The following is a 243,793-nucleotide window of genomic DNA, read 5'->3' as shown; positions in this document are numbered from 1 at the left end:
AAACTGAGACGCGTCTAACACAATCCGTTCGTTTAGATTATGAATACAATTTACATATTAAAGAGATAACACATAATAGAGATAAGTATATTATTTGTATAAAATGTATCAAATAAAAATATAATTTATATAACTAATAAAACTATTAGAAATGGAAAATTTTTTAGATAACAAAATGGATATAAATTTATTTAAAAATTAAATTATGCATAAAAAGACAAAAAACATATAATTATATGTTAAAGTAAATTTTATATTAAAGTAAAGTAAATGATAAAAGTAAATTTTTTCATTAATTTATATCTTCAATAATTAATTATAATAACAGAATGCAAAGAGAATTATATATATTATAACAAGGTTATTGTATTGTAATATTATTTCAAAACAGAATTATTTATAATTTAAATCTTCTGATGAACAAAAATTTTGTTATTTTATAAATATTGCACAATCATATTTTATATTAAGTAAAATAATATTTCTGTAATTCATTATATTTATATAATTATGATCACTGGTAACAACGAAATAATTTTCAAATAGAAAAACATTGTTTTATATATATATACAATTTGTACATAAATATTTAAAATTAATTCTTAACGTTAAAGTATGTAAGAAATGTTTATCTATCGAGGCAATATCAAAGTTATATCATATAAAAGTGAAACAACCTTTAAGAAGATCATTATTATTTGAAAATTCAAAGTAAATTATCGTGAAAATTAGAAATTAGATTCAATTATTAACGATAAAACATTAATTAGAATCTATTCTTGTCTATGATAAATTTAAATATAATAAATTATTCATTAATCATATTGTGATTAATTATTTCCGTTATAAATTGAAAAAAATAGACATCAAGTGTTTAAAATTGTTATAAAATTATTATTATATAAAAAAATAATTAATATTTGCAAATATGGCTTATCGGATGCGATTCGTAAGTATTTTACTTATATAATACATTAATATAAGTATATAATTATAGATAAAATATTATAATAAATTTAAAATTAATAATAAATTTATTAGAATAATAAATTACTAATTTTCTGTTTGTTTGAAATATTACACAAATTCATATATGACAATTTTTGTGGTAAAAAATTTAAATTTAGTTTATCTATCTACTGGTAATATATTTAATGATTGATTAATTTTTTTTAAAATTATAAGAATGAGATGTTCCATATTATTTATTTTAATATTTTTAATATGCAAAATATAGATTGATTTATGAAACTAATTTCTAAAAAAAAGAATGATTTATTAATTCTTCTTTTTTTTTCAAAAATGCAATATATATAATTACTATTATTATTATATGGTCATCTCATATAATCATATAATCTATTTCACAGCAAAGAACATTCATACGACCTGAAAGGGAAAATATAGAAGTAAGAGATTTTATACGTAGTAGAAGAAGAAGAGAAAGTAGACAATGGATAGCGATAAGTTGTGGTTAGTCTTTTATTTTTTATCTTACATTAACAAATATCGAAATTTTCGTCACTTGTAATTTTATGAAACCTATAAAATTATATTCTATTACTATTTTTTAATAAATAATATTATTTTAATTATTTATATTATATATTATATATAATTAATTGTATTTTGTAATTTATAAAAAATATTAATAATCATTTATAAATATTTAATACTATGTATTTTTAATCATTTTATTTTATAAATTCCATTTATTATTTCAACATTAAAAATATATAATTTTAACATATGTTCGATTTTCTCTTGTATTGTTTTTAATGAGGAAAATCGTGAAAATTCTTAAAAAATTCCTATGAAGATTTGAATTCGACAAAGAGTGTAGAATTTTACCCATTAAAAACTACAAATCTTATCTGCATGATAACATCTAACCCAGAATCGTTCTTACATTATTTTGTAGTGGTATCATTTTTTTTTTTTTTATCTATATCAGACTTTCTTTTTACTACAATATTTCTTATTTCAGGATTATACATGATGATATTAGCCGGCATTATATACGGATGGTATACTATAACTATTCCTCAACTAAGAACCGGCCTCAGCGATAATCCAATCTATATTACAAATGACGAATTGGCATGGCTTGTCTCTGTATTAGTAACTGGAATTTCACTTGGTCGATTCATAAGTGATATTATAATTGATACTTTCGGCCCTAAAAAAGGCCTCATATTGGCCGATTTACTTTTCATCTTTGGCTGGTTTACCTTAATATATGGACGCGAATCACAAGCTGCGCATCTTGCTCGAGGAGTTCATGGCACAGGTATTGGTATTGCATATAAGGCATTTCCTATATACGTATTGGATGTGACGGATTCTTATGTAAGTAATATCTTGAACACACTGACAATACCAAGTATAGTCCTTGGATCATTGATAATCAGTGTCATAGGATATATTGTATCTTATTTAACACTCACAACTAGTGTTTTAATCCTATCCTTAATGTTTATTCCATTAATCATTTTTCTTCCTGAAAGTCCTATTTTCTTGGCAAAAAATGGTAATAGAACCGCAGCTATTAAATCAATATCATTTTTTAAAGATATTCTTGATCCCTATGAATCGAGAAGAGAATTGGACTCGCTTCTACGCAAACATGCAGAGAATGAGAATAATTCGTATAGGCCAAAAAATAGTCGACATTTAAATATAAATAGATATACCATGTGGGGAAAGTTACGATTACTGTATCTGAAAAATAATATAAAAGCTACATTTATTATGTTTTCTATAACTGTAGCACAAAACTTTACAGGATATTACTTTATTATGCAATATCTTCCAATATTGCTTGAAATAGCAGGAGTTAAAATTAATGTGAACGCAGTGATGATTATAATTTTTAGCATTGCATTTTTAAGTGCTCTTTTATCTACCGCAACAGCTCACATTATAAAGAAACGTATTCGTTTGATATATTGTACAATTGGATGTTCATATACATTTTTTATCATGGCACTTTATTTTACATTTGTTAATAACAATATGCCACAAATCACAATGGATATTCTTCCTGTTTGCTTCATGTCCTTGCTCCAAGTAGTATATTATTTAGGCTTGGGCTCGTTATCCGACATCCTCATAAACGAACTATTTACCCCAGAAATAAAAAATTTTGCTACTCTTATTATTAAGACTTTTGGTGATCTACTTGATTTTTTCTTAACATTAATTTTTTGTACTATTGTTGATATAAATTTTAAAATCGATTGGATATTCTATTTTCTTTCGGTATGTTGTCTTATGTCAGTTATAGTAATGTTCTTCATTCCTGAAACGAAAGATATGACACATCGTCAAATTCAAAAATATCTAGCTGAAGATTCGGATTCTTCCGATCAAGAAAATGAAAATATAGAAGAGCATGTCTTATAATTTCATAAAAAGAATTTTTTGTATGTAATTTTGTGAATTTAATGTAGATGCAGAATATGTTGTATACTTTCATGAAATTTCTTACTTTTTCTTCCTATTATAAGTATTATAAATATTAATTTAAAAATAATAATTTACAATCATGCCAAATTATTTAATAAATTATTTAATAAATGTATAATTTTATTCTTTTATATTTTTAATCACTTAAAGATTTCTAAAAATATTGATGAGCTATAATATTCAATTATGTTAAGATTATGTCTAAGCCTATATATAATTCTATTTTTTTATATTTTTTATATTTTATTAAAAAATCTTTAATAGCGATAATGATTTGTGATAATATGATCTACATTGATAATACATGATCATATATTGTACAAATTGATCATGTACAAATTGACTCGTGTTATATGTACAAAACTATTTTTAAAAAATTTTCTTTTAAATATATGATATAATAACTTATCCAGGACTTTATCTAGGACATTATATATAGTGTTTAATATAAATATAATGCAATAAAACAATATTTTTCTCTGAAAATGTTGCTATGGATATGGATTTGATTTTTTCTAAATCAAATGATTGAAAACAATTATTGGTGTATAAAAATTTTATTTAATTTTGTTACTTAAATATTTCTCTAATTTATTATTAAAATTTATTAAAATATTCTTATAAATATTTATGAAAAATACTTTTTGTATCTATAATAGATATAGTTATAAATTGTATTTTATAAATTGTATCTAAAAAGCACTTCAATTTATATTTGAAGTGCTTTTTAGATACAAATAAATATAAAACAATATAATAAATGAAATATAAAACAATACTTGTACTTTCACAATTTTTTGGATTTTAAATAGTCCATTTGAATCATTTAATTTAAAATAAAATATAGGTCGATATCTGTAGTGATTTCAGATAAAATAGATTCTATTATTTATACTCTATTTATAGAATAATCTGTAAATTATAATTTACAATATTCAATAATAGTTATAGCAATCTTTTATATCTTATAATGTATTATTACTATATAATTGTGTTATTATAGATAAAATGCTATTAATGAAATCACTTTTTTATGTATACAAACATTCATATATCATTCATAAAGTCCTTATATAAGATTTTTTTATGATTATTTGATTTGAATTTTAGCTTAAAAATACAAAGATATTATTATATTTATTTTCGAATATAATTTAAAATAATTCGAAATATAATATAATCGTATCATTAAATATATATATATTTATATATATATATATATATTATAAATATATATATATTAATAAATATAACTCATGATTTCGACAAAAATTCAAGATAATTAACTGAAATGAAATATTTTTATTAATTTAGATGTGGACAAAACATGTATTTTATAATGCTATGAAATATCGCGAATCAAAACGTATTAAATTCATTTCAGTATTGTTATTTATTGAAAAAAAATAATTTCAAATATTGTAATTTTAAGTTCTAGAACTTGATATTGACAATCATTTTTATGTAGAATTAAATTATTATAACTGTAAATTATAATTTTTTTAAATTATTATTATTTTATAGATGCTTGTATTTTGTCTAAAATTATATGTGATTTACAATTACAATCAAATTACATTAAGAAAAATTTGTTTAAAATATGAAAAAAAAAGTATAACAGAGTATTATAAAAAATATAAGAGTATTTATACAATGATATCATTATAGGAATTTTTAAAATATAAAAAATTTAAATAAAGTGATAGAATTTTAAATATTTATAATATATTCAATAAATATTTTATTAAAAAAATTTAAAAAAAATTAATATAAAAATTAATAATCAAATATGTATTTTTAAAATTAATATGAAATTCATTACAATACTTTTTTTATTTTACATTTTTTTTCATCTATTATGCATATGATATTTATTATTCCAATTTTATTTTGTCATAAATTCAAGAATTAAAAAAAAAATTTTTTAAAAAACAAAGTTAAAGTATTGTATAAAAATAAAAAAATTCAGATTTATAGATATTAAAAAACTGAAATATAATCACAAGAAATATAGTATCCTAAAACTAGCCGATTGTTATCAAACTGTATTTTAACAATGGCAAATAATATAAAATATCAATAAAAATTGTTCAACTTTTAAAACTTAAATAATTATTTCTCTAAAATTATTCGAATATCAGGATATAATGTTTCTAATGATGATTTTTCAGTCTACATGTAATTTAAGATATTAAGAAAGAAAAAAATACATAGAAAAAAAAATTTATTGCTAATTCACAATAGATTTATATTTTTTTTTATTATTATTAATATTAAATTAATTTAATGGTTAAATATGATATAAAAAATTAGTATAGAAATATTTCCATATCTAAATATGATAATACCAGTTTAACAATTTATTAATTGAGATGTATATATAGTAATATTTAAAAAATATTTATATTTGAAAACTTTTTTATAGAATAAATTCGTTATCACAGCAATAACCGATATTTGTTACAAGATTTTCTTATTGTAATAAGAAAGCATTACTATTTCTCAATTGTCATAATTAGTAGTTTATAATAGAGAATATATTAAATAAAATATTTTTGGTACTTGTTTTTTTAAATTTCAATCGTCATTTCTCCAAAAATGTAGGAGATATAAAAATTATAATTTAAAATCTCTAAAATTATTCATTAAATAATACTTTCTCTTATAAAAATTATGTAACAAGAATTTTCATTCTCAAGTATTTACATTTCATTATAGTGTTGTTGATGTAACTGCACTGACACCATGCACTAATACTATAGGCGGTAAGTCTGCTGATAATTCTGTTAATAATTGAAGGTATTGATGATATATAGTATTTTCATCCCATGTATTTGATACTGGGGGTGCAGGTAAATATATAAATATTGTAGCAGTTTGTGAAGAATGTTGTCTAATTAATTGATTCACACTGAAAAATAAAGTTAATCAATTAAAAACATAAGTTACTTAAAAAATTGTATTAATGTGTATTGTTTAAATGATTAAATATCATCAGCAAATATATAAAATAATTTAAATAATATTTACTTCAAAATATAAGCACGTGAAATATTACTTAAGATATCACTATTTTCATTGCTTGATTCATATTGACTTTCTACAGCTGAATCAATGAGAGAATGACCTTTTAGCCCACGTATTTGCGTTCCCCAATTCGGAATCTTTTTAATAGATGCTGAAATTCTCAGCATATTTAATAATTTTCTTATACGAAATTCGTTAGAAACCCGAGGAAATTCACTAATCGAATTTTGTGAATCTGATATATTTAAACTTGAGTTACTGTCTGAAATTTCACAATGAAATACTCTAAGATGTAAATTTTTCCATATAGGTACCATATTGATAATACACGCAAGTTGCAACATAAATAATGAAGTTGTATCAAATGGATCTTGATCTGTTGGTTGAAAAAAATTCACAGGCCATACATCAATATATTTTAAAGATGAGTTTCTAAAAAATGAAATATAAGAAAATAATTTAGTGATACAAATCAATAAAATATTTATATACTTACTTAGCTATTTGTAATTTATTTAAGGTATGAAAATTTCGACATAAACACAAATTTTTTTTCATTCTTAAAATATCTGAGCACATTCCTACATATTGTATTGGATCCAAATTTTTTTCTGCATTTGTATGCCTTAAAGGAAATGCAGTACTGTTTGGTAAAGTTGAAACATTTTCAAACATATCAGTTGCATATTGTGAATTTTTGAAAAAATCTATCGGCATTTGTTCATCATAAAAACCAAGAACAATTGTATTTGGTTTCATTGCTCCCATTCCAGATATTCTAATTAAATGATGTAGTCCTTCACGTACAGTTTTTGTAACTGTTAATTCAACAAATGCTTTTACTTTCATGTGATCAACTAAACTCAACCAATGTGGATACTCTTCTATAGTAGGATCAATATTCTGACCTAAAAATTCTCCAACTTTTATATGCCCTATTACATAAAGTCCTCCTTTTTTTAAATCATTTACAAAATCTATAAGTGGGCATGCTGAACGTGGAGATGCTACCATTAAGAGCATTTGTGGTCGCCAAAATTTTACATGATCTTTACGTGAATCTAACATTAGTAAGTACTTCCTAACTTGATGAAATATAAGTGCTTGAGAAATGCTCCCCCAAGGAGCGTTTTTACTTGGAGAAAATAAATGCAAAACAATAATTAAAATTAAACAAAGTATTATGCTACTAGAAGCATAAATACTATTTATAACAAACATCATTATTAATGTACCAAGAAGGCCAATTGTAGCCGTATGCCATGTAAAATAATTAAATGTCGGTCTGTAAAAATATGTAATTGTTTCTATTTTTATTTTCAAAATTTATATATTCTAAAATACCTAAAATGAAACATACCTAAAATTTGGAGCACTTGCAAGTTCAAGACCAAGACAAGCTAAATTAGTAGCTAAATAACTCAGCAAAAACAATACTGAATTAATCTGAGCAATAGTATTTAAAGAACCTATTAATAAAATTATTTGAACTAAACTCCATGAAGTTAAAACTGCAGCAATTGGATTTCCTTTCCATGTCCCTTGTATTATAAAATTTAAACCAGAACCTACAAATATCAAATAGACAAAATAAATAAATATATAAAAAATTCATAAAGACTTAAAAAAAATTTATAATATTTACCAAATACATTATCTTTTGCTAGAGCTTCCAAAACTCTACTTGATCCTATCAAATTACTTAAACCAGCACTAAATGTAGCTGTTAATATACCAACTGCTACAAATGGTGGCCAAATATTAATTGGCATCATATACATAAAATCATTTTGCAATAAAAATCGACTTGTACTTGCAGCTGTAAGAAGAGAAAGAAGAATATAACATATAAATGTAAATAATACTGCTGACAAAGTTCCACGTGGAATGTTTCTGCCTGGATTTTTCAATTCACCTACAAATTTTTAAATATTAAAATTTAAAATATAAATAAAATAAAATTATTTTATTTAATAATTTTATTTCAAAAATACCACTCATATTAGCTCCAGCCATTATACCAGTGACACCACTAAATAATACACCAAAAACACTTGCAAAATCAGTCATTGTTCCTTCACTTGAATAATCACGACTGTAATTTGAGTAAAGATTACTTATAAGTGTAGATGACAATAATCCTGTATATGTACCATTAACATGTTCTGTTGCATTTTGAACCAACATATTTGCATCTGGTATTGGTATCTATAACAAAAGATAATTCATATAAATACTTCTTATATCAATTAATAAGTTTTGCATCTTTCATATAATTACCTCCATATATCCTTTTGCCAAAAAGCTTATGAAAACACTTATTAAACAAATACATACAACTGCCAAAATTGCAACACTAGTTTTTGCAAACATTGCAGCTCCTATTAAACATACTATTAAATTGGCAGTATTTAATATGGAACAATATAAAAATCTCCACCATCTACCATCTGGTATCAATGTACTTTTACCAGCCAAATAACCAGAAGGACCAAAATTTTCTATTAAACCTTCTGCACATCCAGAAATACAAAGTGCACTAGACACAATATTAGCCATAAAAAATAATGTACCAATAGATCCACCAAATTCTGGTCCAAGTGTACGACTAATCATAACTATATAATAATTAATAATAGGAAAAATATATATATATTTTAATATTTATTAATATTTTATATATATTTTATATAAAAACATATATAAAACATATATATTTATAATATTTTTTAAATAAAAACTTACTTTAAAAAAGAAATATATAATAAAAATTGTATGAGTTATTAGTTTTTTAGTATCTTAAAATACTTTTTTAAAATAATGTATCAGTAATTTATATAATGTAAGTCATAAACAAAAATTAAACATATATCATCTAATACATATATGTTTATAATTTAATATATAATTTGCATTAAAAGTATAATTAGTAATATCTTATTTTTACATATTATATTTTATGTATAATAAACTAACAATTATTAAAAATATAATAAAATTTAAATAAGGATACAATAAGCACCCCCTCCTTCAACTGCACCATTTGTAGAAATTGCACATACAGATGCTACTGTAAATACTAAAATTCCATATGCAATTATGAATTGTATCAAAGTGACAAATAATCCAGCATTGCCGACAATATATCCTATAATTTAGAAAGTTAATCTATGTAAAAAAAATTCATATAATTTACATAAAAATTAAATGTTTTATTAGTAAAATTATAAAAATAATTTAATAAAATATTTTGCATTATTTTAATATGAATTTTAATAAAATTCATACCCATTCGTATAAAAATTAAGGCACTGAACATTGATAATGTAACAGGACTAAATACACCAGCAAATGTTCCCAAAGTACGGCCACTATCTGCATTTAAACTACCAAATTCCACATACCCATCTCCTTCTGTATGTTGTACTCTTCCAAACTTAAAAAAATTACTTATTCTATGCAAAACACTTCTTCCATGAATTAAAGGAGCTTTTTCATTACTTATCTTGACATGTACAGGTTCATTATTTGTTGAACCTACTTCTGAAGCCATCATTTTCTTAATTTTCTGATAAATATATAAAGAGACATATAATAATAATCATGTACATATATAATAATATTAGTAATTATTTTTTAATTTTTAAAAATTTTTAATAATAAATAGGGTTATAAAAAATTAAAATAAAACAATGAAAATATTTTGAATATTAAATTTTTTAATGATTTACCTTAAAATTAAATTAATGTATTTAATTTTATTATTTACATAATAATATATAAAACTATTATTAAATCGAATGCATATATAAAACTATCGTTAAATATAGCATATAATGTAAGTCAGAAACTTATGTCATCTATTGAAGTGTCAAATCGTAACTAACTATAAAATTTGTAACAATTATATTTCGTAACAAAGATTATTAAACTGATATCAAAAGATATTGATTATGATTATTCTTTTTATCTATATACAAAACGTATACGAATCATAGATTAAAAAATTATCATTTTTTTTCTAAATATTATAAAAATTTTATAAGAAATTTTATAGGGAACTTTTATAATATTATTCATTCATGAAAATTCTTGATTCATATTTGGTATTATTGATACACTGAATATTGTAATATGATTTTGTAATTGTAAAATATGTTTAACAATAACGTGTAAAATAAATTAAGTTTATTAAAAAAATCTTTATATTTACATAACATAAACAACGTGATATGTATATATATATATATATACAAAATATTAAAGTAATGTGTAATTAATAGATATTAAACTTAGAGATTATTAAGAATTTCTTTTTCTAAAGAAATTTATATAAACATGTCTAATATTTAGAATATTACATATAGATTAAAATTTTATCTATTTAGCATATGTAGGCAAATTTATGATAGCAATTCTTTATATGACCTCAATCATTACTGTGATTATTCGGAAAAATTATTTTTTAAAGAATATTTGAATATAATCATAGAATATTAAAATGATTATATATGTAAAAAACTTGATTTTACCTTTGTCACGGTCAAATATGATAAATTTGACATCAATTCGCTATATAAATACGATAGTTAAAACAGATTCTGTAAAATCTTTATTTTATAAAGAATATGGAGAACCTGCAGATGTTTTACATGTTACAACACAACCTATTAATCAACCAAAAAATAATGAGGTAAATTAAGAAAATATATTTATTTGATATATTATAATAAAAATATTAATATTTTATAAAGGTTTCTGTAAAATGGTTGCTAGCACCTGTTAATCCAGCAGACATAAATACAATACAAGGTAAATATCCAAGTAAACCACCTTTACCAGCTATTCCAGGAAATGAAGGAGTAGGTGAAGTAATAGCTATTGGATCCAATGTAAAACATTTAAGTATCGGTGACAGAGTTATACCAAATGGCACAAATTTAGGAACATGGAGAACATATGCAAATTATACTTCAGAAGAACTTATGAAGGTATATAACATATTTTTAAATATGAAATATTTATATTTTATTAAAATAATATAATAATAATTTATTCATGTTAAAATTTTAGGTTCCAAAAGAAATTGGTACTATAGAAGCTAGTATGTTAAATGTAAATCCATGTACTGCATATAGAATGCTTAAGGATTTTGTAGAATTAAAACCTGGAGATACTATAATTCAAAATGGTGGAAATTCAGCTGTTGGACAAATGGTTATACAATTATGTAAAGTATGGAATTATAAATCTGTTAGTGTTGTACGAGACAGACCAAATATACAAGAATTAAAGGTATAGAGAAAATTAAAAATAAATTTTATTTAATGAATAATTTAATAAAAAACTTTTATAGAATCATTTATCAAGTTTGGGTGCTGATGAAATTCTTACTGAGAATGAAATAAGAAAAACTCAAATTTTTAAAAGTAAAAAATTGCCTTCACCAAAATTAGCCCTGAATTGTATATGTGGACAAAATGCATTGGAAATTTCAAGACATTTAGCACATGGAGGTATTATGATAACTTATGGTGGTATGTCTAGAGAACCTTTAACAGTTCCAATTTCTGCACTTATTTTTAAGGTATATTATTTAAAACATGTGAAATAATTATCATTAATATTAAATCATTAATATTTTTTAATAATCTTAATTATTAAATAGGATATAACATTTAAAGGATTTTGGATGACAGCATGGACAAAAAAAAATATGGATTCTATAGAGCGTCAAAATATGTTTTGTGAATTAGGAGCATTATTTAAAAACAAAAAATTAAAAGCTCCACTTCATAAGTTAGTACCATTTCATCAGTATCAAGAAGCTGTTATAAATGCATTACATACAGATGGCCGAACTGGAGTAAAATATATCTTGGATATGACTAAACCATAAAGTAAATTTTTTTTCTAGATTGTAATTTAACAATTTTTTAATGATTGCATTTTTAATATACTTAGTATCATTTTTATTTATTAAAAATGAATGTTAATATGTTTAATGCAAAAAATATTAACTTTATGATGTTTGCTATGATACATATTTTATAATGAATTTTTAAATTAAATTAAATATATTTTTCATTAAAACTATGAAATAATTTTACAATAATTCATTATAGATAGCAGATAATAAAATTAAATAAAGCTTAACAACATTTATAAAAAATTAATTATTGTTTTACATAAAAAAAATATTTATTTGTGTGACAGAATTTTTATATATGTATAAATATAAAGAAAAAGTTCAAGAAAATTTGTATGCATTGTATTAATTATACAATGTAATTGAAAAGTAGATTAAAATTATTCCGTTTTATCTAATAATTCCAACAAATTTGTATTATGTTTTATCTCTTCACAATCATTTTCAAAAAGATCTGCACGTATAATATCAAGTTTTGTTTTATAATCTTCATTGAGTTTTGTTTTTTCGAATTTTACAATTGCATCATTATGATTATCTTTTAAAGAATCAAAATTTTCTTTTATGTTTGCATTATCATTATCTTCATTTGAAAGCAAATTCAAAGTAAAGGGTCGTTTATATGAAGTTTCTTCAGTTCCTAGTTGAACAGCTAACATACCAAGTTCTGCTTTTATACCACAGTCTTTTATATAATTTTGATTTTCTTGTTCAGAACTTAATTTTGATATACCATATGACATTGAATACCTAATAATAATATCTAAATGTAATATTTTTCTTATATATTTCTGTCTTTAAATATTTTATACATACATATGATACTTACATATTTTTTCCAAGTATTGTACTGCGTTCTCCAAAAAGATTAAAAGAACCATTACAGTATGTTTCCAAATTTATATCACATAATTTAATATTATAAAAATTAGTTTTATTCTCTTCATATTTTTCATCATATTTGTGATGCATTAAATTAAAGCTTCCGTCATCATTTTGTAATCCAAGTCTAAGAAGAATAGATATCTTTACGCAATAATATTCTAATTCTTTTATACAATCATTCCTAGCATTCCAAACTTCTTCAAAAGTTAAAGTACTATAAAACTGTAGAATCATTGGTAAATTATTTTAAAGATTACGCATGAATAATTTAATTAAGGAATAAAATACTTACATCAGTTACCATTTGATGTACCAATCCAACACATTGTTGAGCATTTGAATTGCTAACCATATCACGCATTGCATCTATGTGATTTAATGTTAACAATATAACTTCTACAGGACCAGTAGCTGCAATTAACTGATATTTAACCATCATAATCATTAAATCAAATAGTTTATCCATACTATTTTTATCGAGTTTCATTATTGATGATAATACAACAGATTCTAAAGTAGATCGTAAAAAAGATACTTTAATCAAAGATTTTTCCTCAAATATAGAAGATAATGTTTTAGGATTAAGCAATGCTGCAGTTACATCATCTAACACTACAGATTAAACAAAAACATTAAAAAAATTAATCAATATGTAATGATATACAAAAAAACATAAATATCTGACATAAATTAGTAATACATTATATATTTTATTTTATAATATTAAACTAGCCTTGTATAGTTTTATCAATACTTATTCTTTGTGCTTTCAATCTTTGTCGCAAAACATATAACATTTCGCCACCCATATTTAAATAAAGTATTGGTGTTGCATATGATGACATTTTTTTAATCACTTCTACTTTTCATCACTTACTTCTAGAAACAAAGTACTTTTATAATTCTAGTATACGTATGAGTTAATCTATCGATAACGTTGTCTTAGCAACAAAAGTGTACATAAAATTATTCGACGTAATGTATTTAAATAAAATTACGCGATATTTTATATTTCACAGATATAGACGATCATTTTTTCAAAAGCATACTGCATTTCAAGTTTACTTGTTTTTTTTTAACTAATAATTTGAGAAATTATATATTATATTTTTAATTGTAAACTTTATTTTGTAAAACACATTAATATTATAATTACAATAAGATAATAATGCATACATTAACTAGAAAAATTTAAGTTATAATAATTAATATAATAATAACAATAAACATTTAAATAACAATTTTAAATTTTTTTTTCGATTTAAACTTTTGATAATATAAGTCATTTAAAATGAAAGACGATGTATGATTTTTATTTTTATTATATATAATTTGTCTCAAAACATATTTTAAGTTAAAAAAAAATATTTAACATCTGCATTTTACGCTGAACAGATATTAGGCAATTAATTATAATAGTCTTGTAACAATATTAAGTAACAATAATATTAATTATTTATAAAATAATATAAGTGGACGGTTATATGTAACAAAAAATATTATATTCCGCATTTTTATAAAATATCTTAAATCTAGATTCAAAATTGGCTTAGTTACGTGGAACGGTTTAAATTGTAAAAAGAATTTAATAGCCACATTATTTAGATTCTCACACCGTTTATAACATATATGAAGATTTCATTCCAAAAAAATATACATAAATATTTATCAGTCTAATATTAATCTATATAGTGTATATGTGCTATTGCACGAACTTAATTTTCGTTTTGTTATTCATTATATTTTTTTTTTATATCATTTTGAATACAATTTTACTTACAATTTAATTAATATCAATTAAATTTTTAAATTATATTGCATGTATACTAATGCGCACAGAAATTCGATAATAGAAATAATAATAATAAAAATGAAAAAAATATCAGTACTTAAAATTTTTACACAAATTTAACATTTTTTAAATAAATATGAATGTACAGAAAAACATTTGTTAAAAAACAAATGTAATCTTCAATGATATTCAAAAAATTATTAAAATTAATGCTCAAAAATTTGTAAATATTTTGTACAATCTACATGAAATTATATTACACTTTATCTCGTAAATTACTGCATTATAAAAAATCCAATGACAGATATTAAATATAAGTAAAATATTTTACTTAACTTAAAGTTATTAAAGATTTTTTAAAAATATTTAATCTGACATAAATTCATCTTTGATTATATGTTTTATATACAAATTTTAAGTACATTGTATCACGTTGTAATTTATAAAAACTCTTTGAAAATATATAACATTCATGTAATATTTTAAACAAAATTCTTAAAAAAAAAAAAAAAAAAAAAAATATATATATATATATAAAACACAACTCCATTTATACTCATTCAAATTATAAATAACATTATACCGAAAATAATATTAAGAAATTAAGATATTAAGATATTATTATATTAATATTGCACTCAGTACTTTAATTGATGCAATGAATAATATATTTATTTTAAATAATGTAAAATTCATCTTTGATTTTTGCATCATTTATATAAAGTACATAAACATATTATCTTGAGTATACTCAATTTGTATATTACATTGAAATTATTGCGCTAAAATTTTATTTTTTACTCCTTGAAGAAATATCACAATTGTTTCTAATTTTATAGTTTTATATATATCCTCTTCTGAAACTGCACAAATTATGCCATTTCTTTTTAATTATATAATGATTATCTAATTTTAGGAATTTCTCGAAATATTTTTCTAAATGAAATTTTTCTATTTCGAGAGAATATTAATGTTACTTATAATTTAACTTACAAATTATATGTCCAAGTACCTTTTGCTGACTGAATATAGCGAAGAGGAACGATCGTGTTCCTAATATCAGGACTTTTTGATCTTCTTACGCAATCCTGACTTAAAACCCTGCATCCTGGACTTAAAGTTAAACCATTAAAGCTACTGCGAGGGATGCTGTCACTACTTGCAACCCTTCTAACATCATTGGCTTTCTTTTCTTCGCTGTTATTAACTACAGACATTAGATTATCCGGTATAGAGTCCCTAAGATTATATACATTCTGATTATTTCCAAAATATCTTGAATTCGGATGAATAGATACATTTTTTGAACTACGCATCGAAGTTTCCATACAACCATTCCGGCGAATTTGACATTTATCAGTATTATCATCGATCGAATGTCGATTACATGTATGATGATCAATATTACAATTTGTATCGTTATCAATAATATATTGGCAAGGAATTACCATACTATCGAGAGAATCTGAAAATTCTGGACTTGAAATTGAAGAAACACTGCCCATATGAGAAAAAGTAACCGTCCCCTGATTTTGGGGACGGCGTCAGAAACATCATTCTTCTAATTCATCCATTCGATTCCTAACAGCCATTTCTACTACTTCTAAACTTGGATAATCAAGCTCTTTAACTAAACATAATACAGCTGATAATATGTTTGAGTTCTAAAATCAAAATATTTTATGTTATTTTTAAATTTATTTTTAAATTTTAATAAAACAATATATATGTGAAATATACTCTTGTAACAGGCCTTCTATGGTAATGAAATTGTGATCTACATTTTTCCTTGTCAGAATGTCTTACCCATCCAGGCACTTGGTTTGAATCTTCCTACAATATAAAAAAATTCCATTTGATTCATTTTTATATAATTTATATTGCTTTTAAATCAAAATAATTTTAATTCTAACTCTTTCTACATTGTGATGAACTGCCATTCGTCTAGGTTGAGATGATGGTTGATGTTGCTCTTCATAATCTGATTTTATCCTGTGATCATGATGTTCTTTATATTCAGATTTCAATCTATTATCATAATCATAATTATTTCTTTCTGCTCGTCTTTCATCTAGAATTTCATTTGTAGCATATTGTGTCCTTGGAGACGTTGGTGCATATGTTCGTTGAGAAATATCATTATTACTATATTCTGCATAAGATCTTCTATCATCATAATCTCCATTATGTCTAGATATTGCTGATCGGTCATCATATTCCTAAAAATAATTTTAATAAAAAAATTTTTTTTACTTATTTTACAATAGTATATTATATATTATATATTTGTATTTAATTCTTCTAAGATTTAAAAAATATTACAATTAATTATTATTTTATATTTGATAACAATATTAATAATTAGGTAATTTGTTTCCAGTGAACCACTCAAAATTATCTAACAAATTTTGTTAAAATTAGAATTCAAAATTTACAACATTTAAATACTCATAAAAAATCAATTAAAGGTAAAAATATGCTAATAACATTATAATATAAAATCTAAATTATATTTTTTATAAAAATTATAAATTATATTTTTGTACACATTATTTTTTATTTTTTATTTTAAGAACAAATTTTAATTTTATAAAAACAAATATATATTACATATGTTTAGATTTTACATGTTTAGATACAAAGTATTTAATATTTAAATTTTAATATATATTATATTTATAATTATATCTTTACTAGCTAAAAAAAAATAATTTAAAATCAATGTCACTAATTGATAAATAGCAATTAAATTTGAGTAAGCAATATATAAATTTAACTAATAAATATTAAAACTATCAAGGTAACACTAGAAATAACACTACTTTGCACAAGCATTGTGCAATCTATAAAATGTACCTTGATTATTTCAATAGTGTTAGTGGCCACGTTTTCACTGACGTTGCGCGACTCTGTACGTATAGTGTCATCTTTGCTTTGATTCTTTGACTGTCCATTTGCTTGTTGCTGTCAGTATATGATTGCAGATAAAAGGAGCAATAAAATCATGCTTATTTAAATATTGTTAAATATTGATTTAGATACTTTGCTCAATACAACTAAGAATAAATTATGAATAGAGTTAACATTATACAATTATACAAGAAAAAATAAAAAATTAATTACATTTCTAATTTTAATATGAAAATAAAAGTAATCTAATGAAAATTTCAAACATAGAATAATCATTTTCCTTTACATTTTCATTAAATATATATCATATTATATTAATGTACATTTTTTTACATGCAAAAATACACAATGCAAAGCATTAACTTACTTCATATGCATATTGATTATTTTGTGAATAATGATGTGATGGTGACGCATTATAATTTGCATTTCTATGATCTGGATCATGATATTCTTCTTGAACATGTTGTGTCTCTTCAAAACTTCTCTGTAAGTAAATATGTATATAAGAAATTGTCTGTTTAAATAAATATGAATATGTATTATAATGATAACATAAAATAATATATAATTTAGATTTTAATAAAATTATCAGAAAAAAAATTTTAATAAAAAACAATTTCAATGAATGAAATTTGTATTGAATTTGATATTACCTGATCACTTGAAGAACTATATCTTCGATGTCGTGTCACTTCATTTTCTTCAATATATTCAGTAGTAATATCCTAATTATTTAAATGTTATTTAAATGTTAAGATTTTATTAAAATGAATTTATTATGATGAAAATAAATAAAATCATAGATTTAAATATAATGATATATACAATAATATATATATATACATATATATAATATATATATATTATTAAAAAAATTAAATAAAGATTTTAATATTAAAAATATTACATGATAATAAAGAATGATTTAAATAAATATATTAAAAACAATTTTATAAAATAAAAATAACAAATAATAAATAATCTTACTTCTGGACTAACTGCATTTGATTGTGGTGGGGAAGCATACATATCAAGAAGAGGATGAACTAAAACACGACCTCTTGTCAATGCAGTTTGCACTTCCTCAGGTGATACTACTTCATCATCAAGTTTTTGTAAATTTGGTAAAGTTCTTAAAACTGATAACCTATACCTAGAAATAAATTAATTATTCAAAAATTTATTCAAATATATGTTCCATTTAAAATAATAAAAAATATAAAGATTTTTAAAAACTATTAATGTCTTTTTATTCACATACAAAAAATTTTGAGATTAATATTCAAATTATTTACAATCAGTATTGTTTTACATACAATGGAAATCGTTTTAAATTTAATTTTATTAATTATAATGCATATCAACAGTTAATTGTTATATATATTATATTATAAATATAATATTTCCAATAGTCATTAGTAATTAAATATGATATTCCATTCATCATAACCCAACAAAAAAAACGCACAAATCCAGACAAAGAATTTCTTTCGCTTCCCATGTGTACCAAAGAAATAAAAAGATTTTTTAAAACAATTTATGCTGATTAGCCTTTTTTGCAAGGTCTATCAACAATTCTATTTCTCTATTCTATTTCTTTTTTAAAGTCTCTTAATATGCATAATTCTTAAAGATATTGTATATAATACCCTTCCTTCTCAGCACAAGGATTTTCTCCAAGCCATAAATTTCTTAAGTTTGGTAAACCTTGAAGATAACAAACTTCATTTAAATCTTCGATATTATTATTTCTAACAAATAATTCTTGAAGACTTGAACAATATTGAAAATCAGCAAGAGTGTTGATATGATTAACACTGAAAACAAATGAAAAGAATTAAAATATAATATGGTAATAATATAAATATATCAATTTTTATATATAGAAATGTTTATAATAAAACTTATTTGAATTTTAAAAAAATATTTGATTTCAAAGATAATTATTTAATAAATAAATACTTAAATAATAAAAGTATAATTAAAAAATATAAAACCAATAATAATATAAAGTTTTAAAATATAATATTACTCATAAAGATAATGCATTGAAAAATTGTTATGTGATTATATTGCTACATTTCATTTGAATTAGTTTAAATAAAATCTATCATTATAATCAAATGATATTATTTAAATTATTATTTAATTAAATTTGATATTAATATTATGATTAATTGATAATAATATAGTATAAATATAAAAAAAAATGTAAAATTTTAGTAATTTTCAAATATTAAGATATTATATGTCATAATTTATGTCAAATTATTTTCATTTTTCTTAAAGAATATTAAAATATATAATAATTAAATTCAAAACATGTGAAGAACAACTTTTATAGATTGTATATAATCTTGAGGTTTATATAAATTTATCCATTATGCAAAAATACATTAAAGGCAATATATATAAATTATTAATATTAAAAATTATAAACAACTGAGATCAATATTTTTCTTTTCTTAATACAATAATTTTTATGTAACATTTCTATATAAAATGTAAAGATAAATCATAATTAATTACCTTAATGATAATACTTCAACATTTTTCATTTTTCTTAAAATGCTTACATCAGTTAATTCTGTGCCCCTATTAAAAATATAATATTAATATAAATATTCATTAAATAATTATAAATATTTCTTACAATTTTATGAAATAATGAATAGTAAAAGATTAATGAAAATAAATCCAAATAATTTATTAATTATTTAATATTGTAAATTAAATATAATTATATTTATATAATAATATTTAATTATATAATATATTTTATATATATATAATATTTTATAATAATATAATAATATTTTCCTAACATATTTATTTCAGATTTCAACTTAATTATACAATTTTAAGTGCAAATATTAAGTAACTTTTTATTAAATAAATATAAAATTAAATAAATACATATTCTTTTATTTTATTTTATAAAATATAATGAGAATTATATTGATTCTTACGAACAATTAAATAGTAAAATATAATAACGAATGTCATTGATTAAATTGAATACATTATTTTAATGTAATTATATGTAATATACATAATAATGATAGATAATAATAGAATAAAAATAATGATAGAATAAAGAACAACTTATTTAAAAAAATATAATATTTTTTTAATACTTACCAACAATTAAGTTTCTTTACAGCAGAGAAATCAGACATTCGCGTCCGAGCCACGACCATTTCTTCTGTTAATTTTACCATAATGAAATTTGTAATTTATATAAAAATACTTGAAATAAAATAATAAAAAATTTTGCGGATATTAGAAATAATTACAAAAAAAATGCAATTTAGACCATTATGCCAAATTTCTTAACTGTAAATCACAGACGTAACCAAAACCCATCGCCATGATGGTATGCCGTTGACTAGTTGAAAACTATAGTAAGAAGCTTTCGTAAAATACTTAAACGTTCTCCACAGTATACGCATGTGTACTATATAACTGATGAAATACAGATATGCGACTCATTTTCATTTCTTTAATTATATTTAAATCTGTTACAAGTAGTTCATATAGAAGATACACAAAAATAGCAAAATAATTATTAGCAATAGATATTGAAAATTTTGATTATAAATAACGCTTTAAAGTTTATTAAACTTTATAATATATATTCTTTATAATGTAATAACAGTTTTAAATAATCTTTGAGCACTTCACGTTACTTTTTATTTATTTCTAGCTTTTTATCATAATTTACTAGGGAAATTATTCCCGCTTTATTGATACACCCTCTTCTTTTCATTAGAGAAGAATTGGAGTTTTGTAAAATCGAAGACGCACTCGTGATAAAAGAATATTGATGATGCATACATGGTAACACGTGTCAGAACGTGCAAAAATAAAGATCTAGTGATCATATTATTTCTGCAACAGTGCTCATTAATATCAGACATTAAAGATTAGAAAAATGCAGAAAGTTGGAAAATTGAATTCCTCAATTGATATCATTCCATTACAAGGATCTAGTGGAGATTATAAATCAAAAACCATGAATAATAAACACAAAATTGATTCTTCCCATAAATTTTTGCGAGATAAATTATTAATTTCACGTGTGCAAACGGTAATTTAATTATATGATAATATTTAGAATATTTTTAATTTAACTAAATGAAATATGTTTATTAAAATAAACACTTTTACATTACACAATTTGCGCGGTAAATTCATGCATTAAACTCAAAAACATATAATGTAACAATTTTTTTTATATGTGTAAAATATTTTTATATAAAGTAATTTTTACAACTTTTTAAAAATAAAATTCGAATTTAATATTTTTTTTTAAAGTAAAATCTGATTTTATTTTATACTTTGAATATTTTTATATTTCAGAATTTAACTTTATAATAATTTCATGAAAAATTTAATCATATTAACTACTTTGAAAAATTATTTTTAAATTTAAAATTTAATTTAATTAGTAATAATGTATTAACATAATAATTTATTAATATTTATTATAACTTTATAACTATTATTATAACTATTATAATAATTAATATAACTATTAATATAAGTTTCTGAATAATTAATTTTATTATTATTTTAGTATATGCATGAAAATGAAAATAAAGTATATATTGATGTTAATGAAATGGCAGATGCTTTACAAAAAAAATATAAAGATTACCGTATTAAAAAACGGGGTCCTTTTAGGGCATTAGTACGTAAAGCATATGATGAACTTACAGAAATGTTTGCAAAAAAATATTGTTCTCGTGAATGGCCTGCTTATGATGATGAAGATGAAGAGGAAGAAGTTGATGTTGAGGTATAAATATAAATATAGTGAAGTATAAACATAATATAATGTATTACATTAAATCTTGAGAGAAATATATTGATTTTAGTCAGATCCTCAAAATACCATGTTAGATGGAATGTTATTAAAAATGTATAAAAAATCACAAAATAAACAAAATGGGAATTCTAGTGATAAAGAACTTATAGATATTAGTAGTGATGATGATGTAAATAAAATGGAATCAAATTCAAGAAAAGCAAGTGAACCTGAAGTTGTGGAGAATCTACAACAAAAACCAGGTCCATCTTCAAGTACAGAAAAGACTACACATGCTAAAGAAGTTGAGCAATTGAGAAGAGTAAATTTAAAGCTTTTTTATTCCTGTTTAATTTTAAAAATTTTAATTAATATTATCTAATTTAATATAAAATCTATATTAAAATAGTATAAGTAAATATGTAATTACTAATACTTGAAATTTATTACATTAAAGTAATATTATTATGGTAGAAATATTGCATTTAATTTTTAATTTAATTTTTAGCCTAGTAAAGAAATACAACAAACAACAACAACAAGTACAACAACTACTACAACAACTACAAGTACAACAATAGAATCTGCTAAGAAGCGACAACGTGATGAAGATGCTGATTGTCAATTCACGTTTGTAAGGAAAACTAAAGGAATACCAATTTCTGACCCAAAAATCACATTTTCAGACATAAGAGGAAATGATAAAACTAAAAGAATACCAATTTCTGAACCAAAAATCACATTTTCAGACATAGGAGGAAATGATAAAGTTTTAAAAACTGTATGTAAATTACTTGCTCATATGAAACATCCAGAAATCTTTAAAGAACTTGGTATATCTCCACCAAGAGGATTTTTACTTCATGGTCCACCTGGATGTGGAAAAACATTATTAGCACATGCTATTGCTGGAGTAAGTTATTATTCTAGAAAATTGATTTATTTTTTATTTGATTATTTATTTTATATTTTTATATTTATATTTTAATAGGAATTAGGTATACCATTATTGAAAGTAGCAGCACCTGAATTAGTTACAGGAGTATCAGGCGAAAGTGAAGCAAGAATTCGAGAATTATTTGAACAAGCACTTGCAATTGCACCTTGTGTAATTTTTTTAGATGAAATTGATTCTGTAGCGCCACATAGAGCCACAGCTCAAAGAGAAATGGAAAGAAGAATTGTTGCACAATTATTATCATGTTTAGATGGTAAATTACTATTATAATTAGATTATAGTTAATTATGCTAATCTTAAAATAATTTTTTAAATAGAAAATATATTATTGAATAGAATTAAGTTTAAAAGAAAATGGTACTAGAGTATTAGTACTTGGAGCAACAAATCGTCCTGATTCGTTAGATCCAGCTTTAAGAAGAGCTGGTCGATTTGATCATGAAGTATGTCTAGGAATACCAGACAGAGATGCAAGAGCAAAAATTTTAGCTGTTCATACAGAAAAAGTAGCACTTTCTCCAAATGTTAGTTTATCTACAATAGCTTCACTTACACCTGGTTTTGTTGGTGCAGATTTAGTTGCATTAATTAGAGAAGCAGCTATGGCAGCTGTAGATAGGTAATATAATAAATTTAATAAATATTTTAAAATTAATTTTTTTAATATATTTTTCTCAGTTATATGTTCTTATATTTTTATTAGAATACTTGAAAACTTAAAATCAGTACCAGATAATAAATCTTCAGAAATTCCAGAAAATAATACTGTTATTGAAAAAAAAACTGAAAATTTTGAAAATTCTGGTAATTTAGTGGATGAAGTGACCATTGAACCATCTACCTCAGATCAAAATGTTCCTAAGTCAGAAAGTTCTCAAGCAACTTTAGAAATGGATGTAATACAGGAAAATTCTAAATCTCCAGATTTAACGGGGTTACTTACTTGGTTACGTAATGATCCACCGCTTCCTACAGAGCAGTTATCAAATTTATGTATTGAACATAGTGATTTTGAAACTGCTCTTCGTATTATTCAGCCATCAGCCAAAAGAGAAGGCTTTGCAACAGTACCTGATGTTACATGGGATGATGTTGGCTCTTTAAGAGATATCAGAGAAGAATTACAAATGGCTATACTTGTAAATATATTTATATTATATATAAATATAATATAATTAAAAGAATCCATAAAATTTAATATATTGAGAATTGAAATTATTGAGAAAAGTAAAATATTTTTTTTGTTTAATATCTTAGGCACCAATTCGACATTCTGAACACTTTACAGCATTAGGATTAACAACACCTACTGGAGTATTATTATGTGGTCCACCAGGTTGTGGAAAAACATTATTAGCCAAAGCTATTGCAAATGAGGCTGGTATTAATTTTATTTCTGTTAAAGGACCAGAATTACTAAATATGGTAAAAATATTTTAATAATTATAATTATTATTATACAATTATTTATTTTTATTAAAAATAAAAATTTGTTTTCATTATTTTAGTATGTTGGTGAAAGTGAAAAAGCAGTTCGACAATGTTTTATTAGAGCAAGAAATTCTGCTCCATGTGTTATATTTTTTGATGAATTAGATGCATTATGTCCCAGGAGATCAGAAGGTGATAATTCTGCTACTTCGCGTGTTGTAAATCAAATGTTAACCGAAATGGATGGAGTAGAAGGACGACAAGGAGTATTTTTAATGGCCGCAAGTAATCGTCCTGATATTATTGATCCGGCAGTATTAAGACCAGGAAGATTAGATAAAATTTTATATGTTGATTTGCCTACCTCAGCAGATCGTGTTGATATTTTAAGAGCATTAACAAAGGTAATATTTTATAGACTGACTGAAAATATATTTTTTAAAAATTTCTTCCCCTTAAAATAAATCCATATTTATAGAATGCAACAAAACCAAAATTAGCTGCAGATGTAAATCTTGAAGAAATAGGATATAATAGTAAATGCGATGGCTATACTGGAGCTGATTTAGCTGCTTTAATCAGAGAAGCTGGTATAGAAGCATTAAGAGAATTAATGGATATGCATTATTCGGGACAACCAGAAATCTCTATGCGACATATTGTAGTTGCGTTTGATAAAATAAGACCGTCCGTACAAGAAAAGGTAAACACAATTCATATCAATCATTTTTTTTATAAATTAGTTATATATTATATATTCTAATTTTTAGGATATCAAACATTATGAAAAATTAAAAAGATTGTATTCAATTAAAAAAAAATCTGATGATACACCTATGGAAACTCCAATAGATACACCTATAGTAGATGTAGTTATGGAACCTATGGAAACGTGAAATAAAAATAAGACTTAAACTTAAAATGTGTAAAAAATCTTCCATTGAAAAGTTCTTTTAAGCAGATGACTCTCACTTAAAAGATAGATATTGTACACCTTAACTTTATTTTTATAGTTAAGACATTTTAGTGTTCATCTCTGACGATCGAAAATAAATTATAATAATATTAGATCTTAATTTACTATTCTCAAATAAAAAATAAATTTATTTTTAATTTTCAAATATTAAATATATGCAATATAAAACTATCTTAATAATATTTCTATAAATAAAAATGTGTTTATAAAATTTTTATAAACAAATAAATTTTATGTTCAACATATTTTTGAATAAATTATACGATTTCCTTTATTTTAAAAACAAAAACTATTATATATTTTATTTTATGTTACACAAATTTATATAAAATATTACATTATTTAAAAAATTTAATCTATTTTTTTAATAATTTTTTAAATGTTTTATAATGAATTATTTAATTTTTTATCAACAAATAATATGTAATTATAATTAAATTTTTAATGTAAATCATATTTTTTCTAGAAATATTAATTTTATTTATAGAAATTAAATTTTATTCCAAAAAATATTTTATTAAATATTAAAATATTTTTTATTAACATTAAAATATTTAATATATACATGATTTTTTTTTATTCTAAATTGTTATTTTTGTTATAGAATATAAAATACCTTCACCATCTGTTTCATATAATATTTAATAATCATATAATAATCAGTCTCATATAAATAAGTTATATTATAAGTAAAATTATAATAAAAAATTAAATTAATTCAATTAATGAATTTTGTTGTTTGATTATAAAATTGTAATTTAGAAATAATTTTATTAAATGGTAAATTATAGAAAACAAAAAAAAAACATGTAATGCATCATTTCAAATTATATTATGTTTTATTCTGTGTATGAAGTAACAATATTATAATGTTATGTAATATAAAAAAATATCTAAAATAGATTTTTTGCTAAAAACTTATCTAGAATGTGATAATTGCAATATTAGTGATATCAAATCAAACTTCTATTGCAAAGAAAATAATTGTTTTATAAGATAAAATATAAAACTTAATAATTTAGCAATTACATTATGATACATGTGGTTCTGTTGTTCGATTTTGCACAATCCAAGGATGTCTTAAAACATCTTCTAAAGGTAATCTTTGACCTGGATCAACTATTAATAACTGAAATAGAGAATTGAAAAATTTACATTTAATAATTTTTTATTTAATTTAATTATAATTATTTTAAAATATAAATAATATAAAACTCACTTTAGATATTAAGTCCTTAGCACCTTCACTTAGAAATTCTGGAAATGTATATTGAGCTTTCCTAATTTTCATGTATGTTTCATTATAAGATTTAGCTAAAAATGGAGGAATGCCTACTAAACATTCATAACAAAGAACACCAAGTCCCCATAAATCTACAGTATGATCATGTGTGTTTCCATTAATCATTTCTGGTGGTAAATAATCTAAAGTACCACAAAGAGTATTTCTTCTAGAGGAAGGAGCATGAACAGACCATCCAAAATCTGCTACTTTTAATTCACCCTTTATACCAAGTAATAAATTTTCAGGTTTAATATCACGATGTATTACTTTTTTACTATGACAATATTTTAAAGCATCTGCTAATTGAGATATATATGTTGCTGTTCTAATTTCATCAAAACGTTTCTCAGGTTGAGCATTCAATTCCTTAAATAATTCTCCATTTGGGGCATATTCCAAAATTAAATATATTCTTTTATCATCATGAAAATAACCATACATTTTTAAAATATTTGGATGCCTATAAAAAAATAAATAAATATTATTTATATTTTTATTTTACTAATATATTTATATTGTAAAAATTATATAAAATATAATGAAAAATAATGTTAAATAAATTTTAAAGTGTTTTATAATTAAATCATTATTTGTTTCTTTTTGTTAATATAAATATTTAGAATTTTTACCTTAAGTGTGTCTGAATTTCTATTTCTCTTCTAACTTGATGTTCAACATCAGCTTTTTGTATTTGTGCTTTAAATAATACTTTCATAGCAATAATGAATTTTGATTTCTTTTCTCTAGCTAAATAAACATTTCCAAATTTTCCTTTTCCTAAAGGTCGACCAATATCAAAATCAGTTAATACCCACTTCTTATCAGTTTGTTTCTTATTATTTGTAATATTTTGTTCCAGATTCTTTTCAATGTCTAGATTATTAACAATTTTATTTTCTTTCTCATCATCAGTTGCATTTGGTATACGTTCTGTTGTTTTAGAAGATACAGGTGGTAATTTAGGTGGTGGCATCAATTCTGTAGACATTTTAGAATTGTTTTCTTTATTTTGTTTAATATTTGTTACATAAGTACTGCATTGATTTTTTATAGTATCTAAATTTTCTGTATTTTTTAATGTATTTTCAGTTAATACAGGAGCCACTTTTGATATCTTTAATTGTTTAAAATTGTTTTCTACTTGTGAAATTGTTCTTCTTTGATCCTTAAGCATCCTCAAATATTACCTATAATTAAAAATAATATAAATGATAATTTAAAATTTATTTATTGAATCAACCTATCACATAAAAAATTATATAAAAATTTATAAAATATTTTTACATTTTTACAATACTCAAATAAAAAAGTAATTTAGTATTTAAAGAATTCATAATTCATTAATATTTTATAAAGATAAATAATATATTATTCAATAGAAGTATAATTTAAATTCAAATATTTAAATTTAAATATTTCAAATAATTATATATATAAAATAATAACAATTAATACATACGTTTAAAAATTAAAATATAAGCTACAAACACGTCGTACTTTCAGTTTAATTTTAAAATAACGAATTTGGGCATCCGTTCTTCTGATTGGTCTGAATGTAAAATCACATGTATGAAAAAGATTACAAGATAGTCAACTCCATTAAAAAATAAAAATTCATAGTTAACAGCGCTCTCTATTATAAAAGGATAAAAAATTAAATATTATACATTATATATATATTAAAACGTTTTAAATTATATTAAAAATAATATATTCATAATAATTTATTAATACATTTTTAATATATTTTCTTTTTATAAATAATATTATCAATAATATTAATATAAAATCTATATGAAAGCTATAAATCTTTTTTATTAATCTCTTAAATATATTACATATTACATATTACAATTGGATAAAATGAATATACAAAATTTTCGTAAAAATTAAAATTTATTATTATTAAATTATGAAAATGTTACAAATAGATAACATTACATTATAAAAAAATTTTTTTTTATTTAAGAATAATAATGAAAAATTGAAACAATATTTGTATGAATCTTAAAATATTTATTTAGTAAGAGTAATATATTTATTATAGTTTAACAAACATTTATAAACAGGGTTCTTTATATATCTATTTTACAGACCATATTTAGAAAAATATTTTATGCAGAAAAAAATTTATATCTGTCACATACTAACTTAAAATTAAATCAAAGGAAGTTATATACTTTATTTTAAATATGGTCATAATTTCTTATTGTTATTATTCATCATTCTTAAACTTATTGAAATAAATTTTTTTTTGCTTCAAATATAGATTAAATTTCATTGTTTAAAAGTTTTTTATCAAATAGAAATTCTCCTAACATTCCATGTGTTTGTATCATTTTACCTAAAGATGAAATTTTACCAGCAAGATCACGCTGTCCTTTATATTGTTCAGTTAAAAATTCTCCAGTGAGATAATCTACCAACTGAAATTAAATAATTTATTAAAATAAAATAAATTTAAAACATATAATATTATAACTTACATGATAATCAACTAAATTTAAATCATTTGGATGTTCACATGTTTTAATTAATTCACGAATTTTTTTTGTAACACTTGTTTCTAATTTAAGAGCTTTTTTCAAGGCTTTATAGCCACTGTTCCAATTCTCAATCTCTGCTTCCTAAAAAAATATTTAAATATTTTTTATATATGTATATCTAATTCTATAATTAAATTAAAATTTATATAATATAATACATAAATTGCATAAATTGAAATAGTAATATATTTTAAATGTATACCAAAGGAAATCTTAAAAGAACATTATCCTCATTAATATTAGTTAATTGACCACGCATTAATAAATATTCAAGAACTTTTATTGCATGTTCTCTTTCTTCCGTAGCAGATTCAAAAAAGAATTTGCTGAATCCAGGTCGATTAATTACATCAAGAGCAAAATGAGCACCCTAAAATAAAAAATAAAAAATAAATAAATTCAATATTATTAATAAATAAAATACATCATAAAATAAAAAAAAATTTAATTACCATTGCAAGATAAGTCATTGCAGCTTTAATTTCAACATTCACCTGAGATTCCAAGCTCTTAATACAATTTTTATCCATATCCAACCAATGTTTTGTCGCATTTTCATCAGTAGCTATACTACTTACTATACCTAATATTAATAAAAATAAAATTCATTACTGATAAAAAATATAATAATATATATTTTATTAAAGTATTAAATTATATAATTAGATTTAATAATAGATTCAAAGAAAATAAAGTAATAAATATTTTCAGAAAATATATTATACTATTATTAAAATACTATTGCAACATATAAATGCAATACTATTAAATTAATTAAATGTTAGAATTAAAAATAGATAAAATAACTATAATTTTTTTTTTATTAAATAAAACCTTTTATTTAAGATAAAAATTCTGTTACATATATAAAAGATGTTTATTATTTAATTTTCAATAATATCTTTAATTTCTCTTGATAATTTAATATAATTATTCATTAATGCATTAGTTTAAAATTATATAATATAAGAATAGTAAAAAAATGAAATAAAAAATTAAATTAAAAAAAATTGTTTAAATGAGAATTAAATATTTCTAACTGAAATAGAAATAAAAATCTACTTTATGACAATAGAAAAGGAAGTTGATGATATAAAGTAGTTTTGATTAAATTATCTGACTTCTCCGAACAATATGTACAGTACACTCATATTAAGTGTGGACTTTAGAATATGCAGTAATCAATACGTTTATATTGTCACGTAAAGCTTATCAAATGTTATCATTGTACAAATAAGATTGTCAATAATTAGTAATTAACAAGCTAGAATTATGAAATTCTGTTAGTTATATGAAATGTAAAAATTATAAATCAAATGTATATGTGTGTATATATATATATATATATCTTAATACAATTTTCTGAAAATAAAAAAATTACAAATACACAATATATATAAAGTATAATAATATAGAAATATATATAAAATAATATTATATAAAAGTAATATAAATTATTATATTATAAGAAATTAAAATCTATTTTTTATTAAATTATTTTATTAATAAATTTTATATAATATCAAAAAATTTTATTTTAATATATAATTATAATATTGATAATTAATAATAATAGTAAGTCATAAAAAAATATTTTATACTAAAATTTTATCATTATTCATGCATATAAAGTGATAATTTGATAATTTTCAATTAGGTCAATAGAGTAATGTATATCTCACATTAAATATAGAAATTACATAGATAAGATGATTTTAAACTATTTAAAATATTTATTGTAACATATGAAACAGAGAAATATACATGCAATATATAATAAATAATTCAATAAATAAAAAAATTAAAAAATAACATAGAAATAACATTATAAATTTAATAATTTTTATAAAATTATATAAAATTGTATAAAAATTTTTTAATAAATGCAAGTAATGATAATAAAATGATATATAGGATGTTCCAAAAATATTAAAATCCGTAAACTAAAAATTCCTGAGATAATTTCAAATAACATTTTTTTTTATAAAAAACTTTCGTTATGACTTTGTTCATGAATTATTAATAAAAAACAAAAAATTTTTTGGCCAATTACGGAGCACATAGCCTAATCGAACCGTGACAGTAGCATAAATTACGTACCGGCGAAGAACATGAACAAGTTCAAGCAACATATGTTGAAGATATGTTGAATATTGTAGTTTTCTTTATATTTATATTTATATTAAATCTCATATTCAACATATTTTCTATAACATATATTGCTTGGATTATTCATGTTTGGATGGCGGCATGTAGCCAACGCATTGTCATGGCTCTAGACCATACGTTTTATTATCCAGTATTTTTTGTTAATAATTCGTTAACAAAACAAAAGTTTTTGAAAAGGAAATGATGTTTAAAATTATTCAGAAATCTCCAATTTACGGAAATTCCAACATTTTTTATCTTATATGACTGATATATTATGACTAATAAAGTAAACTGTTTAATGTGATAAATCTAAATAAAGAAAATAATATTCGAATACAGTTTCATAATAATAGAAAATATACATGAATTGCCTTACACTAAAAATTATATTTATATTTTATAAAAATATATAATATATATAATATATATAATTTTCTTTTGCAATTACATGCAATTCTATCTAAAGTATCAAATATATATTTATATATTGAAATAATTTTATATATATAATATATAATATCTATAATCTCGGATCATTGATATTTATTATTAAGATCATTTTATTTCTAACATTGTTATTTGAAATAGATTGCAATTTTATGTTTAATATATCGCGAATTGACGATATATTCATTCTGAGAAAAATAAGTTGTTTACAAAGAATATACGCATTAAGTTATTGCATTATAAGACGAATAAATTATATCTATAACATTTTTATATTATTAAATATCGATTTAAAAATATTAATATTAATAAATACTTATTTCTGTAGTCTTATTTCTGTCTTTGATATCTCTTCTAGAAATACAGAAATTTATTTAAAGATGCAAAGAATAGGGAACAATGAAATTTATCGAAAAATAGCATGCTAACCTCAATAGATTTCATATAAATGTATTCAGAATAAATATTGTAAAATAAATGATGAACTTACATGATCTTGTTGCACTATCATTTCCTAATGATCCATTGATGTAAACGAAAACAATAAAAAGAACATAAAGTAGCTTCATTATTAATAATTATTTATTAAAAGCTATTATTTTAAAATTCGCGAGAGTGCTTTTAATTTTCCCTGTTTCGGAAGCAACCTTTATACACACTGGTATAGAAGGCTGCTTTAATGAAGCTAGATAAGAGAACGTGCGTGAACTAAATATAATGTACGACCATCGATCATTTAATAATTGATCAACAAATGTACATTCGTACTTTAATCGACGAGGAGTAACTGGAATTTTCTATTCCCTTTCTTATCACGCATGCGCTTTACCTATCAGCTGACTATGACTTCGTGAAAACTACCAACGAACGTGTTGTTCAATGTTCATTGTTGGAAGAACGTCGAAACGAGAGTATTCACGTTACTTCCCTTAAATAAATACATCGTTTTAGTAAGTATATAATGGATAATTTAAATTCAGTTTTTTATATTATAATTATATCTATTAGTTATATAAATAGAAGATTAATACAGTTGCGAAGAATATATTTTTTTATTAAACATAATTTTTTTATTTGATGTAAAATATTGCGTATTTCATTACAATGAAAATACCATTGTGCAATATATCTGATATCTATAGATAATATCAATTTTTCTTTGATGCAAAGAATGTGGAATTTTTTTTATATTAATGAGTCTTAATTTATATTAATTTTTTTAACTTTTAAATGATTTTCATTTTTTTTTATTCGTTTCTATTACTAATTTAATACATTTTTATAAATATGAAAACAATTGTACATGTTATTTAAAATTTAACAATATAATTATTATTTCATTTGTCTATATATAATACACATAGAAATTATTAAAAATATTATTTTTTACTAACGAATTGTATTAAAATAGAAATAGAAAATTAATATTATTAATATTAATATTAACTAATATTAATTTTAGATAATGTTAAATATTTAAGTTAATTTCTTAAATATATTATTTAATTGGTATAAATAATTAATGTAAGTATGTAATCATATAAGTATTCATTAATTATGTTTTATTTTATCTATTGTTTGAGCACAGAAAACATGTTGTTCTTTGGAATATTATTCATATTTTTGGCAACTACCTCTGCTGAATATTGCATTGATGAGGTGAACAAATTTTGCAGTACTACAAAAAAACATGAGATAGGTTTGTAATGCATATATATAAAAAAATATTTAATATTTTAGAAAATAAATAAATTTTATTCTTAAAAAATTTTTATTTTTTTGTATTTATAAAAATATACAGAATATTTAAATTTTTATATTTAGGTATTGAATCAAATTGTAATGCAACATATGGAAATATTCATGAACTTTTAGTACCTCTTCAATCTTATGCATATGGTAATATTGAATACAGTTTTCGATTTTTATTAATGTCTACTTATTTGGGAAATTATGAAAATCAACGTGAAGGATTTAAGAAATTATATCGTAAATATTCTGATGAAATGTGGGAGAATGGAATTGATTTAATTAAATATATTACTAAACGAGGTGGTTCAATGAATTTCGGACAAGAACCAAAGTTTACTCCTGTATTTATATATTTTATTTATTTACAATATAAGAATAAAAAAGAAATATTACTAATTTCATATTTTTTCAGATGATAAAAACTTTAGAATTGAATGAATTTGCAAGTTTAGCCACAGCACTTGAAATTCAAAAATCATTTGCAAACCAAGCATTAAAGATACATGAAAAAGCAAATAAAAAACAAGATTCTGCTATTGCTCATTATATTGAAGAGAAATTTTTAGAACCACAGGCAGACCGTGTTCGAGAATTAGCAGGTCATATAAGGGATATGAAACGTTTCATTGATGAAAGTAGTAGTCATTTATCTATATTTTTGTTTGATCAATATCTTCAGCAAAGTGTATAATTTGTTTATTACAGTTAAAAAGACATAAATTAAAATTTCATGTTTTCAAATTTTCTATATATAAGTTTAATCCATGATAAAGCATACTCCTTTTTTTAGTTATTCAGAATTTTACACTTAAAATTAATATTGTATATTAATATTATATTTTTGTCACATTTCATTTAATAAAATATATACTTAATAAATTATTTGTTTTAATTTGACATTAAGCAATAAAGATATAAATTGAATATATTAAATATTAATATCTATAATATTGATACCCATATTTTAATATCTTTCAATCTTTTTTAATATCTTAAAAAAAATTGTATTAAATAATTTATGAGATAAATAGAAATAAAAAAGAATACATATATACTTTCATTAATTTATTTAATATATATAATTGAAATATACTTGTGTTTAATTCTAAGATTATTTGATTGTAAAAAAAATTTTATGTTCAATTTCTTTATTCTTCATAAAAGATAATATATAACAAAATATATGTAACAAATAAGTAAATAAATAATAATATATTTAATACTTTAATTTTTTATTTTTAAAAGTTTATATGCAACATTAATTACATCTAATATACATAATATATCAATATGTATTTTTCATATGCATATATTAAAATAATTTATTATCTTAATTACTACATATGTCATTTTAACCAATTGTTGTTATGTTATATACAAGGTATCCTAAAAATGTTGAAATATCCGTAAACTGGAGATTTTTAATTTCAAACAACATTTTTTTTGTTATGATTTTTATTATTAACAAAAAACTGACTAATCACAGAGCGTATAACTTAGTCGAGTTGTAACAGGCTATGTACCGGCGACCGAGTATGAATGAGTCCAAACATATGTCGAAGAAGATATATTGAATATTATAGTTTTTCCTGATATAATTTGATATAATTTTTTATCTATAAAATATCCATATTTATATATTATATTTCATATTCAACATATTTTTTACGGTATATATTGCTTGTATTTGTTTGTATTTGATCGACGGCATGGAGTCAACGTTACTGTTCGCGGTTCAACTAAATTACATATTTTATGATTGTTAATCTTTTGTGTTAATAACTCGTTAATAAACGGAATATAACGAAAAGTTTTACGAAAAAAAAATGTTACTTGAAATTATCTTAGGAATTTTCTATTTACGCATGTTTCAATATTTTTGGGACACTCTATATATATATATTTGAATCATCAATTATAAAATAAAAACATATTATCTTAAAATTTTTTCTAAATATAACACATATTTATAAAAAAGACAAATTACATAAAAAATCATATACATATTATTAAATCTCATTAAAATTAAAATAAAATTATTTACTATGATCCATGATATAAAATCATAAAGAATATAAGTATGTGTTTAATCATACAAATACCATACAAAATTATATTAAAAATTTTCATATTTATTATTCGAAATGTCTTATTTGAAAAAACAAAATTTCGAAATGTTTTGTTTGAAAGAATAAGTAGTTAATAATACTAATTTTAAATATAAAAATTTATATTGTAATTAATAGGAACAACGCAATAAAAAATTTTTTAAAACATATATATATATATAGTTTATATAAAAAAAAGCAAAAAATGGAAAGTAATAATTTTTTATATATTATATAATATTTGTTAGAAAAAAACTATGTAATTTTAGGATACATTACCTGACAATATGTAATTTATATCTGATTTTATATAAGCCATAATTTATGATTTGATATGAAAAATAATACAAGTATTTGTATTCATTTAATAATCAGCCTCTCATTGTTTTAATTTTTTCTATATCATTATGTATCTTTGAAATAATAAATAAATAGTATTCATATTGAAATATCTCTCTAATAAAAAAAATTAAAAGCGTATTGTGCATATTATTTCAGTCTAAAATATAGTTTAAAATTATTTATATCTACTTTTTTTTATTTTTAATAAAAACTTAATGAAAAAAAAGATATATCTATAATAACAATTTAAAGATGTGCTTGATATTTGTTGTTACATGTTATCTTTTTATTTAAAAAAAAAAAAAAAAAAAATACAGATATTCTAAATCACATTAATTTTTTCATAATTCATGTATATCTTATACATGAATCATAAATTAAATAGTAATATATATTAACAAAAAAAATTTCTTTAAAATCTTTTCATATTTCACAAATATTTTACCACCACTTTGTTGATGTATGTTTGTTATTATAATATATTATATGTTTTACTAATATTAATTCATCATTCCTTCTTGCTTTATAATCATATATTAGTATGTTAATATGTCACGTTTTTAAAAATATTGCATTTTTTAGTTTTTCATATTTAATTTTGTTTAATATCTAGTTTTTCAATACTGTGGCAATTATTTTTCTTTTTATATTATCTGTTTATATAATCTATTTATATTTATATTTATATTTATGATATTTTTGAATTATCTATATAATTATGTTATGAAGAAAAAAATATATTTATTTGTAATATTGATTTCATTTAAAATTTAAATCCTTATAAGCAGTCTTCTATAGCATATATTTTAATTGATTTTAAATTTTGATTAAAATATATCATTTTTAGTTTTTTTTTTTAATAATATTCATATTAAATGATAATCTAAAACAATAAAATTTATGTAAAATGGTATTATATAATATTATACTACTACATATAATATTATAAACTATATATAAATATTATAATATTATAAATAAATAATTATTTTGAATTATTACCTATCTCATTTTTAATGTGCATCTTCAAATACTTCAAGACTTGTAATTTTGTATTATTTTACAAATTATGAGAATGTACCTATAATGATCATAAATTTTATAATTTATAATAGAAAAAAATACGTTCAAAAAAATAATAAAATTGAATAAAATAATAAAAATAGAATTCTATACTTACTGAAGATATAATTCGAAGATGTATTAATAATGATGCGAGTTCAAGGTCTTCACTATAATTATTTTGTAATGGGACACTTCTATATCCTGATCGTAGACATCGCACCTTAACGTATTACGAATTAAAAATTTAATAGTAATTTAAAAATAATAATGATTTTGTATAATACATACAGGATAAGTGGCTTGTCCAATAAAATTACTATCACCAAACATATCTTCATCTTGCACAACAAATCGTATGAATGCGAAATATGGATTAAAAACTTCAAATTCACAAGATTCATTCCACATAGGATTGAATCCATTATCAGCTATAATATTAATTTAATTATTATTCACATATCAAAATGTTTTAATATATAAAATTTCCATACTTACGTATTGTTCTTGTTGTTAATTTTGTACCAGAATCAAAATCCGCTCCTATAATTTCAATTTCAACGAAAGGACTAGCTATACCTCTTCCTGATCGAATTAAATGCCTTGCACCAATAACTTTTAAAAAAAACTTAAGTGATTCTACTCCATATAAACAATTTTTATCATATGGATTAAAATCATCTCTAAACATAAATTCAGGTTTTAAAATGTAACCACAATTGCCATTTTCTTTAAATTTGGCTTGATTAAGTTGCATTGATTTATCACCAGTTTGATAATTCAATGCTACCATCTGACAACCAGCATTCCACATTGGTACAGGATTATAATTTGATGAATCAATTCGTTGTCCTTTAGGATATACTCTACTAAATTGAATCTATAAAATTATAATTGTAAATATCCTTATTTTTTTTAATTTGAAAATGAAATTTTATATTTATTTAATTTACCTGATGATATTTTATAAAAAATTTGTTTTCTTGTTGACACATAAGTTTTTCAGCTTTAGTTTCAGGAAAACTACTCATTTCATTAAATGTAAAACCTTTTGTTTTTATTCTATCTAAATTGAATGCAACAGATCTGCAGTAAACTATTAGATTAGACATTTCTTTAGCAATTCTCCATGCACGTTCCATTTCTTTATGTTGATTTTCCTAAAAAAAGAAATGATTTATGTGATAATATAAAAATGTTATAATAATTAATGATTATTTAAATTCAAATATTATTACTACTTCTTTAAAAATATAAAAATTTATATATTTACTCTAACACTGGCATTTTGAGCAGTTTCTTTGATACTGGACATCCATTCTAATGCTGTATCTTCTGAAGAAGTTGCTACTTCAAATACTGAACACATACTAGGATTTTGTATTCTTAATATCCATTTTAAATCAGGTCTTCCTCCTACTCTTAATTCAACAACAGCACCCATAATATCTAATGAACCTTTCTGTAGACTACCAAACATCATAGAATCTGCTGACTGAAAATAAAAATAAATATATAAATATATTTAATGCTTTATTTAATAATATCTAAAATTATAAAATAAAATAATTTACATCTCCTTGATTATCTTGCGGTTTTATTTCTTCTACATAACTAGCAGGAAACCAATGTTGCTTTTTACCACCATAATCTCCTCGCCACCAACCACCACTTTGTCGATGTACATTTGTTATTATAGCATGTTTTACTAATGTTAATTCATCATCTCTTCTTGCTTTATAATCATATATAGCTTTTACAGTTACCTTTAAAATAAATTAAGTTTTTTAAATTTTATATAACTTATTATCTTATTATTATCTTATTTATATAACTCATTACTTTATTTTATATAATATTTTTATATAATTTATGAATTATTCATCAAATCTTACTTTTGAAGTAAAACTAGTAGGATCCATGTAACCAGGAATACCATAAACAGATCCATCATCTATATCCTATGAAATAAAAAAATTTGATAAATTTATATGTCAAAAAAATTATTTAATATCAAACATATAAAATGTAAAAATATAAAATATAAACTATATACCAGTTCTATTTTTCTAATAATATCTTCATTTACAGGATGACTTAATTTGATTTTTTTATATAATGGATGTCTTTCATAATAATTAACTAATTCAACCAAACTTTCAAATTGTACAGTACCAATAGTATATAGACGTCCTTCTAATTTAATTCTGCAATGCTTAATTTTATTTTCTGCTCTGAAATGATAAAAAAAAAAGAAAAGAAAAAGAAAACAAAACAATAAAATTTCAAAGTATAATAATTAATATTTTAAAATATTTTACCTAAAAGATATAGCATAAGAATTATTTTCTTTTTCACTTGGTCTTACTAAAAATGCACCATCTGTAGGAATTCGTTTTAACATTTCTTCAGCTAAAGTTCGAGTACATTCTGTATGCCACCATTCTTTCTCTTCATGTTTATTTGGTTGTGGAACTGGTTCTTGAAGTGTGATTAAAAATTCCTATTCGTTTTATTTAGAATATTTATAAATCAATAAAACAATATTATGAAAACAACAAAAATAATTATTACTTAAAATATTGTTTATTCTTACTTGACTTCTTAATGGATGACTGCGGTAATATGTAATTAAACTATACAAACTATCAAAACAATTTGTATCAATAAGATAATATTGTGTTTGTCCCATTTCTTGTTTGAGTTTAATACGACAATGATTTACTTTGCCTTTGCGCCAAAAAGAAAGACAATAATCACCTACAAATGTAACGCATTGTCGAACTAAAAATGTTCCATCGCTAAGATGTGAATAACGTCGTAATAATTCTTCTGCTTCTTCTCTTCCTCTTGCTAATTTACCATGAAACCATTTTTCTCCAAAATGTAATTCATCATTTGGTACTCCCTATATCATAATCAACAATAAAGTTTAATAATATAATAAAATTTAACAACTTTATTTAAAATATGATTAATATATGTACATACATCAGTTGGTCGCCGAATTACAGCTTCTTCATCATCATCATGTTCATTTTCTTGGGTTCTAGAAAATGTATCTGTATAAAATAATTTTTGTTGTGTTAATACAAAAAAATGTGGATTCCATTCTCTATCAACAGGATCTTCAAGATATAGAATGCCATTTTTAACTGTATTTCTAAGATCCATTTCTTGTCTACTTTCATCATTTCGAATAAGAAATGATGTTTCGTCAACGCCATCAGGTAATTTTTTGTGTTTCAATATAATTTTTCTTCTTAATGCATATGGTGATGGTAAACAAGTCTCATTTTTATCTATAGGTTGAACTAATAACATATCACCAAATATATCTTGCATTGTAATTGCCATTTTACGTTGTTGAGGTAAAGTACAATTGTCCTCAATAGATAAAATGACAGGATAACTGTACAAAAAATATATTTATACTTTTAATTTTTAGAGATAAATACTTTAATAGACATTACTAACTACTTACTCAGAAGTAGCAAAAGCGTGTTCTTTAATGGTTTTTATAACATCTAAAAATTTAATTTTTGTAGTTAGAGTGTGTCCATGAAAAATAAAGGGCATTCCATCTGGCCCATCCCAACAGTCAAGTTCTATACATCTACATCCAGTTCTTAATGCACGAACATAAGCTTGGCAACTACTTTCACTGCTAATTTGATCTCCCATTAAATATCTATAAAGATATTTTAATTAAATATTTTATATATTTTAGATTTATTCATTTGGAGAGAAAGAAAAAAAATAATAATTACGTATTATGTGATGATGCTATCCAATAATGTGCAAGAGATTTAGTCATATCTTGATAAATTCGCGAGTATTTTGAATCCCAAACAGAATTTTGTTTTGAAAATAAAAAATCAATAAATTCCGAAAACGTAAAATGTGGTTCTTGTACATCTCTTTGAGGATCTTGTAAATAATCTCTAATAAAACATGATACTTCAACTTCATTATTTCCTAAAGGATCTTGTTGTTCGGTTATTAAAAAATTTTGGAATTCTTGAACGGTTACAATCTGTCCCGTTTTAGAATAATTAAGTAATTTACTCCAATCTGTAAGATTCTAAATGAAAAAATAAAATATAATATACAAAATATTCGAATAAGAATATTATTAAATCAAGAACTCACATTTTGATCAAAGATAAATTTATGATAAAGTATAACAAAATCATCAAAACCAAGTTCATTTCTATTCCTTGTATCTATTTCTTGAAAAAGTTCTCTGAGTTTATTTGTTGCTATCTTACAATTAACTCTGGGTAAAAATGCTTTTATATCTTTTAAAGTAACCCTATAAAATGTAAATCATTTAATATTTTAATATTATAAATTATAAATAAATTCAAAATTATAAATAAAATAATTTTTACATTTCTCTTGAATTTTCCATTGCATAAAATTCTTTTCTTAGCCATCTTTCCACTTGTAAAGGATAAGGAGCTTTTATAGTATCTTGAACCAAGCGACGTAATCCTTTTACCCAAAGTTCACATTCTTTTTCACTAAGAGCTAAAACGAAAATATAAAAAAACAAACATATATAAAATTATATTTGAAATAATAAAATTAAATATTTAATAAATAATAAGGATAATAATAATATATTTACCAGAAATTGAAAGAGTTTTAAGACGAAATTCAGAACCATAATATACAACAAAACATCTAAGATTTTCTATTCTTTTTGCATCTTCTGGCCATTTTTCAAAATCTTTAGAATGTTTTCCTATTTTAATTTCTTTGATTTCTCTTATTTCAACTAAAATAAAAAAAATACATTTTTTAATATATAAAATATATATTTATGTATCTATTTAATAAAAAATAAAACACAATATTATATAACTACATATAAAATATATAATATGTTAATATAACGTGCAAGAATATGTTTTTAAATATTATGCATTTATAGAGATAAAAGCAATTTTTAAAAAAAATATATTTTTTTTTAATTATTATATTACATATGCATGTTTTGTTATAATATACACAATCAGTGCATTCACAATTATTAAAATTTTTGATTTTAATCAAATACCCATGCTATCCAATGGGGCTGATCCAATATATCAACAGTATCCATGGGCTCATTTGTTTGTAGACCAAAAATGAAGGAAATGTCCACCAAGATATGCATATATATTTATATAATTGAATATTATCAAATTAAAAATAATGAGGCCAGAAAAAAATATTAATTTAATTTAACATGAGATATAAAACATGTACATAAAAGCTTATAAGATGCAAGTCATTAACTGATTTAGATTGTACCTTTATTATAAACTCACCCATATACATTATTCACAAGGACCTTTCCTTCAGGTTTTTGACCTATAAATAGTATCCTCAGATAATATTTTGCCCATTTTTGCTGTAGATATATCTTCATAACCATGCAAAATGTGTGCCTAGAATGTTAGGTGAAAATTTATTTCAATTGTTGTAGAATAAGTATCTTGTGAATGTATAAATACACATGTTTATTAATTCTTTTATATTCTCTTAATTATTTAATATTATAATATTTAATTAATAATATTTAATTAATATTTAATAAATGTAATAGTTTAATCATAATAGTTCATAATCATAATAGTTAATCATAATTAGTAAATTAGTGAAAGTATCTTTGGATTACAGAGTAATATTGTTATTCTATAAATTATTTTTAAAATTTCTGAGAATTGAAAATTTTTTTACCTGAACCATCAAAAGGTCTGAATGTTGCACTTCTTGACCATACAATTTGTCTAGTTTCTCTTCTTATCATAAGAGTTTTTTTTTCTGGTCTTTTCCTTGAAAAGAATTTTGTTACTACAGTTCCTCTTTCAAGTTGACTGATGATTTGTTCCATTTCAGGTATTATACCATTCATGTTTATAATATTATAGATTTGCTATAATAAATAATATATATATTTTAATTAATTATATTTTATATGTTCTATAAAACTAAAAAAGTTTAATCAATAATAATTTCATATAAAATAAAAAAAATTTATATATATATGGGTTTTTATTATATTTACTAATATTATATTAATTAAATATATATCATAATTATAATATATGCATATATTCATAATATATCATTTTATAAATTTTTAAAAATTCAAAGATATTTATGATATGAATATATATATTACTTTGAAATAACTTTTATATATTTTATATATTTTAATATATTATTACATGTAACATATGTTCAAAAAAAACAAAATTTTATTTCACTTGTAGTATATTTTATATACTATATTTAATTTATAATTTATAATTGTTGTATCTTTCATTTATAAGCATATAATTAATACTTACAAATAAGAAAATAAAAATTTTTATGTAATTATATTAATATATAAACACATTCACAATGTTTTTATATTAAATGATATTATATATATAATAGAATATATAAATATGTACACATATTTTTGTTAAAACAAGAAATAAATTTCCTTAAATTTTATTTTCATTAAATATATATTTTTTAATTATTTTCAAATTATAAAATTATATTTGGCTTTGAAAAAATAATTTATTTAATACATTGTTATATGGAATTCATTTAATAAATAACATAAACATAACCTATATTTATAAAATTCATTTGAATTTTAAATATAATTTAATAAATTAAATTAAAAAAATTTTAAATCGTAAAATCAAAAAATTTAATATCATAATTATAAATATGAAATAAAATGTAATATATAAAAAATATAACTGTTTTTTTATTTTTAAAATAATTTAAAATAGAAAGAATAACACTTGTTTTGTATTATTCATTATTTGTCGTTTTTATAAACTCTTATTATCTTTCTTATCTTATATTACACACATAAAGCTTTATCTTACCTCAATCAGAAATGATATTTTATTAATTGTATGATAAAAAAATTCAACTCTCTTATCATTTGTAGGTATCGGTATTATATCTTCGTTTAGTTCTATCTGGGGATTTTTATTCTAATTCAATGTAATAATTCAATGTAATATCTGTCAATAATAAAACATTATTATATATTTTTATACAATAATCAGCAATAACAAATATTATTTTATCTATATTTGTGTTTTGTTTAATAATTTTATGACTTAAGATAATTTATTTTATTTTTGTATATCTAGTTTATTTATTTTCTTATATTTGCTAATGTTAGAGAAATTTAAATATAAATACATATTTATATATAAGTTTATATATAAGTTTAAATATAAACATATAAGTACTTATTTAAAATGTCGCAAGCAATACAAAATTATAGATTTAAAACAAAGATACAAAGACAAAACGAAGATAAAACGAAGATAGAATAATAAAATTCTATCTAGCAAATTAAATTATTTTGAATGATACACGATTTTAGATTTTACATGTATATATAGCTTGAAAATGAAATTTTAGTTTTTAAATACATGGAATATTTTATATAAATTAAACTATATATTTATAATATCTATAATTTATATTTATAATATCTCAGTTTGAATAACTTAGGAAATTAAGGAAAAATATCTGGATTTTAAATAATTACCTCATAATTTCATCAATTTTATTATCAATATCATATCATCTTAGAGAATTAAACTTAAAGAATTCTTTTATAGATGAACCAATAGATATAAAGAATTCACTAATAGATTTAAGAGTTGATGATTCTTGTTTATAATTTGCATGAATAGAAGATAAACATGATATACTGTTTTCTTTAAGATGTATATCTTTATCTATAATTTTCTGCAAATAAATTGCATTAATTATTTCTTAATTTATATTTTTTATAATTATAATATAAAAATATTTATAATTATAATTAAGAATATGAAACTTACATAATTAATATTTTCTTTATAAGATGAAATACATTTAGAATCACTATCATTTTTAAATTTTTTAAATTTTTTTAAGAGTACCAAACAATTATTATTTGATTGTATATCTGGATCTGCTTCATTGTCCTTTTTCAAATACATAATTTGTGAAGCATCCAAGTTAATCTATAAATATATATTTTAAAATTTATTAGAATAAAAATAACAAATTTTTTAATTGATAAAAAATTGTATATGCACCTTAGTTTCTTTATTTGATCTTTTTCTTTTACCAGCAACTATAGGTATATTTTCAGATGGAAATAAATTAAGGTTGTTATGCCTTAATGGTTTTCTTGAACTGCTATCTTTTCTTAATGTTTGTCTACATTCTGCATACTAAAATAAAAAAAGAGATTAAAAAAAAATACAAATTAGTTTTTAAATTTAATAAATTTAAATAAAAGAAATTTCTATTTTTTAATAATACCTTCTTTATGGAACTTTGTATTGCTTCTATCCATAAATTACTATCATCTTTCTCAGAATACAATAAGAGTGTCTCACTTAAACAAATAATACGAAATAATCCACCACTCAGAACTGATTCAATTTTACATTTATTTAATGGTAAAACACAACACACAGTTAAAGAATTTTCTGGATCACCTTTACAATATAATAAAATATCATTCAAAAGAACAAAATATCTTTTATATACAGAACTTCCACGTCTCGAAACTCTCATTAATGATCCTTGTTTAATCAATTTTCTACCAGGTTTTACTAAATTAATTGGGTTCATAATACATTTTTGAAGTTTTAATAATTTTTGTGTTTCTTCATATTGTTCAATAAAGGTATTTATATGTCTTGCAGCTTTTTCAACTTCTACTAAACATACTATAAAAACAATGAATTTATTATATCTATTGATATCTATTCTAATTGATATGATATGATAATTGAAATAATATTATTATATATAACATTAAAAAATATTTTGTTACAAGCATTTTACAATTATTTTAAAATTACCTTGTAAAAGATTATATTCTTTATGTTTATTAGATGTATGTTGCAAGACTTCTTTCAAGAGTAATTTATATCTAGGTACTCTTTGTATTGGTGTAATTAATAATGAAGGTAATTTTCTGCCAACTTCTGGTCTTGTTTCTTGTTTATTAATAAAATTCTTAAATTCAATGTCATTTTCTTGTTTATTCTAAAAAAATTTATCTGCATAAAAATAACTTTTAATTAATAAATTAATAATATAATAATATATACCTGTAATAATAATAAAATTTGTTCATAATCATAAGCATAAATAGAATATAATTTAAAAAATGGAGCAAGTTTGTGAAATGCATCTGCTATATTTTGTGGATCTTCTTTTAATTCTTGTATTAATTCTCCACTAACATTATATAATGTTTTTATGTTTTCAGACAATGTTGAAAGTAAATTATGATTTAATAATTTTTTTTCAAACATAGGTTGTATAAAATACTGAAAAAAAAAATATATTTATATGTTTCATTTTATCATTTATATTATAATACTTTTAAATAATTTAATATTTTTAATATTTGAATGACATTTTGAATTTTGAAAAATATATTACTAAATATCCATAGAAAATACCTCCATTAAGATTTCTAATTGCCGTAAATATGTAACTTCTGTCGTTAAAATTTCCTGAATAGCTTGGAATCTTAAATTTTTTTCTTTTTCTTCAAACTGTTTTTGATTACTTTCATTTAAACTGTTGAGAACTGAAAATTTTATATTAAATTTTATATTATAATTATTTGATAAAAAATAAAATATTAATTGTGTATTATCTATATAAATTAATATCTTAAATTTTAATATAATTTATTAAATTATTAATTACATGCACCTTTCATACGACTACGCATACTTAAAATATTTTTATCATTTATAATTTTCTTCAATTCAAAACTAAGAGGAGTTTGTGGTGATCTTGGAGAATTCATATTTATATTATGATAATCAATCAAGTTTCTTAATCAAATTATTGAATAATGTATTATATTTTTAATATTGTTATTATATTAATTTCATACTTTTTTATAAAATTAATTCTCAAATTATAATTATAATCCTGAAAATTAAATATTAAATTTTACGAAATAATTCTTATCATTTAAATATTTTATTTAAATTCAAAATATCAACAAATTTTATGTTACTGTTTAAACTGGTTTTACTGTTTTACTGGTTAATCAACAAAGTTCCAATAAAAGTCAGATAATAATAAAAACTAGTGATTTTTTAAAATTTATATTGGTCATGCTGTAATATTTGAGGACTACTATATACAAGTTGTCGAATATCAAAACATATGATGATGAAGTGACAATTTCACGAGAATCAAGTTGTTAATACTTGCAAGCTGTATTCTTATAAATCTATTATTATCTGTAGTGACACGCAGAGGACCGATAAAACATTAGAAATATAACGTTATAGTACGATATTCAACATTAAAAAAAGGTATGATATAGTTGATTTATACCTCAAAAACTTACAAATTCGTATACCAGCTGTGAAATGTCACGTCCGGTGAATAATAATTAATTTAAAAATATATATATTTATAAAAAATACATTTAGTAATATTATTTAAATTTACTTACAATATATATTTGCTGTTTTTTTTTAATTATTTAATTACATAACAAAATATATAATTGATATGTTTATTTATTTTTTTAATTAAAAGCTTAATTATAATTTAAGATAAAAATGAAAACAATTATATTCTGTGTATAAATTATATTAATTATTTGTAGGTATTATTATTTATTTGTGTAATATATGATGTAATTGTTAAATAGGTTATGATACATGCAATACTATAGGTTATGTTCTGTATTAATCATAGTTGAAATTATTAATAATGAATTTAATATACAAAATTTATAATATATAAATTGCATTTTAATATAATTTTCTTATAATAAATATAAGAATAATAATTATATTTATGAAATACAATAATAAAAAAGCTTTTAATGTATATTATAAATTTCTGTTTTAACTACAGTTTTAACTATAGAAATAAAAGAAGTTTTTAATTTTATATTCTATTTATTTTAATTATGTTTAGATATTTTAATTTAAAATTTATTATATTTATAAAATATATAGAAAAGATAAAAATATAATGATAAAAATATATAATAATATATGATAATCTAATTTCTTTCAGGATATTTACTTCAAATCTTAGAATATTTCATTCATTTTGATTTGGAAATGTATATATACAACATGTATAAATATTTTTTAAAAAATTTCATACATGGAAGTTGTATGAGTAGAAACTATTAGCTGTTACATCATCTTAAAAACAAATATTATATAATATTTAAAATGCCACAAGTGGATGGTGCTACAATACCAATAACGAATAATCAGAACAGTGCAACTGTACATAATAATCATAATACAAGTAGTTCAACTCGATCAGCCTTAAATAATAACAATATGAATACTGCTAGAAATAATAATAACCAAAATCCACTAGTTAATGTAAGGGATAGGTTGTTTCATGCAATATTTATTAAGGCTGCATTAACTTATGCAAGAACATTTCCACGACCTGTCAGAAGATTTATAGAATTTATAGTTTTATTGAAGGTAAATATATTTTAAAAATAATTGGAATATTATATATAAATTAATTTAATATTGTATATTTTAGGCTATAGCAGCATTTTTTGTTTTGGCTTATATTCATATAGTATTTTCACGAGCACCAACTAATTGTTTAGAACACATAAGAGATGATTGGCCACGTGATGGTATATTAAGAGTTGAAATACTTAAAAATGGAGGAGAAGATTATAGTATAGAAAAGAGTTATGCAAAGGAAGAAAAGTTACGACAAGAAAAAGTTGATGATTTAACTAGTGCTTTAGGAATATTAACTAGAGATGGGTAAGGGAAGATACAATTTATAATAAATTTTAATATTTCTTTTTATTAAATATTAATTATTTTTATATATTTATTTTATATTAGATTTATCAATATCGAACCATCAGCTGTTGATGAAGAACGTGATACTACTAATGCATTAAATGAAGAAAATCATGACAGTTTAACATTGTCTGAAAAAGAAATAGTTATTCGAAGTGCCACTATTTCTGGTGAAACACAAGATCCAAATTTAAGTATTACTAATACAACAACAAGTCCTTCATTACCTACTAAACTTTGGAATGAAATAAATGTAGACAGTAAAGAAGTAAATATAAATAATTAAAACATTATTTTATATTATTATTATTGTATATATTATTTTTATATTATATAATATATTTTTATTTATATAAATATAATATTGATTATATTATATGGAATATATTATATTAAATTACATTGAAAATATATTTCAGATATCAGATAAAAAATTACCCCTAACAAATACACAGAATAGTACTATAGGGCAGGATAATAAATCTAATAAAGAAGATGTTATTCGACCTTTAAAGGATTCAAATTCTGAAGTTAGGGCAGGTATAAACTATATTATATTTTCTAAAGAATTTAAAAATAATAATAAGCGTTTAATAAAACTATTTTATCTTTTAAATAAATAATTTTTTTTAGGTGATGGTTATATTGTAGAATATTCATTAGAATATGGTTTCTTGAGATTATCGCCTGTAGCACGGCAAAGATTAAATATTCCTGTAAAAATCGTTACTTTAGATCCTGTTAACGATAAATGTTTTGGCGATGATTTTTCAAGATTAATACTCGATGAACTCTTAGGATATGATGATTTATTAATGGCAAGCATTAAAACATTGGCAGAGCATGAAGATAATCAAGGCTTTTTACGGTAAATAAATCTATTTATCTATTGTTATTATTTATATTATTTGCTCTTATATATTATAAATTTATTTTATTTTATTTTATTTTATAGAAACGTAGTAACAGGAGAACATTATCGATTTGTAAACATGTGGATGGCTAGAACTACATATCTTGCTGCATTTTTTATCATGTTAGTTTTTGTAAGTATATATACTTTAATAAGTAATAGTTTAATACAATTTATATATGGGTTTCAGTTATTAATAATATTTTAGAAGTATGAATGACAAAATTAAAATTAAATTTCTTTTTTTTTTATATAAGATCGAATATTAATTGTTTTATGAAACAAAATAATTATTAATTTTTTATTTATTTAAATACTAAGATATATGACTTAATAATTTAAAAATTCAATAATTTTTTTAAATTAAATTTTTCTTTCTATTATTTATGTTATAAAAAATTATATTACTTATATTATTGAATTATGCATTATATATCATAATATCACATTATAACAATAATTATAGTTCTAAAATGATATAAATTAAATTTATAAGAAGTTAGTTCTATATATTATATGTTTTCAATTCATATATATTCTTTCTGTTAAGGGATTGCTATCACACATATTCATATAGTATGTAAAAGGATATGGCAATCAATTCAAAGTAACCATGCACTGAGGTAACTCGCGTATAACTCTCCAATCTCTTGTAGCCTCACATTTTGTGATCCCTTTGGAATTGAATAGTTGGATATAAATCAACTTTATTAGATGTCTCATATTCGTTATAGAAGTCCCAAGTTGGTCATTTTGAATCAAATTATTCTGAAATGCATGTTTTATTACAATTAATAAGAGATAATAATTGTTAGAAATTTTGGGTTTAAATCAGTAATGATTATTACTATTATAAATAATTGTTTAATTGATAAATGTTAAAAATATTAATTTTGAAATTTATAATATTATAAGTTTAAAATGACAAAATTTATAATCAATTTTTTTTTAAATGCCATTTAAAATAGTTTTCGTTAACGTAACTTGTACTTTGTAATTGAATAAGTGATTTGCGTCAATATTTCATTGGTAGTTGCATTTCAATATAAACAGTACGCATGTCTGATGGATTGTGAAATTTTGGGGTATTCCCCGGGTGTTAGGAAGTGATTGGATCATATACGGACCAACGAATAGCTCCACTCGTGTTTAATGGGTTTACGCCGAACGAACAAATGAGTAATATTGCATACTACTAACCGCGATTCAAATGCAATGCATTGTGAGAGAGTCTACATCTAGTTCATATCTAGGTATAGTGAAAAGCCAATTATTTTATGCATGAATAATTTTAGTAGGAGAAAAATTCAAATATGAAACGGAAAAATATTTATTTATTATTCATTAAAATAATTTTTATATTTATATGAATGAATATTATACATATATTATTATATATGTATATAATTGGACATTATATTTAATTTTTTTTTTCTTATTTTTTTCAATTGCTTTTTTTTATTTCATAATTAATTTTAGTATTGTTACTGAATAAATATTACTTTGTAATGATTTTAAATTTATATAGATTTTTAAAAAAAAGTATCAGAAATTATGATTAATCTAATGTTATTAAAATTCCAATTATGATATTTTATGATTATGATTCGATTCTTTTTTTTTTTTTCTTTTTTTTTTCTCAATAGTATAATTTTTATAATTATAATTTAATTAAAACAACAATTTATTTGAAAATTAATTTTTTATATGTTGAACGAAATATTGAAACTATTGTTTTTTTATATAAAATTTTAATATTTCATACGAAGTATTAAAAATATTTGAAATGAGAAATGAATCTCGTGTCATAACACGTGAATGTTACTTCAGTGCTTGGGATACTATTTGGGATTACCTTTGGTCAAGCCACAGTACAGTCACGTGTACAGAACTGTCGCACATCTATATATTATCCCATATTTCCTCTGTCATATGCACATGACATTCTATAGATATCTTATACTATAGTATGATTTACTTAAAAATATTTTCTTTTTTTGTTTTACTTTATTTAATCGTGCATTTTTTTCTTACTTTAATAGAAAACTATTATTAGTTCATTATTAAATTTATTAAAATTTTTTTATTTTTATTGCTTCCAATGTTACAATAAGGTTATCTTTTTAAAAATAATTTGGTAAAAATATAATATATTGAAAAAAAGATCAAAAGAATATTTGGAAATAATTAAATTTATTTTTATTTTCATAAAAATAATAATAAAAAATAAATACAATTCGAATTATTTCAGAATAATTCATATAATTCAGAAAATTAAATAAATTTTAATAATATAACTAATCAAAAATGCAAAAGCTATATATATTATTGTACTGTATTATACAATTGAGAATCTAATAAAGAGTACATATGAAAATGCTAAAATGCATGACAACAATTTAGCTAAGGAATAAAATATTTTATTTAATATCAGAATTTTTAATATTATATAATAATACAAGTATTTAATTATATATTTTTATTATAATAATTATAATGATATAAATTTGACTTTTGACTTCAGTAGTCATACTTTGGTAGTACTGACGTATAACTGCATTTTTAAAATTAGTGTTAATAAATTCAGTTAATTGTTAAAAATTGTTATTTATGAATTCAAACTTTATTTTGCTTAAACTAACAGTGTTGTGAATAAAATATATAGTGAATTTATAATGAATTGTTTCTTAAATGATATTTTTAAATTGATATTCATCTCAATATAACGCATAAAAGATATTCTATAAAAATGCTTATACGTACGTATATTTATTTAAAAATTTTTTGATATCATTTACATTATATGGATTAATATTAGATTATTTTAATTTGATCTACTTTAAAATTAAAGATAAAATTTAATTATGAATCATTTTTATTAAGAAATTTATTAAATTAAGCAAAATTTTTATGCATCAAAAAGTATGGTTATCTTTTTCAAGGTTAAACTGTCTTTTCGCGTTTCTATTCACATAATTTATATCGAAATATCGAAATATACAATTCTCAAATATACAATTCGAAATATTATATTTCGAGAAATATTAAAATATTAAAAAGAAATGTATAATGATATTAATTTTATAAAATAATAATCAATTTGTTTTCATTTTCACAATAGAAGATGAAGATTATTATTATTAAAATATATGAAATAAAAAGTTTATAAAATGATTTTACATGAAATCAATTTTTTTTCAGAAATTCTCTTTCTTTTTTTATCGCCTTTCTAATAAATAACATTGTTGACGCATCTGCAAAGTACGATTAAACGTTTCTGTTATCAAGGTTGCTCATAGTAAATAGTGAATTATCTCGGGGGTGTCAGGTGCTAGTTCAATCTGAACCATTCGCAATTCAATTGCACTATTCGTTCTCAACCTGGTAACCGAGTGCGACTGTCGATTTGCAATTCGCTTCGTATCCTATCTTCATTGCAATTTTCTTTTAGGAAATAATAAATATTATCGCTTTGATACATTAATCACATAAAATGTTTCACATAAAAAAAGAAAAAAAATTTATTGAAATTGTATATTCATTCATAATAATCATATTATATTATTATTATTATAATTAATCAATAATATATTATTATTATTCTTATCATTTCGAATAATAAAAATATATTTACGTAAATATTTAGATTGTAGAAATTAAAGAAAATTTAATTATATAATATGATATTATTTTTCTTCTTCTTTCTAAATTATTTAGATAAAAATATTCTAAATATTCTAAATACTACATATATAAATATATGTATGACATTGAAAAATATAATATACAATCATATAATTTTTTATTTAATTGATTTTTTATAGTTTTTATATAATATGTATTTAATTATTTCAGACTATCTCTATTTCGATGTTACTACGGTACTCGCACCATCAGATTTTTGTCTTCATTGGTAAGTGATTGTATTTATAATCGTACAACATAAAAATTGATTGTGCTTGTTTTTATAATGTCGCGTAATGTGTTTTCTATTATAAATGATTAAATATATATATATATATATTTATAAATTTTGATAGATTTATAAAAATTTACATATAAATTTTATTCATATTCAGGTTTTCACGTTACCAAGAAACTTTTGAATTTGAATATTTTTAAATTTTAGACTATTTCAGACTATTTATTTATGACAAAATTATATTATAATTCATTTAATAATGTAAATATAATTTTTTTTTACAAAATTCTATAATATATATATATAATTTTTATAAAAAATTAAGTAAAATTTTTATAAAAATGTATGCATATAACTATAAAAAAAATATTGAATTGCATTATTTTCGATTCATATCGCTATATCGTTTATAGGATATATTTAAGAATGAAATAATTAATTACAAATTAAAAAAACTTTGTTTAAAATTACATATTATTTTTCTTTCAACGATTAATCTTCGATTCGATCTATGATACGAAAAGAGGCAAATGCCCTCTATATCTGATAATTCCACATGACAGAATTAATTGATTTCCGTATCTGTAGCCTTTATAAAATTCAAGCTGATATTGTTTCTAAAAATCATTTATCTGTAAAAGGAAATCTTATAATGCACGTTATCTGAAAATCTGAGGTCAACACCCTCTTATCCGGAATAGTTCTCCTGCAAAATTTTTGCTCTCCCTCCTTGTCCATTTCCATTATATAGGAGAATTTGTTACCATTCACGACATTCTTTGATGGTTGAACAGTCGTTTCTAACGTGTCTTCGTAACAATGGAAGAGTCACATTTGACTACTCTCGGGTTACTCTTTATTACTTTGATCTTCATCATCTTGGCCAAGCTTATTTCGATACTCTACACACAGTTCACTTATTGGAAGAGGAACAAAGTTCCGTACGTACGGTCAAGTCCTTTATTTGGGACCGCTTGGAGAGTGTTCTTTCGTCTCGTTAGTTTCCCCAATTACTGTAAATATATTTACAATTATCACCCGGATGCGAGATACGTCGGAGTGATGGATTTCGCCACGCCGACCGTGATCGTGCGTGATCCAAAACTGATCAAAGAGATAGCCGTGAAGAATTTCGACAATTTCCCGGATCATCGAAGCTTCGTCACCGAGGAGATGGATCCTGTATTCGGGAAGAACGTGTTCTCGTTGAAAGGGGACAGATGGAGGGAGATGAGGAACACACTGAGCCCTTCGTTCACGGCCAACAAGATGAGATTCATGTTCGATCTTGTGTCCAAGTGTTCCCGCGATTTCGTCTCGTGTTTGCACGATCGTCTGGAATTTTCCTCCGAGATCGAGGTGAAGAACGTGTTCACCAGATACTCGAACGACGTGATCGCCACGGTTGCCTTCGGCATAACCGTCAACTCGATCGAAGATCCGGACAACGAGTTCTACAAAAGGGGTATCGATGTATCCACGTTCTCCGGCACGTTTCGTTTCATAAAATTCATGCTGTTCCGTTTGAACCCGCGTCTGACGAGGATGGCAGGTTTCACGTTCCTGTCCCGCGCTACGTCCAAATTTTTCTGGAGAGTGATCTCTGAAACGGTGACCGCGAGGAAGAGACGCGGCATCGTTAGACCGGACATGATACACCTCCTGATGCGGGCGACCGAGAAGAAATCCACCCAGGAGGTGATGACCATCGATGACATCGTGGCGCAAGCGTTCATCTTCTTCCTGGCCGGTTTCGACACCACTTCCACCCTCATGTGTTACGTGGTCCACGAGCTTGCCCTGCACCAGGACGTTCAACGGAGGTTGCGCGAGGAAGTGGACCGCCTGTTGGACGATAGGATGGAAATCTCTTACGAGGACACGTTGGGAATGGAATACATGGAGATGGTGATATCCGAGACTCTTAGGATGCATCCACCGACCTTGTTAATCGACAGACAGTGCGCCAAGGAGTTCCATTTGCCTCCAGCGGGCCCGGGTTACGAAGGTGTTACGATACACCCCGGTGAAAATATTTGGTTCCCCGTTCTCGCGATTCATCGTGATCCCACTCATTTCCCCGATCCGGACAAGTTCGATCCTGAACGATTCAATCGTGAGAATAAGAATAACGTCGATCCTTACGCGTACATACCTTTCGGGGTTGGCCCCAGAAAGTGCATTGGCAATCGTTTCGCGTTGATGGAAACCAAACTTTTGATCATTCGTCTATTGCGAAAATTTATTATAAAGCCTAGCCAGAGAACGAAGCATCCTATCGTGTATAAGAAGGCTGATTTCACATTGATGCCGAAAGACGGGTTTTGGGTCACTTTTGAAAAGAGAGATAATCATTAAACTTATTTTCTTTTATATATTTATAATATCGTTATTTATAATATCGAATGACTTGTTTGCAAAGGATAATTCGATAAAGACAGGTTGTATTTCTGGTAAAGTTTAATCCGAATTCTAATTTTAGTTTTAATTTTTTGAAATTAAAAATTAGGGGAGAGGGATTGTATACAAATTATAATATCTTGATAAAAAAGTAAGATGAATTAATTATTTAATCATATACGTTATTGCTTGTTAATAAATAAGTACAAATTGAAGGGTACAAATTAAAAGGGAGAAGATTCCTTTTGAAAATGTTATTAAATTTTACAACGTTTCACCGACTTAATTATTACACCAGCTAATCGATCTAAAAGATATTGTACGTTATCTTTTAGAAATCTTATCAGGTGTCATAATATTCTACTATTATTCTACTATAAATAATTGCAATGATAATAAATTTTTAAATCATCGTAATCTTTAATCAATAAAACTTTTTCTTCGTCAAATTATTTCCTGTCCACAAACGAGTATACTCTCGTATCTACACTTTTGATTAACAATAATTTTTCCTTTTAATTGAAAAATTATTATGAAATTATCATGCAAATTGATATTTGCATCACGATGCACTTTCACTCGAAATCCTTGTAGAAACATCGAAATATTCACCGAGATATTCGGGACACGATCCCATCGCATTAATAAAACGAAATTGAATCGATGTTCGGCCAAAAAGAAGAAGAGAAAGAGGGGGAAAAATGGTTGGTGGAAAGAGTTCATTGTACGCTTGTCCCATTTTTTGATCGGGTTTCTTAAAATTACTCGTGCATACCCAATAGCATATCACGAGAGAAGAGGAGCAACGTGATAATGACACCATTCCCTCTACCGCAACGATAAACTCTGCACACATTGCTCGGCTCATATTTATAACCTTGTAGCTCACGCACGATAGTCATTTGCGGTTGAGAGTGCAATGGAGATTCTATCGACCTCGTCAGTGTTTACTCTAACGGTGATCGCTTTGATCACCGTGATCTTATCGAAGTTCTTCCCAGCCAACAGACGTATTGGAAGAACAATAACGTGGCTCGCATCAGACTCGTTACTTGGCCCGTTTTTGGCAATTCTTCATCCTGAAAAAATCCTTGGTCCAGTTCTCGCCATTTGTCTGCGAATAACAAGTATAATTATCATCCAAACGCGAGATATCGATGGATTTCACTTTGCCGTGAATCCGTGATCCGTCAATTAACCAGGGAGATAGCTTCGATCGTTTCATAGATCGATCCTCAACGAGGAACATATTTATTTTCTGAGAAAGAAGAAAGAGACGAGGAACTCTCTCCCTCCTTCACGATCAGCAAAGGAGATCGATGTTCAAAATTGCTCGCGACAGTTTGTGGATCATTTGCAATATATCCTCTTCGATGGACACGAAAGAAAGCTTTCGTTGGATTCAACAAGGTCTATCGCCTTTTGGAATCGGTATGAATTCGATGGAAGACGGAGGCAACGAGCTCCTCACGAGAGGAAGAAATATTTTCGCCAATTTCCGTTGATGCGATTCCGTGTCCACGATTAATGAGATTATTAGGAGTCAGAGTGATTCGACGATCTTCGACTTTCTTCCTCGTGTTGTATCGGAGAATCTAAAGGAGCGCGGACAACGAGGCATCGTTAGACCGGATATACTGCATTTATTGCTAGAAATAAAGAGAAGTCTACCATCGATGAAATGACTATCGACGATATCGTTTCTCGAGCGATTGGTTTCTACATGGATGGCTCTGACTCGCCTTCTAATTTCATGCGCTTCGTTTTATGCAAGCGGATCCTGCATTTGGATGTTGGGCAAAGGTTACGGAAAGAGATAGATCGATGAAATATCTTAGGAATCCTCTGTCAAGGGTGGAGTGTATATGGAGATGATGATGCCGGAAACTCTTAGAAAGTATTTGATTTTCGTCGATCGAGTCGGCACGCGAAAATTCGCGTTATCAGGGACGATGGTGCAACTTTATATCCCGGCAATATCGTTTCTTCTCCTTACGTTGGATCACGATCCTAAATATTTTCTCGATGAACTTCGATCCCGAACGATTTCACGAAAAGAACGAGGGGTAACATCGTCCCTTACACCTATTGTTGGAAATTAAGATTTTGATGGTTCATCCTTTGCGTCGATTTCGATCAGACTTAACGAGAGGATGCCAGAAGGTTATCGTCTTTCAGAAAAATAATCTTGTATCGATTCCTGAAGGAGGAATCTGGATTAGATTAGGAGAAAGAAGAGACTTTGGTTAGTTAAAAAAAAAACTTCGTACATTATTTTGCAAGGAGATTTATATGTATATAGACCAAAGATTTTTGATTTTAATGAAAGTTTAGTGTGGATAATATATGTAAAGTATAATTGATCACATATACGAAGTATATTTTTTTATATTAAGATGGGAAATCTTTTTGAGAAAGTGAAATCAATTTTCAAAGTATTTTTTCATTTCTTGAATAGGATTTGTCTTGGGAATTTTTTTCTACAATAGTCTGTGTGCAATAATTTATTTTGCTTTATCTTTGTATCTGTTAAAGAGTTTTTTTTTAAATAAATAGAAAAATCATTTCCAAAACTTCGAGTGTCGATTTCACTTTCTTCAGATGATATTCTGCCGAAAAGAAAATAACGTTATATATTTATTCGCAAAGTTTCGTCACAGGTAAAAAATTTTTTCGTTTTTTAATTTTTAAATTAACGATTGGCATGGATTTTTATCCTAAATGTCGCTCGATTTGATAAATCGAAGGGTTGAACGAAAATTTCTTAATTATTTTTTTTAATTAATTTTGAACGATAATTTTTTCTTTTCTTTTTTTTAACAATTGTCAATGATTTTAATTATTTTACTTTCCTAATAAAATTTCAAATATTTTCCATCGCGTATAGATATTTCTAATTTCACGATAAAAAAGGGGGAACAAAATTAGCAAGAATTTATCCAGGATAATCTAGCAGTGGTGGGGAATCTTTCGTTATTTCGAATTGCGGTTTACGAGACAGAGACGAGAAAAAAACCCGCCGTACGAAAAATCAAACGCGTAACACAACGTTGGGAGAATTTCGAAACGGTATTGTGCAGTTGCCGATTTAATTCCGCTTTAATTCCCTCTTTTTATCCCCCTTTTTTCTCTTCTCTTCTTTCTTTCTTTCTTTCATTCCTTTTTTTTGTCGTATTATTCTCACTCGCGCGGATCAGAATCGACGGCCAACAATTCCTACAAAACGATATTTTCAGAATATCGAGACGAGGAAGAACGCAGTTTGTTCACGTGGTTGACGTAACACAGGCATTCTACCCCCCCTCTCCATCCTCTGTCCCTCGTGCAACGATAAATCCGTATATGTATTCGTCCATATTTATAACATTCCTCCTAGTCACTAGAGACAGAGTACGCTCGTGAACCATCCTTGGTGGCCGATGGAGTCACCGACGTTCCTTTTTTCGTTCAAGTTGTTGGCCATCGGCCTCACGGCGATCGTCCTCGCCAAATTCGTCAGTTTATTGCACCATCAGTACAATTATTGGAGAAAGAGGCGGGTTCCCCATGTAGGGGCCGTGCCCGTCCTCGGCTCGTCGTGGAGGATATTCACGCGCCGCATGTCCCTTCCCAATTTCTGTTCGCTCGTTTACAAGCACCGACCGAGCTCCAGGTACCTCGGCATGATGGACTGTTTCACGCCGGTTGTTGTGGTTCGCGACCCGGACCTGATCAAGGAGATAGCCGTGAAGAATTTCGACCATTTCCCCGATCATCACAGTTTCATCAACGAGAAGATAGACCCTATATTTGGGAAGAACGTGTTCTCCTTGAAGGGTGACCGATGGAGGGAGATGAGGAACACGCTGAGCCCTTCGTTCACCGCCAGCAAGATGAGATTCATGTTCGAGCTCGTGTCCAGTTGTTCCGAGGAGTTCGTCCGTTATCTGTACGATCATCCCGAGTTCTCGAGCTCGATAGAGGCGAAGGATGCGTTCACGAGGTACACGAACGACGTGATAGCGACCGTGGCTTTCGGGATAAGCGTGAACTCGATGGAGAACCGGGACAACGAGTTTTACATGAAAGGAGCGGACGCGACCAATTTCGGCGGTATATTTCGACTGTTCAAGTTCATGCTGTTCCGTATGAATCCACGTTTGACGAGGATGGCGGGACTGTCGTTCCTTTCACGGGACACCGCCACCTTCTTCCACAGAGTGGTACGCGAGACCGTGAGAGCGAGGGACGAGAGGAGGATAGTCCGGCCGGACATGATTCACCTTTTGATGCAGGCTAGGGACAAGGATAGGCGGCCCGCCGCCACGAATAATCGGATGACCATCGATGACATCACGGCCCAGGCGTTCATCTTTTTCCTCGCCGGTTTCGACACGTCCTCCACGCTAATGTGCTACGTTGCCCACGAGCTGGCACTTAACCCGCCCGTGCAGGAGAGATTGAGGGAGGAGGTGGATCGATTCATGGACGGGGGGAACGGGATGATCACGTACGAGGCACTGTTGAAAATGGAGTACATGGATATGGTTACGTCGGAGACATTGCGAAAATATCCACCGATAGTTTTCATCGACAGGCTGTGCGTGGAGAAGTTCGAATTGCCCCCGGCGGAGCAAGGTTACGATCATTTAATCGTGCATCCGGACAATATCGTTTGGTTCCCCGTTTACGGCCTTCATCACGATCCAAAGTATTTCCCAGACCCGGAGAAATTCGATCCGGAACGTTTCAACGACGCGAACAAGCGCAACATCGTCCCGTATACGTATATGCCGTTTGGCCTCGGCCCCCGGAAATGTATCGGCAATCGTTTCGCGTTGATGGAAACCAAGATTCTGATCGCTTACATGCTGCGCAAATTCCGTATCAAACGGACGGAAAAGACGAGAGCGTCGATCGAGTTCAGCAAGACGAATTTCTCGTTAACACCTGATCACGGATTTTGGATCGGTTTGGAGAAGAGGGATCCTTAGACTTTTTTCTTCTTCTTCTTCTTTTCCTCCTTTTTTCATTCTTTTTCCTTCTTATTTTTAATTTCGTGATATGGCTGGCAGTTATTGAGTGTACGTATATATTTTTTGTATTTGTTTTTTTTTTTTTTCTTCTTTTTTCCCCCTTTGTGAAAGGAATATGTGATATTTAAAGTGAACGGATACTGTTCTAGATTTTTCTATTTTTACCGATTAATATATCGGCAGTATTAAGTATATAATGGTTTCTTATTAGTATTAGCATATAGTGGTTTCTTTGATTTAACATGATCTTGCGATATGGTTATGAAACGTATATACGAGAATAATTTGATAATTTTAATGGTTATGAGTTAAAGTGAATGTATGTAAATGAAAATATATAAATTTCATTGACATTTGACATGAGTTTTTTGTGCAATAATTTGAAATATTGCCATTAATTTGGAGCAATTTGTGACCGAAATGTGAAGATGAATCGTGTGATCGATCGTTTCATAGTTTTTTTTTTTTTTTTTTTTAAATTCCTCTTCTTGTATTTGTACAAAATACCGATAAAAATCTAAATCTCTTCGATTTAGTTTATTTTTCCTTGTGTCTCTCATCCATTCGAAAATTGTCGAGTTTATTTCGCAAGCACGATTAATCAAAACCAAAAGAGAATTAATAAAATCGATTAACGAAACCTGCAACAAGTATCGTAGGATGGAACGATTTTTCGTCCTCTTCGTACGAATTCCTTCTTTTTTTTTAAAATTAACTTTCGAATCGTTGCAAGCGATGTAAGCGAACACGAGGCAATTCCTTGTGAAAAGAAAATGATACGGAATATCTATTTTTTTCAATATTCCTTCTCAAGGAAATCAACTTAGAAAATTGCATATGCAATTGACGCAAGTATACGATAGATTTATAACTCTTATCGTATTTATAAACAATGTTCTACAATTTCTTTCATGTGTCATTTACACGAACACTCAGCTTTCGTAGAACTGGCGTGTATCTACTACGTACACCATGAATCATATCTTATTGTTAACATATATAACTGCGCAATAAATTTTATTTAAATTAAATCTTGGGCGAGAGAGGAAAAAAAAAAAAGAGAAAAAGAAAGAAAAATTCGAAAAACGAATCTAATCATCTTTGTTAACGGAACTATCTCGCGTTTTCTCTACTATCTATAGTTTATAAACAATTGCTCTGCAATTTCTTTCGATGCGCCATTTACATATGCAACTCCCTCCACGTAGAATTAATTACGTTTCTATCTCCGCGAATCGTATCTTATTATTAATCATCAACTGCGCAATGATTTTTTTTTTCTTTTTTTTTCTTTTTTTAAATCTCGAACATTTATTCAGACGGAAAACACTTTAAAGCTCGCACATAAATTGCACATCGATCGGTTCAATCTTGCGGCAAATCAAAACGGTTTATGAAGAAGGTAGACGAGATACAATCTCGTTCTATCGATTATAAAAATATATCTGTATTTTTACAGTGTAACGCGTTAAGTAACGTTACACTTTGTCTTCGAATCGAAGTCGCACCCAGTTCCTTGTTCTAAAAATACGAGCTGTAACAAGCGATACAATTGTTGCGATGCTGCATTTATCTTTCGCTTCGAGTGATTGTACCCTCCGTTTTTTTTTCTTTTTTTTTTTTTTTTTATATAATTATTCGCGTTTGGGGAATAAGAACGCGTAATAAAGTTCTTTTTTTCTCTCTTCTTTTTTTTTGGCCAATATAAATATTCGCAATGCCGCGTATCGTGTCGGTGCATCACCACGAATAAATAATGTTTTAACCTCGAATAAAATAAACACGATACCAAACCGGTTATATCTAATCACTCGTGCGAAGTATTAGATCTGTTTACTCGTGCGAAGTTTAATCACGTTTCTAACAGAGTCTAAAACTATTTTCCCCCTCATTGTTCTCTCCGTTCTTCTTGCGAGGATTATCGTTGTTTATTATCTCATCTGTCCCTTCTCCCCCTCCTCAACCCGCTTATTCCTTCCTTTTTATTATTATTGTAATTGCGAAACATCTTTGTAGGAAATCTCTGCAGCGGTCAATCATCTGTTGTTTGTTCGTGTGGGCGTTAGAATAGCGAGTTGTTTGCTCGAGTGAGGAAGGAAAAAGAGCAAAAAAAAAGAAAATTGTTTATAGTTCTTTCTGAATGATAGGAATTAAAAGTTCGATTTAATGGATGCTCGATATCGCGAAGACTCGATGAAATTATGATTTTAAAATTAATTTTTCAAAAAAAAAAAAATCTTTACGTACTTTTTTATTATACGCAAATAAAATGGAATTTAAAAAATGTAGATACACGATATTTCGAGGGTTAACAAACAATTCGATAATTGTCAATATTTGGATTAATATTTTGATGCCCCGTGAAAATTCAAATTTTATTAATATTCGCGCAGAGATAAATATTTCGGATTATTTATAGAAATGCTGATTTCTCTTTCGAAAAATTGTGCGTACTTTTCTTAAATAAATTTAAAAAAAAAATACATACATACAAGATGCATAATGTTTCACAGACAAAAATTTTCATTTTTCACGTCTCTTTTTTCTCCTTCGAAGTGAAAATTCAAACTTTGTTAATGTCCATAGAAGAGATAAATATTAATTATTTATTTGAAATACCGATCTCTCTTCAACAAAAAAAAAAAAAAAAAAAATTCCTCCTCACCTTCGCGATATAATGAGCTTAATGAACATTTGAGTTGATTGCAACACGAGTAGAAAGCCTCGAGTTCATTGACCTGATAGTATTTTTCACGTGGCTTCTCTAAACAGTCGTAGAAACGCTGATTAATCTTTTCTATCGAATGAGTCAATAGTTAACCGGAAAATTACGATGACATCATTGTCTTTCACGGACAATTTTTTTTCTTTCTACCTCTTTCGTTGTTTGAATAACACAAGTACCTGGCCGATTAGCCGATAATAGACGACAATGAACCCGTTCTTTTCTATTCACTTGTTTCCAAGGAGATATATATATACATATATATATCGAGAATTATATATTGAAAAAGGAAAAAGTTGTAAATTTAAATTTCTATGCGCGGAAAAAAAATAATTTTCCCGAGTTAATAAATTAATTTGCACAGAAAAATAATTTCGAACGTTTTAGACAGCTTTAGTGAATCATCCGTGTCATGTCATCTTGTCTTTTTTTCCGTATTTATTTTACGATTCACGATCTTTTATTCATCTTTACATTTCCTTTATTTCTTCTTTTCTATGTTTTTTTTTTTTTTTTTAAATCTTTTCTCACCTCGACCGTCTTATCCTTGCTTCGAAATGTGAAGAAAGACTGCAAATTCCAACTTCGTGTCGTTTTTACAAATTTTTAATAAATTCTGTGCCTGATTTTTAAAGATTTTTTTGATATCATTTTTGTTTACGCAAAAATCATGATTATCGTGAAAAAAATTAAAAATTCGAGATGTATTACCGAACAATTTTTATTTCCACGAATTTTTAAAATCGTCTAAAACGCATAGTTTTACATATTTCCATTTAAAAATTTCAAATGATTCGAATAGGGTGCGAAAAAATATACGATAGGATAGAAGGTATTTTTTAATCATATACAAAATTAAACGAAGAATAAGTATTTTTATCTTTCGTGAGAGTTATTTATATCTTTACATCATTTTCCACTTTGTGCGATTCTCACGTTGCTTTGCACGATTCGTTTCGAGCATACGTCAAATACATCAGCCATTAATTAAAATTAGAAAATCCTTTTCTTCCCCGCATCTAAATTTCGTCTCGAAGCGTGAAAAAAAAAAAAAAGAATAATTTCGCGATGCACGTTTTCCAGTAGGGCGAAGTTTAGATTATATAGGATAAGACGGAGAACTCGGGAGTTTTAATAAGCGGTGGAAGTGGGTTTTAGTGGGTGATATCTTGAAATCTAAAATTCATTAAATCGAAACAGCACAAGGTGGAAAATTTGTAAGTGACGAGCACTATGGTTGTTATAAAGAAGACAAGACATGTGCGCCGCGTCGTTTGGGAATAAACTCAACTTCTTAATTACGTTGCTTCAACACGTTGGTTGGTTCAACTAAATTACAGAAGAGACTGCTACCCTTATGAAACTTATTCCTGAATAATTTAACGTTCGACGCGCTGCTGTTTTCCGAGATTTCTATCCTCTTTAATCTTATCCTCGTATCTTTCTCGATCGATCTCGATCTTTAATTTCAAGCAGCTGATGTAAAATGATTATAACACTCGAGAATACATCGGTTTTTACAAAGTTTAAAGTTTAAAACATTTTCCACGAATATCGAGAATGCGACGAAAGCTTCGTTTTCCAAAAAGAGATAACTTTGATATTCGATCGAGTGCAATTGTTTTCGACGAATAAAAGTTCCCATTAGAAACTGTGATGTTGTTTAGAGGAATCCAGCCAAAGTAGCAGCGGTTTGTATCAGTAATATTCAGTTACGCAAAGTAACCAATCAGATACACGTGTATTCGATTCAATTTCAAAGATACTTTTTTATGGAAAATGGGAGTTTTCGACAAGAACGTTGTTCCATCGTTTCGTCAAGAGGGACAATATCTGCTATTACGCTTTCTTTCCCGATCCATTCGTGCAAAAAAAATATTTTTCTATAATAAATAAAAAAAAATTCCAAAATCTCAACATTTTTATAAATTTTTATTCATAACTTAACGATCGTTGCGGTTATGGGGGGGGAAAAATATGAGAAAAAAAAAAATGGAATAAATTAACGAAAGGTTGCGTATGGATCGAGTGCAGAGACAAGAAAAGCGAAACCTCGTCCCAGGGCGGCGATCGAAAGTTTGCGAGAACTTAAATCGAGATCCAGCAAGTTTTAAAATTAATTCTTATTGAGCTTTGAACCGACTCGTCGAACGCGACACGATTTCTTCACGGCCCACAACTTGCGTAATAACCTTTTGCACGCCAACTTTTCGTCACGGAGTATCTAATAAATATTAAATTCGAACGGTTCGTCGTCGAGAATAACAGATCCCGATACAATATCGCCCGTGCATTTATACCACGGGATAATAAATTATTATATATATATATATTTTTCATTTTGACACGCTAAATCTGTTAAACGGCCTCTCATCTTTCTCCCATCTTTCTTTCCTTTCTTCGATTCAGCTTAGAAAAGCTATCAACGCCTGCACGAACACCTCTTGTCTATTTTTCACGTGAAATATACTTCTTTCCCCTTTGTTTCAGTGGATCTGCTTCAAATGTTGGAGTTCAACTTAACGGTTACGTTCCCTGCTGCGTCACTGCTCACGGTGCTTCTGGCCCTCGTCGGTGAGTCATATTTTTGCCTTCCTTAAACTATTTTTCATTCATCGGGCCAATGATAGATTCTTAAATTCATCATTTAATCGAAACAAAAACAGCACGTATTTAACGAATTCCATTAATTATCCTACGATTAAAAAAGAAATCTTTCCAACTCTCGATCCTATACTCATCCGTACATATATTTATTAAATCGTAAGGACGTGGCGGGTGTACAGGGAGGGCGGGAAATATTAAAGGCTTTTTACTAAATCAGAGCCCCTTCGTTCCCTCGCGTCCCGATACGACTTGGGCTCCGTTACAAAGCTGATTGGCCGGGACGGTTAACCCGGGATTCTGCATAAATTTCTGATGAAGGCGCAACAGTTGGGTAACCCGCTCGGAGCCCATTTAGCAACGGTGGCGGCGTCGGTGGTTTCCCTACCACCGCGACGCCCATTTCCATTCCAACCTGAATCTTCTCTTCACGCCTCCCATGTCCGTCACCCGATTCACCCTCGCTTATCCATCCGCATCCAACGCTTTTCAAAATCGCGCACGAACCGAGTTTAATAATAAACGGGCCGCGCATTTCGAAATCGATCTCTCGCGTCCGTTTTCTCGGAGAGTTTCACTTTCACTTTTCTCGCCTTTGGATTTGGCCGGGGAACGTTGATGGGATGGGTTTATCCCTTTTCTTCCTTTTTGAAAAACTCGACGGGCCGCGATTTCGAAATATTCTCCGTTTGCGTTTGAGATCAATTTGAGCTCAGAGTTCGCTTTCACTTTTCCGAGATCTTTCGACGAGGCGAATGCTTTTGAATCGGTCGTGCGCTCGGCGATGAAACGATACGTACGTGCTCCGTGATGTTTTTATTTTATCGTGGGATTACACCGTCGAGAGAAAACGATTCTCGAATGATCGGAGTTAAGGAAAGAAGTTAATAGAGATTGGATATATCGGAATAGAATTAATAGGATATTTATATATTTGTGTACGAATAAAGCAATATCTTTTGAAATCTCGATCTCCTTGAAAAATATCGAAGCTTTTTAAGCTATCAGATTATTCGTACATATATATATATATATCGCGAAAATATAATTCGATTCGAACGATGATCGATACATTTTATCGGGCGTATAATCTCATAACACTTGTTGCAAATAATACTTTCACCGAGCAAACAAAATAATCATTAACGTATGGAATATCCGAATGCTCCCCGACGACCGCAAATTTAGCAAGTAATCATCCAATAACCGCAAGATAACGAATCAATATTCGCGGATCAATACCAATTTTAATTCAAAATCGTATCATTTGTAATCCATATCATCTCGCGACTTAAATTACTTAAATTGTGAATTATCAATTATTCGATGAAACCGTCTTGCAACAACGTTTCTATAAACGTTTAACCTCGATACGATATATGTATTATTACATTGAAACGTAGTCGATACACATCGGATACAATTTTCACTTGGAAGCGGTCAAGGTTCACTTGGGACGGTTGGGCCACCAGTTGCACGGGCCTGGTATCCGAGCAAAATGGCAACAGAAGTGGCAAATTTCCGGATTCGTGCTGTAAGGATCGAGTGCACTAGAGATTGTGTGTATATAGAGGGTTTATCAGTGGATGTTGAAGAAGGAAAGGAAGCCTTAGGGAAGTTGTTATCTGGAGTAATGGGTTCCGGTTCCTGTGTCGCTTCCTGCCCTCCATCCGTCATCCTGCACCTCTCTCCCGCGAATACTCGTACGATTTCTCAGCTTTCTACACGCGCATCCCTCCACTATCCTCCTATCCACGCCATATTTCCCTTTCCCCCTCTCCTTTCGCCTATTTCTCGCAAAAGAGAACTGTATTCTACGTATCACGTTTCTGCTCGATGCGAGAAAAATAGGGGAATGAAGAGAGAACAAGGGGTTAGGTGATTATTTTCTAATCGAGAATTAATAATCGTGATATTGATTATCTTCTTCCGCGTCATTGTTTCTTTCTCGTTTCGTTATCGCGTTCGAGATGATAAGGTTTTCGAGAGGATAAAAGAAGGAAAAAGAAATGGAACGAAAGATCATCGTATCTTTGCGGAGGAATTACGATTTTGATACTCGAAACGTATGCCGTTTAATCCATCAACGATAAAGTAGCTCTAAAAATACGACGTCGTTTTACTTTCTGCGTCTGTTCGAGGTTATATAATTCTCTCGATATTAAACGATCTTCGAAGTTTCTTTTTTTCTTTTTTTTTTGTTTTTCTCTCTTCGTTCGAAAGAAGCAATTTCCAGGCAATTCATTAACACAAAATATATACTTTCGTCTTTTTTCCTCTCCTTTGTGCCGTTTTCCGTATTAATCTTTCACGATTGTCCAACGCAAACGTTGAATATTTAATAACCAGCAAATAAAGTTCCTACAAGGATCGTCGTAATAATCAATCCTTCTTTCGTCCCCTTCTTCCCGAGATTCGCTTGAAACACACGTCCATTTAACGCTTGTTGGAACGTAAAGTCGAAACTGTTCCTTTCACCTTTCCTACCTTTTTCCATTCAAACTGTAGAAATATATTATTTATGACTTTGCCAAGCATCTTCGATCTCATTACAAAGCTTAGAGATTAGCTTTACTCCTTCCAACCTTATAAATCGTACTTGTATATCGTTAATAGGATAAACACGTTTTTTAAATCCAAATAAATCACACCCATAATTATAAAAGTTTCGAACTTTCGGCTTAATTAGCCACGATTTTTAAAAATTTAAAAATTCGACTTTCACGCGCGATCGACCGATTCTCGCCGTTCCTTTTCTCTCTAAAAAAATTTGTTCGTTCGTTCACGGTTGTTGGCGTCCACGATTCCGTCCGTCGCGTGAATTCACGTGAAATCGAGCACGCGTCGCGCGGCATTTCGCTTTGGGAACGACCACGAAGACGATTTTGCATAATGGAACGTCAAAGAAGCGGGGGCGCATCATTGACGCATGATCGACCGCCTAACACGCTGTAAACACATTTTCACAACCACGGTCAGATCGTGTTCCACTCGGCGCTGTTTCGTTTATCTGCTTACGACCCCGTCGCCCGAATAACTTTTCCCTCCATCGGGCCACGGGGGTGGAAGGAGAGGGTTGTTTTCGAGTCGCTAACACGTGTTTCGTATACATATATCGCTTCCAGGGAGGGGGAGGGGGGCTGGTTTGTGCAAGTGATTTCTCGTACGTCGTCGTGCTTTTCTTTTTTCATTGTTCACTGTTCTCAATCTAGTTGGAACGGTAAAGATGCTTTGTCCTTGTATTTCGAGTTGAAATATTCTTTAAATTGTAGTCTCGAGAAAGTTGGAACGTTTATATCCTTATAAATATGTATTTTATCACGAATTAAAATATTCTCTGAATTTTAAATTTGCGTTATCCGGTTTGGAATAAGGTATTCATTTCTAGACCAATTTCTACATTCATTCAAATAAATATTTTTGATGAAAAATGGATAAGATAAATATTCGATTCGAGGATGTTTCAAATTGAAATATCCTCGTTCTCGTAACGCTCAGGTTTCGAAGCAACGAGAATTCTGTGTATGTATTTTTTGGGTTATATCGGCTCGATAAAAATTGCAGAAAATTGGAGACAAGTAGCGCACGGATCTTGTGCACTCCCGAACACTCTGCGCAACTTTTGATTCGCCGTGTAAATAATGTTAAATTACATCGAAGACAAACACGATCAAAGGAGTTAGAGAGCGGGAGAAAACGAGCGTGGCGCGTGTTTGCTTTATCCTGCGGAACACTCGTGCGAGTATATATTGTACATATGTTTCAACCTCTGTGAACACGAGCGGATCAATGACGCTTTGTATGTTGATTCAACTATCTAACCCTAACAACTTGCTCTGTAACTATTGCTCAACTCCAGATTCCATGCCGCATTTCCACCGGATGTAGAGAGATGAGATGCCGCATGGTTACACGTATAGACGCCAAATTTGCTTTCAGAACCGTGTAGATATATTATATCAGTTTCGAATGTGTTAACATCCTCCGTTATGTTATTTAAAATTTTTTGAAAAGTAGTTGCTTCCAGCATATCCCGTAATTTTCACCAGTCAAACGATAAGACAAATCTAAATTCAATCAGTTTTAGTTTTTATTAATCGATAGAGCAAAACGTAAAAATTTAATCCTTTATGTATAAAAAAATACGTATATAATTTACGTGATATTAAATTGGAGAGGTGATTCAAGAGAGATTGGAATCGATCTAGTTTTCGGATTTTTGTTGGATATTAGGGAGAAATACGTTTTCTGGCCGAAATTTCAATTTGATCAGGGACAAGTGCGTCCGATCCCGGATTCCATCAAGGTTGGGCATGTTCGGTCAGCAGGAAATATTATGTCCATCAGATTCTAGGTATTCAACCTGTTCTGGTGGGCGGTATACGCACGAAATTAGCGTCGGCCAGGCTTTGTTCGACGCCGATGACACGTAAGCGATGGTCGTGCAGAGCCGACCACTGATTAACCACATTATTAGCAGTTGTTCCTTCAGAAACGACGTAACTGCTCGTTGTCCCGTTTTCCGATCTCGTTCGTGACGTAAATTGATCAAAAAGTTTTCATATTACGCTTACATGCGTAATATTTTATTTGCACCTCCTTCATCGATTTTCCAATTTGTTTATTTCTAATTTCTTGATATCGATACATTTTTCTCCAATTTTAATTTCTTCATTAGCGCGAAGACAGAATTTTATTTATCAGCGATATTTCTCTGTCATTTTTCGATAATCAAGCGAAACGATCATCAAACGGAAACGATCGCGTAGAAAGATACTTTTTCGCTTTATATTTCTTAAAAAAGTCACCCAATAAAAATCCGTATCGTTAGAACGGTACAAACGATCTAATTTATCGCGTAAATCCTCTGAAATTTTCCGAAAAAAGGAAAACTCTGAACGAAAGTGATGCAGAGGTACGACGGAGTTCAAGTTTTTATTTTCAAGTTCACGTCGACATCGATGTTCACGCATGATCGATCGGTATCATAGTTTCACAGGCGTAACATGCTCGCTGCAGCTGTCCGTCAATCACGATCATGAATTAGTTTTGATTCAGAGAAAGAGAGAGAGTGTCGTACCTTGCATGTGGACAGAAAAGATAATTACGCTTATGATACGTAAACGTGTAATTTCGTACGAAGGGGAGAGAGAGAGAGAGGGAGGAAGAGGGAGCCCTTCTTCGGTTCGTTACGCGTTCTTTCATTTCGTGAATGTGAATTTTCACCGTCCCTTTGTCCCCGCAAAATAGTCTCTCTTTCCTACTACTCCCGTGAAATGTTTCAAGCGACCGGTATTATTTCCATTTACACGGAATTAAGTTACATCGCTTTAATTAGTCACATTATTATTCTCGGAAGAAGAATATGAAAATGAGCGAAGATTTCTTTCAAGATCCCCGAGCGGGATCCTTTTTTTCCAATTAACACGCGTTTGAAACGCGTTTTTTAATCTCCCTCTGGTAGTATCGCCGTGTTTGGATCGACTTAATGATACCGTCTCTCCTGATTAATAAGAATATTATTTCTTATCTTCGAGTGGAAAATTAATAAGCACGGTTGTGTTGTAACGTTCGATTATACGTGTGTATATATATATATATAATTTTCTTATCTCTTGCATCGATACAATCATCTAACGCGGTCGATTTCCTCGTTTAATTGTATAAAATTGTTATAAAACTGTTGCAAACGATGAAACGTTTTAACACTCGTTCGAAGCTATATCTCGAAATAACGCTCACCTTGCAATTGCCATAATTTTCCTTATCGGGTTTACCTCATACGTAAGTCATTGCCATTAACGTGTGCATGGTTCACCGACCTACCTACGAATGCTAAGACGCCTCGTCCGAGGTGCACTCCAAGTCGACGAACCGCATGTGGGTTAAGGTAGTTTTCATTCAACGAGATTTATGACTCATAACCTTCTCTCTCTCGCACGAGGATAATTTCCACGAGTCGTCATTCCAGCGCATCGGTACGACGACTGTAACTCGGTTAAATTACGTATCATCGCTTGCTTGTTTTTATCGACTCGTTTTTCAACTTCCACTGCTTTGGGAAAATGTTCTTCCCCCCCTCGGAAATACGATATTTCGATTAATCCTTTTTCTTTTTCTCTCCCCCCTTTCACGAAAGTGAATGGCGCCCACTTTATACACCCATATTTTGGTCGAATGAAAAACGGGTTTGCTTGGAAACCCGTCTGGTTGACGCGAGACGACACACGAACTATATCGCGCTATCCCAAATGGATCGAGTTTATGATCGCATTTATCGCGTTGGATAAACGTCACAGGTGATATTCCATTTAATTTTAATACTTTATCTCTATATCTACAGCCGCGAAACCAAGCTGGGGTGACTTGTGCATATTACCGTGACTGATTATTTTATTTGAGATGTTAAGGGAGGAAAGGACGAGCGACTCGAAGAGTTTGTTTCTTCGTTTCAATATTGATCGAGGCTAAAAATACGGAAGCACGAGCAATTCTCATATTTCCTCGGACTCGATATAATCTCCATAAATCAACCTTTCTATTTAAACTTCTATTATTTGTAATATTATTACATACCGTGTCACTCTGAAAAGTCAAATCGATTTCATTAATCACGCAATTCTCTCTCATTCAAATTCAACAATTTCCAATTTCCAGTGAGTGACTGAGTTAAAATCAACGAGATAAAGAGATAATGAAAGTAAAATAAAATTCCAGGATTAAAAACGAAACGTGTATATATATATATATATCTCTCCCCTCCCTCCCTCTTCCACTCGTCACCCGAAACAGGGAGAGATTTTTCTCGAGTAACGAGAGGATCCCCTTGATCGCTTTTTTCGTGGTGGAAAAATGCTGGCGACATAAATTGGACCGTTCCTCGGTCGCAATTTCACTGTCGCGCGAGATTATCGTCCGTAGTTGCTCGAGGAATTTTAACGTCTTTATAAAAAGGAGGGAGAAACGTCGAGGCACGAGGGAGGGAGGAAGGGCCACACTCGTCCACGTGCTCTCTCTCTCTCTCTCTCTCCTCATCGCTTTACCGGGGCGAGGTAATGTCCGGCTAGTATGCATTTAAACGAGTGCATTATCCGCGCATTATCCGCCGTTAAGATCATTTCGGATGCGCCCTCTTTCTCGCGCGCGTAACTGATTCATGGCGTCTCTCTCTCTCTCTCTCTCTCTTTTTCGAATAGCGATATTTTCGTTCGTGCCAATTTTTACGATTCGAATCCGTGAATTTGTATTTAAAACTAAAACTTCTAAAGAACTTTGTATTTAAAAATGGTTGTTGTTGTAATTATTGGGGATAATTTGTATTGGAAGTTTCGTTTTATTTGGGGGAATTTATTTAGCAGGGGCTTAAACGCAAAGAAAGTTTCCAAGATAATAATTTTATTACAATTTGTTATCACGATTGACGAGACACGAAGGAAAGTTATCGACGTTGCGTATAATACAGGTTATTATTAGCCATTGCATCGCGTCTTTCGATTTTCATACCCGCCCACGTGGATTGGATACGCGCTCCATATTGGCATTTTCAACAGCAATTAGCACATTTGTCAGACTGTGACATTTAATATCCAATTATGTTCATTGTTGATCGGCGCCGTCGATAGATATTCGATGATCGAACACGTATAATTATATTGCTTACTTGAATGTCATTAATATGTTTCGCGTGCGGATATTGTTTAACGCATCTTACGCTTACCGGGTTAATGAACCGTGTTTCATACTCTCGAAATGCGAAAATTTTGAAATTTAAATTTTTCTTCCTACTCCTATCGTTTATCAAACTTATCCTCTCGAATTATATTTCTCCACGATTGTCGTAACGCGATCTCTCTCTTTCTGGCAAAAGAAAAAAGTCGAAATACACTCAAAAATATCGTCTTTTTTTTAAACAGAAAAATAATTCTTCAAATCGATTTTGTAATCCGTTAATTTCCTCCGTTATTTTCAGATTACGACTATCTTAATTACATATAAATGGTTGTCGTTCTCAAAGTTGTTATTTCGAATATCATCACACGTTGCGCGCTCGATTTCTATTTGTATCGTCTTGTCGTGCACATTTGGGGTGTAAACTGTTGGCAGGATACTCGTTAGTATTCAGCTCGCGTTGTTTTCTTCTTGTTTTGTCGCCCAGTGTCCGATCAAGAAACTAATTATCCGAGCTGCACCTCCACCAACCATTCATCCTTTTCATTGTCAAGTGCCTTCATCCATTGTCACTATGTATTTCTCTACCTTTTGTTCGTATATATATATTGTTTTCTTTTCCTCTAATTTCGTGTATTTCACTTTGTATTGCACTTTATATAAGTATAACTATTTCGAACATCAGATAAACAGATCGAACAGATCGGAGACAATCGCTCGATTTGTCGAGCTGATATTTCTTTCTGCGTTATATATATATTTATTTATTTTAACGAGTTGTTTCTGTATCGATCCTGCGATTGGATTTCTCGAGTTCAGTTTAAAATTCAGGCTTATAATCTTAGGGATAGTTCTTAATTAAGATTTAATCGTTGCGTGTAATAATTTCTTTTTTCCTTATGGGGAGATGAAACGATCTTTATTTAACATTTTCCACCTCTACAAAATATTTTACGAAGCGTTAATTGAATGTTGCCAATCGGTTTAATTATGCTAAATCTCTAATCTACGAATTTACTATTATTACGCCGGGAATTACCGGCAATACACAATGCGTTATTATGAATATACCCGTGTGATTTATTCGTAAAATGATGAAGTTAATCATAATCGTTCGTGTCGGTTCACGTGATATTATTAAGAATAGTTAACAACAATTTTGCAAGGAGAACAATGGACATTTAATATTTTCACGGTATATTATATCAAACCGTGTAATAATTAATTGAATGTTGCACAATAGAGCCAACGGCCTTTTCGTTATTCGATTCTTGATGATGATGGTGATAAAAGATTTCTAAAAAAAAGAAAAAAAATCTTCGTCTTGAAAATTGATTTATTCAAACACCGCGAGTTGATGACCGCTCTCGAATTAATCGAGGAAAAATATATGGCCGCGATTTTTCAGCGGGGGGAGGGGGAAAAAAAAACTTTCAACGTTGTCATTAATCACCGTTGGAACGGTATATTTTTAGGTAGGTTGGTCGCTTTGCACTTTCGTGACCTGGCCACGACACACCCTGGGATACTTTTATTATTTCCGCTCGGTCCCCGGGGGGGTTTTCATATCGTTACAATTCATTAGGAAACACGCTAGCAACATTGTGTTCTCTATATCTTTCCTCGAAACGCATTAACTTCCCCCTCCGCGATCCCTGCGAATCCGCAACGAAAAATTTACGTACGAACGTATGAAATTATTTTGAATTATCTGCCTGGACAGATATTTTTAATATTTTTAAAAACGGGACAGTGTCCCCGACGAGCGATATTTTTCTAGGCGAACCAAGACGAGGGAGGAAATTTATATTAAATTTTCTAGAAAGTTTCGACCGAGGATTTCCTTCGAGTTCCGTTTTTCGTTTTTACACAACCAACTGTTGAAATTATTAACCGAAAAATTTTAAGACTCGTAATTTTAATCTTTGGTATTTTTTCTCTCTCTCTCTCTCTTCAAACATATTTGAACAAGAGACGTGAATTCAAAGGATTCTTCTCCCCTCGCAACAGTTCGCACGAAGAATATGAGAGAGATATTATGCGTGTAAAATATTCCCGTGTCTCCACGTTTCTTCTTAAACGCGAAATTCTTTGCCTCTGTGTAAATTTTTAAGTTGAATCGCTTTTCACGGCGATCGGATCTTAATTCTTCTCCTTCATCTTTAAACGATGATCTCCTTTACAACGTTTTCCAAAGTTCGAACCAACTCGTTCAAAATTCACAGTAAATCGATCATTTTCCATTTTACATCGAACGACGCGAGATATATATATTTTTTATCTGTCTATCAATAATCTAAAAACGATGAAAAAACGAATGCATCATCCCCTTTCTCCTCAATTATCCTCGAAGAAGCGATTCTACATTTTTTCTTTTTTTTTACAAATTCAAACACGGTTGCAAACGCAACAGTGTGACAATCATATTTCCGTGATCCGCGATTTCTATCCGAATTCTGGCTGGTTCACGACTAGTTTGACGGGGGGGTGAGAAGAGAGAGAAAGGGAAGAGTGGTTTTCGAACGGAATAACTTGGCCGATGTTTCAACCGATAAGTGAGATTTAACGTTCAACGCCTGGGAAACAATAAAAACGGCGCGGCGTGTTGTAACGTATCGTTTTAACGGTGTATAATGGTCAAATGGGGAGGGTATTAAATTTACACGGGCCGGAGGTATTGTGCTCTCTGTGCCGCCAACTTTTAATTGCGCGGAAACTATTCGATTAATAGGACAGAGATGTCGGTTTGATAGGGAACGATTGCCGGTATTGATTACCGTGAAGCATGCTTCGATATTTGCGAAAAAGTTCTCTCCTCTTTTTTTTCCCTATCGAGCATGGATTTGTTAAACCTCGTTCGCTGGTTTTCGGAATTAATAATAGTTGTTCGCGTATAAACCCCGTTTGCAAAAATATCGCGTGTAACTAAATGTCAAAAAATTACAGAGTTAAGTCGAAAGAAAGGAAATTTGATAGAGTGAATGAAAAGAAACGGATAAGTAAGTAGTGAACGCTATACGGGTAGTGTTAGTAGTTAAGCAATTAATTAATTATCGATCGATGATCGATTTGATCGAAAGGAATTCTCTCTTTATCTTTACCTTAATCCTTGCTTCTTTTTCATCGCTCGTTTCGCAAATTAATAATAATCCCAGTTGTTTATGCGACTTAATGTCAAGTCGAACGGGATCTAAGAAAAACATCGTCTTACCTTATTAAATCGCTTGGACAAAGAAAATTTCCTGTTCAACCTCCTCCCCCTCCGACCTCTCTTCCTCGTTCGAATTAAATTTTCAAACGCAGCTACTTCAATTAACGACTGCGCGCACTATCCTCCCGGCAAAGGGAAAAGGGAAGAAAACGTTTGTGTCGGGAAGGATTTACTTCGAAATCTTCGCGGATAAAATTGTCGTTAATTATTCGAGAATGTCGTTCGTTATGTATCGGAAATACGATTTAACGTCGATAATTTTCTAATTGGTTTTAATCCTTCTTCCTCTCCTGCCCATTCTTCTTTCGTACACTTCAATCGATCCAAGTTTTTATCTTCATCTTATACAAAAATATGCAAAACGAATATTTCTATCCGAGATTATAGTCGAGCTTATACGTAAGAAAATATTTTGTTTGATTTTAACTACATAAAAAAAATCATTGTTGCAGGAATGGAGGCGATCATGTCAGAGTTCTTCAACGACACAACGACCGCATTTTACATTATACTGATCGTTTGGATCGCCGATCAATACGATGCCATTTGCTGCCACACGCCTGTTACAAAAAGACACTGGTTACGGTGAGTGTTTTCCGATCATACAATTTTTCCAAACGAAATTTTTCTTTGCAATCTTATATCCTTAATTTCTATTTCTCGCGACATTATCAACGGGGCGGAATTACATTTTAAATTTACTTTGTAAAATTTTAATAACGTTCGAATCAATTTCCATTGCACGACATTTATCACGGATCGGCGAGCTTCCTCCATTTATGAAAATTTCATAAATACGAACGCAAAATACCTTTCGATACCAATAAACGCACAATCAATCGTATCGCTTTACGACCACCACCGGTGCACCACCGCCGCCTCCTCGAAGGAAAACAACGAGGGATGGAGACCCCCTTTTAAAATATTATTCCGCTCGGTCGTGTAACACGTCGAGCTATCAAGGTTACGACGAGGCTGGTTGAAATCCCAGGGATCGTTACCCCCTGCTTTTTAGATCGTTACCGGGGATGATCGAAGGAGCATTTAATTAAAAAGGATTACGGTGTATTAAGTGGCGAGTCAGTCGTGTAGTTTCTGCGGGTAAATCGGTAGACCTCGCCTTTTCTCTTTATCCCGGCACCGTGCACCTCCGGCTAAAACTTGAAACGATCAAAGTATCCCATTCTGTCTCGGGAGTAGCCTTTGTTGGATGACGATAAAACGCCTTGTCCGCCTCGTCACGGTAACTTTACGAGAGGACCAACAGGAGTTTAATATACAACGCTTGCCAATTGAAAAAAAGGAGAGGGAGGGGAAAGGGAAAAGGAAAAAGAAAAAGGAGAAGAAGAAAAAAAAGGACGAACGAACGAAGCCATTGATGCCTTTTTTGCGTGGAAGGTTAGACGGGGACGAAAGCACGGAATAAAGCATCGGCCAGGACATCGGTGCAGATTAATACTCGATTAAATTACGTGCCAGGCGAATTCTCTTCCCTTAGAATTATTGAAAATTATATGAAATTTCTTCCACGTTTCCTCTGATATTCGTTTAAAAAACTGTGGGCTGTCGCAATTTCTCCGCGTGTACTCCTCGTGTTGATCCTCTCCGCGAGGCTGTCTCATGCAAATGAGGAACAGTGTGGCTTTGAGGCGACTCCAAGGTGGAAATAAAATTTCGCCGGATAAGGTTAAATGATTTTGAACGATGCACCGTGCGTATAAATGCTCCCTTTTTTCTTTTCTTTCTTTCTTTCTTCTTCTTTTTTTTTTTTTTTGAAATATCTTAAATGTCTCATTCAAGTATCAATTGGTATTGTGTTTTAATTTCGAGTTACGAATTTAGGAGAGGATTTTAAAATTGTAATTCCTATCTTCCAAACTATTCGTCGACATATTCGTCAAATTATATTCTATAATCTCTCGTCGTTATTTGGAATGAATCGTCGATCCACTGTTAATGAAATGGATACGGAATTGACTTCTGATTGTAATTTAATAATCGTTTTTCTCCCCAGGATACGAAAGGAATGTGACAATGTTAGCGTTACTCTCATATTGAACACGATAATTAACAGTTTTTAACATTAAACCGAGTCGAGTAACCAGAGAACGAGCAAAAATTCCATCGACAAAGGGTAGGAATGATGGTGTATTAAGCTGAGAAATACCAATCTGTATTTCTCAATGAAGCAATTATTCCGGCATCCGCGTATGTTACCAGAGATCGCTATAATTGAGGACGAATGCGTACCTTCAATAATCATTGCTGTTTATTGATTAGACTGGAATGCGTAGATCTCGAGCACGGTATGTACAGAGAAATCTTCATTAAACGGTGGCGGTCTATGTCGTAATAAGCTCACCAAGTGCACACAGATTTCTCCTGAAAATAAATATAATATATATATATAATAATTCTCTGTTGAGCTCTCTTTTAAAAATTTTTCAACCGCAAACGTTTCGAATGAATATCATATGCTAATATTAAACGAGGAACAAGCAGATATCCTACAAGAAGATTCATCCGACTTAAAAAAATTGCAACGAAAATTTTTATTATTTTCAACAATGCAATATTTTAACGGAGGTCAAAATCAATCCCCAAGATTTTCTTATACCTCATCGAGTATCACATCTCGTAATTTAAAATTTATTATCTCACCCCTTGTTAAAACTTCGATCGATTTCTCAAACGAGAAAGATATTTTATTTCGTGCTTTTTTAGGATCGGACGAATTTCTTCCAAAAATGAATAATCACAGTTGTTTGTTTGCTCCCCCCCCTCTGTTGAAACTCGATTAGTCTTTCCACGTTTGTTTCGATGGCCGCTCGATCCCCATAAATACTCGCGATCAACCCAGATTCGGCCCGAATTGTCGCGCTCCGAGCATTTCGTCGCTGGTTTGTGTACAGATGTCAAAGCCGGATCAGGATGAAATCCCTCGTGTAATAGGAATCGAGTTTTAACGCTCGATATGTCTTACGCCGGGTGGGGTTGAGGCCTCTACAGAGGGAGGGGAGGAGGACGAGGACGTAATTTCCTTAGACCGACAAAGGTATATGGAACGAGACATTAGGGGCATTAGACGGCGATTAAACAAAATTGTCGCCGATCATGGCCCCCCACTTGTCGCCTTCGATGTTTGAACAGGTTGGTGACGCGCGAAGCGAACGGTCAATGAAATTGCTGGTGGGGACGTGGTGCGTTTAAAGAGGAACATTTTAAACAGAAGTTTTCGAATGAGGGAGGAATTGGAAAATTTCTTAGACCGTGTCTATAAATAAATAAAAAGAATTGTTTATTACGAAAGAGTGGCGAGAATTTTGTACGTATTTTGAATATAGGTGAATCTTTTTTATTAATTTTAATAAAAATTAAGACATTTTTCTCTCTCGACGAGAGATTAAAAATCAGAAGATTAATGTCGATTGTAGATCTAGAATTCTAGAATCAAAAGAAAAGATCAATTTGACAGTGGAACGAGTCCGTGCTCTGTCAGGCAGCGGGCAGTTGTACGAGAATCCTAACTCGAATATCGCGTAAATTTTCTTTAGAAGTAGAACAATTACTTTTTATATTCAAAACGGATAATTTTGATTTTGCGTCTTGAAATATCGAAAATATCGAAGATAAAAATTTTCTCCGAATAAAAAGAAAAAATAAAAAAAATCCCGGTTACGAAAATTCCGAACGATCGATGATCGATCCCGTTGGAATAATTCTTCGAATACGCGTATTTCTCGATCGGTTTAATCTCAGCCACGATTTAATCTTATCCCCTTATCGTGGAAGGGGATCGAAACGGCTTTGCTCCCCGGTGAAACACGGTCGTAAGGACAGCCGGGTTTCCTTTAGCTGGGTTTCGAGGCAGGCGGCATTAGAACAAGGGGTGTTAGACAACAATTAAACAGATCTGACGGGGGTGGTAATACCGGCCACCGAGTATCAGAATTGCGCGTTGTCGAATTCACGTCGTCGGGGTTTACAGTGGATCGACTTTAACCGCGTAAAGGGGACGTGGAAACGGCGAGCGCTGGAGGACGTATAATCCGCCCGTATTTTTTTTTGAAACGGGTGGTTTGATCTTCACTCGAAACGAAGAACCGAACCGGTGGCTGGTTCGACCTCGTTTCGACGCCCCGTGGACGACGAGATTGTTTCCGAGCTTCGACTCGGATCGATTTTTGTCACGTAAGCCAAATAGATTTAACTAAGAATTAGGTGATGGCCCCTTTTAGAAGAATTGGCTTTTCAAAGTCAGGAATCGAGACCCAGAGATTCGTTCCTCTTAAAAATTTATCTTATTTCGATTCATAACGCGCGTTATTGTAACAAGAGAAAAGTGTCTTTCTTTTTCTTCTCGTTGAAGTAATTGCAATTGTTAGTAATTGTTGATTGAAATTTCGTTAAATTGGAATCTAGTTGCGGAAAGGGTTTACAGTTTATAGATGAAGAATTAGAGGAAGAGGGACAATGGGAGAGGAATAATATAAATTTATTCGAAAAAAGGAGTTGCGAATACGCCTCCTTGATGATTTAATATTCGTTTATTTGATTTCTCTTTTATTCTCTCTCTTTCTCTCTCTCTAGCGGGACAATTAAATTATCCGTGACGTTAAAACATTGAGATGACAAAGTATCGATATCGTTCGAAACGTTGGTGAAATACTGTTCCTTCCGATTACGCAAAGCGTTTTCTGGTCGAAGCCATTTCGTGGACGAGACGTGATCGCGGTTCAATTTACTGCTTTACGATCTTGGGGTTCTGGTTGCCTGACTTTGGGTCACGATAGGTATGCAACCAACAATCGAACACCATCGACCGACTGTTTCTACGGGTCATCCGGTTTTAATTAGAAACTCGACTTCCGTTCGCACGCGGTTTATCCGATACTTCGTTTCGGGCACCCTGTCTTTAACCCTCTGTCGTACGTAATCCAAAACCTTTATCGGTAGAACGTAAATGGAAACGAAAAACGGTAAAAAAAGAAAAAAAATGGTAAAATCGAGGGAAAATTTTTCCTCATAATTTGAATTTGAAAATTCGTTCTGCGTTTTAATCAAGATATGAAATCGAGATATCTTTGAATCTTTCATATCCACATTTCTTTTTAATCATTATTCATATTCTATATTCATTTCTTCAATATTCATTAGTTATTGAGAAAAGTTTCATAGTGTCGCGAATAGATCGCGGATTTTTATGCATATTTTTTCATATTACGTACGTTCTGCACGGATATTCATTACATATTCATTATTGACAGTTGATTAAAGTATCGAAAAATATCGAACACGATCATTTGTCACGTAATTTACCTTAAGCCTCGATCAAATCCTATTAAAATTATGAAAAAATTTGAATCGCTACAACTCCGAAGATAGCGACTTCCGGTCGACGAGTGAACGATCCTTAGAAGCGCGGAACCTCTCCCTTTAAAATGCTTTTTCGTTGATCTCGATACGACTTCCGATTCCCGAGATATTATCCTCCGAAGGAAAGATAATTTTTAACGATTTACTTTAAACACTGTTAAATCGTATTAAAAATTAGTGAAACTTTGAACCGCTATAACTCCGAGGATGTTAACTTCCGGCGAACCAACGAACGATCGTTAGAAGTGCGGAACCTTCCCCTTTAAAACGCTTTTTCGTTTATCTCGATACGACTTCCGGTTGCCGAGATATCGTCGTGTAAAGAGAAGGGTAATTTTTAATCGTTTACTATCTCCTTCCTTGTCTCCTTACTTGAACTTCTCCCTCGCACCTCGTCTCACTGACCTATCCCAAACTCCAGATAAGCGACAGACGCGATTCCTGGAAAAACGTAGCACGCATTTCTAAAATATATAGGCCAACAGATGGCGCCACCGTTCGTAATTTCCGCACTATATTAACTATCGTGGACACTTTGAGTCCTTGTAACTCGGCAACGGATTGAGATATCGGGATGAATCAAAAACCGATTTCAATGGCATGCTTCCCTCCATCCTCTGAGCGCGTTTTAACGACTGCGTATTTATATATACTTTTTATACACCCGAGTTGAATATTTGAACACGTTTCAATCAGATAGACTTTCGATTTGTAACATTGAATTATTTACACAGAAGATTTTGAATATCTTCGAGTTGGATAATAAACACGAAAATAGTGAAAATTTGCCCGAGCAATCGTATCGTACGTGTACTTTTGCCACATGGGTCGGGATGAAACTCTGGAAGTGAAATCAAGGCTGTGCACAATGGCAACGGTTCCGTTTCGTTCACACGCGGAAAATTGGTGCCGATACAGAAGAATAGATATCGCCGGGAGGCAAAAGCTACTGAAAGTTCAGTGATTGCTACACCTGATATCTGTTGCACGCGAAGTTGGATATTTTCACATTTTTCTTGCTCTTTTTCCATCACCACAGGCGCAGACCTTCGATACACACACACACACACCCTATCCGCGATATTTTCGTTCCTTTATTCTCAATTTTTTTTCACGCGCGCGGAGCGAAATGAGCAATTTTTCGACAACCCTTTGAGAAAGTGCTCTTTTCTTTCTCCTCGACGATTCGTATCGATTCGAATTTTAATTTTTCTTTAAATTTCAAATTTATAAATTCACGCTTTCGACGCAACAAATCGTCATAATAAACCAATCCGAGATTAGTTTCTTTCGCCTCTTTTAAAGAGGAGGAGGAGGGGAGGATAAACGCAATCAAGCGATTGGTTTCACGGGCATGCCAGGCTCAAACCTCAAACCCCGACGATAAAAGTTTCATTCATTTGTTCAAAGGAAAGGGTCACTGTTCCCAGTCTTGTACACACACGTCGCGTTTGTGTACAGGGACATTGCTCGTTGTCGAAAACAATTAGAAAAGTGCTTTGTCGAATCGTTTCGCCCGATAATACCGATTTACCGTTTGACTTCTCAAATCGAGATGAAGAGAGGCGAAACTCATCGGTTTTAAATCCCTGAAATGGAGGGAGGGGCATCGTTTAATCCATCGATCTCCAAAAATCTGTTTTCATCCGTTTATATATATATATATATATATCGCGTGGTTCCAATTTATCCCTGTTTGAAAAAAAACACTTGTTATCACCCGCTTGTCGTCGCCATTATTTCGTTCGTTCGTTCGATAATCCGCGAGGAAAAGGAGAAGAAATTTCCAAATACAAAGAAATTTCCTACTACACTTCGATTCATCCTTCCTTCGGTGGATCCATCTCTCAAAAATTCACACGTAACGCGTGTCAAACCAACAGTTCGACAAATCACGTGGAGAATCGAGAAGCCCTTTAATTTAATCGATTCTAATTCGAAGGATGCTCGGTGTATTCGAGTATGAAAGCGGGCGAAACGTATGCTGATTCGAACGAGGGATTGGAACGAGTTGAAAAGCTGGCGCGATTCAGTTTCGGGCAAATATTTGTTGCCTTGAGGATCGATCGAAATTAATATCGCTATTCGTTAATGATTATTTTGTAATTTCCCTTCCCCTGCGTTTTATACGCGCTCGCCTCGAATACGTGTTTTTCGCGTAAAGCGCAAATTAATATAGTTTCCGTGTAATGGTCGAGCAAATAATTCCGGAGAGAAGGGGAGGAAGAGGGGGAGGAGGAGGGGTCGGAGTATGAATTGTGCATAATTAAGAACGAACGTATTTTTAATTTAACTCCGCCGGAACATTTTATTCCTTCCGCGGTTTTAGCCTCCTCTATGCGCCCTCTCCTTTCAACCACCCCTCTGTCTGTATTATCTTCCGCCGTGGTGAATCTCTTAATTATTTTTCTCGCTTGTTTTCACGCGCGAGCAGCTTCTCTCTCTCTCTCTCTCTCTCTCTTTTTTACGCTACTTTCTCGCAGTTTATGAAACCGGCCGGTGAACAAATTATTATTACGATGTGATTTTTACGTTTCTTCCACCGAATATTAAATTATAAACAGGTTTCGGCCTGTGTGGAATTTTTTGTATGGCGAAGTTTAATGTCGTGATATCCGCTTCTCCTTTTCTTTTTTTTTTTTATACGTTTAATATAACGCGATTAGATCCGGAAATTAATTCGAGGAAATTAAAAAAAAAAAGATGAAACGACTACTCTACTACTAGCTACTTATTCGAAAGAATGAAAACTGTACAATTGTTTTTATCGTTCTAATTTTTCAAATCCAGATGGAGGAAAGATTTTAATCCATTTTATCCGTTTCTTTCTCTCTCTTTCAAACGTTCGAGGAAATGCATCGAGGTTGAAACGAAATCAATGTACGCGGGAATAAATGATGTTTCTTTTGGAAAATATACCTGGAAGATTCTCGCGAATCGATCGAACATGCCTTTATTCGGTCCAACGATTAGAAAATCGTCGACGTAGACGTAGAAGCGAGATGCGACAAACGTTTCATCAAGTCGTATTATTTACAAATTGATTGAACGATAGGTGGAAATTAAAATGAAATTCTAGATAAGATTCTAAAAGGGTAATAAGAATGTGTAACACGTGGAATATTTTTTTGTAACACACGGTGAATTACGGGCGGATCCATTACAAAGAATTAGGTGGGTATGCATAGTGGGCGACGAGTATGATTGATGCGAAGGCGTGGATGGTCTCGGATTACTCGGACTGAATTGTCATTATCAATGGCATGATATTTGAATATTACGATCCGCGGGGGGTTCTGGAGCATGGTCAATATTTGTTTATATCGTAAACGCGCCGCTTCCTGGAAAGAGCGAGCGGAAATAAATTGTTTTGGAAGTTTTCGTTTCAATTTTCGAAAAACTGGTAAAAATTGAAGCTTCCAGGAAAGAACGGATAAAAATAAAAAAAAAAAAAAAATAAATAAATAAAAAAAGATCGCTTTTGAAGTATTCCGTGTTCCAATTTTTTTCAATAAAAAGCGCATCTCAAATTAGAGGTGGTTGGTAAACATGGGAAAAACTTTTTTCCAAATTTTCCCCAATTAATCGATACAACTTCCAGCCAATTAATAAATATTTATTGCTTGAATTTTTTTATTTGATTTATAATCGATAATAAGCGAATCGGTTCGAGCTTACATCGATGACAAAGTTTCAGTTCCATCGTAGGTGTTAAATTAGTGGTTTCAAAGAATGGTGCACTTTTTGGATTCTCACCGGTTTGGAACTGAACCTTCGTTCGACGTTAGATCGGACAACAACGTTCTAATCTGCTACGATACCGATTTACGATAGCGAACCAAAGAGATTGATTAATTTTTTTGATAATTTTATCGGAAATGGTAGAAGCAACAGCAGCAATTCTCGATTCGACTCGAAAAATTGTTTTATTCGAAAGGAAAATTCATCTGGAACACGGGGAAGTTAATTTGCCTCGCTGATAATGATAATCACGATATTTAAGGCTATGTTAAAATTTAATAACTCTGTATAAGCGAATAGTTGCCGCTCAGAATTTTCCAAATAGTTCGTCGTGTTCGTCGTGACGTGTATATGTGCAAGTTTAGTTCTAATTTATATTTCGAGGCAAGATGGTACAAGATGCAGCTATAATTTTATTGTGCTTCCACCAAGTTTGCGTAACAGCGTTATTAATGCCAACGCGAATTGCTCGCTGAAATTCTTCGCAATATTGTAAACGATATTTATACCGGGTTTATTATGGGATAAAAGAGAGATAAATTCGAAAATCTTTTCGCGTGTCATTCAGGCTACGTCCAATTTGTCGAAATATCAAATAGACAGACGAAATTAAGCCGTTATGGGAAAAAAGAGGAAGAATCAAGTCCAAGGGTCAATTTCTCCATTACTAAATGCATATTTGGTAAAAGAAGAAAAATTTCGAATTAAAAAAAAAAAAAAAAAAAAAAAAAGAAAGTAGTGAAAATTAGTCGTTGCGATATCTTTAACGAAGATAATACTTTAATACTTGTTGAAATATTTGTTCCGAAATAGCAGCAATTTATTTGGAAAAAGCTTCGATTTTGGCAAACTGCGCGATAACGAGGTCCGCGAAAAGCGTGGATCTCACCGAGCGTATTTCCATTTTTCATAAAGACTTTAGTTTTGAAAAACGAACGAAATTTATGCACCGGCTCTCGATGCTTTCACGTTTCATTAACAGATTTCGGCGGGAAAACCTTTCGGGAAAGGTGGGATCGAAGCCGAAAAGGTCCCAATGCGTTGTTCGCGTCACGGTTTTTAGATTAAACGTTTTCACAGATTTCCAAATGCTTTCGCAATTTAATGGGCGCGATAACGTTTTGTCAATTACAATGATGCGACGATGAATGACCGAATATTTTACGGTTTTGAATTACTGCGCGTTTGTTAGAAGCGTGACGCGATGAACGTTACAACCGATTTCCAATCCGACGACGCGTGTTTATGATGTTAAATTGATTTCCCCTCCCCCGAATTCTCAATTCGGAATTTCCTCGTGTTCGGGCCATGTGTAAAGTACACGCGTATGGAATGATTTTATTACCGTAAAATAAATACCTTTTCTTTTTCACCTAAAATTATCAATCGAGGAATAGACACTTAGTTGCTCAAAAGACCCTCCCGATCGAGGAAATCGTATCAATCTCTTCCCACTGGCTTCACGTTTATCCCCCGTTCCACCCCCTCCCAGAATTCCAATTCGACTCAATTTCGTCCAAATCTTTCTCATCTCGCGAGAACGAGAACGAGAACGAGAGGTCTCCAACGGTTTGGCCCACGTCTCGTCGTGCACCGTCCCTCGCCGATTATTTACATTTCGTTGGCGGCGAATTACCGTAGCGGGGCGCCCTCCCCCCTTTCGGTGGCTGCCATTACCGTCGTCGACGCGACGCGTGTCGCCACGGCTCGCAAGTGGCGCGTCGAGTGCTTACAATCAGCTGGGCTTGTCCGCAAATAACACCGGTGGATGATTATGATTGAATAAGGCCCGTAATTGAGGCTATTGAGCAATTATATAAATAACAAGCGCGCGTATATGGGGCCCCATAAACGCGTACCACGTAGCGCGCCTCGGGCTGCCTGGGGTGTTATTTCAGCGAGAGTCGAGGGGAGGGGGCAGAGAAGGGGTGGATCCCCTTTCCGTCCTTCTCGCTCGCCCGCGTCGAGCCGCGCCTGGCCGACTCGGCAGGGGGAGGGGGTGGAAAATTACAGTGCAAACATAACCTGCACCTATATACCGCGCCGCGTGCTCGTGTGCACGTCGTTAGGTGGGGCCGATGATCTCGAATTGCCTTCCTTTCCTTTCCGTCCGACCAACCATCGCCGTTCTCTTCCCTTCTCTTTTCTTCTGCATCCTTGGCGAGAGAGTTTCTCGAGAGGAAGAGGATATTGGGATTCGAGTTGGGATTTGAGAAGGTTTTTTCTTTTTTGGCCAGAAATGGAGTGCGATTAACGAGGCCGATTTAGGAGACCATTTTTGGTGGTTGAGGTTTTCCTCGAAAGGGGTAATTGATGCTTTTTGATCGGCGTCGAAGGCTGAGGTTGAAGTTTAGGCCAAGGTGAGGATCCAAAATTCTGATTAATTTCTTAGGGGGGATGAGAAACGAGATTCGGTCGGATCTGGTGTGCGTTTAATGAAGTGAGGAGGATCGTTTCGATTGCAAGGCTTGTTCAATTGGCGATAATAATATCTGTAATTTCTGTAAATTTAAGTAGTGTGAATTGGTAAATAATAGTTGTTGTTCTACTACTGTTATTCCACTGGGAATCGCGTGTATAATTCCGCGAGCGTTAACAATGGGTAATTATTTTCAAACCACTCACGCCCGTTTATTCGGATTATATGCTTGAACACGCTATTTTCGTCTTACTTGCTCGCGTTGGAAAAATAATCAGTCTGTTGATCAAACCGAGTTTAAATATTTTTAAAAGGGTCTGCATCACGCGTCTGGTAAAACACGCGTGGAAATAACGATTCCGATGTAAAATTTCCCCGAAATATTATCCATCAGAAATATTACGCTTTATTTTTTAAAAACATCCTAACCTTTTCAACGTCGCGTCATAAAATTATCATTCACTTACAATTTATACGCGCAATTCCACGATTAGGATCTAATTCGATCAGATTTATCATTATAAATCCGATTACTCCTTAATTATCTCAATTAATCGAATTACGCTTACTAAAAAAAAAAAAAAAGAAAAGAAAGAAAGAAATCTAATCACTCGACACCCCATCTCCCTTTCGTCAGAATATTTTTTTTCTTTCCTTTTTCTTTTCTTTTTTTTTTTTTTTTGTTATCCACGGCTCGTTTCGTTACTCGACGACGAAAGGAGCGTAAAAGCCCCGGCAAGAAGGCTATAATTACTTTCCACCACCCCCCGTGATGTTTACCTCCTAGAGGTGGACCCGGGAAGGAAATGGCAAGGGATGGAAGGCTCGATACACACGGAGTTGGCGTTTTAATCAGGGTGTCGCGTTCGTCGCCGGGTATCTAGGATAGGAGGGACGGTGATACGGGATGCATGAAGTCGAGAGGAAGCCGTCAGACAGGCGCCAGTCGAACGGTGTTCTGGCACCGACGGTGACGGAAACCGACTTCATTTTCCACGGAGATCGCCCTTTCGCATTTCCGCCTATACGCGATCGGTCAACGCTTTTGTCCACGCGACAGGGTGCCGAAACACCCCCTCCGCGGGGCGCCTGTCCCCCCTTTTTCCATCCTTACGCACGAACTCTTCCCTTACCACCCGCTCAAGATCGATACGATATCGGGAGAAATAATACGGGAGGCGATTTTACAATTTTAATATACCGGGATTAAAATTATCGGCGATTCGATTGATCAGGAGCCTATATTATTTTCGATATACTTTTCATAACTTTTTTCGAGTTTGTTTAAGTTTACTCGAGGGTAGCAGTAGGTGGTAGTAGTAATATTCCACTTATTCCTTGTTTTTCCGTGGTGGTCGAGTAATATTTCTCGACGACTCGCTTTCATTTATTTTTTCAAATTAAAGTTAAGGAGTGTTACGTTAACGCAACACGAGTGCGAGCCCAAGTGTATATAAGTTCAGCCGATAATTATTTTTCGAACGAAGATGAACGACACGGCGGGGACGGTGACTTGATAGATCGAAATTTCCGGTTTCCGCCGGCAGCTTCGAAACTTCGCTTCGTAATTCAATTAAGTTTTATTTGTCGCGCGAAATTTGAATTATTCAATACCGCGCATTATGCAAAGGTAGTAGGTGTCCGGTGCCATGCCGTTTCGCCCCGAAACGAAAACGTAAACGTTATTTACCACGCGCCGGGACACATGATTAATCGTAAACCGTGGATGGAAAATTGGTATCCCCCTAAGATAATTAGCCAACATAATTAATTTTCTCGGGAGCACGGTTTGGAATACCAAACACGCTGGAAGTTGCTCTCTCTCTCTCTTCGAGGGAGGGGAAAAAATGCTTCGTCGAAAAGGCGAGAAGAGTAATCGATCTTACGTTGCTTGCCTTCCGAATCTTGTTGATGAATCGTTAACGTTTCTCTACTCTTCCTCCGCTCTCCCTCGATCGAACATTTTTCTCAAAGTCGGAAACTTTGAAAGCTCAAGACGTCCGGCCTCGATTTCATTTTTCCTCGAATATAGCACGAAGATTTGAAATTAAAGATTTCCAATCTTCGTTATCCTTCTCTTCTTCAGTTACGTTTCGCAGAATTGAGAATCGTAATTGAATCAAGGAGGGCGTCGTATCGCAATCCGAAATTCCGAGATTGAAAAGACGAATACCTTCGCGTTATAGATGTTGAGCGTTAACCGTTGGGTGGCTCGGGTATACGTTTATAAAATTAAGGGATAATGAGAATTAACGGGGATGATAGCAATCTGCGCGCACCGCGATATTTTCTTTTCGTTATCGAGGCTACGCCGCGTGACGGGACGGCCGCGAAATTAATACAGATCTGCACTGTTTTAACTCGGGATAAGGGTCGTGAACGAGAAAGTATACGCGTTATCACGCGGAGAAAAATGTTTGGCATGAATCATTACCACCCTTTTGTGGAATATCCTTATTTTTTTCTTTTTCTTTTCCTTTTTCACAAGCGATAAAGGGAGGGAGGGATAGAAATAACACGAGATGGTTCGAAATCTTTCATTCATATTCACATCGCTTTTGTTACAAGTTTCAGATTCTTATTTTATCGAAGGCATACATCTGTTAGAAGAAATATTTATTATTATTCTTTCACCAGATTTTCACGCGAATCCCTTATTTTTATCGGTTTTCTTCCCCCGTCAACTTTTCGACAACCACTCGTTTATGGGAATACCGGTAATTCGATCACTCTCAAAAGTTGCGCGCGGATACTTGCCAACTAACACGGATGCTGGGCTGTCCAGGAGGACTCGCCAAGCATCCTCGATGGCTTCCGCTGCTCTAACCACGCTTTTCTAAAATTCTTCGTATATAAAATCAGTCTTTTCATCGAAAATACACAAGCCAATAATGTATCGACGTTTTATTGTAAATCTCCGATTATTACTTCAAATTCGTCCATCGTGAAGTAAGAACGGGAGATTATTATTCCTTAAAATATTATTACACAGACTTAAACTTGATGTTAAAACGTCTAATATGACTGAATGGACGAATCATTCTTTCTATAACTCGATTATTTATCAACAATTAACACGCACCGGAGTGTCTAACGATCAAGAGGATCGGGAATGATCGATCTCCGTTATCATAAAACCATCGACGTGCTTCGTTATCCTGTACACTTTTTCCCCGTTTACCTTCAGTAGTGAGCGTTACACGCGCACGCACACACGGTGATCCAAAGTAGTTAATATCGAAATATTAATATCGGTAACATCCGCCAAGTGCAAATATCATTTCGAACAGCGATCCACAGGGGACAAAATGAAATAGGCGAAAACGGTCGGAATATTCTGTAACAAATTAACTCGGATCGATACCCGCTGCCCGATGTATCGCTAAATTTTATGAAACGCGTATTCATCGCGTTTTAATATTTCATTCGTCCCGCAACACGCGCTGGTTTTCCATCTCCCTGCCCCCTCCCCCTCTCCCCCCTATTTTCGCAAGCGACACGGCCATTTGATTTCCGTTTTCGGGCATCATCATAGCATGGTGGAATTAAGACGATTATCGCGATAATTTTATAAACGTTTACCGATAAATACATACCCCCCCTCCCTCCCTCTTTGCACTGGATATTTATGAGATGTCGTTTGTTCGCGCGTGGTACATACAGTCGGCAATAAAAGTTGTGTCAGCCTTGGCCTTAGAGTAGCTAAAACTTCGTTAAAGTTTTAAAGTTTTGATTTTCAATTTATCGAAGATGATTTGGATGGAACGCAATTGGTGATATAAAATTTTAAATACTAAATACTTAGAGGCAATTTAGGTTATAATAGCGTACAAGGGAAAGGATATGATCTTGAAGTTTAACGATTATTCAAAGAATGGACATTTGTTACAGAATTTTTTCAATTTCATTCGGTCTGAAATTAAAGAGAATCAATTAGATTCTCGAAAAACGAATGGTTCTCTCATTAGGATGATTTAAAACCTAATCTAACACCGAAAGAACAGATTGCATATGTTTTGCACGATAAATTTTTGAATAAATGCGTTTCTTTATTAGGCCCTTTATTATATACGCTCGTATACAATTTCTTCTACAATTAAACTTGGCAGTTGGGCGAAGAAATCCTTTTCTTTTTCGAATTAAATGTTGAAAAATTTCCTCGCAAGAAAACTTCACTGCGAACACTTTTGCGACCAACTGTATTCTGCATACGAATAAAAGTAGACGTCGAATATGATAAAACGATGCTCTTAAATTTTATGCACGCGAACGATTCAAACGGAAATCAGCTTGATTCTAGAGAGAAATTTCATTGGATTTTCGGCCACCGTGCACAGGGATATCTCTTTAACGTTTAATTAATCCTAAATAAGTGGAATACGCTCGCCGATAAATATCTCATTTGACAAGCTTTCCCTCTCCTCTCCCCCTCCGGATATCGTGATTAAAGTATCGACGCGGCGAAGAGTAGAAAGAGTGTTCGTGGAAACGGATGTAGCAATCCGCGTATCGGACAGCCGCGCGCCCCCCTCCCTCCCCCCTCTATTTAATTTCGCGCGCGTGTCATTAAAAGCATCGGGGCTCGGCGGAGAAGTTTTGGAAAATACGGCCGTGGCTGCGCGGAGCCAAGTTTTACGACGCATCGTCAAAATGAAATTCCTGTTTATTCATGGTATGCGTGATTCAAAATGGCATCGCAGCCATAAATGTTCATCGCGTTGGATACATTTTCATGCGTCTGCAAAGACGTACGCGCGTCGCCCCTAAGATCTAGAACCGTCGTATCGAAAAGCGGAGGCGGAAGTCAATTTTTTGGGGGGGAAAATTTGTGGCGCGCGCGTGTATGGATGAGAATGGAATTTCGCTCGTTTCTTCTCTCTTTCTTTCTCTCTCTTTTTTTTAGTTTTGATATTTTATGCCGTGAATAAGAACGTTCGAGTAATCGATCGGTCAGAGTTCGGTGATTATTAATTCCGTTTCACGTTGAATTGGATTGGATCGGATTGGAAGATTTATTTAACGAATAATGAAATTAGAGAATCGATTAATCTAAATATCAAAACGTTATTCTCGAAAAAAAAAAAACGGAAAACCAAAAGTTATCCAATATAGAAAATTACCAATTATATTATACGTTTTTTTTTTTTTAAATTATTCTATTTCTATTAGCGATTTCTCGTTAATCGAGAATGCAACGAATGAACCATGTATCAAAATTCGAATCGATGTGGAGAATCGATCGCGCAGCCACTATTATCTCCGCTTTATAAAACTAACGCGTTCACGCGTTACGTTCTTTTTTCGCATCCCTCTTTTTTCTTTTTTTCTTTTTTTTTTTTTTTTTTTCATACGTCACGGCCGTGTGTAATGTTTAAAATCGTACGTTCGTATTTGTACAGGCCGCTCGCGCAAGGATTCATTATATTAAAAATCGCACGTGGCCAAACAAAGAGAAAAACAAACCGGCGGGATAATACAATACGCGCGCGCAAACAAGCTGGAAAACCTAGCCCGTACAAAAGTTCTCGCGATGTTTGTGTTGTCGCCCGTTGATCCCGTTCTATCTCATCACCTTTCTGTATATTTTTATCAATTTTATTTCCGCGTCGCACGCGATCCGTTCACACACGCGTAAATAATGAAAATAATGATGATACATCGAAATTCGCGGGATGATACCGCCTGCGCAATTTATAACAAATTGTTGCAAATAACGATTCTCGAAACGAGAAGGAGAATCAGACACGTGCGCGATTACACTAGCTTCCAGAATAAGATAAAAATTTGCGACATTGAAAGTTGCCCGCGATATCGCGAGAGGGACGAGATTCCTCCCATTTCCCCCCGCCCCTTGTTAAGTAATCCCCAATTAGATCTCCATAGAGTTACCTTTTCGACGAGAGTTCTGCTTTTCTCGAGGGCAGAGCAAACATATCCCTCCCCCTCTCAGATCTATCGTTCCACCGTATTCATTCTCCCTTCGTATCCTTCCCCTCTCTTCTCCAAAGGTCCACGCACACACACGCGCAGACACGTCTTTAAACATTACCAACCCATCTCGATACCCGTCTCCGCCGTGCGAAATCTTGGCGCGCGAGCATCGCCGCTGGTGGCCGAATAAACAAAAGGGGAAAGAAAGATCGGGGGAGGGAGGCGGTATGGAACGAAGGACGGAACGGAAACGGAAATTATCCATTAGCGGGAAGGCGGAAGCTCTAAAAGGTGTGGAATCCTCGGTGAAAATCTAACCGAGGAGGAGTTTCGCGTTTCTCTCTCGCGATTCCTCTCTCATCGTCTCGTTTATATTTTTATCACGTCTATTTCCACCCATCCTTTGGGATTCTCCGGTACGTGTCCCAGCCACCGTCTCCCTCTCTCTTCCCATCCACGTTTGTTGCTATCCGGTATCATCATCCCCATTCCGGGTTTTCGAAACCGTGACGTCGGAGGATCGCGTTTCCGGCTCGAGTTCGTGTACACGTGCCCGGTATAGGCACTCATTTGTGTACCTGAAATTCCCGGCAAATCCTCGGGAATCTGGCTCGCCGCGCAAAAGGCACGCAACGACGTATTCGCCCGATCGCAGAACAAACGTTCGCCCATCCCGGTGTGTCGGTTCATGCATGGACAATTTCATTACCTGTATCGGGGGTACTGTGTGCGTGTGTGTATATATATATATATAGAGAGAGATCGGTGGGACGGTGGTGTGGCCACGATGGAGGGGGAGGGTGGTGCGAGGGGGTTGGTCGGCGCTCGGTTGGCCGAGTGCGGCGGCGGCGTGTGCACGGCGAAACTACACTATTAAATGGTGTCCTGACGGGCGCCAGTTAGGTGCACCCGGGTATGGCCCATTCTCGTCGTGTCACTCCGAATCTATTTGCATAGTAATGGCGCCGCGCTTCCCGCCGCCTCCCACTCCACGACCAGACACTCTTTAACGTGTAAATACCGATACCGGGAGGCGATTCCAAGACCCCTCCTCCTCGCTTCTGCATCTTCTGAGATCTTCGATTTTGAGATCGAGCCTTTCGAGCATTTTAGAGAGTGAATTTTTTTGTACTTGTTTCGTTGTGCGAATTGTTGGGTGGTAAATTAATCAAGAAAACGTTTTCTCTCGAAATTCGCATAAGTCTCGTAAGTGTGAACGCGAATAATTAGCGGCCAATAGCGGCGTTACCTACCGGAAGACGTTCTTCGAGACTTTAAAGCTTACTCACGGAAGAGAAACGAAAACGGTGGCGGCCCTCGCCTTCCAATTATTCGTTATAATCCTAATTATCCCGTTCACCTTTGAGTCCACCCCTCCCCGAAAATCCGCGATGGTTGGATATCCCGAAATGGAAACGTATCTCGAGGCGGAGCTCGCGATAATTAGGAGCTTGCTCGGCAAGCGTAAGACGATTACATAGACATCGAGGAGGAAGATGAACGTGGGGGAGGGGAAGAAGAGTGGCAGCGGTTGTCGAGGAGGAAGATGTCTGGGGTGCTTTTCCATTAGAAGAATAATAAACTATAACCGATACCTTACCGGCTTCCTGGGAAACAGGCAACTCTATCCCTCTTCCGCTCGAGGGAGGGGGTTGCAGGATGGTTGGAGATAGGGGTGGGGGTAACAGAAAACTGGCGTAATGGAGGTTAATTACGAGGAGGTGATTGCGGGGAAGGAGAAGATCGGTGGAAGTAAAGAGAGCATTGGGGTAAGGGTAAGGGTTCTCTCTCCTCCTCTCTCCTTTCTCTCTTCTCCCTCGCCTTCTCCTTTTCAATTTCATCCCCCTCGCGTTTCTCTCGGCTCCTTTTAAGGTTCCAACCAAAGAGGAAGGCAAAGGCTTGGCTCGGATGTCCAGGGCATCCAGAGAAAGAGAGAGAGAGAGAGGGAGGTCTAAAGGCTTGCTTCGATTGTGAGAAGTCGGTTGTCCTTTAATTTTTGTGTCACCCTTCCTTGGATCGAACTCTCGCGTCCCTTGCTCCGTGAAAGATTCTGTTGTTCCTTGCTTCGGATTTTGGCGAACACGCAGCCAAGTTTTCTTCTTCCCGTGGTTCGTAATATCGATTTTCTATCGATATTGTTTCTTTTTTTTTTTTCTTTTCTAATTTTATTTCTCTACCTCTTGAGACTTGTCGATCCCTGAAAGCTGATAAAATATAACGGATGCAATTCCAAGCTTTAACCCTCCAAGGATCGAATTATTTTACGTTAACGCGATATTCGATTTTACTTAAAATCTTTTTATATCGGGATAAAAATATAAATTTCTCTTCCAATATAACAAGACTATCTTCGTCGTCGAAATATTCTGGAGTAATACGCGCCATTTCTTTCACGAGGAAAAACTATCTTGCGCGTGATCTATTTATATATATATTCATGCGATTCAGTGCCACGTAGTTGGGAGAATTTTATATAACAGCTAATTACGAGAATAGATTTCACAAGGTTAACGCGTACAATAAGTCCGCTACGTAACGATTAAATTTATCTTTATTCTTTATAAAAAAGAGAGAGAGAAAGAGAGAGAAAAATAATATCTATCGACGAGAAAAGTCGATGACGACACGTTTCTTCTTCTTCTTCTTCTTCTTCTTTTTTTTCATTTATTCGAAGAAGCTGCCCTAACGAAGCCCCCTCCCGTTAAGAAGAGAAACGCGCGACACGCCATTTCACGTCTTAAACGCGATCAGCCGTGATTTCTCTGATAATTGATAACTTTCGACCCATACCCATTCTTTCTCGAATTTCTTCAAGCTCTCTCTCTCTCTCTCTCTCTACCCTCCATCCTTGCCTCGAGCCTTAACACCATGAGATTCATGCAAGATATCTCGCGAGTGGCGTTTCCATGGGGATGGATATGGTTGTTAGCCACGGCATATCGATAAACTCCTTGTTACTTTCCCGATTTCTCGATCGATACGCCTCGATGGCTCGTCATTTGTCGGACGTGTATCTTGTGTAGCTAGCGAGAGGGGGAAGAAGGAAAATAGTGGAAATTAGGCGACCAAGCGAAATCAAATATATATATATCTGCAGAGTTGTTCTTCCTTCTTCGCGGTCTTGAACCGTGAAAATCCTTGAGAACTCTTGTAATTTGTAAGCCGACTTGTAATTAATTGGCTCGATTCCAGGTATTCCAGTTGTGTGCTTCCTCGTGCTAATGGGGTTCTAATTACGAGTTTTTTTTCCCTTTTTCTTATTTTAAAATAAATATGGAAAAGTAAAGATGTTTTCGATTTAGGTGAATTGAAAAGTTTGTCGAGCTTTGATCGAATTCTTTTAAGCTTCGATTTATTTGTGTTCTTCGATTATGCGTAAAAAAAAAAAAAAAGAAAAAAACAATTAAGTTTGAAAATCGATTGGTACAAAGCGTTATATAGTATACGAAAAATTGTAGGAAAATTCTTGGTTTTGGAAATTCAGATTTTGATAATTTTATAATTTCTTAAATTTCGAACTTTTATATTTATTTCTAATATATACATATGATCCCTTAATCATATATATATTTCGACTCTCAAAAGCATCATCGTTTCCACGATTTTCATAGCTAGTTGAATTTTACGCGAAGAATTATAAGAATCACTGTACACTTTAAAGCGATTTGAAAATTTAAATGAACAAAAACATACACCGTACGAAATATTATCAAAAAAATCAAGTAAAAATAAAATAACAAATAAAGAGAAAAGACACATACCACTTGCGTCGCGTTGTAAAAACTATTTTCTAATAAACTTTAAAGCAAAGAAAAGAAAAAGAAGGAGAAGAAGATGGACTTTAGGGCTCGGATTTAGTCTGTTTCGTAGGAAGTCGTGCGACGCAGATTTAAAATACGTTAAGAGAGTGAAGTGGATAGCTGTGCAGGATCGCAGCAGCGCTCCTCTTTTTTTCGTCTGTGTTTGAATTTCCAGCGGAGCGAACTCCGGGAGATCCGAATAGGCGTCGGTGGGCGTCGAGGTGGAAACGGATGATCTCTGCAAGTTAATTTGTAACTTGAGCATTCCGTCAGGGGGATTGGGGCGGTTTCTGGAGGTGGTTGACAGGGTGGAAGCAAGGTACACGGTACCTTGGGGTTGTTTGTTGCGCTAATGTCTAATTAGTGGAGTGGTATCGCGTCGCAACGAAAGCTGTTGTCGACTTTGCTTTCTCTCTCTCTCTCTTTCTCTCTCTCTCTCTCTCTTTCTCTCTCTCTCTTCTCCCTTCCATGAAAATAGCTTATCTAACGATTTTTCTTCTCTGGCGATGCATGATGCTTTTTTTTTTTTTGTAAAATACTTTAATTTTCATTTCGAATCTCGTTGATATTCTCGTCGATATGGTCGTGATCACGATTGTAATTTTCAAGAAAATTATTATTATTATTATTATTATTTCCTGAAAGACAAATTAATAACGCGATATTAATTTTTATCAAGTTATAATTTACTTGAGTTATTTTAATAATTTAAAGATCGTAAATACGATTTTTAAATTTAAATATTAAATTTAAATTATTATCGCTGCTTAAATGTATGTATATAGCCTATGAATAAATGAATAAATAAATAAATAAATAAATAAAAGATTATTCATTGGATAAATATTGTATGATCCATCGTTGTGTATTACCACTCGACAATTATAAACGTTGTTGTGAAGAAGTGGTTTTTACCCTGCTCACAAAAAGGCACGAGAGGGTGTTATATCGATTTTATACGTCACGCGATAAAAGTCATCTAATGACGAGAGAAATTCCAGTGGTGGAGCGTAATGCACCGTTCGTGTCATTCCATATACCACCTAGCGATTGGCTTTTTTTTCAGTGCACTTAGAAAACAAGTCTACCATGAAAAGGGAGTTAAAAAGGCTGTCTTGTGTTATACTTATCTTGCGCATCTCGTGCTTTTTTTTTTGCATTCGTTTTTTTTTCTTCCCTCCTCTTTAACCAGCTCTAATAATATTAGTTGAAATTGAAAAATGAAATTGTAATATTTTCTCTCTCTCTCTCTCCCCCTCCCCCTCTCTGCCCCCTCTCTCTCCAATGTTTTCAATTTCACATCGAATAGAACGATACACAAGTGACATTTAATAAATTGAAAATCCCCTTTGAAATGTTTGTTCCACGTTGAGAAATTAAAAAAAAAAAAAAAAAGAAAAAAGAAAAAAAAACACGTAGTAGTAGTAGTAGTACTAGGAGTATTCGAAACGAGATTTCGCAAATCGATTTCAAGTGTGGGCGAGAATTCGATCAAAATCGTTGGCAAGTATTTACAATCGTTCGGGAGGACATGGAAACTCAGCCGAATCGAGTCCATTGGCGGTTTGCACGAGCAGCTTGCCAATAGCCTAGGCGATCTCTTAAACTCTAATTCAGCCACACCCTTCCAAGTGGTCACTATGATGCCTGGAAGGACCTCGTTTTATGGTTCTATTGCCATCGTTCCAGGGAAATAAGCAATTTTAACCTTTATTCGGCGATGTAAAAGCCGACCTATGGAAAACGATCAACTCGCAATCGACCTGGCCGCGAAAGCTTTTTTACACCTACAATAAAACGGAAAATCAGCCTCTCATACCATCTGGTTTAGATATTAACACTAGAAACGATCGTTTTTAACGTCCGTTTCTCCCCCCCCACCCCCTTCTTTTTTTCGAACAATGAAATTTTTACTCAATTTCCAAAGTTCATATTAATCGAATAGAACGAGATTTTTATTACATTCTTGAAATTTCCAAATGATTTTCAGTGTTGGTTCATCATCGATGAACCATTAACTACTTATACATTTATTAATCAATTTATTTATTACTTTTGTTTTTCAAACACTCGAATTACATCCTAAAAGTAAAAGTTCATACTAATAACGCAGAGTTATTAATTTAATTTATTTAACCTTATAATGAAATTCACTGAATCGACGATTATTTTTAACGCGATTCGCCGAAAGAATTAATCTCTTCGATCAAAATCTTTCGTCAAAAGCACACACACCCACACTTGCCTCTGAGTAAACCATTTACGTTAAAATTAATTTAATCGAGAACACGTGATTTCAAGCAGATCAAAAAAAAAAAAAAAAATTAAAAGTCGAGAACTCTGGAAGCTGTAGATAATTGTAAGTATAATTGGCAATTAGAGATATAGAGCAAGTTACACATTTGATCGTGGCCCGTGAGTGGAAAGGGGTCGGTTCGATCCCGTCGGTTGAAGTGGACGCGTGACCGCAAAGTTTCTGGACGTGGCACGATGAAATATTAACGATATACCGCACGGTTATCGGATCACCGGTATCATCGGTCCACCCGAATCTGCTCTGCGACCGTCACGAGTTCGTAAATGCGTAAGGGAATCCCTCGTTTCCTTGCCAATCGATATCATCCTTTGGGACGGTTGATTACCATCTCCGCGTTTTAGACAAAGTTTCCAGTTTCGTGACTTGCGTGGATAGATGCTCCTCGAGTCGAGTTCCTAATGTCCATTTCGATCTGATCAATTTTAATGCCGATTTAAACTCTGCCCCCGCTCAACTTACCACCACGACCACCACCACCTTCCTTCCCTCTTGTTAATTACACTCGATGGATCGAGTGGATCGAACACGAGTTATCATAACGAGTTTATATAGAAAGTTTATTCGTCCATTTAAACTCGAATTGGTTCTTCTTTTTCTTCTTTTTTTTTTAAATACTTTTCTCAAGCTCCATTTTCTTCTTGATGTAATCTTTCAAAATTTCGAAGGTATTTTTTCTTTTTTTTTTTTGCAAAATTATATAGAAATGTTCTTTTTTCTTGCGCAGTACACTTATAATCGAATTCGAGAAGAAAGCAATCTTTGCTTCGAAGCGCGTCGAAGCAAAAGTCAATAAAATTTCCAATATCCTCGAAAAAGTGTACAACAATAAACAACGCTACAACCTTCGATACATTTATCAACAAGAGGAAAAATACGAAAAAAAAGGAGAAGTGTAATTTTTTAAAAGTATTTCTCTTTCTCTCTCTCTCTTCTTACCACTCTTGGAGAATAGAATTCCACGGTCATCGTGGTGCCATCGTGGCCATTTTTTCTCCGAAAGCATGATGTAACATTCAACGCCATAGTCTACGGTAATCCGCCAGACTCCCGTGGAATAATCAAGAATTTTCACGGTTTCTATTCCGTATTATTACACCAGGGGCCTTGTATATAACCGGTATAATGCAGTGGGACGCATTAAAGGCAGGATAAACCTTGGCATCCGTACAATAACCGGTACGAGCTTTGGCTGCCTGCTTTCGTATCACTCCACTTTTCCTTTTCTCGCCCCCTCTCCTTTCCTTTTTCTCTCTCTCTTTTTTTTTTCGAACTTGTCTCGAGTGCTCGCCTCGAGAGGTGGTTCACAGGTGGTATCGCATGATTAATGATCTTCACCGGGGATCCTTTACACCCTTGACATCTCTCGAAAGAGATCATTCCATCCCACTCAACGGATTTCCTCGAGTATTTTTAACGATTCAGTCAGAGTAGACGTGGGAGGGGGGCTTCGACTTTATCATTACGATTCTCTTTATCCTACGATTCTCTTTTGCTATTTGTTTCAGATTTGGAATTTGAATTTGAATCGTGTATACAATATAATAAATAATTCTCTTGTATATATATACACGAAAAATATTATTTACTATTTACAGCAATTTATCTTTATTTACTTATCAGTTCTCCTTAATTCCCTCTCCTTTTTTTATTCGAGATTAATAATAATAAATCGACGCAAATCCAACTTACCTTAAGAACTTAAAAAATTTGCTATAAATTTCATTTTCACTGGAGGGGGATCGATCCGTAGGATCATCCTCCCACTCGTTTCGCTGTTTAAACACAACTTATCGAACGAGAAGAGAGGAAGAGGAGAAAATCCATCCTCCAAGATTCGAAACGCGAGAATAGAAAGGATCCATCCTCTCGCGTGGAGGAAGAAGGATGAAATTTTTACGCGGGTTGGAGGTCCATTCGTAAGATTCTGTAAATACATTATCCAGATTTGCTGTCCATCTGAACGTCGAAAAATCTGCGGTATCCAAAGATAGATAGATAGAGAGAGAGAGAGCTTTGCCACGTGGTTACGATCCCACGACTCGTACACTCGTTGCACGCGTATTCCTTTCTTCTCTCCTCTCCTCTCCTCCACCGATCCATCCTTTTTTCCCACCCGTTACACCCGTAAACTCTCTTACGTATTTATCCACGGCCTTTTTGGCGTTGCTCGCCCGGTCCCGTGTGTTTGCGCCGATATTATTTCATTTTCCGCTACTCCAAAGCCTCGCCGCCCCTCGCGGGGGACAACTTCCCGTCCCGGGTTATAAGGGACGTGTAACCTTATTTGCTGGTGCATGGCCCGAGTCATCTACGTTATCCCGGATAGGAGTTATTTCTCCTGGTATCCTATCGCCACCTTTATTTCCCTCCCTCTTCCTTCGCCGGATTTATCCTACTCTCCAACGAATTCTTCCATTCTTCCAACCCTCGATCGATTGGATTAAATCGTCTCGATCGTATCCGATACGATTTTATGAATATTAAAATACGTAAGAATACGTTGAATGTTTTTTCAAACTTTTTTTTATTATTTCTTTTTGTAACAGGGGAAATGGGAAGGAAAATTTTTAACGATGACTAAAATTCGAACGCGTCATAAAGTCAATCAGCGTTGTAACGTAATATCATTTCCATTTAGATATTCCCATTTCTAATCGTCGATCAATCAAAACGAATCGAGAAAAAGTATCCATGAATCCGAAGATCGTCCCTTTATCGGTGTCATTGTCTCCGCCGCTCGGTCGAACCGATATATTTTCCTACCACTCCCTGTGAACGGGATACGCCACCTTCTCGAGGACGTCCCAGCTCTTCCGGTGACGTTTCCAGACACATCCTACCATTGGCCGTATCCGCTTGGTCACGCTGGCTTCGTTATACAAGGTGTCTTTACGGTAAACGAATAAAACCGTGCCTGAATTTTCACCCCAAACACACCTTCGATCTCCTGAAATCTCGCAAAATAATTCATATAAAATTCATATAAGGCGCACGAATTTTTTCCCTATTCCTCGACCATCTCTTAATCGAAATTCACTGTAATATTTTATTTCGACGAGTTTCATTTTCCATACTCCTTCCTCGGATATAACGTTTCCTCTTCTCGAGACACCCTGTACGTATCTCCTCGATCACGCGTACTTACACGTATCCCACGTACACAAGTGTACACCTGGTATAAGTATACGGTGGAGGAGTTTCGTTTCACCCCTGGTCGTTGGCCAGAGCCCTTCGAGTGGGCAGAGAGTAAAAAGGAGTTTCTCCTTCTCTATCAACTTCCTTCCTCCCTTCGCTCCTTCCTTCTCCCGCTCTCCTCCCTCCGCAACCGAGAGGGGATTGTTTGCACTCTTTACCCTCTTCTTTCGTTTCGCAGCCCCTTCTCCTTACCGGAGGCCACTCTCCTTTCCCGGTTCCCTTGGATCCTTGCCTCGGTCGGCCCGATCCACGCCCCACGGGATCTCGCCACCCCGCCGACCGAACCTCAGATTGCTTTTATACCGTGGATTGATTGACAATATACTTACGTTAGTCGAGTGGACCGTACAGTTATGGAGACGGTCACATCCCCCTCCTCCACCTTCCTTCTTTTTCTTTTTCCTTTCCACTCCCATTTCTTGCTTCCCCGCTTCTTTCTCTCTTTTCCTTCGACGATTCGCCCGTTGTTTTGACGATCGTCGATTTGATATCGTTCTTGTTTTCCATACCGTTGTAAAACTCCTTGCGATCTCTCCTCGGTGTTTCTGCAGTTTTACTTTTTTTCTTCTCGGCAAGAAGAAGGAACGTATAAACGATTTCTTCGAATCTCTTTACCTCTCGCTATGAATTTCTTATAATTAAAAATTTCATACGGAACGGAATCGAAGTATTCGCGAAAGGGGAGATTCCGTATTATTCGAAAAAATAAAAAAAAAAAGAGAAATATTCAATTTTTCCGCTATTTTCCTTTCCTCTCCAAGTTTTTCCTTCGTTTTTCCTTTTTTCCCTTTTTTCTCTTCCACCAAGTGGACCGTTCTTTCGTAATAATACCGGGCATAAGAGTGGCGAGGAACATTGAATAGGGCGAAGGATATCCGTTTCGTCCGGCGAATGGGTGGTCGGCTCCCTTTTAACCGTCTCCGCGTTACGCAACCATGTCCTTTGTCTCCAAGAATTCGCCCCGGTGTATTTAGAAGTTTGTTTGTTTTTCTCGGATTACCGAGGATCGCCGGCCCAAGTGAATTAAATAAAAGGGTTCCATCTCGCGACGATATTTCAGCGGGACGATTTTTATATACAGGGGGAGGGAAGGTCCCGATGTATCGTAAATCCATTGTCGGTATGTGTTGGCCTATCATGAATTGTGCCCTCGGAGAAAGTGAGAACGAAAGACAAAGTACGCCCCGGCGAATCCATTTCGCGTGATCTGATCCAGCCCGGAGAGCCCCTATATTGCATCGTAAATCTTCGAGGCTGGGAGAAAACGATGAACTGCAAATTGCAAATTCGCTCTTTATTTTGATATCTCCCGGTTTTCGGACGAGCTTTAAAATATCTTCGATCTTTGGACGAACGTTCTTCTTTTTCTTTTCTTCCTTATCAAATTTATCATTATAAATCGTTTGGAAATTCGGTTTATCAATTGTTATCAATTGACAACGAGCCGATAAACGTGATCTTGACGAAGATATCTATTTCACGCGCAGTGATAAATAAACGTGTCTTTAAATGATCACATATAATCTTTGTATTCAATTTTTTACGCATATTGTACAATATTACTTGGATTGTTTAACGCGTTTTCATATCGGATACTAAGTATCGGACACAATCGAATCAGAAATCCGATTATAACTTTTCCAATTTCCAATTAATCATCGGTCGATAATTGTCAAGTAGCGAAACAAAAATCGGCAGGAAATGGAGGAGTCGAAAGATGAGCGAATCAGTCGGTAGAACTTGGCGTTGATCGAATTACCGACGGGGCTTATCGCGCGAAAAATTCCCTAGCAACCGATCCGTAGAAAGTTGGCAACTTGTAAAAATCTGGCTGCAAGGTCCGAAAGTATCCCTTCTCGCGATCGTAAGGGTAGGGGTTGCGCGCTATTCACTGAATTCAGAATGCGTTTGGAGAGTCTCCAGTCTCCTCTTTACCTTTTCCATTCTCGGGAAAGACGTATGAATCGTCGTCGGATGGTTGCGGTTCCCTGAGCGTGGGACACTTTAGAGGCTATGTCCCCGGAATACGTAAATCGGGATTTTGAACGTGCATTCTTTCTCATCCTTCTTCCCTCCGCACTCTATTCCTCTATCTTTATGCTTTTTTCCCCTTTCCAGTGCTTACGTTAAAATCGAATTATCCTGTTATGCAAACGTTGAATTTATCTTATGGATCCTCGGATTTCTCCCCGTCCGAGCAACGCGTGGACCGGCGGGCTATCTTTTGGTTTGAAACCATTCGTTTCTTCTTCCCGATTCATCGACAGAATTGCGGAGTGATCGAAATTTAAATTTTTCGAAACGTTCGAACATTTTGCATTTCCCTGCTTTGTTTCCACTTGTATATTAAAAATTAAGAAATATATATATATATTATTGTTTCTTGCAATAAATTTAAAACAAAGCGGACAAGCATATTGTTTTTCACGGAACAACAAAAATTTTAATTTCTCTTCGCGATCGAATCTATATTGAAAAAAATCCAGATCGAATCAAAATTAGATCGTATGCGAAGTGATAATTTCGGTTTGAAAACAGCACATTGTTTAAAAATTAAAAAAAGAATTATTCCACGATCTAGAAATATTTTTGACACATATTCGAAGATAAAATGCTGAACAGGATATTTATAACTAAGTAGCGTATAGGGTGAACGTTATTTGAACTATCTTCGGTCTGATCAAACTCGGTCTCGATCTACTAGATGCTCGTGTAACTCGTGTACTAAACCGAAAACGGAATAGATCGGACGCCTAAACTGCATTTTACGACTGACAGGATCGTAAAACGTAATGCAGAACGGTTTTGGACCGTGCTTGACGTACATAAATTCGCACTGTGCAAGATTTTGGGGGCGTGTTGCACGTTCAGACGGAATCGTTTATGGAGAAGTAGCGTCGTCGGTGTTTAAGTAACAACCATCGACACGTATCTCGAACACGGTACGTAGTTTAATTCGTCCATTAGCTATGACAGGGTATATATATCTAATATATATTATTTATACAATTTTTTTAAACGAAACAATTTATCTTTATATTTAATTCTAAATTTTCTTCCGATTGAAATTTTGTCCTGTATACACGTATATATATATATATTTTTTAAAATGCAAATAAATAAAATTATTTAACTCGATTCGAACTTGGTTTCAATTTTATACAGTTTCGTTTGATTATATTTTTAATATTTTGATGCAAAAAATTAGATGTTGGTAAATGGCAATCAACGATGTTACCTGTGCAACATTTAAAATAATAAATTTATCGACGTAGCTTTGTAATATCGTGTGATCGCGCGATAAATAATAATTCATAACGTGATATATAATAACAGAAATTTAGGAGGGAGCGTTTTAAGGATCTCTGCTCCCAGCATTTTCGCGTTACAGTTTATTTTCCTAACGGTACGTTGCATATGATTAATTATAACTATTTAAACTGAATACATTTAATATTCATACAGAACGTCAAATATAATTATGCAACAGCTTCGCCATAACGCGGTTATCATTAATATGTAAAATTAGTTACTTCAGGATTAAATTCATCATAAAGTTTTCATTATTACGCTCCAGGCATAACGATAATCGGTTTGATATAATAAACATTACTATCTATTACTTGTCGACAATTATCGCGTGTTATTGCATCGATTATTTTTTTTTTTTTAAACAAAGAGAAGTTTTCGTTCGACGTTTATTGAGAATTTAATCTTCATCAGATTAGATACGTGGAAATTTTCATTTTTATTTATAAATTGGCGAGAATTATTTTTTCTTTTTTCCGAAAGGGGAAAAATATCGAGTTTCACAGCTTCGTTCGTTCGACGAGTTTAATCTTTTCGTTTTAAATACAATCGAAATTTCTATTATCTATTGTTTATTTAAATTATTCGACCGCAATTACGGGGTTGAGAAATTTTTTTAAAATATCATCGCGAAATATCATCGGGTGCAAGTATTTTTTAACGAAAAATAACGGTTGGATCGAGGAAATTTAGAAAAGTTTAAGCGTACGATTCATGAAATTAGTCAGTTTATTTATCGAAGGGATACGCAATAGCCATTTTTCTCGCCGTTTCCTCCATTTTTTTTTTCCCTTCACCAAGGCCAATGATGCAGTCCCAAGTTCGCCCTGAACCGCAAATATCGCCGAGCCTGTAACAGCTACTCGTAAAAATCACTTGATTACAACCCCTCCCTTATCACCTCGAGGGCCACTATAAGATGAGGCGGAAAGTAAAAAAAGTCATCCCACGATCTTTTTATGTTCATTGGGCAAAACGTGAGGAAAGTTTCCATACTCGTCTCATTTTTTCCTCTTATATCTCCCAGTTTTTTTTTTTTTTTTTTTTAAGGAGTCTATAATACCATAGGTTGTAATTTTGTCAATTTTATGCACAGCGGGGTGCAATAGCGAGCGATTCAAAGGTGATTCGCGCAATTATTACAAAAATTAAGAATTTCGGGTGAAAAGAATTCGAAGACGGATTCAAGATCTTGGAGGAGTTTTCGAACGAAGAGAATTTTGGATTTTTGAAGAAAAAGTTTTCAGCAATTTCGTAAATCGTGAGATTACGATTTTTAAAATTTTCGAAGAGCATTTGTCGGGAAGAAGAAATCGGAAGAAGAAAAATCTAGAATAATAGGGTTTTAAACGAGATTCGATTAACAAATTGAATATTTTTAGTTGGGAAAGAAGCTAATCGCATTAAGAATGGATTTATATAAGTTACGAGTTACTCTGTGTAAATTGTTCAATAAACAAATTAAAATCTTGTTTCGTACAGTTCCAAAGCGGCCATTATGAAAGGAAATCTTCGCGATTTTGTTCATCGAACGAGGCGAGGCACGAAAATACCGTAACAAGTAATTAAGTTAGAGGAAGATTAAGAGATAAAATGTTTCCATGTTTTATTTACCATAAAGCAAAGGTGGATTAATCCTTGACGCGATGAGAGAAAAAAGCTTTATGATATTTCGAGACGCGAAATCGGAAAGTTTCCCCGGATTTAAACGTTTCATTTTATTCATCCCGTAAACGAGTAACCCTTCGCAAAAATTTCGACAAATGGAAAATTGTATCGTTCGAAAACGATTATTTTCTTCGGTTCCGATTAGAAATTATAACGAATCGAATATTTCCTTTTTTTCAACAGCGAATCAAAGTTTCCAAAAATTGACGAATAAATTGTACAATATCGTAATAATTCCTCGAAGAGATTTCGTGTCAATTATTATTATTTCCTATTAATAACACGCCGAAGACAACGAAACGAAACTTCCGTTCCGATTAAATCGTTGCTCTGATTATATTTACATTCGGTTTGAACGACTGATACTGCAAATTTGTATTATTAATTCTCTTCATTATTATTATTATTGTTGTTGTTGTTGTTATTGTTATTATTATTATTATTATTACAAATTATCTCTCCCCCTTCTTTTATTTAAATATTATAGCGTGAAATTCATCAACGTTCGTTGTTTGGTTAAATTACGAGAAAAATCGTAAACGATTTATTACTTATAATTTTCCAGTCATACTAATGACGTCCCAGGTAACGCGACAGCCTTGATATTTCAATAGGCAGGAACCTGATATGATCTGATCGATAAAGCGTCCATGTTGTTGCACGGGTGCCAATATACCGTAAATATCGGGGAGTTATGTAATCTGTTAAGCGTAATATCGATGGCTGGCTTACAGATACGTAATAGTCGTGTATAATTTATATTTAATTCGAAGGAAACACTGGGTTTTCCCTCCCCCCTTCTTTCTCTTAAACCCACTCTCTAATCGATAATTCTTGATTTTCAGATTCTTCTACCTCTATCACTTCTCCTTCTATGCCTACCATTATCGATTCAACGGGCAGTACAGCAGTTTGGCTCTTGTCACGTCTTGGCTTTTTATACAGGTGAGTAATAATAATCGTCTATCGTTAAAAGGATCGAACCTTCTCTATTGAATCGAATTATATTTCAGAGATTATTAAGAGATGGCGATATCTTATCTCGATTTCATCACTTTTTACAACAAATCAATTCACCGCTTCGTTAGATACAATTTATCTTCCCGATATCTTATCGACATTGAAAAGACGGCGAGAATAATTCCATCATGTGCTGTTCCAAATATTCGATCCGATAATTTTTACTCGTTTCGATAACTACTTTCCAAAATCACGCATAATTTGGAATATCTCCATTGAACGGATCCACCCTCGATCCTCGTCATTACGATCCCCATCGATTTAATTCAGTCGAAGCCCAGTCGTCCCCAATCGAACCGACTTTCAGAGGGAGGGGGAGAGGGAGGGAACATATTTTCACGCACGGCGAACATCCGGGTCTAAGCAATTTGAAAGGCAAACACATTTGCAGCCCTCTTGAGAAATTCCTCGCGATCGATGTCAGAAAGGAATGATCGATCGGTTGAGAGGGGTGGTAGAGGGATGGAAGAAGGGGAAAAGTACTTCGTGACATAATTTCTAAACGCGCCGTTCCCGTTGTTCGAGACCCATTCCTTGATAAGCCACGGCGGCCGTACGGTTAAACCGAAACCGTAGATATTCTTTAAAAAAGTAAAGACAGATTTCGGCGATATTTAATAGGAAATTCAATTCCAGTTTCGATTCGATTCGAACGCGAACGTTGATTCGAAGAACGCGATGAATTTTATAATAATAAGATTTGGAACAGAGAATTATAAGAAGAATAACAAGTAACAATAATTATATCATAGAATAGAATAGATCAAGGAAAGGGGATAAAAGTATATTTTTAGTAAAAAGAAAGATCGGCTTCATTACTTTTTAGACACTTTTTACCCGGTCGAGCGTTTTCTCTCAAGTAGGTCGGTTAAAGTATTTCTGATTAATGGCCGCTTTTTCACAGCGAATAAGCACAATTGTTGTTCCCGTGAAAACTTTTCTATTCGCGCTCCTGTCTTAATCCTGAAATGTTTTACAAGCTAAAGTACACAGGAAGGATACATTTCTGTATTTTTCACCCGATAAATACCCGGGTCTATTTGTAGACACAGAGAACTACGTTTCTCAGTTAACGATTGTCCGCTATTAGCGGATACTTTGTTGGCCGTTGACAAAATTTCGTAGATATTCCTTAATTCTGCAACTATTTCATTTTTGATTTTGGTTTTTTGGATTCATTTCTTTTCCCCTGAAAATTATTAAATTATATTTCTCTAAATTTGGTATCTCTGATAGTTTGAAAGATGATGGTATAGATATAGGATAGGTTAAAGATAATTAGTTACTCGAAGAGAGAGATTTCAAGTCGAAGGATACGAGAAGAAAAGGGAGAATATTTTACGTGGAATTCCTGTAAGTGGCTTCTGGTGAAAGTTCTGCTATTGACAGTAACGGTAGCGAATGAAGAGGCTGGTTTGCAGTCTAGACCCGGCCATCGCTCAAACTTAAGTTACGTAAACGCGACCAGGACAATGCACTTGACAGTTCAATCGATCAGAATAATTTAATGCCAACTTGGGATTTCAATGAGCGGACATAAATACCATTTGCCCTCACTTTTCTCTCGTGCAACCTCTTTCTCCCTCGAATATTATCTCGATCTAGACGTATCTAGACGTACCTTTCTTCTGTAATTACGATTACAGAATTTTCATATTTTTCATTCGTACTTAAAATTCGTATATTAAAATTTCTATATTTTACCCTCTCGAGCAATTTTTTCTTATCTCTTTGTCGAAAGTTCCTTTTTTATTATTTTCCACTATTTTTACTACACGGATTTAGAAAATTAGAGAAGACGATGTTTTATTAAAATTTATTCTTGTCTTGCAATACCTCGTATCGAATTTTATCGACACACGTTGATTTATTAAAATATTATATTTTAATTCTCTCTACATTCCAGCCAACTGTTATTGTCACACAAGACTTTGATACCATTCTTATAAATATCGTTCAAAGGGGATACATAATTTTTTATATATATATATATATACATAAAATGAACGTAAAGCATCTCCTTTCAATCGATGTACATTTTATAATACCGTTTCTCCTAAAAGAATAGACGTATTCCCGTACAAATCTCATTGTTCGAAGCCGATTTTTACCCTCGATACAATTATATATTCCGGATAATCTGATTCGATAGCGTAGCTTGATAATGAATCATAATTAGATGATCGGGACGGTATTAACAGTTATTATTATAATGGCGTTACGATAGCTAGGTGTTGCGTTAATAACCGAGTTCGGTATGCACTGTATATATATTTTGCGTGGAAAAATTAAATACCATTAAAGTGTAATGGGCCGGCTAATTAGCCGATAAAAGATACCGAATGAATAACAGATTCGGCTTGTTGTATTTCCCTCACAAAAGGAATATACGTATTTTATCGCACCGTCGCGTATTAAAAGTAGAATGGAATTTGCAATTTGCTCACGGTAAATGGAAATATTCGAAGGAGATAATAATGGGCGAGGATACGTGTGCCATCGAATCGATCCTGCGAGTGTTTTAATTTGACTGTGTAATTAAAAATTGTTTAAATCGTCGGTTAAAAGAAATGTATGTATTCTGTATATATTTTATTTCTTGCTTATTACTGCTGGGGGATAGTCGAAGATTATATATGTATATATATATATATGAAGATGCATTTGAAAATTGTGTCTGAGAAATAATAGATTTCGATTTGATCGATATTCATTCTTCCGTATGTAGTTCGAGTGAGTTGTATTTATATGTTTTATTCTTTTTATTATTGAAAATATCTCCGTTTGCTGGATTATTATTCATTTCAGTAATAATTCATCGAATATTGGTGGCACGATCTCAATCCACTTCTACATTTCGTTATCGTATCGAAAGTAATACTAAATTTCACGAAACTTAATACTTGTACGTAATTAATTACTATCTAAATGCTAATAATACAAATAATAATAATAATAATAATAATAATAATATTCACATTTCTATTAAACGAATCAAATTTAAATGGTCCAAAAAGAAATGTAAAATTCAAAAATACTTTCTTTTATAATTTTCTATATTCCGTATTCTATATATATATATTATATCATCGTATAAAGATATCAAATTACATAGAAAATTTAATACTCGAATTTAATTAATTACTACACAAAATATATTAAATAACATGTAATACCGCACGAAAAACAAATTCAAAAAAGAAAGACATACTTTTCCAAAATCTTCCAAAATACATTTTCACTGTTACCAAATTATGCGAAATCTAATTACCCCAATAAACAAAAAAAAAAAAAAAAGAAATCCAAAAAGAAAAAAAGAGAAAGAGACAAAGAGAGAGAGAGAGAGAAAAGAAATCACTTTTCCAAAAGCATATATACCTCCCCTCCATAATTTCCACCCTCTACACCGTTATATTCAATGACCACTACCCTACATCAGGTGCCACCGGTCCAATAATATTCCTCGAGCGTTGAAATTAAGTTACTTACTCCTGTCCTAGTCGCGATTAACATCGGCCGATAGTTAAACCGGGGGTGTTCGTTAACAAGAACAGCCATCCGGCCAAGCAACGATCAGACAATTATTTCCCCGGGAACGAGTTTATGAATAGAGAGGTCAGAGGAAAATTCGAAAACCCGGAGGGCAACGAGACACGATCGGCTAGACTCGAATCGTTTCGACTTCCTCCTCCTTCTTCCCCTCTCCTTCTCTCTCTCTCTCTCTCTATCTATCTATCTCCGCCTGGCTCCCTTCTTTTCCGTGTATATAGGTGAGAGAGTCGAGGCGATTAGCCCCGCGGCGTGATTATATGCGGGGGGTCGATATCGATGTCATCGGCGTTGATTATCCACCAAACGAAAATCCGGTTTCCTCGGTAACCCGTTTCACCCTGGATATCGTGTTTTAATCTCTGACCATCCTTTCCACCCCCCGTCCAGGTTTATCCTACCTGATGCTGCTGTTATCCTTTTTTTTTTTGTTTCTTTCTTTCACGAAAACGATGCAGATCCGTTTCGTTATATCGAATCGAATCACTCTGGATATTATTTCCTTCGTGTCGGCGACAGATGCTCCCACGGTCTCGAGATATCTATTTTTCTTGTTCGGCCGGTGTTCCAGGCTCGTTCCTTTTAACTGTTCTTTGTTTCTTTCTTTCTTTTTTTTTGTTTCTTTGGATTCTGCATCGGTTTGCATCATTTTATGATTGGTGAGATTCCGTTTCGAAGGAGGAGGAGCTGTTCAGAATTTTCGTGTCGCCCGAAGCACGAGTTCTATCGAAACGGATCTCTTCGATATTTCTGTGATATTCGAATGTTGTTTCTTGTAAATATTCGAGCATTTTATATACGAATTTTTATTGTACATTGTTTTAAAAAATTCTTCAAAAAGTGTTCCACGAATAAATTAATCTCGTTTGAATATTAATTTGAATCGTTGAAAGAAAATATGAGAGTTCTGATTTTAAATATAAAAATTACCGTTTATCGAGAATCTTATTGATTATTTAACTTGAAAATGTGTGTAATTAATTATGATCCTTTTTTGGAAAAATTTCGAGTACGAGTATGATGTAATCTTTTGTAAGAGCATCGCCATTTTTAGTAATAAATACTCGAAACGTTGTTATTTTCACGATTATCTCGATTACGTGACAAATCGAATCGGCCATTAAATTTAAACTAAGTTCCATTTTAAGTTCCATTTAAGATAAATCGATTAATCTCAAGATCTTTCTCTTTTTAAATCTTGTTAAGAAAAATAAATTTAACAATCACGTTCCCAATTTTTCCCCTCTATATTATGAATTGCAATAACTCGAGTTTACAAATTTTCCTAAAATTTACACTAAAGTTACACTAAAAACACGTAAAACTAGCGATTTTAATCAAGAGTTAGGAAAACTAGCGTACCAAATTCCTAATTTTCTTCGCTACGATTTTATCGCGAAATAAATTATCACACATTTGGAAAATATAGAAACCAAAGTAAAATTTCGTGAAAATTATCACTTTAATATAATCACTTTCGAGAATCTCCAATTACCACCCCTCTTAGAACCCTATCACAATTTTAAAAATTTTCCATAATTTTCCTTATTCTCCCCTCCGGAAAAAAATTATATTGAAACGCGATTCGACGCGCGGATTATCCGAATAATATCCGATCGAAACACCTCATCAATAATCATCGCGCGAGATTCTCAATCAACGTATCCTTCTCCGCCAATTTCAATTCGACAAGTTTCATTAATATTTCGAGGGGTTGAATTTCGATCGGCCGAAAATAGCCAATCTTGCGTCATTGTGCCCGTGGAAATTTTCTTATTTGTCCTACCATAACGCGAAATTATTCATACCATATGAATGCACGCGCGGAATGTTTGCAACTACGGGGTGAATAAGAGGGGTATTGCGGATCGATGTGTGGGCGAGAGAGAAAGAGAAAGCGAGCGAGGAACGAGAGAAACGGTATAGAACAAATTTGGCGAATTTCCATATAAATTTGCTGGACAGAAGCGACACACGCACACACGCATCGCGCGCGCATACACGCCTACGCTTTTCGAACAAGCGATATCACGCACGAGGGCCTGTGTGCCTCGTGCCTGTGTCTCCCATCTAACACTCTCGATGGCGCTACAAATTCCGCAAACTAAGTACGATCGTTTTAATATAGCTTCCTGAATCAATGATACCGAATGTGATTATTAATCGAGGTATTATCGAAAGGGAAATTTCGAGTGGGAAAGTGGATTACGCTCGTCGAATGCTCTCGTTCCGTATATATTTTTTCCACCAAATATTGCACGTGTCCATACTTTTGAAATATGGATACAATTGCGAAGTTTTTTTAAATTGTTGATTTGATTATCAAAAAAAAAAATCGCTTTAATTTGATAACGGAGGACAATATATACATTGGAACACGCGCATTTTTGACGAGCATCTTTTATTATTTCTTAATAATCGACGTTAAAGTGAATTGCTCTTTTTCTATTTACTAATAATAAAGTACTGATAGATCCGAGTGTTTCAACGAGAAAATTTCAAATTCCCTAAACTGGGATGGGAGAAGAGGCAGGGACGAATACCACCACTCTCTTAAAAATATATAAAAAAATAACCAATGTACATTTACTCAACATTTCAGCACTCGATGCTATACTTCTTCCACCACTACGAGTTGCCCGTGATCCTGCAACAGGCCCAATTACAGCACCTTCTGTTCCGAAATCACGCACAGGCAGGTATGGCCGAGCAACCCTCGCCAGAGCAACCCTCACCCATTTCGAATCGGGCGTTGACCAGTACCGAGCCAACACCTGAACCCTCACCTGCCAGAGAGTCGGCGATCGCCACCGAGAATCAACCGCAACCAACCCCGTCGGCCCCGTTGCAGCAACCCGGATCCGACCCGACCAACCCTGCCAACGTGTCCGAGGAACGTGTCGAGCGTGCCGCAGCGGCGACACCATCTTCGGCGTCCTCCAACGAAGAACAGAGTAACGAAGGTAACTGAAATTGTTCCAATCATTTCCATTTATCGTTCGTCTATTTTCTTTTTATTCGTTTCTCTCTTTCTCTTTTTTTTTAAATTACTTTGTTGGCTGACGTTTCTTTGGTTTTTTCCTTTCCAATCTTGTCATCGTCTCATGATATACGTTTAAGAAATTGAGGAATTGGAATGGAACGGTCGATGAATACAGAATTTTTTTGGAATTAATCAACGTATCTCCAAGTTATATCAAGTTTATATGTTTCTACGCGATTAATTTCAATTTTCGATCATTCTTAGATCGTTATTGCTTTAGAGATTTAATATAATCGACACGGATTACGGATTACTGGGTTACTTTTGAATCAGACAGTGTTTAAATTTATATATATATATATTTCCAATCATCTTTTAAAATGAAACAAACATAATCGAATAATCTTACGACTTGGAAAAGAAAAAGTTACTGCGAAAATGTAATTTTAAAAAAATACTTTATATTTTTTATACGTATACTCTGAGGACAAGACGGTGAATATTAAAACTGGAGCGAAATTCGTAAGGAATATATTCGAATATATTCGAGAGTTGGTCTCATGAATATTTTTTGCATCGTGAGTATCCGCAACGATTCTCAAGAGTTACTACTCTCGAATGTATTTGCGTTCCTTAAAAAAGGAAAAAAAAAAAAAGAAAAGAAAAGAAAAGAAAATTAATCTTTCGTTCGACGATCATTTTACTTTCCAGAATTTTAGAAAATGAAAAAGAAGTACATACGATATTCCAACTTTTCAGCTTCGCGGCAAAAGATTTAACTCGTCGATGCGATGACTTTTTTTTTTCCCTTCTTTCTTTCCCCGAAATTTTCACCCCCGAATCTTCTTGCTCGTGATTCCGAGCGCCGAGTGCAAATTTAATGAATATCCACCGCACTTTAATCACGTTTCATTGATCCGGCGTGTAATATTAATTTTCATAAAAGACACTTTGTAATTGCACGTCCGTTTTTACAACTTCGTCATTTTCATATGCCGTTTTTCCAACGTTGTGCTGCTTTTTGATACAGAGCTTACAGAGCAGAATGGGAAAACATTTTTTTTCTCCCCCCCATCCCCTTCGTTCACGCCTCGCACCTTCACACCATTTTTAATCCTATTATACATTTTCATTTCGTGTAAATAAAATGATATTTCGATCGAATCGTAATTCCGAGCCGAGTCTCGAATAAAACGCGCAATTACTCACATTTTGATTAGGATTATCCGAATCTCGAGAGAGGTTGGAAATAGTTTTCGTGAATTCGTCGTGTCGATACTTTTACAATATTCTAATTCCGTTTCAAGATTATATTTTTTGATTTTTAATAGCGGTATGCGATCGCCGACAAACAATTTTTGCGATAAATATTTCCTTCTCTTCTTTCTCTTCCCTCCAAAAGACAGACAAATAAACCATCAACATCTCTTTACCATCAAATTTACCCAACAACGCACGGTTCACATCAAATGTGATTTCCTCCATTTCTTCTTCCATCGTCAAATCATTGGATCACCCCTCCCTCCCCCAAAATCATTCATCTTCGCCCAAAAATTCCGACCGATCCGTTCGTTCGCTCTTCCCCCCTTCTTCTTTTCTCTGTTGAAAATTCGTTTGAACCGTAGCAACAGGGGGTAGCACCGCCGCCACTGAGCAGCCATCGCCGGACGGGAAATCGGATTGTAAAACGGAGGTGGCGATATCTGGCGTCTCCTCCTCGAAGATCGGGGACAATGGATCATCGACCGATAGTTCGACGACGGAGGGGTTCGAGGTGATCGAGGCCACGGAGGCGACGCGGAAGGAAACGACATCCTGTCAGGACAAGTAGAGGAACATTAAACGCCTCGAGCCATGCCAGTTGCATATACACCCGGATAGTCGAGGAGAGGTGGGAGGTTGTCATTTCAGCGCGGGGTGCATCCGCGAGAATAGATCGTCTTGAAGCCGAAGACCTCGAGGTTCGCAGACAATTGAAACGGAAAGGGAGAGGAGAGAGAGAGAGAGAGGGAGGGAGAGAGACAGAATAGAACCGTATCGCTTAGCAGGATGGACCGTTGAACGCTTATCGCTCGAATGATACGTTTATTTTTCTTTTTTTTTTTTTTTTCAACTTACGAAAATGAAGAGACAAGACACCACGGACAATACTTGCTTTCGCAAGAATCGAACAATTATGTCGTATAACAATATATTTCGAACAAATTTTTGTAATTTTGGCAACGGATCACGCGTTGAAAACAAATTTTTATTAGTTTAACGGGGGGATATGATGATGCTTCCGCGAGAATTGAACGATGATTTTGTAATTTGATTGAGAACGATTCTGGACAAATTTCGATTTTTTTTTTTTTTTGTAATGGAGACAGGAAGCGGACGGACCATTATTATTTGCGTAACCGAGATCGATATCGAACGATTTGGAAAAAAATTATTTTTGTAATTTGACATGGATCGTACGCTTCTGCAAGAATTGAACGACTTGTTTTGTAATCGATGTAAAAAACGATTTAGAAAAAAATTTCGATCCTTTACTGGGGGCAAGGGGCGGATTACGTTTATATTTTGTAATTAAAATTGGTATCGAATGATTTTGAAAAAAAAAAATTTCTATCGTTTTGACATTGACTACTATACGCTTCTGCAAGAATTAAATGTTTATTTTGTAATTGAGATCGAAACGTTTTTACAAAAAAAAAAAAAAAAAAAAAAAAAAAAAGAAAAAAAGAAAAAAAAAATCTCGATCCTCCGTTCAGAACGAGGAAAATGTATGGACCATACATTTTTAGCGTGGACCATTAACACTTCTGTCGGAATTAAACGTTCATTTTATAATTAAAAATCGGTTTTGAAAAAAAAAAATACAAAATCTCGATTATCTTTTATTTGATACAGAAAATGTGTAGAATTATAAGTAATCAAGCACACATCACGTATATTTTACGATTAAAATTGGCATTGGAACGATTCTGGGGAAAAATCTCTGTCGGTGCACTTTGTCCATGGATTGACTTATTTTACAATATCGGGATTCTGATGTCGAACGATTCTGAAAAAAGAAAAAAAAAGAGAGAAAATCTCTATGATATTTCAACACGAACGTACTCGAGAAATTCAAGAAGGCAGGAAGTGAATGAACCATTTCTGGCCGAGATTAAACGTTCATTTTTTCCGAATGATTAATAATTAATCGTTATAAAAAAAAAAAAGAAAAGTCTCGATTCTTTTAACAGAAACGAATACCATATACATATATATATATATATACCATATTATATATATCATATATATATTAAAATGATATAATATATTATGATATAATGATTACTTATATATAATATATATACATGTATATGGATACAACACTTCTGTCTAATTAACAGTTCATTTTCAAAATGAAAAATCGGCATCGAAAAGAGGAAAAAAGGAAACATCCGGCGATTCCTCAAGCGAGAAATATACAGAGAAGGCACCGTAAGGTATAGTTTGACGCCGGGTGTTAGGTTTTAACGAGTAATCAGGAGCTGCGAGGATCGGTGAAACGGGATAACCAGTGACTGGATTTCATCGTGTACGCGGATCCAGATCGCGTGGAAATATACCTTCCCTCTGTTGAAAGGTTAACGCATATGCGGTATACGTGTATACGTATAATATCGTTTCCTCGAGGTCAGAGGGAAAGGCGAAACTTGGGAAGGATGCTCGGGGAGATAGTTTATCATTACACGACACGCGTGTAAAGCGACGGGCAACGCCTGGATTCAACGAACGACGATCGATTTTTATCGTAAGGAATAAATTATTAATATAGATCTCCACGACATCCGTTGTGGAGGGGAACGCTTCTCGCGATTCGATCAATTTTTTTCCTCCATCGGACAGAATCGAGAGAGGCTATATACGCTTTTTTCTTTTTTATTTTCGCCTTTTTCTTGGGAAATTATATCTGAAATATATAGACAGCGAGAGATTGCGAGTTCCTCGGGGCGCAACAAGTTGGAGTTCCTTCGCTGAATATTCCGTCTTTCCCGTTGTTTGCTTGTTCCATGATACGTAAAAAGAGATTTCTTCCGACTGGACGGATGGGTTGTTGGTCGTGGCGATTGACAGCACGAGCGAGCGCGCGTCGTAGAGAACGAGGATTTTTAACTCTTCAAGCGGTTGCACGGTGCAATGGAAAATACGCACGGGAATGTTTTTTAACAGCCAGCAATACTTGCGTTGCGAAGGTTAGATTTTCTCTTTGTATTTATTATTTTTTTTAATCCTTCGAGTGGGCGTCACTTGACGAAGATATTAGAGGAAATGACGAATATTTTATTGATTGGATTGGATTATACTTTTCTTTGCATTTTAACATTTTTCCTTGATGAATTTGCTCGCGAATATAAATATAATAGATATAATAGATGTAATAAATATATTTATATATAAATATATTGTGAATATTAGGTAAGTAGATAATTATATCGAGCTCGATAATAAACTCACGAAAATCGAAAATTTCGAATTTTACGTAAGAAACTTAATACAAAGGATAGAATTAATGAATGCTACATTTTTAATAACAATTTCAACAATTTGACAAAATGATAAAGGTAAGAGAAGCTCGACTTGCATTCATTTCCATCCGTGACGAATTATTGTTTATTTCTCACTCGTGTAACCGATAATCAAACCGATTAATTAATTTATCCTCGTTCTCTTCGCCAGATGAGAATCGACGCCACGTGTCTCTCTCTCTGAACATCGAATCAAAAGATAATTCTCGAAATCGAAATTCATGCACGAACAAATGGATATATATATATATATATCATCTCTCTGAACGATCTCGTGTAATCTTAATGTTTGCGAATCCTTGTTTACGACGAGCGCCATTTTGTATAAAAAGAAGCAAATGCCGGAGGATCCGATTTCGTATCTCGCAGCAAGTTCTTCAACATTGTTATCCTTTAAGCTTATGTAAGTTTAAAATTAAGGGGATTTGTAGTACGCTAGATGTGTGTGCTCGATGCGAATACATTGGCACACTCTTTTTAAGGAAATTAAACGGTGCATTGACTTAACGATTTAAAAAAAAAAAAAAGAAAAAAAAAAGAGAAAACGATAAACGAACGAAATAAAAAAAAAAAGTAAATTTATTAAATAATTAGAATAAATAAGGGGCGAAACTATATCTTTTATCGTCGATGCTAAGTTTTCACTTTGACACGTTGTTATCTCTGAGAGAAATTTTTCAGTGGCATGTCATTTCTCTCTCAAGGAAACTTTTTTTTTTTTTTTTTTAATAATTAATGATGTTAATGTAATAATGTATTTTTCAAGGTGTGAAAAAAAAAAATAAGAGACACGAGTATGCGAATGAGAAAATTGATGACAGAACTTGTTAAGAGATACTTAGTGCACATATATACATATTATATAAATATAAATATATACATATATATTTATTCTTTACTGTAAACGTTTCTTCAATCGTGTACATGTAAAAGAAGGATGTTGGGTGTTCGTGGCGCTTTGAACACTGTAAATTTTTTTGTAAAGGTCGGCGAGAGACGTTTCTAACGGGTTTGTAAAGTAAGATAGAAGGGGAAAAGAAGAGAGAAAAGAGGGAGGAAACGAGAAAACGGGGAGAAAAAAAAAGAGGAAAAAGAGAACACGAATATCGTCGTTTATTGTTTTTAAAACCGTTTTAAATTCGATCCACCTGTGTAAAATATTTTCCTAAAACTATTTACGACGTAAAAAGTCCGTTTTTCCGTTTGGTTGTACATAATACTGCACTCTACGATTAATTATTATTATGATTATATAACATTGCTGCTCTTGCTGGTATATTATAAATAAACGTAAAGGTGTTGCAATTCAGTGTGGTTAACACCTTAATCCGGATCTTTTCTTGCGTTACACCGTTTAAGCACTTTATTTGTTTATTGTCGTTGGTATAAAAAAGGCTTCTCAGTCATTGCGTTTGATTTAATTTTCTCCCTTCATTTATATATTAGATTTAGCGGAAATCTCGTAATCCTGTAATTTCCTTTCGTCTATTCGACGAGATTAATTCGTATAGATATTGGATATAGTATAATAGTTTTTAAGTATTTTTTCGGAAGTTTATCATGGGTTAATCTTATTTGATTATTCTTAAAAAAAAATTTTTGAAAATTGTAAAAATATTTCTTCAATTCAAATACATTGTAATATCCCATTAACGTGATTTTTGTATCTATAATTGTGAATTATTCGAATGGTTTTTGCATAAAAAGGGCAAATTTTTTTTTAATCCGACCTAACAACAACGTCGTAAATGGAAAAATTCTTTTTTTTTCTTCCAAAATTTACATTCCACGTATTTATTTTCCAGCCGTTCCAACGTATTCATCCAAGGTATCCAAGGTAAGATGCTTCCATACTAAAAAAAAAAAAAACAACAATCTCGATTAAATCCGTTATTAACCCGCGCATAAACGGATCCATCAGGTCAGATGAATCGAATTCCTCTGGCCACAATCGTCGAGAAACTCGGAATACTCAGATCCATTTCAGGCGCGAGAAGGCGCAAGATTTAAAACAGATTCCCGTGAAATTGGGATTGATTGTTCAAGCGAGACAACGGGTACAAGTCGAAGGTTGAATCTCGTCGAAGACGCGGCTTCCGGGGGAAGAGTGGGTGGAAGCGCCGAAATAGACAAATAGGGGGGGTTGTGTACCTTGGAGAGAGAATCAAACAGGTGGCGTGGCGGAAGAGGAGGCGGGAAGGGAGGAGGAGGAGGATGGAATGGTTTCTCGTTCCGTTGGAAAAAGGGGTGAAGGGGAGGGAAGGAGGAGGGATCTCGCGAGAACGTGTGGGAAGGAAGGGACACGACAGTCGTACAAATGTAACAATTTATTTTCATTACGACATAATTAGGAACGAGACCCGTGACTCGATGCCTTCTCCCTTTGCGTTGACTCGCACACAGGCAACGCCCTTGGTCAAGTTTAAGGTTCGATCGATAGGGGATTGCCTGTCGTTTGGATTTTTCGTGCGTGGGATCGAGTTTAAAGCATGTGCATTCGCGGTTTGGTATAATTTAAGGAGATCGTTGCTCGGGAATTGATTAAATTTTTATGATTTTTATTTTATGAAATTTAAATGCAAGTTATGGAGGTTGTTGTCGAAGTGAGGTAAGATTGAGGATAAGGATAAAATTCGAAGTTTTTATCTGAATTCTATTAAATTCGTGCTTTTGTAAAAATTTCCATTCGCATGAATATTCGCGATCTGTGTTTATTATGCGTTTCTTGAGTTGAAATACACGGACGACGAACGCGAGTGTAGGGTTGGATTATTATTATTTGTTTAGTTTAATGCGTGTTTTAACAATAATAACCACGTCGAATTTTCATATCGTGGGATAAATTCCACACGTTGCACAAATATACCGCGTCCATGAATTTTAATGAGTTTATAACCGGATGAGAGGGATGAAAGTGAAAACTTCTTAGTTATTTCAAGCAATGTAACGATTTGAAATTTAGATGACGGACAGCGATCCCCTAAAAGCAAAGATTCAAATCACAAGTCGTAATCAAACTAAATTTTTGTTAATTTCATTTCAACTTTGTCTCCTCGACAAAATTTCCTTCTATTCCATAAAAATATAATTTCGTCTCTTTGCAATTTTATTTCGATTATCAATTGAATTTTTTGAATTAAAACTAGAATTTCTCCATTTTTTCTTTAAATCTCCAGAGACCTTCATCGTTAAAATGAAAACTCGTTTCGAGAAAAACTTTTTTTCCAGATGCAAGGAAATTTAAGAAAATTTAAAAAAAATTTCGACGGTCAATAATTCCGTCACTGTCACGTTAAAACAAAAAAAAAACGAAAGGGTTGAAAGAGTTTCCTCCGATTCGTCCATCGATTCGAAAGAAAGGAGAAGAACCGCTTTCGGATCGGAGATTGAAGAAAAAAAAAAGGAGAGAAGTGGAACGATATACAACGTTAGATGGAGGGAATACGTCGGTGGAGGATTTCGTGTGTCCCGGAAGCTCGTGTACGGATTCCAGCAGGGTTAGAGGGCGAGAAGCGCAACGAACTATGGATGAAAAGGGGGTTGAAAGGGGGTGGGAAAGAGAAAGCCCACGGGGGCCGAATTTGCATCCGGCAAAGCAACCTCGGACTACTTTATTTGATTGGCTGCCCGCAGGCTTGCCTTCCACTCCCGCGCCAAAGTACATCCCCGTATTTCTCCTCCACTCTTTTATTCGCCTCCCTTCTTCACCTCATCGCCGTCTTTCTCCCTCCCCTTCTACACTGTTCTCTTTTTTCTCTTTATTATTATATCTTGTCTTCCTCTTTCCTTACATTCCTTCTGTTGTTTGTAATTAATATAATGGGGGGAGGCGGGGAGGGTGGTGTTTGCAATTTTATTTGGGGAATGGAATCGAATATACTGGCGGCCTATTTCTTTAAACCGTGCTGATGGAAATTTGATTTTGCAGATTAATAGTTGATTGGTATTTTTATGAAATGCTAAATAAATTTTTGTGCTCGTGTGTCGTTTTGAGATTTGGAGGATTGGAAGAGGTAAATTAAATTTTTAAATTGATGTATTGTTTTATGCGTGTTATTCATTTCGCGAGATAAAAATAATTTTCGAATAATCGTACTTTAATTATTCCTATAATACATTGCTATAAATAATATCATGTTAAAAAAATTCATTTTCTTTTTTAGAATATTTTTAAGCCCCTATTCATTTTCCAATTCTTTTCTATTTAATTATCAAATTCATTTTTTCCCTTCCTTTGGTCAATTTTTAATATAGCATTAATATTTTTCAATTTTGTTTATATCTCGATTCACGAAACACACCAACTACGTCTTGCAAAACTTTTTCAGAACCCGTATCTATCGACCCGTCCTAATGATTCGCGGAATCGGCTTGCGAACAAATGTTTCCCACCGTAAAAAAAAATTTCTCCGAATCCACTTACTAATAATCCACTCGTAACAACAATTCATTCCGTCTTCCCGAGGTATGTAAATATTCCAAATACGATATGTTTATAATATTCTTACTCGAGTGCGTCATGCGTGTAACCTCGAGCCGTATTTACCTTTCGACTTCCGCAATTTCGGTTTCCACGAATTTTCCACTCCCGAACGATAACATTGTACAAAAACAATTTCTAACTTTCGATAATAATACTGTTATCGAGGAGGTCGTTTCAGTCGTACACTGGCTTCGAACGTGGAAAGATCGTGCGAAAATAAGGTGTATCTTTAAAATGTAAGTATTTTAGCGTAATTATTTTTATAATTTTAAGAGTACGAATCGAAAGTGGAATTCTCTCGTAACCTTTTCGAATATGGACACCGCATTGAGGGTAAAAATCCATTTCTCGATGCGTCTTGCTCTTCGTTCGCGAAAAGTATTACCGATTATTTTAACTCTCAATCGCACGTATAAAATTGTAATTAAGAAATGGATAGAAACGTGGTTGAAACTATCGAGAATATTTTTCGCGAAAAAATTATCAATCGAGAGTACGATTCCTACCTTAAAAGTGTCGATTCAGAACTTTTGCTTTCTCTCTCTCTCTCTGAGAGATGTTTGCCGCGAAAAATATTATTGAGAGTAACTCAACTTAGAATTTTACTTTCAAATATATTCGTAATCCGACCGCCGGAAGATTACCAAGAGGACCATTGAACGATGGACCGGAACCATCCATCAGAGGTCCGAGCATCAAGGATGCTGGACGTGATGGAGCGAAGATACCGTGGAACGAGGTAAGCTTTTGCCTCTTTTTAATGACTTTGTGTCGTCGCGCAATCGCGTCGATCGATTTTTTCCCGCCTGTCTGTCGCCGGGAATCGACGTCGGGAATAATCATCCGGTTTAATAAAAACGGCTTATCCGTGAAACAATGGACTGTCGCTTGCAGGACGGGGGGGTATCATCATAGAGGCCGGTGCTAAACCACTCGTGTTCCATGTACTTTGTTCCTTCCACTCCATATTAAGCGATTTTCACTTTGTGCCACGGGGCTTGATCCCCTGCCTCTTTTAGAACTTTAGTTTCCTTTTAGAAGTAGCTCGCCCCCGTTCGTAAGTTGTAGGCCACTTGTGCTAATTTTAAACGTGATTTAAACGGAATTAATAGTATTATGATAACAATTGCGAAGAGTATTATAATGTAATTAATATCTGGTTAAAATTAATTTATTAATTGGTTCTTTTTAATTTTTTTCCCTTCTCCCCTAACGATTTCAGTTTGGTAGGATAATAAAGTATTTTTTTTTATTATTAATTTTTATATTATTTTCTTTTTGTCGCGAATATTTAAATAATTTAAATGTCTCACGAGTATTCTCTTCTTTGGTGGTAGAGTTTTCTTTTTTTTTTCCTATTTATCATATTATACCTATTATGATAATAACATCGGTTTTTGGAATAGATATCCCTCCCTTTGTTAGCTCGTTATTTGAAAATTCGACGTTTTACACGTATGGAAAGTTGGTTGTTCCATCTCGAAGCGGATTAAACGAGCCGTTTTCACGCTTTAAGCCGCGCACGAACGTATTATTGTAGGATATTTCATTAATTAGCTAGGATATTTCATTAATTAGCTAATGGCTAACATGATTCTCATACGCTTTGATGCATTATTATAATGCAACAAAGTAATAAGTGAGACGGCGCGTTTCGACTCGTTTTCTATCCTACCGTTATTAGAATTCGAAAGATTTGGTTAATACCATCAACGATATTATATAACGATCGCGGTGCAATATCTCGCGAATTTTTATTCCCGACCGTTTCGAAGTTTCGCTGTGAAATTGAAAAAAAAAAAAAAGGAAAAGAAAAAGAGTATAAATTTGTAGATGTATATTTCGAAACTCGCGAAACTTTCTACCACCGCGCTATCTAGATGCTTTATGCAAATTTAAATTCTTATTAACACAGAACTAGGAGAAATAATTCACTTTGGCTTTAATATCTCGTCTTTTTTGCATCGTTTCGCGCGCATTTCCGTTAGATTTCTGTAAATTCTAAATTTTCGCAATTTTAGAATTTGAAAAATTTAGTTAGTATCATCGACATAATATTGTACAACGTTGAAAATATTTTTCAAGAAAATTTTTTCTTTCGCGATTTTGGCAAATTAAAAAATAAATATGTACATATATAATACGTATATATAATAAATACATACATATATATATGTATAACTCAGAGGCATATTTCGACTCGTTTCCACCCTTGCTATTATTAACATTTGAAAAATTTATTTAATCAACAATATATTATTTCACGATGCAACTCGTTTCTCAAAAAATTTCTGTTCCACGGTGAAGTTTTGATAAACTAAGTCGGATGCATATTTCGTTTCAGACGGGGATACGGTTTTTTCTACCCTGTGTTTGTGTTCATTAGAGTTTGAAAAATTTTCGCGAAAGTTGAAGTTTTTTTTTTCTTTTTTCCTCCTTTTTGAATAAACTAAAAAAAGTGCATAACAAAGTCGAAAACGTGTATTTCGACTCGCGAAAGTTCTACTCTCTATTTATTAAAATTTCAAAAAAATTCTATTCTTCGTAAAGAAAAAATTTTTCAAACTGGATTTTATTCCTTCCACACCGTATATATATTTACTTACGTATGCCACGTCACGGATACGGGGTTACCCACAGAACTTAATGGTTTCCCGATAATAATAGTTCTCGAGTCACTGTAGCTTTAGTATCTCGGACTTTGGCCCTTTCTCCAAGGAACCACCCGCATTTTGACCTGTACCACTACCAAGTTTCTAGGTTGTCTAACGCAGGGGATGAAATTACAATTGGCTGGAAATGTCTCTTGTCTTTGACTCTTTGCCTAGGATATTCTCCGCACTCTTATGCAAATGTATATTTAAAATTTTTTTTCTTTTCTTTAAAGAGATTAATTTTCTTTCATATTATAATTTGTCGGATAGGAATTAATCGTACGTTTATATATATATGTATTTATATTTTTATCGTCGTGAAAGTAATTATTTTTTTTATTATTTTAATCGATGTATTTCAATCGCGAGGTTGTATCTTTTATTTGGTTAATCAATTAAAGGAATTCGAGGCGGGGAAAGTATTTGAGAAAATGATAATAATAATTAATTTTTTTGACAAGAGACATTTTTTAATACGCGAAAATTTACTCGTGAACAAGAAATAATATTGCAATAAGCGTATAATATTAGATCAGGAATGATAATAATAATATAATAATTTATTTTCATCGAAATCGAGTGAAATAATTTATCTCGCGTGACGTAAAAATCAATTTGTTTTATTTTCGTACGAAATATTTAATTATAGTTTAATTCGTAGGAAAATAAATTTGCCAAATTTCTTAAAACGTTCATATCTGGGATAAAGAAGGATAATAGGACGATAATTTATTCAAAATTATTTATAAATTCGTTTCGAGTAAGTTTGTTCCTCGTGTAAAATCCAAGTTGATCAGTTTCGACCCGTTAAATCGGCGACAGAGTTCTCTCTCGATAGTATAATAGATAATTATCGCGAAGAGCTGGAGTCACCGAGGCTGTTGAATCGAGACGATACTGTTTTCCACGATCCATCTTTATTCGAAACTAAGTAGAAATACGACCTAGCTTAAACCCTACATGATGAAGGGTGAATCGAGACTCCATAGGCGTAACCTCTTCAACGATCCTTTAACGAATTCGTGTTCAACCCGCGTACATTTCCGTCTACTGACACATCCTTTTTTCGAAATAATATCGTCTATTGTTATTCCCGATGTAATATTTTATATACGCTTATCACAATAATATTTGTTACTCACGAGCAAAATATTAGAAAATCAACTATTATTATTATCTCAAATATTTCCCTCGCCTCAAATATTCCTTTAATTAATTGACCGAATAAAAGATACAATCTCGCGTCAATCGTGTATCGAAAAAAATGTTTAAATGGAAAATTTAATCCTTCTTCGTTATTATTATAATAACGATTATAATTTAAAAAAAAAATGGTACGAATTTTCGAACGAAGCTAAATTTAAAAATTGGGGCGAAAAATGAAAGAAACGAAAAAGGAAATTTCACTCTCGGTTTACATTTCGATATAAATTAAACTCTCACGCGTTGCATTCCGTGCAAGCATGAGATTATCGATAAAATCGTACGTGTATAAACATGGGAGGATGGACAGGCGGCGTTTTGAAGGAGGGAAATGGAAGGAAATCTCTATAGCTCGATTCGTTACGCCTATGCAGGTAAGGGTTTTCCCCTTGATTTCCACTCGAGGTTGCCAACTTCGTACCCCATATCCTAGGTTCCACTTGATCGAATTAATCCATTCCCAATCTAATCAAATCGCGTGAATGTCTAATTTCACACACGATCCGTTTTCGTCGCTTCGCACGTTCTACCGATACGTACAAGTATCGAACCGGTTGATTCACATATTCGCGTTAATAGCGCCCAATTACTTGGGACCATCCCTCCACTTCCCTCGTGACAATCGACCAATACACACCGTTCCATCATTTTACGAAAATATGCCAACACTGTTTTCGTCCACCGAAATATTAAACGATCGGGTCTATGCACTTGATCTTTCCAATTGGACGGTCATTGAAGTGTCATTTGAAGTAGATTTAATCTCAAGGATATGTTATAAATTTCCGCAAACGCTATACAGTCATCCAATTCAAATACGTCGTAGTCGTCATTCAGTCGTACAACATTCGCGAAAAATTAATCCGTTAACATTTCGTCTTTCATTTTCCTCTTTTTATTTCATTCATTCACTCTCTCGAGTTATCATAGAATGTATAATTTTTATTAACATTTCACTTTCCATTCCTTCTTTTTTCGCTCCATTTCATTCATTCTCTCGAGTTATCATAGAGTGTACAATATTCATTAACATTTCACTTTCCATTCCTCTTTTTATTTCATTCATTCACTCTCTCGAGTTATCATAGAATGTATAATTTTTATTAACATTTCACTTTCCATTCCTTTTTTTTCTTCGCTTCATTCATACTTTCAACTTATCATAGGATGTATAATTTTCATTAACATTTTTTTTTTCTTCACTCCATTTGATTCATTCTCTCGAGTTATCATAGGATGTATAATTTTCATTAACATTTTTTTTTTCTTCACTCCATTTCATTCATATTTTCGAGTTATCATAGGATATATAATTTTCATTAACATTCCTTTTTTTTTCTTTATTCCACTTCATTCATTCTCTCGAGTTATTATAGGATGTATAATTTTTATTAACATTTCACTTTCCATTTCTTTTTTTTATTTCTTCTTCGTTCATTCTCTCGAGTTATCATAGGATGTATAATTTTCTTGATCTCAAACGATAATCGCACGAAATGCATTTGTTAATTCTACGCGAAAAATTAATCCGTTAACATTTCACCTTCCATTTCTTTTTTTTTTCTTTTCTTTTCTTTTCCACCTCATTCACTTTCTCGAGTTATCATGGAATGTATAATTTTCCCGATATGGAACGATAACCGTGAAATGCACGAGCCGGTGTAGTAGGCAGGTGTAGAAGTAAAATAGGCGTTCGATATTCCTCCCAAGTTGGAAACTCGGATTGGTCTAGCTGCGACAATATTGTAATTACAACATCAAATGCTCGATTAACGCAAATTTAACGGACGCGATCTGCGACTCCTGTTCGTAATTAACTTCGCGGCGACATCAAACCGATTAACGCGCTCCTCTGACCCGAGTTTTACCCCCATAAAGGCGCGAATTGCGAGAAGGTTTCGCCTTTCCTACTCGTAATCCAGCCTTTTCGAATTTACGTCACGTCTCGCTTGCCTTTCGCCGCCATCGATTCCAACCTTGAAACGTACTTCCTTTTCCCCTCCCCTTCCCCCTTCTCCTCTTCTTTCCGGACAAATTTTTTAACGAATTGACTCCTTAGCTCCCTCCCCCTTCTCGACGAATCTCCTTGTTGATATCTGCGAGAGATATCTCGTTTTTTTTTTGTAAAAAGTTTTGAAAAGTTGTATTTTTTTTTTGGATTAATTGAATTACAGATCTTCGAAATTGAAGATCTTCTCGTGGAAATTTCGAGACTTTCACTCGATTCGAGAAAATTCTTGGAGTGCGATGTGTGATAATTCATATGTCATCGACGAAATTTTCCGCGATATTCAGTTTTTCATTTCGGTTATCTTTCTTTTTTTTTTTTTTTTGAGGGAGGGTGATAAAATTTTATATTTGAAATGTAAATCGAGGGCAAATATACCGGATAAATACACGATTCAAAATGAATTTTAAAAATCTGTTGAAGGGTAGATAACGAATTTTAAATTTTATGTTAATCTTATACCGGTTTCGGCCACAGAGGATCGTAATTAATATACAAAGGCGGTTTCTCGTGCTTCCTCCCTTTTCACGTCTGTTCAAGAAAACTAATTTTAATAACGTAATTATAAACAGGGGGAGGGGGGGTTACGATTACAATTACAACCTTGAATCTTTGATACTCGCCCTAGATATTAAAGAATCCACCGCAAAATTACGTTTTTAATTATTTATTACGATCCTTCTTTCGAACTTTGGTTTCGGGAAAAGAAAGAAAAAAGTTGAAAATTAATTAACCTTTTACAGATGGGGGGTAGAGGAATAGAAAGAAAGACGCATTTTTATTATAGCCATAAACATTCGTTCGTAACGAGTAATAACGAGAAATTATTTAAAGGAAGAGGCATAAAGGATATACATAGTTACGCCACGCGTGCATCGATCGATAATTCGAATGTGTGTGGCGAGACAACGGGAAATTGTAGAAATAATTTCACAAGAGCGACGTTTCCGGCGAGATATATATCAAAGTTTCACAAGGGATAGAGGCAAGAGCTAACGTTGACTTACCTCTTAAAAAGCGATATTGCCGTACAATTTTACCCTCGATCCTCATAGTTGGGACACACTTCACCATCTTTTGTTAGATCCATCAGTCGTAAAAGGAACGGCTTCTTCCCTCCCTTCTCATTTATCCGTAACCGGTGTATATATTTATTTATTTCCGTTAGTGAAAATCGAAATTTAAAACTTTTCCCTTCGCGTTTTATTCTTCTTCTCGTTTCTCATTACGCAGAATTCTCTCTTCTCTTTACACATACTCACATTTATCGCTTTTATCGTCAAGACCAAAATTCAAAATTTCCTCAACCTCGTAAAACATTTTTCTCTTTCCACTTTCTTTTCCTTCTTCCTCACCACGTTCGCTTATTTATTTATTTATCCTTACCTAAAGAAAATCTCCCTTCCCCTGTTTTCCATTCATTTCGCGTGTGTGGACGTTTTAAATCATCTCTAATGAAGAGTTAAAAAAAAAGAAAAAGAAAAATACTCGTCGTCTCCCGATCCTCCTCGCGAGTTTATATCCTCCTTTGGCTCAAAAGGCGCGAATATAATTGCTCGATCTCGAAAGGAAACGTCGGAATAATAGAGGAGTGTGTACCTGTAAAAAGGCTGGAGAGATTGTCGAGGGGACGAAGGTTAGTTGGAGGGGAGTGAGACGTCGATGCGAAGGTGAAAGGGAGGCGTTTGATGTTTGAGTAGGTTGTTAGAAGTGTCTACCTATTCAGAGTGTAACGCTGGAAAAGTACTGTAAAGGCGAAGCACTCGGGTTTCTACTTAAATCGACTTGGACTCTCTCTCTTTCTCCCTCTCCCTTTCCTTCTCCCCTTCCTCTTCCCGCGCCTAGATGCTCTATGAGCGGTTCCCTATCGATCGTGGTAATTACTTATGTAAGCCCGGAAACTCCCTGCTGCTGTAAGACTTCCGTGGTGCCGACTGCGCGCGCGACAAATCATTCGCGATACAATCGTAGTTTTAATTTTATCGAGTCGGGGCTGTGCTCCAAGGTATTCGGCGACGAATACGGGCAGCAACGTTTCGAGAATTACGATTTCGGATGGAAATGAGCGATAAGCTTGTTAGTCTTGAATTATATCGAGAGAGCAACGTTCTATTCGACTCAACGCGTTCTTCTTCTTGTTTAATCTTTCGAACAAGAGTCTTTTGCCTTTTCTTTTGTCGTGGAGAAGAGATTGATTCTTATTAGGAATTAGGAAGACAATTATTCCATACCACGTGGATGGAAATATTTAGAAATCGTCGATTCCAAATGTTTGTGCTCTTTCGAATTAAATAACGATTGGACGGAAAAATATCGAGGAGTCGTCGAGATTTGCTCGAAAGTGTATAGAGATAAGGGATAGTAGGTGTCGATCCCCCCTGCCTCGTTTGTTCTTCGTTAAGGATTATTCGCTTATTGGTTCATTGTGGATTCCTTCGTTATGAGCGACGTTTACTTCTTTTGCATGCTAAACGTTTTGCCTCCCTTGCCACGGATTACATTGCCCGCCTCCTCTGCCTTTTTCATCCTGACATCGCGCAACCTCGACATTCATTCCGCCTCCGATTCCAAAGATGAACGACACGAATGACAAAATTACCATTATCGCGGTTATTGTGGTTGTTACTTGCTCCCATGTGCAACAATTTTCCAACTTCGATTACGGATATTGGATTTGAAGACGATAATTGTTATTTATCGAAGTCGCTCAAATAAATATCGTTATTTCCAGATAGAAATGTTTAGGATAATTTTTCATACATTTCGATCGATCGTAATTTTAAAATGTAAGCTAGGTTTCTCATCTTTCGGGAATATTAACCTCCTCCGTTATCAAATCCGTAGAAAAAATTTCAAAAGAAACATTTTGGAATCGGGAATGGAAAGTGGCGATATCTTGAATCACACCCTCGATCCCCTCTCGTTGTTGAAGGGAGCACGTATTAACCTATCGACCCTCGACAATGCGATAAAACTATATTATAATTTCGAGAGGAAGCTCTAGCGCCGCCTTTTAAACATATTTTTCCGGTTGGTAAAGTAATTTCAAGCCCCCGTGGAAGGCGCAATGAGATTATGAATTCGTATCGCCGATGTCAAATTATTAAATCCGACGAGGTGTTCGTCAAGGAACGGATAATGCAATTTTTATACGCTTCGCTTGTACCGTTCCATTATCGATTCGCGTCGCTCCTATTCATCCCCGTTCCCCGTTTCAGCTGTTGCCTCGATCGTGTTAAAAATTATGCGACAAATTTTAGTATTTTTTTCGAGATCGTGCCCCCTCCCCTGGATCAGGGAGGGAGGGGTTGACCGCCCGTAAGGGTGGATTCAGTTTCCATATTTATGATCTGGTTAATAATCATCCCTTGTCTCCTACCCATTTCCCCTGTGATATTTAATAGAACCCGACTCGAGCGACCTTACATTCATAATCTGTTTTTTCCCTCCCTCTCCCTCCCATTCTTCTCGCAGTAATTATTATTCGTGATTATCATTGCTGGAATATTGTATTGTGACGTAAGAAGATCTTTTTGATTTTCCTTCTTTCACGCAAAAATTTAACATTCGTAACATATTCTTTGCGTGGAAGTTGAAAATTTGTGAAATCTTTTTTCGCCACGCGATTGGAAAATTTAACGCTCGTGACGTGATCGTGGAAGAATAGATATAGGAGAAAATTTGACAAGGTGAATTATTACGATGGGAGGAAGTTTAAAACGTTAAAAAAAAAAAAAAAATTATCGTTAACGTCAAGAAGAAACGACTTGTAAAGTAGCGTTATCGTTTTCTAAATAATTCACGATTTATATATACGTCTTTCATCTATTCTGATGCGATATTCACACAAATATGAATTATGAATTGCTTCGCGTGCAATATCAAATTATCTTGTTCCATATTTGTTGTTGTAATTTATAACAGCAATATTATTTATTATGGATGAGTAAATTGAGCTTATTAACTGTTTTTACTTGGGTGGGTAGAAAAAATTACATTTTAAATTAAAATTGATTTTTCTTAAAACCTAAGTGGTTGAGGGTATTATGAGGCCTTGAAAACTATAGACCCTTATCTTTTAAACACCCTTCATAGAGTATGCAGAGGTGTACAGGTTTATTAATTTATTAATTAAGAAGATAAGAAAAAATTATCCCGTAGAATTCGTTTTAATATTTCGTTTTTAATATATATTCATTATGTTAATGACACACTTTGTTATTTCTGCATATTGTTTTCGAATCTTTTACTTTGAAACTGTTTTATCGCGAGTGGAATTCATTTTCTTTGAATGGAAGAAATCTCGAAAGTATTATTTTTTAATTTATTAGTATTAACGACCATTACATTTTCATCGTTCCATTATGATCAAAGCTTGAGATTTTTTTTTTTAATTTTTTAAAATAAAGATTCTGTTCAACGTTTTCCAAATTTTTCACATTTTGATAAAATTGGTAAAGGGAATGAAATGAAATTTAGAGGAATGGTAGAGTTTGTATAAAAAAATATTTCATTTTACTAAAAATTTTATATAATATCTTTTATTTATTATCGCTTTAATTTATCCGAGAATTACGTTATTTTTAGAATATTTTTAATATCTTGGGGTTTAACTTATCGAATCACAAAAACGAAACTTTTTATATCTATAATATTAATTCGATGGTCTCGTTTAATTCTTTTTTTTTTTTTTTAAATAACCCAAATAGATATTCTGGATCCCAAAAGGTATGACCAATTTTTTCAAAATTTCTTGCCTTGAAATCAAAATACTTTATTCGATGGATCGAAAGAATAACCGTTGCCGTGTTATTTATCATTCGAAAGATCGAAATTGAATATTATTTTTACATGATACTTTTAAAATATATCAGAGCGTATCCTACGTTATCCAACGTGCAACGTTTATTTAAAATCGATCATTTCTTAATTGCTTTCATGGTGGAATTCTGAATCGGATCTTGGCAAATGATTTTCGTCTGGATTCATTTCACCGGAATTAAAGGGTGTTTATTAACGTTTGAGAGGATGGGGAGGGGGAGGGAGGCACGTTAGTTCCTCTTAGTCCATCGTTTTCGCTTAACAGAGAGAAGGGGTTGAAAATGGAAGGGTAAGATTAATATTGACGAATTCCTTGCTTGCACGCGTTTTCTCTATTTTCGAAACGAGGTAGGGATATCAGAGAGAGAAAGGGAGAGAGTACTTTTGATCTCTTGCGTGTTTGCAGAAATTTCCTCGCGTGTGTGGTTTGTTAAACGCTTTTCTCCCTCTTCCTTTTACTCTATCTCGATGATACATCAATTATTGGGTATTTACGTAGAAGGATGACCCACGTTCTTTCAGGTGTTTATATTGCTTTGATATAACCCTTTAAGGGCTAAGGGTTTCGATCGTTTTGTCAGACGTGAGAAAAAATTACGTATATCGTATCTGCTTTTTTCGATAGGTATTAAAAACAGATTGTTTCACGCTATTTCGAATAATAAATTGGAGATTGATCTGTCTTCTTCATCGAGATATTGCTTCTCGTTCGAAGATTTAAGATCGAAAAAATTGTTATGGATTAAAAGTTTATGAAATTTGTTTGTAGGGAAATTAGAAATTATCTGATTAAGCGTAGATTGATCGAGGAAAATGGATCGAGCGTTTAAAATTATTTTTTCGTAATAAATCGTTGCAAATTCGTGAGAGATTAACTTGTCTAAATGGTATAAACGTAGCTTTGGGGAATAATGTAAGTAACTTTCAATCTTCTCACGATAATGATAATACACCTTTTCCATTTTATCGTTATACGGCGGGAATTCACAGTCTCAAAAATTACGATGATAATAACGAATACCTTTGTACGAGTCACGAGGTACCAGAATTGAAGTGTTATTTAAGCTCGGGAAATTGAAATTCAGGAAAGCGGAATCTCTTTCACTCTTTGCTTGTAAGCTTGTATAATTTTCATTACTTCGTAAATTGTAGTAATTTTAGTCGGTTTCTGGTTAATTTAGTTTTAGGATTATCTCTATTCGTCGAATCTGATCGATGATCTTTCCGTTTCGAAATATTCGAAGATCAATAACAGGAGTGTGTGAGAGTGATGAAGATTATTTCGTAGAATCGTTTCAAAAATTATTTCACTCCATAGATTCTGAAAGGAATCGAAATTATTATTCTCATCGCGACGAATTTGCAATCTTTCATCATTTATCAAAATTTCGCAACTCGATCCTCAATGGGAGTACATTAAAGATTACCATAATGGCACCCAGCATCCAGGAATCTCCGATTCTATCATTCGCAAACTTTATCATTCGATCTGGATATTTAAAAAAATATATCTCGAAGATTTATCAAGCATCTAATAATTTTATCGTTCGAAAATAATTACCACCTTCCTCGTGGTGCGCGCACACGAAAGGACGAATGCTTAAAGAGCATCGAGAATCCTATCCTCCTTTCGGGGATCTTTATTTCATCGGGGATGGGCGGGATATTATAATCACGTTGTACTATCGATTGACGTGTGCACAGAGGGTTGTGCACACTGCCGTCTCCCTCTCCCTCTCTCTCTCTCTCTCTCTCTCTCTATACGTATATATGGTGGCTGAAAAGGGGGTCGTGTAGAGAGAGTGTTAGGCGGAAGGGAGGAAGCCGAAGCTGGCAGGGAGAAGACGCTGCCTAATAGAATGCCAATATGATTATGTGTGCCATGCTGCATCCAAACCACGATCCATGCACCACCTACTGGTGATGCTCTTGAATACTCGCCAGCCAATGTAATCGACTGGCACGAAACGACGCTACGGATGAAAACTGAATTTGTTTCGCGAAACCCGACCGTCGAGAGAGAGGGAGAGAGAGAGAGAGAGAGGGAGGGAGGGAGAGGGAGAAGGGAAGGGGAGAAAGAGAGACGGGTAACACACGTCACGCGTCTCTTTTTCGTCTTCCACGTTTCCGGATACTCTATACGTGTGTCGTGGTTTCCGTCCGCGTTCCTACGCTACCGAATATATCGATTTTTTTCTCTTGCTCCATCCTTCCACCCTTATCGAATCTTCCTTCAATTTTTTTTCCCCTCGATTGTATTACGCTTTTCTTAATTTTCTTTTTTAATCGGGCGTTGATACGATGATGTGCAAAGTGATACGTTTGAGGGTGTTGAAAGATTGTTCGTAGTGTGTTCGAATGATCATTATTTTAGAATATATCGATTTTTTCTCTTGCTCCATTCTTCCACCTTTATCGAATCTTCCTTCAATTTTTTTCTCCTCGATTGTATTACGGTTTTCTTAATTTTCTTTTTTAATCGGGCGTTGATACGATGATGTGCAAAGTGATACGTTTGAGGGTGTTGAAAGATTGTTCGTAGTGTGTTCGAATGATCATTATTTTAGAATATATCGATTTTTTCTCTTGCTCCATTCTTCCACCTTTATCTTCCTTCAATTTTTTTCTCCTCGATTGTATTACGGTTTTCTTAATTTTCTTTTTTAATCGGGCGTTGATACGATGATGTGGAAAGTGATACGTTTGAGGGTGTTGAAAGATTGTTTGTAGTGTGTTGGAATGATCATAATTTTGGAGCGAAATTTTGTTATGTTTCAATTTTCTTGGAATTTTTTCTCGATTATGCTTTTGTTTAAATTTTTTAAGGTTGATAGAGGTATATAGGTGTTTGGATGAAGAAATTTATAACGTTTAATATTCGTGTGGTAGTTATTTTAGGGAGAAATTTTGTTGGATTGGATTTTTTCTTGGAATTTTTTCTCGATTATGCTTTTGTTTAAATTTTTTAAGATTGATAGAGGTATATAGGTGTTTGGATGAAGAAATTTTTAACGTTTAATATTCGTGTGGTAGTTATTTTAGGGAGAAATTTTGTTGGATTTTTTCTCGATTATGCTTTATTATTAACTTTTAAGTGGTGTAGGAAATATATGTGCTCGTTTGAGTGTAAAAATTTGTAGGATATTCGTAATTATTTTTACATTGGTGCGAACTCCTGCTTTCCGCTCTGGATTTCGATTTTCTTATGGAATTTTTCTTCGGTTTAATTTCGTACAACGGCACGTTCATTCATCGTGATCGCAGAAATTGGGCAGATACAGAAATTTATTTATTATTCGATACTCGACAACTACTATTAAATTTCGCGCTTATGTTATTTCCTCAAATTATATTTTATTTTTGAAGAAAAGGGGGAGGGGGGCACCATCTGTTTTTATTAAACGATACCACGTACCGTCCTGAACGCGAAACGAACCAAGAAATTGCGTTGCTTGGTAGTAACAAAAGACGAAGAGAAGGAAATACGAGCTTGGCTTGGCAATAGTTCCGCCATTCGTAACGAGAGAGAAAATATCCCGGTGACGAGAAGTAGAATCTGAACGAAATATGATTCTCGCCATTTGTAAGCATAATTCCTATTCCAATTTTTGTTGAAACATCCAAGTGGTAACAAGAGAACTTTTCATTCATAATGAATTCACCGTTTCACTTGTATCGACATATATTTGTTGTCCCCATGTTTTACTCGCATCTAACTGTTGCGCTGTCTCCTTTTCTTTATTGTCATTTCTACAATCGTCGGAAAAAAAAAAAAAGAAAAAAAAAGAAAGAAAGAAAGAAAGAAATAAAGTTTCGAAAATTTAAGAGTGAAATACTGGAAACAGATTAGATAAAAAAATTAAATGTAACTTTTATAAAATATAAAATTAACCACTTCATCGCGAGAGATACAAATTTGAATTTATCTTTGTAAATATTCCCAATAAGGAATTTTGCGAAAATTTTTCCCCTTCGAAATTTTTCGCTTAAAGGAAACAAGTGATTACTTTACCATTTCACTCCATTTTATTTCTTCTTTTCCTTTTTCTTCCTAAATCTCTTATTTTTATTAAATATTCATGAAAACTGACTTCACCTCTTGATTCTTTGCCAAAAAAAAAAGGTAGCTTCATCATTTAATTCACTTAAATTTCTCAAATTTTCCCGAATCCCTTCAAAAATATTCACGATGAAGGATGCTTCTCACTCGTATTACGAAAAATCCATCCAAAGATTTCCAATTTTCGAACCATCGAACCAATCCTTCGAAACTGTGGACACCGTCGAAGGATTGTAAATAAAAAATTGGCAAGGCCGTGAGAAGGAAACATTTCGAAGGAAAGCGAATTTTCGAGGGGGAAAAAAAAAGGGAAAACGGAATACACACGGCGGCCATGATCAAAGAGGGATGATGGCGTCGAATATAATACAGCGGTAATGCGGCTAAGTAATGCCATTTTCCACTCGAACGTACGAGTTAATGCACTAACAATGCATCCGATGCACATGACTGCTTGATTTTCCGATAAACGCGCACTTGATGGATTTAACGCGTCTGGCTGGAAAACGTTATAAATCGAAAGTTTAACGTTTCACACCCGCTCGAATTTATCCCTACTCGCGAAAATCCTTCCTTCCCCGGTTTTATCCGCGGCAAAAATTCCCGATAATTACTTGGAATTACGCGATACGCGGATCCTTCTCTCGGTTGAACGGATTGAAGGAGAAAAAAGATTGCGGCGATTCTTTGGAAAATGCTCGGTGTTTGATTATGCGGGTTTGAAATTTGCGAATTTTCTCGAGAGCAAATTCGAGAAGGATTTTTGTTAGTGAAAAAAAGAAAAAAATATCTCGTATCGTTTCATCGGATGAAAGAGAAATTTTGATAATAGATAAATATTTGGAATAATGTTCGATCAGGCGGGGAATAAAATCGAAGAATTGGAAGAAAGTTTCGTGAACTGTGAATTTTACCTCGAATCAATAAAAATGTTCGAATCATGGGAATTTACGTTTATTTATATTTTTATTAAAAATTTGACTCGTCATTAAATTTATTAGCCAACCGAGAATCACTCGAATAACCGATGTCTGGTTTGTTAGAGTGACCCGTGATACATTTTTATACGAGTTGTAACATTCGATCGACACTCTTTTCGTGACTTGTGAGATTTCGTCGAATAATATCGGTGGGCGCGATTGCGCAACAATTGTGAGACGATTGTGAGACGTCCGTTTTATCGAGCGCTTTGATTGGACACCCGATGGGAGAATAGAGGAAGAAAAAGGAAAAGGAGGGGAGGGGACGGGAGGAAAAAAGGAAAGAAAGGAAAGGCGAAAAGCTGAAAAGTGGTTTGCCATCGTGGAACGGAAGCTTGTCTATAATACACATCGAAAGATACATCCGGTTTCCGTTTCCCCCTCCCCTCCCCCTGCTGCTTTATCACGCTTGTATGGGGAACCTATATACGGTTGTATAGGGTTAGCGGTCGTCAAAGTTAACCTTTGTTTCGCGCATGGCTACCCTTTCGGGTTTATCAGTGTGTAGCAGCTGGTGCCGCTTTATTTATAACGCGACTTCCCTTCCTTTCCTTCTCCTCGACGGTGAAACTAGCGTGGCAGACCGTGTTAAGCCGCAACACCACTTCCTATATCGCGCGTTTTGTCAATGTGAACGTGGCAAAGTCGTCACATTTGTCATCACGTAAAAATGAGAGGAAATATCCTTCGATTTTATTTTATTTCTTTCTTTTTTTTTTTAATATATCGCGAGATAAATATATTCGCGAGAGTTGGGTTTTGTTTTTCGTGTTCTTCGAATAAACAATTGGAAATCGGAAAAATGAAAATTATTCTCAATTGGCGGTTTGCGTGAAAAGTTATTTTTCGCGAATGGAGGCTTCGTTGAAAGTGAAAATTACTTTCGATATAATTTCTAGGGCGTGGATCGCTCTAAAAAATTGTTTTTCGCGTTGAGATAGACGTTGGATCGAGAGTGAAAATTACTCTCAGAATCACTCTCGTCATTTATTTTCTACAGCGCGATATTATTTCGTTGAAATATCGTGACTTTTCTCTTTCGTCTCCACAGTTATTTTTCTGTACGTTGAGAGTGAAAATTATTTTTAAACGAGTTACTCTCGAGAATTTTATTTCCAAATATATTCGCATCCCTAAGATACATCTATTCAGGAATTACTCGTAAATTGTGGATGTTTATGCGATTCACGTGAAACTCTTTTGGAAAATAGAATGAAGTAAATTGCGAAACAATATGTAAAAAAAAAAAAAAAAAAAAAAGAAAAGGAAGAGAGTACGAATCTTTTAATCTACGGAATATCATATCGTATTTCGTTAGGAAAGATAAAAAACGTAATTAGTTGCTTTTGACATTTTGTTAATAAATAAAAATAGTTTGATCTTTTAAAATAATATTTTTATTTCGACCTATATAACGATATAAAAACGATAATCACATATAGTATAATCCGATAACTGATAATTATAAGAGCGGTGAAGATAAATATCAAAGTAATAGGAAAAATATGAAGGATGAACGATGTTTTCGAATCTAATATTATTTTAAACAAAGCTGATAGAAATTTTCCCGCGGATGTTTCAAATTTTTCGGTAGTCAAACACGAAATAAAACAACATTTGAAGAACAACGATGTATTTTGTTGGTATATAGTGGTTGAATCAACACGAAAAAGAAATATCTGTTTTTCCTCGCGATTGGAATATCGTTATCCTCATTCTAAAAATTTTAAAAAACACTTCTTTAAATAACGCTTCTTAAAAAAATCTTTAATTTCCTGGCGAAAATTTCCAACATTTACGATCAAAACCAATCAAAATTTTTCTTCGAGATTCTTCGAGATTGGAAAACACTCTAAAAATCGACTTAAACTCGTTATTGCAACTACGTACATTTGATCGTGGACGAACGAATCGAGTCATCGAGCTGTTTATTCGTCGAAAGTCTATTTTTAAAAAATTATGAAACACACTATTTTATCAATATCCTTCCATGAAGATCGATTCAAAAGAAGGCTGTGTATTAAATCGAATCGACGATGGTACAAAAATAAACCACATTCGTCTCTTCATTCGTCGAAAGCCTTCTCTTAGAATCAAAATTCTCTTTCTCAAGATTTTCGTAGATTCGATGATCGAATGGTACCAAAAACAAAACGGAAGAGTTGGTCGTCCCTTGGAGTCGATCGTCTATAATCGTCGGCGGAATTTTAATAAATCGCACAATGGAATATCCGGCTAATCTTAATATTCGTTGTCGAATCGTTTTTTTCACGAATGATCGCGCCTGAATATGCAAACAGAAATTGAGGCGATCATTCACGTCGAAAGAAATGCAGCCTTCGGTTCGTCCTTACTACTATATTAAAAATCTTCTTGTATTCATGATTGTTCGTAAGGAATTCGACGAAACGTAAAGAAACGAGAAGGAGGAGGTATGGAGAGAGAGAGAGAGAGATAGAGAGAGAAGGGGAGAAGAAGGATGAGAAAGTGGAAAGAAAGATTAAAAATGAAGAAAAGTGAGAAAGGGAGGAAAGGTAAATTTGTAATTATTAGGGAAGAAATGGAGGAAGTTTTACAAGAATTCATCTTTTCAACGATCGTTGTCCAGGGATTAAGAAGAGATTAAAAAAGACGCGAGGATAAAAATTTTTAGCCGAGTGGACAGGGGTAGAGGAGCGACACATGTCGAGGATAGAGGAATTAAATTTATTGAAAAAAAAAAAAAAGAAAAAAAAGAAAATCGAAATTCAATGAAACGAATCTTGTTTAGTGAAACTGAAATTTGAATCAACTCTGGAAATTTTATATCGTAATTATTTAAAAAAGAAAAAAGTTACCTTTGTGGAGAATTTGTATATTATGTGAAACTGAATCAGTCGAATGTTTTCATTATATTCGGATAACACTAATTAAATTGGAATTGTACGAAATGATTTTGATGCGAATTTAATGAAAATGCGAAATTTGAGTCAACATTTTTCGAAATTTTATATCATAATTATCAAAGCGTTTTTTTTTATTTTTATTTTATTTTATTTTTTTTTTTTGGAAAATTTTTGTATTCAATGATATGTGCTAAATTAATCTAACGTTTTAAAAATACGATAATTTGTTTATATTTGAAAAGATAAACGAAGATTAATTGTTCATTATTAATCAATTTAAATGATTTGTTTGTCGTGTAAATATGTGGTAACATTGCGCAATTACGATTGTCTATACTATGCAATGTTACAACATTGTGCAACAATATTTTTCTCGATAGAAATATCTTATCTTTAGAATTATGTTTAGAATCTATGTGAATCGATAGATATCGTCCAGATATCAAAAATATATTTCGATCAACTTTTATTGCCAAATTGTACGAAATATTTTACAAGTTTTTATCAAAATTTTCTTCGCGCTGTCGAAATACGTAACATCAGAATTACATTCAGGTCAAGAATTAGTCAGATTTTTTTTTTTTTTTACTAAAATTTATTAAAATATTTTCGTACATTCCGCATTCTCTTCCGAATTAAGATTAAGAAACAACAAGAATCAAGATCAACAAACATTTATTTTCTTCTCCCTTCCTCAAATATACAATTTCTCAAACGATGCCCAGTATCTTATTATTTCTATTTATTATCGCGCACGATTGAAATTATAATTCTAAAAAAAAAAAAAAAATATTATCTCATTCCTCGTTTCTCGAGAATTTACTCGCACATTATAAGACGCAATACACGATAATCATTTATCTCTTATATAAGTACTCGTCGAGCAACGAGTATATTCAGTATACTGAAAGAATCGGATTCGATTAACAAGCTCAGATCGATCGAAGGATGGATTATCTACAACTCGGCCTCACCTTTTTGGCGATACTCGTGGCCATCTACTACCTGTCCACGAGGAATCAGAAGCTGCTGAAGAGGCACGGGATCGTGCACATCCCTCCAACCCCGTTCTTTGGCAATCTGGGCCCGCTGGTGCGTCGCCAGTGTCACATGGAGGACGTGATTCAGAGGATATACGACCTCGATCCGGATGCAAAGTACGTGGGGATGTACGAGTTCACCACTCCTTTGATAATAATCCGCGACCCGGAGTTGATAAAAACGATCGGGGTGAAGGAGATCACGAATTTCACGAATCACCGGCCGTTCGTGGACGTGGGGGTGGACCCTATGCTGGGCGAGGTGTTGTTCGCGATGCAGGGCGACCGGTGGAGGGAGCACAGGACAATGTTGACCACTCTGTTCACGTCGAGCAAGATCAAGTCCATGTTCGTTCTTATGTCCGATTGCGCCAAACGGTTCGCCGATTATCTGTCCAAGGTCGATCGGGAGATAGAGATGAAGAGCGTGTTGACCAGGTACACGAACGACGTGATAGCGAGATGCGTGTACGGGATATCCGTCGACTCCGTGAACGAGCCCGAGAACATATTCTACAAATACGGTCAAGTGGCGTCCCAATTGGCGACGTTCAAGCAGAATTTGATGATATTCGTGCACAGGAACTCGCCCAGGTTGGCCAGATTGCTCAACCTGAAGATCCTGCCCGACCACATCGAGAAGTTTTTCTATCGGCTGGTCGTGGACACGATCGAGGCGAGGAGGAAGGAGGGCGTGCACGGGTCGGACATGCTGCAACAGTTGATGGACATGCAATCGAGGAAGAAAGAGTTCGAGGGGAAGAAAGGCATGGCCGTGTCCGAGATAGCCAATCACGCGTTCAGCTTCTTCTTCGGGAGCGTGGACACGATGGCCACGCAGATAAGCCTGATTGCGCACATGCTGGCCGTGAATCCTGACGTTCAACAGAGGCTTCAGGAGGAGATCGACGAGGTTCTGTCGGCGAGCGAGGAGCAAGCTGGATACGACGTTATACAGGAGATGAAGTATCTGGACGCGGTGATGAGCGAGGCGATGAGGTATCATCCGATCCTGTTGTTCGTGGACAGGGTGTGCGGCGAGACCTTCGAATTGCCGCCCGCGCTGCCCGGCGCCCGCCCTTTCAAACTCGAGAGGGGGATGAACATTTGGTTCCCCGTCAAAGCGATCCACCACGACCCGAAATATTTCGAGAATCCGGAGAAGTTCGACCCGGACAGATTTCTCAGGGATGGGAAGAGCATCGCGAGCTCGGGGGCGTACATGCCGTTCGGGATGGGGCCCAGGAAGTGCATAGGCAGCAGGTTCGCGTTGACCGAGATGAAAATATTGCTGTTCAACATCCTGGCCGTGTGCAGCTTCAAGGTCGGGAGCAAGACTATGGTCCCGTTGAAATTCAAGGAGGGTGTGTTCAATCCGGTCGCTAAGAATGGATTCTGGTTGAAGATCGAGCCCAGGGAGAACTCTTCTTACGGGGATGTTGGCTCTTCCAGTTGATGGAAATTGCTCGATATAGGCTCGTTTTTTTTTATTAAACTCTATTTAATAATCAATTTGTTGCAATAGAGGGGATGAGGGAGGCAAAAAAAAAAGAAAAGAATTTTTAAAATTAGAATGAAATAACGAGAACGAATTTTTGAAATCTTGGTAATAAAATTTATACGAACAACAATTAACAAGTTGATGATTAATTTCGAGACAATTAATAATAATTACTGATTATTTGAGGATGCAAATTTTACATACAAATTTTTTTAAATCTTCTTTATTTTATATTCGAAATTATTTAAACATTTTAAAAGAATCTCCGTTTATTCATTTTTTCGATATATAAAATAAAGACTTTTTACATAATTGTTAGATTATTAATCAATTATTCCGTTCTTAATTTAGGAAAGAAGAAATGATGAAGAGAGATCGAAGGAGAATGGATCGAAGAAACAAATGCGATTACAAAAAGAAAACAGATATTACATGAAGAAGATCAAGAGAAGAGAAAAAAAGAATAAATCAATCGAAAGAAACAAGCCTTCGATCACGTTTAACGTTAAATTATTTTTGAAAATATGATAGAAGAAAGAAGGGAATAATTTTTAAAATATCCCTTTCTCTCTTCACTTTTTCCGTTTTCTTCTTCGAATCGAGGATAGTAATATTATATCGAGGCGAGAAATGCTAAAAATTAGATTTTTATTAGCTACGAGCTCTCGAAGGAGAAGGGGGTTGATCAACTATTGGTTGCAGGATAATCTGTTGATGCGTAACACTATTCGACTTTGATTAATCAAAATATACGTCGTATTTCGCCCGTTCTGCATCTCTTTTACTCCCCTTCGTTTCGCCTTGGATAGATAATTGGTTGTCAGAAGGTCCTCTATCGGTGGAACAAGAGAAAAATAAAGAGAGAGGGAGATGGAGAGGGAGAGTGGTCGGATGCCCCGAAGTAAATTGCGAAGGGGTGATTCTGTCCATTGCAATTCGCCTCCAATATATTATCTTATCCTCAGGCTTCATCCTGTTGGGCCGTCTACTTTCTTAAAATTACTTTTATCAACACTTTGTTTCGCCAATTACCCCAAGTTTTCATCTTTCTCCCATCGCGTTCTCCGCCCGCGTTGCCCTCGTGGAGGAACCATTTTGCCAATTATTGCCAACCGCCTTCTGCAAATGGACAGCGAAGTGGTGAAGTTAACACGATGATGCATCGACCCTCCATGAATTGCATCTTTTTATCGTGATTTTTAGAAAAATCTGCGAGATTTCAGATCTCGAATTACATTCCCTTTTCGTCCACTTTCTTGACAGAAGGTTTCTTTTAATTTTTTTTTTTTTTTTTGAATGATTCTTGTATTTTTAATTTCAACATTTATTTGCTCGACGTAGGAAACTTATATAAATTATATTATGGATCACGGTAGCGGATATTAAAATATTATTAAAGCCATATTAAATATCTTACATTTCCTACGACAAGTTTTTTCGATATTTCGAAAACTTTACATTCGTAATATTACATATCTTTAAAAAATACATTTTTACCTGTTCACATTAGATTTTAATCAATTCCAATCAACAAAATGGATCGAGCAGCCCAACATCTGTGCGAAAAGGAAATACAAAAATACGCGAATTATCCTAATACGAATCACCGTAATCGAAGCAAGACCGTTCGACGAAAAAATTGATCGAAGCGAAACACACGCGATATAAGATTATTTCACACTCCCCCTCGAATGTTAACCGATACGTCATCTAGCGTCGAAACGATTAAAACTACTACTACTAGTCGTACCGCGCTCACCGCTTCTTTTCCACGCCTCCCACGCCTCACCCCCACCTCCTCGCGGCCCAGGGAGGTAACAGATTGGAATCTACGGTTGCCAAATTGATTGTTGGCGATCGATCAACCAAGTTCACGCGGGGGCAGATCGAGTGGCGAGATATTGGCGCTGGTATATATATATATATATCGGGCGCGACAAAATGCATCGCGACCCTCCTCCTCTCCTCTTCCTCCCTCTCCTCCCCCCTCCTCCCGGATACTTGGCGTTTTCGCGCGATCGATCATCGACAACCGCCATGATCGATACGTTCCCGTTGCCCGTTGGCGGAAGTTGCGAAGCCCGCCTATGGATACGCGCCATCCGCCGGCTTGGACACGAGTTTGACACGGGCTGGCCCCCCAAGTATTTGGCAAATGGCGACAGATAATCCATAACTGATTCGAGGTCAAGCATCACGCGGGCTTAATATATTGCCACTGTCGGAGGAGGAAAAGTTTTTGATCGGTTGTTGTTGGGGAGGGGGCGGTGATAAGGTGCAAGATAGATGGATAGAACTTGTTAGAAAACTTGTCTTTTTTTCTTTCTTGAGCTTACGGTCTCTTTGTGAGCTGCTTAAAAAAAAGGAAAGTGTTTTATTTTGAACGTTTGTTCGCACTCGGTTCGGTTAAGAATCTCGTAAATTATAGTTCATTACAGATAATTCCTTTCCGTAGAATAATTTCGCGGAGATATCGTTACGTGAGGTTTCGAACTGAGATTTTCATTTTCGAAGCGTTTGATTTCTGAAATTCTTGACGAGGAGGGAAAGATTTCTTTTTTCCTTTATCCTCGGATCCGGACGTGGTATATCGCATTAATTAATATTCAACGGCGCGATAAATTATTTATTCCAAACTGGTTAATCATCCTGGTTAATAATCGAGCATAGCTAACGTTTCAACCGTATCTTGTTATCTGCGATGAAAATGATGCGTGACGAATGGACCAAGTCGTCGTTTATACGTCGTATACATATGTACACGCGCATTTGATGGAGGGGAAATTTTTGCCTCGAAGGTAGAAGTCGAAGAAGAAAGTGAAACTCTGAAGAATTTGCATTGATAATAACGTGCGCGTATCATACGTATATAGTTACGTATTTGAAGATTTAACGATGCGAGGTCGCGATGTGGATCAACGAGAGACAAGCCATCCCTTGTCTTTTGTTAGAGAGTTAGTTATTTGGAAACGAAGATTCAACATGGAGGAACATATTTGCATACGCGTATGGGAATGGAATAATGGACGAGGCTGCGAGAATTCTGTTGCCGTCGAGCGAGATCCCTTGTTTCGTTATTTTCCTTCTTTTCGTGATTTCGTTGAGCATGTATGAATATTAGAATTTTTTTTTTCTATTGAGAATATTAATTTTATATATACATGCTTTCGATCAGAGGAGAAATATCTAGGAAAGGAAAAATCTTTTTCTCTAAATTATTTTCGAATTTATTCTAAAATCGTAGCGTATTTAGAAGTTTATTTGAAGAAAAATATACACTTGTTCTTTCAGAAAGATTTATAAGTTACGAACTTTGACCGGATAAACCGATTTCGCTCGAATTAAACACGATCTCTCTGTATTACCGTGTTCATGATTAATCAATCGATTAATTAATTAATCAAAAATTATCGTAAAATTACGTGTACCGGTATTAATTAACTAATTACAAAAAAAGGAATCCGATGATGACAGAGAGATCAGAGAGGCAAATGGAAGGCAATAATAATAAGGGAACAAAAATTTTCCAACGGGATATATTATTATTATTCGCAACGTTTTCCAATTTTTCACGCATTTTTTACGCTTCGATTGTAAACACGGAATTAATAAAATGATTAAACGGTAATTATGAAAATCTTTGATAATGAAGATCTCTTCGTCACATTTATTATTGCCCCCTAATAAATTATTTTCACCAGAATTTCCCGACCAACCTTTCAACAGAGATTTCACAAATATTTATTAGATATTAGATTATCAAAGTTCGAATCTCCAATTTGGATCGGATGGATAATTTTATTCAGAGATTTGTATCAATACTTGGGAACGAATATACGGTATATCGACTAATTTCAGAATTGTAAATTATAACGACGTTTATGCACCTTGGAGAATAATACGTCACGGTCTATAAACGTTGATTATTTCAAGCTCTGAAGCATCCGTTACGTACGGTTGTAAAGTTGCTACATGCATATTGCAAACGTTGATGCTCCGCTGATTTTATAATATTCTTTTGAAACGGTTGATAGTATCTGTTACAATCGAAATAATAAATGCGACTGCTACGTAAAAGTATTATTTATAATACGTTCAATTTTATTCAGGAAATCTCATTTGAGTATATTAATTATAATTTTCACGGTATTATTTGCAATTTACGAAACGAACATGACGCAATAATTTCATCATTCGTCAAATTTCATCAAAAATTTCTTTCGCGAATACGAACGAAAATATAGAAGGATTCGTGGACCGAGAAATTTCTTCTTTGAATTTTTTTGTTTAATCGAATATAAGTTATATGGGAAATTTTTTCGAAAAAATATCGAAATGTTATAATATACAACGTAAATATTCTTAGGCGTGAAAGCAATGATGTTATTTAATATAAAACAAGGGAAGTTTTAAAATTAATTTAATTTTAATAAATTCTCACGTGCAACAAGTTTGGTACAAGTAGAAGTAACAAACAGGGAAGTTTCAAATTTTCGACGAGAGTCGAGTGATTCCCTTCTTGATCGAATAAAATTTTGAACGAGTAATTCATCGTGTAGAATTATATTAAAACGTATTTGTATATCGTTTTAAATTCGCTAAACGATGATTACGTCGTAAAGATAAAAAAAAGTTGAACGAAACGTGTAATCTATAAGTTGAAACGAAACTTTGACGGATTCTAGGGAATTCTCGCACGAAATATTCGATTTTTCATTAAATCTATATTTAACTGGTAACTATTAAAACTTCGAGGAAGCAAGAAAGTAGGGGAAATATTAAATGTGTATGCGCAGAATGTTTCATTAAAGAATGGAGGACGATCCTTTTTTTTCAAAAAAAATTCCAGGAAATAAATATTTTCTCAGAAATAAAATAAAATTAAAATTTTCGAAACGAATCGAATACGATACCAATCATTTTTAGATATCTATTTTATAGAGATATCTATCATATCCCTCTCTCCTCCTTTTCTCTTTTTTCTTTTGATACGAATAAGAATTTTCCATTAATTTTTTTTCATCAGAAAAACATTTGTCCCATGCCAAATATATTATTATCATTATCTCACATATTCTTCTGGTTTTTAGAATATCATGACCGGTTGAAAGGATGATTTTCTGGATTTTTTACGGAATCCAAACGTTTTCCGGAACGAAATAAGAAAGAAAAATGGTTTAAACAACCGTTTACCGACATTTCACTTTATCCTTTATCAGCCAATAACTGGTTGGCAGTAAATGGATGGCCTATTTATTTCCTTGGAGTTTTCTCGTTATATTAAAGTTCGAGACGGATTTAATTATACACAACAAGACTCGCTACCAAGATTTCTGCTTATTAGTGTTTGCCTTCGTTAGCCTCGATAAACAATCAACGTCGCTTACCATTGTTTTAAAGCAAGGCGGCGAGAATTTTGATTTCGCTGTAAACATTCTCCGCGGGGAGATCAGTTTCGAGTTAACGAGGGATGGATTCCGTTTTATCAACGGGACATTTCGAGCGTGAGTGAGAAACGAGATTTTTAAGAAAGCGCGATTAGAATCGGTCGGGAATAATATAGAAAAATATCAAGTTAAATCGGGAAGATCGATACTTTTTAAATTTAATAATCCATTTGATTAATGGAGAGAAAGTAATTGGGAATAAACGAGTATTTGCTTATATATCATGTGTTTAACATTCGTATAAAAATGTGGGAAGGATTGCAGAAAATGGTGAACACGGACAGATGAATAATTTCCAGTTAGTATCGATTTCCAATTTTTAATTACCGCCCTTTTTAAAAAATATTTAATTTTCTAAATGCGCGAATACGTGTATATTGGAATGTAATTTTATTTCCCGAGAAAAAGAGCTTTGTCAATTTTAATATGATTAAATTTTTAGGGTGAGGGAAAAGTGTGTTAAAAAGAAAAAAAAAAAAAGAACTGTAACACCATTCTTTGAAAAAGTTCCAATCATTTCATTCCAATATTTTACTTGTTATATAATAATATCCCAATTATCCAAAAAAAAGAGATCCATCGTCAAAAATATCTCATATCCCTTCTTCAAAATTATCCAAAACTAATTCCACTAATAATTATCTCATTTCACTTCCGAATTTCTAACTGTTAATTAAAATTCTCAAAAAAAAAAAAAAAAGAAAGAAAATCAAAATCTTTTCACCTCTTGCAAAGTCTCAAATCAAAGTAGAAAAAAGGAAAGAAAAGAAAAAAATTCCATCACGATAATTAATTACACGAGACCATTCCATTCGACCTAACAATCACCGCATCCAAATCAATTATCGCACCGATCATTGATTTTCGATCTTTCAGCCATAGGAAATTGACTCGGGTTAAGGATTTTTATTAATTACTTTATTGTTCCCTCCAGTATCGATCAATTGTAAGGGATGCACGTATATATAGAGCCGATTGTTTTGCGGGTGATTGGTCGTTATGTGTGGTAGCGCGAAACCCAATAGTCGTCGTTGTTTTTGGTGTCTCGAGGCTGATGGATGGCGGATATCGACTGCATCGCTGCAGGGGCAGAACTGGATGGCTTTCTCATTTCACAAGCCGGGAGAGGGACTTCCGCCGGAACCCAACTCCCAACGGAGACACCGAGAATTCGCTTTAACCCCCACCCCCTTCTCTTTCCCTTTCCTCCCCCCCGAAATTTTCTCTACGTGTAACCAATTCCTCTGTTGTTTTTTCCTTCTTCCTCTTTTCCTTCTTCCTCCTACTCTCTCAGAGTCATTCATTGCTCCGTCTTTTCGTCGAATCGCTCGAAATAGGGGAAGGAAACGTTTCGTAGAATCGGCACGCGTTTCGATTTTGAAGAGTAAACAATTTGGAAGGATCGAGGTTTCTTCGGCTTTTTTAAGAGGGTATTTGGAGATAGGACACGTGTATGGTTTTGAAAGATAAATTCTGATATTATTGGTGTGTATGTAGTAAAAAATTTGATCATTTAATTAGTCAACTCGAATTATTCGATCCTACATTCTCGATTTTCGATGTGTCTATCCAAACTCGAGTAATAAATTCACAGTTTTTCATCTTTTCCCCTCCCCAAATTATTGGAATTCTCACGATTATCGGTGATTTCAAACTTTTCATCGTTATCACGTTACGTCGTAAATTCGATTCGAATAAAATCGCATCGGATCTTGTCTCACTTCTCCGCTCCTATCGATTTCGTCATGCATTCCTAAAAACATAGCCATCCTCTCTCCGCACATTCTCGCGTTTAATTCGAGATAAGCTTCTGCAATTACCAAATAATCACTGTTAATGCTTTCGATTCACCGGGAACACGTGCGTCAGTTTTCGGATTTATAACGATGGCATTCGATAAAGGAAAAGCTCAAACACCGATCGCGCAGATTTTATCACACTTTGAAACCTCGTTCTCTCTTTCTCTCTCTCTTTTTCTCTCTTTCTCTCTCTTTGTATATCTGTCTATATCGATCGAACGCGACGATAATCCTCTTGTGTGTTACTTTAAACTTTTATTCGCACGCGCCACGAATTTCCAACTCTTTTCCACCAAAAAAGAAAAGAACAAACCTAAACAATCATATTGTTCAACCCATTATTCCCATCGAGAAAAAAGAAAGAAAGAAAGGAAAGAATAAAAATTCAAAAAAAAAAAAAATTGCAAATCCACGACATGCATACATTATATATATTTATATTTCTATTAACGATTAGTCTGGCCAGAATTTTTCTTTTTTTTTTGTCTCTCCTTTTTTCCTTTTTTTTTTTTTTTTTTTTTTTAATATATTTGCGCATTAAACGAAACGGTCCATTGGAGGGTTGTTTTCGGTATTGAAACGTTCACACGGTGACGTGGTTTACAAGCAGAGGGTTGAATCGACAGCTTATATCGATTTTAACACGCGTATAAAACGGGCCGCCGTTAGAAATTGAATACGACCGTGGCCAGAATCAAATCGGATCGAAAAATTTTTGTCGGAACGCCTGTTCGCTTTTAAGGCTAATGAAAAGGCATAGAACGTTTTGATACCCCTTTTCGGCCCATTGTGGTTGGACCGTGCAATTAACAATGGGAACGGGAACTAGGGGGGGAAAAAAACGATTTTCGATTGATATTGTCGTTTAATATCTCCCCTGCATTTTGTTGTCGAAGCGTTTTCCATAATTAGTCATTTTTTTTAACGCATGTTCGCACTTTATCCCTTGAACTTGTGTCTTTTTGAAAAGAATATATATATATATTTTTTTTACAGTAATCATTAGCAGATGGCCAATTTCTTATGATCAGAACTGGTGAATTATTATTATTGGAAATTATTATCGACGTTTGAGAAAAGGAATATTAAGGAAACGTCTTTTCAAATCATTCAATCGCATCAAAGAAGAAGAAGAAGAAGAAGAAGATGAAAAAAGAGAAATTAAATAGATGCGAGAAAGAAGGAGAATATTTTCCATCTTTCATATTTTTTCAAAAGAAATTTATGACGCGTCAACCGCTATGGAATAGAATAGAAAATTCGAAAACCGTGACGCATCATGGCCACCCTCGCCCTCCTATTGCGCGTATTAAAGGGTTGAGTAAAGAAAAATTACAAAAAAAGAGAAACTCCATAAGAAGAAAAGAAAAAGGACCGACTTAAGAATAAACGAATATAAGACGAAAAAGGAGTCCGGCGCAGAACGTGAGAGAAGGAAAAACTTCTTCGCCTTCGCTGAACAGATTTTCCTACGGGGAGGGAGCGATCCGTCGTCGTCCAATTTGCCGTACGAAGCCAATAGCCGTCGTCGTGTACGAGGCATCGAAAAAAAAAAAAAAAAAAGAAAAAAAAAGAAGGGACGACCCCTGCCACGACAGAGTCGCGCCGTTATCCGATATTTGTGACCGAAAATGGAGGCAGGTATCGTATAAAATGACAATAAGGGCGTGCCATTCCTGTACTATCGTGCCGGACATCAATAACATTCGTTACCCGCGTTACACCCTGTATATACGGGGAATACGTATACACAGGATTACTATATTTCTCTCCTATCCCTGTCCCTCCTCGCTCCGCGCGCCCTCTGCTTCCCGCCTCGGTTCAGTTTGTCGCCCGTAGAGGCGCGCATCGACAACGAGGCGTGTGGACCTCTATAGATCGTGAGATCGTGCTCCTCGTTGCATGTGTGTTTCACCTGGTAAGCTCGATGAGTACACAGACTCGGCCTGACTTGCCGCGTGTGCGTGGGCGTGTTGTATTTTTGCGTGGTTGTGTGGTACAGCAGTCTGTAAAGAATAGCCAGTCGGCCGGGAACGTATACGGCCACTTTACGTAACTTATGTCGCCTTTGTTAGAGGATATCTCGGTTGCGCATCGTTCCTACGCTTCCGTTGTTCCGGGCTAGTAGACATCGGCCTTGCCGTTGATGCCCTTGCCATTCACCTGCCTCCACTTGTCGTCTCCTTGCCCTTCTATCTCCCCGAGTGTCCTTCTCTTGCCGATTCGTGTTAATAGGGATCGTTTATTTTTTAGTAAGTCGAGTTAGCTCGAATCTGTGTCGATAGGAATTTATACCCTTTTCTTTTGTGCGAGTTGATCAAGAATTTGCGTCGATTTGTTTTATATCTGTGAAAATTGAAGGTATATTTATACTCGAGTTGTTATTTAAAATTTGAAATTGTTCGATTTCGATTATTTTGGCGAGATTAAATTTTCAAAAGAAATTGGATGAAATTTTCACGGAGTATGGCATTACATTTAATCTAAATACGTCAAGAAGGAAAACGTTAAAAAATCGTGATGCGTCGTTCTCGTTAAACTCGTTATCGCGCAACCCCTTTGATTCTAATTTCCATGTCGTAACGTTGTTTTGGAAGAAGAAGAAGCCGGCCTCGGTCGTCGTCCACAATGTCGTTAGGAAATGTCTTGGAGGTCCACCTCGGCTTTCTCAGCAGGCAGCTTAAAAGGCGGGTAAATAATCCATTTTCGTAGTCTAACGCATTTACTCGATCCGCGGTTACGTTCACTCTCGTACACGGCTATCCTTCCGAGATTACTCGTGATAAGAAGGCGACGGCCAAATAGAAGACTCTTGGATGCAATTATACGAGGTCGTGTGGATAGATTTTTAATAAAGGAATCCCTCGATAGTATCCCCCGATAAAGCGAAATATTTCCACTCGTGCATTCTCGAGCGATATTTCCTCGCCTCGTTTTTAAATGGCGATACAAAAATTTTTTGCTCCATCTTTCACGAAGAAATTCTCCTTCTTAAAAAATTATTTCTCTCCAATTTCGCCACGTTTACAATCTATCGTAATTTATCGTAATTCATCCTAAAGGAAGTCAACACACAACTCGATCGAAAAAAAAGTTAAAGATTTTCATAAACAGTATTTCTATTCAAGATCTATTCTTCCTCTCTCGAATCTAAGACCATCTTCCGCCATTTCATTCTTTTTTCCTCCCCTTTGAGCATCCCTTTTGCATTTTTCCCTCCCCTACGATGCTCCATCGTGAATCGTAGCTTACGAAACATCGCGAGGAGAGGATCTTCTCCTCCGTGATCCCACAGAGCAGGAGATCCTCGCCTCGTAAGAGACGTAAAAAAGCGAATCAGTGAAGATAGCATGGCTCAAAAGAGCGCACCCCTCGGCGAGAGTAACACTTATACCAATTATCATCTGGCATATGCCTCGTAAAGGGCGATGGCTTCTCTCCCACGTACTCCCGTAGAAAGAGAAATTCGCCGACTTTCTCCTTTTTCCCTCTTCTTTTCTTTTTTCGTCATACTCGGCCACCCTTATTCTCGGTTTAAGAATTAAATTAGCCGGTACGAGGAGTACGTCTCTCGCCGGGGAACCGGCCAACGGGAAAGAAGTGATCCCCCGATGTCTACTGGAGTCACGAACGAAGAAGAACCTCTTGAGAGTGTCACGGGGGAAGGGGAAGGGGATGGCGACGATTCTCTCTCTCTCTCTCTTCGTCCCTTCGTTCATTTCATCCGGTATATTTCTTCTTTCCATCCTCTCCCACGTGGATCGTAGAGGGGTGGCTTGCGAAGGTAGGTCCTGCGAAGCACAAACTCGGGATATTGAAATTTCCCGTTGGAAAGAAGCTATTTTTCTCCTTCCATTTTTTTTCTTTTTCTCTCTCTCTCTCTCTCTCTCTCTCGATCCTTCGAGATCTGCCTACCATTTCTGCCCTAGTTCAACGATTCTCTTGGAGAAGTTTTTACGATTAATTTTTAAGCAAGTTAGAGAAGATTTCGAGAGATCTTTCGAGCTCGATCTCCTCTGATTGCTCGAGAGTCGTTGGAAAATCCGGAAGAGGATTGTGGATTTGTTTCATTTTGATGATGATTTTCGAAGCTTTCGAAGGAAGGAGAAAGCAAAGAAACGTAGTTGTCTCTTTATTAATATCTATAGTTGTTTAAACGATATCTGTGTGAAATTGAATCGCGAATTGTTCGATTGGGAATTACTCGTACGGTATTTTTTTTTTTTTTTTTTACACAAGGGGGAGTCGAAACTTGCGTAACAAAGTGTTGGAACATTGGTTCATCGTCGTTCAATCTATAATAAGTATCGCGTGGAAGTTGATCTTTATTAGGTATCCCTCGTTGGGCAGGGATGACGGTGGGGTATATTATAGAGGGTAAATCGGTTCTTATTACGCGAGGGAAAGGCACGCGCGCGCTTATTTTTACCGGAAATGGATACGCCTCTCGCTTTAACACCCCATATAATCTCACGCGGATCAATTAAATTAAATTTAAAGTAAAAAATCCTTCCACTTTTCCCCTTCGATCGATTATCCACCTTCGATTAAACGAGATTTCGAGTGATTTATTAATCACTCTTCCATGATTCTTATTTTCTTCTTTTCAACTTTACCATAAGTTAGACCTAGAAGAAGAAATATTTCCTTCGTAGGGAAAGTTAGAATTTCTATAAAAATAGAGATTTCACCGAGGAAGAAAAAGAGAAAAGAAAGGAAAAGATTTATTATCTAGTCCATTTCGAGGAGTTTGCACAAACAATCTCTCTCCGATTATCTTGAATATATCTCAATCTCAGGAACAGATGATTACTCGCTAAAGAAATGGTTACATCCTTTCCTCTTCTACTACTCACAAATTGTTTCAAAATATCCTATCCTGAGAATATCATATCCCTCCTTCTCTCCCCCTTACTCGTACTTACGATCTTGAGAACGCACTGAAAGAAGAGAAAGGAGAGAAAATTCGTAAAGAATTACCGCCAAAATTCCTCATCCATTACTGGTGTTGAAAATACAACGACTTGGGGTGGGGAGAATTCGCAGTTCTCGAGGACAAACACACGGTGGAAATGGGGGCGAGCAATGCGCCATCGAAGTCCGCCAATGGAGCCGGGCATGTTGTTTCTGGTCGAGTAATAAGAGAGGTCCCTCCATGCCCGTAAATAGACTAGAAAACTCTAATGAAGACGTGCCAAGAGTTTATCTTGGGTGCCTGGTATAGCGACGATTGGTCGATCCCTCAGGGACGATGATTTCGACGTCGCGTCTCTTCTTTCCTCTCCTCCGTCTCCCATTGCCGATACCCTCGCCCCCCCCTTCGTTTCCTTTTTATCTGCTCTGGATTTCTTCGGGAATCCTCTAACTGCTCTCTCTCTCTTTCTCTCTCTCTCTGTTAAATTGATTTACTCCGGATTCACGGTGGGTATGTTTCGAAAAACGAGGAGAGACCTGGCGTGTTTCGTGTATAGATATATTAGGTCGTTGCGATCGAATTTTTAACAAGAATCTCGATCATATTTGTAAATATAGCATAAATATAGGACGAGAGACGTATTAAAATTACGTAATCTCTATAATTATCGTCGAGTCGAAATTTGGACACAAAATAATTGTAAAGGATTAACGTGTAAAAGAAGATTGAATTTTATTAAATATGGAAAGGAACGTATCGATTTGGATTAGTCGAATCAAGGGAAAGAGTTTTTCGTACGTTGAATAGAGAATTATTTATATTTGTTGGAAGCAACATAGATCGGTTTTGTCTAATCGAGTGGGAAATAATTTTACTCGATGATCATTGAACAGACAGGAGAGCGCGATTCCCCGGTGTCAGCGGGTAATGAAAAGCAGAAAAAGCAGCAAAATCCTTCCGACACGGAGGGAATTCTCCCCTCCCCCGATCCGTATGGAAATCGGATAGAAAATTAGTGTCCACAATTACTGCTCGAAATGTCGTGCAATTTATGGCAGGCATGAATCAAATCGGCTCGCATTTATAACACATGGAAATCAGCGAGCTTTTAACCCGGAATCCGGGGCTGGAAAATACAATCGCATATCAATGGTTCACATTTATCGTGAAAACAGTGGGTTAAACGGAACCTCTGGAGGTTCTTCTGGCGTTGGATGTATTCCAGTGACAAATTATCTTCTGATTTTGACGAGTCGAATTATCGAAAAAATTCCACCCTCTTTCTGTATCTGAATATGTAAGTAATGTAATAAATGGCAATAGGGTCGTTAAGATGATCGAGACGAGAGTTTGTTTCGGATTGGAAGGAAAAATGGCGTATCGCGAATGTGGTACGAATATGGGTGGATTAAATCCTGGTTCCTGGAATATTTCTAAAAAGAATTCTTTCAAATTGCCTTGGATTCGTTTTATTAAACTGAGAATAAACGAATTCTTACGATTATTACTCGAATTTATTGGTACATTGAAAAAGTTCGGAAGAAATAAATAGAAATAAATTTTTCTTATCAACAATCTATGATACTTGATATTTATACATTTTCCAAAATATATCTCTCTTTAATCAACAACAATATTACGATATTCTTTTCTCAAAATGTTCAATTGACAATAATATCATTAAGAAGAAAACGCGTTGTAATAAATAATAATTATCATCCCCGTGGAAATTACGTTATAAAAATAATAACACAGCTTCTTACGTCCCTTCGCATCGTGTAAAGTATCGCCCCGTGAATTCGTGAGTTCGTTGTTAATCGAATTCTCGATAATTCCAATTTCGTTCAATTTCAATTACGCCGAGTTCCGCTTAATTCGAGGCCTCGTTCTCATTAGAGTTTTGTTAGCGCTTACATGGAGAGGCAGACGGTCGCGTTGGCAAACTTGCTAAATTCGACATGTTTGAATCCACTTATACTAGTAGCCGGTTCCCATTCGCGAAAATGGGTGGAAACAGGGGGAGGAGAGAAATGATTTTTCGTGGATCGAGTTAGGGTAGTTTCGGGTTGTGGAGGATCAACGGGATAACGATTCGGTGTTGGTGAAAAAACGTGGTGAAACGTTTCCATTGGGCTTTATTTTGTTTTATTTCCCTATTTTCTTTTTCTAAGACGTTTTTTATTCCACGTTTTTCAATTATTAATTTTGAAACGCGAATGTTTGTGAATGGAAAATTATCAAATGGAAATTTTCAATATTGAATTATGGTTTATTTTTCAAAGCATAAATTTGAAAAAAATTTTTTGGACCCAGAGGAATCCATCGTACGTGGGATTTTTAATGTTAAATTACGGTTTGAAAAATATTTCAAGAAATTCGATAAGAAATTCTGAAATTATGTCAAAATTAAATTAATATTTACAATCCTTTTTTGTTTCAAAGAAATTTAATTTATTATCAGAATTATTTCAGAGTTTTTTTTTTTTTTTTTTGCTTTTTAAAACATCATGATACATAATACTGGAATTTCCTTTTTTAAAAACAGTGTTTCGTTTTAACGTAATTTTTTCTCGGGTGTTTCCAATCGCTGTTTTATACTTATCCCACTTTTTCCGCGATATCATTTATTAATTACATCGAGTTGGTTAACAATTACTCGATAATACGTATAATATCATGTGTACATTCGCACTCTTAATAAATTTGTTCGAGAGTTTAATAAATAGTACCGAATTTTACAAAATAAATACGATAAACGTACATATGAAAAATGTATGTTTACTCTTTCATAATATGCTCTTAAAACAAATATATGCAAAAAAAAAAAAAAAACATATGGAATATGTAGAACATAAATATACGTGATTAAAACATTTTTCTAAAAAAAGAAAAAAAATTGCTACCAATTTTGCATAAAAATTTTTCGAAACTTTTTATCAATCAATTCGAGTAATAATTCTAAAAGAAACATCCATGGCTATTAATATAATACGATAAAACAACAATTCTATTTTTTAAATTTCAATCTAATTTTCATCAGCTTCCAAACGATTCGATCTTTCTCTTAAAAAAAGAAAAAAAAATAATCATTGAAAATTAATCGGAAACATTTTAACAATTCCAAGAGATATATATATATATATGAAACGAATACTAGACTCGAACTACGGAAAATTGTTTACCGTCGTTAGAATATCGTCTTCGTGTCTCGAAGGGAAAAAATTCGCTTGGCTCGTGGAAAATATATAGCGGAAAATTGAGAATGGAAATCGTTTTCGTAAAGGCATTTCGTCCGCACGTAACGTTTCGTCCGGGTGGACGAAAATTGTAGGCGTCATTATCTATTCAGGCGCATCAGTTCGCATCGTGAGATATTGAACTGCACTATCCCTATTTAAATATTCATGAACGTCTTTGTAATCGATGTAATACGGGTCTAGCGTAATCTCACGTGTCAGAAAGTAAATAGGCCTGCATTTTCAACCGGTGATTCACCGGCCCGGTGTAAAATGTCCGCATATTAATTCCGTTAATCCGATAGAAACTTTGACCATTTGGCTCAAGGATAGGACGATGCTCTTCTTGCACGATTCATCGTGAATTCTCTCCGTTTATCATCATTTTATACACACACACACATATATTTTTATAATATTTTTCCGTATTCGATTCAAAAATCGATCGAAATTTGACAGAATTCGACAGCGATTCGATAAAATTTGCAACGAAAATCGTCAGAATTCATGGAAATTTCCGGCGAAAGAAGAATCAGAGGAAAAAAAGGAGAAATCCGAAGAAAATTGGCCGCAAGAATCCAGGAAGGGACATCCTCCCTGACCGCACAAATAACAACGGGTGTGGATCGCGCGGTCGATTAATTACGTTAATGAAAATTTGCCGGAGGGAGGAGAAAGGAAGCCGGGTTTAGAATTTCCCCGCCCCTCGCTCACGCTCCGTTGCTCTTTATTTTCTTTTTCCACCAATTCGAATTAAATTCACCACGCTCTCCTTCCATCCTGCACGCGGCCTTGTCGCCGCGCCGCGGGCTGTTTAGCAGCTCGCGCTGAAATAATTCCCGGGGAAATTTGATTTGCTAATTCGACATCGGTTTCTCCAACCTTCGTCGTCGTCGTCGTCGTCGTCGTCGTCTTCGTCGCGATTCTCGTCGCGAGAACACGAGAGGGGGAGGGGAGGAGAAAGTGTTCGCGAGCCATCGTCGTGCACGCTTGCGAAAACAATGGCATTATAATTATAATTGCAGTACACCGCGACGGTAAACAGGTCTGGCTTTGTAGGTACGCGAGTACGGGAGGGGGGGACTTTCTTGCTCTTATTAAATGAGGCGTTGCTTTCAGAGATGGCTGGCCAACGTTGTTATGAGACGTAATAATGGAGCGAAGTGGAGCCCAAGGTTTACGGGGGTCGATCCTGGACAAATCGTACGAGGATGCGTAAAGTTTTGCTTCCTCGTTTCGAGATTTTCGAGTGGAAATAAACAAAGAGGAGGTGGAGGGAGAGGAGAGAGAAGAGAGAGAGAGGAAGGCGACTTTTGGAGGAGGTTTGGGGAACTTTGAATTTGATGGAATTTTTCGTATCTTTGGGAAAGGATTGTAGATCGTTCGATTGATTTGTTTCTTTTTTTTTCAGATTTTCGAGTGGGAAGTATGCGATCGAACGAGAACAATTCTCTCTCATTTACTCATTTCGATATTCTTAGTACGTTTCGAGCAATTTGGTTTTAGATACCAATTCTTTTTCTCGTAGATATAATTCTCGAGGATTGAAAGATAAAATCGTATTCTTGTTCCCTCGAATTTAATTGGTATGCTCGTTAACGAGATATTGATTAACTTTTCTAAAAAATATCGATCCGCCTCTCTCAAGAGGGGTTCAATTTTTGTCGAAACGAATAAATACCGTAATAATATCCCCCCATCGGGAGGATCTCGAAACAATTCCCAGCTGTTTATACTCCGACTCGTTCGCACGTTGTCTCTGTTGCAGGGAAAAGGCGAGGCTCTCCAGGAGGGTGACACAAGGCAAACTCGAAAGGAAACGATCCCTTATCGTACTTGTTCCGCTCCTACCCCTTCCTTTCTTTTCTTTCCTTTTTTCCTCCCGATCTTTTCTCGGCCATCGCGATAATGGCTCATCGAGACACGCGCGCCGTCGATGGCAAATACGAAAGGAGCGGCCGTTTAAACTCGAATGCGACCCATGGGACGGCCCGCCGTCGACGGTAATAAATATGCAAAGTAAGGTTTTACGAAGCATACCGGCGTGGAAAACGCGGCGAGTTGGCCTGTATCCGTTCCCTCGAAAAAGCGCGTAACACGGACGACCGTGTCTTGGAAATCGATTATTAATGGGGAATTCATCGTCGAATACGGAAAATGCCGGGGATATCCGATTTTCGATCGCTGCGGATTATTTTAAACGTTTTGGATTCTAGGATATTGAAAATTCGGAAGAATCTTTGGGTTCTCGATTTCTCGAGTATACGAGATTTTTAATCGAAGTTTCTCGAATATGGAAAATACCATGGATCAAATATTTTGGATTTTAGAATATTAAAAATTCAGAAGAAGATTTGGGTTTTCGATTTCTCGCCGAGACTCTGAGCTCTAATTGAAATTTCGAAGTATCTTGAATGATCGTATCGAAATGGATCATTAATAGAATATGGATCAAACATTTTGGATTCTAGGATATTAAAAATTCAGAAAAATCTCCGCGTGGATTCTCGTCGAGTGCAATTTGAGACTTTGAAATTTCGAAATATCTTGGAAATTATTAATCGAATATGGATTAAATATCACAGAATATTAAAAATTTGGAAAAATCTCCAATTGGGCGTAATTGAATTCGGCTGAAAAACGGGAGAATTTAAATATTTTTGCTTACTGTAAAGATTAGATCTAGCTAAAAATTAGATCTAGCTAGAAAAGAAGATAAAATCCGATGCTAGCGAAGGTGCAAATTCTCAAGGCCGATCGCAAGGATGATCGATGGGAGGAATTATCCGGATATGGATTAGTAAGTAGCTGCGAAGGATCTTAAGTACGCGCATCTTCAATCAGAATGCGTTACATAAGCACAGTGCGCTTACGATTAAAGCTACTTAGGTTTAATTAGTCCGTAATTCGATAGCGCATACAGCATTATCCATCGCCAGGATGTTGCTCTCCCTGCGACATCTCTCTCTCCCGATTCCATCTAACCGGTTGATGCTACAAGATGCCTAAACTAATCTGGCCTTCCTCCTAAATCCCTTTGATGATTAGTAATTGAGGATATCTCCGGTAAGGACCATCTCTCCCTCTCCCAATCCTCGCATAAAGCAAATATAGATTCGTACGCGTCGATGCGTACGCTTTCCAACTCGCCCGATACTCGCCATTTCCGTCCTCCGCCTATTCCATCGTCGATACATGGAATTTTCCAACGTCGTTGTCACCAGTATTACGCTTACAATTTTCCCGATATTTATTAATCGTTGCTCTTATTAGAATCTGAGCGTTTGATTCTGCGAAATTTACATCCGTCCACAAATATTTGATCGAAATAATTCGAGATACTCGCTTCTTAGAATTTTCTTTCACACTCGTGCAAACAATGAAACGAAACGGTTTGATCCTGAAACGGGGCAAAGAGTATATTCATCGAGCGTACTCGTTGGAAGGAAGGATCCTATCCCGTCCGTCCATTCTTCGTAAAAGGACACGCGAGAAAATTTACAGAGGGATAGAGATGTGTGTACGTGGCGGAGGTGGGGAGGGACACGCGTGCACCGCGACTCCTTTGGAATCGAGCATTTTTCCGGGGCTCTGGCCACGGATCAAACGGGGGGAAACATTCTTGTGCCGCGCACATGGGATTTCCAAAGGATCTCCTGGACGAAAAGTATTCGAGATCCGATGAATTCCGAATAAAGGAGGCGCAGCTGGAATCCCGGAAACCGGAGCGTGCGAGTCGTCGCCGGGGCATTCTGGGAGTGCAACTGGAATTTCGTCTCGCGCGCTACTCTCGCCTTCTCAGACCTTCACGGCTAAAATATTTCGAGTCGCATAAATATTTGGACTGCTGCAAGAAAGAAGCTTCGTTCTAAATGACTTGTTCCACTTGCCTTTTCCCAATTTTCTTTCTATGCACGGTATGTATGTATGTAGATTCGTGTTATTTTTTAAAGTCCCCTTTGAGAAAAGGAGGGAGGTTTTTACTTACTCTCGGTATATACGTGAAGGGAGGATTTTTCTCGATCGATCGTTTTCCGCAAGGGGGACCGACGGGTCTCGTGCCCGCTTTCGCGAGTCCCTTGGGTGGTGGCGTGCCCACGGACCTGAGCCAAATACGTTGTTTCAACGATTTTTAAAAAATATTCGATCTCAATGCAGCCAAAAGAAATTGCTCGCCCGTTAAACCAATTTGAATCCCTGCCTCAAGAATCAAGAATTTCTTTCTTTAAAAGAAAAAACGAAAGGTAGACTCTCGAGAGTTTATTGCATCTTTAAACTCAAGTGTACTCGTACAAGTATATCCACACTGTTGCTCTCTCTTTTTTTTTTTAAGAAACTCGAAAGAACAAAAGACTCCATCGTGCGACCGAAACGGAAGAAAAGAGGAGGAAAAGGAAAATAAAAAATTCAGAGAAAGAGAGAGAATCACCGGTGAGAATTGCTTCGTTTTCGCCGGTGGCATTCATATACAACAAGCTCGTTACTTAACACCTTCGAAAGAAGAAGGGAGAGGGGAGGAGAGAAGGCATTAAGTAAAAGCGGGCGGTGCCACGAGCGCGGGATGGGGGAGAGAGGGGGACACGGCCCCACTCATTCCTCGGCCTGTTAACTTTTCAACGAACCTTGCTGCCAGACTCAAAAGCTCTCGGTAAAGCGTGATTTACACGTCACGGAAACTTACCCCGTATTTTCCCCTCCCCCACGTCCGCCATTTCCTCGGCCAACCCCGACCATGATTCTTTCGCCGGGGTAAAAACTCTGCCCGTTTCTCTCCTCGAAGAAACGCGGAATAATTCGTTCTCATAAACCTTCTTCTTCCATCGTGCACACGGGCTATCGTTTACCGGAAATAGTGGCGTAATTCAAAATTTGCATTTATCGAATTTTTTCGGTGGGGATGATGTATCGTTGTTGTTGCTTTATCGCGTAGCTTAGGGGGTGAGCGAGCGAATTTTTAAACCGTGAACTTTCAATCTGACACCTCGTGACGCGTTGATATCGTTACGTGTGTGTGATGTACGTAGATGGAAAGTTTGAGATCGTAATCCTTAAGTTTCATATCAAGTTTTATACCTTTGCAAACGAATGGCTCAATTTCGTTCGTCTTTTTTCTTCCTTTTTTAAGCTATTTTTAGTCTTGCGCCCGATTTTCAATAGCGCGATTAATTCGAAAACATTTCTCGAGTTAAATTAATATTAAATCGGGGCGAAGACGGGAATTCTGTAAGCTGTAACGATGTCACATATGAATCTTTGTGTAAGTTTAATATGTTGGTTAGGGATTTGCGTTAGGGCGTGGCAATTCTAATTTTACCAAGCCACTGGATATTGCGCAAGCTGTGCCCTGTGTACAAACTCGTAACCAACCACCGAACTAATTTTTAGATTGAAGTTTACGTTAGTGTTATTGAATCTATCCCATGATAGATGTTGTGAAAGTTATTAGAATGTTGCAAGATATTCCAATTTGTAGTGTCGTAATAACAATCCTTCGTTACGTGCTCTTCCATTTATCCATATTATAAAAGTATCATTTTCAATTGACGATCATCAAATTATATCATTTGAAGCTCCTTTTTCTCTTGTATCTTAATTAATTATCGAAATACTCCAAGTATCCATAGTGCAGATTTCGCGACTTCGATGACTTAAAAATTTTTCTTGGAAATTGCGTTCTTCCAGAAATCGCGCCTGGAGATTGGTGAGTGAAATAGAGCGTGAGTGAGAGGTCGGCAAATAAGAAAGATAGTAAACGATCGAAAATTAACTTTCCCTTTACACGACGATATCTCGGCAACCGGAAATCGTATCGAGATAAACGAGAAAGCGTTTCAAAGGGCAAGGTTCTGCCCCTCTAATGATCGTTCACTCGTTCGCCGGAAATCGTTATCTTCGGAATTATAGCGGTACAAAATTTTCCTAATTTTAATTAAAAATTACGTTTTCTTTGCGCGATGATATTTTGAGCACCGAAATATCTTGGTATCGGGATAGATTAAGAAGCATTTTAAAGGGCAAAGTTCCGTGTTTCCAATGATCGTTGACTCGTTGACCGGAAGTTACTATCTTCGGAGTTGGCAGCGGTTCAAAGTTTTCCTAATTTTAATAGGATTTCGTCAGAGTTAAGATGATTAAAAATTCAAATTGAATTTTTCCAATTTAAAAGTACAAGAAGAATAATGTATGATGGAAAACGGATCCGGTAAATTTTTAATAGATAGAGACCGGGATGAAAAATCGAACGAGCCGCTTTGCATGTTTATTGTCCGCGTGATTAAAGGCAAGAAAGTTTGTATTAGCCATTAAAAAGTCGGGTTGCGCGGGGATCGAGCAAGTTCGGTTGGACTTTAAATGAGAACAAGTCGGCGGGTAAAGCGCGATTCACGTTGCTGCGCGTGTTCCGTGTGGGCAATAAGCTTGCGTTAAAATTGATTAAAGGAAAACGATTGTATACGATAAGGAAGAAGACGTTATCGAGAATTATTTTATTTTATATCACCGCGTACGGGAAATAACTCGACGTACGGATATCCAGTTTCGAGTATCGAGTTAAAACACTCGTTCTATTACATATTTAATTAGCACTCGTGATATCGAGTGTATAATTTATAATCTAGAAATTATTGAAATTCTCTCTGCAGAGTTTAATCTCAATTGGGACATCGACATTTACAAATAATTAATCTTCGTTCGAGAATTTTAGACGTAATTTATTGTATATAGAAAAAAGAGAGAGAGAGAAAAAAAAGAAACGAAGACGAAAGAATTAATTAATCCATTAATTTTATTTTTTTTCAAAGTTTCTCCGATAAATTTCTTTCACGGTATTAAATAAATTATTAAAAGGGGGTAGGGTGGATGATCTGGATACTAGGGATCAACGTTTAATTTAATTTATACTCTTGGAACTTGCACTATAATTATTTCCAATGTTTATTATTATCGATCGTTAAAAGCTATTGCAAACGCAATATTGCCCACTAATTTGTTTACATATTTTGATTATAATTAATACAATATTATATTATAACAAAGATACAAAAGTAATATTATACGCTATGAATTATGAAATAATATAATTCGATTCGTTTCTCACACTATCAACAACAAGAGTGGGAGCGTATTATTTTCCATCGCCATTATTACTCGCCATTATTAGTCGGAGACTGCAATCATTCGAAAGATACGTCGGATGGGTTTTCTTTTTAAAGGGACAAAGGGAATGTAAAGGGGGCAATATCGAGAAGGTAACTCGCTCTTTATTTTCTTCCGTTCTCTTGCCTTTTACACAATAACTTTTCGTTTCTTGTCTTTTCTCTTTCTCTCTCTTTCTCTCCTTACGAGAGAAATAAACGCTTCTTTCTGCAATAACAAGATATAATAACGCTGTATAAGTAGGATCGATTGACTGAACAATGGAGACGTTGAAAATTATCGTTCGATGCGTAAAACGTGAGTCGATACATATAGTTGTGGGGGAAAAAAATGTTTTGTGATATTTAATTAGATAATTAACGTATCAACATACTTTTCACATACGTCTTACAATATCGTCGTAGCAACGAGCCAAACTGATCAACGTGCTCGCGCAAAAATTTCTATTGATCTCTCTGATCATCCGAAGTTGAAGATCGAACAAATTTTAAAAGTGTTGAGTTGATTAGTTTGACTTCTCCACTCGTCTGCAGTCAAAATTATTAGATATCAAAATTCTCGTCGTCTGGGAGTGAACGACCAGGCAAACTACGTGTATTCTCAAGCAATAACAGCGCAAATGTGTGTTAATTCCCCAAGAATACGCGTCGCCAACCTGGCCTATGAAGTAATCCTTGATCTTCCTTCTTTCTTCTTTCTTCTCCTCCTCTTCCCCTCTCTGACAATTTTTCCTTTCTTTTCTTTTCTTTTTTCATCACATACTAGCCAAACCGATTCCCTCCATTCTCTGTAAAAATTTCCGTCCCAATTGTGGAGGAAAAAATGAAATTAATACAATTCACACAATATATTTCGAAGGAAAAATCGTTAAAATCGTTAAAAATTTTTTCTTTCTTTCGATCTATTTTTCAAAGTGGCTGGAGTTGATCAGAGCAACTTGCAAACTATTTATTATAGTACCGGTACGCGATAATTCAATAATAGTGGCGGCATTAATCACTCGAGATGAAACTATGAAAAAATAATTAATCAAAATATTGTTTTTCAACGGCGCCTGTATAAAACGTAAGTGTGGACAGGGCATAAAACTAATGGAACACCGTTGTACCCGAACAAGGACTCTCGTGAAAGGTTCTGCTCCTCATGTACGCGTATCTGCATATTTCCGCACTCGTGTGGAAACGCGTGTTCCCCACGTTTCCGCGATTTAACCGTATCCGTGGCGGAATGGACCGTAAAGCGATGAAATACGAGTGGATATCACGAACGAAGGAACGAAGATGAATATTATATCGGCGTGATATTTCTTGCGAATTATAAATATCAAATATTAATTCCAAATCCAAAAGTATTAATCCTCCCCTGATTTCCGTCTTTAAGAAAATCGTATTCCATTCCATTCTTTTTCATTTCAGTGATTATCCAAAGTATTCTAATTTCAAATCCAAAAATATCGATTCTTTTGATTTCTGAAACAGAGAGTTTTAGAGTTTCATCTTTAGAAAATCGAAAGCGTATTTCATAAATTTCGAAAAATCAAAAATTGTACGAACATGATCCGAAATGTTCTAATTCGAAATGCAAAAATATCCTCTGATTTCTGATCCACGATTCCATCTTTAGAAAATCGGAAGCGTGTTCCATTCGATCTTTTTCATATCATTGATTATCCAAAGTATTCTAATTTCAAATTCAAAAATATCGATTCTTTTGATTTCTGAAGCAGAAAGTTTTAGAGTTTCATCTTTAGAAAATGGAAAGCGTATTTCATAAATTTCGAAAAATCAAAAATTGTATAAACACGATTTCGATCCGAAATATTCTAATTCGAAATGCAAAAATATCCTCTGATTTCTGATCCACGATTCCATCTTTAGAAAATCGGAAGCGTATTCCATTTGATCTTTTTCCTTTGAAAAAATGAAAAATTGTACGAACGCGATTTCCAATCGTCGCCGTACACGATATTCGTTGTACACAGACGGATTGTTCGAACAAACAAGTCCGCGAGACCGCGAGAGCGGCAATCGAGAGATTTTTCCATCCGATCGGTTTCACCGACCGATCGTTCTTCGATTACAAAACGCGCGGAAACGCCTCGCGTTACAGGCGAGCGCGCGCGATTACAGGACAACCCCCGTGTCGGGGGCGCAATTTCCCCGTGACGCGAACTGATAATAGAACGTCACACAACCTCCACGAGCCACGTGGAAATCGGCGACGATAATGAGAAACGCGAGTATCGAATGACGGAACCGTTCAATTTTATCGAATTATACGTATTCGTTCAATCTTCGATCTTCTTTTTAACTCGGTTTCAGCATGTTAATTGGCTCATTTGAATTTTTATCGTATAAAATTTAAGCATACAAATATTACTTGCAACAATTTTTAAATTCGTCTTAAAATTCGAATTCGACCCCGATTCTTGCCTGGTTTCGAAAGAATCGAATATCACTAACTCGCGAATAATTTCCATGAACGCGCACGCGAAAAGATGAACGGATTGTTGTTACAAACGTGGCCCACATCCCGGCCAAATTCATTTCATTATTCTCACTTGTTCCAATGATCAAGTGGATCATCCTTTCCCCGCGGATGGCATTACGGTTTTCGATCGGGGCCGTTGTTTCGATCGAGTGGCCATCCAACAAATGCTCCACTTTGTTATCATCCGGCCCTCGAATGATCCCCCTCCCTACACCACCTTTTCTACACCATCGTTGTGAAAATTAGCCGACACGCGCGACAAGCGTTGCGCATCGCCCTGCCCCGTTTCCATTGATTTAATCTTTCGGCATTTTCAGCTCCGTGAACGAACACCAAACAGAATCGAGATCCCTTGGATTCGATTACAATCGGCTATTTCAATTTCTTTGTGAGTTTGTTTGGAAGATGGAGTGAATTGTTAGAGAATTTTTGGCAAGTATATCGATGTAATTGATATGGTGTTTGGAGTATTGAAGGAAACAGAGAGATAAAATATTTGCTTTAGGATTCGTTGAATCAATTTCGAGAAAAGAAAGTTAATTTTAACTCTCGATATTTATCGGAATTTGAATAATTGTTAGAGGATTGAACTGATATAATTTCTGGCGATATCTTCTCGTATAGGATCAAATCTTGGTGTATTTGCTTACTTGGCGATCATTAATCGGAAGGTAATAAAAATTGAGAAGGAAAAGTTTTTCGATTTAACGTCGTTTAAAAATTCCATCGTTATGGTGAAAGTTAGTTTCGTCCTTTCCAATCTCGGCCGGATATAGGTAATGACGAGAGAGGAAACGATGGCAAGACGATGGAGAAATTGTGATTCGAACTTCATCATGAGATACATTTCCTAAATTGAAGATCGTTCGAATTTTTTTTGTTCTTTTTTGTCGCTCAATATTTATCCATCCAATCGGGAAGATATCTTTTTTTTTTTTTAATCTCTTCTCTTTTCGATTTTTAATTCGATTTAAATTTTTAAAGTTATTGCTCGATCGAAAAGGGCACACCGTTTAATCCTTCTATATTAATAATACATTTGTTTTTTTGTTTCTTTTTTTTTCGTATTTTCCATTTTATTTTTCAATTTAATGACAATTTTTACAAAGTATCGTTACAGTATTGTTGTTATTAATAATAAAAACTGTTTAATTGTTCTATATACTTTTATGATGTCCACAAAATAGGGGAATTGAATTTTAAATTAAATTTTATATACCCTTTTCAATGCGGTAAACATAAACTTTTTATATATATATATATATATACACATATATATATATCACGCCGGCTATCGAAAAAGCATAAATCTAGATTTAAATTCATCGTACGAAAATAATAAAAATAATTGATTTCTTTTTTTCATGAAAATTTATAAAAAGCTCGATAGCAGAGCAATATAATATATTCCATATTTAATAAAACGGGAAATTGATCGATCCATAATTTAATCTTGATCGAAAAGCAATCGTCAGAAAATAAAATTTCTTTTTACACGGATTGATTCGAGACTTATTTTATAGGTACTGATAAAATATTTACCATTTCTTTCCCCTCCCTCGAAAATCAAACAACTCCCTTCCCTATTTTTTTTTCTCTTTTTTCTTAAGTATCTATCGATTATCCAAAAAATGATCGTTTCAATTTCGAAAACAACAACAATGGTTCGCAACAATCTATCTACCCATAAGGTTTTAAAATATACGCACCTTATACATTTAAGAGTTGGGACCGATTCTCCAGAGTCCCCGAAACATTCGGTTTCGAAGAGCACTCCACGGTTTCCGAACGAAGTGATTCTTAAAGGTCCTCGCCCGATTGGATGAAAATAAAAAGGTGGACACAACTGCCAATACACTTAAGTTGGCCTCGCTCGCTTCCACTTGCTTCTAAATATAGAGAAGGACGGTGTTGGCTCGTTGGATAGGGGTCGAAAGATGGAGCGAGAGAGAGGGAGAGAAAGAGAGAGAGAGAGAGAAGGTTGAAAACAATTCCGGGATAATAAGATAGAAAGAAGAAGAACCGGTCGGTGCGATGTAAACCTAAAGAGTGGCTAAAACACTCGATTCGCGTAAAGATAAAACCGACAAGGATAAAATGTGTTTTATGGAACGAATTCTTCCTTCCTTTTCCTTGTTTTTTCGCCTGGTTACGTTTCTTGTTTTTAGTTGGCTCATTTAGATGAACCGCGAATGAATTTAAAGAAGAAAAAATTTGTATCAATCGAAATGGAAATGTTCGATCGATAAATGTTAAAGATTAGAAAGAAGATTTTCAATTTCAATTATGCAAAGAATCTTGTCCGTTCCAAATTTTTTTATATCTCGGAATTCTTTCAAAAACGTGGATATAGAGGAATCGGATGTAAATGTAATTGAAATCGCTTCGAAAACTTTGAACGTCTTCTACGTCGAATTGGATGGTGTTTCTCGAGCAAAACCATAAGAAACGGGGAATCTTCTCCTTTGACGTGCTTTTTCGGACTTTCGAGATATCGTCGTGTAAGGGAAATTGTAATTTTTCAAGACTTTTGACACTTTTCTCTTCGCCCACAGAGATTTTCGCTCGTTAATTCAAGGACGTGCAATAGTCGATGGATGGATCAGCTGATTTTCACCACTTACCATCGCGTGTACGCATTTCCTGGGAAAAATATAGGTCATCTTTCTCATTCTTCTAGTTTCGCTTTCAAGTTTCCTCGAAGATTGCCCAAGATATCGATGAATTTTTTTTTTTTTTTTAATTAAAAGAACGACACAATCGTAACTTTTATTCGCAAGAATTATTTTGTAAGAGGTGGCGATATTTTTTTCTGAAAAAAGAAAGATGCAAACGAAAGATACGTAGAAAGATAGAAGATGTTTGACTTTTTTCCGTTAAATGAAAGAGTATTTTTTTTCTTTCTTTTTTAGGTGAGCGGAATATGGCGCACTTCGGCGTGAATAAGGATGGAAGAAAGTCGGGACGATATATCTTTACGTCCTGCTTGTAGATTTATTGCGTTCGAGGCACTCGAGAAATTAGGCTGACGCGATCCGTGGGTCAGCCCTCGAATCAGTTTAGTCTCTGTTTAATCTTCCATTGCTATAAATTTTATTTACCGGGTATTTGAAAGCCCGAAGCGTTCGATATTTTAATAAACATACAGGAGGAAATTTGTTCAACTTTCTTAAACCGTTTCACCGAAAACTTTGAAAAACGATTCACTTCTTCGAAGTTTAATGCTTTAGTTCTCGACTCGTTGTCGTTGTAAAAATATATCGACATCTCGAGAATATTAAACGGTAAGAAGTTTCAAGGTCTCTTCGAATATTAATTTTAATTATTATATAAGCATTAATAATAATTTTTATTTCATTCAATTAATTCTACGTTGATTTCTACGTTGATAAACCAAATATTAATCTCGAACAATAACAACCTTATTCTTATATGCTATGTGGAGAAACAATTCGATCCTTATCTTTTCCTCGATCAAACAGGATCAAACCACGTTCCCCTTTTCTGCAAAATTTCCACCCATTACACTGTAACAATAATAATTCTTATTCCTCCTGAATATTTCTTTCCTGAAATTTTGGCAAACGAGGAAATCACCTCTCGAAACGGAAATCATCTGAAAATTTCCCAATTCTTCCCTTCTATCTAAAATCTATCTAAAATCTTAAACACCTCTGTACTCTTATCAAATTTTCCACCTCTTTGAACCATCGTACCTTTCGACTCGGATCGAGCTCGTAGATCCTTGCTGATCAACGATATATCGAAATATATATCGAATCTCTTCATCGATCCTACGCGTGAAATCGTTTGCGCGTGATGGGTTAAGCATCACAGGGAGGAGGGGGGTGGCCAGCAATTTATTAACAGCCCTTGTGCACGCCGGAAATTTGCGAGACACCCCGTTCTCAAAGTGGCACCCTGCGAATCATGCGAGGCCAAAGAGAGCTAGCCGGCTTCTCCACCTCTTTGGAAAGAGCTCTGGCAGAGAGAGAGAGAGAGGGAGAGTGAAAGGGGAGAGGATGGGAGGGATTAGTATCGACAGGAGTTAAGGTGAAACGTTGGAAGGGCCTCTGGTGCAGGGAAAGGGTGCATAGTGGTGGTCGTGTAGACTGTCGATGGATGGAGAGACAGAGAGAAAGAGTGAGAGAGAGAGAGAGAGAGAGAGAGGGATGGAGCAAACGGATGGACTGACGGACGCTGGATCCCCGACAAATGGATTAAGCGCAAATTGCTAAACTCTGTTTAATTTGGCCAAATGAATTTTGTTCCTCCGACCCTCTCCTCCTCGTTTTCCTTCCCCCCTCCCTCTCTCTCTCTCTGTCCCCCGTCTACTTTTCCGCCTCGCTCCGTTCGATCCTGGTGGAAAAGGTTGCTGGCAAAGTTTCCGTGGCCGAAAGCTTGTTTCCTTCCTCCACGATGCGCTCTCGGATGAAGAGTTTTGAAAAATTTGGGAAAGATTCTCGATTTCATCGATTGTTATTCATAGAGAGAAATTTTTCGAGAGAACGATCGCAACTCGCTCGAGTAGTACGTATTGATTACTATCGAATTAATCGACTGTTAAAAGTTTATATCTCCGCTGTCGTCAAGATATACAGTAACGCTCAGAGAGATTTCCAAAAAAGCTAACTTTCTATTTCTAAATCCAAGAAGAAGCATCGATAGCCTTCGCTCTCGAAAGTAAAAATTAAATTAAATCGAGAAAGAGAGAGGACAAATCGCCGAATCTCCGTTCAATCGAATCGACATTCGCCAATTACGTATTTCCTGAGGATGTTAATCGCGGTTTTTGGGAACGACCCCGATTGTTGGCCGGATTAAATTAAGTCTTGGAAAACAAAACGAGCGCGAAAACGGGTGGGGAAACGGGGAGATACTCGGGAGAGGTTGGTGGAAACGATGGAGGAGGAGGAGGGAGTGAAAAGCGGCCGGTTCGGTTATTATCCCCCGCGTATACAACGTTGTGTTGTTAGGCTAACTTCGTAATCGGACTACGCGCAATATTATCTCATATTCAGACGGTTCGTTTGTGCTGTTTCGAAATCAGCGGAGGTGTCCATCTACGAATACGTGCCTAAATCAAGTGAGCGGAGATTATAACTCGCGCTTAGAATACCCTTGTCGAGGATATAAACCTCGGATACCCGAGCTTTGTTGTGTACAGCGCAAAAGCTTTTGGAAGGATCCACGTGAGAATGCACGTCGACGTTCTTTTGGTTATTTTTCATCCTGTTCGAAATACTGTTCCAGTATTTCTTTCTTTTTCTCTTCTCTTATTTCGAATAAATAATTGTAACAAGTTTGTTACAGCGGAGTTTTTGGAACTTTGTTTTCTTTCTTATTTATTATTTGTATCGATATTCTTTATTTCGTTCGATATTCACCTTTTTTTTTTATTTCGAATAAACGACAGTTTAATACCGCAATCGTAATAATCTAGACGCAATCCCATTAACGTTACATTAATATCGCAATAAAATCTAAATCTGGAGGAAGAAGCGTCGAAGCCGGAAACCATACGCGAATTTCCCAATAAATTCCTCCTGGAAACCAATCTAAACTATACTCGTATACCATTAGCAACAACCAACTTACCAATAACAACCGCATAGTTAACAATAGCAAAACGAGTTCGGTAAGCCATGGAAACAATGCAACGAAATATTTCCATAAACAAGTGAACAACAAGTAGCGGTATTCGCGCGAAACAATTCGGGTTTACAGTCGGAGATTATCGCGTGCCAACTTTCTTTCGGGTCGTTGTACACCCTTTCCGGATTCGACGATATCCTTGCCCGCCTTAGGATATATCTGCCAGGTTGACTCGATAAAACGCGCACACAAACACACATATACCCTCTTTCTCTCTAATGTAATTCAGTTTGCCAGTGGTCCAAGGGTGGAGGCGAGAGAGCTCGAGGACCGGAGGTTAGCGATCGAAGAGACGCCATAGAGACCAGGCATTTGGTCAGAATTAATGAACTGAAGGATCGTAGGGGTGGATTCGGGGGGAGGTGTATTGTCTCGTCGTGTTAGCGGGGAAAGGCGCGATTCGGTGGTGGAAAAAGGAAAAAGGAATTTTCTGATTTTTTTATTTTTCTTTTTTTTTTTATTGTTATCGTATTAATTTTTAAAAGGAGGAGTTTCAGAGGAATTCAAGGGAAAATTTTTGGAAGATACATTTGCTTTTTATTTTTATTCTTTGTACTTGGTCTGAAAGTGAGCAAGGAATTTAAAATAACAGATATTTGAAGTTACAACAAGATGGATTCTTGTAAAAATCTTTTGTAATTTGATATAAAAAAATGAATCAAACATTTATTAGTCATTTTTATAAATATGATAAAATATATGTAATAAGTTAATTTAAATAATATCACAGAGCATAATTCTTGAATTTTGAAAACTCCTGTCAGCATCGTTGACCACTTGAACGCAACAAAGCAGAATTACATTAAATACAGTTCTCCATAATGATGCAATTATCTAATTCAATATTATCATTTTATCTCAAGATTTTATTGGCTTGTCCGTTTAATTAATTAATTTAACTTTCGTCATTCGCAGGAGGAAAGTCTTTATCTCAAGATCCTTATCGATTTAATTAATTAATCTCATCTTCATCACTCGCAAGAAGATTTTATTGTAAATTAATATTTACACTAAACGCAACTTAAAGATACATTATCGAATTCTATTAATTCTATACACATATATATATATACTTTATTTCCCTGTCATCGATCTTTCCACGCACGTTATGACACATTTACACTTGTTTACCCGCTTCAACACGTCGTTTATTTTCCTTCCAATTATCGTTCGAACCTCGTGCAAAGAAGAATACGCAAAAAAAAAAAAAAATATCTACACACACGTTTCCAACGTGACACATTAAAAAAAAAAAAACTCAAACAATTCAAACGATATACACTCTTTTATTCGAACTCAAATTATAAACAAAATACATATGATACATGATAATACTAATCAATCGACACGAGAAGAATTGTAATAGGTAACCTTCCTAGGCTCGATCTTCAACCAGAAACCACCTTTGACGCTCGCGTTGATCACACCCTTCTCCAATTCCATGGGGACCATCGTCTTGGAGCCGATCCTCACGTTACACGCTGCAAGAACGTAGCAGAGCAACACCTTCATCTCCATCATGGCGAACCGTTCGCCGATGCACTTCCTCTGGCCGAGGCCGAACGGGAAGTGCGCCCCCGAATTCTTGACCCCCCTCGCGGGATCGAAAAACCTGTCCGGGTCAAATTTGTCCGGATGGTCGAAGTATTCCGGGTCTCGGCCGATCGCCGCCAACGGGATCCAAACGTTCATCCCCGGGCGGAGGGTGAAAGGTTGGCCACCTGGTAGAGGAGGGGGCAATTGGAAACTTTGCACGCACATCCTGTCCAGGAACGGGAGGATGGGATAGAGGCGCATAGCCTCGTTGATCACGGCTTCCATGTACCTCATCCCGTGGACCGCGTCGTAGGTCAACTCCCCGTTGTTGCTCCTCAACGTTTCGTCGATCTCCTGCTGCAGCCTCGCCTGGACGTCCGGGTGCTCGGCGAGCATTTGGGTCAAAAGGGTGGTGGCCGAGGTGATGGAGTCGAAGCCGCCGAAGTAGAAGGTGAACGCGTGAAGGGCTACGTTCTCGACGGTCATCGTCGTCGTTTTGCCGGAGTTGTTTACCCTGTCCCTTATATCCATCAGCAGTTGCAACACGTCCGATCTGCTGGCGCCCATCCTCTCCCTGTTCTCGATCGTCTCGTAGACGAGGTCGTAGAAGAACTTTTGCACGTGTTTCTCGAGGAACCTCAATCCGAGCAGCTTGGCCAGCCAGGGCATGTTCCTGTGGATCAACACGAACATGCTCTTCTTCAAGCCGAGCACGTTGGTACCTCTCCTCCCGTACACGTAGAACACGTTTTTAGGGTCGTTTATCGAGTCGACGGAGACGCCGTACACGCAGCTTGCTATCACGTCGTTGGCGTATCTCGATAGCAGCGCCTTCATCTCCGTCTCGCGCTCGTTTTCGGGCAGGACCGACAAAAAGTCGGCGAATCTAACCGCGCACTCGGTCATCAGCTTGAACATACCTTTGATCTTGCTCGAGGTGAGGATCGGGGTGAGCATGTTCCTGTGCTCCTTCCAGCGTTCCCCCTTCATCGTGAACAACATCCTCCCGAACACGGGATCGGCGCCCTCGTAGACGAAGGAACGATGATCGGGGAAATGCTCGAGATGCTTCATCGTGATCGTCTTCTCATCAACTCCAGGTCGCGGAGTATTATTATAGGCGTGGTGAACTCGTAAATGCCCACGTATTTGGCGTCGGGGTCCAGGTTGTATATCCGACTTATCAGATCGTGCAAATTGGATTTTCGTCTGACCAACGAGCCCATGTTTCCTATGAACGGGGTGGGCGGCACGTGTGGTATCCCATGCCTCTTGAAGAAATCGCTGTTCCTCGTGGCTAAGTAATAGATGGCCACCAATGCGGCTATCAGTGAGAGAGAGATTGATAGGTAATCCATTCTCGAAATTTTTGAACGAATAATTGTCCGAATGGAGTTGACAGGACTGGATGTAATACGCGCGAGATAAAGTCTTTTATACAAGTGGATGCGAGTTTCTGAGGAGAGAGGAGGAGAGAGGATTGAGGACTGGGGGAGGGGGAGAGTGTATAGACTTGTCCAATTGTAACATTAGCCTCGCATCATTATATCCAATAATATTTGACCGATAATGATATTACGTCAACGGATAACACTCTGTTAAAACTTGAAGAAAAATTTTTATTTTTTTTCAATTTATCGTGTTGCGGATATAATCTTTTTTTTTTTTCGAATTTTGCTGATCGGTCGCTGCAGATATTTTTCTTCTCGTTGTAATTTTTTTTTAACGTGATTAGCATTGGATTCATTGTACGATGTGCGTGGAATACTGATACGTTCGTGTTTGAAATTTGAAGGGGGAAAGGATTGATTCTAAAAGAGAGAACAAACAGAAGAAAATATTAGCATTCAAGAATCTCGATTGTCTGTTATATAAACTGGTGAAATGATCAAGTGAGACGATAGTGGGATAAAATTGTTAAAATGCAAATTTATAATTTAACAAATGAGTAATAATCGATATTTTCGTGTGACAAATTTTATAATTGGTCTTTTTAAACATGTTAAATTATAAATATATATATATAGTTGAATTAGAGATTGAATTAATTTATTTATATAATACATCATGTTTATCTCAATGTTCCACTCATGTGGAACGTTGTGTTTGTTATTTCTGCATCGTAATCAATTGATTCCTCGAAACATTAGATAAGTCAAGTTTGTAAAAACTGGAATGATGAAGATTGTAGATCCACCATGATGCGTACAAATTGATTATTGGTTCCAATGTTTATTAATATAGACGAATGATACGTGTATTTTCATGTTTTAAAGAAACTCCAAAATAGCTATAATTATCACTATCTGTCGATAATAGAAAGATTATATATTTTTTTTTTCTTTGAGAGGATTATTTTATCAGGTTATTAGGAAAATTGAGTCTCAGGTATTGAATAACGTCGATACGGATAGAAGAAAATATTTCTGAATTGGATTCGAAGGAAATAGAAAAAGATGACATGTGATCAAGTTCAATTATAGCAGATAGAACTGATATCCGTTGAATCGTATCAATTTTTTGTTTCTCTCTTACCGAGATGTTTATCGCTTTTTTAAATTGAATGGCAAATATTTATCTTCGAGATGCAAGTAGAAGATTTTATTAAGTGCGCACTTTATGCAAAAGTGTGAGTAAATAAAGTGATGATAGTACGAAGAGAATAATGTAAATTTTTTAAGTAGTGGGAAGTTAAATTAAATTGTTTGTGTTGTAGAATGACTGGCGATTTTACACGCATGAGAATTTTTCTTGCAATATTCTTGAAATTCTATCTCTTAAATATTCCAAAACTAATTTTTTTTTTGTTGATTGATTGATTCTATCTAGAAATTGTAATTGAACGCATTAAAAAGGTAATTATACTTCTTTTTTTTTTAATATTTTTTTTTTATAGTAAGAAGTTTTTATTTTTAATGTTTACATCGACCACATTGAAAATAATTGTATGATAAATTCAAGGACGGGAAATCAAGATGTACAGTCACTACTATATATTGTCGGTAGCATTATGCTAATAGATGTATTATAGAAGGAAACTCTTATAGTTTATGGTAATTGTTAATGAGAACATCTTTTAGAAAATATTTTATTTCTAATTAATTAAGTAAGTAATTGTTAATGAGAACATCTTTTAGAAAATATTTTATTTCTAATTAATTAAGTAAGTAATTGTTAATGAGAACATCTTTTAGAAAATATTTTATTTCTAATTAATTAAGTAAGTAATTTTATATTTTTTTTTAAAAATAAATTACATGCATAATCGAAATGACATACATAAAATTTCTAAAAAAAGAATCGTAGAGATAATTGTTGGCATAAAATATTGTTGACAGTTTTATTTATAATTTATTTGATATTTACAAAGTTCTTTATGTGATAGCTACTATCTGTTGATCATTTTACGATTAAAAATTTCTCAAATATAAACTATCTAAAATGACATGTTATCATTATTATTATTATTATTATTACTTTTTTTTTTTTACGTTGAATAAAGTTTTCAATTGTAAATAGAGAAATATTTTTTCCCATACGGAATATTAAAAATATAAAATATAATTATTCAAATTAATATTTTCCATTATATCTTTCAATTCGTTCAATCACATAACACGATATGTATGTAATAACATTGAAAAATAATCAAATTTTAATTATTTGTGCAATTAATTCTGCTTGGTTTTTTAGATCAATATGAAAATGTACAAGAAGTAACATAGTATTATATGCATCAACGTGAGTAAGAAGATTATTCAGCAATTTATATCAGCGAATCAACAAAATTTCAATATCACATCAAGATATGACGGAGATCGTTCTTTCTACAAATAATTAAAATGCACAATTTACGATATATGAATAAGCAGATAATCAAGAATGATCGATAACGCTTGAAAAAAAGAAATACCTTCAATAATAATTAAACATATATCTCTATTTAAGCATTTAATATTTTAATTTATTTTAATTAATTGTAATTTAAAGCAAGTTTTTCTAAGCGAAACACCTCTTTGGAAGATTGTTTTTATTGCACAATTGAAATTATCATAATTTAAACACGAAGTATGCTCGATGCAATGCGATCTTTCTGTAGAAGTTCGTTTCCAAGAAACGAACTTTGAACCATCGTGTCATTCTCTCTCGACAATGCAGAGAAAAGACGTGAGTATACACATATTTTCTTATATATCGAATTCCATCCATTCTTAAATCTAATTGACTATTCGAATATAAATGTACGATTTAATGATTCAATTATTCGTATTAAATGTTTCATCACTCATTGATATAAATAAAAGAAAAATACAATTATCATCGATCACATAACCTTTAATCGTACATCACTCGACGTACTTTCGTTATTAACCTTTCGTTATTAACTCGATTATTTAACCGATATATCTATTTACTTTACCTTATCTAATTCAACGAATATTTTTAGGTTATCATCGTCTCGAGTACGTGAAAAAAAGAGTGTCGTTGAAAGAGGATCAAGCTCACACGAACAACCTAACCTCAAAATCACTCGAAACGATCATCATGCTAATTTTCGTGATATTGCTGATTGTTCTCGCGATTCTAGGCTCGTACCATCTTCTGAAATCGCAAAATCCCTTCAAGGAGCACGGTTTACCTTACAAAAGTTATCTTCCAATTCTCGGTAGTACGTGGGAATCGATATTGAGGCGAAAACCATTCGCTGTCGTGATTCAAGAGATTTACAATCTAGCTCCATCCGCGAGGTACGTGGGATTCTATAACAGAATGACACCAATCGTGATGATCCGCGACCCTGAATTGATCAAGACGATCGCCGTGAAGAGTTTCGACGTTTTCAGGAACCACAGAACCGTGAACGGAACACTGACAGACGACGTCTTGCTCTCTGCTAATTTGCTGTTGCTGCGCGACAACAGATGGAGAGAGGTTAGATCTCTGAACACTCCAGCCTTCAGCACCAGCAAGATAAGATCCATGCACCGTTCGATGTCCGAGATCGCCGTAAACGTTGCGAGATATCTGTCGACTCTTCCGCCGGGGCAAAACGTAGTGGAGATGAAAGACGTGTTCACCAGATACGCGAACGACGTATTCGCCACTTGCGCATTCGGCATCACCGTCGACTCTTTGTCGGATCGGGAGAATAAATTCTACGAGCTGGGAAGGGAGGCTCTGGACATTCACAGCACTCCGATCCTAAAATTGATCCTAATTTTCGCGTTTCCAAAATTGGCCAGAAGATTGGGCGTGAGTCTGGTGAGCAAGGAGGCGACCAATTTCTTCACCCGGGTGGTCTCTGAAAATATTAAGACGAGGGAAGAGGAGGGTATAACGAGGCCGGATTTCATTCAAGTAGTGATCGACAGTAACAGGTCGAAAGGTCGAAATGAGTTGACCGTCGAGGACATCACCGCTCAAGCTTTCGTGTTCTTCTTTGGTGGATTCGAGACAACTTCCGGTTTATTATCGTTCGCCGCCCACGAATTGGCGGCGAATCCAGAGATTCAGGGCAAAGTTCACGCCGAGATAGATCGCGTTCTAGTTTCCAATGACGAGATCACGTTCGAACGAGTGAACGGTCTGGTGTATCTCGACGCTGTGATCAACGAGACACTGAGAATGTATCCAATTATACCCATCACGGACCGAGAGTGTTCGAAACGGTTCGAATTACCGCCCGTACTGCCGGATACGAAGCCTTACGTGTTGAAAGAGGGCTCTCATGTTTGGTTCCCCATCTACGCGATCCAACGTGATCCGAGGTATTTCGAGAAACCCGATTGCTTCGATCCGGATCGATTTTTGGATAAGAAGAGCGATGTTTTCAACAATGACGCGTACATGCCTTTTGGCGCGGGTCCAAGAAATTGCATCGGCAATAGATTTTCGATGGTGGAAACCAAAGTCGCGCTGTTTCATATTCTTGCGAGATGTCGGTTAGAAGTCTGTCCGAAAACGACTATACCTATGGAGTTGAGGAAGAGAGGAGTGTTTCTCACGGCGAAAAATGGATTTTGGTTGAGAGTCGTGCCCAGGCATTCAGCTATGTAATTGTTTAATCGAAACGAAAGTTATGAAGATCTCCTGTATATGGCGATTGCCTCGTGAATATTTTCGCACGAGTTTGTCGTCGATATCCACGGAGAAAATATTTTATTAATATTTTGTTTTAAAGATTGTATTAATTGGTTACGCGAGTTACAGAAAATCTTGTTATTTATAATATTAGTTTTCCGTTTTATCTTTCGATGCTTCGAGCCATGTGTTTGGTACACGCATTTGAATGATCTTGCAACGATCGAATGAAACGTGAATCGTGTCGATTTCATGATATCTCGTCGAAAAATGTATTTCACTTGCGTAGTTAACAATGCGTGGTTGCCATAACATGATATTTACATAATGATGTATAATTCGATTGTTAATTACGTTTCTACAATTATAAATTACAAGTATGAATCGACGATTATACAAATTAATTTAACAAATTGAAATTGTGAAACGAAGGAAATATTGCGAAAGGAAAGATATTATATTTTTATATTCAAAATATAAAGACAGATTTAATTGCAATGAAAGTTATGGATCATCGTGTTTAATCATTCAAAGTAAAAATTGTTAAAATATACAGATTTAAATTACACGAAAAGCTTTAATCATCTAAAGTTGTTGTCAAAATGCAAACTATTTTTGTTTGTATCAAATATTATTCTTTTCTTTTTATAAAATTTTAATTCTGCATTAATGGATTGGAAAAAATTGTAGAATTACTTTCAAAAGGATTACTATAGTTATAACAGTATTATTACAAATATTTTACCATATTTGGAGAAAGAACGAGCATCTTATTATTTTTTTGTACACTCATCGATTTCAATCTTTTCTTTGTTAAGATTATTGTTATCATGTAATGATAATATTTCTAAGTATAAGTTATCATTATTTTTTAATATCATTTTATTTTATATAAATCGAGATATATTCACAACAATTTTTTGATTATTTTTTTGATTATTTCCATTTAAGGAAAAGATCATTTGAATATAAAATCGGTATAAAAAAGAAAACTCTTGCTATGATTTGAAAAATTGACTAATTATGGATTTTAATTAAAATAATTTATTATTTTATCTGATAACAATTTGTATCAATATCTTATATTTCTTAGATATCTTTAATCGTTCTTAATTCCTGAAAAAAGAAGATCTTATTTATCAAATGACATAATTGAATAAAAAAGAGAAAAAAGAAAAAGAACAGAAGTACAAAACATTTACACGAAGAAAAAGATAAAATTTAACAAGGGAATTATCACTTAAAATTGAAACTAATAATAGATAGTAATAAAGTATACAATTATCGTTTTATATTTAATTATATTTTCGTTATCTAATTTTCTAATAAGGTAATTTCATCTAATAATTTGGCATCGAAATATAAGAAAGAATAGAAGAGAAAGAGAGAGGGGATGGAAAAACGACGGAAAACGTACGAATTGAAAGTTTTAATATTCAATATTTAACAAAAAGGAAACGATATGATTATCGATCTGATCGAGAACTTTGAATTAGAAATAACGAAACAATAATAATTCTTAAGATTATTATCTTAAGATTATTACGAGAGAAATTCTTAAAATTCTCGGAAACTCGATAAGGTTAATTTTTTTCTCTCTGTATTTGTGTACTGTTCACGTTCCAGTATATAAATAGCGTGATGCTCTCATCATAACACACATTTGCGCGCCACAATTGCTACGTAGTAGAGTTTACATATGGTCTCCATCGAGCCGCGTTTTCAGTATCGTGTTATCCGTGGCGCGCGTTCGACGCGTAGCGCAAAATCGTTCTTATCGAAGGAAAAATAATACGAAATAAGAAAATTTTCTCAAATTAAAAGAGCCGACAGGAGAATTAAATTAAAACCTCATCGCGAATTCGATAATGAACACTGTGTGAATATTGCGTTACGTAAATGAAAGATAACGGACGCATAACTAATCGTACAAATTTAAAAATATATACATATCAATTTCGAAGAGAAACAATCGTATTAACATAAACGATGCTCGATTCGTGGTCGATAACCGCGGCGATAGTCGCCGTCCTCGTGATAGCCTATTACCAATTGATCTGGAAGTACAAATATTTCGAGAGAATCGGCATTCCTTATTACAGCTCGATGCCACTGTTGGGAAGTTTTTGGGAGGCGGTGATCCAACGGGACAATTTCGCCGACATATCGAGGAAGATCTACAACTCGTATCCGGACGTGAAGTACCTGGGTATGTACGACACAACCACCCCCGTGCTCATGATCCGGGACACGGAACTGATCAAGGCGATCTCCGTCAAGCATTTCGAACAGTTCCCGGATCACAGATCGTTCCAGAACGAGGCGACCGATCCCCTGTTCGCCAAGAACTTGTTCGCCCTTCGCGGGGACAGGTGGAGAGAGATACGAAACCTGTTGAGCCCCGCGTTCACCTCGAGCAAGATGAAGTCTATGTTCATACTGATGCGCGATTGCGCGAAGGAATACGGTGATTATTTCGCCTCTTTGACCGGGGACGAGAGCACCATCGAGTTGAAAGACACGTTCACCAGATACACGAACGACGTGATAGCCACTTGCGCGTTCGGCGTCGAGGTGAACTCGATGAAGGACAGGAAGAACAAGTTCTACGTGTACGGGAGGGAGGGGACCACTTTCGGATCGTGGGCGTCCATCAAGTTCTTCATAACGAGGGTGTTGCCCGTAAGCGTGTGCACCCTGCTCAGGGTCAGGTTGATCAGGAAAGAGATCTCGGATTTCTTCATCGATCTGGTGAGCGAGACGATCAAGACGAGGGAGGAGAAGGGGATAGTGAGGCCGGACATGATCCAGCTGATGATGGAATCGAAGGGAAAATTGGGCTCGGGAAGGGAGATGAGCATGATAGACATATGCGCCCAGGCGTTCGTCTTCTTCTTCGGCGGTTTCGAGAGCACCTCCACGTTGATGTGCTTCGCCGCTTACGAGATTGCCGTGAACGACGACATCCAGAGGAGATTGCAGAACGAGATCGACCAAGTTTTGGAGGATCGGGATGGCGAGGTGACGTACGGGGCTATTAACGAGATGAAGTTCCTCGACGCGATCATTTACGAGGCTCTTAGAATGTATCCGGTCGTGGTGGCCACCGACAGGATTTGCACGAAACCGTTCGAATTGCCGCCCAACAGGCCGGGCGAGAAACCTCACCTCCTCAAAGAGGGTGACAACGTGTGGTTCCCGATCTACGGGATTCAACGCGATCCCCAATTTTACCCGGAACCGGACAAGTTCGACCCGGACAGGTTCTTGAACGACACGAAACAGATGATCAATTCTGGCCTGTTCCTCACGTTCGGGATGGGACCCAGGATGTGCATAGGGAATAGATTCGCGATGTTAGAGACGAAGGTTTTGCTGTTCCACCTGTTCGCGAGATGCAACCTCGTTCCCTGCTCCAAAACCACCATACCGATGAAACTGAACAAGAAAGGATTCGCGATGACCGCCGAGAATGGATTCTGGTTCAAGATCGAGCCGAGAACCGCGAAGAAGGATGGGGCTGAGAAAATTGCGGTTCCGGGGACGACGATGCTTATCGATAAAATCCCTGATAGATATCCTGATAATTGAGATCCGGTATTGCTTTTTTTTTTTTTTTTTTTTTTTAATTCGTTCCTGTGTTGAAATTCTTTCTCGTTTCGAGTATTTAACGCGTTGATTCATATTTCGATACGAGAGTCCTTAAAGTTTCTTTAGAAGAATTATCGGTAGTATTTTTTATAAATTCAATCTTCTCGGAAGAATAATCGTGTATTTTGTATTTTTTTAATTTTTTATTTTTTTTTTAAGGAATCATTTCGCACGTTGCACAAGAATGCGGATTCATTGGTGATTATTTTGAGACGTCCATCCAGGAAGTCGATAGTTTAAAAGTTTTTCTCCTTAGAATTACAGATGAATTTTGAGATTGTCTATTCTAGAGATATACAGAGATAATGAATAATTTTCGATCAATAAATAATTAATTTGCAATTAATTTTGAGAAAAGAGTTTGGCGAGCATTGGAAAAATATTGGAAATAAAGTAATAAATAAAAATGTTTATAAATTCCGTGAAAATTTTTGCTACCAACTGTACTTGGACTGCTATACATCGGTCAATTCTGTGAAATGACATCATACTGTAGAATTTTAAAATAGCTTCACTCCAGATCCGATCAATTTCTTTACCACGAATCATTCTCTTACATCGATAGATTATGTAAAACGAAGAAACTGCGCAGAACGAATGAAAATCAAACGGAGGAAGTCGTTTTTAATCGGTTAATTTACATAGAAAAAAAAAATAAAGACAGGTAAATTAATTGTTTAACTGTTTGTTATTAATCGAATTTTTCGGATATGATCGGAAACGTTTGAGAGAAATCGGTATTTGGAAATTTTCGGCACGCTTAGGAAGAATTCGAGATCGTTCAAAATTATCTCACGTATAACCAGAGGATATGGAAACTTTTTGCCCGAATTCTTCCGATTTTAAAGTCGGATTGCTAATTTTCCACGCAATGTTTATCGTTACAGTATCGTATTGACGATTTGGCGTAAAATTAAATTTAATTTGATTTTTTTTTCAAATCTCGGTTATTTAAATAATAAATTTAATTACTGTTCTCACAATGCTTATTTTTAGTATTGCCACGGTACGTCATGTTGACGATTGATGTAATATTAAAATTGTTCGAATCTGGGATTCAAGAACGATTACGTAGATTTTATAATATTATTTTCTCATAATGCCGCTAGCATTGTTCTAATGTGTCACGTTGACCGTTAATGTACAATCAAATTTGATTGCTTTATATATTTTATGTTGTATTATATGAATTTTATCTATTATTGTTTAATTATGAATAAAAAATTAATAAGACGGCGATATCTTTGTTTGTTTGAAATTTTAATTAACATTAACAAATTTCAATATTCGCTTCTGCTTATTCTTTTATAGGTAAGTGAATCAATATATATATATATATATATATATATATACATAAAATTTATTCCACAATTGATTCCTATATAATTCAAGATTACAATTACAACTTAAAATTCTAACTTGGAGAAATTTTTAATTTCAGATCTCGAAAATGAACAACCTTCCTCTCTCGCCTCTATCGTAAATACAAAATTTCTTCAGCATTCAGCAGGAAAAGTTCTTTCATCCGGGCGTAAAAAGTGGAAAGAAAAAAGAAAGAAACTGCACGCTTCTTAAAAATTCTCTTTTCGTCCGATCGCGCGAAATAAAAAACGAATAATAGAACAAAAATGGATCTTTGGTTCGTGACTAGTTGCCCGGTTGCATAATGGACGCGTGTTATGCGTCCATCTCAATTATCATCCAGGCTCCGGACGAGCATCAGCGTTGTGTGCATGTCCGGCACGTAACAGGGTGTCGCCGCATTATATGTACGTAACAGTCGTATAATATATTCCAGTACGTGATCGGCAAAGGCGCGACACGACCTTGTGAATGTTGCTTTAATGAGCGAATGTAATGTAGAAGCTGGAGCGATTCGAGCTGGTTGATCGTTACCGAATAATATATAGAGGAATGTATCTATGACCTACTTCGGTTCTTCTTGCTAGGAAAAGATTCAAGATTCGCTGTGATGAACGCTGTGGAATCGATTTATATCTATGCGAAAATTGAGAATTTTGAATTGGAACTTTGCCCACGTGTATATAGTGGAAGAAATTTTTGTAAATAATTTTTGTAAATTGAAAAATGGATTGTTGTAAGTAATTGTTTCCTCTTCTTTTTATTGATATAATTTTGTAGCGATGATCCAATTTGAAGAAAAATTAGAAGAGCAGAACGTTTGTACATGTTCTGGGAGCACTTTCGAGAATGTAAGAGCAATGAGACATCTGGTGGCGGGGATACGTAAAGATTGTATTAATTGTATTTATCATTATTTTTGAGAGAGAGAGAGAGAGAAATTAATTTGCAATATAATCGTTTACTTACTACGATTGTTTCAGTTATCTAACAAGTTTCAATTTAATACAATTGCAGGATCTACAATCTAAAATAATTTTAAATTTAAAACTATCATGGATGTCAATTGAAATTGTTATGATGTCCATTTAGAATAGTTGTGAATCTTAGATTGAAACTACGTATTAATCTTATTTTAAAACGATCATTCTATTCATGGAGATTCAAAGAGATATTCACGAAGATAATTTCACAACCTTCGAATGATTATTAAACGTGAAAAAAATAGTAGTAATAAATTTATATTTAAAAATCTTGGATTAATTCTACGAAAAAAGAAAAAAACAAATTTTGTTAATTAAATTAACGAGGCAAACTTTGCAAGATTGAATGAAAAAAATATTGTTCATCTCGTCACAGTTTTTATTTATTACAAATCTCAACGTTAAAATTAGCGCCACACGTTATTCATTTGGTTATTATTTCCTTACCTTATCCATACGACAAACCGAAGTTAACAATAGCAAACAAAATAAGGTAAGCTAGAGGGACAATGCAATTTTATCATTTTCATAAATAATTATTGTTCGACGAGAAACGATTTAACGGATTATCGCGCTTCGTAACTTCTTTTAGGGTGTTGTTCAAAATCACCCTTTTCGACGATCCTTGGATGCCTTAGGAAATATCTGGCAGGTTGACTCGATAAAACTGCCCTCTCCCTTTCTAACGCAATTCAGTTTGCCACGGTGGAGACGAGAGGCGATCGAACGCCATAGAGATCAGGCATTTGGTCAGAATTAATGAACTGGAGGATCGTAAGGGTGGATTCGAGAGGTGTATTGCGTTAGTGGGCGCGATTCGGTGGTTGAAAGGAAAAACAAATCTTGTTTCCTTTTTTTTTTTTTTTTTTTAGTTTAGATTTTGGTTTCATTCAATTTAATTTTGAACGATAAATGGAAATTCTCTTTTATCTTATTAGTGAAAATCTTTTTTAATTACACGGTAAGTTAATTTGAAAATAGAATTAAATATTGAGAGGAAATGAGAATGAAATGCGGAACGAGAAATTATGTAAATAAAAGCGATTTGAAGCATAAGAAATCAATTTTATTTACATATATTTATTTATTTTTATTTGAACAAAAATGAAAATATACTTTATTATTTATTGACTTTCATTATTTATATTATTTATATGTAATTAAACAAAATTAATCGTAATAATTAAGTGTATATATATATATATATATATATATATATATATATATATATATATATACATAGTATATCGTAAGATAAAACAGTAGCAGTGGAATTATAGCGGAACAAATTGCATATGTTCAAATATTATACATATGTACATGTAATATATTATCTGGAGAAATGTATATCGTGTTGTTGACACTTTTATCAGTGTGCAAATATATCGCTGTGATAACTATTGTTTACAGTAATAATTTACTACAATTTACTCTTCAGATAGATTTTTCTCAATTGCAAATATTTATTCGCAAGATAAAAATTAGCAATATTTATGTGAAATGTATTGGATCATTTATTAATTTATTCCGAATAAAATATTTGTTATACACTGAATAATAAATGCGATGACAAAATATGATAATTTTTAAAAAGATGTACAAATTCTTCGAAAAAGTATAAGGTAAAATTCATTTTGATTTTAAATTCACAATTATATTCTATTTTATTTATTTTTCATTTATTAATTTTCTTTTCAACGTGTAAAAATTTTCATTAATTATCACCAATGATGGTGTTTATTATTTTTTCTAATTTAAAAGTGTAATTTCGATTCGAGCTATTTAAATATGTAAAAATAGTAACACTTTTTTTTGATTGTTTGTTTGATCTATTATAACGTTAATCGTAATGAATAATGGAATGAATCGAGTAATCCATATGAATTACACAAGAGTTTTTTTCTTTATTTTATCCGTACAAAAATCAAGCAAACAATAAAAAAAAAAATAAGAGGCAAAATATTGAAATGTTCGCATATTTACGATCTCACAATTAATCGAATCGAATCACCCTTACGTAATATAATATTATGACTTGCACACTTAAAATTTAAAACTCCCGATTCAAACAATTGAATATCATCCTATTTCAAATCCCTGTTTTACACGCACCGTTAATGACATCGTTGTTAACCAATCCGTTAATTTGATCAGAGTGATAAGAATATTTCCTGGGCTCGATCTTGAGCCAAAAACCAGTTTTCGCGGTCGCGTTGAACACTCCTTTCTCGAATTCCAACGGGATCCCTGTCTTCGATCCAGCCTTCACATCGCAAACGGCAAGAATATGGCAGACCAGAACCTTCATCTCTATCAACGCGAATCTATTCCCTATGCATATCCTGGGCCCGATCCCGAACGGAAAATACGCGCCCGAGCTGATAATGCTCTTGCCGTTGTCCAAAAATCTCTCCGGTTTGAATTTCTCGGGATCGTCGTAGTACTTGGGATCGTGATGGATCGATTTGACTGGGATCCACACGTTCATCCCCGGCTTGACGGTGAAAGGCATGTCGCCGGGCAAGGCGGGGGGCAGCTCGAAACTCTTGACGCACATTCTGTCTATGAACACAGCGATCGGGTGGAGCCTTAGAATTTCGTTGATCACCGCGTCCAAGTATTTCATCTCTTGTATAACCTCGTACGACAATTGGCCGTTGTTGCTCTCCAACGTCTCGTCGATCTCTTGCTGCAGTCTCTGCTGGACCTCGGGATTCTCGACCAGCATGTGGAGAAGCACGCACGTCTGCGCCGCGACCGTGTCGAAACCGCCGAAGAAGAAGCTGAACGCGTGATTGGCCATGTTCTGGACGGTCAGAGTCTTCTTACCCGATTCCTTCTTGTTCCTCGTGTCCATCATCAATTGGATCAGATCCGAATGCGTCGTTCCGTTTCGTTCCCTCTCCTCGACCGTCTCCACCACGAGGTCGGTGAAAAACTTGGCTATGTGCTTCTCCAACACGTTGAGCCTGAGCAAGGTGGCCAGCCAAGGCATGTTCCTGTGCACCATTATCTTGAAATTCTTCTTCAACCCTATCAAAGTGGCGCCCACTCTACCGTACATGTAGAACACGTTCCTGGGCTCCTTTATCGAGTCCACGTTCACCCCGTAGATGCAGGCCGCGATCACGTCGTTGGTGTATCTGGTGAGCAACGCCTTCATCTCCATTTCCCTCTCCTTCTCGGGCAGTTTGGACAGGTGATGGGCGAATCTCTTGGCGCACTCCGACATCTGCAAGAACATGGTTTTGATCTTGCTCGAGGTGAAGGTGGGCGAGAGCATGTTCCTGTGCTCCTTCCATTGCTCGCCGTCCATGATGAACAACATCTCACCGAGCATCGGGTCCACTCTCTTGCAAAACATGGGGCGGTGATCGGGAAATTGGTCGAAATTCTTCATGGTGATGCTCTTGATCAGGTCCAGGTCCCGTATCATTATCACGGGAGTGAGGAACTCGAATACACCTACGTACTTGGCGTCAGGATGGATGTCGTATATCCTTTGAATCGTGTCGTATACGTTCTCCTTTCCTCTGATCAACGGGCCAAAATTACCCACGAGAGGGGACGGCGGGACGTGAAGTATACCGTGCTCTTGGAACAGATTGAAATTTTTCCTGACGAAGCAGTAATAATAGACGATAACCGAGATCGCGGCGAAGAGGAGGGCCAACGATAGAAACTCCATTTTTATCGATTAAAGTGCCTGTTCTTCTTCTGTCTGCGCTCGATTCTCTACGTTTGCGATTACGTCGATGCGATGCTCGCTATATTCGTTACCGCGGAGTACTGAGGAGACGCCTCCGCGAATGACGATGTTATTTAGCTGTCAGCAGTAACGTCTCAATGCCATTCATCTCCCTTCTGCGATAATCGTTGATGCGATATGGTTTCATAATTAAATCGCGTTTAATTACGTAACATCGTATCATTGTGTCAAGAGTGCGAAAGATTTCTTTGTTTGTTTTTTTTCTTTTTTTCGTTGATTCATTTATCATTCACGATAATGGGTTTTTGAGATTTTTGGAAAATATTTTCTTGGCAAACGTATTTTAATTAATTCTTAGATCTAGAGATTAATTTGACAGATCGAGTGGGGATGAGTTATCGTGTGGAAATGTTTAGACGATTTATCGTAGTTTATCATTTTTCTACGTTTGCGTATCGGATAGATTTTTAGGGGATCGAGAAAGTATTTTTAAATTTTGTTTTATATAAATTAAATTAATTTAAAATGATAAGGAAATCATCAAGTGATATCATCAAGATAAGATTAATAGGTATAAGAATTTTTATGTTACATCACGTGTTGGATATTATTTTTTTTTTTTTTACATATAATATTACATATTAATATCATGAAACGTCTATTAAATTTGCTAAAATATTTTTTTTATTTTTTTTATTTATTAATTAAATTATTAATTGTCTAAGTATAGAAATGAAACTAAATCTAAGTATAAAAGTTCGCGTGTGGTGTCGGATAAAATTACTTGAAGATAAATTTTTGTAAAAGTATTGTGAAAAATTACGTGGTACAAAGGTTGCAGACAATATGAATGTTCTTTATCCAGGATCATGTTATTTTACACTACATTGAACGTAACTTTACCTCGTGTTCAAATTGCGTGAAATAATATGATAACAATACCTATATATTACGATGTAATAACGAGGCAATAGCAAGAGATGCACGGATATTTAGTAATTGCTGTAATAAATACGAATTAATTATCGAGAAAAATGTTATAAGATGTTTCTAAAAAAAATATTCATATCCTGTGACGAACTTGATAAAATAAACCCTCCTCCCCCTCCAATTAAAAATAAATCCATCATTTACGCGAGAAAAAGAAGAATTTCCATAAGTTTCCAAAAAATTTCCAACGAGTCTTAACCAATTCTTTCTTTCAATTCATTTCCCCTCCTTCTTCAAAATTTAACATCCACAATCCTTCCTATAAAAATTTTCACGAATTTTAAGAAATCAAATAAATCCCAATCCCCTTTCTTCAAAAATCCAAAAATTGTTTCGTTCGTTCCAAGATGGCCGCGATCCATCTCAATTTTCAATCTCTCTTTTCCCTCAGCTCGAAATGGTCGAAATTAGAGCAGCGAGAGGAATGGCCGGGGGGCGGGCCCCGGGTTATTTGGATGTCTATCTCTTAAGCGGCGCGGAACATCGCCTCAGATCCAGGATATTGCGAACGATGGGATCAACGTACGGAAACAAAGCCGGCCACTTAGCGGCAAATTAGCGATGGCTCCGGGCGCCACTGTCGCTCTTCATTACACCGCCACCCTTGCACGCCTACCATCTCCATCCCTCCGCTCGGAGGGGTTAACCCTCTTAACATCGTGCAGACAATGCAACCGCCTATCTTCCTCACTACATCTCGACCAATTAAATCTTCGCTATGACGAAAAATCCTCCTCCACCCCTCCTTTCCTCCCGATCACGGGTAATCGCTTAATTATTCCCGCGTCTGAGCCGTTCCCCTTCTTTTTCCTCTTCTTTTTGCAATATCCTAAGACGGAGAATTGGTGTATTGGTGTATATTATATAAAGAAATTCTTTTAAAGTTTGCAGTTTATTATTATCGCGAGGGAAGGGATTAGAGAGAATTGAAGGGAAAGTTGTTGCTCGAGTTAACAAGCTCCGGTGTAAATTTCCTAGAATTTCCTTTGAAAATAAGTAACGCAATAATCATCGAAGAAAATGTAATATGTTCGATCTAACACTTGGGAAGTTGTTGCGAAAAATTTTTCTTTCCAAAAAAAAAAAAAAAGAAAGAAAACGCGGAAAAATCACTTAAAAGAAAACGTATTACCCCGAAACAAGCCCTCCAAGTCCCTCTCGTGCACGGAACAAAGGTGGTTTCGTGGTGGTGGACGATCGGTGTCGCGCGTTTTGCATCGATATCGCCGCGATTTATTTCCAATTTCCGTGAGCTTGCACCGGCATGGCTTTCCCGGCCGCGGAAATTGAAGGAAACCGAAGAAGAAAAGGGGTGGCGGTTCGAGGGGGAGAAAAGGAGGAGAGGGGTGGCACCACCGAAAGTGGGATGACGGCCGGCCGGAGAGAGTGGTGGAGAGAGGGGGAGGTTGGTAGGAAAGTAGGAAGGCTCGTGTAACAGACTCCATTGTTGGAGCTTATTGAGAATCTGCCAATAGCTTGGAATTCAATTTGACTGGCGAACCGTGAACACCGTTTAATATACGGGATAAGGAGGTGTGGCGGAAAAGCGTGTGAGAGAGGGAGAGATGATAAGAGAAAACATTAACAGGAGCGAGAAGGAAATATTAATTTGAGATTTTACATCTTTATATCGCGATTTGGATAAAGATTTGGAATTTCATCGGCCAAAAAAAAAAAAAAAATCGGATAGATTGGAATTTTGTTGTTGCTAGAAACATTTTTCACTTTGATTTCGAGATTAAAAGTTTCTTCTCGTTTATTCGTTAGCGTGAGTCGAGTCGTTCAACCGTTATTCAAGATAATATTTTCACACAATTTTCATAAATTATTTATTTATTAAGTTTCTCTTGTAAATATATTTTTTCCGAGATCTAGATTTGACGGAGAAAAAAGAAAAGAAAAGAAAAGAAATCGAGAGTAATTTTAATAATTTTAAATAAATTGTAAATTAATCCTTGTCCTTGAAAAGAGACTAATTAAAAAAAAAAAAGAGAAACCATTAAGTGTCAAATGATGTGAAATTTCCGATATCAATTTGCAAGGATATCCTCTCGGAATGAATATTTCCTCGGTTCAAAATCAAAAAAGAAAAAAAAAAAAAAAGAAAAAAAAAAGAAAAAAAAGTAAACTGAGTCGAATAAATTACACGGGTTTGGTATTCGTTATTTGCCGATACAATGCACGGGCACGTACAAATTATTCAACAGCTGATTCATTTTACCTCTTAATTTCATGCATAAAATCGGTGAAACGTTTCAGTTACTTCGATCGCGTGATAACCAATTACGTCCATTAAAAAACTTTTGCGATACTCGTCCAAAGTGAATGTGAAATGCGAATATCAATAAAACGTGAAAACGAGAAATTATCAAAACTTCGAAGACTCGTGCAAAGATTGGAAATCAATGGGAAACGAAACGAAGTGACGAATGGATAAATATAAAAGGAAGAAATCATCAAGGAATATTGGAAAGTTTTGAAAATATTATATAATTTGATTGAATTAAAACAAGAATTATTAAAATATTTAAAATAAATAAATTTAACTAACTTATATTTTTTTCTTTTTTCAGATACGATGCTCTTATCAAGTAATTTTGGATCGTGGAAGAAACACTTCTGGAAGAGAGGATACGCGAAAAAATGACGAAAAAATTAACGAAGACGGAGTAAAAAGAGAGGATCGATGTGACGAAGTCGGGTCCGTTCAAATTTGTTTCTACTCTGATGCAGTCATTAGTCGAGCTGAAACGAAACATCCCTCCGGGAAATACACCCTTAATAATAACTTAAGAGCGTTCCTCTTTCTTTCTCTCTTTTTTTTTCGGCGTTTTACCCCAACCGACTTTTCGCTTCAATCATTTCTTTCGCCTTTTAAGTGCCTTCATCTTCATTTTCTTACTTCTTCTTCTTCTTCTTCTTCTTCTTCTTCTTTTTCTTAATTTTTTTCTCAACTTTCTCAATTGGAAGAATATTTTTTTTTTTATACTTACGATAACATTTATAATAATTTATCGTAGAAATAATATCATTAATATTTTTCCATTAAATTTTTCAATGCATGGAACAATTTTTATAGGAGTAGAAAAATATTTGTAATATAAGATGAAATAATATTATAGTTGAAATATATAATAATAATTGATCGATACTACTTTCTTTCTCTTGGCGAAAAATTTCATCGATGCAATCGTGATTTTTCTCCTTTCCAACGTGATGATACAAAATTGTTACTTTTTTTGTTACAGGAAATCGCATAAATAAAAATTAAAGCATTCGAGAGCAAGTTGGAAATACAATACGTTATGGAAATGCGATACGCGGGGTTGGTTATCCGCAATTTTTTATTTCGTGGCATAAATTCTGATTTATTTAAAATATTTCGAAAATAATTATATTTTCGGTTGATCGAATCGTTTTCATATAAAACAGATTCTTTTTTTTTTTTAATGTAAAAATAAAAATATATCATATCTTCACAAATATAAAATTCGTTGTATATTAAAAACAAAATATACAATAATACAATTATAGTCATTCATTTCACGCGATGCATAAATCACAAAAATTAATCCAAAAAAAAAAAAGAAAAAAGAAAAAGAAAAATTTAAAATTAAATTAATCACTTCAACATAGAGATAACTTTTCATTATTATAATGGATAAATTTCTTCTCCTTTCTTTCTTCCTTTCTTCCTTCCTTCCTTCTTTCCTTCCTTCCTTTTTTCCCCTTTTTTCCCTCTCGAACGACAGTATATCATCGCTAAAACTTGCAGCAATTTTTCGTTTATTTAATGCCCCATAAAAAAAGAAAAAAATCTAAAATGCCTCGTTTGTGGAAGAGTGACGTTCAATTTTCACGAATAGTCGCCAAGAGACGCGCAAGGATCCGCCGTCTCCTTTTTTCCCTTGTTTTTCAGTTGGAAATTAAAAGCAGCTGGATGTTGCCTCGTTCCAAGCCCGGGATTCCCGAGAGTAAAGTTTCTCAACAAAGGCTGGATTTCTTTTTCTCACTGTTCGTTTCTTAAACGTTGACGTAATGCGCGAGCCGAGTCTTGAATCATCCAAGAGATCGGAACGTTCTTTGTTTCCCCGAATGATTCGTAAAATATGCGATGTAAATCAGCCGGCAATTATCAATGTATTAATCGGATTATTTGCAATTAAAATTTGCAAATATATATTAGAAAAATGGAAAATATGAAGATATAATTATCACAAATTTCGTATCGTCGTTACCAAATAAATAAACTTTCTTTTTCGATGTTATTCAAGGTATAAAAATTTTTTGTTCCATCTATGAAAAGCTAAAAATAAAAATAAAAAGATGATTTCGTAAAATAAAGCGAATAAAATCCCTTTTTCTACAGCAAAATTCACTGTTTGAGAATCACTGGTCAGCCAGCATCCGATCGAAAGGTATCAAAATTTGTTGTTCCATTGAAAAGCTAATTTTCACCTTTATGCAAATTACAAAGCAACGATAATTTCGTACAAACTAAATAAAATCCTTTCTCCGATAATAAAACCCATCCAGTTTGAGAATTACTGGTCAACCAGCATCCGATCGAAAGGTATCAAAATTTATTGCTCCATCGATGAAAAGCTAATTTTCGCCTATTATGCAAATTACAAAGCAACGATAATTTCGTACAAACTAGATAAAATCTTGGACAACAGAGTCCGCACAGGTTGAGAATCACTGGTCAGCCAGCGTCCGATCGAAAGGTATCAAAATTTGTTGTTCCATCGGTGAAAGGCTAATTTCCACGTTTCCATCAGGTAGCGAAAGGTCGGTCCAGACGGTGGCTTAAAACTTTCTCGCGCGCCTAAATAGGGGTCGAAAAGGGGAGGAACTTTCTCCGGATTGAAGGCGACAAAATCGCGTGCGAGGGCAAAGGGAAAGAGAAAGGGAGAAGGTAATCTTTTAAAGGTCCTGGACACGCGAGAGTCGAGCGAAAGAACAGGGAGAGAGAGAGAGAAAGTGAAATATCCTGTCGAAGACAGAAGAGAGAGAGGAGAAGAGAGGGTGGCGGAAGGTGGCTGGCTCGGTCTGCAGGGCATCTGCATAACAAAACGCGCAATTAATAAAGTTCTCCGGGTGTGGAGGCCGACCACAAAAGAGCATTTCGTCCTTTCAGCGTGGCTCCTGCAACCTTCCACCTTCCTCCCTTCCACCCTCGCCTCGAATTCGTCGGGGTGGAAAGTAGGTTCGCGAGGGAAAGGGAGGGGTAGACAGGCTGCCGGCTAAATAAGTCAGGCTTTGTAAGGAATCCTCTGCGCGAAACTTGGCAATCTTTGCCACGCGAAACTGTCGGCTACGTATTTTTAATATTTCACCGGATATCCGCCCTGTTTCTTTCACGGCTCGCCTCGATTCCCTTCCCCCTCCCGAAAATGGATTTAATTCGGCAAGTTTCTCCAACAGAATTTCTCATTTTGTCTAAGCTGATTCTTAAATATTATTAATTGCACGAGTGAAACAGTTTGAACGATATTTTACACGCGTTGTCCACGTTATTAGGATTGATTATAAGTTTTAATTATGGTTATAATACTTAGGAAAAATTGTCTGTCTCGACAAATTATCGTTTAAGTCGGTGAAAATTTCAGTTAAGGTTCATGGAATGTGTTAATAAGGGGAAATTTCGATCGAAGCGATTAGATAAGACTATTTTCCCATTCATGGTTGAACGATCATGTATCACATATTTTATTCATTTTTCGAAGATATCTAAAGAAAGGTTTAAAATTGCGCGTGCAACGTTTCATCCTTTTTTGAACTTTTACACGATTCATGGTTTTTTTAATACGCGCGTCTTCCTCGTAATTACATGATTTTTTTAACACGTTCTACTTGCTTTTATTAAACACGTTTCAAAAAATTTATTTTTCTTCCCCCTTTAACGTATTAAATAAAATATCGAATAAACTTTTTCTATATTTTCTAAATTTAATTCGATTACAGTTCTATTACACGCCCTGTTGCAAATTCATCAAATTGTTAATACATATATATTCCACGTGAAAAAAGAATTAAATTTATGGTGTTTCGTTTCGAGGAATCCGGGAATATCGAATCTGAAGAATATTTCAATTTCTTCAAATATCGATTCTAAACGATAAAATCGGGGATCACGGATCGCGTAGCAATATCCTGCCACCGCGGGAACAATCTTTGGAAAATGAAAGGAAAACAAGGGAAAATTCGGCGATCCATCTCAATCTGGGCTTGAAGATCGGGGGCCAGGGGTTATCCAGGTTGAAGATACGCGTCGCGTGACATAAGTATGCATGAAGTTGGCTCGAGGGTCGTCTGAAATATTAAACAGGCTCAGGACTCTTCTTGGTCCCCGCGAGGAGGACTGTGAAAACTGTTTACCATGGTAAGGTGGTGAACTGCACGAGAGATACAAGGCAAATGTTAAAATCCTGGATCCCCGATTCCTGGCCGCGTTTGATAAATAATGCGGCTCGCATTTTGCGCGGGAAAAGTTTCGGATTGCGCCGAGTCAAGCGGCGGGGGAGGGGGAGAAGTGGAAAAGGGAGAAGTTAATGGACGAAGGTGTAGGTGGCGCGAGCAATTCAATCCGAGACACCCTCGAAACGAATTTTCATTCGAAAGTTTGCTCGGCTTTTAATGAAAAGAAAGGCCGCTCGAGTTTTAGGTTAGGTTAAATCAGAAGCGACGAAGCGGGATATCTCCTTTTGTCCTTGCTTATGCGTGTTTTATGTATGAATTAGTTTCTTTATACATTTGTCTTTCTTTTTTTTTAATTTCAGAATATTTCCTCGGCTTTTAACGAAAAGAAAGATCGGTTAGGTTTTAGGTTAGATTAAATTGAAAGCGACGAAGCGAGATATTTTGCTTTTATTGTTGCTGTGTGAATTAATTTTTCTATAAACTATCTTTTTTTCTCTAATATTGAATTTTTCATTAATTTTGTTAATGATTGAAAATTAACAGGTTACAGGTACCGATATTAGATCGAAAATTATAAATATTGGATCCTTTTTAAATTATTTTCAATTACTTCCATCGATGTTTAAAAAGTTTTTCAAGATAATAAGATTCTAACCTAATTTTTTTCTAAAATTATTATTAGATTCTATGGAAATAGGTGAGTATATAATTTTTAGATAATAATGTATTGTTTCGTATCTTTTAAATTAATTTCAATTACTTTTATTTCAGGAGTTTCCATTTCCACTCCATGGATTCCATTTTTACGAAGTTTCTCGAGGTAATGAAATTCTAATCTAACTTTTTATTTCAAATTATTGGAAGTAGATAATATGGTTCCGAATTTTTTTTAATAGCAACGTGTTTGAAAATCTTGTAAAATTATCACTTTAAATTAATTTCCATTTCGATCCACTCCATAAATTTCATTTCGAGGTAAAAAAAATTAAATAGCATAACTTTTCTATTTCAAAATTTTAAATACTACAAAACCTATACGCATACATATATGATTTCCAATTTCTCTGAATTTTTTTGATCGAAAGCAAAAAAATTCCGGGTAACAAAAAATGATTTTCAAATTTTCTAATCTAACGGACAATTTAATAAAATTCCAATATAAATATGATATATATTAGAACGAGGGCAGGTGTATCGACACGATGTAAAATCGTTCGAAGACAATACGTCAGCGTGTCGATTTTTTATCGGTCGCAACGAGTTGAATTTATTAACGTGGAACAAAGAGTACTCTCTGACAGTTTTTCGGCAATTTCGTTTTTACCTTCCTGCACAATGTACCGCCACCCGCAAATGTCGCGTTCCACGATTTTTTCCTCCACCGTTTTTTCGCCTTTTTCCCCCCATCCTTTCTTTTTTTTTTTTTTTCTTCTTTTTTTTCCCCCCCAAAAATTCCCTCTTTTCCCAATATATTCAATACGTTCTCGCGGTATAAACTCCGCAAGGGATTGAGGCGGTGTTCAAAAGCGAGCAGCAGCAACAACGGCATTGTAAAAAGTGATGCAGTTTGGAAATTACGATACACGGTATTTTTTTCTTCCCCTCTCCCCTTCCCTTCCCCCCACCTCCCCTCCTTTTTCTGAATCGGTAGGGAGAAAATAGAATAGTTTGATAAACTTTGTCCACGAAATTAAACAACGCTACCTCGATCAAAGCAACTAATTCACGTTGCATGGTTCCGTTCATCGCGTTCTTCATTAATTAAATTCGTGCCTCGGTCAATGCAATTTTTGTACCTCGATGAGAAATAATTGGCGAGGGGAGAAAAAAAGAAAAAAAGGAAAAAAAATCCAATACATAACGTTTTGTATGCACGCGATGAATTAGAAATGTAGCGGTCTTCTTTTCGAAGGAATTTTTGGATGATTGTACGTAATTTCGTTCTTTTTTTTTCTCTCTCTTGTGTTCCATTTTCGCGAAGGGGAGGGGAAGTAGTTAATAAAAGAGGCACGGTAATTTTTAAAAAGTTAATAAATGTATTCCGCAATGTCAGAATACATTTTTTCCCCCTGCGAAATTTATTACAGTAAATAAAGTTTTCTGAAATTTCTATAATTTGTTTCGAGATAACATTTCGAGAATTTAACGGGAATTTAAGAACTCCAATTGTATCGTTTCGAATTGGAATTCAAAAAAGATCTCGACGACAATTCCTTGTATATTCTTTCGCAAAAATAACGTTCAACGGTAAATTTGGAACGAATTGAAAATCCGAAAACTTTTCGACCAGACGTCTAAAATTATCTGTCCTTTAAAAAATCCTTGCGAAAAAGGGGGAGAGAGAAAAGTATCCATATTAATTTCCAACGGATACACGACCTTTTCGTCGTTTCCCTTATCTCCTCGCAGCCGTGTATAAAAACGCCATCAGTCTCCGGTTCGCGCAATCGCCGTCAGGTTAAACCACGTAATAAAAATAGACACCCTAACCACTTTTCTCTCTCTCTCTCTCCCTTTCGGCCTCCTCCACTTTGTCCAGGCCCGCCACCACCGCAGAAACGGATTTAGTCAACAATATGGCAAGATGTTTGATGACCCGATCGATCACGGACCCCTGTCAGTTCTCCGGGGTGAAACGTTACACCCCGTGCGCGCGCGCGTGTGTGTGTGTGCGTGTGAGTTAGGGGGAGACGTGTGAACCCTTTATAACTGGAGATCAAGCTCGAGGCTCGAGGCGCAACGTACATAACGTGGAAATTAGGGAAATTGAAAATGATGGAAAATTTCCAGTAGATTTTGGGACCTATTGGGGGGGAAAAAGTGTTGAAAAAGTAAGTAAGTCTTGGAAAACGTCGGATCATTGGTTTTTTTGAGAGAATGAAAGGGAGAGGGGGCAAATAGATGGACTTTGGATCTCATTTGAAAGAGAATTGGAGAATTTTACTTAGAAAAAAGTTGGATAAAGGATTTCCAAGGATTCGTTTGAAGATTGCAATTAACTAAAATGGTATGATCGAGCAGGATTCTAGGATTGATATCTATCCTTTTTTGGAGTATTGGAGAGGATCAATCGTGCGTAACAGAAGGGATATATTAAGCCACGATACCCTCGGCTATTTCATTTTTCGACGGTTAGAGCATTCGATCTTAGATGATGGATAAACCACCAAAATCAAACTTGCCGTTCATCAATCTCCCATTGTTCGAACTTGCTATTCATCAATCCTTTGCGCGATCGAATAAATTATATATATATATATATACACAACGACTTACAATAAAAGAAAAAATAAAGCATCGACGAGCATCAAAAGTATTTAAACTTCCTCGCGAGAATTCTCTCCGTGTTTTCTTCAAAAGAAAAAGAAAAAATTCTAAAATCGTAAGCATCGTCATACTACTCTTCCCAAAAGAGAATAACAAATATTCATAAACGTTTCCATAGACGATCGTGTAAAATCTCTTTAAGCTTCTTATCGACGAACACGTGATTTTTATCTCTCTACACCCCTCTCCCCCGTCCAACAAATAACAACAAGTATATCAAAGCCTGCAAGTTCCTCGTGTAATTTCCAAGTTTCCAGTAAAACGGTATATTCAGTGTTCAGCGGGCAAAATTGAGCAATTTTTCCGCATTTTGTTTACCACAGCTCCTTCCCCTTCTCGCTTCATCCCTCCCCTTTCCGTGTCGCTCCACTTCCATCCATTTGCATTGTTAACGAGCGCCTTATGCGCGCATACATGCCATACTCGCACGTGAGGAAAATATTTTGATTACGAAACGCGGTCGTAATTCTTCTTCTTCTTCTTCTTCTTCTTCTTCGGCAAATTGAAAATAACTTTGACAGATATTAGCGTCCCATTGATCGTATTATGCTGGTAAACAAGATTTCTGGAAATAATACGACGCGTAAATCTCTCTCTGTCTCTCTCTTTCTTTGTCTACGTGCTTCTTCTTGAGAAAAATTGAATGAAAATAGGAAGATACGGATTTTTTTTCCCCCCTCGTTATGGATATTTATCTATCCATTTTTTTCTTTCCTTTTTTTTAAGAGGAAATTTACGTTTAACATTCGGGAATTCGTGAAAATTTTATTTGATATCGAAGAGAGGAATTATCTGAAGTATTATTGTTAATTGGAGGAGGGGGAGGGGGAGGAGAGTGGATGGGAAATGTTGATTCGATTGAAATAATTTCAAATAATAAATGATTTCGTTTATTTCAAATTTGGTTGAAAAATATCATCGTGAAAAATAGGAGGAGAGTAATATTTTCGAAGATAAATTTAATTTTTTAAAATTACTCTTCTTCATACAGATTTTTTTTTTTTTTACCATTTGTATTAACAAATAATTAAATCGTTCGTATTTTTAAATTTGATTTAAAAAAAAAGAGAGAAATTATACGTGAATAATATAAGAAGAATAAAAGAATAAAAATATATCTTGTGAAATAATTTTGAAAACGTTTCAAATAGTAATGCAAGTTTAAACTATAATACAAAACGAAGAAACAAATGAAATCGTTTATTTGAAATTACTTTGACGAATCTATATCTCCTTCGATATTATCCATTACAAAAGAATCGTTTCGTAAATTGAATAAAAATTTCAAACAAAATTATTTCTCGCAATACGTACTTCCTTTTCTGAAATTTTTATCCTATCCTCACTTTGTACAATTATTTTTTATAATATCCATATATATATAATTATTCAAAAAAAAATTTTATTTCATTCGTGGAAAAAGGGCGTAGATACGATTTTTCGAATCCTTCGATCCGTAAAAAGAAAAAAAAAAAAAAAAAATTCTCAAGACAGAATACAAAGTTATCGGAGTCATCACGTACATTAATTTTGACGGTAATTTCCCAACGGCGAAAGGATTGACGCACGTTGTGTACGCGAATTTTGGAAATGCCCTATCCGGGCTTTTCACCTACGGGGCGAATCCCCCGCTCCGGTGTTTATAATTCGAGAAGGGCCCGGCTTTAATTACCACCCTGCGGTGTTTACACGAGCCGTAATATTTGATGCGACGAGATAGGATCTATCGTTGACGTGGATGGACCGAATATCGCGAGAGAAATATGTATATCGGGACACCGCCATCACAGTGGATCGATCCTGTGCAACCGAGTCGAAGAAAAATATAACAATCGACGATCGATCTTTGGAGTCGAGTCGATTTTCGCCTACGCGATCGCTTTTGGGTAATTTTTTTTCTTTCTTCTTTCACCATTGAAAAATAATCGATAACATTCTCGGATATTTTGCTGTAGTTTCGTCGTAGTCGTGTTAAATTATGGGGAAAAAAGTGTTGTCCTCTGATAAATCTTTTCGAATTCTTTGCAGGATATTAAAGATTAACCGGTGGTTAAATAGATTCGTGTGTTATATACTTTGAACGTAGTAACGGTATTGATATTGTTGAAAAAAAAATTTTTTTTTTATTTATCCAAGAGAAGTAACAAGCGAGTAATATTGGCTCAAAAAATAGTAGATATTCGTGATATTTGAAATATTTGCACTTATATATATATATATATAGAGAGAGAGAGAGAGAGAAAGAGAGAGAGAGAAAGAGAAAGAGAGAGAGAGAGAGAGAAAGAGAGAGAGAGAAAGAGAAAGAGAGAGAGATATTTAGATCGTATGTAACTAAATTCATTTCACCATACGATATTAATATCTGTTAAATACCACTATTTACAGAAGAAGATTGTAACATGTATCTTAATTGAAATAGAGAGAGCGGAGATAGAGATTTGTGATGTTTGCAATTATGGAGGATATATTGGTATTATGGAGATCTAGGTCAGTACAATATGTTCCATCAAACGTGGATTTTTCTTATGATTAATGTAATATTAGTATCTATTAAATTATCTATTATTACAAATTTGTAATATTATTCCAATTTTTTCAAATTTCTCCATTTAGAATAGAAAATGGTGAAATTTATTCAATACCATCGTTTCAATGATCTGATAATATAATTCATCGTCGAAATATGCTTTGTTAAAGTCCACCGACTTTAACTTGACTATACCAAGAAGATACAAAGATGAAGAAGAAGAGGAGGAGGAGAAGAAGCTCATTGTCAAGGTCGATTTATTCATTGCTTTCAATTTCATTTATCATCCTTCCCGCGCCATTCGAATAATTATCCAATCAATTTACCGCTTCCACTAATGCTATTAAATATAATCACTATTATATTATGTACTATTATATCTTATATACTATTTTTTTTGCTCTCTATAATTATTTGATACATTAATAAACAAAAAATAATGATATGTAAGTATGTAAGTATGTAAATTTAACTCATTAAAAAATTACTTTTTATTATATCCCAGTCTTGTGACCTCGAAATAAAAATTTCACATAACGTTTCGTAGAACGATTATTTTTTATATAAATGAAATCGATTTTAAGAACAAATTTCGAGTCGACTTCGAGTAAAGTACTCGATTTTTCTCTCTTATTGTATATTATTTGATCTCTCTCGCTTTATATAACGCGATGCAACTTGTTTACCAATGGTTCACGCGCGTCACGTTGCGACGAGGATAATAAGTTCAAGGCTTAATTTGACAAGATGTGTGACAAACGACGAGGATACGGATGGAAAGGGTAAGAATCGTGGTGGAAGATTGGTATTACATATTTATACGGGGACTCAGCATTGCCTGATAAAAAAATGTCCCGCCATTTCGCAGAGACTTCAACTTATTCGCCGTTTCTCTTTGTCCACCACTTCGCCTCCTCCTTGCAAAGCATTGAAAAATGATCCCATCGTCAAAAACGCCATCTATCCGTGCACGTCACCTGCGCCACCTCTCATAATTCTCCTTGAAATTATTGTCCAATTCCGCGATCATTTTCCGTCCACGTATTTCCGAATAATGAAATTGGAACAGCGTGAAATTATTTTTAATAAAAATTTTGAGGTTAGATTATTTTGCATATCAATGTGCAATTATTACCGATAATTCCAATAAAAATTTCCGATAAAAACGTTAACTCCATGAATATTTTCCAATGCTGAAATCGAAGAAGCGGTATGAAATTTTTATTTTGCTTTTCCGGTAAAAAATTTTTAAATTTTCGACTATTTGATCGATGATTAAGATTGTAGAATATTGCAAAAGTATCTTTCGAGGTCTTCAATTATACATTCAACTGTATTTGCATCGCCATTCAAAAGAGCAGTTATTTCGTTTATTCTAAAGTTGGATATGTTTGAAGAATGATTGTATATAAGAATTTATGAGGTTTGAAGATTGAAACGAAGGTATAAAAATTATTCGAAAAAATTCCAAATATAATTTTTCATTATCTCTGAGATAATGATAATTGTTTTCTCGTAAAATAATTATCATTATTTTCGTAATATGATAATAAATAAATGCTTGTATTATTTTGTAATCAACAAATTATAAATGATGAGTAACGTTTTTATTTTTTGCAAAAAAAAGATAACATTTCTTATAAGAAAATTATTTCTTCGTTATTATCATTTATTTTGCAAGAATTGTGAGTAACATACATCGTAATCTTTGTTTTCCTTATTTTTTAGGTCAATTATATCGGATTTATACGTTACATCGCTCGATTTATCTATTGAAAGTATATTTTTAACACAGTGCAAACTTATCAATATATTTTTATACAAGGTTCAAGATTCTTCTTATATTATTTTATATCTGTATTTATTATGTCATAATAACGTTTTATATATCAATTATATAAAACGTATATTATGTTGAATTCTAATTTCTAGTATTAAATTTTCAAATCAAACGATTTAATTACAAGTAGATTGATAGAAATACTATTATCTATAAAATAAATAGTGCGTTAATCTTTTTGATCGAGATAATTATTGATTTTTTTATCACTTCGAGATATTCCAAAATTCTAATTCTAATACAAACGATGATACGTAAAATGTTTTGAATTTTTCTCGATAAAAATATTCGAAATTTCGACTTGCCAAGGATTAAATTAATAATAATAATTTTAATCGAGACGATTAAGACAGATCACGTGTGTATCAGATTTAGAGATGGAGCGTCAGATTTGGATGAAATGTAATTGGAACACAAAATAAATTGACATTAACGAAGTTTTGGGGGATGAGGTGGCGGGTGGTGAAGGGGAGGCGCGTTAAATTTCACAGCAAATTCTCGAGCTCTACTTAAAGGTGAGATAGATACCTTTTTGCCACGAAGGCAACAGGTTGCACACCGAGAGATCACGAACTTGGTAAAGGTCGGGCGTGGTGACATAAGTTTGCAAATTGTCTTCATTTGCTTGGTAAACGGTTGGGTCAAAGTTCGAAAAATTCACGTAAATTTCCTTCGGCTAATATCTACAAAAGCGCGACGACCGATAATTGAACGGAACGCGTAAAAATTTATTATTTAAAGACTAACATTAATTGAGTATTGTTTTAAGAACATTTAAAAAATATAAAATTCGAATAGGATAGATTTTAAGTCTTAATAAAGGCAAAAATAAAATCCGTTTTCACAAAATGGATAGAAGAAATAGATCTTTTAAATAATTGTATTAAAACATTTGTTCAATTTTGTTTATCTCGCACGCATAACTTTTATCATAATTTATCACTTCCTGAAAAACCGGTTAAATAAAATCGTTTTCCAATTCGTTGAATAACCGGTTGTAACATTGCAACTAACTTATATAGTAACTAACAAATGTGGCAGACATAAACGTCTCATTAAAATTCATTTAATCGCGCAAGATCGTCCATTTTACTTCGCTCGAATATACGTACACACATTCAACGAATCAAGCGGCTATAAAGTTCTCTTGCATATTATTTATCGGTTAATTCGATACAAATTTGCCTCGATTCAGCTCGATTAAATATACACGATTCGACGGATTCGGGGCGAATGAATTGTCGCGTTGCTTTCGACGATTTCCACGATTTTTCACGTACGCGGCGTATGCTCGATCGGCAATTATATCGGCCACCCGATACAACCCTTGAATTACGACCACCGCGGAGATATCGCCCTGTTTTACCATCTGTCGGTCGATTTAAATTATTTATCGACGATGAAGCGTCGAATAAAAATCGATCCTATAAAACTTTGGGAAATAATGTGGAAAGGTGGGAGGATGGTTGGGATTATCGGTTTGGCGAGAAGCAAGCTTGTTTGAGCAAACTAAAATCGGCCGTGTGACGCGGGCCATAGGTAATCAGAGTTGGAAACTTTACTTAATTTAACTTTGTTAATAAGCTGCTTTCCCCGTGTACTCCTCGGATGAAAATTCTAAGGTGGAATATCTGCGATTTCGCGCGGCGGCGAGAAAAAAATTAATCGACACACGATCACAGTGGGACACAGGTGTAAGGGTTTCAAGATTTTCATAGTTACGGATTGTTGGATACACATCTTTTTGGATTGACCGTGAATAAAAGAAAGATTTTGGAAAATGAAATGAATTTAAACGACTTTGGGATATTATTAAAATTGGAGGTAACGAGCGATATTAAAATTGTTTCAATATTTTTTTTAGGGAGACGAGGATCGAGAGAGACAATTAGAGAATTGAATAAAATCAGGTTACATTTCATTCGATCATCCTCGTGTACGAGTTTAATAGATCGAGCAATTAGGACGAGCGAACTACGTGTACGTGTTTCAAAATTCCAACTATGATATCTTCCGTCAAAGATGTCGATAGCACCACTCGTAAGCGGATCAAGCAAAGTGAACTATGAGCTCTATGCGTGAGTACTTTGTCGTAATACCGTAAATTGATGACTACTGCATTTGCATCCATCGCGATGCCGCGTATATAAACCCAAATCCCTTCGGGCCGTTGATGGGAAGCCAAATGGGGAATTTCATTAGCGGCCAAATACAGAAACGAATTATAATGCAGTTCCAATTATATGCATGCGAAAATATTAAAATTCTACTCCCCCCTTTTACCCTCTTGCCCTTTCACGAATATTTATTACACGGATTCGTATATAGATATCGAGATCATTATTATGCCTTTATCATCAATTTATTATTAATAAATAATGAATTTATGACAAAATATAATTTTAATTTTTCACGAGGAGTGGGCCGAACCTTTTCAGAAATTTTATTCGTGTTATTGAATAAATTCTATTTCTAAAATATAAGTACGTAATAGAGATTGTTATATTTTATTATTTCCTTCTCTCTTTTGGTTCGTAAAATTTTAAGTTTTTTTAAATGTTTGCTTCAAGTATCAGGTATCTGAAAAAGTATCAAATACTGTGTTCCCTGAGGAACGAAAAATCCTGCCATTGGCACTGGTTCGGATATCCGTTTTCACATTTCTTTTTTTAAATATTTATTTAACTTAGTTAGCTCCATCAGAGTTTTCCAATGTTTGTATTTGATTCGAACTTTTAATTAAAGTAAGAAATTTATTTCGAAATGTTTATTTTATTGTCATAATCAGATTGTGGATTTTTATACAGAGCATGTTTTATATATCCCGTTAAAACTTTTTTTTGCTTCATCGATTACGATATAATCGTTCAATGTGATCATAGTGCTTGAGACAATGTAGAGATTATGACTGGACACGCGAGAAAACGATCTATACTTTTCCTTCGAAACGAGATTTTCCAAGAATTGTTTATCATTGTTCATCTCGAGTTTAATATAGGTCAATGAGGTAAAGTGCAAGCGAGAGATCCGATTAAACGAAAAGAAATAGTAACTTTTCTTTTTACGATAATATCTCGGGAACCGGAAGTCGTACAGGAATAAATCAAAGTGCATTTTAAAGGGGGAGATTTCAAAGCTTCTAATGACCATTCATTAGTTAACAAAAAGTTATTATCTTAGAAATTATAGTGGTTCAAAGTTTTGCTAATTTTAATCACTTCAAGGTAAATGATTAAAATCATCCTTTCGTTTACACGAGGATATTTCGGTAATCAAAAGTCGTATCGAAATAAATCGAAATGTGTTTTAAAGAGAAAGGTTTCGTGCTTCTAACGATCATTTATTAGTTAAATAAAAATTTATTCTTTTAAAAATTATAGCGGTTCAAAATTTTCTTAATTTTAACCGGTTCGATATAAATAATTAAAAATCATTCTTTACAGAACGATATCTCAGCAACCAAAAGTCGTATTAAAATAAATCAAAAGATGCATTTTAAACGGGAAGCTTTCACGCTTCTAATGATCGTTCATTCGTTGACCAAAAGTTATTATCTTCGTAATTACCATGATTCAAGTTTTGTTCATTTTACTATTCCTTGGTAAATGATTAAAAATCACCCTTTCCCTTGCAGAACAAAAATCTCAAGAATCGAAAGTCATATAAACGAAAAAACATTTTAAAAAATAAAGTTCTGCTCAAAATACATAAAAAAAAAAAGAATTCCCACAAAAAACCAAACTAACCAACAACTCGTCAACAGATACGAATACAAATCAAATTGCAAAACCAATCGCGCGATACTTGTTCCCTCTCCCGGATCTACTGGAAAATAAAGAGAGTGGGGAGGGGACGCGGACAAGTTTCTCTTCTCGCCGCTAATTTGCGTAAATCGCGACACGGTACGCTCGATGCTAACTACATCGGGACAGGGGCGGGGAGGAAGAAAGACCGAGAGAGGAATCCGAGATCTTTATGGCAGCAATAAAGCCGAACCTCGGCTTGGCCTCGAGTTACAAATGAGTGCCGGTAGCTGAAAACTATTGCCCCCAGCGTACGTGTGCCCCTAACCACACGGGGAAAGGCCCTGCGCCACCCCTCCCTGCGTGCACAGCCGTGTACACCGCGCTGGTGACCCACACGAGCCCAGGATCCAGTGCTGGTTAGGCGCGTGAAATAGGACCTCTCGTAAATCCTTGTAACACCTAACTACCCGACTACCCCACCACCGCCTTTCTTTATGCCACCGTCGCGCCCCGATGTAAGGATTACCTCGGTTAATAATTGTTATTAAGCAACCGTGACCGTGCTCGGTTTGCTGGGGATTTTTGTGGACCGTGTTTAAAAGGGCGAGCAACGGTGGAAAAAAGAAAGAAACGCGTTGGTGGGATCGTTTGTGGAGCGTTTTCTTTTTTTTTTTTTCTTTTTTCTTTTTTAGGGAGATCGCGAAGGTGGTTCGTTCGGGGGACGGTTGGAAATTTGGGAAAGGAATTGGATTTGGAGAATAGATAGTGGATAGGATAGTTGAAAATAGAGAGGTAGGAAGGAAATTCGATATGAGTGGCGAGAGGGTGTTTGAAATATCTTTTAAGGGAAGAATTGTTTATAGAGAGAGTATGTTTGATTAATTTAATTTGATAATGTATCTCGATATATCGAACATGTTTCTACACTCTTTCTAATTCGCAATTCTTTTCCTTTAAAACATATTTCAATGTATTTAAATAAAAAAGGCTTTGTATGTACGTTTATTTATATATTTATTCTTTTATATGTTACACACTGTATTATACATATTATGTATTGTATATATATATCTTGATGTATACGCATTTTTAAAGCAATCCCATCCCGTATTGCAGCGTATTAATCAACTTAGTCCCATCAGCCATCCTTCAGATTTCTCGGTCCTGTATAATTAGGAGAGACACAAGTTCGATTCTGGATGACATCACAGCTTAAAAAACAGATACGTAAAAAGGTAAGTATAATCAAATTTAATTAAAATTAGAATTAAGTAAAATGATTAAAAAATGTAAAAAAGTTCCTGAAAAAGTAATAAAGGTAAGTATAAAAGGTAAGTATAAGGTAAGTATTTCGGGACTTAGAAAATTTTCGAAAATTTTTGTAAATAAACATTGAAAATGTAAATAAACAAACCCAAAATGTAAATAAACATTGAAAAATGTAAATAAACATTGGAAAATGTAAATAAACAAACCCAGAATGTAAATAAACATTGAAAAATGTAAATAAACATTGGAAAATGTAAATAAACACTCCAATGTTTGTAAACAAACCGAAATTTTAATTTCTGGGCCCAGAAATTTCAAAATTTTCGAAAATTTTTGTAAATAAACATTGAAAATGTAAATAAACAAACCCAGAATGTAAATAAACATTGAAAAATGTAAATAAACATTGGAAAATGTAAATAAACACTCCAATGTTTGTAAACAAACCGAAATTTTAATTTCTGGGCCCAGAAATTTCAAAATTTTCGAAAATTTTGTAAATAAACATTGAAAATGTAAATAAACAAACCCAAAATGTAAATAAACATTGAAAAATGTAAATAAACATTGGAAAATGTAAATAAACACTCCAATGTTTGTAAACAAACCGAAATTTTAATTCCTAGGCCCAGAAATTTCAAAATTTTCGAAAATTTTTGTAAATAAACATTGAAAATGTAAATAAACAAACCCAGAATGTAAATAAACATTGAAAAATGTAAATAAACATTGGAAAATGTAAATAAACACTCCAATGTTTGTAAACAAACCGAAATTTTAATTTCTGGGCCCAGAAATTTCAAAATTTTCGAAAATTTTTGTAAATAAACATTGAAAATGTAAATAAACAAACCCAGAATGTAAATAAACATTGAAAAATGTAAATAAACATTGGAAAATGTAAATAAACACTCCAATATTTGTAAACAAACCGAAATTTTAACTCCCGGGCCCAGAAATTTCAAAATTTTCGAAAATTTTTGTAAATAAACATTGAAAATGTAAATAAACAAACCCAAAATGTAAATAAACATTGAAAAATGTAAATAAACATTGGAAAATGTAAATAAACACTCCAATGTTTGTAAACAAACCGAAATTTTAACTCCCGGGCCCAGAAATTTCAAAATTTTCGAAAATTTTTGTAAATAAACATTGAAAATGTAAATAAACAAACCCAGAATGTAAATAAACATTGAAAAATGTAAATAAACATTGGAAAATGTAAATAAACACTCCAATGTTTGTAAACAAACCGAAATTTTAATTTCTGGGCCCAGAAATTTCAAAATTTTCGAAAATTTTTGTAAATAAACATTGAAAATGTAAATAAACAAACCCAGAATGTAAATAAACATTGAAAAATGTAAATAAACATTGGAAAATGTAAATAAACATTCCAATGTTTGTAAACAAACCGAAATTTTAACTCCCGGGCCCAGAAATTTCAAAATTTTCGAAAATTTTTGTAAATAAACATTGAAAATGTAAATAAACAAACCCAAAATGTAAATAAACATTGAAAAATGTAAATAAACATTGGAAAATGTAAATAAACATTCCAATGTTTGTAAACAAACCGAAATTTTAATTTCTGGGCCCAGAAATTTCAAAATTTTCGAAAATTTTTGTAAATAAACATTGAAAATGTAAATAAACAAACCCAAAATGTAAATAAACATTGAAAAATGTAAATAAACATTGGAAAATGTAAATAAACACTCCAATGTTTGTAAACAAACCGAAATTTTAATTCCTAGGCCCAGAAATTTCAAAATTTTCGAAAATTTTTGTAAATAAACATTGAAAATGTAAATAAACAAACCCAGAATGTAAATAAACATTGAAAAATGTAAATAAACATTGGAAAATGTAAATAAACACTCCAATGTTTGTAAACAAACCGAAATTTTAATTTCTGGGCCCAGAAATTTCAAAATTTTCGAAAATTTTTGTAAATAAACATTGAAAATGTAAATAAACAAACCCAGAATGTAAATAAACATTGAAAAATGTAAATAAACATTGGAAAATGTAAATAAACACTCCAATGTTTGTAAACAAACCGAAATTTTAATTTCTGGGCCCAGAAATTTCAAAATTTTCGAAAATTTTTGTAAATAAACATTGAAAATGTAAATAAACAAACCCAAAATGTAAATAAACATTGAAAAATGTAAATAAACATTGGAAAATGTAAATAAACACTCCAATGTTTGTAAACAAACCGAAATTTTGAAATTTTGAAATTTTTCAATATATTATACCAATTTTGAATCTATTGAATAAAATTTTTTAAAAATAAAATACTTACCTTTTTTACTTACCTTTTATACTTACCTTTCCCATACTTACCTTTTTAAGGGTTTCTCGTTCTAATTAAACATTTTTTCATCATTTTACTTAAAACTAGTTAGTTATTAAAATTTGTCGTACTTACCTGTACCGTACTTATCTTTTTTTATATATTTTTTCCCTTTAAATTGGTAAAAATTTTAGAAAAGATATATAGAAGTGCAAATTTTTATGTAAAATACATCTATATAAACTATATTACTTTCTGCAACATGAAAAATTTAATTTTACAATTATAATATTTTTTTTATAACATTTTATAATATTTTATTATAATACTTACATTATTGCGTACATCCTGTGTGATATGCACTTTTCTTGTGAAAAATAATGGAAGTATATGAAAATTTGATTAACACACGATGGGTTAATAACTTTTAACATATCGAAACGAGTTCCACGAAGTTTTCTAAAATGTTTATAAATAGGTCCTGAAAAATGTTCATCAGTCTTCCTTAATATTTGAAATTGATACGTGAACTTCAGATCTCGTGGCCAATTTCAAAGTTAATTTAGCGTAACAAAGCTGACCCATTGTTTTACGAGTGGCATTCATCATCGTACATCTTACGATAAATAATTAAGAACATCGCAACGACGAATCTCGATCGATCATTTTGTCCAGTGCAAACATTTACACGTTTTCTATCGTATACTAAAGAATTAATAGTTTTATAAATTATATATTGTCTTAATTATATGTGTGATTCTGTGATCCATTTATTAGAAAGAAATGGAAAAAATTTTTTATCTATTAATTGTATACGTATCGTATAAACGAAAATTAAATATTTTACTAGAAAATGTATCTTATATTTCTTAAAATATAATTTAACATTTTGATATATGTATGTAGAAAATTAAAGTAATATAAATTATATGATATAGCAAATTATTTTACAGGATAAATATTGATAAATTTCGATCAAAATTAAAAACACGTCGAAAATTATTTACCGAGAAGATTTAATTTTTAAAATTACTCTATTTCTTGAATATTAAACATTTCGTTCCTAGGTGAGAACGTGTGTAATTTTTTTAAATACGTTAATGCGGGAAAAATTAAAAAAAATTGAAATATTACACGGGGAGTAAACAGCAAGACACCAAACACGTAATCCTAAGTGTAGCAAAGCACGTGCAGGGGGAAAAATATTTATCCTAGCATGAAAATGTGCTCGACTTGGCAAAAATATTAAACAAAATATCGATGCACAGTCGTCACATTTTAGAAACTACCATAATCTGCCCGTAAAATCCTCCTATGTAAATCCCTCTGCCTTTATAATCGCGTTTCATCGTATAAGAGTTAAGCCACCGCGAAATATTCGTATCGAAAAAAATTGCAGCTAAACTGTGACTGTGCTGGGACTGGAATTCGATAGTGATTCTATTTCTTAGGGAATATTATTTCAATCGACTAATCGAGTATAATTTTTTCCCCTTTCTTAAACTGAACGAACGTCGTTTTTTGTTAACATCGATTATATCTTACTTTCGCAATTTACAATCTTGCGTGATCATTGATAATTAAAACATCGACAACTGATGAATCAATTTTGCTTCTTCAATCTTACAAGATCGATCTTGTAAAATTTCTTAAATTACAAGCACCTAACGAATTTGCAAAATGAATATTTGTATAAACTTTTTTCAAAATAATAAAATAAAGATAATAAAATTACACCAACCATATCTTTCCCGTGATCCGACTCTCTCCACTACATCAAATTCGAGCCATTTGATTCGAAACAAACCCAATTACCTTTCTCAATCCATGAACCATCGACTCGAGCACAATTAATAAAAATTCGGAACAGCGTGCGCTGCATGCTGCACGTTTAATAAACACGAAATGGAATTTATTGCGAGTGGGGTATGAATACCGGTGGGACGGATATCCCTGTGTGCGCGCGCGACGAGACCCGAGAGAAAGCTGGTTTTGAAAGAGGGAGAGACGTTGGTCTGGTGAAAAGCAAGGTGGCGCATATTAATCATGGTATTAACACTTGAACGTGGGCAAAAGCTTAAACCAGCGGTGGCCGATACGGTTGAAAGGCGTCTTCCAAGCGTGTATACGTACACGCTTGTGTACAGGATGCATCGAAAATCACGATTGAAAGAGGATGATTCCTGACGTAAGAAGGGTCGATTTTTGATCGGGTGTAAAGAATACTTTCTCTACGTTTTACGTACATACGTAACTTAAATCAAATATTCGATGAGTATACCCAAAAAATGCGTTAAATTATACATTTCTCTATGTATTTTATGTTACAACAATCGATGATGAGAAGAAACGAAGAATTTTGTCATCGAAACTTGAGCAAACTCAGTAAATAGAGAAAACAGTACCTGAAAATCCTTTTTTGTTTTATCCCGATAACTTAATCGGTTGTCGAGATACAAAGAGTCAAAGTATTCGTGATCCACTGACCTACATTTTTTCCTGGAATTGTACATTACGTTTTTCCAAGAATCGCGTCTGTCGCTTGTTTGGAATAGGTCAGTGAGAGAAGATGCGAGCGAGAGGTCCGAACAAGTAACAAGGATAAAGGTAATAAACGAAAAGAATTACCCCTTTCTTTACACGACGATATCTAGAGAACCGGAAGTCGTATTGGAATAAACCAAACTGTACTTTATAGAGGAAGGTTCCACGCTTCTAACGATCTCTTATTCGTTAACCGGAAGTCACTATTTTCGAAGTTATAACGGTTCAAACTTTACTTAATTTTAATCGGTTCAAGGTAAATGATTTAAAATCATCTTTTTCTTTACGATATTGGAATAAATATATCGAAATAAACCAAACTGTACTTTATAGAGGAAGGTTCCATGCTTCTAACGATCTCTTATTCGTTAACCGGAAGTCACTATTTTCGAAGTTATAACGGTTCAAACTTTACTTAATTTTAATCGGTAAAATCATCTTTTTTTTTGCGCGATATCTAGGGAACCGGAAGTGATATTGGAATAAATCAAACTGTGTTTTAAAGAGGAATGTTCCACGCTTCTAACGATCTATCATTCAAAGTTATAGAGGTTCAAAGTTTTCTTAATTTTATATTACGAAAACATGTACTTGTACGAAATTTAATCCTCAATTACAAGCAAGCAAATACGAATATATGTTCTTGCAAGATGAAAGAGCGTGGATGGGTAAAGTTAAGGACAACAAAAAGCGAGACAGTAAATTGAAACGATGTGAAAATTAATTGCCAGTAACGTTCCACCCACTCTTGCCCTTCACCCTTAATTACCAACCATCCCCTTCGAACGGCCGCCCGGACAGAATTCCTGTCGCTTTTCCAGCTGACCGCTAACCGATGGGAAAAATCAAAATCAACGCCACCGAGCGAAAGATATACATATAAAACGGTAGAATGATCAGATATCACGGTCTGCTTAATTTCCATCGGTATCGGCTGAAAAACAGGGCCGGCAGCGACGTCCGCAATGGCCGCCTCCCAATGTTTCGGCCAATTTTAATCGGGATGCTAAATGTCCGTGATTAAATTGTAGCGGAAATTTTTCCACCAACCCTTTTCTACCGCAAGTTCTTTTTTTTTTTTTTTATTTTTTCTGTTTCGATGATAGACGAATGTAAAATTATTGAAGAGTACGAAAGCAATGAAAGTGGACGAGGAATGGCGGGAATTTTGAAATCGCGTCCGAGAATCGTGATGTGAATGTTGACACGATGTTTCTTCTCTTTCGATGGAATGACGATAATTTTTGAAAAGGGAAATATTTACAGATTGGATAGTTTGGAATTTTGAAATTCAAGAAACGAGAATACTTTCCATTAATATTTAACTTTAACAGATAGATTTACCCTCAAATAATTCCTAAAGTGCCACGAATAGTGACACGAGAAATTTTAATTCCTAATAGTCGGGGGGGCAAATGAATTATTTATTAAAAATTACCTTGCAATCAGTCGCAACTTTTGCAAAGTTTTGATAGAAAAAAGTTAATTCGTTATAGATAATCGATAGTTTGTTTTATCTTTCTCGACGCGAAACGCGATGCAAACTAAGCGCTGTAACGGAATACGGTAATGCTGCTATTATTCTCTTAGTCGAGAAAAAGAAAAAAAAAAAAAGAAAAGAAGAAAAGAAGAGAAAGAGAAATAGGATAAAATGGGAAACTGCAGGTAGAAACAAACGAACAACGGTATACAATTTCAGAATCTCTTCCATCTCGATTCGAATGGCGAGATTGCATTGACTGCAGTCATCGATTTGAAATATAATGCATAAGGAAAAAGGATTCGGAAGGAACACTTCTACGTGCAATTCTTGTTTCGCGTGCACACAATGGCCGGGGAGGAAATTGCGCGGACGTAAAATGCAGATATAACACGACCTCTTTTGTTTGTTGCCGATAACTTGGCACGGGAAATCGAGTGAAATCGTGACGAATATTGTTTCAGTAATAATAATTCCGTTTCGTTTTTACGAAGGAAATAAAGAAAGAAATATTGAAATAAACGGGAAATTTTATATTCTCGAATCTAGAAAGAAAAAAAAAAACTTATTAAATAAGTAACTTCGAAACCTGTTTCAAGCTTTAATCGAAATCCAGATTCCTTCAAAATAGCGTGCGAATTTGAATATCAACTTCGAACCAACCTGTTAATCAACCAATTATTTCATCTAAATGATATCGATGAATTTATGCACAACTCCAAACGATTAGAATCCAGATACAAAAATTCGTTTCCTTCGTGCAAGAGAGTCGTTCGAACATCGAAGGAACGACCAAGAATAACAAGAAACTCATTCCTTCTCGAGTAACGACACCGAGAAATCAGGAGGTGGAGGCAAAGCACGCGATTGCACAAAGGTGCCTATCGAAGATTCGAAGATTCGCAAGATTTCGAAAAAAGAAGAAGAAGAAGAAACAAATGGAAGAGAAATAAAAGATAGAAGAGGGGGTGCGAAGACGAGGTGTCGAGCGAATCGTGGAACAAGAGGAAGCCGATGTAATAAAGCGAGTCGTGAGCGAAACACGCCCCGGAGGCAACGGCTACCCCTACAGTTACAATCTTCTTCGATTTCAAGGGGTCGACAGATCAAGCTGCTTACGCAATACCCGTTGTATCCTTATAATAAGAACAAGTATGACCGTTCGAGCCCTGAACTATCGAGCTGCTACGATTTCCAAGTCTCTCTCTCTCTTCTTTCGTCTTCTTCACGCCCTTTGCAACGAGGGAGGGAAAAAATTGCTGAAACGGTGGACGCGTTTATTCGACGCTCTCCTCCTCCTTTTTCTTTTTGTTATTATTGTTATTATTTCTAGAGCGCGGATGTTTACGCGCAGATTTGAATTTTTATCGAAATCGAAACGAAGAAATGTTTGTTATCAATATCATAATACCTTTGAAATTTACCTTGGATATTTTCCTCCTCGTGTCGCGTTTATTTATGTAAAATATTGTACAATTTTGCCCGCCAATTTTAATAAATAAACGCGTATGATAAACTCGTAATTACCTCTGCCTAATTATTTTTGTCGCGTCACGCATGAGATATCAAGGCTACGAGAAGTGGACACGAGATACGAGATGTTTATCCGAGCATGTTAATAATCGATTCACCCACCCGATATTCGAGCCCACGAAATTTCCAACGGCCGAATTCTCCGTCGAAATTATCCATCCAATGATAAATAATAATTGGTATTGTTTCAACGATCTTCGATATTGCTTTAAAAACTATCAGCCGACTAAAAATAGTGGAATAACAGGCGGCCACGCACAACGATTTCGACGAACAAACACAATTAACGACCTCTTACGAAACTCTGCTTGTTTGCTCGTCGAGAGGCCCATTTACCGCTGCGTTCACCCCACCCCGATACGTTATGCGGCCAACAAAGTGGCGTTCGACACTCGCGTAAAAGCTATCGTTTTCTTCGTGCACTTCGAAATTGCCCCGCTTTTCCAACCACTACCTCCCGTTGTATAAGTACTTTGGGTAGAACGGAGGAAAATTCGATAACAATTCGCGTTTCGCCCCTCTCCCCCTCCCCAACCCTCTTCGGGTGAAAGAGCGTGCTTTGCATCGATATTTATTGCTTAGTCGGTAATGCAGAAATGTAGCAAAAAATATATTCGTTAATTGAGAAAAGGAAATTTAAAGGTCCGATTTTGAAAAATCCGATTTCGTAGAGAATTTTTGTTGCCAAATATTTCTACTTCTCGAGGGAAAAATTTCAATCAATTTTTATCCTCCTTTTTCTTTTTCAATTGGAAGTTTTGGTTTGAAACTCGGAGGCTTGATTTTTATCTTATATTCAAGCGCGACAAGCAAAATTATCGTATTAATATGACACGATTGGACTCGAGTCAAAGATACACGACTGTATTTTACGATTGAATTGATATGTGTGAATTCAAACTGATGGAGGAAAGTTGCAACAATCACGATTAGAGATCTCGATTAATATTTCAGATCGAAACGAATCTGATTTCGTATATCTGATTTTTCTTTGCGATGGAATTCGCATATATATATATATATATATATTTATCCTTTTTTTTCTTCGAAACACGGATCAAATCTTCATTTTTTGAGTAGACGTTCTATGCGATATTTTTCTGTTTGATGTTTATATTTATTCGCGAAATTATTGTTACGCTCGCAGCGTTTTTATGGAATCCGATAAACTTGCTGTTCCTCGTATTAATAGTTGTATAGACAGGTTCAATCTGTCCAATCAATTTTTTTTTCGGTTCTTTTTTTCATTTTTATTTATTCTATTTTTTTTTTCATTTTTTCCTTTTTTTTTTTTTTGCTTTCGATTTTAATCCCTGCAGATTATCCGATAGTCCGTAGTAGTTTATATCGATACGCTCTTACAACAATTTGTTAATAATTCGAATGCCTTTCCTTTTTAATTGATCCTGGATAGATGGAGAAGAGAAAAATACACCTCGATATCTCGAAATTGTTTACTTCGTTTGTTTTCGCAATTTTCCGGCCATTGTTCCTTCGATTTTTAATCGCTTGTTAATCCTCTCTCCCTCCCTCGCGAAAAAGTTCTCCAACCCAGCTTTCGAAAGAATTTATCTTCGTTTTTCTAACGATCGTGTATCGTAGAATAAGAATAAAAATATTGTTATTTTATCATCGTTGAATAAATCGTCCAAGTTTTTTTTTTCATTCTTTCTTATATTTCTTTCGAGCGACGAAACGGAAAAAAAAAATATTTCCAAATTATTCGAAAAATCGGTTGGAACGATTAGATCGTTCGTAACACAGGATATTGTATTTCATTACGTATTACGGGAACGTGGACGAGAGAGACGTGCACCGATTTTTATTCCCATCACGCGCGATACCTCTCGACCAATAAAACTTTGCGCGACTTTCAACGCACATGCAGGCCACTTCATCTTTCCGAGATGGATAGATCCCCGAATAAAAATCGCGACTGATCGACTCAACGAATCGTCGAAATTCAGGAAGAGGGCCTGTATTATCTCGAGCGGAGAATTTATATGTTTTCCTCCGCTTTTCGTTAAGTTATACCTCGCTCTTCTTTAACTGATCTTTTAATTTAAAACTTCTGCGCACTCTACGATATATGTCGCGTGTCATATCGTATCTTTTTTAAATTAAACTTACGTTTCGTTAAGAAATATAATATTTTAGTAATCCACGTACAACAGCATAAAAATATATTACACAATGTTTCAATTCTCGTTACATTTATCAATATTCGACAGAGTTGCCAATTTAAAAAAAAAGAAAAGCAAAGAGGAAAGAAAATATGTAGGTACGTTCTTTCAACCAGCGTTGAGAAAAACGAAAAGGAAAGAAAGGGAAAGAGTAGTGGAAGCTCGAGAAAGCGTGGCTATACGTATCGTTCCGGATGCAATTGGGTTATTAATTAAGGGCATAAGCTGCCGCGCAAGTGGTTCGTGGGCAGAGAATCTCTTTCATCGAGTTTTAATGTCCGCGGAAAAAAGGTATCAGGGAGGGGGAGATAGGGGGAGGAAGACTCCGTTCCGTAGACAGAAGGGAGAAGAGAATCGGTGCAATCATGTTGTTAAGAATAGACTTTTTAATTTCGCGGATCCTTAATTATTTCCAAGGCTAATTTTTTTATATCCCTTTCTTTCTTTTTTTTAACCTAAAGTCCGGAATGGAAAAGAAATCATCCTTTCCATTCTTCTTCCAATCGACATCGATACTCCGATTAATCCGTATCCGTATCATTATCTCAAATTTATCAAATTTGAATTTAAAACAAATAATAAAACAAACTAAAAATACGTATTGATTATAAAAATTGTACGTACCGATTCATCGAAGGGAAGTTGAAAGGATCGAAGAGACCCTCCTGTTCGGAATCCGTGTCCTGAAACAGAAATCGAACGGAGTTGGATAAATATCGAATCCGTAGGTGTAAATCTTGGCAGAATTTCTGATCCTTCGTACGATCGAAACTTCATGGGGGAAGGTTCATCAAGCGGCTGATACCCTTTGCGGGCAAACATGATAAATTTCGGTATCCGTAATACGTGTCTCGATCCTAGCTACCCCGTCGTTGATTCAGGCGCATATATGTGCGCGTGAAAACGATATTTCACAGCCAGTTTGATGAGCTTCCCACATTAAGCCGGGGGTAAGTAATTATCGACTGAGCAATGACCAGAATGGCCGGGGCCGGGGCCACTCCCTTCTGGGGTGTCCCAGTGCGTGTCACCGCATTAACCGCCCCTATACGGACATCGTTCTCATCAAAGTTCAAACGCTGGATATCTCCGATATGTCATTGTAACCTCTGCACGGCTTAATTAACGAGACACGGGGAAAGATATACGTATATATAGAGTTCAGAGTTATTTTTCTTTTTTCTTTTTCCCATCACACCGCTTCGCTTCTTCCATTCCTCCACGATTCTGCAAGGGAGAATTAAGATTTAAGTTATTCGCGAATTCGATTGAATACGTGAAATATGATAAAGAAAGGAAACCCGAATGTAAAAATTCTCAATGAAAACAAAGTTTGACAAGGGCTCTGATGCATGTTTTATTTAAACGGAAACGCGTGTTCGATCCTCGACACGGGTAGGGAGCGAATTGTTGGGAAGGGATGGGCTAAGGAAATGGCAATCTCGAGCTATTCCGGGTGGAATATCGTGTTCAACGTCTCCATCCTCTTCGATTCACCTCTCCTCGATATCAAACTATCGCGAGTCCAGGAAAGAGCGGAACTGCAGTTTAGATGCCAGGCGCAGCTAGCGTATCCCCCGTACACTCTTCAACTAATGAGAAACTATTGCAGAACGTGATTGCAAAGTTTCCACTTGCCCTCCTCCCTCCCTCCTTCACCCTGGAGAATCATTTAAAGCGCGGTATTCTTTCCGCAGATCCTTACGATTCGCCATTCCCTTACTTCGATGTTCATTTATTTCTTCCTCGCTTCCGCTTCTTTTTATCTCTCTCTTTCCCTATCTCTCTCTCTCTCTCTGTCCGTGCAAAGACGAATTCATTAAAGTATTACAAAGTGACACGTTGAAACGGAGTTTGAAATTATATTTAGATATGCGGATGCATCGATTGAACTTGTTCGATTGGGAATTTTTTTTTTTTTGTTTTTCTATACGAATACGAGAAATTGTACATTTCAACGGCGGGATTTGCGCTCGAGGGGGGTTGAGACGAATTTTCCGATTAATTCTTTTTCAGCGGTGATCTGATTTAATTTCTAGATTTTTTACTTTAACGGGAGGAAATAATTTATTCCGAATTTTGTTAAAGCGTTTCTTCTTCGCGCTCTATGAGAAATAATGAGAATATTTTAATCGTTTCGTTTTCAATCAGAGTATCGTATCCCATTTGTTTTTATCTATTAAAAATTATTATTCGACAAAGTAAAGAATGAAAGGAAGGTTTCACGATTGATCGATCAACGAATTAATTTTCAGATTCTTCTACTTTTTGGAAAAACAGCCGATCGTTAAATCACAGTTAATTATATAAAGCGACATTGCAGCTGGTTCGAAAAGATACTTTGGTTAATTAAATCCACAAGTTTTCTACTATTAACGATTTTAATTAGCGTAATTCTCAGATATGCGAGGACCGAGAACAATGGCTACATCCGGTGCAATTTCTAACGGTGGCGGCTGATTTAATATATCCGTCTCAAAATATTTTTCTCCCGAGTTTTTAATCGTTCCATCGGCAAAGGTGTCCGTATTTTTCTTTCGATAATATGTCTTCTTCGACAACGTTGATAAACCGAGAAATATAGAATTCCTGTACGATCAAGTTAGATGTAAAAATAATATCAAAATTTTTTCTGTAAAATGTTTCGCTTTATGCTTTGCGTAAATTTTTGTGATTCACAATGGCGATAAACTCGAGGATACCGCTATATTATGTCAAACTTTAAAATTTTTAATTTTAATTTTATATTTAAACAGACTTTGACGTATCCAAGTTACGTTTCCAAGAAAGAAGATTCTTTAGGAAGATTTATATTATCTATTAAAAGTTTGAAATCACTCACGTGATTCACGAAATCCAATAATTTAAAATAAAAAAAAAAAATTAAGATTCTATTATTCCCGCAAACCTATCGAATTAACAAATATCAATATCCATACCATTGATTCCTAATTAATACAACAAAGGAAAGATAAAAAATTTTTGACGCCATGATTTAATTTATTTCATCGCTGAAAAAAAAGGAATCTCGGTTATTTCAATGTTTCAAAAAAAAAAAAAATTCCAAAACACCTAAATCTGAATCTAAACAAAATATCTTACACGAAAGATCTCCACCGAGAGAGAAATAATTTTCTTTTATCAGACACACAATTCTTTCTTCTTTCCACCACCGAATTCTCCTCGTCCATTACACTCTTTCCTTCGATAATTCCACTTTTCCTCCGTTCATTAATATTTATACGGAATACATTACACGCTTCTCCTCATTCCCTTCGAATCGGAGACATTCTTCTTCCAATTATTACACGCAGAGACTCTCTCTCTTTCTCTCGGTTGAAATCGAAGACCACGAGGCGGATAATGATTCCTCCTGCAGCAGGAGGACTATATCCGACTTGTTTTGCCGATTTCGTCGGTAACCTCGTTAAACTGCGAGGGAGGAGAGAAAAAAGAGAGAGAGAGAGAGAGAAAGAGAGACAGGTTCTTTCTCCCTCGTGACTCGCAATCAGTCGACTCTCATCGGCGTTCAGAGCTTCCTCTCGAATTACCACCAAGGACGGTCGTAGACTGGCAGAGTCAATAGATCCATCCACCTCCGTCTCACCTTCTCCCGGGGAAAGGGGACGATGCCAATCGAGTATCTTACGAAATAATCCTTTCTTCGGGGAACAATCGTTTCCAGTGATGAATTTCAAAGGAAATCGATCGAGTTGTTGATATCGTGATTGTTATGGTAATTGTTATCGTACCGTTTGTATTGTCGATTGGGGAAAGGGGGAAGGTCGTGTTTCTTATTCGAATTCAGTAAACAGATTTGTCTGCTGCTACCGTTGATTAATTATATTATTATTATTAAGAAATTGTCTCTCTCGCGAATTTTCGAAAGAGATTATTCGTTTAAATCGAGCTCTATTATTATTAATTGATGTTACAACAGCGATATTAATATATCCTTTTTGTTTTCCCCTTAAAACACAAATTGCCAAGTGGACGAATTTCTCTTCGTTTCTTCATTTCGTCATAATACTATAGCGGATGGCGTATTAAATTATTACGAATTCCTATTAAAATTCCTATTTTATCTCGTCGCTGATCTCCAATCCCTTGGAAATTAAAAAAGGAGAGGAAGAAAGAAAGAATCGTCGGGATAACGAAACGATCTAACTGTTCCATCAAACAGATTTACACGATAATAATTTCCGACGATAATAATATTCGTCATCGATACGCCGTTGTTCCTTGCATGAGATCGTTTCTCTTTCAGACGTCGGCAAAGATATCACCAAGAGTCGAAGGAAAAAAAGGAAATTCCGCGGCGTGTCGCGGAGCGTTTCCCGGATGGTTGCGTCCCCTTTCTAAGACGATTATGTGAAAAAGGAGGGGGAAAAAAAAAAAAGAAGAGCAAGGAAAAGACGAAGAAGGAGAAGAAGGAGAAGGAGGAAGGAGGAAGAAGGAAAAAGGAATTAAAGACGTCAAGTTGAAAAGTGGAGCTTTAACGTACGAACGTAAAACGGGTACGATGAAGAGGGGGTCAGAAGGCGCGGAGAGAGATTCGAGAATGAAAGAACATATTGAAAGAAGTATGAAGAAGGGAGGTCGAGGAAAGAACAGTCCCCCCTTCGGGCAAAGAACAGACGTTGAAAAGATAGAACAGCTTGCTGGAAGTATCTCCATCATCGACCGCTTTTCCTTCCTTTTTTTTCTCCCCTCCCTCTTCTCTTCTTCCTCCTCCTCTTCTTTTTCCTTTTCTTTCACGCTCTCTCCCGCATCGAAGGTCCCCCTTTTTCCCTCCTCTCCTGTTCTCTCCTCCTCGAGAGACCGCGAACAAGTGGCGGAAGAGGAAGAGGAGAGGAAAGGCTTGGAAAGATGAGGAAGGTTGAACAGGGATAAGACCAACGCCCTCTTCGGTACCAGAGCCAGTTTGCTCTTTACATTACATTTATTTTACTTCATTTTTCGCGGAATAAATGTCTTCGGGGGCTTTGCCAGTCGGTTAGGAAAATACTTTCATAATACTTGCCTCCTCTTTCCAACCAACCAACCAACCAACCCTCCAACGCAACGCACTTTTCTCCTTGTTCTTGTTCCCTCTCTCTTTCTCTTTCGCTCTTCGTTCTCCTTCTCCTCTTTCACGTTCTCTTTTGTCTTCTTGAGGGAGTGGCGGTTTCTTTCTTCCCTTGGCCAGGCTAGAAGCCATGGAATAAAATAATAAAGGGAAGCAAGACACGACACCCCCCATCTCCAAACCAGCCCCGTGTTTGTTGCGTCTTACCAACGAGAACTAATATCGCGGATCCCTCGGCGCACGATACAAAGGAAATTTTTTGGATAGCTCGTACGATAGATCTTATGGTTTCGAGATCGTGGAAAAATATCGTCGCTCGGTATTGGAGAGAGAGATTTAACAACCCCTTTTCGACGAAAATTCTTCCGTATTATGTAATTCGAGGATCGATTATTCGATAAGCTTTCGTGTTATTTTAATAATAATGATATATATATAATATATCCATATACGACTGTGTAAGAGAATAACAAGTTGTTGATTAATTTATAGCAATGAGATCAAAAAGAATTCATCAATTCGAAAAAATCGAAATCGTTCAATTTCCTTCCAACTTCTTTGGTAACAAAGATAGATAGCATAAAATGAATCGAATTTGTAATACCATTTTTTTGATCTCTAAAAATTCTTAACATATTATTATAACACGATCCATTTGTCTTATTATTCGTACAATTGAGTGCAATTTTCGAAAGAAGAATCGTGAAAGATAATTGGTGAAACTTGACAACGCTTCGATTATACGATATCGTTCTCGGTACCCCGCGAAACAATTAGAAATCGGGGGACCAGGTATTAAATTTCGATGGGAATGCAACAACGAATTATATGAGCCGAGGAAAAGCCTGGTAACGGAGAATTCAAGTCCATGGAAATCGTTGCTACAATGGCCTCATAGACACAGGTTATTTCGGTTCTCCAAACCGGGGGTGGAGCGGGGTGGGAAAGGAAATCCTCTTCCAGGGGTAGGAGAGAGGTTCAAATATTTGATTTCGAGTTTTCCATTGTATCGCGCATTCCTTAATCCGATTTCAACACTTTTATAATAATCCAACGAACAGTCACAAATATTTAAGCTCCCGAGATGCAATATTAAACAGGGTCGACGGTAATTTCCTACGGGAATTTAAACGCAACACTGAAAATTTCTTCCTTCGAAATTACCGTTAATGAAAAGGATGCTCTCTTTTGTTAAGGTTTATCGTTTCCAAAGTATACCTCCATTGTATTTCAACAACGCGGCCGATTTGCAATCGAACTTTCCAATAAAATTTCATCATCCACCGGCAGAAAAATATTTGGAATTTTAAAAACGAGCAAATTGTTACCTCGTTCTCGCTCCTCATCTTTCTCTCAGAAACTTTCCTCTTCGATCGCAATTGAAAAAGATGCTCTCTTTTGTTAAAGTTTATCGTTCCAAAGTTAGTTCCACAATTTTAATAATTACAGATAAATATCTGGAATCATTTATTAAAACGAACAAATTCTTCTTACTCCATGCTCGTCATCTTTTTCTTCCTCTTCGATCCTCCTTCGATCACAATTGAAAAAGATCTTCTTTTTCGTTAAGCTTATCGTTCTCGGCTCTATCGTTCACGTCTTAACAACCGATCAAACTTTCTAATAATTCATTGGAACGACGTTGTTTAAAATTATTCTCACCCTCATCCCCCTTTTCCATCGCCACGTGTCTCCATCTCCCCTCCCCATTTCCTCGAAAGAGCCAAAAACCTCACGTCTCGTCCAACGTCTCCCCCGTTCGATCCTCGTTCGAGCGCTCGTCGTCGAGGTGGATCACAATGGATGATCCATCGGTTGGGCAGAGTAGCGGGATTAAACCGGAAACAGCGAATTTCGATCAACCACCGCGGATTCTTGATAACTCTCCAACTCTGTCCCGTATTACGTTCCCCTCCCCGGAAACTCGGTGGGAAAACATTCACTTTTCGCTCTATCCTCCCCCGTGCCTATTCGCTTTTCCAGTCGCCAGAGATGCGTTCACCTTAAATTACGACACGCCAAGATCCTCCAAACCATCCCTCCCTCCCCTTCGTCTATTTCCGCGCGGTTCTCCTCCTCCTCTTCCTCCTCCTCCTGCTCTCCTTTCGTCGGGTTTAAGCATCGAGTAACCGATTGCAAATACGCGGCAAGGAGGGAGGGAGGGGAGGAGGGTTGCGAAGAGACGCGGAAAAGAGGAATTGAAGTTTGCCGAGGTTGTAAGAGGAGACGATGGTAAATATCTTCCTTACCTTCTCGTCGTTTTCCGGATGGCGTCTTCGTTTCGAGGACCCGCCCCCTCCACCCCCTCGTCGAACCTCGGCAACCGATATTCGCGCCAATGTCTCTCTCTCTTTCTTTCTCTTACTCTCTCTCTCTCTCTTCCTCTCTCTCTCTCTATAGATGCGTTTCAACTGCGGTTCAAACCGAATTGGTTAATGTTTGATGTTAGACGGAGCTGGTTAACTGTTTGTCTCGTATCCGTATCCGCTTTTAATATTATTTCGTTTTACTTTTGTATTACGTGGATGTTGAACGAACTGTCTGAGATCGATTTGTCGTTTGATAGAGATAGATATCCGTTTATTTAATTTTATTTTTGGTTTCGTATAAGTTGGCTTCGTCGCAGAGATGCGTTTCTAATATTCTTGAACAAACTCAACAATAATTTGATTCATTTCGTTTCACTTTTGTTTCGTTGGTCTAAGTTGAATCAATTAATATCGGATTGGATTAGATTTTCCTTTTCTATACAGGCCATTCGATGTTTTTAATTACTCTCGAACGTTGTAAAAATTTCCTCCTAAATCACCTGATCTCTCTCATTTTCGACCGTCCGTAATATAACCAAAATAGAAAAATCATCCCTCGATCTATCGATCGATCCACTTCGGTAAAAAAAGAAAGAAAATGCAGGAATGTTACGCACCGAAATGCGCAACATCGTTTCATTGAAAAGATCATCCGTTCGAATTCCACCATCCGGCTGACATTTCATAGAGACGCGCAACGATTGACCGTTATATACGACTATGAAAATGACCGCAAAAGTAAAACTGAGCCACGAGTGTCCACCCGGCAAAACGCGTATATATACATATATATATATATATGTAATGCAAGAGAGAAAACGAGAGAGAGAGAGAGAGAGAGAGATGGGGGGAGAGCGGACGAAAAAAAAAAAAATAAAAAGGAAAGAGAGAACGAGCGAGCGAGGAGAGAACAGAGAGAAAAAATCGTGGAATTAGAGAGAAATTCCACGGATTTCCCGGAATAATAAACGCGACCGGATCTAGCTTCGATTTACCCCCTATCCCCACCCCTCTCGATCGCGATTTATTTTCGTACAGATGCGCACAATTAACGCGATTTCTACGTCAATTCATGGTACCAACCGACCGATAAACAAGCAACGAGGGCCGTTTTATTCTTTTTTTTTTCTTTCTTTCTTTCTTCTTTTTTTTCCTCCCCTTTCTCTCTCTCTCTCTCTCTCTCTCTCCACTCACTTTCCTCGTCTGCTCCAACAATTATTCGTAATAAACATTCTACACTCGTTCCACACTTGGTTGAAACGCACTCGATAATTGGACACGTTTAAAACCCGATACGTGCTCGTTTTTTTTAACCCTCTGCCTCAACCCTCTGATTTCATCTCGATAATGCTCGCGTCCCCATCGGTGTATTTTACACTGGTATTTTATTTTATTTTTCTTTTCTATTTTTAATTTTTCCCTTTTTTCTTTCTCTTCTTTTCTTCTTCTTCTTCTTCTTTTTTTTCTTTTTTCTACACTTACTTCTCGCAGAATCGTTCGACGACGACACCGACTTATTAAAGTTTGCGTGTGTATACGTATATATTTATAGGCGAGGAACAGGGAAAACGAATTAATATCGGCGATCGATTCGGAAATAGGGTTTTCGTTCGGCTGAATTTCACGGTGAATTTTTTTTTTTTTTCAGAAAGATCAAAGGGAGGATCGACAATGTTCGGGACGAAAAGTTCTGATTATTCGCGTGGCCATGTTTGCGGGTTCTTTTTTCTTTTTTCTGCGTTGAAATGAACGGAATAGTTGATGATAATTTTTTTGAATTTCGCGCGATTTGAACAGGCGATGGTGAAATTAGGCGGTTCGATAAAGACGAGAGATCTTGGAATATCGATTTTTTAATAACGATAATTAGACCCCGAATTATGTAAAAATTACGCTCCGTTAAATTTGACTACCAAAATTTCACATTTAAATTATAATTTGTAAAATTTACATTTTAAGGGTAATCTTATTGGTGGGCGAAAAAAAGAAAAAGAATATATAGAAAAATGTAAATGTTGAAAGAGATGTTTGAAATTATGCGTGCAAAAATTTTAATCCACTAATGACGAAAGTAACGAACGTGATCACGTTATACGATTCATCCCCCGTATGTAACATCATCTAAAATATTATTCTATTCGGGGTTGTTTGTTTTCGAAATATGGTGGAATGATACAACGATATAGAATGAAAATATTTATCCGCACAAACGTAATTGAATATTCAAGATGCTCAACAATAGTATTTCGCAATATTATAATTCGATGTATTTCGTGCACATTTGTTCGAAATTTCGTTTTCCTTTTTCTTTTTCTTCTTCTTCTTCTATTTATTTATTTATTTTTTTTTTTTAGTAACGATACAAAAATATCGGTTATACGTTCTCCATTAAGAAAAAAAGAGAATAAAAAGCAAACACGAATCAATTGTCAGATATAAACTAAAAGTTAATAGAAAATGTTTTTTTTCCTTACAATTCGCTACGATAAGAAGAAAAAGATTGGAAAAATTAGAAATTTAACCGTTATTCGCGGACGGTGTACGTGCAACTGTACAGCGAGACCCCTTTCCCTCAGAGCTCATTTGAATAAACGAAAGACGCTAAATTTCACCGCTCCTATTACGTCTCAAAAATTCAAGCGCACGATTTTCCCATCCGTGAAAGGGGTCTCCCATCGATTTGAATATTTATAAGAAAAGGACGCCTCCGTGAAATTCTCAAGTAGGTTTACAGATATCGGGCGCGATTTAGCCAGACATTGAATATATTAATGGAACTCGATTCCGTTTCCCTTCACGAATTTTATCCCTTCCGCCTCTTTCCTTACCCGCTTCCCCTTTCGATAAATATCGCAAAGCATTCAAACAGATAAAATTTAAAAAAAAGGAAAACGTTGAAAAATTTAGATCCTCCGAATACAATTTTTTTCTTTTTCAAATGTTTTCTTCTCACCTGGAAAAATTCAAATTCGCATCAATTGCAACTTTACATAATTTCCACCACTTTCAGCGATGAAAGTCGAGCCGGGGAGGGGAGGGATTAGCCCGAGAGTGAGAGTAAATTCGCCGACACGAGAAATCCGTATTATATCCGCGAGTATAAAACAAATTGTCCACGCTCGTTTTCGACTTTTTATCGCCTGGAGGGAACTTTTCCCAAAACGACACGACCTACACGCTCCCATACACATATAATACACACATACACGCGCACACACACACATATATATATTCATCGAAGTGTTGGGGTATTCGGACTATTTTAAATAACAAATTTCGACAGGCGCAACTGCCGTTTCATGTTATTTACTCGACGAAGCCATTCATATTGCACGGTCTGACGATTTAATATTATGATCACATTGTTTATTAATTCGCCGATGTACGTCAGTATTACACAAGTAATTGCATCAATTTTCCGCTAAACGATATTACGCGATATTTCGAGCGATATATAATTATTTTGCCCTCCTCCCCCCTCCCCATCCGTGTTATAATTACGAAATTACGCGTGGAAACAATAAACAAAATATATATAATAGGCGTAGAAAAGTAAGAATATCGGGATCGAGATAATTTGCCGGACCTTTGTTCATTGAATTTGATTAAAAGTAAAAGATACTTGGCCGGAATAATCGAGGCTTACGAGGCTACAAGCGGAAAAGGTGGTTTGGTTTTGTTTCGACGAAAGGATGAGAGGACGAGAGTTGGACGAATTAGAGTCGATCAAGTTCGGGAGGAGGGAAGAGATCGTTGCAACGATCGTCACGTTTGTTTTTATTATTATTACAACGGGGAAAGGGTAATTTCGGTTGATACTCGGATGGAGAATTGACAGGATTTTCTTTGTTTACGGAAAAGGGGTCCAAAGGGATCTCCACGGGGGAAAAAGAATTAATTTTTTTTCCAACAAAGGGAGAAACGGAAGGTATGGAAACCGGATGTTATTCGATATAGTGTTGTTATTGCTTTCGATGCACGTGTATCTATTCCTTTTGCGAAGGGAGGAAAAGAGCGCCACTTTCGTCGATTTGGAAAAAAATATGATCTGCCGGAAGCAAGTATCGTTAAAAGTTTTAAAACGATTACACAGAAATTTCATTTTATGTATCATCGAGAAAATTGTATCAAATTCGAAATTATTTTACGGAATATTTTACTTGAAACGAGTCATGCTGAGAAAAAGTTGTTTATAAATTTATATAATTCCTCCTTTTCTTCCTTCCCTCTTCGATGTAAAAAGATATAAAATTTCCATTCTTTTCCTCCATCGTTACCAATTTCCTATTATATAGTGCAAAAGAAGCACTGAACTGAAAATAAAAAAATAAGATGAAAGTACTCGAGAAAATCCTCTTACAGTATACTGTTTGCAAAAAATCGGAATAAAGATTTACAATTTGCAACGAACATTGAAGTCTGTTAAATACGACAAAATAATTATTTCTCTTAAAACCTTAAACACCTAAAAACGACGAAAAACATCAAATTACAAATTATCGACGAAACGATTATTATTCTCTCAAAAATTTAACTTCCCTCCCCCCTCCCAAAAAAAACCTATTTAAATTACAATTATCGACACAAAAAGAATCACAATTACGAGATACGATCGTGCGTGGTTTCACAGTTGCTCTCTCAAGAAGCCGCGTGGTAAATTACAGTCGCCCCAAAGGGATCGAGAAGGCTACAAGCCTGTTGCGGTGTGTTCGCAATCCAGCCAACCCTTTCTCCCTCCTCCCCCTTTCTCTCTCTCTCTCGCTCTATCGGTTAGTAGATTCGAACATCCGGAGAAGAAACGGCGGATACGGGCCGGAGAAAGAAGACGAAGAGAGAGAGGAGAGGAAGAAGCTATCGTCGAACGTATCGTTTCGTGAACTTGGTGGGTTGAGTTTCGGTGAAATCGTTTCCTGTGGCGGAACCAGTCGTTTCATGGACTACCGAATATCGCGATTTCATCCACTCGAATCTCAACCATGCCCTGTAAACATCGGCTTCTTGGCAACAGAAGCGACCCTCGATTAAGCTTGAGTTTTAAGATATTTCGTGGTTATTGCCACGAAGTTTCGTATTGTTCAATCGAAAAAGGATAAGGGATACTCGATTTATTTTGTTTCGCTATTTTTATTAAATTGAGATTCGGCAAATGGGGTAGGAATGGAGTAAGCTTCATACTATGGATTTCTTAATCTCTTAAAAACGGGATGCTTTTACTTGTGTTATTGTAATCGTTTGTTTCCGTGATTTTGAAGTATTGAAATTATTATATAAGAGTGTGGATTTTTATCAAGTACGTATTTAAACAATATAATATCTAAAGACGAAAAATTAATTTAATCACGAATTAATAATAATAGAATACAAAATTTGAAAAAAAAAGAAAGAAAATACCATAAATTAATTCCAACTCCTGTTATTTTTAATACCCATCAAATTAATTCAGAACTTTAGAACAGAATATAATTTTCACATTTATAACCTCTCGATTATATCATAACGCAAAAACGTTCGTATAAGAAAAATAATTGAGAAACCCTATGCAAGATGTAAATTAAATAATAAATATCGAGTGGAAGAAAATAAAATTTCCAAAAAATCGATTCGAACTTATCGTTTAAATAACGCACATTAATATCCACAAATTTATACCGCATACCCTAATTTGCCAATAATTTTGTGCCACATTTCCCCGTAGCCATCCCATCCTAACACGAACAGTTGAACAGTTTAAGCCGTGGAGCATCCTCCGGGTCGCGAAATTATTTTCCAACCGTGGACCCGGCTGTTTGCTTTCCAATCGAGCCGTGTAGAATAAATGTTTGAACGAAAATTCACAAACAAGTTTCGCGGGGCCGCCGAGCCGCCGAGGAGGGCCGGCCACGTGGCGTTATTTCGAATTTAGTTTTACAGAGATTTGAGAGGGGAGGGTTGCAAGAGAGAGAGAGAGAGGGACTCACGATGTCGCAATAATATCGCGTATAAATCCTCGCCGTTGTACAAAGAGCACGGCCGGCAAAGCTCCTCGCTGTTTGCATTGAACAACAACCGAAACGGGCGGCTGATCGAGCTGAAAAAGGTTGTACGCGACGAGGCCTGGCGCCAATTGCCTCGCGTCACGAACTTTGCTACGCGCGATCCCGTAAATCAAACAAATAACACCCGCGATGCAACAACCGCGCCTTCCGTTCGTTATTGTTGCGCGTGTTTATGAAAATTTGCATAATTGCCCCTGAGTATTTGGCGAAAGGGGAGGAGTAAAAAAAATTGGCGCAAGTACGAACGGTGAGTGTTTGTTTGTTTGAAAGACCGAAGCTGCGAATTACGATGCATCGAAAGCTTCTTTTCCTTTTTCAAATTTTCTTTCACGCTGTTTCAAAATTGGACGCTTTTTCTTTTTTTATCTCGATTATGCACAGCGTTGCTCAGCGAATAGAATCAAGGTAAGGTAATATCATTCCTCCCCTCCCATTTTCTCTTACGCAAATTTATTTGAATTTATTTCATTGAGAATTATTATATATGTTCGATATTTTCTTGATAATTTCGAAAATTGCGACAGAATATCGCATTATTTCGAATCTTAGGGGATGTGGGGGGAGGGGAAAAATCAAACGCTGTAATAAAAATCTCGGATTCGTCGAGGCATTCGTTTCGTGGCTGGCCCGTCTGAAGTAAAAGGGAGGAACAAGGTGGCGGCTGTCAACCCCTTGAGCAATTTTAAATGCAAATTAAAGTATTGGTCCCGTTGGCCGCCGCTTGCTCCCGTTACAGTGAACAGCGGCGAGCCGCCTTTACGATGCATTTGCATATTAAGTGGCCGCGACCCAATAACACCCCCACACACCGTTCAACCCCCGTCGAGCTTCACGGAATTTCACGAGCCTCCCTTCTGCCTCTCATCCATACTGTCGTTTCGATATCGCGCACAAAAAAAAAAGGAAAAAAAAAATAAACGAGATATCGTCGACTCGATCGTCTAAAATTTTAATTTCAGTAACTTAATCCAATGATAAAAATCAGCAAGATTTTCATCGTTCAACTTCTAATTCTGCGACAATTCGGGAAATAAAATTATTTAAGATGAAAAATTTTTTAAATTCCTTTTCGAAGAATGTTAACTACGTGTTGGTTCTTTTCAAATTTTCGAAGAATAAAGGAATATATCTATCTTTCTTTAGGCACGATGGAAAGCTCTCTTCTTCAAATTTCCATTTTTAAGATGGTAACGAAAAAAAAAAATTCTCTCGAATCTAAAAATATATTTACATCGCCGTTTATATTTCCTCGATCGATCCCGGACGCTAAAATCTGGCAAGAATCGAGCGAACCGTTCACCGATAGTAATTATCCATAATTCCTCCTCCCTTCTCACCCTCGAGACAAACTCGATCCGCCAATTATACCCTTACTGGCCTTATTTCAAAAATTCCACCGAGCGGAAACAATCGCCAGTCATCCCGGTTCCGGTCGCGCTTGAAGAAAAAAAAGAAAAAAGGGGGGAAAAAAGGAAGAAAAATGAACTCCTCCAGAAGGAGAAGAAGGAGATCGGTCCCCTGCAGAGACGATCCTTCTTTAATTAAAACAAGATCCAAATTAATTCCCATCAAAAACAGAGAGCGCGCCGCTTTGATGCTCCTCGGCTACACAGGGATTATCTTTGTCCCAGGGGGTAACTTTCTTGGTTTTGCCACCAAAGGAGGAGGACAAAAAACGTGGAGGGAGGAGGAGGAAGGGGAGTGTAGCAGGGAGAGGCAGGAGGGTAAAAGAATCCAGAACATTTTACACCGCTCCGGGGCAAGTTTCGTCGCTTACGCAAAATAAACTTCGACGAATGGCCTTGACGCTCCTCTCCCCGCGGGGAGAGTAAACCACCACTTTCTCGGCTACGAGGAAGGGAGCCGAAGCGGAGAGAGAGAGAGGGAGAGAGAGCGAAAGAGGAAGGTGTAAGGCGAGAGGGCTGAAGGGTGGCAAAAATGGCCTAGTACCCTCTAGGAAGGGGTAAGAAAAAAAGGGTCTCTTGCGGTACATTTGGGTTTTATTGAATATAACGCGTGGCGTGGCCCCAACTGGCTTTCCAAGACTATCTTTACTTCCCCTTTGTCACCGTTTTCAACCTCCCCCTATCCTCTTTCCAACTCTTTCTCTCTCCTCCTTCTTTTCCTCCTCTTCTCGCTCCCTGTCCCAGCCTACCAACGGTTATCACGCTATACAGGTTTATGGAATTTTCGCGTGCATTTAGACAGTTTTTCCCCAGCTAACCTAACCTAACCTCCGCGTACTCCTAGGGCGGAAAGCGAAGGTGCTCCTTTCGCGCAATTTTTTCTTTTTTTTTTTCGCGCGAGGAGGGTTAACGGCCTCGAACTTCTGTCCTTTCTGGAGGAGGAGGATTGAAAATCGAGGAAACGAGGATTCGATCGAGTCTCGTAATAACGATCGCGAACAATTGTAAATGATCGAGATTATGCGAGAAGCACATAATAGCTACGAATAAATGTTATTCAAGAATTTTAATAAGTAATTAGTTAAAATAACTTTATCTAAAGTAAAATTTTTGACGCGAAATTTGGCAGGAATATAAACAAATTCTATTGAACTGGAATATTAATTATCAGAAGACGAAATAGTAAAAGAAAAAACACACGAATCTCATTCTTACAAAAGGAAAAGGATTCCAAGTATTCGCTCAAAATTGAATATTTCGCCAAGTGACTTTCACTTCGAATCCAGCACCTCTTCGATGCATTTCAGAAAGAATGCATCTATTCGGAATCAATTCTAGATCGGTTTCACATCACTCGACAACGTTTCTTAAACATAACTTTCACTTGGAATCCATCGAATCGATGCCCTACATTATCCAGAACGAAATAAAGTGTCTGGACCGACTCGTTTTCAAGAAACGGCCAATTTATCCAAACTCTTTAAAACAAACGTCTCGCCACAGCTTTTGCATTACGTAAAAGCGTCACGAGCGCGAGCCAGCTTCCCGGTTATTTGTAATTCTAAAACGTAATGGCCGAACGAAAGTGCCTGTCGCGGCACATGGCGCAAAACATACGAGGGTTGCATGCGCCTGGATAACAGCGCGTCTGTTAACCGCGTTTTCCACCGCGTTATCGTCTCTCTCTCTCTCTCTCTCTGCACGTCGTTCCTGCTTAATTTCGTTCATCCACGCCGCTGATGAAGCCAATAAAATTCATGGTCCTCGGTCGATGAAGCCGTTTAGCATTTTCTCCGCCATGCGGGGGCGTTTAAAGGCGCATGAATAATAAGGTGGCGGTGGGGAGGAACCGGTGGCCCTGGACGGGGAATATAAAAGCAGAAATAAGAGAATGGAAAAATACTTGGGTACTCTCTCTCTCTCTTTTTCTTTTCATATTTCGCTCTCCTCCTCTTCCTGCCTTGCATTATTATTTCAAGTTTCCCATTGCCCCGTGCATGGACCAAGCCAAGTGGTCCTGAACCGCTTCTACGGGGGATATTAATTTTCAACCAATGTTATTGTTACCGAGACGAGGCAGCGATTGGTTTCCCCCCCTTCTTTTTTGGAGAGGGAGAAAAAAATGTGGAACTGGAAATGGAGAGAGAGGATTCGTAAATTTGTTTCCGGATAAAGGATGTTTCGACAGTGTTTTCGATTGCATCGATCTAAATTTTATTCCCTTCGAACGAATCGAGAAATTATTAAAGAATATTAATATCCATTTCAAAATTCACTGCGTATTAAAACAGTTATCCTCCAAGTTATCCTCCAAAAAAGAATCAATCCATTTTCCCACGATTAATTAATTTAAAATCGGCGAATTTAAAACAACGATAAATTCCACCGAATCATTATCTTTGAAAGAAAAAGCCTAGCCTTTCCGGAATAAGATCAACTGCCACTTGTACACATCATAAAGAATTAACGCGACGGTCAACGTCTTCCGCCCCAACGTCTTCCTCCCCTCCCCCTCCGTATCTTATACCTCGAAACCTCGGCCTCGTCACAGAGAGGCGAGCAGCGCGAGTGGAGGAGCGCGGCGGGGGAGGGAAACAAGAGAGGATCCTTGTTTTCCTCTTCCCACGCGTCATCCCTTCCCTTGTTTTCCGACCTCGGTTTTTCGAGCTTGAAATTCTCCCGTTTCGTGCACACGCGCGCGAGAAAGGAGGGAGGAAAAAAAAGAGGAGGAAGAGGGGAGAAGCGGACAGACAAGCGGGAAAAGGGAAACATCTGCGGATCGGTGAGTCGAAGAGGGTGGAGGAACTGTAGGCAAACGGGTATAGTATAACCGGGTATCAGGTTTGTGAGACGGTCAGATCGGAATACCTTGGAAAATGCAACCAACCCTCCAACGTTAGACCGTGACATACCGTTGCGTTTCAACCCTGAAAGGGTAATTGACGTTTCGCTCGAATTCCAATACGCCACGTATCCCGTTCCCCTCCCTTTTCTTCCTCCACTTCTTTCTCTTCCTTTCGCGTGTGGCGATTTCGTATTGGAGATGCGCCCGTGGGTTACGCAATTACGGACGAGGAGCGATACAATCC

General features: G+C 33.9%; 18 protein-coding genes and 1 long non-coding RNA gene across 32 annotated transcripts; 10 read left to right on the top strand and 9 right to left on the bottom strand.

The window, feature by feature from the left end:
• Window positions 1-513: 513 nt before the first annotated feature.
• LOC108004142 (facilitated trehalose transporter Tret1-like) lies at window positions 514-4,253 on the top strand. Its single transcript, XM_017066834.3, has 3 exons — window positions 514-949; window positions 1,371-1,473; window positions 1,988-4,253. Exons 1-3 carry the CDS (start codon window positions 929-931, stop codon window positions 3,403-3,405), a joined length of 1,542 nt encoding a protein of 513 aa, XP_016922323.1. The 5' UTR covers window positions 514-928; the 3' UTR covers window positions 3,406-4,253.
• Window positions 1,457-10,366, bottom strand: LOC108004140 (solute carrier family 12 member 9). Of its 3 annotated transcripts, XR_009832570.1 has the most exons (12): window positions 10,227-10,366; window positions 9,784-10,063; window positions 9,509-9,643; window positions 8,776-9,113; window positions 8,490-8,703; window positions 8,141-8,410; window positions 7,856-8,063; window positions 6,992-7,780; window positions 6,499-6,927; window positions 6,175-6,379; window positions 2,794-3,301; window positions 1,457-2,721 (listed from the first exon to the last, which is right to left on the bottom strand). XR_009832570.1 is itself a non-coding variant. In XM_017066833.3 (11 exons), the coding sequence occupies exons 2-10, from the start codon at window positions 10,049-10,051 to the stop codon at window positions 6,181-6,183; spliced, it is 2,850 nt and encodes a 949-aa protein (XP_016922322.1). In that variant the 5' UTR covers window positions 10,052-10,063; window positions 10,227-10,366; the 3' UTR covers window positions 1,457-3,301; window positions 6,175-6,180. The 3 variants fall into 3 exon arrangements, 2 of the variants coding, with proteins under 2 accessions (XP_016922322.1, XP_016922321.1); XM_017066833.3 differs by having other exon boundaries at window positions 1,457-3,301; XM_017066832.3 differs by lacking the exons at window positions 1,457-2,721; window positions 2,794-3,301 and having other exon boundaries at window positions 5,710-6,379.
• A 580-nt stretch (window positions 10,367-10,946) lies between these two features.
• Window positions 10,947-12,825, top strand: LOC108004145 (enoyl-[acyl-carrier-protein] reductase, mitochondrial). Its single transcript, XM_017066838.3, has 5 exons — window positions 10,947-11,188; window positions 11,250-11,486; window positions 11,569-11,790; window positions 11,852-12,082; window positions 12,164-12,825. Exons 1-5 carry the CDS (start codon window positions 10,997-10,999, stop codon window positions 12,392-12,394), a joined length of 1,113 nt encoding a protein of 370 aa, XP_016922327.1. The 5' UTR covers window positions 10,947-10,996; the 3' UTR covers window positions 12,395-12,825.
• Window positions 12,444-14,215, bottom strand: LOC108004146 (protein OSCP1). Its single transcript, XM_017066839.3, has 4 exons — window positions 14,043-14,215; window positions 13,602-13,921; window positions 13,254-13,531; window positions 12,444-13,174 (listed from the first exon to the last, which is right to left on the bottom strand). Exons 1-4 carry the CDS (start codon window positions 14,152-14,154, stop codon window positions 12,805-12,807), a joined length of 1,080 nt encoding a protein of 359 aa, XP_016922328.1. The 5' UTR covers window positions 14,155-14,215; the 3' UTR covers window positions 12,444-12,804.
• Window positions 14,216-14,411: 196 nt separating this feature from the next.
• Window positions 14,412-21,484, bottom strand: LOC107993316 (dynein axonemal assembly factor 11). Of its 5 annotated transcripts, none has more exons than XM_062084411.1 (10): window positions 21,156-21,484; window positions 20,544-20,609; window positions 19,664-19,831; window positions 19,002-19,167; window positions 18,668-18,739; window positions 18,379-18,498; window positions 17,958-18,065; window positions 17,015-17,320; window positions 16,842-16,934; window positions 14,412-16,765 (listed from the first exon to the last, which is right to left on the bottom strand). In XM_062084411.1, the coding sequence occupies exons 1-10, from the start codon at window positions 21,233-21,235 to the stop codon at window positions 16,655-16,657; spliced, it is 1,290 nt and encodes a 429-aa protein (XP_061940395.1). In that variant the 5' UTR covers window positions 21,236-21,484; the 3' UTR covers window positions 14,412-16,654. The 5 variants fall into 5 exon arrangements, with proteins under 5 accessions (XP_061940395.1, XP_061940396.1, XP_061940397.1 ...); XM_062084412.1 differs by having other exon boundaries at window positions 17,024-17,320; XM_062084413.1 differs by lacking the exon at window positions 17,958-18,065.
• A 442-nt stretch (window positions 21,485-21,926) lies between these two features.
• On the top strand, window positions 21,927-26,281 carry LOC108004144 (nuclear valosin-containing protein-like). The gene is made up of 11 exons (XM_017066835.3): window positions 21,927-22,104; window positions 22,594-22,815; window positions 22,895-23,146; window positions 23,333-23,737; window positions 23,816-24,035; window positions 24,119-24,401; window positions 24,486-24,921; window positions 25,040-25,207; window positions 25,291-25,617; window positions 25,692-25,916; window positions 25,984-26,281. Exons 1-11 carry the CDS (start codon window positions 21,949-21,951, stop codon window positions 26,107-26,109), a joined length of 2,820 nt encoding a protein of 939 aa, XP_016922324.1. The 5' UTR covers window positions 21,927-21,948; the 3' UTR covers window positions 26,110-26,281.
• Window positions 26,282-27,009: 728 nt separating this feature from the next.
• On the bottom strand, window positions 27,010-28,648 carry LOC108004128 (aurora kinase C-like). The gene is made up of 3 exons (XM_017066809.3): window positions 28,104-28,648; window positions 27,409-27,934; window positions 27,010-27,318 (listed from the first exon to the last, which is right to left on the bottom strand). Exons 1-3 carry the CDS (start codon window positions 28,646-28,648, stop codon window positions 27,220-27,222), a joined length of 1,170 nt encoding a protein of 389 aa, XP_016922298.1. The 3' UTR covers window positions 27,010-27,219.
• Window positions 28,649-29,469: 821 nt separating this feature from the next.
• On the bottom strand, window positions 29,470-33,251 carry LOC108004138 (ferritin heavy chain). Its single transcript, XM_017066828.2, has 5 exons — window positions 33,109-33,251; window positions 30,473-30,603; window positions 30,223-30,390; window positions 29,961-30,101; window positions 29,470-29,900 (listed from the first exon to the last, which is right to left on the bottom strand). Exons 1-5 carry the CDS (start codon window positions 33,185-33,187, stop codon window positions 29,745-29,747), a joined length of 675 nt encoding a protein of 224 aa, XP_016922317.1. The 5' UTR covers window positions 33,188-33,251; the 3' UTR covers window positions 29,470-29,744.
• Window positions 33,252-33,426: 175 nt separating this feature from the next.
• On the top strand, window positions 33,427-35,249 carry LOC108004139 (ferritin light chain). 3 transcript variants are annotated; one of them, XM_017066829.3, is made up of 4 exons: window positions 33,427-33,568; window positions 34,207-34,317; window positions 34,443-34,711; window positions 34,783-35,249. In XM_017066829.3, the coding sequence occupies exons 2-4, from the start codon at window positions 34,212-34,214 to the stop codon at window positions 35,059-35,061; spliced, it is 654 nt and encodes a 217-aa protein (XP_016922318.1). In that variant the 5' UTR covers window positions 33,427-33,568; window positions 34,207-34,211; the 3' UTR covers window positions 35,062-35,249. The 3 variants fall into 3 exon arrangements, with proteins under 3 accessions (XP_016922318.1, XP_016922320.1, XP_016922319.1); XM_017066831.3 differs by having other exon boundaries at window positions 34,202-34,317; XM_017066830.3 differs by having other exon boundaries at window positions 33,428-33,568; window positions 34,196-34,317.
• Window positions 35,250-35,583: 334 nt separating this feature from the next.
• On the bottom strand, window positions 35,584-44,903 carry LOC108004149 (1-phosphatidylinositol 4,5-bisphosphate phosphodiesterase gamma-1). 4 transcript variants are annotated; one of them, XM_062084379.1, is made up of 20 exons: window positions 44,767-44,903; window positions 43,613-43,808; window positions 42,516-42,665; window positions 42,277-42,415; window positions 42,035-42,197; window positions 41,653-41,966; window positions 41,367-41,573; window positions 40,874-41,294; window positions 40,479-40,790; window positions 40,204-40,385; window positions 39,939-40,116; window positions 39,778-39,843; window positions 39,457-39,648; window positions 39,156-39,377; window positions 38,836-39,042; window positions 38,381-38,762; window positions 38,174-38,313; window positions 38,001-38,105; window positions 37,823-37,901; window positions 35,584-37,703 (listed from the first exon to the last, which is right to left on the bottom strand). In XM_062084379.1, exons 2-19 carry the CDS (start codon window positions 43,785-43,787, stop codon window positions 37,881-37,883), a joined length of 3,576 nt encoding a protein of 1,191 aa, XP_061940363.1. In that variant the 5' UTR covers window positions 43,788-43,808; window positions 44,767-44,903; the 3' UTR covers window positions 35,584-37,703; window positions 37,823-37,880. The 4 variants fall into 4 exon arrangements, with proteins under 4 accessions (XP_061940363.1, XP_061940364.1, XP_061940365.1 ...); XM_062084380.1 differs by lacking the exon at window positions 44,767-44,903 and adding an exon at window positions 44,227-44,383; XM_062084381.1 differs by lacking the exon at window positions 44,767-44,903 and adding an exon at window positions 42,948-43,320 and having other exon boundaries at window positions 43,613-43,754.
• Window positions 44,904-45,442: 539 nt separating this feature from the next.
• Window positions 45,443-47,977, bottom strand: LOC108004129 (rac guanine nucleotide exchange factor JJ-like). The gene is made up of 8 exons (XM_017066810.3): window positions 47,630-47,977; window positions 47,371-47,501; window positions 47,014-47,235; window positions 46,762-46,948; window positions 46,214-46,626; window positions 45,985-46,122; window positions 45,745-45,909; window positions 45,443-45,649 (listed from the first exon to the last, which is right to left on the bottom strand). Exons 1-8 carry the CDS (start codon window positions 47,724-47,726, stop codon window positions 45,482-45,484), a joined length of 1,521 nt encoding a protein of 506 aa, XP_016922299.1. The 5' UTR covers window positions 47,727-47,977; the 3' UTR covers window positions 45,443-45,481.
• A 127-nt stretch (window positions 47,978-48,104) lies between these two features.
• Window positions 48,105-123,718, top strand: LOC108004121 (membralin). 3 transcript variants are annotated; one of them, XM_062084406.1, is made up of 13 exons: window positions 48,105-48,246; window positions 48,965-49,395; window positions 49,460-49,695; window positions 49,780-50,005; window positions 50,157-50,277; window positions 50,371-50,605; window positions 50,693-50,783; window positions 54,506-54,563; window positions 67,206-67,286; window positions 78,648-78,780; window positions 110,797-110,896; window positions 117,123-117,483; window positions 119,129-123,718. In XM_062084406.1, the coding sequence occupies exons 2-13, from the start codon at window positions 49,129-49,131 to the stop codon at window positions 119,332-119,334; spliced, it is 2,115 nt and encodes a 704-aa protein (XP_061940390.1). In that variant the 5' UTR covers window positions 48,105-48,246; window positions 48,965-49,128; the 3' UTR covers window positions 119,335-123,718. The 3 variants fall into 3 exon arrangements, with proteins under 3 accessions (XP_061940390.1, XP_061940389.1, XP_061940391.1); XM_062084405.1 differs by having other exon boundaries at window positions 67,203-67,286; XM_062084407.1 differs by lacking the exons at window positions 48,105-48,246; window positions 48,965-49,395; window positions 49,460-49,695; ... (3 more) ...; window positions 50,693-50,783; window positions 54,506-54,563 and adding an exon at window positions 57,731-61,589 and having other exon boundaries at window positions 67,203-67,286.
• LOC108003159 (cytochrome P450 9e2-like) lies at window positions 54,996-57,405 on the top strand. The gene has a single exon (XM_017065285.3). It carries the CDS (start codon window positions 55,392-55,394, stop codon window positions 56,928-56,930), a length of 1,539 nt encoding a protein of 512 aa, XP_016920774.2. The 5' UTR covers window positions 54,996-55,391; the 3' UTR covers window positions 56,931-57,405.
• Window positions 123,719-127,146: 3,428 nt separating the features above from the next.
• On the top strand, window positions 127,147-175,897 carry LOC133667249 (uncharacterized). Its single transcript, XM_062084416.1, has 6 exons — window positions 127,147-127,287; window positions 164,217-164,419; window positions 164,509-164,523; window positions 164,866-165,100; window positions 175,298-175,400; window positions 175,655-175,897. The coding sequence occupies exons 2-6, from the start codon at window positions 164,238-164,240 to the stop codon at window positions 175,732-175,734; spliced, it is 615 nt and encodes a 204-aa protein (XP_061940400.1). The 5' UTR covers window positions 127,147-127,287; window positions 164,217-164,237; the 3' UTR covers window positions 175,735-175,897.
• Window positions 145,737-151,351, top strand: LOC108004124 (cytochrome P450 9e2-like). Its single transcript, XM_017066806.3, has 2 exons — window positions 145,737-147,674; window positions 148,052-151,351. Exon 1 carries the CDS (start codon window positions 146,108-146,110, stop codon window positions 147,653-147,655), a length of 1,548 nt encoding a protein of 515 aa, XP_016922295.2. The 5' UTR covers window positions 145,737-146,107; the 3' UTR covers window positions 147,656-147,674; window positions 148,052-151,351.
• A 3,766-nt stretch (window positions 175,898-179,663) lies between the features above and the next one.
• LOC108004123 (cytochrome P450 9e2-like) lies at window positions 179,664-181,357 on the bottom strand. Its single transcript, XM_017066805.3, is given in 2 exon segments — window positions 179,664-181,019; window positions 181,022-181,357. Coding segments are annotated over 2 exon segments (1,554 nt in total). The 5' UTR covers window positions 181,292-181,357; the 3' UTR covers window positions 179,664-179,735.
• Window positions 181,358-182,957: 1,600 nt separating this feature from the next.
• Window positions 182,958-190,904, top strand: LOC108004127 (uncharacterized). The gene is made up of 5 exons (XM_062085130.1): window positions 182,958-183,153; window positions 183,627-184,100; window positions 184,381-185,987; window positions 188,001-189,611; window positions 189,825-190,904. Exons 3-4 carry the CDS (start codon window positions 184,479-184,481, stop codon window positions 189,603-189,605), a joined length of 3,114 nt encoding a protein of 1,037 aa, XP_061941114.1. The 5' UTR covers window positions 182,958-183,153; window positions 183,627-184,100; window positions 184,381-184,478; the 3' UTR covers window positions 189,606-189,611; window positions 189,825-190,904.
• Window positions 190,905-193,500: 2,596 nt separating this feature from the next.
• LOC108004120 (cytochrome P450 9e2-like) lies at window positions 193,501-226,570 on the bottom strand. The gene is made up of 2 exons (XM_062084408.1): window positions 226,511-226,570; window positions 193,501-197,538 (listed from the first exon to the last, which is right to left on the bottom strand). The coding sequence occupies exon 2, from the start codon at window positions 195,696-195,698 to the stop codon at window positions 194,100-194,102; it is 1,599 nt and encodes a 532-aa protein (XP_061940392.1). The 5' UTR covers window positions 195,699-197,538; window positions 226,511-226,570; the 3' UTR covers window positions 193,501-194,099.
• On the top strand, window positions 199,027-200,199 carry LOC133667253 (uncharacterized). Its single transcript, XR_009832579.1, has 2 exons — window positions 199,027-199,410; window positions 199,958-200,199. It is a non-coding gene; the product is annotated as an uncharacterized LOC133667253 (long non-coding RNA).
• Window positions 226,571-243,793: the final 17,223 nt, after the last annotated feature.

Source organism: Apis cerana, linkage group LG14, assembly GCF_029169275.1.
Source record: "Apis cerana isolate GH-2021 linkage group LG14, AcerK_1.0, whole genome shotgun sequence".
In the NCBI taxonomy this organism is placed as follows: domain Eukaryota; kingdom Metazoa; phylum Arthropoda; class Insecta; order Hymenoptera; family Apidae; genus Apis; species Apis cerana.
Note: the sequence above shows the minus strand (reverse complement) of the source record. Positions and strands in the feature narration are given on the sequence as shown.

Bases quoted from the DNA above. Each gene is read 5' to 3' on its own strand.
- LOC108004142 (XM_017066834.3), top strand. From the start codon at position 929: ATGGCTTATCGGATGCGATTC. The intron at 950-1,370 runs GTAAGTATTTTA...TCTATTTCACAG, and splicing joins TGGCTTATCGGATGCGATTC to CAAAGAACATTCATACGACC. The intron at 1,474-1,987 runs GTTAGTCTTTTA...TTCTTATTTCAG, and splicing joins ATGGATAGCGATAAGTTGTG to GATTATACATGATGATATTA.
- LOC108004140 (XM_017066833.3), bottom strand. From the start codon at position 10,051: ATGATGGCTTCAGAAGTAGGTTCAACAAATAATGAACCTGTACATGTC. The intron at 9,644-9,783 runs GTATGAATTTTA...TCTAAATTATAG, and splicing joins CTTAATTTTTATACGAATGG to GATATATTGTCGGCAATGCT. The intron at 8,064-8,140 runs GTAAATATTATA...TGATATTTGTAG, and splicing joins AGCAAAAGATAATGTATTTG to GTTCTGGTTTAAATTTTATA.
- LOC108004145 (XM_017066838.3), top strand. From the start codon at position 10,997: ATGATTATATATGTAAAAAACTTGATTTTACCTTTGTCACGGTCAAAT. The intron at 11,487-11,568 runs GTATATAACATA...TTAAAATTTTAG, and splicing joins CTTCAGAAGAACTTATGAAG to GTTCCAAAAGAAATTGGTAC. The intron at 12,083-12,163 runs GTATATTATTTA...ATTATTAAATAG, and splicing joins TTTCTGCACTTATTTTTAAG to GATATAACATTTAAAGGATT.
- LOC108004146 (XM_017066839.3), bottom strand. From the start codon at position 14,154: ATGTCATCATATGCAACACCAATACTTTATTTAAATATGGGTGGCGAA. The intron at 13,532-13,601 runs GTAAGTATTTTA...ATGATTCTACAG, and splicing joins TACATCAAATGGTAACTGAT to TTTTATAGTACTTTAACTTT. The intron at 13,175-13,253 runs GTAAGTATCATA...TATTATTATTAG, and splicing joins ACAATACTTGGAAAAAATAT to GTATTCAATGTCATATGGTA.
- LOC107993316 (XM_062084411.1), bottom strand. From the start codon at position 21,235: ATGGTAAAATTAACAGAAGAAATGGTCGTGGCTCGGACGCGAATGTCT. The intron at 19,832-20,543 runs GTAATTAATTAT...ATTTGTTTTCAG, and splicing joins GTTGAAGTATTATCATTAAG to TGTTAATCATATCAACACTC. The intron at 18,740-19,001 runs GTAAGATTATTT...TTAAATAATTAG, and splicing joins CAAATGCAGTTAGTCCAGAA to GATATTACTACTGAATATAT.
- LOC108004144 (XM_017066835.3), top strand. From the start codon at position 21,949: ATGCAGAAAGTTGGAAAATTGAATTCCTCAATTGATATCATTCCATTA. The intron at 22,105-22,593 runs GTAATTTAATTA...TTATTATTTTAG, and splicing joins TAATTTCACGTGTGCAAACG to TATATGCATGAAAATGAAAA. The intron at 25,917-25,983 runs GTAAACACAATT...TCTAATTTTTAG, and splicing joins GACCGTCCGTACAAGAAAAG to GATATCAAACATTATGAAAA.
- LOC108004128 (XM_017066809.3), bottom strand. From the start codon at position 28,648: ATGCTTAAGGATCAAAGAAGAACAATTTCACAAGTAGAAAACAATTTT. The intron at 27,935-28,103 runs GTAAAAATTCTA...ATTTTTTTATAG, and splicing joins GAAATTCAGACACACTTAAG to GCATCCAAATATTTTAAAAA. The intron at 27,319-27,408 runs GTGAGTTTTATA...TCTCTATTTCAG, and splicing joins CTAAGGACTTAATATCTAAA to TTATTAATAGTTGATCCAGG.
- LOC108004138 (XM_017066828.2), bottom strand. From the start codon at position 33,187: ATGAAGCTACTTTATGTTCTTTTTATTGTTTTCGTTTACATCAATGGA. The intron at 30,102-30,222 runs GTATACATTTAA...ATATTTTTTTAG, and splicing joins TTCTTTTAAGATTTCCTTTG to GAAGCAGAGATTGAGAATTG. The intron at 29,901-29,960 runs GTAAGTTATAAT...ATTTAATTTCAG, and splicing joins TAAATTTAGTTGATTATCAT to TTGGTAGATTATCTCACTGG.
- LOC108004139 (XM_017066829.3), top strand. From the start codon at position 34,212: ATGTTGTTCTTTGGAATATTATTCATATTTTTGGCAACTACCTCTGCT. The intron at 34,318-34,442 runs GTTTGTAATGCA...TTTTATATTTAG, and splicing joins TACAAAAAAACATGAGATAG to GTATTGAATCAAATTGTAAT. The intron at 34,712-34,782 runs GTATTTATATAT...ATATTTTTTCAG, and splicing joins AAGAACCAAAGTTTACTCCT to ATGATAAAAACTTTAGAATT.
- LOC108004149 (XM_062084379.1), bottom strand. From the start codon at position 43,787: ATGAATGGTATAATACCTGAAATGGAACAAATCATCAGTCAACTTGAA. The intron at 42,198-42,276 runs GTAAAAATTATT...TACATTTTATAG, and splicing joins ATGGAAAATTCAAGAGAAAT to GGTTACTTTAAAAGATATAA. The intron at 39,043-39,155 runs GTAAATATATAA...TTCTTTTTTTAG, and splicing joins CTCAAAATGCCAGTGTTAGA to GAAAATCAACATAAAGAAAT.
- LOC108004129 (XM_017066810.3), bottom strand. From the start codon at position 47,726: ATGAATTCTCCAAGATCACCACAAACTCCTCTTAGTTTTGAATTGAAG. The intron at 46,123-46,213 runs GTATTATTAAAA...TTTTTATTTTAG, and splicing joins TACAAAGTTCCATAAAGAAG to TATGCAGAATGTAGACAAAC. The intron at 45,650-45,744 runs GTAAGTTTCATA...ATTTATTTGCAG, and splicing joins ATAAAGAAAATATTAATTAT to AAAATTATAGATAAAGATAT.
- LOC108004121 (XM_062084405.1), top strand. From the start codon at position 49,129: ATGCCACAAGTGGATGGTGCTACAATACCAATAACGAATAATCAGAAC. The intron at 50,006-50,156 runs GTAAATATAAAT...AATATATTTCAG, and splicing joins TAAATGTAGACAGTAAAGAA to ATATCAGATAAAAAATTACC. The intron at 67,287-78,647 runs GTGAGTCATATT...TCATTGTTGCAG, and splicing joins GGTGCTTCTGGCCCTCGTCG to GAATGGAGGCGATCATGTCA.
- LOC108003159 (XM_017065285.3), top strand. From the start codon at position 55,392: ATGGAAGAGTCACATTTGACTACTCTCGGGTTACTCTTTATTACTTTG.
- LOC108004124 (XM_017066806.3), top strand. From the start codon at position 146,108: ATGGATTATCTACAACTCGGCCTCACCTTTTTGGCGATACTCGTGGCC.
- LOC133667249 (XM_062084416.1), top strand. From the start codon at position 164,238: ATGAGACGTAATAATGGAGCGAAGTGGAGCCCAAGGTTTACGGGGGTC. The intron at 165,101-175,297 runs GTAATAAATATG...CTTCGCCCACAG, and splicing joins GGGACGGCCCGCCGTCGACG to AGATTTTCGCTCGTTAATTC. The intron at 175,401-175,654 runs GTCATCTTTCTC...TTTCTTTTTTAG, and splicing joins ATTTCCTGGGAAAAATATAG to GTGAGCGGAATATGGCGCAC.
- LOC108004127 (XM_062085130.1), top strand. From the start codon at position 184,479: ATGCTAATTTTCGTGATATTGCTGATTGTTCTCGCGATTCTAGGCTCG. The intron at 185,988-188,000 runs TAATTGTTTAAT...GTATTAACATAA, and splicing joins TGCCCAGGCATTCAGCTATG to ACGATGCTCGATTCGTGGTC.
- LOC108004120 (XM_062084408.1), bottom strand. From the start codon at position 195,698: ATGGAGTTTCTATCGTTGGCCCTCCTCTTCGCCGCGATCTCGGTTATC.